This window comes from Paramisgurnus dabryanus, chromosome 11 (genome assembly GCF_030506205.2).
Source record: "Paramisgurnus dabryanus chromosome 11, PD_genome_1.1, whole genome shotgun sequence".
Classification (NCBI taxonomy): Eukaryota; Metazoa; Chordata; class Actinopteri; order Cypriniformes; family Cobitidae; genus Paramisgurnus; species Paramisgurnus dabryanus.
In genome coordinates, this window is record NC_133347.1 from 18943943 (window position 1) to 19149537 (window position 205595).

The 205595-nt window shown below is 37.5% G+C and overlaps 8 protein-coding genes across 12 annotated transcripts; 4 read left to right on the forward strand and 4 right to left on the reverse strand.

The window, feature by feature from the left end:
* Positions 1-8927: 8927 nt before the first annotated feature.
* lipg (lipase, endothelial) lies at positions 8928-13701 on the reverse strand. Its single transcript, XM_065272150.2, has 10 exons — positions 13480-13701; positions 12320-12504; positions 11907-12086; positions 11262-11373; positions 10967-11185; positions 10642-10884; positions 10419-10539; positions 10094-10306; positions 9912-10007; positions 8928-9589 (listed from the first exon to the last, which is right to left on the reverse strand). The coding sequence occupies exons 1-10, from the start codon at positions 13580-13582 to the stop codon at positions 9577-9579; spliced, it is 1485 nt and encodes a 494-aa protein (XP_065128222.2). The 5' UTR covers positions 13583-13701; the 3' UTR covers positions 8928-9576.
* Positions 13702-16929: 3228 nt separating this feature from the next.
* mthfd2l (methylenetetrahydrofolate dehydrogenase (NADP+ dependent) 2 like) lies at positions 16930-30663 on the forward strand. 3 transcript variants are annotated; one of them, XM_065272153.2, is made up of 8 exons: positions 16930-17070; positions 17398-17582; positions 19092-19214; positions 19352-19504; positions 19892-19999; positions 27044-27136; positions 28920-29045; positions 29456-30663. In XM_065272153.2, exons 1-8 carry the CDS (start codon positions 16934-16936, stop codon positions 29566-29568), a joined length of 1038 nt encoding a protein of 345 aa, XP_065128225.2. In that variant the 5' UTR covers positions 16930-16933; the 3' UTR covers positions 29569-30663. The 3 variants fall into 3 exon arrangements, with proteins under 3 accessions (XP_065128225.2, XP_065128224.2, XP_065128226.2); XM_065272152.2 differs by having other exon boundaries at positions 29453-30662; XM_065272154.2 differs by lacking the exon at positions 28920-29045 and having other exon boundaries at positions 29453-30662.
* A 2137-nt stretch (positions 30664-32800) lies between these two features.
* epgn (epithelial mitogen homolog (mouse)) lies at positions 32801-34781 on the forward strand. Its single transcript, XM_065272156.2, has 5 exons — positions 32801-32948; positions 33070-33174; positions 33547-33664; positions 33761-33916; positions 34316-34781. The coding sequence occupies exons 1-5, from the start codon at positions 32912-32914 to the stop codon at positions 34362-34364; spliced, it is 465 nt and encodes a 154-aa protein (XP_065128228.2). The 5' UTR covers positions 32801-32911; the 3' UTR covers positions 34365-34781.
* Positions 34782-41690: 6909 nt separating this feature from the next.
* LOC135729549 (uncharacterized) lies at positions 41691-49074 on the reverse strand. Its single transcript, XM_065247272.2, has 4 exons — positions 48916-49074; positions 46035-46361; positions 42484-42531; positions 41691-42252 (listed from the first exon to the last, which is right to left on the reverse strand). The coding sequence occupies exons 1-4, from the start codon at positions 48958-48960 to the stop codon at positions 41782-41784; spliced, it is 891 nt and encodes a 296-aa protein (XP_065103344.2). The 5' UTR covers positions 48961-49074; the 3' UTR covers positions 41691-41781.
* A 4365-nt stretch (positions 49075-53439) lies between these two features.
* Positions 53440-56428, reverse strand: LOC135729551 (Rieske domain-containing protein). Of its 2 annotated transcripts, XM_065272127.2 has the most exons (4): positions 56057-56428; positions 55666-55840; positions 54170-54204; positions 53444-54058 (listed from the first exon to the last, which is right to left on the reverse strand). In XM_065272127.2, the coding sequence occupies exons 2-4, from the start codon at positions 55808-55810 to the stop codon at positions 53783-53785; spliced, it is 456 nt and encodes a 151-aa protein (XP_065128199.2). In that variant the 5' UTR covers positions 55811-55840; positions 56057-56428; the 3' UTR covers positions 53444-53782. The 2 variants fall into 2 exon arrangements, with proteins under 2 accessions (XP_065103347.1, XP_065128199.2); XM_065247275.2 differs by lacking the exon at positions 56057-56428 and having other exon boundaries at positions 53440-54058; positions 55666-55888.
* A 4047-nt stretch (positions 56429-60475) lies between these two features.
* On the forward strand, positions 60476-102805 carry ncs1b (neuronal calcium sensor 1b). Of its 2 annotated transcripts, none has more exons than XM_065272121.2 (9): positions 60476-60607; positions 61939-62909; positions 77325-77349; positions 83458-83596; positions 96952-97030; positions 97867-97955; positions 98044-98121; positions 100674-100794; positions 101234-102805. In XM_065272121.2, exons 2-8 carry the CDS (start codon positions 62846-62848, stop codon positions 100770-100772), a joined length of 573 nt encoding a protein of 190 aa, XP_065128193.1. In that variant the 5' UTR covers positions 60476-60607; positions 61939-62845; the 3' UTR covers positions 100773-100794; positions 101234-102805. The 2 variants fall into 2 exon arrangements, with proteins under 2 accessions (XP_065128193.1, XP_065128194.1); XM_065272122.2 differs by having other exon boundaries at positions 101247-102805.
* Positions 102806-105805: 3000 nt separating this feature from the next.
* On the forward strand, positions 105806-189608 carry hmcn2 (hemicentin 2). Its single transcript, XM_073816235.1, has 81 exons — positions 105806-106364; positions 108652-108722; positions 112124-112282; positions 112469-112591; positions 124024-124195; positions 124342-124448; positions 124566-124686; positions 124999-125262; positions 127851-127995; positions 128752-128873; positions 129139-129411; positions 130054-130195; positions 130422-130549; positions 133519-133632; positions 134221-134379; positions 138561-138755; positions 139710-139805; positions 139915-140042; positions 141536-141680; positions 142721-142833; positions 143372-143525; positions 145400-145559; positions 153432-153559; positions 153849-154094; positions 156169-156252; positions 161106-161303; positions 162693-162823; positions 163353-163500; positions 163600-163726; positions 164033-164190; positions 164360-164638; positions 165775-165917; positions 166022-166172; positions 166267-166500; positions 166861-166974; positions 167066-167253; positions 168250-168346; positions 168430-168591; positions 168690-168803; positions 168921-169117; positions 169494-169575; positions 170688-170819; positions 170914-171057; positions 171151-171310; positions 171417-171541; positions 171629-171812; positions 171909-172006; positions 172153-172431; positions 173716-173909; positions 174072-174153; positions 174530-174666; positions 174763-174904; positions 175353-175497; positions 175598-175725; positions 176137-176293; positions 176457-176578; positions 176886-177050; positions 177149-177256; positions 177367-177501; positions 177685-177819; positions 177962-178231; positions 178372-178562; positions 179153-179366; positions 179446-179580; positions 182405-182595; positions 182750-182831; positions 183172-183342; positions 184067-184219; positions 184390-184527; positions 184625-184746; positions 184838-185081; positions 185405-185464; positions 185595-185714; positions 186592-186726; positions 186882-187001; positions 187125-187250; positions 187349-187477; positions 187597-187908; positions 187998-188117; positions 188342-188468; positions 188572-189608. Exons 1-81 carry the CDS (start codon positions 106103-106105, stop codon positions 188948-188950), a joined length of 12645 nt encoding a protein of 4214 aa, XP_073672336.1. The 5' UTR covers positions 105806-106102; the 3' UTR covers positions 188951-189608.
* A 12138-nt stretch (positions 189609-201746) lies between these two features.
* LOC135757554 (beta-1,4-galactosyltransferase galt-1-like) lies at positions 201747-203739 on the reverse strand. The gene is made up of 2 exons (XM_065272125.2): positions 203715-203739; positions 201747-203067 (listed from the first exon to the last, which is right to left on the reverse strand). Exon 2 carries the CDS (start codon positions 203051-203053, stop codon positions 201755-201757), a length of 1299 nt encoding a protein of 432 aa, XP_065128197.2. The 5' UTR covers positions 203054-203067; positions 203715-203739; the 3' UTR covers positions 201747-201754.
* Between the last annotated feature and the right edge of the window lie 1856 nt (positions 203740-205595).

The window sequence follows — 205595 nt, forward strand, 5'->3', positions numbered from 1 at the left end:
GTAGCCAAATATTCCAGGAAGGTATTCTAATAATTATCTATTAATACTGAGTCACAAATGAAGTTTTTATTATAATAATAATAGTGCATGTATGCTCAAGAGAAGTCTGTAGTGTTTTTATCTGTTATCTCTATCTGTGCTGACTCATATTTCCTTCTAGATTACATTTAACTTAGTGGATGTCATAGGCTACTATCGTTTTTACCCATGGTGTTCACATCCCCCCTATGTAATGTGATTCTTGACATATTTCCAGAGTGTTGTGATACTGTTTGCATTCTGAGCTCTCAGCTGGATCGACTACAACTGGATTTTCAGCATGAGCACCATTTCCTTTATTCAACTTTTGTTCGGTTTTAGTTGTGTTGAATGCAGGTGTATGTGGTTTCTTATCATTTTACTTTCATTTGCTGTCGGTTTTACACAGTAGCAGAATAAGATTGTCTTCTTTTAGAATGGTAAATACAGTGCCATTCACACACAGTTCAGTTGTTAACAGGTTTGACAACCACATTTAATAACTGAACTGACACCCGATATTTTGGCAACGTGTGAACACAGCCATAGTGAAGCATTGACAGTATTAACTGTTTCTAGTCTGTACATATAGGTTCAGTGATTAAATCGATCTTTTCAAACTGATTTCATGCGTAGTTAAGAGGTCAAACTGTGATTTTGTTTTTTATATATTCAAAGTAGATGTTCCTCATGCCAAGACCTCTTCTTTCTTCTCACATTCTTCATGTCCACCACTTGTTTCCCATGAGAAAGTCTCACGGTACAAATGTGAAGTCTAATGCTAAATGTGTAGTTTAATAGAGCCTGGGAGACTCCAGCCGTTTCAGTGAACAATGAGATGGTTTTAAATCTGAAATTGTTGCGCACACACATCTCTGTGATACTGTATGAGTTTTCACACATAAATTCTGGATGATTCTTTCCTGAGGAATGAAGAAATACAGGATGTCTAAAGAAGAACAACGGACATAATTGTGGTCTTTGCTCACGGGTGTTGATCAAGGCTAGTTTATGTTCTCTGTCTTTACTAATTCCACCTGTCTTTTTCCTTGTAATTTTGTGTAGAATGCAAGTAATTTAAACTGCATGTGTTGCCAAGTACTAAGCTGAACAAGTCAGGCTGTAACCAAACAAATTCATGTGGAAATGACGATGTATGCAATGTTTTGAGGCTGCACTCAAATTCATAATCTATGAATTCTGCATTCATAATCTAATTAATTTCAATTATGGATCATCAGTTATTCTAGAATCGAAAGGGGAATTTAATTTTTTCCTGCTTTTGGCCTACCGAATAATGTGTTATTATTTCTCTTACAGTTTCCAAAGTATCACTGCTCTGATTCGGCGAGAAATTAAAACAGTAACAGGAAAAATATATGTAGGTTTAAAATGGATTTCAGCATTAAGTTATCAATTTGATCTGATCTTCAGCTTAGTTACATGACAAACATATTTTGCATAACACAAGCAGTGACACGTTTCATTTGTTCATTATTGAACACGTCATGTTAACTTGAACCTACGACCTTGCCAATGCAAGTGCCAACAGTTAAAGCTACAGGATATTCATCCAGTCATACGTTCACATGGGAACACATTGCACCAGACAGAAGCTACAAGAAGAAATCCTTGCAGGATTGTGCAGCACATCATGAAACAGAATGCAACAAAGCGGCAGCGTTGAAAGACCCTCCCCTGCCTCAAAGTGTGCAGATTGCAGATTGGCCTCTACAGCCATCTGAAGAACCACAAGTAGACCCAAAAGAGAAGACAGTCATCATACCACTTGAGTGACTGCCATGATGATGGCTTACACACCCTTTTAAATCTTAACCGTGAATGTTTACACACTGTGTGCATGTTCAATTAAAATGTTTCATTGTTTGTGATTGGTGTGACAAGAACATTGAGCTTGCTGGGTCTCAGTTGAAAATCAGATTAAATATATATGGCACAATAGATGGAATACTGTCGGTGGAATGCTTTAGAACTTTTTAGAAATATCACACCCATAACAATCACACACCAACACCCATACCACTCCACACACCAACATTCCAGACATTATTCCTCTATTCACATCTATCTCCCAAATACGTTTTCATATAAACTTTAGTACATAAACATAGCATGTTTAAACAATAACAACAATTAAATATCTCAAATCCTTGCTGCAAGTTGTTCATTATTGACATGAATGTGTTTTTAAATTAAGCTACACTGTCACTTGGGTGGCCCTCTTTCAAAAGTACACATTTATAGCTAAAAAATTCATATTAGTACCTCAGAGGTAGATATTGGTACCAAATGTATCAGTGGGACCTTTTTAAAGGGTACTGCCCCAGTGACAGCTTGGGACCATTTTTTGACCATTTTTCAGACAGTGTAGTCAAGTAGCTTGGTTGTATAACTGACATACTGTACCAAACACAATTGGAAATCGCACATTATGCACATGAAAATGCTTTGTGGTGGTGTTGACAGATTAAAAAGCTAACATGTCTACGGACTTCCTGTACTGGAAGTATTGAAAGACATACTTTCAAAGAAGCAAATGATAATAGAAATACTGGATAGTCTATAATGGCAGGATTGACGTAAAGCAGACGTAAAGATTTTTAGAAAGTGGAACAAATTTGGTTTCGTGAGAGCTAGTACTGAGGCGGCAACTATGGGTGCAAAAGTCATCTAAAACAATTTCTTGACATGCAACGGTGTAAAAATTCTAGAAATTTCATCTGAAACTGTAATTTGTTGGAGATTTCAAGGGTAGAAGCATTAAACAACAGGTCTAAAGTAAAATATCTTACTGTTCTTCTAAAACAGGGGTGGGCATTTCTGGTCCTGGAGGGCCACTGTCCTGCCAAGTTTAACTCCAACACTAATCAAACACATCTGAAAAATCTAATCAAAGGAAGCAGGATGTTTTGGAAAGGTGGGTTTAATTAGGGTTGAAGCTAAACTTTGCAGGACAGTGACCCTCCAGGACCACCCTTACGAAGATTAACCATGGTTAAAATAAAGCAAAAAAAAAAAAAAAAAAAAAATATTGTTACTGTAGTAAAACCATGGTCACCACAAAATAACCATGTTTTGACAACTATGGTTTTCAACTTTCAATTTATAGTAATCAATAAACCCAAAAAAACCAAACATGGTTACTACACTTTTACCACGATAAACCCACGTTCTAAAGGAATCGATTGATTATATATGAAAACATAAAGATGACTTTTAACTGGCATTTATAAAATGGCAATGCATCTCTATGTTTGAATTTACATTTCTTAAAAGTGCAGCATTTAGCACAGAATGAAAATGTGAAAATTAAATTTTTTGCATTAGTAAACGATAGATTATTTTAATAGATTAATAAGATAAAGCATATCTGGTGTGCTGCAAGGGGAGGGCCCCAAGCTCAAAATATTAGCCCAAACCCAAAGTAGCCTACTGCCCCCTCTTTAACTAGGATAGATTTTAGAAAGCAGAAAGTTAGGCGATGGGGTAGAGGAGGGATGCTGCCAAAAACTGTCATTGGACAGAGGTGAGGGATGGCTATATAAAGAGACCTCTTCCTTGGGTTACATGACCATGCTCCTCCCAACCTTCATAAAAAGTTTTTGAATCCTTGGTTTTTAATTCTATGGATGCCAAATATGAAGTTGCAATGTTAAGTACTCTAAAAAGTGCATCTACCTTTCAACCTTGGGTTAAAAAGGGACAAACCTGTTGGGTTGTAGCTTAACCTTGAAAATAACCCAGCATTTTTTAGAGAGTGATCTAAATCAACATCGTGATCAAAAGAATTTATCTCTCTTAATCACCGCACATCAACATGCAATAGAAAAGGATATGTTTGTTTTAATAATGTTTTATAAAATATTGTGTGACAAATGTTTGCAATACACAAATAAGTCTCACTTGAAGTACAAACATTTACACAGAGTCACATGGCAGAAGAATCACTGATGACACGCACAAGGTCCAATAACCTACTGTATACATGAGCCTTCACATTCAGATCATTGGGGTCATTCAGGCTTTGGGTAAGAAATCATGTCTCCAACTCTTTGCATAAGTTTTATTGATGTGACTGTGACAAGTAAATTAATGTACAGTACCCAGATTCACAGATCTGAATTGAACAGGTGTTTTTTTACTTGATTGATATGCTTGGCATGTTAGCTCTGCTGGACAACACCTCTATCTGCAATGTTTCCAGAACGACTGCCTGTTTGACGTAACAATGGATTCCAAGTAGACCGAGTGGAACATTCTGCGCAGTTTGCTTCCTGTGACATCAAAGGATCGGGTCATGGAGTCGACTACAGAATGTATTATATTTCTTTATATTGGCTTACAAAGTCACACAAGCACTGCGTGGTTCGCTAAAGATCAAAATAAAGATTTAAGGTTTAAGCCAGGTGATGGAAATTTCTGACTGGGGACTTTGGAGAAATGTTTACAGCTTAATGAGTCACAGAGAAGTTTGTGTGTGTGTTTGCCCCCACATATACGTAGTGTGTGTAGGCATGTGAGGAAGCTGTGCAGCAAGTTGCAAAAAAAAATCTTTTTTTACAACATGATAGTCATGATGGTCCCATATTTAAAGGTGGGGTGCATGGTCTTTGAAAGCCAATGTTGATATTTGAATTCACCTAAACAAACACGCCCCTACCCCAATAGAATCTGGACTTTCTTTAAATTGCCCCCCCCCCCCCTTATATGCAACCCAGCCAATGATGTTGGTTAGTACAAATGCCCCTTACTGCTGATTGGCTACAAGTGTGTTTTGGTACTCAGCCTGACTTCGTTTTCCAAAGTGTTTTTTTTAAATCATGCAAAAATGTGCAGTTTTTGGGTGTGACCTTTAAAGGGGCCATGGCATGAAAATCTAACTTTTTCCATGTTTTAGTGCTGTGATTGTATCCCCAGTGCTTCTATTCATATAAAATGCGAAAAAGATAAACCCTTAACTTAGTTTTGGTAAACCATTCTCTGCAAGCACATGAAAAAATAAGTAATTGAAATGTGGCTCTCCTTATGATGTCATAAGGAGCTCTTATTATAATTATACCACCCCTTAATCTGCACTATCCAACCACAGCACTGCCATTTAGTGCAGATAAAAAGAGAGAGAAAATAATTCACAGCACAACTGAGTTTCAGTTGCAACAAACCTTCATCATTGTGATCAGTGTTTGCACGTCATCCGCTCATTTGCATTATAAAGGACACTCCCAAAACGGCATATTTTTGCACACACCTACAAAGTGGCAACTTTAACATGCTATAATAAATTATCCATATGGAATTTTGAGCTAAAACTTCACATATGTCCCCTGGGACACCAAAGATTTATTTGACATCTTCAAAAAGTCTTGTGCCATGGCCCCTTTAAAATGCAAATAAGTTGATATCTGCACTAAATGGCAGTGCTGTGGTTGGATAGTGCAGATTAAGGGGCGATATTATCCCTTTCTGACATCATAAGGGGAGCCAGATTTCAATAACCTATTTTTTCACATGCTTGCAGAGAATGGTTTACCAAAATGAAATTTCTGGGTTGATCTTTTTCACATTTTCTGGCTAACAGAACCACTGCAACACTTAAACATAAAAAGACAGATTTGCATGATATGTCCCCGGTCCCCTTTAAAATGAAAATGGTAAAAAAAAGGATTAAGCATGTCAACACCTTTAACAGGTAGTACACTGTATAATTGGGATTGGTGAATTATAGGGCACGGCTCTGGCTTTCAGGTTAAACAAACACCTGTATAGAGTTCGGTTTAAGGGTTATGATTCATTACTGATTTAAAGGTGTCCAAATGAATCTTTAGCAACACATAACTAATGATAAATAATTTTTTATATATATTTACGATAGGACATGTACTAAATACCCTTATGGAACTTGATCTTTACTTAAATTGTCTGCAGCATATATGTTTGATGCAAAATGGCATATATTCAGTATAGCCTATAAGAAACATTGTGCTGAGTTGACTACTAGTTAACAAACCTGGCACAGTTTCAACATTATTGTGAGATTTGTCACTGAAAATACTTCAAAGGCTTGGGCAAACCCTCATTTAACTGGATAGTTTCCTCCCCCTTAACCTGTATAAACTTTTGTGTTCTGCTGACTTTTCGTTGCCTCCTTCTGCTTTCTGAGAAGTTTTGAGATAAACGTTTTTGCATCAGCAAAACTGATACGGGAAACAAATGAAAATGACAAAGACCCTTTTTTTGAAAGGTTGACTGCCGATAAACCCTAATTCTAAATAAAAACACTTTCTGCTTGAATTATAAGGTTCTATATTACAAACCATTTATTAAATCAATCAAACACAAACCGTTTGCTTAAAATTTGGTTTAAAACATAACATTTGTATTAGTAGTTGATGTTTAGAACTTAACATTATAAAATTTAAGACATTTTAAGACTAAAAACTGCAAAAAAAAGTTGTTTTATACACCGCGTCAGTTTAGGCAAACCGAGTTAAGCTTGCATCAGATGACAATCAGCTGTTCTTGACGTGGACCAATCCAGATTTGACATTCATCATATTCACTCTCCCCACCACTTTATTGCAAGCTGCACCTTGAATTTAACCCCCCTCCATCTCCTAACTCCACCTTTTACCTGTTGATATAAAGGTGATATTAGCATTCTTCCTTTTTGTGATTTTATGTAAATTAATGGTTCTGTTCTATTACCGGTTGGAGGGGGGGGTTGACTTGCTGCTCTCCCCGCTTTATCCAGGAATAACTGCATTGATGGGCATGCTGTATTTAATTTAAAAATCATATATTTGAAAAAAGTGGTCCTGACTGAAAGTTGAGTAAACACAAGTATGGATCAAGGTTAAAACATAACCTCCCTAGTACAACAATGACATGACTGGAAAAAAGCATATGTACTACAAAACCCGAATCTATTCTTTGCTGCTTGCTTCTTGTAATGTAGGCTAATGTAAGGATGCAAGCGCTGCAAAGCGCTCCTTCTACTGTGAACTAAAATAAAGCAAAAAATATGCAACCACATTTTTTTTTAAGTACATTTCACACATGGAAATTAAATAAATATACTTAACTAAGTAAAATTAGGCTACACTGTAAAAAATGTGCAATATTTACTTAAAAATATGATGTATAACATCGTTACCTAACCATTTTTAAGTATTTTTAAAAGCTTACTTCTTTAATGATTTAATAATGTAAAATTTCCTCTTCACATATTTATTACATACCGATTATGATGAGCAAGTAAGAAGACACTGGTCTCAGTACTGGCACAGTTATTGTTCATTGAGAAAATTAACACATCATGATTTTTATTGTGTCGCCTATTTATAAGCACTACTCTTCTGAATGATGGTAACCACAAAACTCCAAGAAGAAACAGAAACTCTTCTAAATCTCAAAGATAAATGAACATAAAACACTAACAAGCCTTTCTTTTTCGCTTAAATAGCATTTCATTTCAAATTTACTCTTCAAATGCCATCCCATGCCAACTAAGTCCACTTAGTTATGTCTACTAAAATTATTAATACACAACATTTTTAAGTTAACTTCCTTCTTACAAATTTAAGTGGATGATACATTATAAATTAAGTTAAATTTGTTCATTTAGAATTACTCACAATTTTAAGTTATTTTAACTCAAATTTTGGTTAAAAACAAGAACTATTATAATTTTCTAATAGAGTTAACTAATTTTATTTTGTCAAATTTACTTAGGCACATAATCGTTTTTTACATGGCTGCTGTCTTTTACAAGATCATTAAGTAGGCCTATAAATGAGTGCCACAGGGATGACTTTTTTGTGACAATTTTTATAGGCTAACTCGGAAGTTAGCGGGACACTGGTTCTCTTAAGTGCTTTAAACATGCTGATTGGCTCACATGATACAACCTTAAAAAAACAAGTTTGACTTTATACTGTAGAAAGAACCTTTTTGTTTTCTAAATAAAAAGACCTTAAATGTAGCTATACAAAACAAGAATAATAATATAACTTCATTTTGATGAAAACTTATAATTCCAAGCCTGCAGTTAAGCCGGAGCACTAAGGAAGCCAGTGGTGCTTAAAAACCTTTTGGTTACAAATATTCCTCAAAATATTTTCCTTTGTGTTTAGCAGAACAAAGAAATTCAAACAGGTTTATAACAACATGAGGGCGAGTAAATGATGACAGAATTTTAGTTTTTGGGTGAACTATGCCTTTAATTGCATTTTTTATGCATAAATGTTAGATCATTTTTCTATGAAATACGTAATGTATATTATACAACGGGCCTGTTGAATGCTTTATTCTGGTACACTCCGCGTACCACCTTGGGGGTGTGCATTAATTTCTAATAATTCAACAGCCCGTTGTCAAATCATTCCTTACATAACACCCGTTATAACAGAACATTTGTGGTTTTGATAGATTGACACTTTAATTTAAAAAACAACAACACTATCATCAAAGACCAAACAATATTAATAATGTTGTTAATGAAATTTAATTGCAAACCTGAAAAGCGAAATAGCATAAACATGTTTGGTTTATAATCATGTCATATTGGAACAGTTTTATTTAAGCATAGATGCTTCAGAGTAATGTTTCACACTTGTTTATACTTTGTCAAACTGTAAACGATTTTAACATTTTATTGTGCTGCCAAAACAGTGGTTGTGGGAAACTAACATGTATATTTTATGAGCAACAGTTATTAAGAAATGCTAAGGGCAAGTAAACCCTAGACTTATTCAAACGATCTCGTGTAACATACTCATGTTACATAACTACTAATGACTGATATTCAAAAGGAGTTGAAGATCAAAACATTTGAAGTTATGCAACTAGCCTATAAATGAAAATTTTACTCATGAAACACACATGCCACATCTTTGAGAATCCAAATTTATTTTATTATTACAAATTCTTGTTTTATATACATTATATACATAAAACATGTACAAAACAAGGCACAACTGTGCAACAGTATTTTTGTTATTAAGACAGAGCATTGCTCTCCATTCTCTTGACCTTAAATAATACTGTGAATTCATAAAATCCTTCTCCGTTGAAATCCACAGACACACACACACATAAAATAAGTGGTCGCAAGGTAACTTGGGAGAGAATGAATTTATGCCTTGGTACAAGGTGTAAGTTGATAAATAGGCTTGGTTCTTACAGTGCTTATCCTTCATAAATTAAAATCGTACAAAAATATACATAACGAGGATCCTGTTGCCGAGGAGAACCAGGAGATTCACAAAACGGAGGTTTTGAACAACAATAGAAAATACACAAGTATCAAAAAGACAAAGACCTACAAAAAACATCGGATTCCAGAAGAGCTCAATGGTAGAAAAACTGCCCTGAGCAAGTCTATTAGCCAGCCCACACACAGCTGGCCATTTAAGCAGCAGGTTCGGTGTTCATCCCATTGACCGAAAACAAATGTGGTGCATCATCCCACCAAAACGTACCAAAACAAAAGTGCTCAGCCCTGTGCCACCTCAGGTCCTATGGTAACAGTGCTTTCTCTCAGTAGTGCAATCTGTACAAAACAAAAACAAATATTATAAGAAATTTGAATTTGATTTAATTATTAATTTTTAAATAATTAACAGAGACATGGATGCATCTTTTAAGATAGCGGCTGCAGTTTTTGAATCTGTGCCATCAAGTACTTTACATTTCAACGTCAGCTGTGTAAAAGTCACACGCAAACTCATGTGGCTAAGCCAATACATCAGCATACTGTCATCAGCGGCATCGGTCATCTGATATACGACTAAAGCACGCTTGCTTGCAAAGCTGCATATAAATAAACATGCATGCATACTGTACTACTGTAAATAGCAGCATTAAATACGTACCGTTTCCTGGGCTTCACCTCCCAGCCATCCCAACATTTAAGAAACGTGATTTCTTTTCCCGGTGATATCTCAGTGTCTTCGGCACAAAAGGTGAACCTGTGGGTGTAACATTATGGCATTAATGAAGTTTGCAATAATTGATAGGGAGCAAACAACCAATAAGTGATGGGTTACAAACTTACTTTTTCTGAGTCTCTCCTGCTTTGACTCGGATCCTCCGAACCTCCAGAATTTTTTTGTCCTGTTTACTGGACCACGGCCAGATCGATTTTATTACAGATGTCCAGGTATCAGAAGGACCTCCCCAGCGAAGGCTTATTTTTAGAAGTTCACCAATGTCCTCCTCGGTGAAGACGAGGAACGTATTTGTGAGGTTTAGACCGACGCCGTCATTGCTGCAAAAACCACAGAGAAACCAGGTCAAGTCTTCTGAAGATAACATTATTCTGAGCATTTAGCATTACAGATGTACTTTACATTTAAACTAGTTAATTTTAGACCGCTTACATGTCCACGGTGAGTTGAGTCGAGTCGTTGTGGGCCCCGTGTAATGTGACATAGAAAGTGGGATCTGCATCATGGGCGTTCTTCCTGTCAAACACATGCATCTTCATCTGATAGTGGTAACCTGCAGAGCAACAAACCGGTTCAATTAAGCAGTAAGCAAATATCCGTGTGTCTCTGACTCAACTTTACGGCATTTCAGAACAAGAATGCGTTAACGACTTACCACCAAAAGGCGTGTCTGCACGAGTCTTCAGGTACATCTTACTGTTTCTCCTCTTTCGGATTTTCTTGGCATTGTAACCGATGCTGTTGCAACGGTTTTTCCTGCAACTCAAGCAAATGCCTTTCTTGAAGCGATCAGGGCCGGTACACTGGAAGGCGTAGCTCACGTGGTCCTTGCTCATGAGGGAGTCCACGAAAAGATGAACCGCCCGCTCGTGCTCGCACTTCATGACTTCCACAAAATCTGTATGGTGGCAAAATCGATGCGTTACGAGAGCTGGAAGATGCAAAAAAGTATGCAAAACGTATAATCGCGGAGTACTCACTTCCTATGTTGGAGATCACATCGCCCAGGGAACAGCCCGGTTGACCGTCCCCACCGTTGGGATAGATGTCGATGTGTCCGATGGGTTCCTGGATGCCGATACTGACACCCAGAGCTCCTCGAGGGTATGTGTGAAGAACATCGACAAAGTCGGCGTCGTCAGGAGAAAGCCTTTGGTGAGACTCCATACCCTCAAACATGGGACCGGCCGGGTCTAAACCTAAAACACAAAGGCATTTTAAAGAAAAAGAAAATAAACCATCAAGACGTACATGATGCAAAGATGGAAATCTTACCAGTTATACGTCCGATATTTCCACTGACAAATTTTCCAGCATAGCCAGCGACGTGAGCCCCAAGACTGTATCCGATCATGTGGATGTCTTCAAGTCGCAACTGTTCTTCCTCCTATCAAAAAAAAGGAAGAAAATAGTCTTCAATATCCACAATACATCTTAATTTAAACTATGAATAAAACGGCTTCATCCAAGCAAAAACAAAAGCACAAGATGATTTAGCCCAAAGCAAAATCCCCCGCTTTTTTGATCTCCATATTGGACAGATGAGGCCAGATTTGAGCTTGTACCATGTTCAGTGCCAACAGGGTTACATGCTCAGCTGCTCATTCATACCGTTTGAATCTTTCCTAAATGCATCAAAGTCAGCAAAAGAAGCCAACTACGTTCATGAATATTCATCAAAAAACCCACAGTGCCTTGGGCAACCTCTAAACACTTTAAAATAAAGAAAAAGCCCCATCTGGAGATTACAATTTGTTCTTCACCAGGACATCTGCTCTGCTTTTCTGGCAGCGAATAATACTGACAAAGACCCGGCGTACAAGACCACAAGCTTTCACAGTTGCCAATTCGCTTACTCAAAAGACAAATGCACACACAGAGAAACAAACACAACCAGTGGGATGTTTAATGCAGACGTACCTGGAGCCAGTCCAAAACAGTAGCGATGCTCTTCCCAACTCGGCGAGTATGGTTGACAGCATCAGGGTAAAGCTGGTGGGCCAGCCCCAGCCAATCGACCACCACCACGTTTGCGTCCAATTCTCTTCTCTGAACTGCGGCCACCAGCTTATGCATCCAGTTTTCAAACATCCCACTCATCTGTTAAATAGACAAGACCTCTTACTATACTATACCATACCATGCTAGCAGAGACATCCAGCAATTAAGTGTGAAATTCCAGAACTGCAGTTTAGTTAGACATGAGGTCCTGTGTGACTCAAAAACATACAAAGATGAAACCTAAAGGACCTTTAAAGCAAATGCCATGAAGGCTTAGGTGTCTAAAGTTGAACACAATACTAAACAAAAACAAAGCCAAGTGGCAATCTCACCGTCCAGCCGTGGATGATCAAAATGGTCTTGGTTGAAGAATTAAAGCCACACTCCCTAATGCTTTCCTTACTCCCAGGTATGAGGTAACAGCCATCCTCTTCCAGATCGAAAGACTTCCGCATATTGTACTTGATACGGTTATGAAGTAATACTGGATCCGTAGGCAAGCCATACTCCGGATCATCTAAAATGGATAATGGCATGAAGGTATTTCAGTGTAAATCTTAAAAGGAATTTTAAAAACTCCTAATATCGCTAAACCCAAGAGCTTAACCATTCCTATACAGCTGGATAACACTCTAAGCTTGAGTTAATTTATTGAAAGCTTTAAGTGATTTGAATGAACAATCGATCTACTGTAAAAAGGTTTATGTACAAATCTTGTTTTACAACACTTTCCTATTCATAAAAAAATTAAGAGGATTCCAGATCACATTTCCAACTCTGGTGGCACATGAGTTTGGATTTTAATCAAATAGTTACAATAATAATAATCCCTATAACAGTATTAACCATGGTTAATTGTAAAAGAATGCTTGCGTGTCGCGTGATAAGTGTAAAGTATGATTATAGTAGTAACGTTAGCCGGTTTTGACGTGGTTACCATACAAAACAATGCTTAGTTTGTGGCAACTATGGTTTTAAAAAAGATTGTAGTTAAACCATGGCTAATTTTCGTAAACTTTCGCGTCAGTTGGACTGCAGAGGAACTCGCAATCAGTTTAAATTTTAAACGTTTAATTCAAACAGTGTGGTGCGTGGCAAACGGCAGCAAGTGCCTTAAGTCCACATCATCACATTCAGTCACCGCTCTGCTGACTGAGTCGACACATTGACATAAAGATGATAAAACCCGGACATGGACGTCGTTTAAAAGGCAAAACCAGCTCGTGGTGGATTTTCCTGGTTTTTCCTTATACGGGTCGCAAGCATGTCAAAAAGTGGAAAATTTAAAGGCCAGTTTCATTCATTCATTCATTCGCTTAGCTGCATGTGAATACGAGGCTTCTCAAAGTTTGAAGCTCGAGAATCGTCGTTGTTAGTCATTGTTCACGGACACAATCACACCACCATGCATTCGTTTTAGAGCTTTAAATGTGCTTAATTCTCACTATGCATTCATTTAAGCAGTTTTTAAAGACAAAGACATCTCTCTTACCAATCACTGGCGCGGTCTCGCCGGGTGCAGTGGCTGATGCGCAGAATAAACGACACAGGATAAAACATAAGAAAATCGATCTTCTTATTGGTTTCTCTACCATAATGTTTCAAGCTTTAAAATAATTTATTTAGTCCTTGCAAACCACAATAACGGAGGAAGTTTTACGGGGTAATTCCCTCACTGAGAGGTGTCAAGAGAATGTATGAACCTGTATCAGATTGCTCATTAGAGTTTTAAATAGTTTTTTTGAGTCATCTGACCATCGGCAGATATCTACGACAAAATTCTTTCTTTCTAATTGGTCAAGCCCCTGGCACTACGTTTGAAGGCGTGGCATATACGTTTGAATGAGTTGGGTTGTAATGTTTCTCACGCTTTTGTTAACCCTTTACTTTCCGGTCTATTCATAACAAGTATGCAAGAGCTCGCGCGTTCACTGACGCACGGGGTGTACTAAAGGTTAACGACTCTTCACTACTGCACATGACTGGGTTTGTTTACAAATATACAACATGAGACTCTTTGATGTGTTTCTTTGACGTTTTTTTTTTGCATTTCTTAGTATTTTCTCTCATATCTTGTTTTTGCCGTTACAAAAGCTATTTATTTATTTATTTATTTTATTTTTTACTGTGAAAGGCAGCTATTTGTATGGTACTTATGGGCGGATTCTGGGACAGGGCTTATCCTAGTCCCAGACTATAATGCATGTTTGAGCTGCTTTCATTTAAAAACACCTTGTCTTGTTTAATTTTAACATACATCAGTGACATTGTTTTGTCTAAAGATGCACACCTGTAAGGTATGTTTGTAAAAACGTCTTAAATTACCTTAAATTATTATTTGTTTAAGACAGGATATTTGCCGTGACAACATGGTTAACATTCTGCAATATTTAGTGCAGATATTTAATAATTAAAAATAACCCTACTTTTATTCCCACTTTATTTTTTAACTAGTCTCTTTCTAATAAATAAAGGGGCTGTTTCTTAGACAGGGCTTATCAGTCCCAGACTAAAATGTGTTTGAGCTCCCTTAATTTGTTTAAGTATTGTTTATTTGTAAGGTATGTTTGTGAGAACTCCCTGAATGTCCTAATGTAACTAAGCACTAATCCTGGATTAATCTTAACTCTGTCAACAAAACCGCCCCAAAGAGTTTTAAATCTGAGCAGCATTAAAAAAATAATTTGAACCTTTAGACCACATAAATGTTGATGCATAGACTGTGTTGGTGTACAGTGGCTAAGGAAATTACATATAGTGACTAAACCAAAATAAATTACTTTTCTGTACTTACACCATGCCACTCCTCATTAGTAATAATCTTATCACAGCAAGTAAAAACTAAGGCAGTGAAATAACGGCTAGTATAATCCGGCTTTGTGTAGCCCACTATACCCTAAATTGCTGGGTATCAACCCTACACAAATGGTGAGTTCCTTCATTTCTGTACTGTCAGCACCTGATGCAATGCTCTTAATTACTAAAAATGTTTTACTTTTGTCATTCTGTCTCTGGACAAGACAACAGATAAACAACAGGTCAATTTCATAAAAAATCTAACTCTACTGTCAGTAAATCTCAGTGAAAGCATGCAAAGTAATATGTCAGACACAAACTACTATCGATTTAATATTACAGACACATTAACTAAATCACACTATCTGTCCAAATAGTTATGCAACACTGATTTTAACAAAGCAAATTTTACACAGGACAATCATTGTCCAGAAATGTCCAGAGAACAAACTTTTCTTTTTCAAGACATTCTGTCTTACAGAATACTAACAGTCTGCTAAATGCGGCTGAATTCAAAGTGGGTCATATACTGGATTGGCCCCCTCCCTCCATTATAGTAAAACCCTTTATAGAAAACGCTGTGATGAAGCTTATGCAGAACCACCATAGAAGACATGGGCTGCATACTAAAGAGCTATAGCTTAACAAAAACACTTTATCAGGCACCATTCATCAGCCACTACTATCATAGCAAAAGATGTGGACTGTAAAACCATTGACCTGGTTGCCTAGATATTTAGTTTCATCCAATGATCATGACATAAAGTAATTCTGTAATAAATCTTACTTATACACTTTTATGTAGCATGTAATATTTGGTGCAGTGGGCTTAATAGGAGTCCTTACTACCAGAATACAAAAGAGCAAAAGGCAACATTTCTGAAGGTCTAAGGGTATTTTGCAATCAATCTGGGGTTTTGTAAAGATGCATCTAGGTTACTTCTAGGACATAGATGTGTATTCAGTTGTTCAAGGTTTCCATTTACAGCAACAGTTTAAATGTTTCAGTATCAAGACCTACCTGGAATCTAGAAGTTCTCTTTATTTGGTAAATGGGCTAAATATAAACATTGCAAAGCTATTGAGTTTTTGAGACAAATAATACACATCAATAAAACCAACTGTGGTTGGCATAGTTACAAAGACGTGAATAATCTTTTCCTGCTGTGAGAAGTTTCCTTACCCAGACATGTAATACTGCATAATGCTCCACTTTAGCAGTATGGGCAACAAGGTTTCTGTGGTAGTGCGTTCCTTTTTAAAGGTCAAGTGTAAATCAAGGCAATGTGTGAGTAAAAGTGCCTAAAGTGAATTTAAGCTTCATAAACGATTTAAGTATTTATAAAATAAATATTCTCTTTTTAAATGTCCCTGTTTTTTAGTAATAGGGTTTCAATAATAATCAGCAACTATAAAAGTTTTTTCTTTTTTTCTTTAAATCATTAACTGAAAGAATAACACATTTACATGAAAAAGATGACATCCAAATAGATTAAGACTTACAAAATATAAAAAATAGCAGATATTAAAAAAAGACAACAGTTTTTAAAATTTACTTTTAATTAGCTTAACTCAAAATTTACAGTTGAACCAGGTGATTTGTTATTATATTCTGTTTTATTTTGTAGGTTTTTGTTATATATTTAGGGAAGTCAAAGACCTTCCAAATTAAATTAAATCTACTTAAAAACTTAAACATTTTATATTTATAATGTTTTTTATGTCTGTCATAGGAGCGGAGCTGTTTGCATGATCTCTACACCGCATGCCTAACTACATGCCTGTTCTGATAACGTGTAGATCTGTGCATGGGTTTTTAGAATTCCCCTATTGGTTTACATATTAAACATATCAATTTATTACGTTGATATATATGTCTATCACGAAAAGACACCAAATACAAATATAATTTAAATAATGTCAATGTTTTGTATGCTAACAAAAACCCGGAAATAGTATAGTTATGTGACGTGTTTGCGTTCGACTTCCTGCTACGCTGCGCAGACTAATCAAAGTATGACATCAAAGTACCGCGAGAGCAAAATGAAAGCACATGTTTCCAGTCGATCTCGCGGTACTTAAATGTCAAGCGTCAATCAATATGCGCAGCGCTGAATCACCCTAGAAGCGCAGGCAGGTCATCAGTTACTATGGCAGCTCCCACTGCATTGACAGTGAATGCTCGCATGCGAGCATTAGCGTTATATTTTCATCATTGTCAACGATCAAAGCGATGGATTAACCACAAAACAGGCCGAAGAACCTCTTTTGGCCACTTACTGATAAGGTCAGCACTAGATTTACCGTGTCTGGTTCACAAAAGGAGAAACAAATGTTGCTTGCTTGACAGCGTTTCAGTCATGTGTGTTTTTTTATGAACAGCATATCTTCTGGTTTACCTGACGCGGTATTGTTCGTGTAACAATGCTACATAGTCATATAGAAATCGTCTGTGTTAGCGCAATGAATTGTTGAATTTCTTTCATTTGAATATTCCGCCACCACGCGGGTGTCAATGAAACTGTCTCTATAGACGGTTTTTGATCAAGTGCATACTCCATCCAGATGTCAAGCGCAGTGTGTTGTTACATTTTCTATTATGTTTGTCACATAGACATGTTGCCACCGTGGTCTCAGGAACAGAACTCGCCCTTCAGATCCATAAAGAAATCCAAAGTGATATAACAAAGCTAGTGGCCCAAGGCAACAGAAGACCTCACCTTAGTGTTATTCTGGTGGGTGATGACCATGCCAGCCACACTTATGTGAGAAACAAAACAAGAACAGCTTCACTACTTGGTAAGTACATAACGTGTTCCTGTATAGCTCAGTCCATTTACCATTGTGTTAGCAGTGCATAAGGTCAGGGGTTCAAACCAAGGGGAACACACTCCTTAAATGTACACCTTGTAGTGCCTTTTAAATTGCTTTGGATTAAAAGTCTATTAAAAATAAAATTGGATAAAAAATTTAAATGTACATAAATAAAACACAAACAAACTTCCAGTATTGTTTGATATTGTTCAATGACTAATTACATGTTTTAATAATTTGTTTCATGTGAAATAATTTTCAAACATTTAGTAAGGACTTATCCCATTGTGCAATGCCTTTTGCAGTTCATATTAATAATTATTATTTGTTTTTTATTAATATCTTATGCTTTTTTATGTACAAAATGTTTACTGTACACTTACTTTACCAGCACTAATTTATACACTGACTGTTCTATGCATACTGTACACATTATAGTAAGCACGACCTTTGGTCATAATTATCCTCATGATCAAATAATTAATTAAGGTAAGAGTTTAATAATATAATGTCTTTGCAAAACTTTAGTCTTTTAAAGTATTGCCATCCAAATTTACTAGAAAAGATGAAAGACGATGAGACACATATGAACATTATCACTGATTAAAACCTTGCACTTGGTTAATTAATTTTTTTTATTTTGATTTCTTTAATTTGATATTAAACCAATAAACAAAGAAGAACCTAATAAATAAATATACAATAAATATACATTTAAAAGCATTACATTATCGTCACTGCACAGGAGTAAAGTTTAGGTGCAATTTGATGATTGTCCTGCAGGTGACCTTGTTACTCTGTCACTTAGGATGCACTTAGGGATTTTCGATTATTCCAGAGCACTTGATGGTTTTCAAGTGCTACTTAAGATACGATGCTTTTGGGAAACGCAGCCCAGTGTATGTTGTAAGCCTATACTGGGCTCATATAAGACCAATCTACATAAATAATATTTAGATTTATTTTGTTGTTGTGTTTTTTCTATATGTTCCTATGTTTTATAAGTAATATAGAGAATCACAGTTTTCACATTTTACCTTCTGGTCCAGGGAATTGATTCAAATAGAAATAGAAAGAAAAAATTTTTTATACAGCAATGGCTCTCAAATTTTTGGCGTGCAATCCCCCCACCCCCTTGTGTAGAGTGCATCCCTCCCCTAAATAAAATTGCTGACATAAAACAATCTTAAACTTAGAATTTGAATTAAACAAATCATATTAAAAGATGCAATGTAATACAATGATATGACTTTATGATAAATTCATGTCTTTTTATAAAATGTCATAAAACTGGGTCCCGCGGCACCATTTTGTGCCCCCCTTGCCACTTGTTTGGTATACTATACATTAAAATTACATGTCATGTCAAAAGCCTACAGTGCATGTTCAAATTTTCAGTATCAAAAACAGGCCATTATTTAAAAAACTCCAAGGCATTGTGTTGTTGAACTGCGCCCTACAAAATAAATTTTTATGTGGTGCATTGATTAATAGGCATGTCAAGCAGCAGAATCTTCAGGCCAGCATCAGTATCTCAGGAAGAGTTGCTGGATCTGATCGACAAATTTAACAAAGACAGAAACATCAGTGGGTTGCTTGTTCAGCTGCCTCTTCCAGGTAATGTTACTGTTCTGAATCAAATTTTCAGCAAGGTTTTATTTGGTGGTATGTTCTGAAGAAATACACATCATGCAATATGTTGGAGAATATATATTTTTAGGTTTGTAATAGTGAACAATTTATGTCTCTGTCAGGGCACATAAATGAGAGAGCCATATGCAATGCTGTCGCCCCAGAGAAAGATGTTGATGGATTCCACATCGTAAACATTGGGAAACTTTGCTTGGACCAGAGATGCATGATACCAGCAACAGCAGCAGCCGTGTGGGAAATCATCAGAAGAACAGGTCAAATTTAGATTATCTCATAATGAATTTCATAAAGTCACTCCACTTACTGCATATTGTGTTACCTGTGATTATACTTTATTAAACAAGTAACATAGATGAAATCAGTTTATATACCACCACAGCAGGACCATGCATACTTGCCTGGTTTCACAGACAAGGCTAAGGTAAAGCCAGGATTAGGCCTTGGTTACTGGTGTGCATCTTGAGACAGATAAATGGCACTCGCATATTTTAGGATCTGTCAGTGCAAGTTATTTTCAGGTGAGATGGTGTTTTAGTCTAGTACATCCTTAAGTCTTGTCTGTGAAACCGAGGGTACATATATAAACTTAAACTTATGCTCAGGATTTATTCCTACCCACATTTTGTTCCTTTATTGTTCAGGCATTGAAACAGCTGGAAAAAATGTGCTTATTATTGGACGCTCCAAGAATGTAGGAATGCCTATTGCAATGATGCTACATTCAGATAGAAGACATGAACGGCCAGGAGGTGAGATATATTTAATGTCTGTCTGTCTCCGAGTAATCCACAACTTAATTACATTCAGTATGGTTTTTCAGGGACAATTCTCCTGTTTTTATATTAAAAAAGTCAGTCTTAGGACAGTAAGGGACAGTTTCCCGGACAGGGTTTAGATTAATCTAGGACAAGGCCTTAGTTATATTAGGACATTTAAAGTAGTTTTTACATACATACATTACAAAAAACAATAGACCATTTTACTGTTTGTATACAAGGGCGACGTGGCAACGTATGTGCGCGCATATTGGCAACGGAAGTACGGCAAGAATCAGCAGTGAAGCAACCCAGACAGAGAAAGTTATTTTAAAAATATAACTTTATCAACTTTTTCAACACAGCTGCTAGATCCATGTACTATAGTGGAGTGAATAGAAGACGTTAGCAGATGGCCAAATATAAAGTGGCCAGATACATATATTAGTATATAATATTAGTGCAACCAAACGCAACAACCAGACATTTTGATGCTGGGAAACTGTTTTGATAAACTTTCTGAGTTGCTAACACGTTAGAACCACTGGGGAACAACACCACTTTTATTCATTAGATACTAGTTCTTAATCATCAGATACTAGTACCTAAACATTAGATACAAGTAACTAAAAATTAGATACTAGTGCTTATTTATTAGATACCAGTACTTATTCAATAGGTACTAGTATCTATTTATTAGATACTAGTTCTTAATCATCAGATACTAGTACCTAAATATTAGGGGTGTGCAAAAAAATCGATTCACATTTGAATCGCGATTCAAGCGTTGCCGATTCTGAATCGATTCATAGAATTCCAAAAATCGATTCATTCATATTTTTTTTGTAATGCCGTTTTACTATTGTCCTGAAATGAGTTTATCTCAGTATTCCCATAGATGACGCCGCGTCGTATTCACTCTGACGCCTGCACATTCGTCACAGTGTTTCCCACACATTGACTTTACTTGGGTGCTGTGCTTAGTTATATTAACAAGTGTCCAAGTATTTCTGGCGTCAAATTTGGTCTTTTTTGTTTTTCTGTGATGATGACACTCTTTAATAATGACATTTTGTGTGCGACATGATGAGCTCGGTGTCCGTTCACGTGCTCTCTGTTTCGCAATGAATTGGGATGCGACGCGAACAAGCTCGTGTCACATTGTATCCTTCATGTTTCTGAACTTGAGCAGAGTTTTACCATTAGAGGACTTCACGGAGCACCCGCGGACCGTATGGTTCCGGGTTTGTATTTGAAATGGTCAGTCAGGTCCGGGTCAGTCAAAGTTAAATTACTTCGGGTCCCGAGTCTGATTAGTGAGTAAAACCCGAGTCGATCGGAGAATGACCGTGAGCGCTACCGTGCTAAAGCTCGCGTGCAGTTTCAGCGTGCCGACGGTTTCTATGGCGATAAAAACGGGCTCTTTTCTAACATTATTAATAAACCATATCTTTTCCAAAATCTATTGCACTGAACGAGCAAAGCTCAAGCTGACTCAAGATTTACAAAACGCAAAGCTGTAATGTAAAGTCCCCTGTCACTGGGACAGCAAGTAGACTTTTGAATCTGAAATAATGAGTGGATTTAGCTTTTTTTAATTGGCAAGAGAGAAATAGAGAGGCACTTTCCTTGCTTCTGCTCTATCTAATAGACATAATAACCATTATAACACCAGTCACATTTATAATCTATAGACCTGCACTGTCTATCATTCATATACTATATTATTGTATTTAATAGAGTTTGATAAAAGGGGTCATCTAATTGCTTCATATCAGTTTTTATTTTTGCATAAAGACATAAAGTAATATCAAACTACATTTAATTTGTTGTGTTTCTTTTCTTTAAAATTGTATATCTCCTACAATCAGTCACATAGGAAGAAGTAAACTACATTTACATACTGTGAATCGTTTTTTAAAATCAAGAATCGTTTTTGAATCGAAAATCGATTTTGAATCGAATCTTGAGCCTAAGAATCGGAATCGGATCGAATCGTGAAATTTTCTGAATCGTGCACCCCTACTAAATATTATATACAAGTAACTAAAAATTAAATACTAGTGCTTATTTATTAGATACCAGTACTTATTCAATAGGTACTAGTATCTATTTTTTAGATACTAGTTCTTAATCATCAGATACAAATGATTCATTGGATTAACTCAATAAAATTGTGGGCAGGATTTCCATCCAATATGATTGTGTACCCCTAACTCATAAAAAACTGCTTTACACAATAAAAATATATTGAGTTAGTCCAACTCAATTTAAAATAAATGGCAATACTCAATTAGTTTCTTCAACTCAATTTAGTGTAATCTGAATAACTTGATTTAGCGTATTTTGAATAACACAATGTAGTGTAGTCTGAATAACTCATTTCTGTTATTGTATATAAAACGTTTTTATTTCATACTAATTAGCATAAGCACATGTTAGCATGCTAATAATAACATATTATACTTTGGATAAGCATGTGAGAAGAGACTGATCTCCAAACAGGCATTAACAAAGTTAGTGCTCATTGAGAGAAATACGTCACATCCACAACCTAACCAAAAGCGCCACTCTTCTGCACGATGGTAACCAAACAATTTGAAAACACAAACGCTTCTAAATCAATAAGATAAATGGACATTAAACACTATTAAGTCTTTCTCTTTACCTAAAAATGCATAAAATATCACTTAAATAAAAAAAATTACTCTCCAAAAGCAGTTGCATGCAAAGCATGCTGGGAAATTATTTTTCCAGAACCCAGACTCAAACTAATTGTGTTAACGCAATTAAAAACAAATCAATAAATTATTGTACATATTCATTTTGTGTTAGACTAATTAAATATATATACTTATTGCTCTTAATGAGGTATTTTTTATTAATTGAACACAATTTTAATGTGTCATTTCTAAGAAGGGCTTGAATCATTTTTTTTTTTTAGTAACATTAGATAGAAGTAACAAAAAATTAGATACTAGTGTTTCTTTATTAGATACCAGAACTTATTCACTAGATACTAGCATCTATTTATTAGATACTAGTTCTTAATCATCAGATACTAGTACCTAAACATTATATACAAGTAACTAAAAATTAAATACTAGTGCTTATTTATTAGATACTAGTACTTATTAATTAGTTACTAGTAGTCATTCAATAGATATTAGTACTTATTGGAATAGTGACTAGTAATTATTCCATTGTTACTAGTAAAAAATGTAAAAAATTTCACATTGATTTCTATGAAGATCGGTCATTCAGATTTTAATTATTCAATTCTGACTAGTATGTATTCCAATAGTCACTGGTACCTAAACATTAGATACTAGTGCTTCTTTATTAGATACTAGTTCTTTTTCATTAGATACTAGTACTTATTAGATACTAGTGCCTATTAAACAAATATCAGTACTTTTTCGTAAGATACTAGTACCTTTTTAAATAGATACTAGTTCTTATTTATTAGATTATGGTAATTAGCTACTAGTATTTTACATGTAATATAATCATTTTAGATATTTTTGTCTTTAGATAAACTAAACTGGGAATTACACATTATCATCAATGTAGATACAAAGAAATTTTGTATTACACACTGTCTCAATTTCTAAATTATTAATTTTGATTGGTTCCTCAATTTTTCTATTACCAAAATAATTGCATTTTATTTCCTGTGAGTGTAGATTGATGAAGCATGCACAGGGTTACACTGTTCTTGTCATTTTGACACACCAGGTACCAGGTAGCAAAGGCATCCAGCAAAGGGCAAACTATCAGCCAAATACTTATGCGATACATGATTAACTTTTCATTACAAAATCTAAGAACATGCATTACAGTACATACTCTGCTTTAAGACAGCACAACTTTTAACCTGCAAGTTGACCTATTATTTAGCCACTCTGCCAAAAAATGTCAAAACCTAAGTAAACCTTAACAGCACGTACCACAAAGCAAGTAGAGATTTGCAGAGTCATGATTTGCTAACAAATAAAAGATTATGAAACTGGACACAATGTTATTCATTCAATATTCAATAGTACTTGAGCTGGACGTACAGAAAGTCACTACAAACAGATCATTTTGTGAAAAGAGAGTCTTAAAAATACTGTTTTATATTGTCCTGTTTTTTCAATATTGCAAAACATTTTTAAAAGCAACATGTTTTCAATTTTGATCAATAACCCAAAGCCCAGTCACCTTGCTTGTTAAGGGGGAGTGAGATTCACTGAATAAACCCTGCATGTAACCACTATTGATTTTTACACTTAACCTGGCGTAATCTTTTTTTAACTTATAATAAATATATTTAATAAATATTGTTTGATTTAACAATGATGTGTCTATTATTAATTAAGAATTACCAAATAATGAACCATTTTATATATGTGTGGAAGAAATAAATAGTGAGAAAACCTTATTTCCCAAAAAAAACCTTTATTTCCAAATAAAATTCCTAAAATGCTATCAATTACTTTTACTGTTGGCATGTTTGTTATTGAATCAGCTCAAATGTTTCAAACAAAGCCCATTTAACCGTTTACCATTTCCTTAATTTCTTTATGATATCTTCCCGAAAGATGATTTATGGATGTTCTCAAAATTAAGGAAGGGGAGTGGCCGGATGCTCTTTCATTTTGCCTGTTTGTGATCGGTCGGAGTAGAAGTAGAGAGATTTGTCTACGTATCAAAGATGAAAAGTGATGTTAAAAGGGATTTGGCTCAGCACATGAAACACAAGACGTGCTTAAATAAAGTTGTGAAATCAGTCACTTTCCTAGTAGGCTTGTGCTTCGACATGTAGAAAATTCCTTTTAGGTTGATAGAAACAGTTGTGCTCAGTCCTGCATAACCCTGCACATTCTCATGTGTGACTAAGTCTCATTGTTATAAAAATGTTTCTTATTTCCTGAAGTTCCACCTTTTGATAAGCATCTTAAAGTAGGATCTTCAAAAAAGACTAAAATTCTGTTGAACCTGGTCTTACACAATTACCAAGGGCAATTCTAGGCTTAGGTCCCAGTAAGGATATGATTTTAAAATATATAAAAATTGTTTGAATACTATGACTAGATTTTATACTAACCTATTGCAGTATTGCACTGTATTAAATAAGATGGGTATAACATTTGGGCACATTTATTTTTGTGTATTGACCCAAATACCAGACTAAATTTCACTGTACAATCATGCACGCACGCACACACACACACAGACAGATTCTCAGTACAACCACAAACTTTTACTCTTTGCATTTCTGTGTTTAAGTAATAACCCCAGTGACAGAATGTAACCACAAACATATAAAAATACTACTGGAAATATTGAACAATGTACCCAACTATGCTGGGGTTCAGTATTATAAAATGAAAAAAAAAAAAAAAAAATATATATATATATATATATATATATATATATATATATATTCTGTGCATGACTGCATTTTCATCTAATACCACATCCACAATAGGGTTTAAATTTTCATATGAACATAATATGACTAAACATTATATGCTTTTTAAAGAATACCTTCATGACACACATGGGATGCATTTTTTAATCTCCAAAAGTGGACGCATGGTCACCCTTCTTAAAGGGGCAATAAGTAGGCTTTACCATATCTAGTGGTGAAATTGTATTTTGCATTTAAACGAACAGTGCTCTCTAGCGCCTCGCCTTTCCAAATGCGTGTTGCAACTACGGTAGCCGTTATGTAATCATAGATCTTCTTGTCCGTTGCAGCTGGTTCACGTGTTCTGAATGAAAACGCGTTGTGGAAACACGTTGGTAGGCTAGTGTTTTTGTCCCTCTCTGCTATTATAGTTTATCAATACGGTGGAACGAAATGAAAGCCTCCTTGGACTTACCCGTTCAATGTAAGTAAAGAGCAGAAATTCTAAGCTGCCAGAGGTCATTTGACACCAACGAGGACATATTTATGAATAAAAACATTGATTTTAATTAATAAACACTTAAAACCCTACTTACTGTCCCTTTAAAGCAGATATCTCTAAAATGTGGTGCTGTGAAGGTGCTTGCATAGTGACAGTGCCATACATGATTAACAAGAAGTGATAGCTTTGGTGTATGCAGTAATGCACAGTTATACAATCTGAAATTTTTTTGATAAGATTAAGAAACCATTCAGGCCAGTGACTTCTTTTTTCGAGGGTGCTCGATGCAAAGTTCGTCACAACATGTATGTAGCCCGCAATGTGTGGTCCCTTTTTCAAAATATGTGTACGACGCGTCAAGTGATTCTATGTGCATCACGTGTCTTGTCAAAATAAGTGCCTGCTGCAGACGCGTCTAAAGGGTTTATGATAAAAGAGATGCTCGCGTTTGCCAGATACTCGCATCATCTCATGCCTAATCAGAGTTTACTGTTAAAGGAGTGTCTTTCATATTTTGTGAATGTGAGCGTCTCTTTTATTATAAACGGTTTTGACGCGTGTGCAGCAGGCACTTATTTTGACAAAACACGTGATGCACATGATTCACATGACGCAACAAACACACATTTTGAAAACGCAAACTACAAACTGTCATGATCTAGTTTCTCTCTCTCTCTCTCTCTACATACACTCACACATAACACAAACATAATACTCGCAACACTTATATTGAATTAACGCCACCTGAATGAGCAGTCGCCACTGATTCAGCCCATAGTACCTATGCTTAAGTTTATACAGTAGTCGTTTGCACAGCCCACTTTTGTCACTTACTTTCCCTTCAGGTACTTCATACATAAAACCATTATTCACACTCACTAAATTAAACTTTTTGGGTTTTTTGAAGTTTCGATTCAAAGTCTTCTTTATATGGTGTTTACAGTATATTTTTTATGGTATAAAAATATGATTTTAGAGCTAAAACTGTTTTAAACTTAATTTAAAACATGACACAAATAATCCTAACTGATTACTGTTATTACACATATTTGCTTCTTTAATACTTTATTTTCTTTCATTAATTACATGTACATGAAGTAATACAACCACTAACTCTCCTGATGTGTATTATATCTTCCAGGTGATGCTACAGTTATCATTGCTCATAGATGTACTCCTCTACCACGACTGAAGGAACTTGGCAGTCTGGCTGACATAGTGATTGCGGCTGCAGGTCAGGCTTTGTGTCAAATTTAGATTCGCCAATTACATTAGGGTGGTCCTTATTTTTCAACTTTTAAAAGTTTATGCTCTCACCCCACCAATATGTTTGAATAAATAAATAAAATAAAAATTCAATATATATTAATATAAAAAAGACCTTTGAAGTTTAACACATTTGTGCTAGCATGTTTAATTGTTTAATAATATACTTATGGCAGCAATGGACTTATTTGACCATGCTCCATCCAATTAAAACTCCTGTTTTAGTTGTGATATGTCTTTCAAACCAAGAAAGCTTCAATGTGAATGAAGCACAATAGACAATATACACTGAGACAATGGCTGAAGCAACACGAAGCAAGTCTGGTATATGGTTATTCGGATCAGAAGAGACTGAAATAACTGGAACAAAGTTACCCTCCAAGAAGCAAGTTTTATGGTACAGTTTTCGCAAAAATATGTGATTTGGAAGTATTCAAAGGCTTTGAGCAACCTCTAGATCAGGGGTTTTCAAACTTTTTGTGTGTGTGGACCACTATTTGTAATCAAGAATTTTGGCGGACCACCTCATAATACTCATAATAAAATATGTCTACACAAAGTCCTGAATTAATCTGCACCTCTTAGGCTTACTAGCACTAAAACTATAACTGGTCATCACATCAGTATAACAGGTTTGTTAAAAGAAAGTTTGTTGCACAAAACGGCTGCCACATATTTTATTTATTTATTTACTCAAGCATAAGGGCGTGGTTCATTTGAACAACTGGCTTATTTCCATAGCAATGGAGTAATATGAAATCCATACAGTAACCAGAACACAGATGTAGTTAACATATCAAAACCTTTGGCGATTTTAGGGGATTATTAATCTTCAGAGTTTTGCAAGTCCACTTAACAGCACATCCGCAAAACATTTCAGAAACGCAAGATCAAGAAACTAACTGGAAATTAAAATAATAACAGGCCTTATTCATTCCATTTATAAAAACTTTGTTTCATATAAATTGCCTATAAAGGCTTAACTTGACAATTAAATTTTAAATGTATATCAATATTCTGCTTATATCTATATTCTTTATATACATATTCTTAAAAAATATATTATTTTATATTTTATTTAGCCTTTACAAGGACCACCTGCAGTACCCTCATGGACCACTAGTGGTCTGCAGACCACAGTTACTTAACCTAAGAAAATAAGTCTAGTTTTGCTCATCAAGAAAATGCATCTTAATTTAAGAATTTTTAGATATTTCTACTAAAAACAAGAAAAAAAAAAATACTAAGTAAGAAAGTCATTTTTTGCAGTGTGAAATAAATTTTGAAATGCTAAAAATAAATATATTTCCAAATACAAAAATATATTCCATGGAGCATTACATTCTACAAAATGTATTTAGCATATATTTAAAATATATTTTAACCCATTTTTGCCATATGGGATTTAAAATTATAAATGTATTTGCTTGCCCTTGAAATACATTTTGAAATATATGTTGATATATGTATTTCCGAATACAAAAATATATTTTATTGAACATTACTTTCTACAAAATGTACTAAGCACATATTTAAAATATATTTTTGGTCAGAGAATTTTTTTTCCGTGTGGTTTTAATTTCACTTTACTTTGCGAAAAGAATAACAGTTTAGGCATACCCCTTATGATTATTATTAGGAGTACTTTCAGTTTTTGCATTACAAATGCAATTGATTTTTGATACAAATTGTTTTAAACTTTTTTGGCATTGTTGATAAAATAAAAAAATGATTTTGTTTGAATACAACAGGTGCGCCTCACTTGATAACAGCAGATATGGTTAAAGAGGGAGCTATGGTAATTGATGTTGGCATCAATCGTATCCAGGACCCTGCCACTGGTAAACTTTGTCTGGTTGGAGATGTGGACTTTGAAGGTAAATGTCATATGGTAAAATCTCCGAACCTGACTGTGATTTCCTCTATTTCTTAGTGACACTTGATATTATTTCATAATTGATATCTACAGTACCTGTTTTCAAAAGTAAAAGTTTTTGTTGTGTGCGTCAGTCAGTATATTTGAGATCCAGTTTCCTCGTGATTACAGTGATAGTCGAAACCTGCAAATTTATTTCATTATGATCCTGGTTTCCGTTACCACAAAACCCCTCAGGGCGGGTTACAGCACACCTAAAAAGTCACTTGGCAACAAGACTTATATTTTGCCCTCCTGTGGAAGTTTACTTCTACAAGTACTGCAATACAAGTACTTCTTGTCTTACGCAGAGGTTATCGTGTCATTTAAGGTGTAACAATAGACGTTTATTCTTTTGTTTTAAATCAGCAGTGAAGGAGAAGGCTGGATTTATCACTCCTGTGCCCGGTGGAGTCGGTCCAATGACCATCGCCATGGTGATGAAAAACACAGTCACCGCGGCCAAAAATTCACCAACATACTGAGAAGAAACAAGACGACGCTATCATTAAAAGTGGACAGGATTCAAGCCATTTCACAATCTGGATTTATTTAATTAGCACATATCCTGATTGTAAACGCAAGCCCCTGCAAGCTCCCCCTTTTACATCCTTCCCTGCCCGTCAGCAAGCTGTAACAGGCCTTTTGTTGCTGGCATGGCAGCCAAGCGTGTCACTGACGCCAACTACACCCTATTTTTATTTTTTTTACCTCTGTAATAACCATTAGGATGATACATCCTCACAGATACTGAAGAATTGTTGCCTGTGTTACCGCAGGTGTTCTCTCAAAACCTTGAAAATCAGGGGTTTGTATAAGTGTTATAACTTGTTATAACAAGTGCTTCCCTACTGTAATAATGCAACCCAAGAGCAAGGACAGGAGGTTTGCTTACGTCACTCATAGCAGTTTCGGTAGGTGCTTACAGTTGGCTTCATTGAGGTTAATTGGCGGTTATTAGATGACTGACAGACGGAGCTGTTAGACGCTGAAATGAAAGGTCGGCAGCATTGAAGACATTGAAAAGGTTTAATATTTTCTCAGGAAACATTTCTTAAAGCACCATTTGAATTAAGAATAACAAAATGTCAAAACTAAACATGAATCCTGCTGTATTTATTTATTTATCTACTGTATGTATGCACACACTGGGTAAATAGTGGACTGAACACACCGCTGGGTTAAAAAAATGACATAATGCTGTTTTTTGTTACCCAGCCATCGGTTGTAATAACAGCATTTTGTTCAATGTTTACCCAAAATGGGTTAAAACAACCAATTGGTCATTGCGAGTGTGGTTCATTGTTGTTATTTATTTAGAAATGTTTGCATTTTTGTTACATACTTGTTTTTGTATAGAACATATTTACAGTATTTATGATTTCTATTGCCATAAAGGCATTTGATACAATTTCTGTTGTTCAGTCATTTATGTAAATGTACACATTCCAAAATAGTATATGTATTGAAGGTTCCCATACAACAATTTATAAGTTGAGCAGGACTCTTGGACTGTATTTATTAGTGTAAATAATGTTAATGCAGCGTTCGAAGAATAAGACAGAAATTAAACACTGAATTGAACATGAAGTAGTTTAGTGCAGGGGTTTGGGGGGCAGTTTAATGAACTTTTTTTTTTAAATATATTTATCACATTTATTTATTGAGGTTTAAATTAAAAACATATATTTGAGATTTGTTTGAGTTTGTAAGTTTGAGATGTCATACATTTTCTTTCACGAAGAGGATGCACCCTACACAAGGGTGCTGCATGCTGAAAAGTTTAACAACTGGTTTAGTTTATTATTTAGCTACTAAAAAAAAAATTATACAGATGACATAAACTTTCTTAACAATGAGAGCCACTAAAACAAATGCAACACCTGATTCAGTAAACCACAAAAATACTGAAGTGTCAGTATTTGAAAACAACTGCTTAAACACATGTACAATTATAAAGAGGGGACAAAAGTATCCCTCTTTAGTTAACAAAGAGGAATACCAAAAAACAAAATAAAAAACTTTTCAACACAATACTGAGCAAAACTCTTAGGCCATCATCACCAGACTTGTTTTAGAAGTTTTAATGTCCATCCATATTTATTTTTCAATCTATTTTATTAAGATACAAACAGAAAATAGGAAATATGTACAAAAAAATATATTTTTTTCAGGACTAAATGTCTTCTTTAGGCATCGTCTGTGTTTAGTGTGACCTCTCTTGAATGAAGTAAAAATTACTTTAAAATGAGAAATTAGTATTTAATTTTATTTAGGTTTAAGAGATCCTGCGGTTTCCTGCTATTGCTCAAGTGGAAGGGGAGTTTATCCCAAAAACTTCACACTTTTTTTTTTTTTTATACAGTTTTTAATACTATATAGACATTTCCTGTATGTTCTGGATGTATTCTAAAGAGACTGAGAAACAATTTAATATGATCACTATACCATTGCAAAAACAACAAATCTAATTCTGGCATGGTGGCCTAAGACTTGTATATTCAACAAAATTAACTAATTTCTAACGTATTTCTATCGCAATTCTTTATACAGAATTGTTGAAAGTATATACAAGTATATCATAAGTAGCCTATCTGTATTTAAATGACTAAAACATATCAGTAATATAGTAATTTAAAAGGGGCATTTTACAAGACTTTTTTTAAGATGTCAAACAAATCTTTAAGTACGTATGTGAAGTTCTAGCCAAAATACCATATAGATAATTTATTATAACATGTTAAAATTGCCACTTTGTAGCTGTGAGCAAAAATATGGCGTTTTGGGTGTGTCCTTTAAAATGCAAATGAGCTGATCTCTGCACTAAATGGCAGTGCCGTGTTTGGATAGTGCAAATTAAGGGGCGGTATTAACCCCTGCTGACATCACAAGGGGCTATTTTTTCACATGCTTGCAGAGAATGGTTTACCAAAACTTAGTAACTGGGTTGCTCTTTTTCACATTTTCTATGTTGATAGAAGCACTGGGGACCCAATTATAGCACTTAAACATGGAAACGTCAGATTTTCATGATATGTCCCCTTTAATGACAATAATTAAATAAAGTAATAAATAATAATTAATAATTTAAACACTGATTAAATGTCACACATGAAAATAATGCTGTAAGGATCATATATTGCTGAAGATATTCTTTTAGCGTTCAATATATTATATATTTCATACAACGGCTGTATAATAAAGATTTGTTTCTTATCTCCAATATCAAAGAAACCTGGAAAGTAGTACAGAAGATAAATCCCAGTAATGTAAAGATTTTAAATGCCAGATGTTATAAAGGGGCAGAAGTCAAACATTTTAAATTTGATTTCCTTGAGAAAATATTTAATATCGATAAATTCAGATTATACTTTGATAGTTTCAGAAAATGCTATTCTGTTGTCATTGTCAGTCAGCCAACTCAAAATATTCACACGGTATAAGTTCTGATGCGTATCCAATAAGAAGTATTTGATATTTTGTTTATATTTTGTACATAACAGAACTACAGTATGCCAAGAATTAAGAGTCAGCCGTTGTTGTCAAATACTTTCATCAACACAAGAATGAGAACACGTCTGTGCACGCTGCTCGCCTGTGGACCAGGAAGTGATGCGTGGCCATATACAGACCTAGGAAAATATTCTGGAATAGAATGCAGGTACTGTATGTAACCCGTAGCTTTGATTGGCTACCTTTAGTGACGCACAAAAGGATGTGCAAGGACGTTATATATTCTGAGGAACAGTATTTTTTATCTGGAGAGCAGCTGAACTTTGACAAAAACTGAGAAGACCAAGAATCTCCAAATCTAATCAAAGGCCCATCATGACAGGGACAGCGAATCAAAGGTGTTTAGGTCACGGTGAGTCATTAGCTTTAATACTCAGCATTCCACAGCAGATATCCACAGGGATCTTCTGTTTCAAACACAAAGTTAACTGAATCATAACGTCTTATGTTTTAATGTTTTCCCCAAACTGCAGCAATATTCGGAGTGATTGTGGTGTTAGCCGGATGTGCATATGGACAAACTAATGACACCTCAAAAGATGTATTCCTAGTCAACACAACACAACTTTTTAGTAATGGTAAGTACTTATTTACTACAATTGCACACATCCAAAAGTATGTAAAAAGTTTTATTACTTATTTTAGTTCGTTTTTCAGTGAAATCTTTTCAATGATACACATTTTAGGATGCAGAATGTGACATTAAGTTAAAATAAATCCCTTAAGAAAATTTCGTAACTACGTACATCATTAAGGCTTCCCTTAACTTCTGGGGTTTGTTGCAGCTGATATTTATATTACAGAACAAAACCTGAATTCAGATGAATGTTTTGTAAAGAATGTAGTTTAGAGCTGTCGGCATGTGGACACAAGTCTAAATACCTGTCAGTTAAACTCACTTTCCTTCATACTTTTCAAGTGAATTTCTCTGGGTGTGTTTATCTCTGCAGGAAGTGGAGAGGCGCCACAAGTTTTAGCTATTCAAAGGCCCTGTGGCCCTAAACATGAAGGATATTGTTTAAATGGCGTGTGCACCTTCTCACCTGAAATGAATACCCCCATCTGTAGGTAAGACCTGACACAATCTTATATTAACACAAGATCTTGATCCAGATGACCAAATCCTAAACCTTCACTGACAGACATCATTTTCACTCTCTTCAGGTGTTACCCCATGTACCAGGGTGTGCGCTGTGAACATATTACTATGACTTCCACCAACCTTTCCAGATCTGAGGAAGTCATTGGAATTACCTGTGGTGTCATTTTATTACTTGGAGCCCTCGTTGCCCTCATAGTGTACTGCTACTTGTGGAAAAGGTAAAGTGTAACAATATTTCATACACTTTAAAAAAAATCCTGGGTTATTTTCGACCCCGCACTGGGTCAAAAAGGGACAAACCCAACTGATTTATATTTAACCCAACAATGAGTTAAATCAACCCAGCATTTTGGGTTGAAACCATCCAGCATAGGTTAAATTACAACCTTCTTTGTCCGAATGCTGGGTTGAAAATATCCCAACACTTTTTTTGGAGTGTACAGTTAATGCTCTGTTTTTACTTATTTAAACTATAAGCACAATATTATTAGGTAACTACCGTGCAATAAAATATATTAAATTATTATTAATAAACAAATTATTGAATCATTTTTTAACACATTATTAAAAATTTTATTTTTTATTAACCAATTATAATTTGTTTTTCACATGTGCAGGAAGTCATCACCACCTTACAAGAACTATGGCTCTGAGAACTCCGTGTAATAAAGTTTTATGTCTGGGACAGAATTAAAAAAGACATTTACAGAAAGAAAGACAGGTTGGATTGCACCATCTAGTGAAAAGACAAAGAAATGGCAAGAAACAAAATCTGGAGTTACACTTTATATGATATTTTTATTAGGGATGCATCTATATGTAATAATATAATATGAAGTATGACTACATGTTCCGTTTATCATTTACCTTTTTTTAGTTCAGATTCATAAGGTCTTGTTTATTCACCAGCAAATGTCACATGCTGCCTCTTTAATGAATGTACTGTATGATGTATGTGCACTTGGATATTTATTGTATAAACTGCATGTTAATGCTAAACATAAACTGTACTAATATATTTGTGTCATATATTTATTTATTGCTGTTTGCATTAAAAAAAACTTCATAAAAAGTTCAAAGCTATGTCTTTTTTTATTACTCTAGGACGGTAGATCAATGTTAGTGTGCTGTGATACTCACTACACCGCTGTGTGGCTTTGGCCAATCAAAAGAGACGCTTTAGCGTTAAAGAAATGTACCCATCTTATTATCTGCCAGGTGAAAATATTACATGGTTTGAGGTATTAGTAATCTCACATATAGTGTGATGTTTAACATTTAATCACTTTAAGCCAAGTGTCATCTTTGTAATATAGAACTACAATAATTGATGTCTACTTTAGCCAATCTTAATTTTAAAATATAAAAGTGTTCTGTTGGTAATATTGACTGAGGTTGACACAAGGCAAAAAGCTTAGTCAGGAAATTGTGAATAAGGCAAATGCCGTTTATGCCAGTGATGAGTATTCACGGATGGACAAAATGAGAAATTAAAATCTATATAGGATGCGAGTGGCAAAAAAAATTCATAAACAGAAAATACATTTGCTTGAGAATTTGAAAGAACTACGAGAAGGAGCCAGACTGCAAAGTTATTTTTTCCAAGTTTTGTGATCTCCCATGGTGCAAAACTGAGCAATTGGATTTGTATTGTAAACCATTTTTCCGCTGACTTTCCACCAAATCAACACACAAATAGCTAAAAATTCACACTAACAAATAAGTTGTTTGGCAAATGGTTACTTTAGGAAAAACTAGTAATTTTAGTCTTAAATAGTCATTTAGTAAATAATAATCATTTAATAATACGCCAAGATGCAAACCGTCTGCGCACCCCGAACACCCCCTCCCCTCTGTAAATCACACTCCAAGCTGAACTCAAAGGTTGGCTTATTAAACTTTAAGAAATAATTTCTTTAAAGGTGCCATAGAAAAATGTATTTAACTTTAGGCATAGATGAATAAAACGAGTTCTGTACATGGTAATGACATAGTGTGAGCCTATCTTTCTTATGTCAACCTCATGCATATAAAACAGGCCAATCTCAACATAGCGCCAACTGTGATACCAGTTTTTCCTGGAAAGACACAAACTTAAATACATCAGAAAGGCTACTGGCGCCCTCTAGTGTTAAACAAAGAAACTCAATATATAATGGCTCCAACAGTAATGATGCTGTGTCTCCTACAATATAGTGCATTGGCTATATTGGGTGTTTGTCAGCCATTGTGTAGTTGTGTCCAATTCTGAGTGAATAACATCATTTAATATCTTAATTTATTTGTTAATGGTAGTAAACTATTAAGAAATAAATCACAGTTGAGATCTCTTTAATTTATGAATTATTTCTCCTAATTAATCCAGCAACGCAAATCCAGGTTATTTTACAATCTAGCCTTAAATTACTTTACAGTTCCACACTTATCATTCATTTAAACAATTGTCGCATTTGTTTTTATTTATATTTCTCCAAACCAATTATTTATAGTGGCACAAGGTGGTGAAGGATTTACAAAAATGCTGTTACTCAAGAAAGGGACAACTTTATTGCCACCTGCTGGCAAACGCACTGAACACATGTGACCAGGGGCTGTCGCTACAAAAAACAAATCTACTGTGAAGGTACTGAAAAAAAATATTTAGTGACTCTTATTGCACCCCATTTGTAACAAAAAGATTTAGGGGATCTATTAAAATGGCTGTTGTATAGAAAGAAGTGAAACCTTGCACATTATACCAATATAATAATGCATTAGTTTGAATCTGTTTTTTAAAATAAATTAAAAAAATGCATCAGAAAATGCTAATTTTCTTTAAACTCATTTGGCTCTAAAGGTTAACATCTAATCCTTTATTAGTCCTTACACATAACTGTAGACAAAATTGTGTCATCATGTACTAGCATCTTGTTACAAACGTGCATATATTTCTTTGTTCTTATGAACACAAAGAAAGATATTTTGAGGAATGTTTGTCACCAAACCCATCAGAGGTCCCACAGACATCGATAGTAGGTAAAAGAAGTCAACGGGGCCTCTGATCAGTACAAAAATTTCTAAAAAGATCATCCTTTGTGTTCACCAGAACAAAGAAATTTACACAGGTTTGTAGCATGACATAAAATTTTAATTTTGGGGTGAACTATGCCTTATCAGTAAGCGTATAACACATGCTCATATGCTCATACAATGCAACATATGTGACCCTGGACCACAAAACCGTAAGTCACACGGGTATGTTTTTAGCAATAGCCAACAATACATTCACAGCGAGAGAATGTAAAACTTGGACAAAAAGAAACTGTGTCAAGAATTTGTTCAAGTTACTTTCAGAACATTTTAAACAAATGCTTTCAAAAAGTGGTGGGGACATGTCCCTAGCGTCCCCAGTGTAAATGACCCCTATGCATGATTATTAATTATAAAACATAAGAACTCACATTCACTTCCAACTGGAAGTGCTAAGTTGCATTTATATAGTATCTTAATGTCATGTTTCATTTTTTTTAAAGCCTTACTATCTGCAGTATCCATCTATACTAATTTCATTTTAACTAAATGCATAGGAAAGAGTAAACATTAAAGTTGAGAATTATAATTTGTCATAAAATTCTTTTTTATTGTGGGAAAAGGCACATGGTTCGGGGCTGGGTGAAGAGTTGCAGGTTGTATTGGATGAAATGGTAGCCTGGGTGCCAGCCGATCTTAGCCCCGCCCACAACATTTTGAGAAATGGGAAGATCTAGTCAAATTCTGACTAGAATTGAGTATGACAACGTCAGGCTAATGAAATGGTACTCTCCACTCCAAAATCATTTAACCAACAGAAACATAAACAACACCGAATATTCAATCCTCAAAGTAAAAACATAAAAATGTGCACTATTTTACTGTTTGTATTGTATAACATCTGCAAATCTATTGTACATGCATATGGAAATGAGAAGCACATAATGTCATTAAACAGTGAAAAACAGCCACGTATCCTTAACATAACTTTGTAGCTAAGAACCTGCACAAAAAAGGCACTTGGCAAAATTGTCGTTCCATGTTTGAGCAGAATGTATAGGTCCTATGAAAATAAAACAACTTGTATTATTTGTTTAGTTGTTAATATGTATCAGATAAAGTAAATAATAAAAAACATTCCTATCCTTACCATAACCACTTCAACTTTCAGTTGCAACTTCAACTTCTCCCAGACATTTATTGTTGTTGTCCAAAGTCAAGCCATTGTCCACTGCAAAGTTCTGTGAAAATGCTCTTTACCTCATTACTTTGCACACATTCCTTACATAGCAATACATATACTTTCATGCAGTTTCCACCGTTTACAATCTGCATCTGCACTGTAAGACATACTGGTAATCTCTCACATACTAATATATCTGTATATACAGTACTGTGCAAAAGTCTTAGGCCACCATGCTACCATTAGATTTGTTTCTAATGAATTCTAATAGAATACATCCAGAAAATACAGAAAATGTGTATACTGTAGTATTAAAAACAGTATAAAAATGTAAACTGATGTGTAAAGTTTTTAGGGTAAACTCCCCTTCCACTTGAGCAATGGCAGGAAACTGCAGGATCTCTTAAACCTAAATGAAATTGAATCATAATTTGTAATTTTTTTAAAGAAATTAGTTCTGCTCAAAAATGCTCAAAAGATGTGTTTCATGCCAAGAGAGGGCACACTAAACACAGATGATGCCTAAAGAAGACATTTAGTACTGGAAATCTAATTTTTTATTTTTTTTGTACATATTTCCTGTATTTCCTGTTTGTATTTTGTATCTTAATATATATATATATATATATATATATATATATATATATATATATATATATATATATATATATATATATATATATATATATATATATATATATATATATATATATATATATATAAAATTAATAGATAAAAAATAAAAAAGGTTTAAAACAACAAGTCTGGTGGTGGTGGCCTAAGACGTTTGCACAGTACTGTATATTACATTGTAAATCTTAATTTTTTATTTATAACACTCATTTGAATACAAAGCATTTCAATGTACAAATTGTTAAGGACATCTTATATGACAAATAAACTTGAAACTAGCGAGGTATGGTGAAGCACATTATTTTTTTCAATAATACAATCAGAAATCCAATAAAATACAAGTTTCTGGGAAACTAAATACCTTTTTGGCTTCTATTTCTACTTGTGCAACGGATTCATCTTGACCCTGAAATGTAAAGAATAAAATGTTATATAATGTTATTTCACCTTTTAGTCAAATATTTAATAGCACATTTGCATGTTTAACTTCAAAACTTCTATGATTTCCTGTAAATGGGATGGATCAATCAAGTTAAACATATTATAAGCTCACAATAACAATTTCCTTTGACATAAGCACGGGCTCAGGAGCCGGACTTGATTCTGCCAATGTCTCTGAAGGAACCTCAGGGGCCTCTGTTGTTGTTTCTGGAATCTGTGGAAAAAATCCATATACTCTATTTGGATGCATCTAAGAAGCTAAAATGATATAATGCTTGATGTGCACAAGGTGTGTCTGCATGATCTACTCACCTGTTTCTCTTCAACAGCTAAAGCTGACTCAGTCACTTCGAATCCTTCGGCTACAGCACTGCTTGCAGACTCAACCAAAGGCTAAAATATATGAAAATCCGAGAGAAGGAGCGTATGTTCAAAATTAAACTTTAATCGAAAAGGATTCAGCAAAGAACATCTGTGCACAAACCCACTAAAGGATTTAATAAAAAAGTATTATACCACAGATTCTTCCAATGTGGCTGCGTGTTGTTGAGGCCCTGGTTCCACTACAGTTTCTGCAGGCCCTGCAGCTTCCTAATTTAAATGCATTTAAAGGATTTATGTATATGAGCCTTGGCATGCATTGCAAACAGAGCAAACTTATTGAAGTGAACTGTACAGAGCAATACAGAGATACATTTTACATCAACAGCAAATCAAGCTGTATTTTATTTCATTACAAAACTATCAAAACCTAAATCTTAAGAACTCACCACTGAAGCCTTCTCTGGTTCAGATGTTGTTTGTGTATCCTGTAGGTAAGACAGGGCCGGCCCGAGGCATAAGCGAACCAAGCGGCTGCTTAGGGCCCCGCTGGCCACCAGGGGGCCCCCGCCCCAATCGTTTTTTATTTTTATTTTTTATACAATTAAATAACTTTAACAGGTAATATAAATGGATGAATGAATGAATACGAATTTATAAATGAATAATTAAAGACAAGAAAATTTTGATTTGCAGACAACTATGTGTCTGCAGTGCTAGCGTTTTAGTCAGGCGCAACATAGACACCTGCGCCACCTGCGCGTCGGCGTGCAAGTGCACAACGTCGTCACTCACTGTAAACAATGATGAGCCATTTGACATGTAAAAAAAAAGGATATATCCCTCTGGGGCCGAAAAGAGAACAAAGAAAAGGACCGAGGATGAGAAAAAAGAGCAAGATAAAGGTATGTTTGCATGATTATATACAGTATGTTTAATTTGTGTTAGTGGTGTGACAGATCGACGTTAATCCGTGACCGTGATCGACCCACGGTTCGGCTCGCATGCGCTTAAATAGTGAAAGTTTATCATTTGCACGTGTTTCAAAGGCTTGCAAAAGTTAACATTTCAAGTGATTTTAAACATTTTATCCTGCAAAAAGGCGCCAAAGTGAGCAGTATTCTGCAAGCCCATGCGGTTTAAATTGTCCAGCCCAGCTCCCTTTAGAGATCAGAACACTAACACTTGATGTTTAAACTTTAGAGAGAGTTCCGCTATTTTGTGTCATACTGTAGTCCATTAACATATATTTGAGGAATAGAGCACTGAAAAGAACATAACGTTTTTATGCTCCGCCGTCTGTATTTCCGTCTGTGTGAGCGCACCGCGTATAAGTGCACTTACTAGGGCACACATAAAATCTTTCTGTTCTTGACAGGGCACATACAAACAAAATGATCTCCACAGTACTCTTTTCCAATAAAAACAGTTGTTTATGTCTTTAGACGGTTTATGTATAGATTAGGCAGAAACCAGGTCCGTGCTTCTCTTAAAGAGACAGTAACCTTAATTAACCTACTTAAGTCTGTGTCATTAATGTTAATCAAACCTTCCAAGACAAAGAGAAAATCACTTCTGTAGCTCTAAAAAAGAATAATTATATTTAATTCATACAATAAAGTGTTATGATTCATTTGATTTGATTTCTGTTCCTAATGCAAATTTTAGCCCTTATTTAATGTGCAACTTTGTTCTTTTTATAAATGTTTGTAAGTAATTTCTTCATTTTTTATTAGTTTTTCCAACCCCTTATTCTGCTGATCCGAAAAATGATCAGATCTGTGCCTCAAAAACCATAATGTGATCCGAACCGTGAGTTTTGTGATATATCACACCCCTAGCTAGCATTGCTGTATGTGTTGACGTGAACGTTCCAACATCGGTAACGTTCCAGCTTCATAGGCAAAGCACATGCGCTCTCTGTCTAAGATCTTTGGTAAGAGATGGTATTGGACTTTATGAGAATATATACCAATACCATGTTGGGTAGGGAGATTTCTGTGATGAAAATGGACTTCAATCTTATTTATATGGTGGGTAGTGATGTAACAGTGCTATCCTATATTTATTTATTTATTGCTTGTTGTGTAAGTAATGAAAAATAAGCAAAATAAACTCATTCTGCTCGATCAACTATGCACTTATCCAATGCTATTTTTTTCAGGAACACTGTTGAAGTACTTTGGAGCACAACCAACTCCACCCGCCCCTGATGTTTCATCAAGTGTCAGTGTCTCCACAGCTGATGATGCAGCAGATGAGGTTTTTCTTGTTGGCCAATGTTAACATTCCATAGCCTGTCAATATGACATGACACATTGAAGAATAAAGTATTTTATTTAAGTATAGATTTTTTTCATTATTTAAATTATTATTCATTTATAATGTAACATTAGAGCGTGACATTTGTGTCCGCGTGGTGGGAGGGGGGCCCCCAAACACATTCTGCTTAGGGCCCCCAAGAGGCTCAGGCCGGCACTGAGGTAAGAGAGAACATCATACAAAGAACCCACATGTACACATATTTAATAGCAGCAGATAGCTGAGCAAGCTATCACATACAGAAAATAATAAAGAGCACATTTCTGGACAGCCCAACAAGTCATAAAAAGGACATACATGTATAATGCATGCAAATACATTCAATTGCAATGTGCAATGAACATGCATTGTGTCACACACCTTTGTGACTTCTGCGAACGTTTGGATATCCAGAGGCTCAGTTTCAGCAGTCATAGGCTCTGCTTTCACAACAGGTCCTCCCACAACCTCCACGGCAGGCTCATTGACCTCCACTGCAGGCTCAACATCACCCGCCGCTGTTTCTCTTGCAGGTTGAACTGCAGCTAAGGTTTCGGCTGCAGACGCCGTCTCCTCAGGTCCTACCACAGACTCATCTGCAGAAATCTCAGCAACACCTTTAACTTCATCCTCGTTGTCAGCAGGTGTCTTGAGAGGTTCAAGTGTCTGCACCACAATGTCAAGTGGAGACCAGAAAATTATTTGAAGATATAAAGAACAGAAAACACAAGAGGCAAAACAGTAATTTATTGAATTTATTATACCCCACATGCAATGTAAAACTGTCTGAAGTGCATGAATGTTATGTTTTTCATGAAAAAATACTGAATGTATGGCAAGCGTGTTTTTATTAGATATAGTCCTTGTGCAGAGAACTGATGGTGTATGTTAACATACCTCAGATTCATCTGGGATGGGTAATGGTTCGTCTGTAGATGCTGTGACCTACAAAAACAGTAAAGATTTTAAAACTCACTGTCAACATTACACTGATGCACTGGATTTTAAACTGTGCCTCTTGCACCACTTGTGCTCAGTGAGGGATTGTCGATTGGCAGATCAAATATGAATAGACCTAAAAAAAAAAAAAATTGTGAATAATCATAATTGACTCACTTCATAACTGTAATTGTATGCAGTGGTTTCAAAGCAGTTGGTGGTTTCCTCCTAGAACCGTGCTATTATAAGCTTATAAATGTAAGTTTACGAATAAGCACTACAAACTGCAATTAATGTATTCACATAGTAAAGGCTTTAATGGAATCTAAATGACATTGTGTAAACCACACAGGGGCGTACACAGTAAAACACACACACAGAGAAATGTTGTCAAAAAGATTGTTGTTAAAAGAGACAAAAGACAGTTTGTTGGCCACCACGCCCCCTTCGAGTTCAGCATGTACACAGTGTTATCCAGTAACCCTTGGTGAGCTATCTGCATTATATTTAAAACAATAATTTTTTTACAATCCTAATCAATTACAAGGCAACTACACCAAAAACTTAAAAACAACCAATTTTAAATATTAATATCATGTAATACTTCCTTTTGAGCAGGCATGACTGAACCATTCCTATCCCACTCAATGTCAGCACATTCCTCATCTCCACCTACCCATCTATCTATCTTCATTCAACAAGACACACATCCACATCAAAACTACTCCTCTACATTGTCCAACAACACTGAAAGGGTTAAAGGCATAGTTTTGGGGGGTTTAGGTTAAAGCCCAATAAATTAAAGAAATGTTTTTCTCTGCCAGAAGCTAAACCCCCCACTGCATTAGGGGTATAGTAAGATGGGAGCTTACCTGCGTTTCCACTGAGACATCCAGCAAGTCGACAGGCTCCTGAGGGCCTCGAAACCAACTAAGAATGAGTCCCATAGCATCACAGACCTGACACTCCAATAACCCTGTAAAACTCTGAGACTCTTATCCTGGCATGCACTGAAAGAGTATGTGCCTCTCTGAGTGTGTGCATGTCGAACCTAAGCACTTGTGTTGTCTGCACAGGGAGAGGAGAGGCTGAAGCAAAAATCACAGGAAAAGAAGGGTGGGCATTCACGGATTGGCTTCTCTTTATATAATACATGAGGGAGGGTGAGGGATGGGAGACTGAATCTTAAATCTTCCATTCATGTCTAAGTTCTGCCCACTCAATTGTGCACTTTCCTGCAGAAAAGTGATATCTCTCTGCTGGTTTTACTTCATTTGAGTGCTGCGTTCAAAACTACAGATCACAACACACTATTACATTGATTGCAAAACCTTTCCTTTTTTTTTTTTGGCAAAAGGCATCTCTTGGTAAAGATTCTATCTGTCTGACTGTTACCATTTTGTTACCTTAAAAAGGGTCTAATTTAACACCAGTAAATTATGGAGTACCACAAGGTTCTGTTCTAGGCCCTCTCTTGTTTGCAATCTACATGCTGCCTCTTGGCGATACTATTAGAAAGAATGGGATTGGTTTCCATTGCTACGCTGATAACACAGTAAAATATGTCATCAAGACCCAATGAATTTAACAAGTTATCCAAGTTTACTTGTAAATTCAGATAAGACAGATATATTACTTATTGGACCAAAAACATGTAAACAGAAGCTGTCAGAATGTTATATATATATTATCTAGCTGACATCACTAATTTACTAATTACATAGATTATCCTGACCTTGAATCTATCCATGCTTGGACTGGAGAGAATGTACCAGACACACTCTGCCCTACACAGTACTGCTTGCAGTTGCCACCCCTTAAATACCAGTCTAAGGACAACCACAACAATCTCTTATATCCACTACTCTATGCATGTAAACCAGATAAAAATTATAAGAGGCCAAACGGTTAAGTATTTACAATACTGCTCCCAAATAGCATTAAAAACACCTGTAATCTTATTCTCATTAAAAAGCTGGTAGAGTCTACTGTAGCTTTAGACACAATGTTCATATGCACACATGCAAGGGCGTCATGCACCAATTTTTTTTTAAGGGGGCACAGTGTGCACAGCTCACAAAAATGTGTGCATATTACACAGACATACAACAAAATATTATAGAGCTTTCAGTCTTTTCCATGGCACTTACACTTCTAACAATCTGAACACCCCTGCTTTTATGCAAAAAATGAATTTGTTGACTAACTTTCATATCAAATACTATTTAATCGGAATAATATAATATTGGTAATAATAATAATATTGGTATTATATTTACATCTAAAACTTGTTTATTTAAGTTTTAATAAATTAGTAATTAATGCATTTTGCACAACAACTGCATTATCCTATAAAATTAATGTAATTTTAAATCCATGAAGTATATAAACAACAAAAATGGCATAAGCTATAGCCACGTGATTGATTTTAATGTTTCCATAATGATTTAAAAAAAAATGTGTAAATACAATTATTAGAGAAACGCATCATTGCATCAATTTTTACCTCATATGTGAGCATGTGTGATTCCGCGCCACCGTGAACTCTGGCGAACTTTGGCATTGTACCAAGATGAATCCAGAAATCTACTAATATAACGTTGAGACGGTCACATTTTAAACCATACATTTTCTACACAGAGGAGCTTAACTGCACATTACCGTACTGGGGTTTGGAAATGTTGTCAGCATTTCTTACACTTGTATTTTCTAAGATAGCAAAATGCAGCAGCAACAGCAAAGAGCCCTTGAGCGCGCTTAGACGCTAATGACGTCTGCGACTGCGCTGTCTGCAGTGCCTGCCGTCAGAATAAAGTAATATAACACGATCAAAACGGCGAAAATCTCCAAAAAGTGACAAGGATGCAGCACAGAATTGATAATATTGTGCATATTAAACAGATTAAAAGACAAATAACAGATTAATGGATGCTTCTTTGATTTTGAGGTTGCATGCAAAATCCATTTGGCTAAAAAAAAACAAGGGGGCACGTGCCCTCTCAGTTTGAATGGCCATGACGCCTCTGCACACATGCATTGTGTTAGCTCAAAGTTAATTGATTCATTACATGAACTGCATTACAGACTCGAATGTAATGAGTAGATTGCTGATCCCTGATTTGTTGCATGCATAATATCACCAGCCTAAGTAGCCATTTTCACTCAGATTCCTAAAAATATACCAATAATGTGACAAATCCCAAAATTTGATCCTGGTTGCTTCACAGTGCCAGTGGTTTTCTGCACTCTGTGCGTTCACACACATCCCAAAAAGATCCCATAAAGACTATGTAATTGTGCAGTTGGTGGGATATTTTCAGATGTGTCTTATGATTTGGGATTTCTCTCTCGAGAAATCACGCTTGTGCATTTTTTAAATTCCAGGATGTGTTTGCATTCACACAGAAGGAACACTGGCAATTCTATGGCAATTTTCTGGGATAAATGCTGTGTGAAAGGGGTAGGTGAGAGACCTTAAAGAAGGGGGGGGGGGGGTAAATGCACAATACCTCTGTTACTGGAACTGTGACACCTTCTGACTCCTTAATCACAGCTGGTTCTTCTACACGGGTTTCCAACAAATCTTTGTTAAGGTCCTCGATAGCCTCCATGTTAATTGTGACTGGGTCCAAAACTGGCTCTACAGGAGGAACTTTAACTGGAACTTTAATTGGGGGAACCAATAGCACTGGAGCTTTAACTGGGACCACTGAGGAAGGCTTTGAGGTTTTGGGAACTGGAACCTGTGTGGTAACTGGGGCAGAGACTGCACGCACTCCTATGGTCCCCATTCCAGAAGGGCCATACTGGTCCTCCAGGGCCATTCTTTGCGTCTGCTGCTCACAAATATAAAGAGAACAAGTTAAGATTACTTTAAACGAAATCACAGAACCAATGTGTTTTCAAAGATTCAAAGGACTGATAAATTTAGTTTGCTGCATAATAGTTTCAGATTTATTAAGTTCTTACATACTGTAAGTGAACAAAACTTGGCTGTCCAATGTCAAAAAATAGCTGAAACCAATTAGTTTGGACACATCTAGTCAAGCGGATACAAAAACCAAGCTCAGGATAAGGCTAAACACAATGAACAAAAATGCAACCACATCATAATAGAGCCACAGTCACTTTATGATCAGACTCGCCACTTCATTAGCCAAGAGAATGGGCTGGCCAATGCAGTTTACGTAGGCTTCAATAGAGTTTAAGCTCACATTGTGTGTATACGCTTTATTCAGTGCAGAGCACAGTTTAATCCAAATTATGCAACCATGTGTGAAGACCAGCATCAGCACAGGCCACAGAGACAAAACATGGGCTTGAGTCCAAAGAGACACCATAGGGTGTAAAATTGTAGCAGCATAACATCATTAAATGGTGGCAGATTGGAAGGAGTCAATATGCCACAGGCCTAAGAAAGCCAATGTAAATTATAAATGCCAGTTGGCTGTTCTCTATAGGACTGGATAGAAACAAACAAACAAACAGTGTGCTGGAATATTTCACCCCCAGAACTCTCACCATTCCCTTTTTTACAGAGATGATTAGAGACCCTGAAAGGTGTCCAATTTAGGAATGGCTGTATCTGGGGGACTTAACGATTGGAGAGATAAAAGATACCCCCTCTATTTCTGTACTTGTGTGAAAGGCAGGTCTGTTGATATGATTGCATGCCATAGGGTTTTAGAACATTAAGCAAGCATTTACTGGTATGTCAGCAAAGCAAACTGGAGAGAGTGGCTTTAATTGTCACCGGCCACAAAGGACAACTAATGTCTTACAGAGCCAAGACGGTCAATACAGTGCAATGTAAGCCAAATCGTTTAAAAATACTACATTTATTTACTATAGATGAGTTCATAAGAAGTCAAATAATAGTTGCAAAAGTATAGGGCTAAACCTTCAAATCAGTTCTTGGTCTACTGACCAACTGTTTCTTTAGGAATGTGCCCTCAGACATGTTTAAAATCAGATTTGCTCAAGGGATGTACCAATGTCAACAAAGTCAATATGAGTTTGGTAAGAAGATATGAATGCTATGTGCACAGAACAAATGAAAGGGACAAGAAAGTAAGCCAAACTAAAACACATCCATGAAGTTATTTCATTTAGTGAGTTAAGATTTCCTTGAGTAGCAGCAATGTATTCTAAGGTAAGCTGAAAATATATAAGAGACTATAAATCCATCAAACTGTAATTCTTTCCTGTGTTCATTTTAAATACAAAGATTTCTACATCAGGACATTAAGCTATAAGCCAGGGGTCTCCAACCGTTTTGTGGGCAAAGACTACAATACGGATATAACAATCTGGAGAAAATACTTTTTGATATAGTCTACTTAAAACTTTTTCATTTTACTTGTTGATATGTTTTAGTATTGTTTAAATGTTAACATACCTAAACCAAGCCAAGCTAATATAAAATATATGTAATAAATAAATATTACAATTGAGACTATTAATATAATGTGCTTTGGCACCATGTTGGAGACCCCTGCTATGTGCTTCTTGTATTATTTGCAATAAGCAGATTGCAAGCACTGGTTTAATACCTTTTTTTAACCTAGCATTTTCACAATATTTTCATACTTATTTCAATAAGACAAATGTTAGCTGCATTTCTATCGGTTAGTGGTTTCTATCGGTTAGAAGTTTCTATACAGTTGGTTTCTATATACTGTTAAATTGATTGCTGGAGATTTACATGGAAAGAAAATTACAATTGTTTAGTATTTACTATAAACTGTTGTAAATTGAAGCACAAAGTACCACATCATAGTAATTACTACACTTGGTTAATGTATTCTAGTATGCTATTCTGTAGGCTATTATTAGTAAAAACAATCAGTATTAAGCTAATATTTAGATAATGTAGACTGTAAATACTATGTTTATATAAAATAGTATACTTTTATATAGTGAAATAAAATAATATACAAGTTTACTAAGAAAGATTCTAAAACACTATATAATCTAGAAATGTTACTACAGTTTATTGTAGTTAATACTAAAGTATACTACATAATTTTTTGTTTGTTTGTTGCGATATAACGTAATGAACCTCATTTAGGAAACGAGTAACGATCAAATAAACAAAATCCTTAGTGTTGTACTTTATTTGAACCATATAGTCACATTATAAGCGTACCCTATGCCATTAACTAAATACAGACTGATATAACAATGTGTAGCTGTAGGCTACGCTGCAGTTTAGGAAAAATTAGCTTGCGAACTATATTGTAAAATAAACGAACCGAAAACAAACAGTTATCCTATCTGTTACGTCAAATAATAATACTACTACTAATAATAAAATAATAATAATAAATATGAAAATTGTTTGTAAACAAAACTATCTAAAAAAGTTTAAAAAGTTAACAAAACACTTACAACTCTTCTCATTCGGCGCTTGTTTTTCTTTCTCTTGCTGGGCATGTTTACCGTGTCGCGTGTGTCAAAACGTTATTTCTTAAAGAAATGCAGGAGTAAATAAAGAGCAGATCGATCCCTGCAATTTAACTCAGATAGCAGAGTCACAATGACAATATGCTTCTATTTAAAGCCCCTTTGCTTTTTTCCACCATGGGGAGGAGGGGGCCTCAACATCAGTCTTCATCATTATTATAACGAAAGAGGGCTGAACCCATAACAGCTCTACCACTTTAAGTCGTTTTAAATTGTGGTCTTGCGCGACATTAAAACTATATAAATGGCACTTAAACTATATAAATATTAAAAATAAGCATTCATGAGGTGATTCCAAATCCCTTACAGAAGTTTTCTATCATTGTTAAATTGCAAAACCATAGCCACAAATTTACAACTGTAAAACAAAATAAATAACCATGCTTTTGAAGCAAAACTGTTTTAATAGTTTTAAATAAGTTTTAATAGTTTTAAAGAAAATAATAGCTGTGTGCTGGCATTGCAAGACAGTGATGACCAAACATTTTTTTTATACTAAAGCTTGCATAACACAACAAAAGGCAGATAAGCAATTTATGCTGGTGGGTGAATCCTGTATTAGGCACTGCAAAGGCAACACATAACATTATACAAATCAATATACACAGATTTCGATTGCACAAATTTAACCAAATGGGGATTACTCAAACCTTTAAAAAAAACACACACACAAAAAAAAACAAAGTTGAACTGTGAGTGTGACATACTGGGCCCTATTTTAACGATCTAAGCGCATTGTCTAAAGCGCACAGCGCAACATCTAAATGGGCGTGTCCGAATCCACTTTTGCTAATTTAACGACGGGAAAAATGGATTTTGCGCCGAGCGCATGGTCGAAAAGGGTAGGTCCTATTGTAATGGGAGTATTTTGGGCGTAACGTGCAATAAACCAATGAGAGTCTCTGCTCTCATCCCCTTTAAAAGCTAGTTGCGCTGGCGTTATGTCTAATCCCTATTTAGATGACGGACTTTGTAAACTGAAAAAATAAGCGGAGGAAGAAGATCCCCAGTTTAAGATTAATGTTAAATAATTATGTTGTTTTTCCACTTGTATTGAAATTGTTATTTTTTTATTAAAACCTTTAAAACCCGTTTTCTTTTAGTCATGGAAGTAAAAAGCAGGCTTGTAATTGCTTTAAATGTATGGCTATCCAATATCATCAAAACATAATTTACAAGTATGTAAGATAAGGTTTGTACTCTAAAAATACTTTATTTGTAACAAACAGGAGATAAAGAATTTACAAACGGCTCTTCTCACGTTTCAGCACTTTGGACAGCGGTTTTTTAGCAAAGAGTTTTTTTAAGCGTTACTTAAAAATGTTTCTCATCTCACCATATCCACAGGTACAGAGTCATCATAGACAATAAATCCGTGAGGTAGCATTAAAAAAAAAACATTTAAAAACAGACGCATTTGTTTAAAGCAAAGCATTTATTTACTTAGCAGGCTGCAGGTGAAGCAGCTCTTTGCGCCTTCTAACGTCTCATAATCTGTCCTCATTTATGTCCAAGAGATTCAATAATAATCTTTTACATTCAATCCTTTAATCTTTCATATTTAAAAGCATTTTTGTGCTGCTGCGCATTATGTACCTTGTGATAAGCAAACCCGCGTTGTCCTCCCGTGTTTAGGCGCATTTTACTAATGCGCTCTTTAAATAACATAAAACACATTGCGCCATTGACTTTAGACTTTAGACCAGGTTTTTGTTGGTCAATGGCGTAGTCTATTTTAGTTGCCTCAAAATAGCAACGCGCCAACAATGCGCCTGAACACACCTCGTTTTCAGACCAGAACGCCCATGGGCGCAAAAGGGGGCGCAAATGCAATTGCTATTTAAACAACGCGGCGCTAAACGTGAAAATTAGGGTGGAAACTAGCGAAAGACACTTGCGTCGCGCATTGCGCTGCATTGCGCCGGGTGTAAGATAGAGCCCACTGAGTTACACAGTTGCTGAACAGTACAATAGCTATTAATGATCCATTTCCCCATAAAGTAATTCCCATAGACATATTCATTAACCACACAGACAAATTGTGACAGCTGTATTTACTGCGTGCTGGACATGAGGTACATGCTTATAAACTAATAAACATTTTCATGGCATTTATGCAAAAAAGCTACCAGCTTTCTAACGTGCTTGTTTGTTTGAGTGCAACTTTGTTTTAGTTTGTTTTTGCATGTAGAATGTGGGATTAAATGGCATTAGATCAAAAGTCATTAGATCAAGACCTCAAGTACAGATATGGGCCCAGTCACGTTGAGACCGTTACATGAGTTGTTTGTCTAAATAAATAATTTAACATCTTATAAAAAGCTATATATATATATATATATATATATATATATATATATATATATATATATATATATATATATATATATATATATATATATATATATATTATATACTATTGCCTTGCTTTCTATCAGTGAACTAAATATCTTTATGTGTTGCTGTGGGATATTATCTATGTTTCTATGTTTAAGTTGCCAACCCTTAAATATCCAACCACTCATATATACAAAAAGATTAGGAAACTATCTCCTTTCACACACTTCTAGTAGTCCCTACTCTGAAGTTAACACATCAGTGTCCTGCTCACAAAATTAAAAGCATTAATAGATGCTTGACACAGAGTCTAAGCATGTTAAATCATTATTGACCATTTATTAAACAATTGTGATACAGGTTATCAGAAACAGAATCAACTTAGACAAAGAATGAAACTGCTTCTTCTTATGTTTTATGGCGGGTGGCATCCAACGTTAAGGTGCAATACAGCCACCTACTATGCTGGAGTGTGAACCAGAGTATCTACCCAAGCTTAATAAAAAAAACCATAATAATATCTATATATTTAATAAAAAAACTAACAATAATAATTATTATATTAATACAACATCAGATAATTAAATAAGAGTTTTCATCTATGTACTGTAGGGGTAACTAAAGCACATATTAAATATTTATTTATAAATTGATAGAATAATAGATGGTAAATATATATATATATATATATATATATATATATATATATATATATATATATATATATATATATATATATATATATATATATATATATATATATATATATATATATATAAACGAAGGTAAAGTAACACAAAACTTGCTGGATTTTCAGAATCAACTTAGACAAAGAATGAAACTGCATGCAAGATCCTTAACTTCTTACACCCTGAAGCTATTTTGGGGATTTTCGCCTGGATTTGGCCTACCCAATTTCAAAAGCATCCCATACCCACATGCAGAGGTTTACATACAAAAGTTTGGTATCATTTTACAGGTAACCCTTTGAAATTACATAAAACACTGTTAAAAGTGCTCAACATGGTTGTATGTGATATCAGTCCTCTAATAAACGCAAAAATAAATAGGCGCTTTTTGATGTTTTTTTCTAAAGTTTTTATTTGAAAGTATATTACTCTGGCCCTGGGTATCTCAGGTCCCTGCAGACAGTTTTGTTTGATTCCAGCAATTGTCAGCTTACAGAGGAAAAAGGAATTTTTTCTCTATCATAATCTATGCAAAAGTTATTTTACTCCAACTGAAGGGAGGAATAATACCCTTTCTGTATACAATTTCTGCCTAAGAACATTTGAAGTGTCCCCATAACCACATACAGTGGAATAAATGCAATTTCTTTATATCATTTTAAAGAAAACCCTTTGAAGTTACATAAAAAGCTGCTGTTTGTGACAAATTTTGTTATTTATGTTGTTTTTCATATGATGAAACACCAAATTTTCTTTTTTATGTTGTAAACACTGTCTTTGATAGTGTATAACTCTGGTTCTGTGTGCTCTAGCAGACTGCAGACAGTTCTGGTTGTTAGCGGCAGCAGACAGTAAACACCCCAAAAAAGAATGAACTCTTTAGCATGTCGCATTCAAAAGTTATTCTCATTTTACTAAAGGGTGTGAAAATACATTTTTCATATAAATATAAATTTTTTGTTTTGCAAATATAATAAATAGCAAGGGATTATATATGCACACAACCAAAGAAAATGCTGTGAATTGACTCATTGTTTAGAGTAGGACCTAAAATAAAAGATGGTGTATCATTTGTGGCTATATGTGCTATCTGAGGCAGTCCACACTCAAGTTTCACATATGTTTACAAAAGACCATTTTTTACCTTATTATTCATTCGATGATTGTTGGATATGTGTTGATATTAGAACAAAAATAATGCTGTAGTCTTATTCCTGAGAGTGAGAGCTTTCATTTGATATAAGACTTGCCCATGTTTGTCATTTTTGAAAAATATGAAATATGTAAATATTAAATGATATAATAAAATATTGGGGGGGTGATAGTGTAAATTAAGTGTAAATAACTTTCTTACAGTAAAAGATGTGTCAAAGTGATGCATATCTGCAGAAAGTAGAGACTCTCAGCTTTCAAACAGTATCTCATATGTGTTACTGGGGTCCATGACGGAGCATCAAAGATTAAAAGAATATTTTATATTAAGTCAAAATACGAAATTCTGGACCCGGGACAGGGTCCTCAGGGTTGAAGAGGTTTTAATATGACTGCTAATATGAACATAGTAAATAATTAATACATCAAAGTAATATAAATAAACTACATTTTTACTGAATAAATTACATAAACATAAATCTCATTAAAAGCTAACAAATACTGCTTTTTCTGATCACAAAAAATATATTTTCTATTATTCACATTCAAACCCATTTGGTCAACTGAGACTGGTGTCCCTTTTTTACCACATGCCTTTTCCACTGGGGTCACTTTTATTTCTTCATTCCTTCTTTCATAAAAGTGTCTCTGTATTTCTCCGTTTGGTAAAAATCTGAGTCAATGGCCTCTGACGAGTCATTTAAGGTGAGGTAAAGATCTCCATTGGATTCTGTCACTATGTGGACTCTTTGTTTGATCCCTTTAGAGCACCAGGTTGGTTTCAGAGGCTTCACAAAAGGGTCCACTGCCTGATAGAGTCCCTCACCTTCAGCTAATGTAATTTTATACTTATGCCATGGGCACACTATACATTTCCGTCCATCAAACTCCTTGATTGGCAAAAGAGAAAATGTAAAAGTTTAATCATTTAATACATTTGTGTCATAAGGCACATAAGTCTTTTATTAACTGACCTAATGAAACGCTTCTCAAGAACCTACCTCAATATCTCCTTTGTGCAGAGGACCTCCAGAGTCTGCAACAAATAAAAAAAGCTATCAACAAAGCTTTTTCTTAGTGGCAACACACACAATATCTATGATACGGAAACGGAAATCTATGATATGGAAACCTACGGGAACGGCAAATATTAATCATGGCAGCAGACAAGTCACAAACAAGGAATGTACTTAGCCTTTAAAATTCTCAAAATACTCATTATTTAAAAAAACTAAATATTGCACACTAGTGTTGGAAATCGCATACTGTGGTAGCAGACATTGCATTTACATTAACGCCACATTGAATGCTTAGGCCAGCTGCTGCAACATGTCAATAATGCCAACATATTATAAACACATGCAAGTAAACTCAGGAACTGTGTTTTTTCTGGATAAAAATACAAAAAACTTTCTTCACAGATTCAATGCTTTATAATCTACATGGAGTACAAAAAATTCAAAAGTTTCTTATTAACCCTTGTGGGTTGTTCAAATTTACTACCCTTTCGGGTTGTTCGTGGATGTTAAAAGCCACTAAATTAAACGGTTGTAAAAATTTATCAGATGATTTTTTTGCATAAATCTGTTAATCAACATAGTACTGATCAAAACTACCAAATGTTTACAAACATTTCATGATTTTAACTCTTTAATTGACAAGTTTATAAGTGATGTCACTTATTTGGAGAAGGAAAAAAACACAAAATGACTGATTTTCAAAATAAAAGTGATTGTGGACTGGATTTTTAAAATCTTTTCTTGGGCATGTCAAAGAATTATCCTACATTTATACTGTTTTTGACTTCCATTATAAGGACATTTTTTTGATTGCAAAGCCATGACATCCTATAATGCATGCCATGCATTCTTGATTGTTGGTGTGTTTTCCTTTTGCAAAGAGCTAAAATTTGTCATTTTTACTGTTGATCACCATGTGGCACCATTAACCCTTTAGTATGTCTTAATTAAGATTAATTTCTAGTTTGTACATGGAGTTATATGGAGTATAACAGCATATTCTCCATACACAGGGTTTGACATGGATGACAGGGTTTGACATGGATGTGAGCAAATCATTCGGTGATACTAAATTTAAAGTCGCCATGAAACGGAAGTAGCGATTGCCTTATTTTCCCCGTGGTGACGTATATCCGAATGAAACGGCTTTTGAGATGAAATAAGGCAGGGCTGGATTTGAATTTGTCCATCGAGATCTGATTGGATCGTTTGAAGTTGGGTCGTGTTGCTAATTGCTAATCGCTGCGATCTTCTCCCGGACCCCGCCCACCTGCCATACTTTTGACCGGAAGTGAAGAGAGATCGTTTTGAGGAGGGGAGGAGATTTGCATTTTTGATTAAAGATTATGAGCACACACGAATTTTTAAAAAATAATGAAGCTCACAGATAAGTCATTTGTTAATAATACCACACTATTAAAAATACATATATAGTTTTTCATTTCAATTTCATTGCGACTTTAAGATTCTTAACTCACGGTAGCAGCGAACATCCATGGCATAAAACTCCCCCTGGTGGTAAAGAACGAGAACATCTCTTCCGCCGACTGACTTCACAAGCCGTCCAGCTTTGATGTCTTCTTTCTTCCCTATGAAGTAAGAAGGTTTGGATGCAGCCATCATCTGTCCATCAGAGTTCACGTTCCCGTGTAACTTAATTAGTGATTTTAGACAAACAGAAAAGAGAGAAAAAAATAATACGTTTATTAGTAGGCAGTTTTTTAAGAACTAGTGGTTGTCCTGTAAAGAAGAAATTTTAACACCTTATAAAGTAATTGTCCGTTTCAATTAGACTAACTATGCCATAATATAATCAATTATTCATAAACCTATATTTTCAATTGAATTATGCTTTATTATAAAAAACACCTTTGATAATTGTATGAGGCTGTAACTTAGTTTACTCCAAACAGCGGTGGGTGTTATCACATAAGTAAAGCGATGTTATCTTCCAAAACACAATACGTGTGGTGGCTGTCCGTGATGATTATGAAAAAAGTTTCTTCTGTTGCAGTTTAGGAGATAATACGACGATGTCTATCTCCTCCAGCAGTCCGGTTTAAATTACATGATTATATCATCATAGTGTTTTTGTCTTTTTTATCAATTTTGCGTAATAAAGACTCGAAATTTAAAATCTCAGCCATAAGCGTCCAAAGACATCGCATATGTCCTTAAATTTCTTCGTAAAGCGTTTTTAACAGCTCTTGTTATTTTTCATGTATCACTGGAAGCCACGAAACAAACTTCATAGTAGTTCCTGTTCATTTCCGGTTTCAAAATAAGAGTTTTCATGTATGTACTGTAGGGTAACTAAAGCACATATTAAGATATTTATTTATAAATTGATAGCAAAATAATACATGGTAATTTAGCAAAATAATAGATGGTACCTTTCCCAGACAAAATATATCATACTGCTGAGTTTGTTTTTGCCAGAAAATCCCAGTTATCCACAAACTGATGTAATCTGATTATTAGAATATGTATTTATATATGTGTATTACTTCAACGAAAGCAAAGTAACACAAAAACATGCTTGAATTGTTTCTGTGCAGTATGTCAAACCTATTTATGCAAATCATGTGCTGCAGTTCAATTTACGTCCTGTAGGTGGTGATGTTGATAAGCAAAAAATTACAACGTAAAATTGCATTGTAAAGTGTATTTTAGTTTGTATAAATCCTCAGGCATATATTCTCTCTCTAGTGTTTCTATGTTATATAACAAAATTAATTAGATTTTCTTTCCATACAAGCCAAATGAAAGTATACAATTTTCGCATATTATTGAAAACCTAAGAAACTTATGAAAACAATTTTAGATAAAAAACCTAATCTTTTGTTTCGTTTGAGATATTTTTCAATTCCAAAATCTTACCAAAACTTACAGCATATTTATTTTTACACATGTTACATGAGCCAGGAAATAAGTGCAAACATACTTCAATTTATATAAAAGGTACCTGCAATACATTTAAAAATCACTTGCACAAAAGCAGATGCAGTATTACACCAAAACTTGAATGAGATAAAGACATTTGTACCTGAACATTATGAGGCAATTTCCTAATATCTCCTAAAGTATAACATATTGAGGATGTCAGTACTATTCGATTTTGGAGTGTTTCGAGTAAAACCATGTAGTCTAATACTGACAGAAGGGGACCCATGGAGATGCCCAACAATGTGCATGTTTGGCACACTGGCAGCTGATTCCCGGCCCCTTAACAATCTGTTATTGGCTATATCAAGCTCACAGTTTCACATGATTAAGAGCATTTTTAGGCATTGCACTTATTAACAAATATACCTGATATCTATTTTCTTGCCATTCAAGCACAACGTTGCCATGTTTCATCAAAATTGCTTTTGGTGTTGTTTATTTTTAACACACTTTGAAGCATGTTGTGATGAGTTCTGATAAAGACATTGGCAAACACAGAACTGAAAATCCCATTTCTACATGTATTTTTCAGGGTTGTTCACACAGGGGTACCAATAATTCCTGTTTCCACTTCCGCTGCTCTCTGATACATTTCTTATTCCCATGACACAAGTAGCTGTTAAAAACAACATTTGCTGCTTGTGTAAGAATCTGGGTTAATGCATTCTTCTCAGTAAGACATGTGCTGGATCCCAAACCGCCTACTTCCATACTATATAGTACGCAAAGTAGCGCTTTTTACGTACTATATAGTATGGAAGTATGCGGTTTGGGATCCAGCTACAGTTTACATTAAAAAAACGGAGTTCCACCTCCAAAACCATTCCCACACATTCAACCTCCCCAGCCGATACTGGTCTGCTGTTTAAAACATTCAATTTTCTAAATGGTAGAAGCAAATGTTTGTAACTCATGAAGGAAATAACAAACAACCTAACAGACATGGAAGATGATGTTACCACCTGTTGTTTGTCTACATAAAAAGGCTATCAATTCATTATTTTATAACTTTTGTAAATCTGCAATTTCTTAATGATTAGATTGCTGATGTTGTACATAATACCATCTTCATCTTCCAGACAAAACATCCGTTTTGCACTGTGTTAGAGGTCCAAACATTATTTTAGATTGACAACATTTATAACATTTGAATTAGGGTTAAAAAAGGCTTTATAATTATTTTAATATTCACTGACATTAGGAAAAGTCTCTTTCTTCGCTGTTTTATCATGCTGTTTTATTTTTCAGGTCTCTCAAATAAATGAGTTGTTATACGATGATAAAAGAAAGCATATAGCATACTATAAATAGCTTTATAATTATTTTTATTTACATGATACACAGCTGCATGTTGGTAACTTCTTGTTATTTTAACATATTAGTTTAGTCTAGATCAGGGTTTTCCAACATTTTTGTGAGCAAGGGCTACCACAATGGATAAAACAATGTGGAGAGCTACTTTTTGATATTTATCTACTGAAAACGTTTTTGTTTTACTTGTTGATTCTATTTTATTTTACTTGTTGATATGTTTTATCATTGTTTAAAATGTTAGCATACATAAATGAAGCCATATAAAAAATATGCAATATATATAATATTTAAACAAATCTTTAACAATTAAATATGATGAGTTAAAAGATTGAGATTTTTTTCTATATTACATAGCATCTAAATAAGATTATAATATATAGGTTAATGTCATGGGCTTTCTTTCTTTTCTTTCCTTCTAAGTCATTTAGTTGGTAATTCCTGGTTCTTTTTATAAACATTAAGCTCTTCTTATAGAAAAGTGACATATCTGTCAGTGAATTTGAATAAATGAATGAATTTTAAAGTGCACCTATTTCATTGTTAAAAACAATGTGGTGTATTGGTATAATACAATATGTCCGTGTTGTTTATGGTTAAAAAAACATTATTTTCCACATACTGTAAATTTTTAATGCTCCAAATTTCCCTCTCTTCTCATCAATTTGAAAAGCGTTGTGTCCCTGATTGGCCAGCTAATCTGTACGTTGTGATTGACCCGAATACCTCTGACATCAGCCAGAAATGTGACGCTCCTTACCATGTTTGAAAGATTCGGTCATGATGCAATGCTAACAGGATTTTACCTACAGACTGTAGCCGTTTCTCAAAACCAAGTACGCCGAACTCGGACTTGTGTCCTTCGTAGTTCGAACTTGCAAGTTCAGACTCGGAAGAACGAACTCCTGACGCGAAATGCATTCTGGGAAACGTCGCTGTCATAAGTCCACACAAGTCTCCTCTGATGCATCCTCGATAAAATGGGCGGATCAATAACACATCCGGGGATTTTATGTGAACTTGGGCTTGATGCGAACTTTGAATTGGAACAGTACTTGGGCCGCGACTGATGACGTTTCACAAGTCCACAAGAACACAAGTACAGACAAGAACGCATATTGAGAAACGGCTTGTGAGTCCAAGCGGGAGGAATTATGATACCCTTACGAAAATTAACCATGGTTTTATTGTGGTAAAAGTGTAGTAACCATGTTTTTTTGGTCAATTGATTACTATGAGCAAAGCCATGGTTTTACTACACTAACCATGGTTTAACTATGGTTTTTGAAAACCATGGTTGTCAAAACCATGGTTATTTTGTGGTAACCATGGTTTTACTACAGTAACCATGGTTTTTTGGTCTTAACTGTAGTAAAACCATGGTTAATTTGTCTACATCACCAGTCCCAGGAAGTAAACTGTTGCCTCCAATCCATGTTTTTGTTGTAGTCCAAGAAAATAGATTAACGGTGAAAACGATAACTCGCGCCATCCTTTACTTTGGGGTTTGTACCTTTTGCATATCGTTAACATGTACTAATATGCACTGACATAACAAGGAAATGCAAAAACGTAAATCAGACCATAGGTGCCCTTTACCCTACAAAAATTAACCATGGTTTTAAAAATTGTAGTAACCATATTTTTGGTGTATTGATTACTATCAGCAAAACCATGGTTTTACTACAGTAACCATGTTTTTTTTTAATAGTAAAACCATAATTTTCATAAGGGTAATTCAATCTATTGACAAACGTTAAAACTTGAGAAGTTTGTTTTTTGCCAACTGGCAGATATGTTTTCTTGTTAAGCATAAACTCAATTGACTTTAGTTTTGTTTAGAAATGAGACTTTTACTTTTTAAGTATATCTTGATATAAATTTTTTAGATAGCCTATTTGTACAGAAAAACACGATCAAAATACTGAGTCAGACTTTTTTTTTGCAGTGTAAACTAAGTATAATTTAGGTAAATACACCCAAAAGAAACTTAAGGGTTAATGTCAGAGCGATGAATCTAATTTGTTCAGCCGCTAGACTAGAGTCTGTGAGAGAGCAGTGTCGTCTGAATGAACTCTCTGTTACAGACTCGCCGACAACCCCAAACACAACCTGAAAGACGATATGTGCTGTTCAAAACAACGCTAAGTAGCCTACGACTCGGTAAGTGACATAACACGATGACTTTCATTCAAAAACCTTACGTATTAAAAAAAGACACCCGAGAAATGGATTTTTAAACTGTGTGACACGTTGCGTGATGGCAAGATGCCCTTACAGTAAAACGCCATGCGAGTTCCTATGGATACAGTCAACTATTCAGTTTCACAGCGCTTTTAAAATGAAAGTACTTGAGGAAATCTGTTGAAATGTATTCATAGTGACCTGTACGATTTAAGTTACTTAAATAAAAGCGGTCCCTAAGACCCGACAGTTTGCCTATTGAAAATATGCTATGGCGGTAATCGTGTTAACACACGTAATTTAGTTATTTAGGCGTAGTTAGCCTCATGCTCAAACGAGACTTGGTGATAGCGGTACAGTAAGTTACCATGGTAACCTAAGTTTCAAATGAGCTACAATTATTGTTAAGAGCTAAAAAATAGCTGTAAATCATAGTAATACATGTTATTGTGTATTTTTTTAATATGTCAATAACTCTATACTTCCTCCTCTTAAAGATGCAAATACTTTAATGCATCCACCATTTAATGGCATTTGCAGGCAGTGAACACACATTTTGCATAGTTAAAATGATAGCAGGAGATATTAGCCTTGGTGCTTAGTATTACAATGAGGGCATAATGTAATATTTGGTCTCATAAATTGTTATAAATGTTCTCTGTTGTGTGTGCTGTGTGTTATGTCTGATTCTGCACATTCTCCCAGAATGATTTGCTGTGTGCTGATAACAAGATCAGAGAAGGATTTGTTTTTCATTTAGCCCCACAGCTTTAAAGACGACATATGAAAATCACACTTTTTCCATGTTTAAGTGCTATAATTAGGTCCCTAGTGCTTGTATCAACCTGGAAAATGTGAAAAAAACAACAACTCAGTAACTTAGTTTTGGTAAACCATTCTCTGCAAGCATAAGAAAAAATACGTAATTGAAATTTGGCTCCCCTTGTGATGTCAGAAGGGGATAATATCACCAATAAACACCAAATATAATAAACACCAAAGTTTGCGAATAGTTAAATCGAAGTAAACTCTATGCAAACCAAATTTAGAATCCTTGTAATACAACTTGACTAATTCAGTTTGACCCCACATCTGAGCATATTGATCCACTTGCAGTGCTGGCAAGAGAACGGTGTATCGTGCCAGCCGTATGCACAGAGCAAAAATCCTTCTCATGAAAGTCAAGTGTGAGAGATATCTGCATGGAGGAGAGTGTTTGGTCAGCGGTTTCCCCTCGATGGCTCTATCAAGATTAAAGGCGTTGTTATCTTTAGATTGCATTCTAACCTCATTGCGGTTTGTGTCCACAGTGTTTGGAGGTTACTCTGGACAACCAGACCTTGGCAAACAGGAGTTGCCTGAAGATAAGCAGACAGCAGTTACCAAGAGAGGATGAATATCTTATGTCTGCTCTGAAGAGGCATAGGAAAGAGTGCCGACTGTGACACTTGGAAAATTGATTATAACCGGCTTCCACATTTCGCCTGATGCGATCAGTGGTGGTGATCCAGAGCCGCCCTGTTCACTGAGTCCAGATGATAGAGGATCCGGCCTTTTTCTCATCTTCTCCACTTTAAAACGGCATCATTAGTCACTGTCATTGCTCTGTGCTATTGCAGATCGTGTCACCTTTTACCAGAAACACAGCGACTTTTTCGTAGTGCCAACAACAAGGAGCACCTTATTTCGGCTACCAAGACGACAAGGGAGAGTCACTCAGTGCTCACAAGGCAGAGGCAGGGAGGGAGCAGAAGGAGTCAGAGAAAAAGAGACGAGCAGGGTGGGTGGAGAGGCTCAGATTGAATTGGCGCTCAAGTGCGAGTGAGCAGGCGAGCACTCAGAAGCAGCAAATAAGTGTCTATAGTAACCAGTGGCACTCTGAAAGACCTTTCAAAGCCACGGTCAGCCTCTTAGCCTTGTACAGAACGAATGGCTTTTATTTGATGAGGAGCAACAGTTCAAAAGTACTGATCGGAGGCAACCGTAATTGAAGATGGATTTTTAAGAGAGCGGGAGTAGTTGATACAGAGGCCCTGGAAGTAATGCAATGGGTGGATTTCCTTGGATTTGTTTTCAGTGCTGATCTGTTCATCACTTTGTTGCCGTGGCTAAGATTTTCGGTATAAGGGGAAGCCACCTTTTAAAGATACTGGTAAGGGTCACTTCCAAACTGGAACCTGCAAGCTTTCTGGAGGAGGTCAAAGTTAAGTGGAGAGCATGGGGAAGTCGAACAGCAAGCTCAAACCAGAGGTGGTGGAGGAATTGACCAGGAAGACATACTGTAAGTAATGGTACTTTTTGTATTTACTTACTGTTAATAAGTGTTACTCATTGATTTTCACCTTATTTTAGTTTTTATATAAAAAGCCGTATAGGTGATTAAAACATATTTTATATCTTTCAGTCCAGCTTCTGCATGTACTAATGAATAATTAACAAGTGTGAGCTAGTTGTTTCAAAGACAAAAAAGAAACATCAAAGTGTAAAAATCATTCAACATCCATACACATTTTGATAGAAAATCTTGATTCCCATGCCATCACAAATTGTGATTAGCCGAATCCTGGAAGTGGACCTAATCAGAATGTTTTTAAAGCCCTCCAATTGGGACTCGAGCTTTATGAATATGCAAATAGGCAAGTCTTGAGATCTGCAATCAGACTGGTGGTTGCCCAGAGAGATATCTGAAAGTGGCTTGCGCTCTGCCAGTGAAGGAGACTGGGTTTCCATGGAAGCGAAAGCTATATATGAAAAGGCATGAGCTAGGTCTCTATTCTTACACTAGTACACAGTACGTAAGTATCTGGAAATGCTTAAGGCACAAATCACTGTAGGCCATTACATAACTATAATACATATCATCCAGAGAGTGAGTTTCTCAAAATGTAGAACATTTTCTATCTTTTATCCGAGTAATGGTCTGGAACACAACACATGCACATAAATATGGGGAGGGTGGGGGACTTTCTGCATCCATAGTTTACAAATATAACATATATCCCCAACTGGAGTACAGAGGATTATTCATCATTATTAGTGACAGCTCTAAAATCAAATTTGGTCACTATACTGTAACTTAGGGTTATTAAAAAAATTATAATATATAGATCTCCCCTATTTTTAATTAAGAAATTACCAGCCTCCTGAAAACAAGCCAAGGCACTGCAAGTAAATAGTGTTTTTCCTAATACACATTGAACGCTGTAGGCAGTGCTGTTTTTTGGAAGCATGCAGATATAGAATGAGAGCTGACAGCGAATGGCTTCCTAATAACTGTGTGTGCGGTGTGCAGAGCTCTGTGGTGGGTGCTGCATGGAAAAGCATTGGGCAGGAAATTACAGCGTGGAGGAAAATGTGCCTCCGTGCTGGGATGGGCTCCATCATTCGGGCCCTCCATCATTTCTTTCCTTCTTTCTTTCTTTCTTTCTTTCTTTCTTATGTTCTGTCTCAATCTCTCTCTTCCATATAATTCACTCTCTGTGAGCATAGAAGGAAATACTATAATTAATGTCTTATCAGTTCTGCCTTGCAGTGAAGGACAATGTATTTCTCTTTCTATATGTGTAGCACTCTACCTTCCACTCTCTCTCTCTCTTTTTCAGCAGTCCCTTATCTTACCTCCTTTGTTGTTTTTTCCTTGTCCCCATTTGTTATCTTTATCAGTTGCTCCTTCTTTTATTGTGGCATGTCTTTCAACTCTTCATGAGCTCGTAGCGTGTTGCCAAAAAGTATTTATTTAACAGCTGCATATTTTTAGGTGTGCCCTGCCAGCTCTATTTTCTGACTACTGTAGGCTTATTTAAGGTGCGTTTGAAGGGTAGGCTAAATTTACAATCGCTTTTAAATTTACTAAAAGCTTTTTTTATAAATTTGGTCTTATGCGGCCTGACCAGGAACAATGTTTTAGTGAGAAAAAGTCCTTTGTCTTCAGTTTTACAACAATGCCATTGACATATTGTCATTTGTTAAATGCAATTTTGAGAGGTATGGTTAAGATGGTTTGTTTGGTTTATATTGGCTTTCAACCATTTCTCTTTATAAATTAAACAATATCAAACAAACAAGAGTGCTGCTGTACCCGATATAAAGAATGTGGCCACAGGTTATCTTATTCTGCTTATATGAAATGCTAATGTTAATATTGTTTTTAAAAGCAAACAAAAATTGCACTTTTTTGTGATTTACTGTTTTCTTCATAAAACATACAAAATTCTGTGAAAATACAGCTTGATATCTTTAAGTTCATGCTAATGCTGCTGTCTCAATGTGAAATCAATGAGTGAAATCATTGAGTGGATTACACAGACGGGGTCACATATTAATTTGCTCTCCCTTAAAGGAACACGCCCACATTTTGGGAAATTAGCTTATGCACCATATCCCCCAGAGCTAGATAAGTCCATACATACCTTTCTCATCTCTGTGCGTGCTGTAACTCCGCCAGCTTAGCTTAGCACAAAGACTGGAAGTGAATGGCTTCAGCTAGCAAACGCTCCCAATAAGTGACAAAATAACGCAAACGTTTTCCTATTTATATGTTTTGATTTGTATAGTCACACCGTGTACAAATAACAAGGTCATATGAGACACAGCCATCTTTTAAAAGTATACATACTGGGAACTATATTCTCCGAAGGCGAAGCACTGCTACTTGGGCGGAGTGATTTGCACAACTCTGACCGAACTCTCTGCTCCTCACCAGGGGGGTTCTCGGGTACTGCGAGCAAATCACTCTGCACAGTAGCAGTGCTTCGCCTTCTGAGAATATACTTCCCAGCAGTTTGCTAGTTGGAGCCATTCACTTCCAGTCTTTGTGCTAAGCTAAGCTAGCGGGGGCTGCGTCAGACAGAGTTACAGCACGCACGGAGATGAGAAAGGTATCTAAGGACTTATCTAACTATAGGGGATACTGTGAATAAGCTAAATTCCCAAATTGTGGGCTTGTTACTTTACAGGGGACATATCATGAAAATGTAAGTGCTATAATTGGTTCCCCAGTGCATCTTTCAACTTAGAAAATGTGAAAAAGATCAGCTCAGTAACTTAGTTTTGGTAAACCATTCTCTGTAAGAATGTGAAAAAATGGATCATTGAAATTTGGCTCCCCTATGATGTCAGAAGGGGATCTTATTATAATAATAGATAACTCATTTGCATTTTAAAGGACACCCAAAAACGGCACATTTTTGCTCACACCTACAAAGTGGCAATTTTAACACGCTATAATACATTATTTATATGATATTTTAAGCTAAAACTTCACATACCTACTCTGGGGACACCAAATATTTATTTTACGTCTTTAAAAAGTCTTGTGAAATGTCCTCTTTCATGCTTAATGTTACTGGTTTGATTCAATCTGCCACAACCAGTATGCGTTCATGTGAATTAAAGGGTGGCTTAACTTGTTTTACAGCTGTGGAGGATGTGCTGTTGTACAGTATGTGTTTATTTTTTATGAGTGGGCTACATGATTGAGTTTCACATGTGGAGCAAAGGGAAGCGTGCATAAACACACACTATGTAGGCAGAAGACTCCCTGTCCTTAGTGTTCTGTTTTGATGGGAAGATCTTGAACAAAAGCTTCTCATCCAGCGCACTGGCTCGCCTATTCAGAGTGCAATGAAACCGTTTTGCCATGCCATTTAACTAAAAATATGGGGAATTTCTCAACTGCCATTATGTAACAGTGGCCGATGGCATTTTCATTTTAATAGCAATCGTTGAATTGTATAATAGAGGTCATATCTCTCAGTATTGATCGGAGCTACCGTAGAAGCTCTCTAGTAAATTGTAGCTTCAAAGCATTGAACATTAAAGGCCTCAATGATTTAATGAGGCAAATTCAAATGAAATGCGTATAGCATTGCCAGTTCAGTGACATAACTAATGTGTGAAGTATTTGTCTACAAGTGCGTTTTTTTTATTGAATATTATCCACTTTGAGCAGATAAGAAATATTAAAGTTGTTAAAGTTATTTTCACATTTAGCAGATTTGCCTGCAGTTGACATTTTAAGCTCCTATTGAAGTGCTGGTGACCATATAAATGTAATACAGTCTCTTAGTTTTTTCAGTATGCAAGGTTGAAGTCTTAATTTGTTAGTTATTTTGCTCTCACTGTCTCACTATCAGGAAGGTCCATCATTTCTCATGCCTTTCTACATCACGTTTACCAAAGCTTGAAGTTCAAATGATTTGTTTACCCCTGATCCCGCCTCTACAATGATTTCCGGTGCCTTTGCAATGGGCCGCAACACAATATCTAAAAGATCTTCAACAATTTGTGGTACTTGTACAAACAGAGCTTGGCTCCAGAAACAAAGCGAGTAATTAACTGAATGTTAGATGTTTTGTTGCTATTTAACGACGGCATTTCTTTCAAGCAGATCATTGAGAAATTCAGTACAAGAGATCTGATTGTCTGATCGTCGTCATCAGTTTTAGTAAAAAAAGGCGAACTTTAAAGCAGTAGCCCATATTTTTTTCACCCTCAAGCCATCCTGTATATCCTATATATGACTTTCTTCTTTCAGTGCATCCATCAAAATATAATACAGCCTTGAAAATGGTGCACTATCCAATGCCATTATAGATCTAAATAGAGCCTAGGATATTACTTAATATAACACTGACTGTGTTAAAGAAGAAAGTCATATACACCTAGGACTACTTTTCAATTCTGGGTGAACTATTCCTTAAGCATCATTTATCATTTTATAGGTCAACGATGTGAATGGTGCCCTTTGTCAAAATGCTGCTAAATCTGTTAGCAATTTGTTTGCTTAAGTTGTAACATTGGTGTTAGATGAATTGTTATCTGAACATATACTGTACATGTTTCGGAGTTAGTCACAAAGTTTGTCAAGATGACCTAAGTGCACAATGTGATCCGTTGAAAAAGTATGATGTCTGAACCTGATTTTCTCTGTGGAAAGAAATGTTGTCAAATTGGGCAGATGCTGATATTAATAACTCCCCATCCGAGATAATAGCTGACAGACTGCTTGAGGAGTTAGACATTTTTTCTTACTTATGACAACTATAGCCTCCCCTGGGAAAGAAACCGCACATCTGTTTAAAGGTGCTGATGTGTAAATGGTAGCCATTTGGAAAGCTGTTGTATTAACGTGTGAGTAACAAATGTGGAAAAGGTAATTTTACTGCAATTTAACAGGGTTTGTGTGTGAAAGTGGTTATTAACTGGCTGGACACAACCACCAACAATCTACACTAATTGACAAACAAGGGACACATGGACACAGTTAGAACAGGGTAAACAAAAACAAGAATTTTCACAAACTTTATACAGTAGCCTTTAACAATATCACTGTTTATTTGAGCTTTACTATTTTGGACCGGACTATCTGTTTGCCTGACAAAAGAGTTTTCCAGGGTCCTGTTTAAAATAATATATTTTTGCAATATGTAATGTATTATTTTATATTCTGTAACGTAATGGAGAGAAATATGTAGGAAAATATTTGTAACAATAGTAACAATATAGCATTTAAAAGATATTTTAAGCCACTGATATAAAGTTAGAAATAAAGTGTAATCACAAATAACGTATTTATTGCAAAATTTTAAAGCAGAACCAAAAGTAGTTAAAATGACGATGTGCTGCAGCTGCGGTCTGGAGTGAAGTACAGAGAAGTATTAAAGTTATTAATCCTAGACGAGAATTTGATTCTGGCTTCTTTCTGTAAAGGCGCGCATTTCAAAATTCAAAAGTATACTTAAAGACTGCAATCATTGTCGCAAATCTCTTGACGTATCACACAAGAGCCAATGAGCATTTGATCTCACTGCTGTAAAGGTTCTTGTGGCGCTACATTTAAATTCAAATTCATAACGAACGCGAGATATGCCGTTTACGATAAAAATACGCTGATAAAAACTGGGACCAAGATCGCTGGCTAAAGAGCTGAATTTAGATCTGTTCCTCGCAATCGTATTAATTTTTAAGATGTGGATTGCAGTGAATTATTAAAATTAACATCTTTTGTGAATTCATGATGTGTCTTGGTGTAATATTGTTGCATAGGATAAGACTGCACAGAAAAAATATTACAGAATGGTTAAATGATTACAGAAATGTTATTCATTTTAAGGTTTTAAAGTGTTGTCTTATTTTATATTGTGTTATTCTCTGAAAGTTTTGAAAATGTCATTAGAAAAATGAGTAATTAAAAAAAAAAAAAAGTCTAAAAATATGACAGAAAACATGTCATTAATGAGTAAGAAACGCCCACTACACCATCAGCTCCGATGGAACACCCATTTTTTAACCCGTTTTCACCAGAGATTATGAAAAATACACAGAAAATGTCAGAGATAGTTTCATTTTGGTTTGTTCACACTGTTAATGATTTTTTTGGAATCTGTGCATGCGTTACACACATCTCGTAAAGACCTGTGACATGTACTGCATTTGTAATCATGCACTTGTAATTTTACGCACTTAAGTCTTAAGTTTAAGCTTATTATCGGTGATTTCTCTCTTGAGAAACCACACATGTGCTTTTTTTCCCAATTCAACCTATTCTGTTATGCAAGCCAACAGTCTCAGTTTCAGCACATAAAGTGACAAGCTCCCTGATCTCTGTCTATTTCCAGTTTGCAGATATTGTGAATGTTGATCTGCATTTAAAGCCCCTGTGCCAAAGAGCTGAATGAGAACTTTTTGTTGCAGTGACACACTCAAATCCCTTATGGCATTGTTACTGCCTTTTGTTCACACAGGACACATTCCGGAAATGTTGCGGCAATGTTACTAGGGGCGCACTCACACTATCCAAACCAAACCGCGCTCGGGCGCCTTTGACCCCCAAAGCCTGGTTTGTTTGACTAGTGTGATCGCTCTGTTCTACGCCCGGGCGCGGATTGGTTAATCGCGCTGCGGCCGGGTTGCAGAGGTCGGCCGGAGCGCAGTTCACTTGGGCTCAGGCGCGGAAGGCTGTAGTGTGAGCGCAATCGCGCCTGAGCGCGATTCAAAAGGTGAAGACGTCAGTTGCGCGACCACTCACGTTCATCTGCCTCCGTAAAAACCTTTTGATGCGAGCAGGGGGGTTACGTGAATGTCCGAGCTGCACACGTGACAAATCAACTAAGCAATATGATGACATGTAAGAGGGCTGTCTGTAATTGCGCACCAAACGACTCCGAATAAAAAACACAGACTTATCATTACGGTGGGTTTCAGTTTTAAGAGAGAGCTTTACTTCCTGCTTTTTTCAAAACAATTGCATCTTAATGACGAAAGCGCGCCCGGACTCGGATCGATAAAAAGTGCAGTGTGAGTGCGTGCACCTGGAGGGGTGACAATCGCCCTGGGGCATGGTTTGGTTTGGATAATGTGAGTGCGCCCTAGGTCCCCTTTACGGGAGTGATCCCAGAAACAATTATGGGACATGTTTGTGTTCACACAGAAGGAACACCTGCAATTTTATGGGACTTTCCAGGATAACCATGCTGTGTGAATGAGGTTTTAGTCACCTTTACGAGAGCCATCCCAGAATCATGTTTGTGTTTACACAGAAGGCACACTGGCAATTTAAAGGCAATTTTCTAGGATCAGTGTGCTGTGCGAAATGGGATATACTGAAGCAAGAAATGTATAGCTTTAATTCACTGCAGTCCACTTTGCATAAATGTGAATAGACGGTTCTAGGTTATAAAACATTTTAGAACTTTGGATGCAAGTTTATCAGCAATGAAAAAACCTTGCAGCTTTCAGCTCGTATGTTCACTCCTACACAAGCTGTTATTTGAAGAGGAGTTCTCTCTAAATTCCCCGCTCTCTCTCTCCTCACATATGGAGCATGACACTCTCTAAGGAGGTTTTAATGAGATGTGATGAAGTTAGACAGTGGACTCTCTCACTTCAGGTGCCTTTTGTTTGTAAGCTCCCTACTGCACAAACAGCTGTAGTTTACTGCTAATAGCCTTTCAGATGATCAACAAGTCATCAATTTCCAAACCAATCAAGCTGCCATTAGACAAATGGTGGAGTGACAGTTTGAAGGATCTAAACTAAACCCATGCTGGGCTGATTTTCATATCCTGTGCTGGCTGTGGGTACTGATTCATTTTGTGACAGGTTTTGTAGTAATGGATACCAAGCTTTCAGGTTACTGCTGTTTCCCAGCAACAACATAACTGTACTGCTTCAGGACTTGTGTGGGTATACTGTAGTTTCGTCGTGTTGTTGCTTATAATTCTTTACCAACTTGACATCTGTTGCACGAGGAAACAAATCCCTGCTCAGTTTACAGTACATGGTTGCCCACGTCTTAACCCAGTCAATCAAATACATCGCCTTTATAGCGGTGAGCTGCTCAGGGAGAACAGGAATCAAGTGCAGCTGGATTATTCTAACTGAAAACAAGAATTTCCCCCACATACTGTTTATGTAAAATCCACTACAAGGTGTTTGGGCATAAATATGTGTTGGCAGTGTGTGAACACAACCAACCTACAATGAAAAAAAAATCCACCCACTCCAAGTATTAAATAATGATGTAAATATTAAAAAAAAAAAATATGGTGAACAGTTGATGGTACCCATCCTATTTGTTTTTCCTACTATGGAAGTCAATGCTTACAATCAGCTGTGTGCTTACCATCATTTATCAAAATATCTTCTTTTGTGTTCATCAGAAAAAAAGAAATTCATACATATAGGTGCCCTTTGATTCACAGATTGTAAAAATGTTAGGAAATTATTGATAACGATAAGCTATATGGTGTGTTCTTCCTTTAATACTGTGAATTATAAAACTCCAGATGGTTTCTATAAATAGGCTACAAGAAAAATCTATTTCTAGCAAAGCAATTGCCAGGATACATTTGTGTTGACTATTTTATAGTGCACTTTAAAAAGGATGTGTTGTTTTAACTTCTAGGTTCTAGGTCAACTTCTAGGTTTTAAATTTCTGGTTAATTTTAAACCATTGTTTGGGGAGGCACAGTGGCTATGTGGGTAGTTGCCTTAAAGCTGAGTCAGGAGGCCTTTCTGTGTGGAGTCTTCTTGTTCTCCCTCTGTCAGTGTTGGTTTACTCCAGGTACTACTCAGTTTAAAACTAGATTGGCATTGGAGGTGCCAAATTGTCCTTCCCAAACTTGTGTAGATTAGCTTGTGTTCTTGCCATGAATATAGCAATAGTTGCGGTAAGAGATAAATAAACCATAATTTGGCTTTTGTCCATATCTGGCTCAAGGTGTAGGTTAATTTTATGTTAGATAAAAATAAAATATCTAATGTTTCCCTAGAATGGACATATAACCAAACTTATTCTTCAAGGATTAGTCCATTTTCTTAAAAAGAAAAAAATCCAGATAATTTACTCACCACCATGTCATCCAAAATGTTGATGTCTTTCTTTGTTCAGTCGAGAAGAAATTATGTTTTTTGAGGAAAACATTCCAGGATTTTTCTCATTTTAATGGACTCTAATGGACCCCAACACTTAACAGTTTTAATGCAGTTTAAAATTGCAGTTTCAAAAGACTCCAAATGATCCCAAACGAGGTATAAGGGTCTTATCTAGCGAAACGATTGTCAATATGCACTTTTAAACCACAACTTCTTGTCTTCCTCCAGTCCTGTGATGCGCCAGCGTGACCTCACGTAATAAGTCATCACGTCACGGGGTCACGGATGACCTATAGAAACTACGCCCCAGTGTTTCCAAGTGTGGAGAAAGATTGTTGTTTAAAATGGTCTGCAAATGTGCGTTTTAGATAGATGTCTACACGGGTCCAAAAATTCCTACCCGAACCCGAAGAGACCCGTAAATGTGCTACACTGAACCGACCCGGACCTGTCTGTTATTTTGAAAGCTGGATCCAGAACCGACCGGGAAGACACAGACCCAACCGGCAAATATTCTTAAGCTAAATGTTATTAATAAGTCATTAAACAAATATCGAAAATTAAAGTTTTTGTCTTACCCATAGAAGTTAGCCTCCTCCCACAGTCAGTTCCTGACTGTGATGCACAATCCTCATTGCCAAGGAAGTTCCATCCATGTTATTCCTCTCTTGACGATTTAAATGCTTAATGCTTATTCCAGCTTTAAAAATCCACTTTACAGTCACGGTGATGAATAACGCAGTTTTACATTTGTTGTTTATCGGGTCAACTTGCATAATAATTTATACTGTCTGCCCATTTGGATTATAATAAAGATTGCTTGTGCCAGTGCCATGGCTGCTTTCGTTAGCTTAACTTCTTTGCTATCATATCTGTGCTCTTTGAGCAGAGTCTGCGCGAAAACTTTAGATATAACAGCAAGACAGTCAATTTATAATATTATTATAAAAATAAGAGAAGTCAGTGCAAAACGCGGGATGGCAGAACAAGTCCTGCCTTTTAAGTAAAAGAGCCAATTGTCAAAGGAACAGTCATTGCGTCTCACTGCAGAAGCTCCTGACTGGTAGCCAGAGAAATATAGGGCCCTATAAAATCCGTTTAATTTTTTCCCAAGTTCCGTTTTATTTTTTCCCAAATTCCGTTTTCTCCGTTTAAATTTTTGCAAATTCCATTTTATTCGTTTTAATTTTTGGCAATTATTTTTTTTTACACTTTACTGTTATTTTAGTTATAAAAAGAGTGTGCCTTAATGCATGAGGACGCAACTCTTAGTTTGCATGTGCGAGTAAAGAGAGAGCGGCGCCATGATGCAGATGATTATATTTTAAATGCGAGGGATAGTTAGTTTGCCTCAGCTCGCTTGAAATGCATAAAACTGAACAAATTAGGGATGGGCATAATTAATCGACGATCGATAATTGATTGTTAAGAATTTCGTCGATCACATTAATTTGTTATCAATTAATTGAATGAATTTTTTTTATCTAACTCCTGTTTCACAAATACTGCGTATGCAGTGCGCTTGCGTATGTGTGCGGCGAATCCGTCAAGCACCCGTTGCAGTGCGCTGCTGACCGCTTATTCATATAAAACGTTCATGTGATTGACACTTTCTGTGAACACTTTTCCGCATAAACAATAGAACAAAGCATCATTTTTTTTCACAAAACAAAATATTTTAGATATTATTTGACAGACTAGTAAGTGTGGATTAAAGGTGCTCTAAGCGAATTGAAGCGTTTTAGACCATAAAACATTTTTTGTTACATACCGGAAACATCTCCTCACTATCTGCTTGCTGCCTGTCCGCTGATCAAACTGTAAAAAAACGCGATCTCTGTAGACAGCCCCGGCTTCACAAACGGCAATATCAACAAATGGCCAAACCTACAAACAGAAACCATAACAAAGTGTTCCAGCCAATAAACGACAAGAAGGATTTGGGGGTGGGGGTTGGGCGCGTTCATGAAAGCACGGAAGGGAGGGGGAGGGGGAGGAGGTAGCTACGCTCTGTCTGTTTGAAAACAGTTCAAACATCAACAGGAAGTGACGTCGCACATTATTCGCTTAGAGCGCCTTTAAGGATGTTTAAAATCTCTAGCCTGGTGGTCAGGATCTGAATGGATCAAATCAGCAGTTTTGCAATTCTTTATTTATCTCCACATATATCATAAATAAAAATAAGCAGAGTAACTTTGCAAGTCTACCCTTCCACATTATATATTTCCTATGTATATGATTTCCAAATAATAAACGAGAGTATTCAACGACAAAAAGCGTCTCATATGGAAATAAATCCTCACAATATTATTATTTCTCAAAACTTTATGACAAAAATAAGCAACTGTATGAATTCAAAGACGCACACATTATTCTGCATATATTTGAATATTATACAAAAGTATTCATATAACGGCACGTTTCATATGGCAAATAAATATCCTCACATTAACATAACAGCATAATGAAATGAATAAACAGACAATGAAACAGGATTGAAATATAAATTGTATTATTATTACCGGAAAAAAGCAATATTGCTAAAATAATCTCTGAGGTAAATGCGTCAAAAACGCTGTTACCCGCACAATAAGTCTAAATGAGCAATTAAAGTGAAAAAAGCATTATTAGGCCATGTCTCAAAACTTTATATGACAAAATATATTTAAAAGAAATGTATACTTACAGTTATTCAAAGATGCACACATTATTCCATATTACTCCCGTTTATGAGTACGTTTGTCTCTGGCCTCGCTCTGTTATGTAATAGATTGACAGGTGCGCATCTCCGTCTTTCAAACATATATAATTTTGTAATTACTACCTTAGGAAAATTAGCCATGATTTTATCATTGTGAAAATGTTTTTTTTTTTTTTTTTGCAGATTAAAACGAATTATATTTCCGCAATTTTACAACAAATACCATGGTTATGGTATATTGTGGAGTTGGAGACCATAGTAAATTTGTGTCTACTGTTGTTTTACAACAAATAAAAACTAAAAGACTATGTTAGTATAATTAAACAATGGTGAATGGGGCTCACAAAACGCACGCTGTTTCACACATACTCTGTATGCGGAATAAGCCAAGTTAGTGCTGAGGTACCTGTGCATCCCGGTCAGTCTCCTCGGAGCGGGTGTTTTCGGCGGCGGCTGGACTGACGGTCACCATGGGTTGCGGGCGCGTCTGACCCCAAAACATGCTTTTATTTCTCAAAAAAATCAGTAGACTGGTGCAGAAGTTTTATGCCAGTTACTTAAGTTAGTTATTTTTCACGAGGCTTTAAGTAGCCTAATTTGTTAATGTTATGAAGGCTAATATCTTGCACTTTCTTCTGGCTTGAATAATTTTGAGTTACATTTTGACAAAACCTTTCAGATCTAAGTATTATGTTTTTTGTTTAATTTAATGTTAAACATGAATCTGTTTTTTTTTTTTTTTTTTGGAACTAATGAGGTCTCTGTTTAAGAACGGTGGCTCGCAGCTGCAGTTTCCGCTGCTTTAGAGCACCGCACATGCACGCAAATATATGTTTGAAACATAGTTTAACTGTCTGCCACAAGTTGATCTTGTAATAAAGGTCTCATCGAGGAAAAACACGCTGTATATTTGTATTCATTGCATCTTTAAAGTATAAAAGTTAAATAACACATTTTATTATAAAAATATTAATGATTAATCGATAGTCGATCGTTAATTCTCCCGACGATCGACAAAGAAAACTTAATCGAATGCCCATCCCTAGAACAAATACATGAGGATTTGTGTTCGGACTTCGGACAGATGCGAGAGCGCGTGCACGTGAGAGAGGTACAGTGAGACAGACGTGTATAAGAGAGTGCATGTATCTTTGCGCTCACAGTGAACAGAATGTTGACAAAACTTACAAAATAACAGTTCTCTGTTCACATAAAAGTCATGTGGAAACTGCTAGGAACTGAGTGCTTAGCGTAGAATTTCTTAATTTTTTCGCTGACGAAAGCAGAGTCGTGGAGAGCCACTTCACCATGGTTTCAGTGTTTTGGAGGGGGTCTGAAACGGCGGGAGGGGGTGTGTCGCCCAGATTTACTTACGTTCTGCATTTCCCCCAGACATACGTTCGTTTCCCACACAAAAACATAATTTTATTCAAATTATGTAAAAGTCCGCGAAATTCAGCGTTAATACTAGATTCCGTGTTAATTTGCCAATTCCGCCATTCCGTCCGCGATTCCGTAATCACGGAAATTATAGGGCCCTAGAAATACAAGAGCACATGCGTGTTAGCTGCCTGGTTGAAGCAACCAAATATAAACTTTTTAAAGCAATTTGAGCATCATAGAACAAATGTATGCGACAGTTCATTTAAGTTTTTGTTGCTGTTTTTGAAATATTTTATTTAAATGTGAGTGTGTGTTCTCCGAGTCCAATCGACTCGGGTATTACCAACAATGTTAAACAGACCCGGGACCCGAAGTAATAAATTGAGACCCGACCCGTACACGGCTGTTTTTTAAAAATATATCCCGGGTCTTCGGGTCTTCCTTGTAACACGTAACACGTGACCTTTCTACGTCATAACGCAATTCTGTGACGTTGCGCTGGCGACAAACCCTTATGACAAACCCTTATGCCTTGTTTGGGTTTGTTTAGAGTCCTTTGAAACTGCAATTTTTAACTGCATTAAAACTGTTAAGTGTTGGTTAAAGTCCATTAAAATGAGAAAAATCCTGGAATGTTTTCCTCAATAAACATAATTTCTTCTCGACTGAACAAAGAAAGACATCAACATTTTGGATGACATGGTGGTGAGTAAATTATCTGGATTTTTTTTAAGAAAATGGACTAATCCTTTAAGGTTGTTGTTCTCATAATATTGAGTGAAAAAACCATGTGCTTTTGTGTTGCATAATTCATGTGTTACTGTTGTGTAGAAACTTACCATACAGTTTTATTTTTCTGGCTCACACAGTACGTCTCTTCACTGACCCTATCTCTCTTTATAGTGTTTATTGCAACCCTTATTATTTCTTACTGAAGCAAATGGCCACTTATTATTGCAAAGTGAGTGTTTTTAATTTCCTGAGTTCAGTGGTTAACTGTCTAGGCTGGGAGTTAAGTGGCTGTAGGTTCAAACTCTTTTCATCTAAATCTATTCTGCAGATAGAAGTGTCAGCTAAGTGATGAATGTTATTTTCGAGAGGCAGGCTGAATAAAAACTTACACTCGATCTCTGCTAATAATGTAGCACATGTTTGTCTAGGAAATGTTTTTTTTTTGCATTGTGTTTTGTATATTAAGTTCATTTAATGACTTGTTTCCTTGTTTTCTTCCTACAGTTACAGAAAAAGAAGTACAGCAATGGTAAGTGTCCTGGCAGTCTGTCTATCTACTACTTTCATGTCTGTGTCCTGTGATTTTATTTTTTTACCCATCCTCCTCTTTGCTTTTCTCTTTGTGTTGTCACACTGTGTAGCATGTTTTTATACCTCCATCTGTTTCGGCCACTCAACACAGCAGTCTTTCCTCTCATTTTTTTGTGATTGTGCTTCCCTGCGGGAAAAAAATCTCAGTTTTTACCCTTGAAACACACATTTGACAGTTATGTTATAGTCTAGCTCTCCATTCACTGCTATTACCTTGTTCCCAAATGTCAGCTAGCAGAAGTGACTATAAAATACATGAAAACTGTTCATATAATAAGACTGATTCTTTTAAAAGCCATTCAGTGTGTTTATAAAACATGGTGAAATAAGATGGTCACTCTATTGTAATTATAAATAGAATAGTTTATCCAAAAGAAAATGTACTCACACTCATATTTTTGAAATCTGAAATCTTTATGACTTTGTCACCTGTAAGGATTTTTTATAACTGTATATATCAAAACAACTTTTTGAATACATTCTTAGAATAAATATTAAAAGTGACCACAGTTAATTTTTTGTTGAATTGTTGCTTAGAATTTAAACTTGTCATACCGTAGATGGCGGTGTTAAGTCTGTAAAGTTTTAAGTGGCTATCATCTGGGTAGTATCATGTAAAATTATCAATTTATTATGTTCTTACATCTGGGGAATCATCTGTTATTAAAACAATGTAAGCTCAAGTAGAACAGCAGCAATTATTTATGTTTCAAACAGAGATGGCAAAAGTTATGGATTGCAGCTTTAAATGACCTCAAGAGTTCATCACTATGTTGTTTTCCTGTCTCTTAGATAAATGTATACCAACAGAACAGCTAAGATGCTTCACTATAGTCTGGTGCCAGTATAGTTTGGCAGACCTTGTTGAACCCTGGTCTATCACAGAGTCTGATAAGTGGCACCTTTGTGGGTAGTCCAAGGTCAGTCCAGCACTGACACTGTCTGTCCCTGGGCGCTTGCCAGGCTATATTGTTGATTTATTTCTGCTGTTGCTTGAAGACACTAAACCTGATAGAGGATGTTAATGTGGAGATGCAGTGCGACATGAGCTAGGTGTATTTTGGGTAACTAAACAGAATTTTCTGAATGTGAACAAAAATAAAAAGTAAACATTTTTGAATGTACAGTACTGTACGCTGTTCAGAGTTTATTTCGTCAATTATTCCTTACATATAGTGGTATAATGTAGTAGTATATTAGATAGTGGTAAAAGACAGAATGTTATTGCACTAAAATGAAATGAAACTGAAATGGCCATGTTTCTCCCTGCTCTCAAACTGAATTAGAGAACGATTACATTAGCCTGACAAAATGCATTCCCATTGGTATAGGCTACAATATTCCGTGTCCTCTTATCCTGGACCCAGACATTCTGTCGCTGGTAATTTATTTCCATCTCTACTAAAATCCTCAGCATTGACCAGGGGTTTGATTCGCTATATGCATATAAATGACCATTTTAATATGGACTGATGTGCATTGATCAGCTACTTTGTATTGCGAGCTTAAAGTTTGAATTAATGACCGTGCATAGGTTAACCAATAGCTTGGGGAGCAACAGTTAAACAGAGGGGCAATTCATTTAGTCATTTGTCTTTGCCTGCAGGAGCTGAAGGACTTGTGTGTGCTGGCCATCACAATGAACATTTTTTAATGTATTCAGTTTACTGCATATATCTACCAAAGGGCCATTGAATAGCTGGCACAGTTGAAAAGCCGTAGGATGGCAAAGCTTTTGTCAGTGGCCTTGCTAAACAAAACAAACAAACAAACAAAGCATAACACACTTAGACATGCAAATGTAGATTTAAACTTTGTTAGACAGGTTGTTTGCATGAGTGGTGCCCAAACCATAACCTGTTTTAATAAGGTTATTAATATTATATGTAACAAAAAATTATATATATATAAATATATAAAAAAGGTGCACTATATAATTGTATTTGATTACATGATTTACTCACCCTCAAGCAGTCAGAGATAAATATGTCCATCGTCTTTCAGACAAATAATTTTTTTTTAGTTATTTTAGTAATTTTTTTGCTCTTCCAAGGTTTATAATGGTAGAAAAAGCATTAATCCTCACAGAAGTAACCCACATGGCTCCAAGGGGTCAATAAAGGTCTTCTGTGTGTAACTGATGCGATTTTGTAAGAAAAATGTCAATATTTAAATCTTTATAATTGGTAATAATTAGCTTCTTGTAACAACGCCATCTTGGACTCGCTTTAATAATGCCTATTGATGTGCAAGATCGCACATCGCAAACGATTTTGTGTTTTTATTTTTTATAAAAAAAATTCTTTGCATGCTTGTTTATCATTTATGATATATTTTTTCCATTTCATCTGGTAATGAGGAGGTTCCTGACACAAAATGCATAGTACTTAGTATAGTATTTCACTTTATTTTTTATGACTCAACTTGTATAATTAAATGTTCTGATTTCTTTGTATGAATTCAATATTTGGCTTGACTGCTACATCTGGTGGAAATTTTGTGTCAATAGCCCACTTATAAATCCTCTAACTGATAAAAATGCTGATGTGTCAAATACTTATTTTCCCCGCTGTACTTACCCCAAAGTAAATGATAACTCAAGTTATTGTCTCCAATTTAAATCTCTTTGCTTGGACTACAACAAACATACGGATTGTAGGCAACAGATTACTTCCTGGGATTGGTGATGTAGACAAGACCGACATTATCATAATTCCCCCCGCTTCGGACTTCCAGCCTTGTATTTTAACTCCGGTCAGCATTGCATTGTGAGTGAATCTTTCAAACATGTTAAGGAGCGTCACATTTCTGGCTGACATCAGAGTTATTCAGGGCAATCAAAACGTACAGATAAGCTGGCCAATCAGGGACACAGAGCTTTCAAAATCCATGTGTTTCAGGAAGAGAGTGAAATCTGGAGCTACAAAAATGTACGGTATGTGTAAAATAATGTGTTTTTTAAACCATAAACCACACAAACACATTGTATTATTTTATTATACCAAATACACAAAATAACATTGTTTTTAAGCAATTAAATAATGCACTTTAAATAAAAGAAGTGGGCAGAATTTTATAATTACAGGGTGCTGTGTACACACACAGGCGACACACAATTATGTTTAAACAAAAATGTGAATTTCTCAAATTAGGTGAACTTTAAGGGTGCTTTTACACAACAATTATGTACTAAAAATTTAAATTTAGCATCTTACTCATACCGACAACAATGTTGTTAAAACTATCCCTTTTTACACATCCACAAAAAAAAAAAAACTGTGTAATGTATGTATATGCATAAGGTTACCGCTTTCAAGAATCCAAGTTTTTGCCGTTTACATGGAGACCTTAAAACTTGTACTTTAAAACCATTTCCAAACATTGCCATTTTTAGGTCCCCAAAATGCTTGTGTCATCTGGCCCTTAAGAACCAAATAAGTGTAGAAGTGGTGACTATTAAATGAGCCAGCAGCAGAAAAATTGTGGAATGGCTCAGGATTTGGGAAGAAATGGTGTGTAATTGGTGATCTTGTCTTTGCTGCCGATGCATCTGAGATTCACTCTGACTAGACTGACAGTGTTTGTTGACATCATAGGAGAGGAATATGGGACTTGTATAGACACTTTAAAAGTGTATAATTAGATACCAGGCCGACAGCTTTTGAGCAATCAAAGCTTTGCCTTTTGGATGCTGTGATGTAAGATGTGAACATTTCATCATAACTTTAATCAAAGATGTTTAAATTTGTTTCCCATTGACATGAATATAAAAACGTCTTGTTTTTTCACATCGTATTTAAACTCTAAGTGCTTTGCATTTTTCTTTTCAAAGCACAGCAGGCGTTACTTTGACAACAGCGGCTTCCTCAGATTAAGCCGAAATTAAGTCAGATTGGTTGAAAATGAAATTTGGATACCCTTATCGTTTGCTTCATGCTCGCTCAGTGCATGGCCTAATCCCATGCATATGATGGTCCTATTATCTGTGTATGTGAGAGACGTTCCCCAAAACAGTCAAATGTAATCTGTAATCCTGATATAGCTAACACATCCTTGACTGTTTTTTAGGAAATTGCTTATGATTTACTTGTATAATGTTATTTGATTTTCATATTACTATTCATAAGTTAGGATGATAACATTTCCCCTACTTTTGTTTCTGTGTCTGTGTGTTTAAGTTGATGTGTTGAGACAAAAAAGACTCTTCAGGGCCTTAGTGACACGGTGCAACACTCTCCTTCCTAACAAACACCATGCACCTACAAGCTCCTTTTCCAATAAATGAATCAGGCATGATTCATACTTACATAGAACATTTTTTTCCTTTCTTTTTATTTCTTCTTCCTGTGTCAGCTTTAAAAATAGCTCAATTGATTTGTGAATCATCAGCTTTCTTGTCTGAGTGTTTTTCTTCTTACCAGTATGGTGTAATGGGGCAGTTGTTGAGACATTACACAGTTGGCATTGCTCTGCATGCTGCCAGAGGAATGGCGTCATAAAGCCACAGGAGGTTATACAAACCCTCTGCAGGTTACTTGGATTGTGTGCGTGTTTGTGTTGCAGATAATATCTGTGAGGGGGAAAAAATAAATGCTTTTATGTTAAAAATTTAAGTTTAGAGTTTCTTAAGCTATAATAAGGTGTTTGTAGGCTGATTTCCAAAATCAAAATATTGTTCTGCTTGTTTTGTGCATCCCCCTTCAGCCCAACACAGTAACATTAGCTCAAGCAATTTGGAGGCGGGAATCAGTCCGAGAACCGTACCATACCCGGGCACATTTGACCCCCAAAGAATGGTTCGTTTGGTTAGTGTGATCGCTCCATATCGTTCCAGGGTGTCCGTATACCCTGGTATGCTTTCCGGAGGTGGTCTCTGCTATGGTTCATTAGTAGTGCCTGTATAAGTTAACAAAAAAAAAAACAATTCTGCAATTCTGTTCAGTGACTTCTGAAATTCAACCTTTAGCTTTAAGAACAAAATATCTGTATTCTACTATACCTAATCTGTATTACTTTCTTTATTCTCTGCATTAAATGTTGATTTTAAGTGGCTTATAATGATTTGAAAATCTGAGTGGAAGTAGTTTCTGATATTTGCTATTTACCCTGCCTCCTCACATTACAGTGACCTTATTTTATTGGGGTACACAAACATCCCAATAAAACCTAGCACCTAGTTTTATTCCTGCCCCTAGTGCAAGCATATGTCCCTTAAGAAGGCAGTTTCCTGTGCTTTATGAGGAAAGAGGGAGAAAGAGAGGTAAACATATAGGTTGAAAGAAGGAATATGTTGCCAAACTCTTTAGGGAATCAGATTAATCTGATTCTTTATGAATCACAGAATCATTTCTGTTTGACTGACATGGTTACTATATGAACATTCAGTAAATGGGAACACCACATGGGTTTTGAATGACATAAGAGTGCATAAATAATGACAGATTATGGGTGAACTATTTTTTTAAGAGTCACATTACACCACCTAACATCATGAATTCATTATGTGGTAGACAAAAGCCGCACTAACATTCTGCTCCAATAAACGTATTATTTTAATGCACCGCTGAAAATTACAGCTTGATTGAAAGGCGAGCATTTACGGTAGCAAACCATTTAAAAAATCCCAAAGTCCCCATTCCTTACCTTCCCTGTCTTCACTGTCTTCAAAGTTTCATGTGGTTGCCAGTTTAGTTCTTCTGTTGACAAGAGAGGGAATGTCAAGCATGTCACAGTGCAGTAGACACATCAATCTTACTACTTTCAGTTTCATTCTTGATTATTCAAATTTAAATATTAAATAGCTATGTTACTGTATTCGTCCATTCGTTGCAGGGTACTGTATAAGAAGCTGACAGATTTAGCTATGAATAATTTCTACAAGTTGAAAGGAGAAAAGACTTCAGAGATCTTGTGTAGCAGCATGTGCATTACAAGAAAATAAGCCTGTTTGGTTAGCATGGAAATGGGTCGACTGCTATATTGATAAAATACAATAGCAAATTTCCATCAATCTGTAAATTATATGCTTTCATTCTTCTTTTTTTAGGTATAAGGGCTTCATAAAAGATTGTCCAAGTGGTCAGCTTGATGCTGCAGGTTTCCAGAAGATCTACAAGCAGTTCTTCCCCTTTGGCGATCCCACCAAATTCGCTTCGTTTGTCTTCAATGTTTTTGATGAGAACAAGGTAAAACGCACGCCACTGTAAGGATTTTAGGTATTAGATTTACCTCAGATAAAAACACACTCACTAATGTAATTAGTGTAAAGTACTGTACTTTCATGATATATTATTTTTGGGAAAGTGTGCTTTAGTACTATTTAATTTGGAAAGTAGTTTAATTCCAAGTTTGGCTAGGTATGTTTGGACACATGTCTGACACAGGGGCTGTTTACACTTGGTATTAAGATGTGTTTTCATCGATCGGATCACAAGTGGATGAGAGAGACACATTACGTTTACACCTGGTATTTAAATCCGTCTCTTTTGTCCACTTTCGACCGCTTCTGTCCTGAATACTGTGAGGGGGTGGTCCGTGAGACGGTGGGCGAGTCTCTCTGCTGTCACTAAAAGGCGAGCGGGAGTAATTATGAGTTTATATGGACGCAAACTAATATTATGTCGGAGTCTGCTGCTTGTTTAGCAAGTATACATGCTGGACAGTGTTTTGTACGTTTATATGTTGGAGCTTTCTCTGAATTTTCAGCGCAATTGATGAAATAGGATTGTGCAACTTTCACACACTTTCAAAACGAAACTACGGGGATCAGCCGCTTTAGTTTTATCAATCAGAGGCTAAAAATAGCGCTGTTTACCGAATGTTCACGCCAGAAGTAAAAAAAAGACGTAAAACTTGTGTTTAATACCTCAGATTAGATAAATGGGCGGAGAGAAGGCGGTCGCTTGTGGCTGTTCGAACACATTCAACCACATTTGCGTTCCGCAACTCCAAAGCGATCCGATTGAAAGTGGTTTCGACTACCTCTGGATGTGGTTGAAAGTGGTTGAAAGTGGACGCGTTCAAAACGTTTTGAACACCGTTTACACCTGGCATTAACGTCGTCCACTTGTGATCCGATCGACGAAAACGCATGTTAATGCCAAGTGTAAACAGCCTCACAGTATCCATGTGTTTGTGTAGATCTATGTGTTCTTTGCCTAAAATGTGTTCTTAATGTCCTGGATTCTATGGTTTCAATTAAGAATAGATCAAAGGAAAAACATAAGACCTTCATTATCAAAAACTCTTTTTAGCTGTATGGACCCATAAAGAACCTTTAGGGGTTAATGCTATTTCATGCATTCTGACTTATTAACACTGTTTAAAAGTTGGATTCCTCATGCTAAACAGAGTGTCAAGAAAGTTGGACGTATGACAGAGTTTTTCTGTGTCGATTCGACTTCGCCAGAGTTTGTACAAGTTTCGGAAAGTTTTTTAAACATGAAAGATTCATACGAAACAATCTTGCTTTAAAAGGAATAGCGTGCACACACACACACACACACACACACACACACACACCGGCACACACACACACACACACACACACACACACACACACACACACACACACACACACACACACACACACACCAACCAAGAGCTGACACCAAATTAACATCACCAAAGCAGTGTGTTGTTGTTTTTGAGGGAATTTTAAGCTTGTTTAGCTTCCCAATGATCCCAACATTATGGAAACAATGGATATAGGTTGTCTGGGACACAGCGGAGTTGTACAGGTGTGTTTGTTTAACGCTGGATTTTTGAAACCGGGCGATCCCAAACAGGTCATGAGTCCCTGGTAGTAAAACTGCTTTAAAGGTGACATAGAATGATTGAACGGAGTATTTATTCTTGTTCTGTGATGTGACATGTAGACAAAAAAAATTTTGTTTGGGTCTGTAATGCTTTAGAAGCTTCCTAAAAACCTCTCTCTGATAGCTCTATTAGGGTGGGGGATTTTAAACAAGTGGTTTTGCACCTATTCGGCTCCCCCTACTGGCTTAACTTGCAATCTCATTACTGATTGGCTGACTTTGCTGCCTGTAGAGCTTTCCACCAGGTGTTACTACTGTTTATATTTTTACTGTATATTATAAGTGGAAGATGTTATTTTATGTTCTTGTGCATTTTAAGAAATAAGTATTTTTACTATTCTAATTTGAATGTGGGGATATTTATGTTATATTTAATATATAACTTTACTAGGTTACAGGTATGTGTGATAATTATGTACCTGTATTTGCATAATTAGTTAATGCGCAGGCGCACCGTTAGTTTCAGTTTCGTTTGGTTTTAGTCAGGACTGGTACGCTTGCCGGTGAGTGTCTGTAAATTGGCATTACTAATAATTAACGTTAAAAAGTTAATATCTAGTGATTGTGTAATTGCATTAGTTTATTGTGGTTTTTGTTTTGTGTTTTGTTTTAGGTTTACAACCTAGCACCTAGCTCCTAGCTCCTAGCAATAAGTGATTGTCACATGAGTGTATGTGAAATAAAAAATCAAAATGGCTTGAGTTGTATCCGCCGTGCTTGTCCTGAAACCCTTCCAGTGGGAAGTTTATTAAGCTATAGTGGGTAGTTCAATAAAAAACTGGACAGTTGTAAACCGCCGTCGGAGCCGTGCTGGATAATTCACGGAGACCGAGCGGGAAAAAGCCATAGTTGACGTCCGACGCGGGAACGGAGACCCGTGTTCTGAGGTAAAAGCGGTCATTAACAAACCACTACAACGGAGGAGCCGATGCTAAGAGCTAACGGGGCCGTTAAAGGGGTGAATAACTTCTACAACCGTGAGTAAGACTGTGTGCATAATAATAACCGCGGGGAAAACAGCGCGGATATCAGCCGTAACAGCGGAGTCGAATCTTTTGTGGCGATGCTTTCTGAACGAGTCATTTGAGTCGATTCCTCTAAACGATTCATTTGAACGATTCATTTACGTAAAAGTGATTTTAGTGAATCTGATCACCGGGAAAAGAGGCAGACATGGCAGATGACAAACCATATTTGGAGACTTTAAAGCAGAAACGCTCAAATGCACAACGTGTCTTTACAACAAGAATAAACCGCCTTGAAGTTAGTGCTGGACGTTTACGTGAAATTGAGTTGTCAAGTGAGTTAACAAAATTGAAGGATGATTATGACAAACTCCTTGATGTCAGTAATGAGTATATTGATGCACAAAGCCAAATAGATGCTACATGTGAAGATAAGGAGTTGCAGGATGCTCTGGAGAAAAGAGACGCCTTTGAGCAAAAATTCCTTAAAATGGAGAGCAAGATTATGGAAATGCTGTGGTCTAAGTATGCAGAGCCAGACATAGACGCTCTTGTAACACAGTTTAAATCTGCTTTTAATCGAGCTGAGGCGCTTGGCACAAGTAAAGTGCCATGGATGCAGCAAAGGGTCGAAAGTGGCAAGCTGGATAGGAAACTCCATGAACTCAGGGAGGCTGTGTACACTTGGAGAGATTATCGTCCACATGGAAGAGAAAAATGGATGCTCTTTTTATCATTGAGAGAGGATAAAGAGCAACTTATGGATGGGTGGACATACAGCCACGAGGATGAGGTTATGAAGAGGGACAGTACAAAACTAAAAGGCGATGGTGACGGTGACAGCAGTGAGGAGGCAGAGGATGAAAATGAGAAAGGCGATAACACGGTCGATGGGCATGTCGTAGCAGATACCGACGGCCTTAAAACTGCAGATAGCATCACCTTTACTCAACCAGCAACCCTTGCTATTGCTACTCTACCTGTGAACAGTAATCCTGCTGTTGTGAATCTGCCCGCTGAAGGGCTGGGAACTGTATATGTTACAAGCCCTCCTTCATTCATGTCCACGGACAGAGCAAGCATCTCTACCTGTGCTGCCCAAGGTTATACAGTCACTAGTCAATCTGAGAGCAGGTATGACACAGCTACCACACACAAAGCCCCCCTGCCTATTCTGCAGTCAAGAAGGTCTGATAGTGGACTTGGTGTTAGTTTCGCCCTACCTCCAACTCTTGCCAGCACTCCACAATTGTTGAACGATCGTGCTACTCCGCCTGTCGATCTCAGCATGGGACAAAGCAGGAACATACCATACAGCAGCCCTGGTTCTTACGCTGGTTGGGATAACAGCTCTCAGTGGGCCCGACCAAGAATAAAGCTTACACCCATAAGCTTACCTAAGTTCTCCGGGGACAGGAGAGGTTATTGGCGTTGGAAGGCTGAATGGGAAAGTATCCAGGCGCAAGCGGAACCTACAGGGTCAAGGGAATGCAAGAAACTTCACTTACTGGAGAGTATAAGTGAGTCTGTGAAAAATGAACTCAGGCTGTTGCGCTGCAGAGATGCGAACGATATCTTCAGAGAATTGGAGAACCTTTATGGTGACAAGGCACAAACGGCCGTAGAGATCGTGTTGGAGCTTCAATCACGACCTGCTGTTAAGAACTATCAACCACGAGAAACATTAGAGTTGATCCTAGCAGTGGAGAGGGCAGTGATGGACCTCTCAGACCTGGGGTGCGAAGACGCTGTACGGAATCAACTGGTGATTCGGTCTTTGGAGAGCAAACTCCCTGATGTTATGAAAAGAGAGTGGCTTATGTGTGTGGGAAATCCTGCGAACGATGTCCATCCTGGAAACCGCTTTGACAGGCTCTTAATGTTCCTGGAAGACTAAAAATCGTTGCTCATGAGGTTGGAGCAGTTGCTGCCCAGCAAACCATGGCCTGCTAATGCTCCTGAGAGATCAAGCCACAGAGAGAAACCAGGTGACAGATGGAAAGAGAAGAAGTCGTTCACTAAGACTACAGCAAGTGAAGTCAAGAGAGACTCCAAGCAGTTACCCTGTGCTGTGTGTGGTGATGGAGATCACGGGGGTAAACTGTTTCGTTGTAAAACTTTCAGAAAAGCCAATCTGTCAGAGAAGAAAGCTCAAGTGAAAAAGGTAAAAGCATGTACAAAGTGCTTGGATGTTCATGGAGTTGAGAGTGACTGCACTTCAAAGTTTCTCTGTCGAAAGGAAGAGTGTAAGAAAGGTGACACTCTAGCGGACCACCACTATTTCCTTTGCCCTAAGGCATCGACAAAGAAGGACACTGCTAGAAGAGAAAATAAAGCAGAGGAAAAGAGAGGAGCTCGAGGTCCGACAGAGGAGCAAGAAGCTGTGTTCGCAGAGTTAGGATTGACTCCCCACCAGTTGGAGGCTGTCCGCAGAGCCTGTACTAACAAGACAACGTCGACAGTGTGTCCTGGTAACAGTCTGATAGAACAGAGTGGCTTGAAAGAACATCCAGTCCTTATGATGCTCGTACCCGTCACCACAAAAAGAGGAGACAGCCTTGGAGCTTTGGTCGATCTCGCTTCTGACACGAATTACATTACACACCAAGCTGCAGAAAGGCTCGGACTGAACGGTGAACCAGTTTCCCTTGTCGTGTATGGTGTCGGAACGATGAAGGTGAAAGTTGATACAAAGAGGTATCTTGTGAAGATAAAAGTGTGGACCTCTCGAGGAACCCTGAAACTTCACGAGATGATTTGCTATGGGATGGAAGACATCGCCAAAGTGGATCGTGTGGTGAAATCGGAGCGGCTAGAGCAGTTTTTCCCTGAAGTGGAGCCGGGAGAACTGGCCCGCCCAAAAAGGGTCGATCTATTAATCAGTACTCGTGAAGGTCGATTAGCTCCGCAAAGACTGCAAAGGGTCGGCGATCTAGTATTGTGGGATGGTCCTCTGGGCAAGATCGTGAGTGGTGTACATCCAGACCTCTTTGAAGACGTGGAGGTGGCTGCATGGCGATCGAAGACACACTTTGCTCATTCAATGAGGACTGTAGCCGTCAAAGTTGAGGAACACTTCGTGGGAAGGCCAGGATGTTATTTGGAGAAAGAGAACAGAATGGAAGCTCGAACGACAGCAGCGTGCAGTAAAGAGGTCCTTGAATGGCTAAAGTGGGACAGCATCGGCGCTGCTTGTAATCCTATCTGTGGAGGATGTCGCTGTGGAAAGTGCTCGCCGGGTGGAAAGGAGATGTCCCTGGCTGATGAGAAAGAGCTGGAGATAATAAAGGCAGGTCTAACCTACAGAGAGAGAGATGCTCACAGCGACCAGCCCCACTGGGATGCGAAGTATCCCTGGAAGGAAAACCCAGTTTCTCTTCCTAACAACCGTAAAGCTGTGGAAGCAACATTCCTGAGAACTGAGAAGCGGCTCATGAAAGACCCTCTGTGGAAAGAAGCTTACATGAAGCAAGTCCATGAGATGGTAGAGAGGGGAGCTGCTGTTAAACTCACTAAGGATGTTATGGACAGCTGGAAAGGTGCTGTGTGGTGGGTGAGTCATCTAACCGCCCCAAACCCTCATTCAGTGACTACGCCAGTACGACTCGTCTGGAATAGTAGCCAGGAGTTTGGAGGGGTTAGTATGAATAGCATTCTGCTCAAAGGTCCAGACGTCTTAAATCCCATTGGAGCGGTGCTTCTCAGGTTTCGGGAGGGAGAACATGCGGCCATCGGAGACATCACCAAGATGTATAATTCGGTCTGGTTGGAGGAACAGGAAGTCCATGTGCATCGATTCTTATGGAGAGACTCACCGGAGAATGAGATTGAGGATTATGCTGTCGTGAGGGTGAACATGGGAGACAAACCTGCGGGGTGTATCGCGCAGGTTGCCATGCGGGAGACTGCAAAGTTACCCCAATTCTCTGAGATGAAGGAGGAAAGAAGGGTGATCGAGGAAGACTCCTACGTCGATGATCTTCTCACATCCCACAATGACCCCCACCATCTAGACAATATTCAAGAGGGAGTGGAAAGGATACTGAAAGCAGGAGGTTTCTTTCTAAAGCCTTGGATCCGGTCTGGTCAAAGTGGGAGGAGAGAAGGGACGGAGCCCAAGCCAGTAACTTTGACGTTGCCCAACCAGTTAAGGGAGGAAGATAACAAAGCCTTGGGGGTTGGTTACCTTGTGCAAGAGGACAGACTCTTTGTGATGGTCTCTATCAACTTCTCCAGTAGGAAGAAGAAGATGAGAACTGAGATTGACCTCACAGAGGGAGAAGTAGAGGTAAAAACACCAAACCCACTTACTCGTCGTGTTCTACTGAGCCAAATTGCTGGTCTGTATGACCCGATCGGTTTAGTAACCCCTGTGAAACAGAAAGGGGTAATCCTTGTGAGGAGAGCCTTCCAGGAAGCTGGCAAGCTTACTAAGGATACCTGGGATGAACCTCTATCTGATGAGCTCAGAGGGAAGGCAATTGAGCTGTTCAAAGAGTATGCTCGTCTGAGTAGCATTAAGTTCTACAGAAGCCTTACGCCTTCTGGTTGGATGGGAAGACCCTGGGGAATCACGTTTTCTGACGGGAGCTGTGAGTCCTATGGTGCAGTACTGTACTTGCGATGGGAGACATCAGATGGTGTGGTCACTCGGCTGGTAGAGTCTAAGGCCAAGTTAACTCCTCTCAACCAGAAAGGTGATGCTGTCAAGGCCGAGGTATGTGGAGCTGTCTTTGCCACACGTCTGAAAGGATATGTGTTGAAGCATGGACGTTTGGACGTGGAGAAGTGGTATCATTTCATTGACAGTCAGACGGTGCTTGGAGCCATTCAGAGGGAGAGCTACGGTTTCCAGACATTCTTTGCGAACCGAATCGGGGAGATTCAGAAGGCTGGAGCTGTAACTGACTGGTGGTGGATACCAGGCGAAGTCAATGTCGCGGATCTAGTCACGAGAGGGTGCTCTCCTGAACTGCTGGGTGAGGATTCTGTGTGGCAGAAAGGTCCTGAGTTTTTGTCTAGTCCAGTCGAGGATTGGCCCATAAAGTCCGCCTCAGAAGTGGCAGCTGATGCTAGAGAGGTAGTGAGTAGACTCCAGAGAAAGGCCTTTTCAGCCGTCCTTACCAGAATTCAAGCCAAGAAATTGATGAATCCTGGCAGTCCTGGTGGTGAAGGTCCAAAAGTCACAGATGGAGTTAGCAGGGCTTCAGTGTCCTTGGAAAAGGGGATGATATCGACCTTGACTGATATTAAGGAAGAGGAGATTCTGTGGGGAGCCGTGCTCATAGACCAAGTGGATCCTACAAGGTGCAGTTCTCTCACTAAACTTTGTGGAATAGTTGGCTATGTTCGCAGAGCTGTGAAGAAGTGGTTGGCTCGTGTAGGTAGGACCTCCAAGCCAGCAAAGTGGGAGGCGGTATTGACAGTAAAGGAACGCAAGGCTGCTTTCCAAGACCTATGCTTAGCTGCTCAGGATGGAATTACATTTCCTGTGACGACGTTAAACAGGCTCGTTGTCAGCAGAGATGATGCTTCGGGGCTCCTGATGTGTCATGGTAGAGTCCAGGGTTTGACCCAGGAAGAGATTGGTGTACCTTTAGTACCTTACAAGGCGTGGATCAGCACTCTTCTCACAAGAGAGGCCCATGAAGCTAACCATGAAGGGGTTGCTGGCACATACCTCCGGGTGAGATCTAAAGCATGGGTGGTGAGAGGTACAAGGATTGCCCAGAATGTCATTGATTCTTGTATGCATTGTCGAAAGATCAAAGCGAGAATGTGTAAGCAGGTGATGGGTGAACTTCCCGTTGAGCGGACTAAACCAGCCGCACCGTTCGAGTTTACGACGTTGGACCTTTTCGGTCCCTATGTTGTTAAAGATAATGTTAGACGAAGAACGGGGATGAAGGTCTGGGGTGTGGTGTTCAGCTGTATGGCTTCAAGAGCAGTACATGCGGACATTGTAGAAGATCTGTCTACGGAAGGATTCCTGAAAACATACCAGCGCTTCACAGCTCTCAGGGGTCACCCAAGAAAACTCTGGTCAGACCAAGGGACCAATTTTGTGGGTGCCAGACCAGTATTACAGAAGCTTTACGAGTTCCTGAGTAGTATTGATAAAGATCAGGTCCAGAAGAAAGCTGCCGTTAAAGGAACCGACTGGACGTGGGTGTTTCATCCGGCGGATTCTCCCCATCGGAATGGGGCAGCGGAAGCAGCAGTTCGTGTACTCAAGAGGGCGTTAAGTAGTGTTGGCAAGGAATGTAATCTGACAGCGCTGGAGTTTCAGACCCTTCTGTACCTGGCTGCTAATCTGTCAAATGAGAGACCTATTGGCGCCAGAGCTCAGGTACAAGATGAGACCGTGGAAGTAATCACTCTCAACTCACTTCTGCTAGGTCGTGCAGGACCCAATGGGGACTCCCGAGGGTTTGAATATCCGACTTACCCCGTTGTGCGTCTGAGAACGATCCAGATTGAGGTAGATAAATTCTGGAAACGGTGGAGCCAGCTGGCAGGTCCGAACCTCTACATCCGCCAGAAGTGGCACGCGCCTGCTAGAAATGTTGCAGTGGGTGATCTGGTATGGTTAGCTGATCAGAACGTACTGAGGGGTCAGTTCAGGCTGGGTCGAGTCGTGGAGGTGTGTCCTGATGCGAGGGGTGTAGTACGAGATGTGAGAGTGTCAACATGTCGGAGTTGTCCGATTTCGAGCGGGCAGTCCAAGAAGAACCGAGATGAGGATAACTATCCCTCCACCATTCTCCACAGGGATGTTAGGAGGTTGGTGGTTCTACTTCCAGTTGAGGAACAGTAAAGGATCCCCACCATGGTGTGTTTCGGTAAAGGATCCCCACCATGGTGTGTTTCGGTAAAGGATCAAGACTTTCCCCACTGCTATCCTCCCTGAGGCTGGTAGTGTGTTTCGGTAAAGGAGGTCAATGTGTGTTGTCTTGGACATTTAAACTACCTCAATATGTTCATGTTTAAGTATACAAAGTTTTTGCATGTTTATGAAAGAAATTCATATCTAAAAGTGAATTGTTTAGTTATGGTGGCCTACTTGGATTTAAAATCAGTAGACCAAGTGGGAGGTGTAGAGCTTTCCACCAGGTGTTACTACTGTTTATATTTTTACTGTATATTATAAGTGGAAGATGTTATTTTATGTTCTTGTGCATTTTAAGAAATAAGTATTTTTACTATTCTAATTTGAATGTGGGGATATTTATGTTATATTTAATATATAACTTTACTAGGTTACAGGTATGTGTGATAATTATGTACCTGTATTTGCATAATTAGTTAATGCGCAGGCGCACCGTTAGTTTCAGTTTCGTTTGGTTTTAGTCAGGACTGGTACGCTTGCCGGTGAGTGTCTGTAAATTGGCATTACTAATAATTAACGTTAAAAAGTTAATATCTAGTGATTGTGTAATTGCATTAGTTTATTGTGGTTTTTGTTTTGTGTTTTGTTTTAGGTTTACAACCTAGCACCTAGCTCCTAGCTCCTAGCAATAAGTGATTGTCACATGAGTGTATGTGAAATAAAAAATCAAAATGGCTTGAGTTGTATCCGCCGTGCTTGTCCTGAAACCCTTCCAGTGGGAAGTTTATTAAGCTATAGTGGGTAGTTCAATAAAAAACTGGACACTGCCACTCAAAAATTTTTGCCAATTATTTTAAAGTGCAGGGGCAGTTAGATGCCTGTGATGTCATAAGCATCAGTTTTTCAGATTGGGCCATTTTCTGGCTGACATTTCTAAAAGAGGAATTTCTATGAGACTGAGATGTTTAGCGTGTTTAGCACTTTTTGTATGTTTGTGAATGTGGGTAGACTACCATTATTCAACAAAGACAAGGTAAAAATGGTTTTTCATTCTTTGTCCCCTTTAAATGTCTGTGATTTGTTGGATATCGGGCATAAGTGCATATATTGTTAATGACACAAACGTGTAGTAAGTGAATCATAAGATAGATAGTGGGATAATGTTTTGTTTGTGTTGCTTTCTGCGGTACGCCTCAAGGAGCTGGAGCGTATTCACAAAGAATCGGTAAAGCTGATCTGTCTTTTATAAATGTGACAAATCTAAAGACTCTTTGGATGTATGAAGGATGCAATACTACTCTCTAGGTACTCAAGATTAACACGAGATAAGCAAAAACAGTGTTTTTTGTGAGCTTTAAAGGGTACATATCATGAAAATTCTACTTTTTCCATGTCTAAGTCCTATAATTGGGTCCCCTGTCAACCTAGAAAATGTGAAAAAGATTAACCCAGTAACTTAGTTTTGTTAACCATTCTCTGCAAGCTTGTGAAAAATAGGTAATTGTACCATTTATTTGAAGACTGAATGTGTTAAACCTTTGACTGAATGGGTTAAGCTAGTTTCTTTGTTGAACCAAAAGGGGTGGTTTCCCGAACAGGGATTAGACTAGTCCTAGACTAAAATAAATGTAAGAGCTGTCCAAACTGAAAACAACTTGTCATATCTTAAAATAAATCAGGGCCCTTTGTTTTGCCTCAAAATGCACACAAGTAATGTTTTTAGTAAGGCATGTTTGTTTAATTTCCTAATTAAACTAAGGCCTAGTCCTGGCCTAAGCTAATCCCTGTCGAGGACACCACCCCAAATTGTTTTATCTGTGGCATCCAGTACCTTTTGTAGCACCTTTTATGTAACATTTTTGACAAACAATGTGATTTATAATTGAATGTTTTTAAACTTTATGTGTGTGTGTATGTGTTTGATCTAAAAAAATATGTCTAAAGTATGAAAGAGTTGTATGCTAACTTAATAGGTGACTAAAGATGCATGGGATGTAAAAGGTTAATTATTTTAATTTCAGGTATCTTTTGAATCTTCTTATACTTGCTTTCCATTATTATTTTTCATTAAATAGCCTAATTTTATTATCTTAGCAAAATCTAAAGTGATTAGGAGCCTGTTATCCCCGCCTGACAAGAGCCGTATAGCAGCCAAACTACCATCTGAGATTGCTCCCTCTTTATTTATGAGTTTTGTTTGAAAGGCACCACTGTTGTTAGTGAAACACATTATCCTTGGCCTTTACTTGCTCTTTTCTGTATCATTCTGTAATGCGTCTTGCCTCAATTTCACTTTTCCAGCAGTCGGTTAATGGTCGATGTTCCGGAGATAACATCAGTCTGGACTTGCAGTGATGTACCACAGAATAGACTCTAAAGTCTGACATTATGGTTAAAAGAGTAGGACTCACACACAGTGAACTGACCACACATTTGTGCTGCACAGTACAGTGTAAATGCTCATTGTTAATGTTGTGGCAATTGCCCTTTCCCTTTTGATTGCTGTTTTTAAGTGGTTATCATTTTCAAATGTATTAAGTAGTTATAAAGTATTTATTAATACAAAGTTTTGTATAATTTTCAGAATAAGATAGCTATCAAAAATAGTCTAAATGTACTAAAAACGTGTTAGAAAATTAAAGATTTTTTTTACCTACCCCTTTGAAGCACTGGAATTACCTCTTCAGAATAAATTATTTTAATGGTTTATATATTCACATGCACATTTAAGATGTTATAATGCCAAACTCTAACTATACTATAATATATCTGTGAGCTTTCTCACTTTGCGTGGTTTAAAAAGAATACAAATCACATGACTATGTCTCCATACCGTTTCAACCAAAACACTGGAAATTCCAGTGTGGGCACTGATAAAAACTTTTTTATAGTGCGATATATTTCTCAGAGCACTTTAAAAACCAGCGGTAGCCAAGTGAGAGAACAGGTAAGAAAACTGAACAACCCAAACCTGAATCCTATGCTTGAATGGTAAAACCGTTTTGCCAGTAACAATAAGCGTTTACCCAAGCCAAATAAAAATTAATGGTGCTAAAACTTCTGTATATTTGAATGAAACCTAAGACCGTTCAACAACATTATTACAGTGAAGCATGGTAGATTAATCCCTACAGCCGAGAAACTCATGAGGCAGAAGGAAAAATGGACGGAGATGATATAAAAGACTGCGTGTTGTTAACTTATGTGCTGCATGGTGTTGAAACGCTGGGATTTTAAACATGATTTATGTTTCATCAACTTTGACTCAATCATTTTTACAAAGGTCTCCTTTTAGTATGCACCTGACTGTCAAAATGTTCAGTGTTGCAACTCAATATGTTTATTTAAAAAAAAACATTTAGCTTAACGGTATTATTAGTGATGCATCAGCATAATAATATATGAAAAAGTGTGGTGCCTCTACAGTAGTTACTGCATGCACAATTGCTTTTATAATTAATATGCATGCTATTTAAATGCTTTAGTATAACGCATGATACCTGAAGATATTAAAAGACAAAGAACAGCTCACTATTTATTTAAAAACCCACAAAAACAAGTGCAAATCAAGCAGGGTTATCTGGGTGTGAAAGTCCAGCCTGTGGAACAATACTTTGATTGGATAATTGTATTCACAGGAACTTACGGTAAATGCTGTCTGTCATTGTTCAAGTTCATTACGCTCACCTGCTCAATCTGAAGCGATGATGAGAAAGCACGACAAGAGAATCAGTCATCACAACATGATTTATAACATAAAAATTGAGGCTGTAGAGAATGGTTTATATAGACAGATGTGTTAACAGCAGAATGCATCTTTTGTAACCTTAAGAAAGAACAGGGGTGGGGCGTTAAATAAACACCCCTGGCACAATTAACATTGCTGAAAGAGCACTAAATCTCTTCTTTCTTTTGTCTTTTCTTTTTAGGATGGAAGGATTGAATTCTCCGAGTTCATTCAGGCTCTGTCTGTGACCTCACGTGGGACCTTGGATGAGAAACTTCGCTGTAAGCACTTAGATTTTTTAATAATTCAGCTCAAAGCAATGCAGAACTGTTCAGCAATCATCATGTTTATAATGTTAAAGACCACACACCAGGGCAATGCCAGCTCGGGTGAATTGGTTTCATAGTCAATCAGAACTGAAATCTTTGTAAGACGGGGCTTGCCCGACAATTCAAACCTCCCTTTATCATTTAAAGTGCAGTTTCCTCAGCTTAATTGCGTGTTTTAATTAAACCGTGCTTAGACTTGTACCACCCTCTCTCTCTGTTGACTATTCACCCCAGGCTCTGACCTGTGCTTGCACCCTGCCATATAAGTGCTTAGGTTGGCTCATTGTTATACATGAAGGGAGAGGATGTAATGTATAGGTGGGTTATCCTGGGTCCTGAAGAGAAAAGTAAAGCTTGTTAGATTAAAGAATTGCCCCTCACATCTGACTGCTGTTATGTAAGTCAAATGGTGCAAGAAAAATGCCTGGTTGCACTTTTCAAGGTTTTTCTTTGTTGAGTTTCATGCTTTTAATGGCCATTTAACCATTTTTACAAGGCATTTACTAAAATATGGATTATATCAAGTGGTCTTTCATGCTGTTTCATCAGTGGTTGGGTTTAAATTCACCATGTTGGGTTGTGTCAACCCAGGGTTAAGTCAAATATGTTTTTGAGTGATTGGTTGTTTCTGGCATTACAGCTGCAGATTCGACAATGTCCCATGAATCACATTAATATGAAAATGTTTTTTAAGAATAGCAGGCCCTATTTTGAACCTGTTCATGTAGTGTTGCAGTAACTAGCACATCCTGTGTTTACTCACCATGACTTCTTGTTAAACACCGCAGGGGCTTTTAAGCTGTATGATCTTGATAATGACGGCTATATCACCCGCGATGAAATGCTCAATATTGTGGATGCCATCTATCAGATGGTGGTAAGTCATGAATGTTATTATTTGCCATTCATAAAGCTTTGAGGAATATCTCTCAGATGTCTTAAATATTTGGGTATATTTGTTTAAGGGAAACACAGTGGACCTTCCAGAAGAGGAAAACACACCAGAGAAGAGAGTGGATCGCATTTTTGCCATGATGGATAAGGTAACCTATATACATTGGCTGTATTTTTAATACTTATCATATTGTTAATAATGTTTTCGGTTATTTCATAATGTGTTATGCAGAACCAAAGGGGTATTTGGTGATCAATCATTTTCAAACCCATCAAGAATTTATATATTTTTTAATTTATAGCTTTGACAGTTAATAATTTAATTTAAAGGGCCCCTAACCTAGGTGTTTTCAGCTATATTAAAATAGTTTCAGCTTAAAATACACTACAGATCTTTCATTATACGATGTTAAACATGGCCATTTGCGGCTGCAATAAAGCATGCGCTTTTTTGTGTGTGTTTCTTTAAATGCAAAAAAAACTTCTGTTCCCCTCCCCGTATGCAAAGTAGGGGGTGGAGCGCTTATACATGTGCTTTGGACTATATCAAAACATGTGTCTCTGGCAGAAGGTTAAACTTAAGGGCGATTTATAGTCGTGCGTAGGTCCGTAGGCTATCCGTAGCCTATGCGTAGCCTGACGCGCACCTCACAAAATTTCTAACAGCGCGTCGGCTCTACGCGGACCGCAAGCTCTGTGATTGGTCCACCAGAACCCCTCCCGTCAGGTAAAAAAAACTGTGTCATAGGTATTTCCGTTTGAGACGGTGAAAACAAAGATGAGCCAAGTTGAGGAGTGATTTAACTCAAACTGCAACATACGTCGCTGTTTATTTACTTCCAACATTGCTGGTCTTCTCAAATTATACACAACAAGTTGCTATTTCTTCTTCGTTTGAGGGTTAACTTGCTTAGCTTCTTCTTCTGTGACGACTTCTGCTGCTACTGTGGTTACACGAGTGATTACTGCTAACCAGTGGTTTCGCGTGTGTTTGCACGTCGACGCAGACGGCGACGCAAAAGTATAAATTAAAACCGACGCGGAACCTACGCCGTCGCGGCTACGCCGTAGGACCTACGCACGACTATAAATCGCCCTTTATGCACCCATAAGGTGGAGTCTGTGAGCCATTATGCTTGGGGCGTAATCAATGTGACATCACATTGATACGGTATCCCCAATAGCCTGTGTGACTGTTGCGGTTTAAAGGAGATTACACAAAGAAGAATAGATGGATTTGTATAATAACAGGATGTTTCTGCACACACACTGGCATCTCATCTTCTGCTAGAAACGCATTTAAAAGTGCATTTTCTAGGTTAGGGGGACTTTAAAGCCACATCCTCTGTAATCAATGCCGTTTAGAGCAAGAAAGTACAAGGAACAAGAGGTCATATTAGTGATCAAGCTAGCATCACTAATACTGCCCTCAGGTCTGTAAACACTACTGTGGCATGCACTACAACTAATGCCGGAGTTTGGCATTAATGCCTACTCAAGCCCAATTTAAGTGCTGACGGATGAGACCAGGATTTGTTCACTGTTAAAACTCCCACAGAGATGGTATTTCTTATCTTTTCTCTTGGGGCTCTCAGAAGCTACAGTAGATAACTGTTCTCTTACTGGATCAGGATTTTAGCTTTCGCCCCCTGCTGGGCATATAAAGCAATTTTAGCTAAATTGGTAGTTTTTTGCATGCATAATTTAAAATCATTTTAACACATGGTTTGGTGGCAAGGAGTGCATTTCTGGGATCAACAGTGGTTTTTAAAAGGGTTTCATGCACACTTCCTTCTGCCCCAAGCACAAATTCTGGTAAGACTACTCAAAAAACCTAAGGATAGCTCAATTATAGTTGTCTCTTTAATATATAAATAGTAGTCAGACACAAATATTTTTTATAAAGTTATATTATGTAAGACATAATGCACAGCCAGCTGGTTGTTATCGCAGAATAAATCTAGACATAAATCTGTATCAACCCAAAAAATAATTTGTAATAACAACCCGGATGGCTGTGCATTATCCCGCTTATTAGATGGCTCGCTGCTATCAAAGTAAAATGTAATATTATTAGCTAATTTTTAATAAATGCAAACCTTCGCTGAGGAAAACCCATTTCCTTAATTCATTTGTAAATAAAATCACATATATAATTATTCATATTATACTGTATAAATTCATATAGTATTTAATTTTGACTGTTTAGATGTCTCGAAGTACCCAAATGAGGCTGTTATTATAGTTAGGAATAACATACCTTGAAATTTTGTGACTGGCCAATCAGAATCAAGGATTTTAGAGTGCCATGTAATGAAAAGAAATATACTCTGTATCAGTGGTTCTCAAACTTTTTCAGCGTGCGGCCCCCTTTGTGTACGGTGCATTTCTTCGCGGCCCCCCCAAAGATAATTTATGACAAAAAACAGTTCTAAAACTAATTTTACAGAAATCATGATAAATTTATGTATTTTATAAAAATGTCATAAAACTGGGGCCCCCCTGGCACCATCTCGCGGCCCCCCTGGGGGCCCCGGACCCCAGTTTGAGAACCACTGCTCTATATAAAGCTTCTAATAGGTGTTAAACATAAACTGCCATGCATCTGCAAATTGCTCCAATGCATCCATAATCTAACAAATCGACTTATTTTTATTTAATACGTAAAGCAGACACTTGTCATTTTTGCTTGTTTACTCAGAATGATGATGGGAAGCTGACCCTGCAGGAGTTTCAGGAGGGCTCAAAGGCCGATCCGTCCATCGTACAAGCTCTTTCACTCTATGATGGACTAGTATAGTAACAGCTTGTGTCTGATAAAGGTAGGTTGTGTTGAACAGAAATCTATATTACATTAGGGTAGCTCTGCAACCTGCCAGTTTCATGAAATCTTCATCACATTCAAAACCTTCTGTGTTACGGGTTATCATATCACATTGCAACAATGCAGTACAGAGTCACACAGTTGTCTATAAGCAGAAATCAAGCAATTTTTCCAGTTTTGATACACCTTTCTAAATTTAAATAAATGCTATTCTGCTAGCTACTACCAAGAAAGGGACAGATAACAGCCATTTATAGAAAAAAAAGATTATTATTAGATTAAGGGCATACATTTTATATCCTGGAGCTTTACAGTTTTAGTTCAATGATAAATAATTTCTCTTTCGCTGGCAATTACATTAATAAAAGACATAACATTATTAATGTGATAACATAATTTTCATGTTGGGATAACCTGTTTTTTTAATTTAATGTAAGGTCTGTTGTACAGGTGTGGCAGAGGATAAAGTGCAGTACCATGCCAAAAGATGAGTCTTCTTCATCTGACCTCTCATTCTGGACATTTATGACTGAAAAGTAGAAGAAAGAAAGAACACAGTGAGATCATCCTCATCTTCCCAACACAAGCAAATCACATTTGACGCTTTCCTTCGACAGAAAGGAACGAAATCTTGAACATTGTGTTTATGTGTGCACATGTGTCTGGATCCCATTGGATTTCCTGCTGAAGATAATGCACTGGGGACAGGACGACGCCGATTGATAAAAAAAAGCATGTTGACAGACATAAATTATAGATGTAAATATGTGTAAACATTTCATATTTTTAATCATACGTTGCTGGGATATCCTGCATGTACTTGTTTATTATTTAAGAGCCTGGTTATATTTTATTTATTTCTTGTTTTGAAATGTATGGATCACAGCTGTTACTTACAAGCCTCTACATTTCTGCAGCTTTTTCGAATTATTGACATGAAAGACTAGAATTCATTGCTCTTTTTCTAATATGAATGTGAAATGAGAATTACTTTGTTCCATTGTGTATCGTGCATGGCCTCTCCATTGCTAGCAAAACTCATTACAAGTCCTTAAGCCACATCCTTAACAAGGTGCTGTAACCAGGCAACGTGCTACAGTAAAGTATGTATGGCTCGAGGCACTTTCCACAAATATGGGCCGCTTTGATATCACATTCTTTTAAACAGTTAAACTTAACCTTGTCAAATCCAAACATTACATTTATGACCATCAAATGTAAAATAAGCTGACCGTCAAAGTAGTTTTACAAATTTGTAAATATAATACACAATCTGTCATAAATTGTATAATTTGTATACAGAGGAAATAACATCATTTGGATCCTATCATTGTAGGAATGCAAGCAAAAAATCCATTATCTAATATTTACAGAAAGAGTTAAAAAGTAAAAATGAATGATGAAACAAATAATTGCTATTAAATTACGAAGCAACACAAATTAATGTTATTAACTGTGTTGTGAAAAGTATAAAGGTGTTAAAGCAACACTATGTAGTTTCCATGTAAAAAAGACTTACAGCTCCCCCATGTGGTTGAAAAGCGCAACAGTGCCTGGTATCAGACACTCTTCTGCAGGCAGGGGGAGGGGCCGAGCTGTGTTTCCTACCCTCCACCGCCACTTTCAGAGTGTGCTTGTAGCAGCTAGGAGGCTGCTCAGGTTGCAGCAACAGTACAATTTGCCCAGTTAAAAGTTGTTCTATCACTAAAAAAACTACATAGTGTTGCTTTAACAGCTCAAATAAGAAGTAAAGATCATTTTCTGAGCGTTAAGCATCAATTTCATTGCAATTTGTTGATAAAGAAAAATAATTGTTTCTATTTGTGGAAAGTGTTTGAACTACTTCTCGCTTAAATAACAGCTTTTAATTTCTTTATCTGTGTCCTTTTCCCTGTCAAACAGACTTAAAGGTATTTCGTGTGTGCCATGCAGACAGCCTCTGTTTGTAAGTGGTCTTCTGTTTTATCCAGCGCTCCCTGGCTGATGATTAAATTTGATTTGCTGCATAATTGCCTCTAATGTTATTTGCTGTCTGTGATGTAGGTTTTAATATTTGAGGTGTCCACACTCTCTATTTTTATCCCTTTACAGTATAAAAGGACAGCACTAAAGCTGTTCGAGTGTACAGACCTTGTATTCCATCAGCACAATGTATTAGCTGGCCCTCTTTCAAATGAATAGTGCTCAATTAATCCACAAACCTAGTTTGTCACACAAAAGCAAAGCATAAATCATACCCCAGTCTCTGTTAAATGCATTTTAGAGAACCTTGAAAACCCAAACTTTGATGCTTATTCATCCTACCCAATAATGCCACAGCTGATTTTGGTACAGTCTTATATGAGGCGAATCTAATGGGTTGAGAAACTGCAATCATTTGTATGCCAGTGTTTGGCATCCTCATTTTTCAATGGCATTGTATTACAGTGTTCTCTTTGAAGTATGTGGTGATGGAAAATCCTAATCCATCTGGCTGGATTTTTTGTACAAATACCAAAACTTTTAATCCAGGGTTCATGCACCTGCTTTTTACAGTCATAGTCTTGTTTGGTGCTCTAGACAAGATGGTGACAAAAGTAAAAATCTAAGTTCCCTTACGACGCTATGGGGAACGCCTACAGTGTGACAGTGTCTGAGTATGGATATCAAATACGACCAAGGGTTGGGTGTGAAGTCATAGATGGAAGCCAGAGAGCATTAATATGGCAGAAAGGAACTCCCACTTTATCCGGCATATGCCGAAGCGGGTGTACAGGCACGCCTGAAGTACTATATCACCAGTGAGACGCAGCGTCTCGTTCCATTCTCAGTGAACAAGGGTTACATACGTAAACCGAGACATTTATCTAGAAAAGCTGAACTGAGACTTTGATTTTGGTTTTAACAAACAATTTATAGCATAATCGTGCTATTAATTTTTTTTAAATATTTTTTTTATTAGTATTTAAACTCAATTTGGCTCCAATAACATAATAGCTCACATTGCAATCATCTGTTTATACTTAATCAAGCATAAAATAATCTATAAAAATACATATTTTTGAACCCCATTTGCAATCCTGGAACAAGTAAACAGTCGTAAGGGTCAATTTTTTGAAATTGAGATTTATACATAATATAATACAAGCTTTCATTGATGTAGAAGTTTTAGTACAGGACAATATTTGGCTGAAATCCATTTTTTTTATTAATGGTACTGGTTAGGAATAACAAAGGTTTCAAGTATCTAAAAAGTGTTGTAACAGCTTGTTGCTCCAGGACAAATGCTTTAATCTGTCTTGAATGTTGCGGTTGTATTGTAATGGAGCTCTTATTATTGTGCATCTGTGTCACGTCTTCAGTTTCATTATGAAGTGCGCAAGGCTGGCGGCTCGGTCAACACCACGGGGCTTCTGAATCAGCAAAAACACGTCTCGTTGATTAAAATGAAACAGGACTCGCACTAAACTTACTAGTTTGTTTCCCAGATTCAGCACTTAAACAAAACAGACTTCACACCATAACACAGCATGGCTAGAGAATAATGTATAAGTAGGGAGGATAGGAATGTATGTTTTGCACAGGCTTGAATTGTTACATGAGGGGGTCATAAACATGTTTTTTTTTTTTTTTTTTGCATTGAGGTCTGGATTATTTTTCTGACGGTGGGCTGATTAATTGACTGTTTGGAAAAATTGGAATGTTGCAGGCAAACAATGTATTGGATTTTTTTTTTTGCTTTTTAACAGTTGGGCTGTGTTTCACAAGGTAAACTGATATGAAAATATTGTAAACTTAAGCACTGACATTTTAAATGATTGTTTTCACCTTTGGTATTAAATATGCTGGACATAAGTATTTTATACTCCTTAAATAAAGTAAATAATTAATTATATAAACAAAAGATGATAAAATTAATCAAAAGCCATATTCTTGTTTTGAAACTACATGCCCATCATGCACATTCCCTAAGTTCAATGGGTTTGAATGGCATTATATAATTTGGCAAGGCAATTTGGGTGGGTCTTGATTGTTTGACCAACCATGTGCTGACTTGAGTGCAAATGACTTGTTGGCGTCACACCAAGTTATCAAAAGAACAACATCTGCACACTCTCATAAACCCCATTCTTTTTCGAATCTATTCAAATTTACTGAAAAATCTCTGCGGTTACTGGGTCATGACATTGCCCTTTTCCTTCCTTTCAGCAATCTTATCAAATTGACAGCATTTGCTGCCTCTTTATCAACTTAAAACGACAACATGACCAAAGTTGCATGACGTTTGATTGATGTATCTAAGCATGACTACAATCAAGCCGGATATACAAGTAGTTTACGTTGTATCCGGAGTCTTTCCTTTCAAAAAACATCTGGGATTCCTCTGCTGAAGCCCTGTCCTTTATGCTAAACATTAGAGGCTGTCCACTGAGTGTGTATATTATTAGATGTGTGGCAGCTGCGTATAAACTCAGTCTATTAATAAAACCAAATTATTTAAACTAAGACTAAAAATGACTCGTGCTAAATTAATCTGTTTAGTGTTTATGGTTGCCATTAGTTCTCACACTTTACATTACATTGATGACTACTGTAATTACAAAAGTAAACTGAGCAATGTGAACAAGTCACTTGTGTTGTTACCAACCTTTAGGAAAAATTAACAATAGTTTGAATATTTATAAAACTTACCATATTTTACTGTAAAAATACCATGGTTAAACTATATGCTTGCTATAGTAAGACAATGGCAATGTGTTTACTGTACTTGGTGGTTTAATTACAAATAAAGTCAAAACATTATGGTTAGTTAATTGTCCTAAGGTATTAGGTATTATTAATAACAGACACGTGTAAAATATGGGCACTATAATGAAACTGTTGGTACAATCCCTCTATTTAACTGGAGCAAGCCGTGTGGGATGGGGTTGGAAGTCACAGTCGGGTCAAGTTACACACAAAAATCAGGTTGTAAGGACTCCTCACACCCCTCCCCGCCAGTATTCTCAATGTTTAGCGCTGTGGAGAGGCTTTCCTAAAAGTTTTCTGCCAAGGATGGGACAATACATAAGGAGTTTACTATCAAACCCTACTAGGATTACTTACATCGGATCTTTCTAGGAAACTGGATTGAGGGACGAAACATATTTACTACAACGTCTTTGGAAATTGAATATTTGACTGATTGTATGATTTCCCCCATGGTTTATAACGTTTTAACCTACTTTCATCTATTTTTCTTTTGCGGTAATTGATGGGACTTGCGTTGTTGTTTTTTCATATTTTGACTTGTTTATACAAGTAGTCAAATGAATTGATAAATAAGGATGAATGCGTCTTTGGTTAAACTCTTGCTCCTTGTGCTGAGTATCAGCAGCGCGCACTGCGCTTCATTCAGTCCGCCAGTGAAGAGAAGCTCCGGCGCGGATGACAGCGCGTCCACGCTGGCCTTTGTCTTCGATGTTACCGGCTCGATGTACGATGATCTCAAGCAGGTGATCGATGGTGCGTCCCGGATTCTGGAGAGGACGCTGAGCCGCAGAACCAGACCCATCAAAAACTTCGTGCTGGTACCTTTCCATGATCCAGGTAGTTACAAACAACCAATTAGCCTACAAATAATTAGTCTCAATTAATAGTTAATGTCATATTTTTAAGCGATTCCATATAACTTTCTAGTCAGTCTAGTTTATATATTTGTAGCATATAGCCTGTATCTGTAAACAGGAACAGATTATAAAGTTTTGAAAAGTTGGTTTGATCAAGAACTGAAGGAATGTCATTGAACATTTTTAAATAAAAGTGTTTCAAATTTTCACCACAAGGGACCGCTGAAGCAAGTGTTCAAAGTCATGTGGCATTCCCAGCTCATATGGCAAAGAGATGTTTAAGTATTTTACTCAGTGTTCAATATACACTGTCAGAAAAATCGTTAAAATAAGTACCCCAGTTGTCACTGGGGTCGAAAAGTACAGATTTGCAACTTAAAGGCTACCAAACAAATACATATTTGTACCTAATGGGCCATTTTAAAGTCCAATGGCAGCGTGGGTACATATTTTGACAGTTTTTTCTAACAGTGTAGACACATTAATGTTTCTCAATTAGGGGCCGTGTCCATTTGGAGGCCTTTACAGCCTTCCAAGGCAAAACTATGTAAAATAAGTCTACAAGTTTTAATATGAGCTAAAACAACTACATCTCATGATAAAAATATGGCTTTCTATTTATGTCAAGGTATAGAATATGAATCTTAAGCAGATACTCTTATTCATAACAATTCAATGGACAATTTAGTGAAAAGGTTGTAATTGAGCATATTTTTTAATCAAACTACGGATATTTATCTATGTTTGTAATGCAAATAAACATCTGATCACAGACTGTGAAAAGACCAATCCATTCTCAGGTAAACTGACACAATCCAGTATGATTCAGACCTTGTATCTGTTAGCCTGGGGGGGTTGGGTGTCCTAGGAGCTGATGAGAAGCACATGTTGTTGTCTGGTAGTATGTAATTAACACAATCACCCCCAGTTCTCCATCCAATTCTCCGGAAGAGTCAACCCAGCCCCCCAGTCAGAGCAGAGACGTCAGTCCCAGACTGGTGCTATGGTTAGGGGGATGGTGCCAGTCCTTCCCACACCTTTCTTTTGGGGACCTTGTAAACTGCTGAGATCACAAAGACAGCTGGTGACTACAGTACAGAAAAGCATGACAGGGCTAAAGCTCAAGGCTTCACACAGCTGAGAGAGGGAAAGAGAAAGTGTAGAAATGAAACATGAACGTGGAGGAATGTTGGAGCTGGCCATATTGGTTTATTATTGAAATCATTAGTACTGGTGCAGATGTGTTTATTAGATAAGTTAAAGGTGAAGCACCAACAAAATTGCAAACACAAGCTGCATCTTCTATTGTTTGAACAAACATATAGTGCCACCCTAAAGTCATGCCACTGTTTTTTAGCCAATTTTGGAATATAAATATGAATTCACTCGAACAGACATATTGGAATTATTAGTTTAGTGCCAGTTGTGATGGAAAAATTACAGACATTTGCATGCATGAAGGAATTGCACAAATATGTTCACTTTGATGATCTCTTTGATATTTTGTTTCAAATATATTAATAGATTCATAACAAATTTTCCTGGCAGTCAATGCTGAAGATCATAACTTGTTTATAACTTGTTTTTTTATAATTTAACGCTATATTGATCCATCTTCCCTTAAAAGTGTGCCAATTTTTTCTCCCCCACAGCACTGTCAGTGCTCTTACATTTTTAGTAACTGTGAAAATTGTGTTTTTTGTCAGAATAATAAAAAGAAATCTTGATCCATGCCCAATCCATAAACCATGTATCTTATACTGTTTCATCTATGTGTCATTGCTTCAGCACTCCAATCAATCAGCTATTAAGTCAGTCCAAGGAAGTGCCAAATACAAACAAAAAGAGATTCAGAAACAAGAAAGAAGGTGAACAGGTCAGAGATTAGCTTGGTGGATGATGACAAGTCTATACAACGATGAAATCTGGGTCTCGGGTGAGGACTGCTGACATTTTCTCAGCGGTCAAATTTTTCAAGATAGCCGTTTGGAGCTCCTGATGTTAAAGAAAGGGGGACAAATGGGTTTTGCGATTAGGAGTTGGCTTAGGCTGTCGCTCATTTGTCTGTCTGATCTAGAAACAAACTAGAAAGTTATTGGTGCTATATTTGAGCCCCTGGACCTAATCCCCGCTGTTTTAAAATCAATGAGGGGGAATCTGTTTTTGAATTGAGATGTTCTGACAAGCCCCCCTAAAGCATGGTTGCATGAAGCATTTATCTTTAATACACAATGAATGTAAGTAGTTCTTTGTTTTTTCCTCACTAGACATCGGTCCTGTTTCCATTACCACTGACCCCAAGAAGTTCCAGAAGGATCTTCAAGAGCTGTTTGTTCAGGTGGGTCAACCAGATGAAAGGAAATAACCTATTGTACACTCTTAAAAATAAAGGTTTAAAAGGTTTTTTGCAACGATGCCATAAGAGAACATTTTGGTTTTCCAAAAAACCTTTCCAAAAAGGTTCTTAGAAGAACAATGTCTTTTTTACATTTTCTAATGTAATGTGAAACCTTTTACCTTTAAATTGTAAAAGGTTATGTGCACACTTAATCATAAAGATTCCTGAAAGGTCTTTGTGGTGCTGTATGGTTCCATAAAAAACCTTCAACATCCACAGAACCTACCAGTTTCACAAAAGCTTCTTTGTATTGGAAAGACACTCTACAGACTTTTAAAGCAACACTATGTAGTTTCCATGTTAAAATGACTTAACAGCTCCCCCATGTGGTTGAAAAGCGCAACAGTGCCTGGTATCAGACACTCTTCTGCAGGCAGGGGGAGGGGCAGGGCTGTGTTTCCTACCCTCCACCGCCACATTCAGAGTGTGCTTGTAGCAGCTAGGAGGTTGCTCAGGTTGCAGCAACAGTACAATTTGTCGAGTTAAAAGTTGTTCTATGACTGAAATATTTTTAGAGACATTATTTAAAGGTAAAAAAACTACATAGTGTTGCTTTAAAACGGCAAAATGGTTCTTCAATGGCACGTAGTGTGATTCCTTAAATTATTTAATGATTACAGCAGTGTTGTTTTTTTATTGTAACGGTACATTCAGTGGGGAGAAAGTGTTACCTCTTAACGGAAGGCTTGTCTAAAGCGTGGCCAACAGCCAATCACAGTGGTCGCCATGTGCTCCGGTCTTCCATAAACGTAATTGGCTGGCTCTGCCTAGGTTGCATAAGGCGATCTGATTGGCTGATGCACGGGTTGCCGCTTGAAAAAAATGAGAAATGTTCAACTTCTGACGCGAGCAACAGCCATAGATATATACACTAGATGTCGCCTTGTGGTTCTAAGCATGCGTCAAAACCACCGCCATATTAGAACAGGGGTCTTGTCATAGGAAGTAGCTAGGTAAGGCTGCTTTCTCCGCCTGTACGTCGAATTCATAGATGATGCCGACTTTTGTGCTGCGTATGGATGTTAGGCCTACTAGCATTATGCATTATAGGTAGAAAAAGTAGATTTTCATAATATCAAAACTTTGATTTTTTTCTGGACTCAATGCTAAATACATGTCTGACTGTTGAAACGAACCAAAAGAAAAGCAAGAAAATAGCAATCATGACGATTTATGGTGATTTTATTTCCTTTACACCATTGCCTACAATGACGCTGATGGGGGGCTCCCCTGTTTCAAGATGGCGGCTCTAGTTGACGTATTCGGTCCAATGAACTGCCGTAGCCAAGGCGACATCTAGTGTACATGTCTATTAGCAACGGCACTGACACAGCGCCGACGGATCCACAATTCAGTTCGGCAACGCATGATGTCACCCATTAAAAGAGAATGGGAAGCGTCAACGCTTATAGCACTGTGATGTTTCATTTATTAGAATCATATGATCAAATGTAATTATTTGCATATTGATCTAATTTGTGTTCATGATTTTTTTTAACATTGTAAAATATCTTAAATGGAGCTGGCAATACTGCACTTATCTAAATAACTAGATGTGACCATGGACCACAAAACCAGGTTTAGGAGTAATTTTTTATTGAAATGTATATATCACTTATGTATGGTTTGTTTGGATAGGACAATATTTGGCAGAGATACAACTATTTGAAAATCTGTAATCTGGGGGTGCAAAAAATCGAATTATTAAAAACAAAACAGCTTTAAAGTTGTCCAAATTAATTCCTTAAAGGTCCCGTTCCTCCAGTGTATTTAAGGCTGTTTACAGTGCACAATTTTCACGTGTAAAAAACAGGGTATTTTTCACACAATTCACTTATCTGTATATCGCTGCTTTCACTGCCTTAAATGTGCTCTAAGTGAATTCACGCGTTTTTAGCCTAGCAGAGCCGTTTGAGCTTAGCTGGCGACTGACGTATTCCTGTGGGCGGAGTTTAGTTCATTGTAGGCTTTGAAAGGGGAATTCTGTTAAAGATAATATATCGCCTGGCAGTGAACTTTGAGCTTTATCATTTTGCAGGTATTATTTATGCTCCAACAGAAACATTACGTACTAACTAAAGTTTGACAAATGGGATCAGGAAGAATATTTATATTTTGAAATATTTATATACATTTTATATATATATTTATATAAATATCTTCATGGAACATCTTATATTTTATAAGAAAAATATATGAGAAAAATATTAAAAAATATATAAGAAAAATATATATTCTTATATATAAGAACATTTTTATATTTTAATCAAACAATTTTGACCCATACAATGTATTTCTGGCTTTTGCTATAGTTAAACACAAATAATCATTTATATTAAAATGCCATCATGCTATCTTACGTGGTTGTCAACACGATAAAGCTCCAGAAAGCACATATATCCATTAGTTAAGTAATCCAAATGAGTTCAGTGGGTAAATAATGCATGTTTTCTGCAGCAAGAGATCATGCACATTTGTAAAATTGAGAAAATGTATACAATTTTGTGTTTATTAAGCGAACGATATGCCACATATACTTAGCAAAACATAGATCAGGGCGATAAATTCAAATCTGGCAGTACATTTTTAACGTCTATAAGATTACCACAATTTATTCTCCACTGTTCTGCATTTTCTCAGGCACATGATGATCCAAATGCTACTGCTCCACCTGAAACTCAGTCTCAGTGTTTCACTTTGTTCAGGTGTTTACACATGATTTTTGTATAACAATGGCACAAACGCCATATGCCTCTTCCTTTTCTACTTTACACTGTCAGAAAAAAGGTACATATGCTGTCACCGGGATGGTAGCATTTAAATGGGTCCTTATACAGTATGTACCATTATGTAAAGAAACCGATATCTAAATACACTGTCAGTCAAAAAAGCTGTTACAGTATATTTTAAAAAGGTCCTAATATTTACAATTTAGGTACAGATATGTTTACATTTAAAACCAATATATACATTTGAGGTAAATTTAGGTACAAAGGTATACTTTTGAAAGGGTAACGCATGGGGACAAATGGTTCTTTGTGATGAAAAAAGGCTCTTTAGATTATAAAAAGGTAACTGTGTATCTATAAACTTCAAGACCACTGTACTCTGTGTTCTTGCACCCTGTAGTTTAAACTTAGTGTCCTGGTCCATGTACACTTGATTTATCTCCAGCTCTTCTTTTTTTTTAAAGCGCTTTGTTTTAATCATCCCTTTGGGGTTCTGAGTAAGTACCCCGAGTCAAAGAAATGTGTACTTTAATTCGCTTCGATTAGCAGGAGTCTGTTTAGTGCACAAATGTAGATGTTAATGCTAAAGGCCCCGTTCTTCTCATTTCTCAGGGTGGAGGGGATTGTCCGGAGATGAGCATTGGGGCCATCAAAAAGGCTTTAGAGGTTTCTCTGCCTGGATCCTTTATCTATGTTTTCACAGATGCCCGAGCCAAAGATTATCGCCTGAAGAGAGACGTTCTCCAGCTAGTTCAGCTCCGCCAGTCTCAGGTAAATGAGTCAAAAGTATTATGCTGCGTTTCTAGTGTACATAGAAATATCTCACAGTCCATTTAAAATCTATATGGAATATACACCTCTGTTGACATTTAAACCCCCGACACCCTGCCCCCAAACCAAACACTCACACGCTCATAAATTTCCCTCACACTTTTTCCCCATCCCCTCTGAATCCAGGTTGTGTTTGTATTGACGGGGGATTGCGGCGATCGGTCCCAGCCAGGATACAGAGCCTATGAGGAGATTGCTGCCACAAGCTCCGGTCAAATATTTCACCTGGACAAGCAACAAGTCAATGAGGTGAGATGCGTCTACATACACATGTACATAAATTGCAGACACGCTCAAAAGGTTAACTTGAAACACATGTTCAATATTGGAAATCCACTTTAGGAGGAACAGGGTTCAAACCACACTGCATGTGAACTTGACAGCCATTGATCATGATGCAGTTTCATTATTTGAGAAAAAATAGTGTTGAGGATAATGACAGGGTTTTTAGTTGAAAGTTAAGTTTAAAGTTGTGACCTGCTTGGCCCGGTCTATTTTAAACATGTAAAAACTTGATCCGGAATTAATTTATCAAACTTAAGCATCAAAGATCCATTTAAATACTTCATAAATGACTTTTAAAAGGGTTTGACATTTCCCTCTGTACTCTGTTAAATGGAGATTACAATTAAGTGTGCTCAATCACAGTCTAACATGGAAAATGAATGACAGCAATACTTCCTCTAAATGAGACAATGGTATCATGCGTGTCAACACAGGAAATGTCTACAATGAATCAATAGAACAAGTAATCCATAAGCAAATAATGCAAATGAAAAGTAAGCTTACAACTAGATAACGTGAATACGAGTTTACATTTGTAAACAGAGATTTATGTGTTATTGATTTATGGTTAGATGGGGGTGGCTGGTTGGTGGTGGTTGAGTTTAAGAGCTTTAGCACATGTACCTGTGGGTGAGTCTGTCTGATAGAGGAGGACTGGGCAATGTCAAGCTGTTAACAGACTTCAGCACTTCTGCTGCGCTGTGGGTGCCGTCCCAAGGTCAGGGTCACGTCTTTGCTCTTAGACCTGACATATTCTCTCTGTTTCCCCTTGACGTTCATCAAAAAGTCATTCTCACCCAGTATTCCAGACTTTACAGAGCAGCAGACTGTTCTTATATTTCACACTCATTTCATGTCAGAATCTTCTGCACCTGAGATCCAGAAAATTTTTTTTGTCTCGTGTATTTGATTTCAGTTACACTGCAGATTATAAATAGCCTGACGTTGTCATACTCAATTCTAGTCAGAATTTGAGTCTGATACCGCTCCATTGAGCTATAATTATGAGGCGTGTCTCAACCGAAAAATGCCTCTGCACTCAATTGGATAGACCTACGACCAATCAGAGCAACGGGGTGTGAGACGTATGTTGAAATGACGTATTTGCAGCTTGACCGAACTGCTAGTTATTTCGCTACGACACACACTACAAGTCTGAGTTTGTGAACGTACATCAAACCCTACTATGTTTACAACATTTCATTTATATCACATTAAGTCATACAGTAAGACTATCTCTTACCATTTGTACATTAGTTGAACTTCATCCACGACGATACCCATTACGTTTGCTGGTTATATCCATCTCGTCGTGCACACCGAGTTGCATCGCCGTGATACCCATTTCAGTTGCTTCTTTAACTTGATCCTTCATAAGTGCGACAACTTTTGTCGAATCCCATAGGACGGCAAAAACATCAACAAATGCCTTGCTCACGTTTCTCTGTTCCTCTTTTAAAATCAATGCTCTGTCGATATCTTTTAGAACAGACTCAATGTCAGAGTCCACACATCTGATTTCTACCGCGGCAGCCATTTCGTTGTAAACAACAGATTCAACACACGCGCTCTTTGGTGACGTGGTTGATTTACGTTACTGATCATCTGTCCATCATCGTATAAAGCCCGCCCTGACAATTTGATTGGTCGACCAGCTTTGGGTCGAGCATAGTAGCTACTCAACGGTGAAACTCCAGACCGATCTTCCCGTTCCTCAAAATGTTGTGGGCGGGGCTAAGATCGGCTGGCACCCAGGCTAGATTATAAAGTTTTTAAGTAAAATATTTATGCTTAAAGGTGCAGTGTGTAAATTTTAATGGCATCTAGTGGTGAGGTTGCCAATTCCAACCAATGGCTCAGTTAACTGCTCACCCATCCCTTTTAAAGCGGATAGAGAAGCTACGGTAGCCACCACCAGACAAACATGTCATCTTCGCAAACAGCTTCGTAAAAAAAGTTTGTCCGTTAAGAGCTTCTGTAGAAACATGGCGGCACAAAATGGCAGCTTCCTTGTAAGGGGACCCTCGGTATGTAAATAAAAACGTCTCATTCTAAGGTAATAAAAACCTAAGGGTTCTTTATGAAAGGTCTTTATACTCCCCTGATTATATAGTTTTGTATATTATTTTGCATTTCTGTCAAGAGATCCTTCTAAAAATTACACACTGCACCTTTAAACAGAATATAAACTTAAAATTGAAAAATTAGGATGCTTCAAGATTTCTGTTTACAAATGGTTCTTTCTGATGAAAAAAGGCTCTTTAGATTATAAAAAAATAAAGAAAGAAATTGTTCTTTAAAGGGACACTCCACTTTTTTTGAAAATATGCTAAATTTCCAGCTCACCTAGAGTTAATCATTTGATTTTTACCGTTTTGGAATCCATTCAGCTGATCTCCAGGTCTGGCGGTACCACTTTTAGCATAGCTTAGCACAATCCATTGAATCTGATTAGACCATTAGCATTGCGCTGAAAAATTTCAAAATTGTTCCTGTTTACATCGTGTACTAAGACCGACGGAAAATAATAAATGCGATTTCTTGGAAGATATGTCTAGGAACTATACTCTTATTCTGGCGTAATAATCAAGGACTTTGCTGCTGTAACATGGCTGCAGCAGGCGCAATGATATTACGCAGTGCCCGAAAATAGTCCCCTTGGTAACTTTCAATAGCAGGGGACTATTTTCGGGCACTGCCTAATATTATTGTGGATGCTGTAGCCATGCTTTGCAGCAGCAAAGTAATTTTTGAGCACAATGCTAATGGTCTAATCAGATTCAATGGATTATGCTAAGCTATGCTAAAAGTGGTACCGCCAGACCCGGAAATCGGCTGAATGGATTCCAAAACGTAAAAATCAAATGTTTAACTCTAGGGGAGCTGGAAATGTAGCATATTTTCAAAAAAAGTGGAGTTTTCCTTTATAGAAATATTTCTTTCTTATATTTTTATAATTTAAAGAGCCTTTTTTCATCACAAAGAACCATTTGTAAACAAAAATCTTGAAGCATCCTAATTCTTAAATTTTAAGTTTGTATTCTGTTAAAGCATAGATATTTTACTTTAAAGCTAATATGTACACTGTGATTGGCCTGAATACCTCTGCATTAGCCAGAAATGTGACGCTCCTTACCATGTTTAAAAGATTTGGTTGCTAACAGGAGCAGGAGCGGGAGGAATTATTATAATGTCGGTCTTGTCTACATCACCAATCCCAGGAAGTAAACTGTTGCCTACAATCCGTGTGTTTGTTGTAGTTCAAGAAAAGAGATTTACGTTGGAAACGATAACTCGCGTCATCGTTTACTTTGGGGTTTTTACCTTTTGCATATCGTTAACACGTACTAATACACACTTTTACATCAAAGGAAATGTAAAATCGTGAATCAGACCATAGGTTTAAAAAGGTATTATGAGATTCTATGATAACCATCATTTATATCTTTTCGTTTTTTGCTTCTTAGGTAAAAGAATGTTGTTTTAAAGATTCTTAGGTATTTTTACTGGCAAGCCAATCAAAAACACTGTTTAAGTAGTAAAAGATTTTTGTCAGTATACTCCAAGACTCTACAACAGTAAATCCTTTAACCACAGAAACCTCATGATTGCCCTCCAAATCTAACCAGAATGCCACTTTACTGATAAACACGATTAAACGAGTTAAATAAGCTTCAGCCAAATCAAACACACACACAGCTTTGTCATTTTTTTGGGAGAGGAATGGGGCAAGAAGTGGGAGCAGGGCTTATTTTACTTAGTAATCCCGGATATGATCTATCATGCCTGCTCGCTCCAGCACAGCTGCCTGTCCAGAGCCGGCTCTGGCTTGGACGCTTCCAACAGACAGCTCTTTGTGAAGCTGAGGGTGGAGGCAGACTTTAAACAAAGGCCAGGGTATGGCTTAATCACTGGAGTGATTTGCTGATAAAACTTTATGAAAGCGTGCCGGTGCTTTAAAGAGTCTATATTACTTCGGATTAAACCTCAGGCTGGCCAAACTCAATATGTACAGTAGTAGGAAGTGTCTGTGGTGTTGGAAAGGAGAGTTCTAGAATTACGTTTTCCATTTAATGTATAGTATATAAAGCTAAAGGAATTGATGTTCACGTTTACATTCAAGCATTTGGCAGGCGCTTAAACATGCATTCAAGCTATACATTTTTATGAGTATGTCATTATGTGTGTTACCTGAAAATTTAACCCAAAAGCTTTACAATGCTAACGCAATGGTTTACCAGCTACGCTAAATTAAACATGTTTATATCAATAAAAATTTATAATATTTAGCTCAGTTTCCAACAGGTGGATCTAAAAAGCCCTTACTTATAGAGGAATACCTAGTGTGTTTTATCCAATATATTGGATAAACAATGCTATTCATAATCTGAAGTTTCACTCTGTGCATTCCCAAACTGCTAATATTTGCAGTCAGTGTCAACTGTCATGATTGGACAAATAATGCTAACTGACTGAATTAAAATAGTGCGTTACAGCTTTAAATAACAGATTGCCTCGCGCTTACGCATCAGTGACCAAACAGGTCGCCAAACAAATCTTTATTAGCTCCTGGAAATTCATCTTTTTGTTTTATATCATCTTTAACAGTATTTTCACGTTACCATCAAATGGTGAAACAGATGTTTACACGGTGTGTAGCTTTTTTGTGACTGTACACACAGCTCCTGATATCTGATATATCCTATATAGTTTCTGATTGGCTGTATGTTGCTAAGCATCGATTCCATAGACATTATATACGTAGATGCCTTATGTCGTGCTGGAATGTAATCCAGCGTCGCCGCCATATTGGTTGGGTCTCCTCACTCTACGCTAGCACCAGTGTCAATAGGAGTCAACTGAGAGCGAGCAACTCTGCCCGTATTTTGTGCATCTTATGGTTGCAATAACCGTTGATAGCAGATCACATTGGATTACCTTTCACAAGTAAGATTGAAAAATACTTTTGGTTATTTTACAATTTATAATATTATGGCATTGTAACTAACGTTACTTAACAAACTGTGTAATTTTCCCGTAAAAATTTGGGGAGTTATAATTATTGTAGTTGGGGATACACCTTCCTCAGCAGAAATAAATGCAGGGGGGCACATTGGGGACCCATCCAAGATGGCGGCCGCGCTGATACGTCAACTCCAGTAGGCAGGGTCAGTCTATGAGGCGTCTACGTATATAATGTCTATGGTCATAACCCTTCTCCTTTTCACACTGTAGAGTAGACATTTGGCTTTTTCATGAAACAGGTTTACAATAGCCTGCTGTGTACAAAAGCAAAATCATTTGCAAATTTCTAGACTAAATTGAAAACACCAATTTGAAATAATCATCACAGTAGTTCCACAAATGGTTAAAATCTTGCAGAAAAGCACATTAAGCTGTTCATGCTGAACAAAAGAGTTATGCATATCAGCACAGAATAAGAAAGGTTGAGGTATTATTAATACCCTCATTCATATTGGCCATTTTATGTTCAGCACTTTTCTTTCAACAGTCCTTCATTAAAGAGCTCAATATCAAAGTCATTCCATCCGATTTAGCACATTTAAAAGCAAAGTAGCTTATGACCACTTTCATCCAGCCCGCAGGATTTTCCCACCTAAGAGCAATGAAGTAAGACTGTCGGAGCTTTATTTAGCCAGTGTAACAAGATCTCCAGCTCTGTTTTGGCATAGGTGAACAGTACTGTAGTTTTTGTGAAGAGCCTTTGTGAGTCGGCATTATGAGACAAAGACAAATGTATTTTTTGCTGTAAAGTCATTGGAAAAGACTGTGGCAGGTGTTTAGACATTCACCACTAAAGTGATGATAGAGGAAACATATTAAATTAGTTACGGATGAAATGATTTTGGCCCCTCATATTACGTCTTACTCCGTTGGACCAGAAGTAACCAATACAATACAAATGCCTCCTTATCTATAAAGTCACAAGAAAAAACTGTGGCAGGTGTTTTGACTTTCAAAAGTGAAGAGATGAAAGATCATCATATCTGTCCTTCAGCTATCAGTGGTTTTCACTGCAGCACCAAATGCTCAGTCATCATGACCAAGTGTGTGTGTGCAAAGTTAAAAATTTGCTAGTAGCATCCTCAAATGACATCAACAGCTTCAGGCTGCACGCCCACTGTGATTGATGGCTCTTCCTGTCTAAGTGGGCGGTTCTTCTTCGGTTTAGGAGTCAAAAAGTTACAGGCATTTTGTCGCGGTCAGTAGCCTGTCTAGGCGAGACTAATCCTCAGCTGACCTCTCTCATCCTTTCCATCTCTTTCAAGTCTAATCTGTGAATACAACAGTTCAAAATTGCATAGTAAGCCAATTGGTTGCCACCCATTAATGAAGGTCACGCTGGATGCGGTTTCAGGGATGTTTTTGATTTTGATGACAATTCTTCAGTCTTTCATAATATTTCAGAAGAACACACATGCACAGCCTTATCTGAACTTGTTGGACCATACAGTACATCCTTCTACTGTGGTCTTTGTCGATTATCACAAAGCTAATCTCTCCGGCTCCCGCTAGGCCTTCACTAAAACAGACACTGGTTTGAGGCAGATGTAGGTCATTGGTGAGCTTTTTGCTACTCTGTGGGGGATAGTTGCACATGTGGCACTCATTATAGCCGTTTCCAGTTGTAAACTCCGAGAGGAACCAGCTGCTGTCTGCAGCCGGGTAGAGAGAGAGAGAGAAAGAGAGAGAGAGAGAGAGAGAGAGAGAGGAGAATCTGAGTAATATAATTATCAAAGGCCATGTTCACTCCAATTTGCTTTCACATTCCTAAATGTATAAAGATGTGTTAAATGAGCCTCATTTTTGAGAGCTTACCGAAGCTATGTTTTCGTTCACTGTTATGGACACAGAGCAACCGTTACGGCTGTGATCAATATTAAAAGGTCAGAACGAATACACACAGCTGATCGTTCAGGAGTTAATGGTTGAAATCTAAAAATACGACCTGTTAGGAAATTACAGGCCACAGTTACCGCACTTTGTCTCATTTAATGGTTGGACTAATGTTGCCCTTTGCTAATAAGCTGCTGGATGAAAGGCATACCCTTTATTTCCCATGTTGTCTATGAAATGAGACAATGATCTTTAATTGACATCCAGCTTGTAAAAGCCTGTGATGAATTTAAAGGTAATAATAAAGTTGGTGTTAAATGTACTTGAGTGTTCTCAGGTCACTGAGGTCGGTTCAGTCAGATAATGGCCTATATTTTACAGCTCACTGTAAAAGCATCTGAGGCTAAGAAAACTAAAAAGTGTAACGCTGTGTGCACATCACAAGCGACTGTGTCGCCCGTCTCTTTCAATGAGGTTGTTAGGATGCGGTCCTTAATTTTGGTCCTAGTAACATCTATAACCAATGATTAACCATTCTGTCAATAAGGGGGTGTGTACACCAAAGCATTTATGCAGGTGACTGTCGTATGTTTTTTTTTTTTCAGTGGAAGCGCCGTGCTTTTAAAAAACGGCAGCACCTGGCAGGATTTTCTGTGTTGTGTGCTGTGCGCCGGCATTCTGCATTTTTACGCCCTAAACGCTGAGCACCCAAAGTTGAATTTTTTTTAACTTTGGGCGCAACACTTAGCTTGTCAATGAGTGCGTTTACATGCACAGTCTTACGCCGATTATGCTTAATAAACTGATAACACGTGGGGTCATATAAACGCGTAAATCGGTTTTCTTTAATCGTGGAAAGCCCATAAACGGCGTAAGCAAAAACCGATTGGCACAGGTAGTTTTTTGCTCATTACGCCGATTTCGCGTGGCATGTAAACACCTTAACCGGCTTTCTCACGGTTTTGTCCATGTGCGCATGTCTCCGCGTATGAAAGATAAATGTCACACGCGGAAGCGCAAAGCAACGCATAAAAGTCTCCGCTCGACTAAAGCAGTTAGCAGAGAAACTGTTAAAATAGAAGCTCATGTTACATTTACAGGTTCTGCAGACACAACAAGAGATACAACAGTACAGCTTAAGACAGATATGTCGTTGACTTTTTGAACGACTATTGTGTATTATAGGTGGTGACGTCACTGCCTGCGAGAAAACTGATAATTCTGCGAGTCCCATGTAAACGCAGTTGTCTGCATAGCCGGCTTATTGATTTGCGTGTAAACGCATGAAAACAGTTTTCTGTAATAAGCAGATTTTTGATAGTTATCCGCTTATGCTGTGCATGTAAACGTACTCATTGTCACTTTACACTCAACCGTCCAATCACAGTAGAGTAGGGCGGGACAAATAACACAACAACCAACCAGCGCATTGTACAATGACTGATGAACAGAACAGAAGTATGAAAAACACTGGCAAGCGGCCACAGTTGGCATCCACCTGCCTTTTTTAATCGCGTTTAAACACTTTGGTGTATAGCCACCGAAATGACGAAAGACAAATGATGTGAACTCCACTGCTTCAATCTTATTGGTAGTCATTTCGTCATTTGCATAAAGTTGAACTGACCCCATCTGGTCGCCAACAGTCATTGTCGCCAGAAATTGCCAGCTTTCCATTAAAATGAATGGGATTGTGTTGCTCAGTTTCCAAATAATGTCAAATGTCTTTCAAATTTTACTACCAATAAATAAAAAAATAAGTTGAAACAAGATTTTTATTATATACATACTTTACTTAAGAGATACCAAAATATTGGTAGAATAAAGGAGGTCACAAGCCAGTTGAGAAGTGCAGTGTTGTGCTGTGTATCTAAAAATCGAACCCTAACAACGGCACTGGCATATTTTAACATTAAATAACATCATATTCACTGGCGGCTGGTGACTGGTCTTCCGAGGGGCGCATATGTGTTTGTTGCCTCATGTGAAAAGAGATGCAAAATAAGTACCTGCTGCAGACGTGTCAAAACTGTTTATGATGAAAGAGACGCTCACGTTCACAAAATACACGCAAGACACTCCCTTAACACTAAACTCTGATTACGCATGAGATTATGCGAGTATCTAGAAAACACCAGTGTCTCTTTTATCATTAACCCTTTAGATGCGTCTGCAGCAGGCACTTATTTTGACAAGACACGTCACATAGGATCGCTCGACACGCAGAACACATATTTTAAAATTACGAACCACACACATGACGGGCTACATACATGTTGTGACGAACTTTGCATCGTGCGCCCTCGAAACGGCCGCCACTGATCATATTTGTCAAAAATTGTTAACGATTAAAATAGGGTGTGAATGTGCACGTCCGGTGTGCAATACCCGAGTTGTCCTTCCACACGGCGCTGTGCTATTCGTCCGGTATGCGACTGTTCAGAAAGTTTGTGTTGAATGCACTAACACAGCATAACACACTTAGACCTTAACACGTACCACACAAACCTCAATCATGGTGACAATCAACAAAGACAACAATAAAAGCATAAAGTCAACAAACACTAAATCAGCAATCATTTTTCTAATATAAACCAAATAGTTTTACAAGCTGCAATGCGTGAACCCTGCAATTCAAAACTTTGTTTAATGTAAAATCGTTTGGACAAACACTTGAGTATATAAAACCAGTCAACAAAATAATATTTGTTAGGAACATGTTGACGACTAATCTTATTCAGTATACACAATCGAATACATTTACTCTTCCTACTAAAAATCTTTCTTCAAATTAATTGAATACATTTAGTGGCAGAACATTTTGAACTTTTGAATTTGTTTACAATGTACCAAACAGTAAACTGAAGATTTGATATTGCGTCTTTACACTTTGGTTCATTATGACTGAGGTCAGGCAAGCCATGTCCATCTATTGTATTTGTAATTGTTGTATTTATTTGCTAAGTGTCTCGAATAGCACAATGACTAATAGTTTTCTTGTCTGTTATTTAGATCTGTATCTTATCTTGTCTCCTGTATGGTCGTCTTGTGAAAACAGAGCTCATTTACTGTGCTGTTCTGTAAAAACAGCTTGAGATGGTTTGCATTCTCTCTCTGACAGTTAATCTGATCTCATTTCCTCACTGTTTAATAAGCCTGGACTCTGTTGTGAGTGAATTTATAGCTTTGAGACTGTAAGGAGTGTTCATGAACAGAGTAGGCAGCCAGTTTTTCACCTCTTTGAATAAACTTTAGTAAAATTTAATTTGAGATCCACAAGTTTTTTATTGGAGTTTTTTTGCTCACAGTTTTGGGTCATGTCGTACAACAGAATAAATATGTTGTATTTAAAATACTTTATAAATAAAATAACAGTAATTAATAAACCAACACTGGATTGTGAACATGCATTTTATGTTTAAACACCATACCTGTATATCAAGAATGTAACTGTGTCAGTGTATGTAAATGGACCAAAATCAGTTAAAAGGGCCATTGGAAAGAGTTAAGTAAGTTCACAATTTTTGTTTAACTGGTCAACTACCTGAGATGCACTCCTACCTACACAACCTTACAACCAAAATTAACTTTTAAAAAATACTCCACTTTCTTCTAAACAAATCCTAATAATGTACCCCCCATGCCATCCAAGATGTTTTTTTGTTTGTTTTTTCAGTCAAGAAGAAATTACGTTTTTTTATTACCTCAACAGTTCACAGTTTCAATGATATTAAAAATTGCAGCTTCAAAGGGCTTTAAATGATCCTAACCAATGCATAAGGGTCTTATCTGAACTGTTGATGTCCAATAAATCTATTAAATTGAGAAAAATCCTGGAATGTTTTCCTCAAAAGCATTAATTTCCTCTCGAATGAACAAAGAAAGACATCAACATCTTGAATGAAATGGGGGTAAGTAAATTATCAGGATTTGTTTTTTAATGAAAGTGGAATATTCCTTTAAAGGAATAGTCTACCAGTTTGCCATATTAAACTATGTTATTACCTCAACTTAGACGAATTAATACATATCTAGCTTTTATCAATGCGTGCACTGTACAGTGCGTCGTGAATGTGTTAGCATTTAGCCTAGCCCCATTCATTCCTATGGTACCAAACAGGGAAGCCACCAAACACTTCCATGTTTTCCCTATTTAAAGACTATTACATGAGGAGTTATACCAGTAAGTTTGGTGCCACAAAATAAAACTTTTTTTTGGTACCATAGGAATGAATGGGGCTAGGCTAAATGCTAACACATTCACAACGCGCTGTACAGTGCACGCATTGAAAAAAGATAGGAATGTATTAATTCGTCTAGGTTGAGGTAATAACATAGTTTAATATGGCAAAAGAGTAGACTATTCCTTTAACAACCAAAAAAGGTTATTCAATATGGCTTCAAGTAGCACCTTTATTTTTAAAAGTGTCCTAGAAAATCCAGAACATCCTAAATGGGAGACCTCAAATGATTTATTTTAAGAGATAAGCAGGATTTTATGTTTGCATGAATTCAAATTGGATAATCTATTTGTTTAGGTACTTAAATGGGTTGAAGTAACAGTCCAAGCCATGAAGGTCCATCTTCTCTCATCTGACCATGAGTATGCCCAGGAGACCCAGTGGGAGTTACCCTTTGACCCCAGTCTAAAAGAAGTCACTGTATCTTTAAGTGGTCCAGCACCACAGATTGAACTCCGAGACCCTCTAGGTAAGAACGTGTTTTTGTTTTGTACGGAACGGTTGCAATTTGTATAAAAAAAAACCCCATAAACTATTTTGTGACTTGTATACAGAGCTAAATTGGCGCAAACATTCCTTTCTAAAACGTTTTTGATTTGGTACCTGAATAATTAGGGCGCACAGTTGGCGAAGGACAGGGCCTGATGGAACTCCTCAACATCCCAAACTCAGCACGGGTGGTCAATCTGAAGAACCCTCGATCTGGACCATGGACATTAAAGGTACTAACAGCATTGATCAGGGCATGTCAATATGGGACATCTTAACTGCATTGTAATCTAGGGGTATGTAAATAAAAAATTTTAAAGCCTCAGATTAAGACTTTTGTCCTTGTCTAGGTGGGCTGCAGTGGGCGGCACACACTCAGAGTAACAGGTGTGAGTAACCTAGACTTCAGGGCGGGGTTTTCTATTGCACCGGTCTCAGAGTTCAACAGGACCAGAGAGAGGCCTATCAAAGGTACTGCTATCTCAACTTCAAAATATTTTGAACCAAGAACCTTATCTCGAATCATATTAGTGGATTGAATTCTCTCCTATGTAAAGTTTTCCAAATGACAAAATTAAATTGTTCCCATTATAATCAAAGAAGCTGTCAAGTTTGTAAATGCTTGATGCGATGGCTCGTTTCTATTTTCATTATGCTGTTTCTTGCTGTTGCTACACCAGTTATTTTACATGACGTTTTTGACAGAACTTAATCCCAGACTGTGTGCGTGACTTTCAATAAGTATTAAGGATTATAGATCCAACGTATCCAATATTCTTCCAGGGATTCCAGCTCATGTGATTCTGAAGTGTTCAGGTCTGAAGCCTCCCGGGCTGGTTTCCAACATGGAGTTAGTGTCTCTTGGGGGGCGCTCTCTGCGTACCATTCCAGTGCCTTTACCAGCTGATAGAGGTTTGGGAGGTCTCTGGAGCATCCCAGAGTTCAGAACCCCATCACAGAGCTTCTTTCTCAAAGTATCTGGCAAAGATGGAGATGGCTACGACTTCCAAAGACTGTCAAGTGTCTCCTACACCAACATCATCCCGGGTGAGAGACGTTTGGCATTGTTTATTTATCCGCGCCTTTGCTTTTTGGAAATACCCTCTGTCTTTCATCACTTTCTTGTGATCTGTACTCTCTCAGAAAACATCAATCTTGCAGTGATATGGAACAGGATGTGTCTAGGGACATCATCCATTTATTTATGAAGAGGCACCCTTACAAACTTTTGTTTTTTAAGAACGGATTTCGTAGCTTTAGGTTAAAGCTCCCAGAACACACACTGTTGCTGCAGATCTGATGTTAGTCAGGAGTACTTATCTCCGAAGAGTCTTTAGTTTTATTAGATTTATAAAAGACAGATCAGCTTTAGCGATTCTTTCCAATAACATACAAAAAAATTCGGGAGGAGAAGTCACAGGCTACGGGAGGGGCGAGTCACGAGTCATGCAACACTGAATATAAAACAACTTTGTTGTTTAAATAATATGCACTTATGCACCGATTTCCAACATAGCACAGAAGTCTTACTTACCGCATGCAACTCATGACCCGGTTGGGACTTTTCAACGAAATCCAGTGCTAAACAAACACACATTCAAAACTCTGCTGCTACCTCGTATAAACAAACTATATCCATTGTTTCCATAATGCTGGCTTTCTTCTCCTTACATCCAAAAACACTTCTTCTTTCATGCCATTGTTAAGTCTTGATATAAAAACAAAGCTGTCGCGTGAAGTGATGCCTGTGACTTCTAGCGTCTCCGGTTCTCGCTCTCCCGCTGATTGACATGTGGGTGTGCTTTTTCGGGGGAACTGCCCATAAAAATATATAAAACGCATGGCTTACCACTGATACGTCAGCTGGACCCGTATTCGAATAAACAAACTTTTCGAAACTTTCCGAAATCCTGCAAGTGCATTTGGCACGGAAATACTCTGTAACACGCCCAACTGCTTTTTTGACACTTTGTCTATGTTTAGCCTTAAACTGTGTTAATAAGTCAGAATGCAGGAAATACCGTTAACCCCCCCCCCCTTTAAAAAGTAAATAAACCCCTGGTCAGGCCTGACTCCGCCCACTGGCAATATTTGAAAAATGCGAGAAAAGTGGGCAGACCCCAATGGAGATAGAGGGGATGAACTGAGTTTGTACCAAGAGTGTGGTGAGATCGTAACAAGGGCGTGGTGAGCTTGAACCTGCTTACGTAGGGTCGTACCGCTTGCGTCATGTGGTACTGCAACGTCCAATAGGAAAATTAAACTGCAGTAGCCACCGATCAACCTGAAGAGGGCAGCACTCAGATGTTTCTACACCATATATTGAAGCATTGAAACACTTTATACCCAAATGTCAAAAAAGTTACTTGAATCAATGAACAGCACTAATAAAGCCCCATTCTTACAGATCATTATCCAAAAAAGTTGGTTTAGGGTTTAGTTACTCTTAAAGGACAACTTAACATTGATAAACTAATCTTGACAACCATATAGAGGGGTTGCAAGTTTACAAACATTGCAGGGTGCGCGCGCATCCAGGAGGCAGAAAGCCCGATTGGTGGGCTGATCCGCTACTGCAACAACCTTAATTATTGAAGCGTTCTTTATTGTTTGTATATAAATAAGACTTGATTTTAGTTGGATCTGTTTTTCTGTCTTTATTTTTGCAGTGTTACTGTGATACATGTATGAATTATAATGTTATAATTATAATGCTAGTAACGTAATAGTCGCATCTGCTGGTATGTTAACATCAGGCACCCAGCACTGACTCTGTTGGTACTATTTTCCACGCAACAATTCCTTGGCATTTTGACTTACAGACACCGTTACTAGCATACAACACAATGCACTTCTCTTCTTTCTGCCTCTCGGTTGCGCGCGCAACCAGTTAGTGACGTCGCCGTGCAACCCGTCTATTGTATATAACTTGTTGCTCCAGGGCTCCCTTTCAAAAGAGCTTTGAATATCTCAATGGGACATCACCTGGTAAAATAAGGGTAAATAAAAAAATAAAAATAAAAAAAATATATAGGATTGGATATTTTTCATGTGATTTATGTACATAAAATAACCCTGCATAATGTAAAGAACATTTTGTGAAAATATTACTTTGATATTGACTGAGTAGTGGTATGGTAGTGACCATTCTTTGTGAGCCGCAGGGTTTACACGTCACATTTTAATATCAGTACGACCTCAACCGATACCAAAAAAATGTACCAGGTACTAGGTACTGTACACAGTGGAAAACCTTCAAAAGTGAGCCGAACCGAGCTCAACTATGCAGTGGAAAAAGCCACTTTGATGCTCCTAATGTCAAAATGACACTGTGAGACTTTAACCTTGATTTCAGGGTTATATATTATACATAATTTCTATTTTAAATGTATTTATGTAAAATACACATTTACATAAAAATATACATTTATTTTATATAAAATATATTTTTTCCTTTTAAAAGTCCCATTAAAATTTCGAGATGACCTATCAGATTTAATGGGCATGATGCTTCATGGTGTGTTGACAGTTTCTCTCTTCATAAGTTTGTTTGCCTAAACTAATAATGTTTTCATTTTATAGTTGTGATCAACCAGCTTCTTGTCCTTAAACATCAAACCTTTACCTGCCCACAGAGCCTCCGTTGGTGAGCATGCCCACAGTGGTAAGAGCGTTTTACATGCAGCCTGCTGCAATTGAATGCTCCGTGGACAGTGCCCTGCCCTATAAACTGAGATTCACCAGAGATGGGACCACAGTAGGAGAGGAGAGAACCTATGAGTGAGTCCTTCTTCTGTCTGAGTCTTTATTTGGATGCTGGTGTCCTTACCAGGCACATTATTAGCTTCACCACAAGAGTTCCTTATTCAAGACACCAAACTGGTTGACCAGCTTGACCATTACCAAACTATCATAAACCATAAATAAAATTAATTCATGCTGGTTCTATCAGCAATGTCTAACCTGTTCTTCTCTCTCTCATGCTTGTTTCTCTGTGTTTCCAAACATGCACAAACACTTTTGCAGGCATCCTCTCCAGTGATGTGACCTTAAATAAATATAATGGAGCAGATGTTAAAGTGAACATCTGCTGGATGATTTTTTGCTCCGTTTGATACAGTGTGCTGACACGGAGCATTTGTTTACTGTCAAAATTCAAGAAGGATCAGTGAGGTTTTACTGACATATCAATTTTGGAAGGGATGTGAACAGCAGGGGTTGTGTTCGTTGCATAAAAAAAGACATCTTGCGAAGCGAACAAAAGACGTCGTTGTTTTTTCTACGTGGGAGCTCTGTTTTGTATTACGGACATGAAATAATGTTGACTTACAGTGAAAGATATTCTGTGCGAGCTGGTTGCGAGTGACTTCAGACTGTACTTTTTTTGCTGTCTTGGTGTCGTATGTGTGTATGCTTGTATTTTGTAACTGAGTCTCTTTGTCTATCTAAGTGGTGCGGGATAAACAGGCGTGCCTGTGACCAAGGGGTTCACTTTTTGACTCATCACCCAAACCTGTTGCTTTCTTGTAATTAAAGGGCTTCTTTCAAAGCATCATGGGAAATTCCCCATGCTTCAGGCAATGATGAGGGAGCGTATGAATGTGTTGCCCAAAGTACTGCAGGGATGGGACGAGCTCTCACGCAACTCACTGTTAGAGGTATTGCACAAATACGGAGACATTCGTCATTTTTTCCACACTGTTGTATTGACACCCATGCCCTCAGCATCCAAAGGGGGTTGTAATTTTTTGAATCAAAGATAAAATGTTTACAAAAATCTTGTAGTTGACTTCTGTAAGAACATACTGCAAAAACATTTTCCCTAAGTACTAAGTATTATAGTCTTGCTGCATCACAAACTCCATATAGTTTGTTTACACACGCAATCATATACTTAATCATTCCCATTATTTCTTAATCCAGAGCCTCCTCCCGTCCTGCTCCCTCCCGTGAACGTGACCTCATCGCCCGGCTCAACGGCCGTGCTGTCATGCCAGGTTCAAGGCTTTGTGCGGCACAATCTGACTTGGTATCGGTCAGGCACCGTTTTGTCATCCCGTTCAGAGAGGGTGAAAGTGCTCGCCAACTCTTCTTTGGAGATAAGCTGGGTTAACACCCAGGACGCAGGACCCTACCAGTGCAGAGCCACAAATGCACATGGAGAGAGTCAGGCTGTCGTGTGGCTGGTGGTCTTAGGTATTGTACACCACCTGGTCGAACACTCAGCTCATGTGGTCTCATGAGTCCGACCGTCATGTGTTTTCCATTACGACCCTCTAAACCACAGCACAAATCCTACACAGCAATACTTGAGCCCGGCATGTTTCAAATAAGCAAGATTAATGCGATTTTGGATCAGCGGTTCCTTTTACACACAAGTTTATATGCTGAATAACTTGCTGAATGAATCAAAGATGTGCATGTCACTTTTAGCATGTGCAGTTACGCTACTACAGATATTTTACCTTCCTGTTTTATTTCCATTAGTTATTTCCAAGAGTCTTAAAGGAATTGTGTCCATCTTACTTTAATGTCCTTCCAAACTTGCATGCTGTTATTTTTAAGAGTATTAAGTTGAGTTAATAGTGACAACACTAAAGTAGTCCTTATGACTACACTTGTCTACATGCCCAAGCGTTTTGTATGGCGATCAATCACAATAGCTTTTTGTGATAAACAGGCTGAAAAAAATCATTTTATGTCCCATGATAAAAAAGCAGTTTATGAATTTGGAGCAACATATGGGTTAATAAATATTTTAGACAGAATTTTAGTTTTACATGAACTATTCCTCCAGATATGGGGTTTGTTCACCTTGCATTTCTTTTTCTTTTACAGATGCTCCATCTGTGGTTGTTTCCCCTCAGACACAAAGCTTCACTCGGGGCGCAGAGCTCCAAATCTCCTGTTCTGTTTCCGGATCCCCCCCTCCTAAGGTTTTTTGGAGTCATGGCAACATCTTGCTTTCCAACCACCATCGGTTAGACAACCAGCTTTTCTCTATTTTTGTGCTGGTTTCTTATTTCCTAAAATGAATTATTTATATTTCACCCCTGTTAAAGCAAACTGTCCACAAACCATTAACATTCTGCACAGATTAAAATAAATCTTCTCTTTCCACTCTGAAAACACTTTCCGCCTACTGTCTCTGTAATAACATAACTACATCAACACTTGTGGTTAATATTTCCTTTTTGTGGTTTCAGAAGGAGCATCGCTGAGTCTGGCACTCTTAAGATCAGAGATGCTGCCCCTGAGGATGCTGGGAACTATACATGTGTTGCTACCAATAAGGTTGGCACTGCCTCCCAATCTGTTACTGTCAGCTATGCAGGTGGGTGCTGGAATCAGTTTAAATGTTTGTACAGTTTGTAAAAAAAGTCCTTTAGATATAAACTTGAGTCAAACTGAAGAGTGTGAGCTCATTACTATGCAAGAGCTAAGCCCCGCCCACCCAGCTTATATCCTTGAATCGTTTGGAGCTGCTTCTCTGGGTTTCAATTAAATAAATGTCCTGTCAATTCCCCGAATGACATATTTAATCCGACCAACAGTGCTAAAGCCAAATGCCCAATCAATTTAAGTTGTCCCATACCTCACTGTTTATTGACATCTCACGGAGAGACAGTGAAGAAAATGTCAGGAGAAGATTCGTTTTTCTCGACGTCTGGGCTGATGCCCAATCAATTAACATAAAAGTGCATTGCTATGCTGTGCATGTCTCTCTGTTCGGTGGCACATAAAAACTTTAGCTCACATAAAGCATTCCACACAAGCTTCTACTTAATACAGACACAAAGATGATTTCAATCTCCAAAGGGCATCACGTGTGCTTCATTGGAAGCAAAATATCATTAGAGGTCTCTTTAAAGGACTGGTCAATGTCACAAATTTGCTTATTTGATTAGTGACCTTCACAGTCAAATTTTTTTTACAAATATGTACCCCAGCTGTCACTGGGGCAATACCCTTTCAAAAAGTACAGCATTGAAAGAGTTTATATTAGTACATCAGAGGTACATACTTGTACCAATAAAACAAGAGTTTATTAGTATTTCAATATTTGTGCCTAATGGTACATGTTAGGATCCTGACTACCCTAGTGACAGCTAGAGATGGTTTTTGTTTACCATTTTTTCTGACAGTGTACTCTGTGTACTCAGTGCCAGGGCTGGGGTACATATTTTGGCCTTTTTTTCGAACAGTGTGCGAATAGTCCAGAATGTGTATTGTTTGTTTTATAAATATTAAGATATTTTGTTATGACATTAGTTTGTTTTGGGGTGTTTCTGAAAAACATTAGTATATTAAAATTTGTTGTGGTTTTAACCTTTGAGGACACTGTCAAAAATAAAGGTACAAAATAGGGATCGACCGATATGGATTTTTCAGTGCCGATGCTGATACCGATTTTTGTTTCATCAGCCGATACAGGCTGCCAATTTTCTTGAGCCGGTATTTTCGAGGCCGATACTGCTTTTGCTCACTCAATTTTCATCATAAAAATGACATGATGATGCCAAATGTTACAAGTCTCAATTTAAACAAAGTAACATTTATTGAACTGAAAAAATGAACTGCACTCTCCACAATGAAGAGGAACTATCGGCAAAGGATATTGATTTCTAGCACTTTACGACTACAAATATATATAGGGGTGGTTTCCCGAACAGGAATTATCTTAAACTAGGACTAGAGCTTAGTTTAATTAGGAAATATAACTATAATAAACATGCCTTACTAAAAACATTACTTGTGTCCATTTTGAGGCAAAACACAGGGCACTGATGTATTTTAAGACGTGTTAAAAAGAGATGTTATAAGTTTGGACAGTTCTTACATTTATTTTAGTCTAGGACTAGTCTAATCCATGTCCGGGAAACCGCCCCATAGAGATGAGAAATAAAAAAACCCTTTGTCCAGCTATGATCAGCTATTAGGCTGAGCTTTCGATGTTGTAATGGAAAGGTTGGTTGTTTGTAGTCACATGACCTGCAATCGTAACTAATGTCGGAAAAAAATCGGCGAACACGGCAGCCACATATCGGCCGATGCCGATACACATTAAACTCGCAAACATTGGCCCGATATATCGGCCGGCCGATATATCGGTCTATTACTAGTACAAAAGCTGTCACTGGGGCAGTACCCTTTCAAAAGGTGCCACAAATATGTACCAATATGTATCTTTAAAGGAAAACACCACCATTTTTCAATATTTTACTATGTTCTTACCTCAACTTAGACAAATTAATCATACATATCTTTTTTCAATGCGTGCACTTTTAATCTTTGTACAGCGCCTTGTGAATGTGTTAGCATTTAGCCTAGCCCCATTCATTCCTATGGCTCCAAACAGGGATGAATTTAGAAGCCACCAAACACTTCCATGTTTTCCCTATTTAAAGACTGTTTCATGAGTCAGTCCTTCCAGAAAAACGCAGATTTTTTTGTGATTGTTGCGGGCAAAAATCTTTGATCCTTGTTTTCTTAAAAAATGCGATGGCATATGCGAAATATTTATGCAATTTTATGCAATAAAATTGCGGGGAACTTGGAAAAACTGCAGGAATTTGCACTTTGAACTGTTTTCAGCTTTTGCAGTTTTTAAATGATGTTCACGTCACATAATCACATCACTTCATAACGTTCCCATGGCAACAGGGGTCATGACTGCACTTGTGCCGGGATTATGAAATCATGCAAGCCCCGCATATTTTGCGCATGGAAATCTGCAATTTATGCTGTGAAAGTGTGGCGTATTTGAAAAAACTGCGTCCCCGCATAAATATGCGGACTTTGGCTGATTATGCATTAAATCATGCGGTCGAATAATCACGTTTTTCTGGAGGGACAAATGAATAGTTACACAAGTAAGTATGGTGGCACAAAATAAAACTTTAGTTTGGAGCCATAGGAATGAATGGGCCTAGGCTAAATGCTAACGCATCCAAGAAGCGATGTACAAAGGTTTAAAGTGAATGCATTGAAAAAAGATAGGAATGTATTAATTCATCTAAGCTGAGGTAAGAACATAGTTAAATATTGAAAAATGGTGGTGTTTTCCTTTAAAGTACCCATTTGAGGTACTAAAATGCACTCTTTGGATACAAATGTGTACTTTTTGTAATCCCAGTGACAGCTTTTATACCTTTATTTCTGAGAGAATCATATTTTCAGTAAATGTCTTTAGTTCCTTAAATATTATATTACATATACACTAATTACTTCAGAGGGTATCAAACAGCATAATATTGTTGAGTGGATTATTTTGAATTCATGTCTCTGTTGTTATCATCTCAGAGTCTCCAGGCATCTCAGTGATACAGCAGGTGGTGATGGTTGTTGCTGGTGGAGATGCCACTCTTGAATGCCATGCCTCTGGCATCCCCCCTCCAACAGTAACATGGCGAAAAGGTAAACACTTTTTCTACGGTGATCTTGTTGTTCAAATCTTATAATTTCCAATTGTGTCAGCTTATTCCAGAGGAAAACACTTCAGTTTCAAGCCTGGAGATTTAATAGTTTCAATGAAGTATCAGCTTTGTCACAGATGTTTCTTTTCAACTTCTTTAGAAGACGTAGAAGTAGAAACAAATGAGATAATTGTTTACAGAGTGCAGATATCTAAAAATATGTGGACAGCATAACAAATGATTTGGTTTAGGAAAAATCTGATAAGAAATGTTTGATGATGCTTAAGACATTGTTACATTTTTTTTGTGAAACTTTATTTGTCTCACAGGCATCTGTTGTCTTGGAGAGAAATCTAATAAAGAAGTATAGCCTACTTAAGAAAAAGAATCAATTTGCCCTTCACTTTGCTCAAATGTAATCCAATTCTATGTGATGATAAGAGTGCAGATGTAAGATCACTCTGCTATCAAACTCTGCAAGATGTTTTCCATGTGCTTTCGGCTTTCAAAACATTTACACATTCATTCTGCATTCCTATGTCCGAATTGGTTCCACGTTTTCTTTGATTCTTTAACCATCTGTCTTCAGGAGATCTTGATATGGGGACAGTGCCATTTGCAGAGCAAGATGTCCATCTTGGAAAGCTAGAGATCCGTGGTGTGCAGGAACTGGATGCTGGGGAATATACCTGTATGGCCACAAACACCGCGGGCTCCACCTCTGCTGTGGTCAGGCTGGAGGTGGGAGGTGAGAACATGAGACCGCATTACATGGTAGCCGATACAGTTTAAAATGAGTGTGCATTTCATTTATTTATTAAGCTCAGTGGCTGAGTATTTCTACTACTTTTCCATAACTTTAAACCACATATACAGTACATAATATAAATCAAAAATCTTGGACAGCTGTTTGATTTGAAGCAGAGCAGAACCATTAGCCCATAAACTTCCAAACCACAAGAGGAAATGTTTCTCCACACTGTTTCAGGGTGTGAAATTCAGAGAGTAAATGTTAGTTTCAATAACTTAACATTATTTGGAAATGTTCCTTTAACAATTTCTCTAACAACATTCTCAGACTCCCAGTAGGTCACATAAATACTTTACCACCTGGCCTGACAGATCTATGACTATAATGTTCATAAAGATCTGCTCATATGTCATAAGACATTACTAAGCAATTAATGACTGTCATTAAAGAGCACCTATTTCATTGCTAAAAACAACGTTATTTTGTGTATTTGGTGTAATACACTGTGTTTGTGTGGTTTATGGTAAAAAAAACACATTATTTTCACATACCGTACATTTTTGTGGCTCCAGATTTTATTATTTTCCTGAAACACACGGAGTTGAAAAGCGCTGTGTCCCTGATTGGGCAGCTAATCTGTACTTTGTGATTGGCCTGAATACCTCTGACGTCAGCCGGAAATGTGACGCTCCTTACCATGTTTGAAAGATTCGGTCACAATGCAATGCTAACAGGAGTTAACTTACAGGCTGTGAGTCCAAGATGGAGGAATTATGATAATGTCGATGTTGTCCACATCACCAATCCCAGGAAGTAAACTTTTCACTACAATCCGTGTGTTTGTTGTAGTAGTCCAAGAAAAGAGATTTATGTACACTGTAAGCCCATACAGGTTGATTGAACCTAAAACATTTATGGAAACTCGTTGCCCTAAAAAAGTTAATTTTGCCTGGTTGAAATAACAATTAATTTAAAGTTTAATGTACTTAATGTTTTAATTTCTTCCAATATTCCTGCACTCTTAACCCAGATTCGATGACATTATGTGTGAGGAAACCCATTGCATATAACTTTAGTTTTTATCACTTTATATTACATTTGATGTTATAAATGGTATTAATACAACAATTAATGACTGACTTTAAGTCAGTCATTGAATAAACGTGATTCTCCACAGAAACACACAAAAAAAATGTGTTTTGACATACATTGTCAGTACTGTGGAGAGAAATACAATAAAATGTTCTGAACAGGGTTCATGTATGGAAACACTGATCACCTGAACGGTGACTTCACAAAATTATCATTTACAACAAAACAACATCAATAATATAAGAGCTTGAACCTATATGACATTTTATTAACAAATATTTGAGTACAGAAAGTTCTTATCAGTTTTTAATTTGTGAAAAAGCAGAAAATAATCAAAATATTCAGGCGCAAAGGATTATGGGTATTCCTCACAACATGAACTAATAATTTTAAGTTCATTTTACTTGAATGTTTTAGTTTAATAGATTTTGTAAGCTTAAAAGTGAAATCAACCAAACTTTTTAAGCTTTGGCTTCAAAACAGAAAATATTAATGATGTTTCCTTGATTGTTTGAGTAAAGACAATTTCTGGGTTAACAGTGTAGGAGATTATAACTCGCGTCATCTTTACTTTGGGGTTTGTACTTTTTGCATATAGTTAACATGTACTAATACACACTTACACACCAAAGGAAATTTAAAAACGTGAATCGGACAATAGGTGCTCTTTAAATACAAAAGTAAAATATTGGATTATTCTTTATTTGTATGTTAATTAATTCATTACAGATAATTATAATGTACTTGTTATAAATAATGTATATCCTTGCCACAAATTGCTTTGAAATGAAATTAGAAATGCATTAGAAAATGCCCTGAAAACTACTGTATTAATAGTTACAACTTGTTACAGGTAGGCTAATGTTTAAGTAAATATTGTTGGTTTTTAAAGTGTAAAGATTGAAAAAAAAAATGATACAGATTATTAAAAGTAAATGGTAATGTGTAATGCAATTGCATTATAGGCAGAGTAACTGGCAGCCCAGTCACACGAATTTCGCACCTATAGTCATGTAATTTTTTTATTCTTTTTCATGATACGTCACGAATTTCCGCGTTTTTCGTGATCGTATCACGAATTTCTGTTTATGTGTCATTGTCACGTATTTGTTACTCAACTGTTTTTTACTATTTTCTTACCATTTTCATTTCAGTTTAGGGTTAGATTTACATAAAATGACATCCTTACCCAAACCCAACTCTAACCCTAACGCCAGGTGACAATGGGTTAAAATTTTGAAAATATAAAAAATTAATCCGTAAAAATTGTATAAACCAATACTTAAAGTGACATCCTAATGCAAACACCAAATCTAACCCTAAACCGAAGTGAAAATGGTTTAAAAATAGGAAAAAGCAGTTGAGTAACCAAAACGTGACAATGACACAAACAGAAATTCGTGATACGATCACAAAAAAAATGCGGAAATTTGTGACAGTATCACGAAAAAGAATAACAAAACTACATGACTATAGGTGCATAATTTTGTGAGACTGGGTAGTAAATGGTGAGTACACTGTGGGAAAAAAATGGTCCCTAGCTGTCACTGGGGCAGTACCTTTATAAAGGTCTTAATATGTACCATTTAGGTACAGATAGGTACCAATTTACCTTTAAGGTACTAATATGGACCTCTGACGTACTAATATGAACTCTTTAGGAGCAAAGGTGTACTTTTTGTTAGGGTACCGCCCCAGTAACAGCTGGTAGCATTTTTTCTGACAGTGTAATTTACAATGTTGACAGTGTACTTAGTAATGAGTAATGAATTACTTTTTTTAAGTAACCTACTGGTTACACTGTTCATACTATGCTACATACAGTACGGTATGTATGAGGAAAAAAACTACTTGTGCAGTGGAATGCTAAGCATTATATACACCACTTTTAATGTATATAAACTCATGTCATGTTTTGTTTAACTTTTAAAAAATCACGATTTAAAAGCAAAGCTAAGCTAAACAGAAAACACAAAAAGATGGAGAAAAAAAGAAAATGGAACAAAAAGGAATAAAAATGGGCCCTTAAACTGGAATTAAAGTGGCTGTAAGATGGGGGAGGACCAAATGAGAGAAAAACGTCTCCAGGCTCAGCAGCTGAGACAGTCTGATCATGTCTTAGATTTTAAAGGTGAACGGGGACAGAAACTAGTAGCTGAATTCATGACCTGAGTGGCTGAGGGGGAAGAAGATGGGTGGAGATCACAAATATACTGTGGAGCAGGTCCCTGCACGGCCTTATTAAAAGCAAAAAGCTTAAAATCAATTCTTATTAGTAGCCAGTTTAAAGAAAAAAGCCAGTACAAAAGACATACAAATCTTTTTACTTGCAGCTGTAGTGTACTAAATGATCTGCAGACAAAAGAGGGTGGATTAAGACACACCCACATAAGGAGATCAATCCATCAAAGATGTTTAAAACGCATTAATCACTTAACAAGTACTTCTCTGGAATTTTATTTTTTGCCATCAGTGCTGAAAGGCATTTCTCTTAATTATGGCGCTATTATGGTTTTAACATTGTAATGCTATGGACAATTGATGCACAAGAGATCAAATGGACACACTGGATAGAGAAGTGCCAAAAACAGCATCAGGTTTAAGTATTATGGATATTTAATAGAAGTTAAATAAGATGGATTAATGTTATGCAATGCTTCCCAATCCTGGTCCCCGAGGACCCCCTCCCAAAAAGTATTAGATGTCTCCTTATTTAACACACCTGATTTAACTCATCAGCTTGTTAGGGAGACGTGTTTAAGTCCTAGTCCTTGCGGGTAATGGGCAAACTTCACAACATTACAAAGTAGATCTATTATTTCAAAAACATTAACATTTATTAATATATCATTAACATTTATAAAAAAAAATATAAGCTTGAAATGCTAGGTTTTTAGTGGGATTCAACACATTAACATTAACATAATGCATTTAATTAATTGGTTTAATTTATAAATACACTGTTAACATAATATTTATTGTCAGTTTATGTTAGCAGCAACAAACAAAATATACCATTGTTGTAAGTGTTGCCAAAAGCTAAGAGTAACTTTGTGAAACATTTGATGGCTCTCCATCTTTTGCAGCTGCTCCTGCATTCTCCGAGTTCCCCGTGGACCTAACAGCCAGCGTGGGCGATAACATTACTCTGCCGTGCATCGCCCGCGGTTTCCCCACACCCTCTCTGACATGGAGCCGCCAGGATGGACGGCCCATTTTTGGCAAGTCGACGGGCCACGCAGGCACCTCTCAACTGCCTTCTGGTGCCCTTCAGATCCAGAGTGAGTAACCGTATCCATCGTTCATGTTTGGAGAGGTCGACTGCTGGTACATCACAGGGATCAAACTGAAGCGGACCACCACGCAGGCCTGAGATCTTATTCCAACCGCAGGAGAATCTTGAAGATGTTATTTTAGGTGTTGACATGGAGTGGAGGTGGTTCAGAAACCCACTGTTGCGATAGAGGAAATAGAAAGCTAGATCTGACACTTATAAGAGGTCGAATGAGAGGGGAAACCATGAGGATGGTTTCTTCACCCAAGGGTCCATTCAGGGGTTGGGTGGGGTAAACGGTTAAACCGCAGGTCTCTTGGCAGGACAGGGAGCTGCACATGGACAAAGTAGATGTTTATAGGCTAAATGTTTTTATTGGACAGCCACTAAAGTTAGTGTTGAGCTGCTGTTGGTTGACCCGGTTACTTAAAGCTTTAGGAGCATGTGGGCTGTACCTACCTGCCTTTGAATGGGCGTGTTGAAAGACCCCAGTGTAAAATTGTGACCCTGCCTGTAAAATTCCAGCTAATTGTGATTTACTGTTTAATTGTGATTAACTGCAAATGAAGTTTGAACTGTCATCACAGTGAAATTAACAGCTTTGCTTCTAAATGTAAGCAAATCAGCATAGCCATAAATTCTCACACTCCCTAGTTCAAAAGCATCAACAGCGCCAAGAACTTACGTTTTTTTACAAATCTGAAAATATGTAGGTCTTCAATTTTTCATGAGGTACTGTATTTGTAACAAACATGCAGATTAAAGGCTGTTATTATAGAGCTTTGTAAATAATTCACTTCATAAAAGATGAACACCACAACACACGTACATTAATAATAACAGTAAACTATCCTCAACCGTATAATTATGGAAAAGATTGATGCTCTCAATATTTATGAACTCAGTTACACAAGAGCACTTTCTATTATAAACAGTGTGTCTCTGTTCACTCTCTCTTCAGGTGTTTGGGTAGACGATGAAGGTGTGTATGTTTGTGAGGCCAAAAACCAGTTTGGATCCATCAAGACACAAGTCAGAGTGACTGTTACTGGTTTAGGTATAATATGTCATGCCATCTTTAATATTCTCAAACATTCACCATAAATTTAGTATGACGCATGGTCTTCTGTTGAATCACACTGTAATTATGTGTCCTGTAAACACAGAACCACCGTTATTAGCTGAAGGTGCACCAGCTGTTACGGTCCTGACGGGTCAGGCTTTGAACATTGCCTGCATGTTACTGGATGGAATTCCTCTTCCCGAGAGAGTCTGGACGCACAATGGAAAACAGGTGAGTGATGAGATACATATGAGACACCGCGTTTCCAGATATGGCCAATTCTGGTTACATGAGATATAGTGACCATTGGTCAACTGGCAAAGTTGAACTTAGTTAAAGAAATAGTTCACCCAATAAATAATGTATATTAACTAATATATTAACTATGGGCACAACCTAACACTTTTTGGTTTGGCTCAATTATTCAAAAAATATTTGAGATTGATTAATTATATTTTTACACAATTGTACACATTTTTAACACACACATATCTGCTACAAATGAACATTTGAGTTTGTTTCTAGTAATTAACATTCTTGGACAATAACACCAAACGTGACAGAAGTGCAAACATTACAACTTACCCCAAAGGTGGGGTTAATTGTAACAGGCAGGGGGTTAGTTGTAACACTTGCTAAAAATTAAGTTTGCAGGCAAATATTTCAATACTATTTTGTCTATATACTTGAAGTGGATATTGTTTATTTATCTGTCTATAATTATATCCACACTGTATTCATTCATCCAGCAATTTTCTAACAATAGTTCAATTATAAATGGTTACAAATATCTAAATATGTGAGAAAAAGCAGCACAAATATGACAAAACATGTTTTTTTATATGTGACCCAGTCTGTAATTACCATACTATAGTTTCAAAATCAAATTCTGAGATAATGAGCATCAAAGTCTGATTTTAGCAATTCATTTCATTATGAATTCAATCTTTGACGCAACCTTATTCAATCAATATTAAAGATATGAACAAAATTCAATTTGACACACGATTTTTTGATAAGACAGGCACATTTATTTTGTTGGCAGCCAGCATTCATTCGTGTGTAGCCTATTTAAAACAATGGCAAGAATTAATTAACGTTAGCATTTTTTATATCATAAGTGCTGAGGGGTTAGTTGTAACACAGCGTTACAATTAACCCCGCTGGGCCAAAATATTTTTAAGCCCACCAAAAAAGTTGCGAAGAGCTGCAGACATATTTCAAAATGATGTTATGTTTAAGTCAACAAGACACTGATTAATATGACATAGCATTGGATTTGGTATCTTACACACCCAACTTAGAAATCGAAAAAATAAATATGATGAAAAATGTATATGCCACCAAAACACTCATCAGTCACTCACTATCTGGAAAAACATTATACATTTCCAATAATTTGTGGGAGATTGTCTTTTGGCAACGTGAAAAAAATACTGAAAAAAACAACCCTGCTCAACCTTCTGCAACAATGTAAACAATCCATGTTACAACTAACCCCGGTTTAGTTTTTGCCCCGCACACGCCTAGCTTACTTTATAAACCCACTAGAGTCATTACTTGATGGATGGATGAATGTGCTTTCTGGAGCTTTGCCATTTTGACTCCCATGTAGAAAGATTATTACAAAGTTACATCTCTCTCTCTCATATAAGTTACAAAAAGTTATTGGCCCATTGTGTTAACGCTTGTGTCTATCTTTTGTATGATGATACTGTCTTTAGGTGCGTGTAGGTGGGAGAGTCTTTCTAAGGAGTGACGGCAGTCTCCATGTGGATAGAGCTGTACCCGAAGATGCTGGGATTTACGTGTGCACTGCTATCAATGTAGCAGGATCAGACAATATCACTGTCTTGGTGGAAGTTCATGGTTAGGACAGAGTCATAATTGAGAATCATTGATTTTCATATTTGTTATGTTTTAGTAACTTGCATGAGGACAACAAGGTGATAAAAAAAAGATGATTGACAGCCTAATGCATCCACCGTATTCCAACAGATGCTTTTCCGTCTCTTATCCGTAATGCTAACATTCACACATAGGCACTATGCATGTGCTGTTAAAACTAAATAGGGAATCTCTCACTGTAAAAGTATGTTGTTGACTAATTTCTTTATTATTTCTACAGCATCTGTCCAATTTTGGTTTTTAAATGTCTTTAAATACTGTAGAACAGTGGTTCTCAAACTGGGGGCCGCGAGATGGTGCCGGGGGGCCTCAGTTTTATGACATTTTATAAAATACATTTTTCATAATTTCTGTGTAATGTAACCTCAGAAAAATAGGACTACTAACTAAAAGCACTACATTGTGTAATTTAAAATGTTTTGTTTAATTCAAATTTAGGTTTAACAATGTTTTATTTCATAGATTTTCTTTGGGGGCCACGAAGCGAAGCACGTACACAAGGGGGGTCACAGGCGGAAAAAGTTTGAGAACCACTGCTGTAGAAAATCGTGATTTTCCACTCCTGTTATAACTAAACGGCAAAACATTTTTTTATCAGCTTGTGAACTTATGTCAGATTGTCCTTGTATGTTATGTAACAGGTAATCCGATAAACTGATACATACTTCATACACGTAACATGAAAACTAAACTTATCTTTTTATGTTACTTCACATATATAAAAAACGGAACTTTACACACACAACCTCAAAATTAGAAATTGCTGTTAAAATAAAAAAGGTTACATGTGTAAAAATGATTACTGTTTGTTTGGTTTCAGATATGATATAGTAAGCTCATGTAGTCCATAATGCCTCTTAAATAGATCCTAAAATTGGACCTTCATATTTAGAAGTGATAAGTACCTGAATTCCTTGTGAAGTATCTTTAGCTAAGTTCTAATTGTGAACCTCAGGTTGTTAGGTCCACTAAACAGCTGTTATTCTGACCTACTTTGGCAGCCCCTCCCGAAATCAAGTCCGGACCGCTGCACTACACAGCCAATGAGGGCACACCCATCTCCCTGTCCTGTGAAGCAAGTGGGGTCCCTGCACCCACCATCGTCTGGTCCAAGGTACATCACCACGATCGGTTTACTTCAGATCCCCTTTCTCAGTAATGACGCACTTGGCCGTGTCACAATCCTGGTGATGACAGATAGCACTGTGCTAAACAGTGAGCCGGGATGATTTAGCCTAATGGAGGTTAGAGAAGTGCTGATGTCGCCTATTTGTCTTATGATGCATCACTCTCTCAAAGCACCTTTCAAACAAATGTAAGCTCACATCCGCCTGGCTTGGAGCGTCACAGGGAGTACATTTTTCCACCGCTTTGTTTCAGAACACGATAGATGGGGGGCGCGTTGTCCGCTGAAATCACCCGAGGCATGTAAAATGCTATTCTGGTCATGTGAACGTTCTGCTAAAGCTATCTTGCTTTCCGTGCAACAATGGGGTGGGGGTATGTACAGGGAATGCTTAAATCCTGGTAACCTGAGAAGCAGCTTTAGAGGTTTTGTTGGGTTGTGGGGACTTTGAACTGGATTTGGATCCTGAAGACCAACAGCATGTTGCAGGACCTTCTGATTGCCTGCTATCATCTTCTTTCCCCAGGGTCGAGAAACCAGGGTCATGTCAGCACCTCGTGAGGGTCCTGATGGAAGCTTATACATCCCCAGTCCATCAGCGGAAGATGAAGGGGTCTATGTCTGTACTGCCACCAGTGCAGTGGGCTACACCAGCAGAGAGATGCATCTGAGTGTTAACAGTGAGAAATCTCATGAATGATATTTTCAATGCATTTTCTTTCTTCACAGACATTCTACTGCCTACGCAAGTACATGTCAATGTATTTTATTAACCTGATTCCTAAAGGAGGTTGCACACCAGGCGAGAAGAACCGCGTAGCTTAAAATTGAACACATTATTTTTTATGAATATACACACACTGGGGGCATCTGATGGCAGCTGTCTGCTGTGGTTGGACGCCTGCCGCGCCACAGAGTGCCATTCACATAGTTTAATATTAAGGCTTAGTCCACGGGTACATGGGTATTTTTAAACAAGCAAAAACCCAGGGTGTCAACAGAATGCCAAACCAACAAATGGTGATACATCCCCAACCGTAAAGCCATGTTGGCCAATTAGAAGCCCTTGCAGACTCTCGCATCAAGCTACAACGTCACAAGACAAAAACTCACTGGCTACACGACAATGCTTTAACAGAGTTTTTGAAAATCTTCACCTAAGCAGGAGTTTTCATAAAAGTTTGGTTTCACCTGATACTGAGTTGTCATACACACGGCACGGCGCTGCGCTTCTCGCCCGGTATGCGACATCCTTAATAGTCCACTAATACTCAGCTATTACTTTAATGTAATGCCACTTTTCCATTGCATAGTACCCCACGGGTCAGGTTGGGTCAGCTCACTTCACTTTGGCTTGTTTAGCTTTTCCATCGAGTTTAATAAGTAATACTTCAGAGTGGGGGGATTACAGGTGTGTTGTTATATTTGCGCTGCCTACTGCTGTGACATCATACAAGTGAGAGCATTGTTGGAATGATATACGATTTCATACATTCATTTTTTTTCTCAGTTCACCACTAATCGCATTTATCCCATCTGTCTCACATGACGCGCTCCGCTGAGCCTCATTAAAGTTGCAAAAATCCAATGAATGCAGACGTTCGCGTTGCAAATGTGCCGCCACAAACCGCAAGTCTGGAAAACACTGGTATGGTGTTCCTGATTCTCAACCTGTGGATGTTTTTTACAGCTTAACGGAAGTTTGGGAACTTACAACAAAGCACAGATGACAACAGGTTTACTTGAGACAGCGTAAGCACTAGGGTAAAGCTAATCCTGCATTAGGCATGACGCTCGTCACGATTCTTCCAGACCAATCAGTGATCTACATTGTTTTCGCGTCACGTTTTAGTATCAGCTCAGCTCGCTTGGAACCCCAACCGAGGTGGTACTAAAAAAAGAAGTGGGTACTACGTACTGTACCCAGTGGAAAAGCCCTCAAAAAAAGCATAGACCCAAACAGTGAGTGACTATGCAATGAAAAAGTCTGTACAAATAGGACCATACATTTAATGTTACCAAATTTATTTGTGTTCATCCATCAAGCATTGATTGGATGCTTGTTAGTCGGGTAATATTGCTATTTGCTAATAGGCTTTATGCCCAGCTGCACTACTTCTTGAAGTTCAGCCAGCTCCTTGTTTCCTGTCTGCCATTATTGGACAAACTGATTAATCCAGGTGTGCCTGACCTCAGTAGTCACAAACAAACTGATTAATCCAGGTGTGCCTGACCTCAGTAGTCACAATAACAATAATCAGACACACCTGGATTAATCAGTTTGTCCAATAATGGAAGACAGGAAAAAAGGAGCGGGCTGAAGTTCAGGAAGTAGTGCAGCTGGGCATAGAGCCTATTGCTGCAATGTTTTCCTGGACCCCTCCCACCATTTTTTGTGACCGGAAGTAGAGAGAAATCGTTTTTAGGGGGTAAGGAGATTTGTGTTTTTGATTAATGATTATGATTATTTTTTAAATATTGATGCATACAGAAAAGTCAGTTAAAAATATCACAATATTCTGAAAAAAATATCTTAAATCTTCCATTTCAATAGCCAAACCAAGAATTGCTGGCGTTGACGAACCACACACAGTAGTTCAAAAGGCAGCTGAGGTGGGATCAGAGGTCATCCTTCCATGTGAAGTTCACGGAAGTCCTACTCCTATGGTAACTTGGAGCAGAAACGGCCAACCCATTCCTCCTGTCACGGCCTGGTAAGCCTGTTATTATCAATCTATTGATCACACAAATACACTAAAACAGCTTTAATACAGATCTTTCCTAAATGTTCTAATTTAAATCCCCACAATTGTTGAACCATGAGAACAATGCGGGTGCCTTTGTGACGGAGTTTGACTTTATCTAAATATTTACGATCGTTTGTAAAGTCCTTCCTTGTAAAACAATGCAGCAATAGTGCATAATAAATGGCAGAAATATGTCCTCGTTGAGTGATAAATGATTTCTTGCTGTGAGAGAATGGACCCTGATGAGGTGATTTAGCCATCTATAAAAGACTTCAGCTGTGTCAAAATTTACCCCAGCTGACTTTCCTTACCTCATCTCTAACTCCCATAGACAAGAATTAGAGCCAGTTCTGCTTCAACGGAGCCATTGGTGATCTGTTATTGAGTCACATTAGATTTTATCTTCACGGACTGATGCTTTACATTTATTTGGCTTTACTGAAAATAAGATAATCTTGTGTTTTGAGCATTGGATGTTTTAGTGAATTGGGCAACTCCCCTACCTGTATATAGAAATCTTCAGAGGCCATAACTGTTTCAGAAATCCATTGAGAGCCATTGGAATTATAATTTGTCTTTCCTGATTTTTCTGGGGTTTATCAGAACAGAATCAGAGAAGCAAAAGTATAAGTGCACATGTAGAGAAACAGCATAGAGCTGTTTAAACCCCATCATTACTGAAAGTCTTAAGATCTTTGCACATTGGGTTCAAAATAGGAGTGGGCGGATCCAATATTTGGGATCGGGTATCGGGCCGATCTGGACCATTTTTGCTTGATCGGGTATCAGACTAATTTTCGCATCAAGATGGATCATTTTGAGGGGTGTTTTGACATCAGAGCCACTGTACAAGTAAACGCCAAAATCCAGAATAGCATCTGACAAGTTGATCCACATTGTCTCGCAGCACAAATCCAAAGAGATGGAATATAAAAACAGATAGAAAGTGACGTGATTGTCATGTATGTCTGCATCTAACTCATGCCAGTGAATAGTGAACACACACACTCCTTGGAGGAGTGGACAAGCACCTAAGAAACACCTTAGGAAGGTGCCTTGCTCAAGTTAGCTAAGCGATAGCTTGTTGCTATTCATTCGTAGTAAATAGTGCTAACAATACAAGTACTTCATTTTGTTTTGTTTTGTAAGGTTTCTGTGCGTGACGAATTTGTAGGATAACGCTTACGAAATTTCGAAATACAGTGTGCAAAGCTCATTACTGTAACTACCAGTCGGCTAAGGCGAAAGAATCACACGGGGTTGACTGGAAAACAGATGTTGGGTTCATTATGTTGAGGTTGATACATCTGGTTGATGCTTTTTCTCGTACTAGTACCCAAAGGACATGAAAATCACACATAAGATCTTTAATATATTAATTAAAGGTCATCACTGAGATTAATTTGGGGCAAATTGACAATTTTCCTTAAGTCTCTGGTATCGTGAGATATAAAGGCCAGTGATCTCACTCTGGGATCTTTAACTGTGCTCACGCTTGCCGAAATACAAGTCTGTGATTAAGAAAACATTTCAGTACTATATAGACCCTTTTACTGTTTGTACACAATGATGACGTGGCAACGGAAGTAGGGGAGAGTGGGGTAAAGTGAGACATTTTTTACATTTGATCCCCTCTAAGCGAGCTAAAATGATATATCAGTCAAATTTACACATTTCCCATTAATTCAGGATGTTTCCTAGCTATGGAAATTACCAGAATGTATTCAGGACGAAGAGCAGTGAAAATATGATTGTTTTAAAAAACGTGGTCTTGTGTCTCACTTTACCCCAGCTTAGGGGTAAACTGAGACAGACCAGAAAAATCAAGGGGGTAAAGTGAACCAGCTCGGGGTAAACTGATCCACTTACTTTTTACACTCTGAAACTACCATAACAGCACATATTGTAACAGATAAAATCCTGACGGCTAGCTTGACAACCACACATTCCAGAACTAATGTTGGACTAGTAACAGAATCAAGGGGATTGGTCAATTAAGAACATTATTTTTCTAAACACTTGAAAGTACAGTAACTCTGAACCAAAATCAAATACAACATAACATAATTCAAAAGTTATATTTTTTGGCCAGTTTTTGCCTTTATTTAACAGTGAGTTTTGGAGAGGACAGGAAAGTACAGGAAGGAGAGAAGGGTATTGGATCGGCAAATGACCACGAGCCGGGAATCGAACTCCCAGAAAGTGTGAAAGCACCACATGTCGGAGCGCGGCCCACTGTAGACCATTGGCTCCGACAATTCAAATTTTTTAAATTAACATTTAAATGACATATAGAACCAGTTAGATTAGAACGCAGTCTGGGGGTCAGAACAAAGGACCCTTAGAGCCAGCTAGTGTCTGCGGGTCAGCGCAAAAGACAATCAGAACCATCTATCAATATTTCTATCCCTTGCAGCTGCTCTTACTGTGGGTTCACACCAGACGTGAGTTCAACGATTTGTGCAAGTAGATTACATTCAAAGTTAATGCAAAGACACGATCAGACGCATCCTCGCCTGGGGCGATGCGAATGACGCCATATGAGCGGAGCATTTGCAGCGAAAACACGCACTATTCACCTCAAACATGTCTTCGCCCAAGTTGAAAATATTTATCTCGAACGAAAAATTTGCATGACACAATGTTAAATCCCGTGAGTAATCTAGAGTGAATAATGCTACGTACACACCAAATGCGGGGAAGTGCGTTACTTGATCTAGATTACTCGCAGGATTTAACATTGTGTAATGGAATTTTTTGCTCAAGTTGAATATTTTCAAATTGGGCGAAGACATGTTTGCGGCGAATAGCGCGTGTTTTCGTGGAAAACGCGCCACCCATATCACGTCATTCGCATCGCCACATGCGAGGACGTGTCTGATTGCGTCTTTGCATTGACTTTGTATGTAATCTACTTGCGCAAATTGTTGAACTTGTGTCTGGTGTGAACCCACAGTACCATGATGCCTCGCGTTTGGTGTGTACATAGCATTAGAGAATTCTTTTCTTCCTTGACCTAAGCAGCTGCACTCTCCATCTCCTCAAGGGGTGTTTTTCCCCAGGCTGTCTTCCTGGTGTATTGACTAGGCATAATGGTTTTTCTGCAATGTTTATAACATTAAAAATAAAACATATGTAATGTAATATTACATTAAAATATGTTTTAGACTAAACTGTACTTGTGCCTCATGTCTCACTTTACCCCACATCATTTGTCTCACTTTACCCCACCACCACATTTTGGAAAAAAACTCTCTCTCTTGGAAATTCAGGCTAATCTTCAGCTAGCATCAACACAAGGTTTTATATGTTGGTAGTTCATAAACATGTGTGATATAAGTTTTTCTACCTGAATCAATTTGCTTTGGCACAACAGTTGATTAAGTTGACAGCAAGAAAATTTACTTTTACAAGCAAAAAATATATTTTTGTGAAAAAAACATGTCAACCACAGCAGCATGAGGTCCTGTCCTTCATGGCCAAGGGGAAATTTGAGGGGCTTAAAAACATAATGGTCATTGGACCACAAATGTGTTCCGTTGCCTAGATACAGGGGGTGTCTCACTTTACCCGATGTCTCACTTTACCCCACTCTCCCCTATGGCAAGAATCGGCAACATAGACAGAGAGTTATTTTAAAAAGTTGACTTTATCGACTTTTTCAACACAGCTACCAGATCTGTGTACAATAGTGGAGTGCATAGAAGACGTTAGCAGATGCCCAAATATAAAGTGGCCAGATACATATACGTATATTAGTATATTAGTGCAACCAAATGCAACAACCAGACATGTTGATGCTGGGAAACCATTTTAATAAACTTTCTGAGTTGCTAACACGTTAGAACCACTGGGGAGCAACACCACCTCTGTTGCCAAAATGCGCTCGCAGGCTGTTTGATCACGTAAGCTGTAAAAGGGTCTATATTAAAAACTGATCAAAATATGCTATTCACATCAAAGCTCTATACTCTTACTGTTTATTGTTTCATTTGTGTTTTTTTTGTTTCTTTTATAGAATTTTTCAGAGAAACACCTGAGAAAAAATTTGTACTTGTAAGAAGTGTAACTAAGACAACATTATCTCATGGAAAGTCGTGTTATAGTCTCGAAAAATGTTCTTGTGTCATTTTATGTATTGTTTTCTATTTTTTTTTCCTATTTTTAAATAATTGTCGCTTGGGGTTGGGGTTAGATTTGGGTTAGGATGTACTTAGTATGTATTGGTTTCTACATGTTTTTCTTCTGCTTTTAAAACTATTCTCGCCTGGAGTTGGGGTTATAGTTGGGGTTTGGATGTCTAAAAATGTAACAGAAAGTGATTCTAACCCCAACCCCAAGCGATGGTAAGAAAATAGAAAAAAAAAACAATAAGAAAACAATACATAAAATGACACGAAAAAGAAAGTCATGCAACAGACACGAAAAACTATTTAGAGAAATTTGTGCGACTGACACGAAACTGTATGTTTAACACAGACAAGGTATGTCCGTCAGTTGAAGGCAATAAACTTGATAGCACTGGCAACAGGAACGGTATTATAAGCATGCTGCGTATTTTTAGATGTCTGAGATTTGTGATAGCATTAGATGGAAGGATGCAGTGGACAGGTATTGCAGTGATGTAAGGGTGACAGTCATAGCATTAGGTAATGTAGTATTTCTGTAAAAGTGGGGAATTACTGGAATGGCGAGGTAGTGTAGAATAGCAATGCGATGTGTGAAATGTGTATGTTTTGACTGATAGTCACAGAGGAAGAAGTGCAGCCTGCGTAATGTAAAAGTCTCCAGGAGCTTCCTGTCTCATAAAACAGCATGTTGACGTCTCCGTCTGCTTGACGAGAATAACACACCACTGCAGACACATCTGCCACACAGGAAAAAGGATTGTGTGTGGAAAGTGTGTTTCATGTAGAACAGGAATGCCTTAGGGATGTTGGAGGGCACCAGTGCTTTAACCTTTATGAGGTTTGGGTTTTAACTGAGTCTGATGTATTTTTACATGTTCTTTGACTATGCAGGTTGGGAAGATTTGTCGTATTGTGCCTTTTCAGTAGTTAAAAAAAATCTTATCTTTGGTTTCGATAATTTTTTTTTTGTTAAACTGACACTGCTTAGCATTGTTTGTCAGGTATGGACATGTCAGACAGTTTAATTCAAAGCAACTTTCAGTGCATTTAATCTATACATTTCTTTTTTGAGTATGTTTTCCTTGGGATCGAACATATTGACTTTGATTAACACAATGCTTCAGGAACAAAAATGAATGAATAATAACATTCAAAATAACGTATTTATTCCAATAAAATGATTTTTGACTTTAACTCTTTCCCCGCCATTGACGAGATATCTCGTCAATTAACTCTTTCACCGCCAGCGTTTTTCATTATTTTCACCAAAGTTTAATGCCTTCCAGAAAATGTTCTTTTTTAAATATATAAACACACAATATACCAAATGAAAGAACAGACCCTCTGCTTCCGGGCAATACTTCCGGGTTTAAAAAGTTGCGGAAGGGTGGATAATAGCGGTATTGCGGAAAGACGGAAAATCTCGTAATTGGCGGGGAAGCGTTTTCTCTTAATTGACGAGATATCTCGTCAATGGCGGGGAAAGAGTTAAAAGAAAACGCTTCCCCGCCAATGACGAGATTTTCCGTCTTTCCGCAATACCGCTATTATCCCTTTTACCCTTTTTAAACCCGGAAGTATTGCCCTATGGCAAGCGGCTGCATGTCCGTGTCCGTTTTAAAGATCGCTCTGAATGGGATCTCTATGAAAAGTCCGTCACAAAAATGGAATTATCTCTGCTTTTTGCTCAAAATGTGGTGTTTTTGCAGAAACCTACCCATATTCAAAAGCTGATTGCAAAAGAACCACTGAAGGTAGGATGAAACGGTTTTTTTGTTTGAAAGCAGAGGGTCTGTTCTTTCATTTGGTATATTGTATGTTTATATATTTAAAGAAGAACATTTTCTGGAAGGCATTAAACTTTGGTAAAAAACATGAAAAACGCTGGCGCTGGCTGGCAACTTTTTTTTAAAACGCTGGTGAAAGAGTTAAAATCGATGGAGGATCTTCCAACTTTGCTTTGCATTTTGCAAATGTTTGTAGTTTATATTTTTTTATATATATCTGATTGATTTTTCAACACTTATAATTTAATGATGTATGCGATCTTATACTGAAACATTACAATAAAGGCTGTTTTTAAATGCAGATCAGTTTTTTATTCCCTTTTCTTTTTCTTTCTAAATCTCCCCTCCTCACTACGATAGTAACTCATGGTCCATCTTTGCAAGTATGCACATGTGTTTCTAAGGAGGAAAATGATGTGTCTTTCTGATGGGTCCATCTGTTCACAAGTACGCTAATGTCATCTTACTTTGTGTTTGTTTGAATTTGAGCTGATCTGTGTTTGTTTCTGCTGGAAACTGTAGACATTGATGACTGATATCATATAAACGTTACATCAGGGCAATTTCCAAAAGGCCTGATAACTGCATCGTCTTCCAAGCAAAGGTCAAAATGACCATTAGGCCCTGTGTCCACCGGAAGGTTTTTTCTTGCGGCCGGAGTATATTTTCAATGGCTTCCAATGGAAGTGCCATGCTTTCAGCAGCTCTTTCTATGCTTAGCTTTGAGCACAGAGAGTTGCAAAATATTTAGCTTTAGGAACCCTGCTGCCCTGTGTCAGTGTGGGTTTACTCTGGGTACTCCGGTTTCCTCCAACAGGCCAAAAACATGCAAGTTGGGTGAATCGGAGATGCTAAATTGTGTGGATCAACTTGGGTATGCCACAGATGCTGGAATGGCGTGAAGAATAAATAAAGAAAGGAAGAATGCTGAGCTTGACAATGTCATTGTGAATTGTCAAGTTGGCCGCCACAAAGCCTTGTTAAAAAGAAATGATAAATAAATCAGTCAAAGCTGTCTCTTCAGAGCTGTTGCTTACAACTGTAAATAATTACATTAATATGAAACAGCATTTTTTATTGCGTTATTTTGTGCGACTGTAATAGCGTTTAGCCTAAATCTTGTTTTCTGTCAACCATGCATGGCGGTCTAGATACATGGCGCTTTTAAATTGTTTGCTGTGATTGTGATTCTGGTGTAAATATATCTGTGTAAGATTGAAAAGTTTCGTGCAACATTTGCTGCTCCAGATGGAGCTTCTGTCCAGCTTCTTCAAACAGGACACGTTCTTGCATACCAACACAGTGAGATGGAACAGAATGCAAGAGTGCCTCTCAAGACGTGCTTTTTAAAGTTAAACGTCTTTTCAATTGAAGTGATGTCTTGAAAGTAAACAGCATGTTACTCGGTATAAACAATTTTACATAAAGACAGCACAGACGGAGACAGAAACGCATCCTAACTCGTGGGAATGGCCTATTAACTCTTCCATGTGGAGGAAAAACCAAATTACTTTCAGAATTATATCAATTTATGAGAAATGATTCATGGGCCAGGTGGAACCAATCTCTGTTCTGGATCTTAGTCCGTTAATTGGTAGCTTCAGCGATAATCCATATGTGCTGGGATTGTCAGTGATGGAGAAGTTAGTTCCATATGGGATTTAGTGAATATAGGAACCCTTGTAGCTTCCTTTCAGACTTAGTTGTATTTGTATATCAGATTAGTTGTCATAATAAAGTTGCTAAGCGAAATTATTAAGACCAGCTGATTTTATCGATTGGTGTCAGTTTCCAATTAGAAACTTGCTCATGTGCATGAACAAATGACCACATGCTCATGTGCGCCACAATGCAACTATAGACGTGTGTTTACTTAAAAGCAAGAATCATCACAATCTGATTTTAAACTTTCTCTCACACAGGTTTACAGTTTTGTCGTCTGGTTCTTTGAAGATTAGCGATGTCAGGCTAATAGACAGTAAATTCTACACCTGTTCTGCTGCTAACCCAGCTGGAAATGTCTCACTTACCTACAATTTACAAGTACAAGGTACAATCTAATAGCCTTGAGATTTATCTGCATACATTTTAAAGGAGAAGATTTATCTTTGCACCACAGTACTTTTTGCAGGCTGTGTAAAAATTTAATGGCAGTGATGTTAACAGATTGTTTACCTGATACTCCAAAAAACTTTGAAGAACGCATTTAAAAGATGCATGTTAAAAAACCATGATGTAAATGTTTTGCATTTTGTATCTTTTTTTGTATATTTAGTAATAATAAATAGTTTTAAATAATAAAGAAAGCAGACTTTTAAATATCCATCTTATCTTAACAGCTAAACCAAGAATTCAACCAGCACCTACTTCTCTTAAGGCTCTCATTGGACAGACGGTGGTGTTACCTTGTGTGGTTCAAGGAGAGCCAAGTCCTCAGATCAGCTGGCTTCATAATGGACTTCTTGTGAGCAATGACAGAATGCTGAAGATTCAAGCAGTCCAGCAATCAGACAGCGGTACTTACAGTTGTGTAGCCAGAAACAGTGCTGGAGAAGATACCATAAAGATTGTACTGCAAGTGTTAGGTACAGTATATCTGGTCATTCATTTGTGTGAAAACTGTGAATATTATAAGTATTATCTCTTTTATCTCGTCAATTAAGAGAAATTTTTTTCCTGCCAATGACGCTTTCCTGTTGAGTTTTTACGGTAATCTGTAATTCAGTGCAAAAAATAACTTTCTTACTTAGTATTTTTGTCTTTGTTTTTCAGTAGAAATATCTAAAAGTTCTTAAATCAAGATGTTTTTTCTTGAAGAGCAAAATGACAAAAATTATACAATTTAAAACAAGCAAAAATATCTGCCAATGGGGTGAAAAATGTTTGTCTTAAACACTTAATTTAAGCAAAATTTTCTCACCCCATTGGCAGATATTTTTACTGGTTTAAAGCATAAATTCACTTTAATTGTATAATTTTTGTATAAAAACTAGACTTTCTCTTGGGTCAATTTCGTCAACAAGAAAATACATCTTGATTTAAGAATTTTTTGTTTTCTTACTGAAAATAAGACAAAAAAACTAAAGTCATTTTTTGCAGTGTTCTGCTATTATCCACTAGATCCACTCTTACCCAATTTATAAAAAACTGAAGCAAAAACGAAATGTATTTAATTTTAAACTCTGTGTATGTTTTGATAATCGTTCTGAATCAGATCTCTAGCAAAATTCCTTTACAAAAATGCAATTATTTCAGCTTTTTGCTCAAAATTTGGTATTTTTGAATAAACCTACCCATATTCAAGAGAATATAAAAAGAGAACAAATGAAGATAGGATAAGATGTTTTTTCCCCATTTTTGTTTGTTTGAAAGCAAGGGGTCTGTTCCTCCATTTGATATATTTTTGTGTTTATATATTTATAGAAGAAAATTTTTCCTGGAAGGCATTTTGTGGAACTCTTGTAAAAATCACAAATGCTGGCTGGCAACTAAAAAAAAGGCTGTCAGGGAATGAGTTAACAAGGCAACTAATCAGTTGGCCTAATAAACTGTTAAATAAATGACGTTGTCATTTTGTATACTAGATACTAGATCTTTTGTAATTATAGGCCACCATCCCGTATGCCACTTTTTTGCATGTACTACACTGTAAAAAAAATTCTGTAGAAATTACAGTATTACTGGGAATTACTGGCAACTAGCTGCCAGTAACTTACTGTGGATTTTAGATTTATGTTATTTACTGGCAACAGATTGTTCTAAGTTAAATGAACATGAAACATTTTCAGTCTTTATCTTCTACAGTACGTTACTGGCAACCAGCTGCATAATTACAGCACATTTTTTACCATGTACTCTGGATTTACCTTAAGACTGCTTTGCTTTAATCAAGGTTGCCAGACAGAATTGCTTTTAAAAATTACCAAAAAAATATAGCCCAATTGCATTGCAAGGAGGGTTTTCTGGTAAAAAATCTCAGTTTTTGGCATGGTTCATCTGCTAAAATTCCCATTCCCAGAGCTAAATATCACATACTTGGAATTGCTTCAACCTGTGGACATGAAAAACAGCCCGCAGCAACGGTATTAAAGTAGCTTAATTCCGTGGGAAAACCGCAGACTTTGCAAACCTGGCTACAATGCAAAATTGTGAAATCCGAAAAGAAATTTATTTGAATTTAATTGAATGAAATCAAATATTCCTCTGCATTGAAATGTCAGTGTAAATACTCAGTACATTTGCCACATTTTTACAACCCCATGTAGTGTATAAATATTTGATAACATAAAATATAATTACTGTAGAAGCTAAACAAATGTCACTCTGTCTGTAAAAATACGGTTAAAGTAATTTTTTGTGATTTACTGTTTTCTGCATAAAATCATCCTACATAATATAAAAACCATTCTGTAAAAATACAATTTTGATTTTGACTGAGTAAGGTCATGTCAAAGTTTAAAGTCAATGTAAAATATAACTTTGATCTTCCTAATTACATGATGAGCCTTTAGACGCGGTGAAGGTTCATCACAAAGGTTTAACATTACAAGTGTAAATGGTCACAAATTACATATCCCAATGTTGCTCTGTTCACCCTGTAGCTGACCTTCAGCTTTGGACCTTTAATGTTAACCCTGTGATCTGTGTGTGTGGTTACAGAGCCCCCTTTTTTCGAGACAAATGGAGAGACCATCATTGAGAGCGTGGCCAACAAAGAAGTGATCATTCCTTGCCCTGCACGAGGTAGGTCACATAGGGATGGATGGGGAGAGGAACCCCTGCTGAGAAGATCAGCATATGTTGTTGTTTATGCTAGTGCTCAGCTTGAGGCTTTAGTATCCCCAACTCTCCCTTTAAACTTGTTGACTCTAGAATACATCATTTGTTAAACAGCTTAACAGCTAAGTTTAGTTGGTCAACAGCATGACTATGCCCCTCACCTAACTGTTATGAGCAAAGCTCACATATTTACATCGATATAAAATACAGTACTTGCTAGGGGGTGAACTTATAAAAAAGACATTCTGTGTCTAAATGAACCATGAAATATAATACTGAATGAGATACTTTGCTCAGAGTGATACAGCTTCAGCACCATTGTGAACAGTGTAGCTCATCCTGCCATGAAAAGCGCCGTCTCAGTGTCTTCGGGAGCCCTGTTTTCCATTTCCCTCCAACTAGCACCAGATGGTCTCTTTTCTCATCTCAGCCTCATCCTGGCTGCTGTAATTGTCTGTTTCTCTTCTGGTTTGGTAACACTTTACTCAGGTTGAATCAACAGCTCTTGTTGCATAAACAGACTTGGAGAGGGGAAGGTGTTGTGTGTGATTTTGTGATTGTGACACTATCTGCTAATGTACGTATCGTATCCTATATGCCATGAGATGATAGGTGTTGTTGTGATGGAAACGTGCCATGGCAACCCTGCATGAGTTGCAGTTCTGACATGATGAATGTGTTTCGTGACTGCGTGTGTGTGTGTGTGTGTGTATGAAGTGCTATATGGTGCAGCTGTAACTTTACTTTTCTGCCTCTGAGGACCACATCTGCTTTTCTGCACAAGAGGGCCCACTGGGATAGGAATCTTAATTGGGGCCGCTGCAGGGCGAGGGGAGTGAGAGTGCAGGGGGAGAAAGTGTTTGATGGGTCTTGTTTGCAGCAAGATAAGAGATGACCCTCAATAGGGCTGGGAATTAGCAGGGACCAGTTGATATATCAAACTAATATCTGGGTTATAATATGATAATAATAAAATAGGCTTTATACTGAACATCACATGAAAAAAACTGAATGGCAGGTCTTAGCGTATCTACTTTTTGTTGAAAGTGTCTACAGCTGTATGAACTGACAGTTTTCTTTGGATTTTAAGGAAATCAGCAAAAATAGCTAAGGGTTTTTTATTTTAGTTTTTAAATCTATTTTAATATCACAATTTCAGTGACAAGAAGAAATATAAAACACTTTTAGATAACAATTTTCATATTCAATTGACACCGGTTATGCTCATCTTTGGTGGCTCATTTGAAGGCATCTTCAGTAAAATAGCTCTACCAGAAGACCTGAACCACAAGCGATATAATCTGTTTTACAAAATATGAACGTTTGCTGCACATAACCCCTATTCTTTATATGTGACCCGTACAAATAAGTGGGAATGTGCACGGTGTAATTTTGAGCTACATGCAAAAGAAGCAGGAAAAAAAATCATTATTTGTATGTTTTCTGAGAAGTGTACCTTTAAATGTTTTCTAAAACAAAGGATGTGTGTCTATCAGAACACTTTAAAAAATAATTTGCTGCCTAAAATGTACAAGTCATTTTTAATTTACTATTATTTATCTTGATTAGAGATTAGTTGCTATAACTACAGATGAGTTGTTATAACTTATAAAATTAAGTTGACTCTTTTTTAACTATATTTTATAAGTTGTAGCAACTCTTCTCTTGTCAAGATAATTAATAGTAAGTTGAAATTACTTGTAAATTTTAGGCAGCGAAAATTTTTTTCCGGACTATAGGTCTCTCCGTAGGAGAAGTCGCATTATGCTGTGTTCACACCAGCCGCGGTAGAGGCGGCAAGCTAGGGTGATTTACAAGTTAAGTCAATGCAAAGACACGTTTAGGCATCATGTGGCGCAGGACACTCGGTAGGCGCGGCGCGAATGGCGCGGAACGAATTGAGCGTTGCCGCGAGAAATGAGCGAGTAGAAAAATCTGAACTTCTATGGATTTCCGCGCCGCGTTTACCAATCAGGACCTTGCTGTAGTAGGGACGTGATTACAGGAAGTGAGCTGAGTCTCAGCAGAGTCGCAGACGCCCCTCCCATGACGCGAATTTCCGCGTGAATGTCTCGAATGACTAGAACTTCACACGCGGCTTTCACATGCGAATGAAGGGAGTAAACTCAAATGTTCAAGCATCCAACTACGCGCATTTTTGTCGCCTCTACCGCGGCTGGTGTAAATGCAGCATTAGTCAAAAATGTGTTTAAAGAGGAAAAAACATATATAAGTCCCTCTGGACTATATGTTGCATTTATTTAGAAAACGATTTCACAAAATCCAAGCCCAAGAACAGACATTTAATCTGGAATGGCAAGTTATTTAACTAAACAATAGCACACAGAACAGCAGGCTGAATAGGTGTCCGTACATTAACGTAACATTACCATTTATTCACCAAATGCATTAGCATATCGAACATACCTGGGAGGCTGAATAGGCTAAATTAACACGACAAGCCATATAAAGTTCAAAATGGTCCCAAAGTCATTCCACGTCACTGAATCCATTGAATTACATAAATACAGGAGCAGCATAGAGCGGACTCTCGCAGCTGTAGACGGTAATGGTTTCTCTTGGTTCATATGAATTAATTCTGACACATCAGTTGCACCTGACTATAAAGCGCAGTACCAGCCAATCTATGAAAAATGTGTGACTTATAGTCCGAAAAAGATGGTAATAGTAAGTTGACATGACTTGTAAATCTGAGTTGATTTAACAAAAAATGTAAGGTAGCAAAGATTTTTTACAGTGAAGCAAGAGTTATTAAAAGCGATAAGATGATGTCCATAGCACATTCTGAGTATATTTTGGTCTAATAGAAATAATTCAGTATTCGTTGAACTAAAGCTAAAGTATGTTAAGTGAATACTGATAGCATTGCTCTAATGGTGGCTACTGTATTTGTCGCAAAGTGATGTGAAAAATTTCACTAAAAATGTATTTTTTGGCACAAGTGTACTGGCATGGGTAAACAATTACATTACTTTAAAAAAATTATTTTTTCCCAGGGCCTGTTCTGTTTCGAATCAGAAAATTGCAGTTAAGTGTCAAGTCATCCTATTCATTTGCATTGAATTGCTTTAGGTTTTTTTGTGGTATTCTAGTGCATCTAATTGTGTTGTTATGGTGACTAATGTTTCAGTCTGGCTAAGACATCGGTGTAGCACATATTAAGGGGTATGCAAGAGAATATGACTGAAAAAATTATAAACAAAAAATGCAATGCCAATCATCAAAAGGCTTAAATTTACAATAAAGATCACAATTCACAGACAGTAAAGTTCCAACCTAAACTCAACCTCTGGTATTACAGATTCATATGAGATTCAAATGTAATGTGTAAGCAGTAAGGTACCAGACGCTGTGGTCTGCTTCATCGTACCTAACAAAGCTCTTCAGCCGTGTGATTTTTAATGTTTGATAGAATAGATAATAAATGTAAAAAACTTTCAATTTTCGGTGGCACAGATTTCACATTTGAACAGCTATAACTCCTTCTCCAATAATAATTAATCCAAAGCATGCAGTGTTTGTTTGGGACTCCACTAGAAGGCAATCCTTCACAAACCAATCCAATATATTAGCACTGTCTTACATTGAAAGACATGGCCGCACCCTCAAAAATCAGAATAGTTATAAACAGTATATTATCATGCTCACACAAAACATATTTAGCACACGCATCATTTGAAGTATTGTAAGTGGGATTCCTGAAAAATAAACTGCTCCTAATGTAATCCTGTTATGTCAACATTGCCAGCTGTGCACATCGTTCCTTAAGTCACGAAAACGATAAATCCAAACATTATGACTATAAACATCTGCTCTGTAAGTTCTGATTGTCTTATGACTGAACTGGGATAGTTCACTGTAAAATGAAAAAATTGTTTAAAATCTATGTGGCTTTCTTTCTCCCATCGAAGACAAAAGGAGATGTCAGGATGTTAGCTAACTCTACTTGTCAAATGGGTAGCAGTGCTCTTGGTGAAACCGCACACAAATAAACACTTGGCCAAATGGCTTTTGCAGGCGGTTTAAGAGTTGATTGTAAACATGTACAAGGTTGACCCTTGCCCTGTCACCCCCTGAGGAAAACTTATTGGAAGATATGTTTCAAAGCTCAAGGGAATGGATCCAATTTATGTTTCCTTTAGGAATTTTGACTCATTGGAAAAATTGAAACAAATGAGATGGTTGTTGACAAGGTACTGTAAGAGTATGAAGCTATAAAGTTTGCATAGCAAAGCTGTAAGTAGTTTAATTTCTAAAACTTTATTAAAAGCACATCGAGAAAGTCTTATTCTCAAGAGAAAAATCTGACACTTAAGCAACATTCTCTGTTTAATCTAATTTCTGCAATTTGTAGACATGACTACAATATTAATGAGATTTGTGTTCCCATGGGTTAAATCTATACTAAGAGATCTGAAGGCTGGATACGAACCCATTGATGTATTTAAACTCTTATTTGTGTCCTAGAGTCTCTTGATTTTGCTATAAATCTAGATCTAAGGGTTAGTTGATCAGTTCTTCTGATATACTGTGTCTCGCATTTTAACTCGGTAAATGTACAGTAACCTCGAAGTATTGTTTGACAGGAAGCCGATCTTCTTTTTTGATCCATTTGCTGGCATCCTCTCGTCTCTGCTCTTTGTTGTCTGGCTGTCAGATGTATAGGTTTCTGGTCTGTTTCTTAAGCTCTGGAGATGTGCTTTAATGTGCCTTGGGAATTTTGATACTGTCTCTCCTGATCCATGTCTGCACCTTCACACGTTTCTTTCTTTCTCTGGCTCTTTTCATCTGGCAAGGATCTCCACCTCCTTGGATGCGATGGTTCAAAAACGGCCTTGAGATCCATATGGAGCAATCTGAACATGGTGTGTCTGCAGCTGAAGATGGCTCGCTGCTGATTGGCTCAGCTTCAGCCAGTCACAGCGGAGATTTTAAGTGTGTGGCCACTAATGAAGCAGGCTCTGTGGAAAGGAAGACCAGGCTAAAGGTCAATGGTGAGATTCTTGCATCATTTCCAAATTTTCCAAAAATGAAGAAGGTTTAAAGGATTTTAAAAGGATGTAAAGTACAATAAACACTAAAAATGAAGAGCACAGATGCTAAAGCCGTTAAACGTCACCACCAATAATTATAATGATAAAAACAAAATGTCCTCAACACGTAGTATGCCTTTATCAAATACTTCCGTTTCACTTAATCCCGGCCTCAAACCATTCCAGACCAGGGTTTCCCGCAGAAAATGTGTTAGTTAAGATGGTAGGGTATCCCAGCTTAGGTGGGCCGCCCGAACTGAAAAGTGCTGCGGGAAACCCTGCATACTGGTTTGTTGGCGAAATCTTTTTTGTCTTTTCATGACAATTTTTCAAAAGTGCACAGAAGAAGAATTGGATGAAACCTGGCACACGAACGTCAAGGTGCAAGACTTTTTTAAAGTTATATTTTTTAAGGACTTTATTTAGACAGGTAGTAGACAGATGACAGGAAAGTGCTGGAGATAGGGGAGCAGGATCGGCAAAAGACCCGCAGAGACAGGAATTGAACTCGAGTCACCGTTGCGCACTGCCGCTATATGTCGGCACACTAACCCCAGGGTATTGACGCAGACTAGTTAAATTTGGTTTCCCAAATATGTAAGGATATTGACCACATTTTTTAGCTTTTTACCTTTATAAGAACTTTTTAGCATGTACTTAGAGGATTTTGCAGAGACAGACAAATTTATTAAATACCAATGAAATAACTTAAATGACATTTGTACAAATAAAATTCCAAGGTACCTCCCTGCATTATTTGACAGAAAACTTCATCAAATACAACAACTCAAAAACAAAAAGCAAAAAATTTCACGTATCTCTGGAAAGGTGGAATTCTTGTGATTCAAATAATGTAAACCGTTTTAAGATACAATCAACACAGCAGGAACAATTTGTGTCCTTTTTAGGCATTTTTTAGCCTTTTTCAGGAATTTTAAGGGGTTGATAACTTTTTCATTCCCATAAAAGTGAAATTAATGAACCTAAATATAAGAGCCTCATAAAAATGCTCTTTCACAAGAAAACATGTCAGATGCATGTCAATCCTCAAATATTTTTGCTGCCTTCATTTTATCGAAAGTGGCTCTATCAACTAGCTGTATAGTTATTTTTCCTTTTATAATTTATGTCTTGACTACAATGACTAGTGAAGAACTGTTGAAAAAAGCGAAAACTTTTTCAATTATATTTTCATATATATTTTTTTTTCAGTAAAAGTTCTCCATGCATCTTATATGGTAGAATTTATATACATTTTCAGTGATAAAAGTCAAAGCATTTATTTTTATGTTCTGCAAATGAGGAAATCTTGAATTATGCTGAATGATTTCCATGTCTCTCCAAATGTAGTTCCCCCAGAAATCCAGGATGATGGGCAGCCTGTTAATCTGACAGTAACACTGAAGCAGCCCCTTACACTCGGATGTGATGCCATTGGCGTCCCAACCCCTACCATTACCTGGACTAAAGACAATAGACCAGTAGGTTTCCTTTAACAAACCCTTTTCTATTAACAAACATGGTTTATAGTTACAAACTACAGTCATGTCGTCTTTCACATTTAAGAATAATGTATATCTGCACATTTATAATAAATTTACATTAGCATCTTCAAACAAAACAGTTCTGGTGGATCTATACTGTGCTGTTATTGGCTGGTTTGTCTCTCAAAGTCATGCATTTAAAACATTTTTAAATGAAATTTTAGTTTTCCGAATAATAGAAATAAAAAGGGGTTAGCACACCTATATTTTTGTACGCAAAATTATTTCAAACATAAGCATACACCTTCACAATAAGATAGTTTTAAGATCATGGTTCAGTTCAGTCAAGTACCTCTAAACTTCTGAATCATAGTTTATACTTACATTACTTACAATACTATATGTAACAAACAGTATGTTTATCCCGAGACTTAGTACTGGTACCATAGTGCTTCCTAGTGGCAATAGAATGTGTTACAACGGTTGGCCACTGTTACTAAATCAATGACCTCCTCTCTGTTTTCAGGTGCTGGAGACTCCAGGGGTGTATCTACAGAATGGCAATAGGCTTTTAAAGATTTATCGTGTTCAGAATAATCACGCCGGCCGGTTTTCCTGCACTGCCCAGAACTCTGCTGGGGAAGCCAGGAGGGAATACACTATTGAAGTACAAGGTGAAATACCATTTAGGGTGTAATGTAAAGTAACCTTACATTTATTATTGATTCTTTAGATTATTTGTTGTTAAATCTCATGTTTATTTGTATTTTTAGCCCCACCAGTGATATCAGGTTCAACAGGAGTGCAGGAACTGACGGTCATGGCAGGACAGGAGGTAGACTTGCAATGCAGAGTCAGCGGTCGCCCATTGCCTAAAATTGAATGGACTCATGATGGGGAGTGAGTAGATGACTCAGAAGTACTATGCATATTTCAGAATTGATCATAACCTATTGCTATTATTACATTATCTTCATATTATTGCATCAATATTTGATTGTTTGAGGTAATTGTGATTATCGTGCATTTAAAATTACAATCACATTTTGTACGGGCATTGAGGCATAGACAAATAAACTATTTGACAGTTGACTAGGTTACTATTGTAACCCATCATCCTTATAATACACACAATCAGTGTTCACCAAGTTTCAGTCTAATGTTTTCTAACTTTTGCACCCTTCATCATCTCCTCTCCTATTTCAGGGTTTTGTCACGAAGCGGAGACCCTCATGTGGAATATCTGGAAAAGGGTCAGGTGCTGAGGATAAAGTCTGTCATGCCGAGAGATCGCGGCCTCTATCAGTGTGTGGCCAGTAACAACGCTGGCACTCAGACTCGCCAGTTTAGGCTAAATGTACAAGGTAAACCATTCTCAAAACATTAATATTTACACATTCGGCAGAACTTTTATCTAACGCTAAAGTGTGACGTTTGAAATCACTGTGAAAACTGAACCCACAACCTTGACGTTTGAAGTGCAATACACTTTTAGTTGAGTTAAAGAAATAATTGTACTGTTTTACTCTACAGCTGCCCCCAGCATTCGTGACTCCAGTGAGAGTTCAGAGGTGACTGTAGTTTTAGGCTTCCCAGCTGTTCTACACTGTGAAGTTGAAGGGACCCCTGTTCCCACCATCACTTGGTTAAAGGACAACCAGCCTATCGTGTCCAGTCCCCAGCTTACTTACACACAGGATGGACAGGCTTTGCGTGTGTCTGCCGCCCGTAGCGGGGACGAAGGTGCCTACACTTGCCGAGCAACCAACCCTGCTGGAACGGCATACAGGCATCATACACTTAAAATTCTGGGTAAGTAAAATACATATAAACATATACAAATTTGATTTTTGTGTGCCGTGTTGATCTGTTTAGTACACAATTTAAGAATTTTAAGATTCAAGGTAAAACATCTCCCATTGTCTTACATTATTATAACTTTAAAGCATTGAAAATGTAACCAACAGTGGTTTTGTCATTGTAACCCATACTGTCAGTGGTGTAGTGGTACCTGGAGAAGTGGATATACTGTAAAATTGATTTCCTCATTTTTTTAAAAGCAGCCCAACTAAGGTTGGATATGCAAGACTAGTCTTGCATATTTAGTTAATTCCAAAATGGGCCAGTATTTTCACTTAAATTCTGCTGTTTAAGGATAATTAAAGGGACACTATGTTTTTTTTTTGTTTTTTTTTTTAAATATGCTCATTTTTCAGCTCCCCTAGAGTTAAACATTTGATTTTTACCATTTTGGAATCCATTCAGCTGATCTCCAGGTCTGGCACTACCACTTTTAGCATAGCTTAGCATAATCCATTGAATCTGATTAGACCATAAGCATCGCGCTCAACATTAAAAAAAGAGTTTCGATATTTTTCCTATTTAAAATTGGACTCTTCTGTAGTTACATTGTGTACTAAGACAACAGAAAATAAAAAGTTGCGAGTTATTGAAAGTAACCAAGGGGACTATTTTCGGGCAGTGCATAATATCACTACGCCTGTTGCCATGTTATAGCAGCAAAGTCCTTGATTATTACGCCAGTTTGAGTGTATAGTTCATAGCCATATCTGCTATATCTGCTCTCACAACTTTACATTTTCTGTCTGTCTTAGTACACGATGTAACTACAGAAGTGTCAAGTTTTAAATAGGAAAATATTGAAACTCTTTGGTTATTTTTGAGCACGATGCTAATGGTCTAAATCAGATTCAATGGATTATGCTATGCTATGCTAAAAGTGGTACCGCCAGACCCAGAGATCAGCTGAATGGATTCAAAAACTGTAAAAATCTAATTTTTAATTTTAAAAAGTGGAGTGTCTCTTTAATATTATTAATTAATATTCAGAATTTAGAAGTAGGTATACCCCATGCCATTTTAAAAAGCAGTGGGTATATATTGCCTATGAATTACATTTATTCTTTTAAACTATGCCAATGGTTCAGTTCCTCCCCAGATTGAGGGTGATTCAACAACTCTCAACTTTGGTAGAAAACAAGAAAAAGTGAAAATCAATGGGACGTTGACCTTGTCATGCCTCGCCAAGGGCTTTCCAGAACCTGTCACACAGTGGTTTAAAGATGGACAGGTTTGTACATCTGTTCTGTTTGAGTATATTTTATAATCTCCTGAGCCATTCAGGAGTGAATGATGCGGTTTAAAATATTTAATCTAATCTCTCATGTTTCACAGTTATTAAATGAGAATACCCACACGGGTCTCAAAGTGAACAGTCACATGCTGCACATCGAAAATGCCATGCTGTCCCATGAGGGTCAGTATACATGTGTGGTTACCAACACTGCTGGAGAGGACAAGAGAGACTTTCACCTTATTATACAAAGTCAGTAATTCATACACACATATTGTGTATACTCTTATCAATACTTTTATCAAAGCAAATGCTTAATTCTCCACTTCAATTCTGTCTTCCTCAGTTCCTCCGATCTTTCACAAAGTGGTAAATGGTGCTGCTGGTTTTTCATTGGGCGAGAGAGAGGGCGATGAAGAGGACCCTGATGGCGATGAAGGAATGGTCGAAAAAAGAGAGGTGGTACTGGGACACTCCATCAGTCTCTCCTGCGAGAGCAATGCCATTCCACCTCCTCGACTCAGCTGGTATAGACATGACAGGCAACTCACCAGCTCAGATGGAGTTGTGCTCTTACCTGGTGAGAGACAGAAGGCTTCATGTTTGATGTCCTAATAGAGTCTGCAGTGTAATGTGGATGAATATAAACATGCACAGATGCAGACTTAAGATCCACTTTTTAACAAACCTTCTTTACTAATCTGTTCATCACAAATGTATTATACAATGTCAAAAACAATGGTCAAAATCTGTACCCGAGCTGTCTCTGGTGCTGTACCCTTTCAAAAAGCACACCTTTGTATCTAGAGAGTTCATATTTGTATCTCAAAGGTACATATTGTTACCAAATGTATACATATATGTACATAATGGCACATTTTAGGACTGCCCCAGTGACCGTGACCATGGTATATCTCCTAAAACATATAATCTTTTTAAGGAGGTCAAGTGCTACAGATCCCACGGGTACAGCTGGAGGATGCTGGGAAGTACACATGCCAGGCTGTGAATGAAGCTGGAGAGGACCAAATGCATTATGACCTGGAGGTTTTGGGTAAGAAAATCCATTTGTGACATCATTATTCTCAGATTCATTAAAAAGGCTTGATATGAATTAAAAATGACTCTTTATGCATTTTACGCAGTTCCCCCTGTGATTGATGGGCGGACTGATGAGTTCATTCAGGATGTCGCTGCAGTAGTCAACTCCAGTATATCACTGCGCTGTGATGTCACAGGAAACCCCACTCCATCTGTTTCCTGGCTTAAAGATGGTCTGGCCCTTTACAGCGGACCTCAGCATCAGATTCTAGAGGATGGGAAGCTTTTGGAGGTGATGGTCGGCAACAATAGTTCAGGAATCACAGACATAAATAAGTGAATTATCTTAAATGCACTCTAAGCTGTTTTAGAATAAAGTGTCTGGCATATATATACAAATACTGAATTAATGCGACAAAGGTTGATAAGAAGAAGAACTATCTTCCTTCATTTTTAAACTGACACTCCACTTTTTTGTGAAAATATGCTCATTTTCCAGCTCCCCTAGAGTTAAACATTTGATTTTTACCGTTTTGAAATCCATTCAGCCGATCTCCGGTCCTGGCTGTACCACTTTTAGCATAGCTTAGCATAATCCATTGAATCTGATTAGACCATTAGCATCATGCCCAAATATGGTCTAATCAGATTCAATGGATTATTTAAAGGGGACAGAGAATGAAAAACCATTTTTACCTTGTCTTTGTTGAATAATGGTAGTCTACCCGCATTCACAAACATACAAAAAGTGTTAAACATGCTAAACATCTCAGTCTCATAGAAATTCCTCTTTTAGAAATGTCAGCCAGAAAACGGCCCAAGCTGAAAAACTTATGCTTATGACATCACAGGCATCTAACTGCCCCTCCACTTTAAAATAATTGGCTATATTTTTTGAGTGGCAGCAAAGTCAGCCAATCAGTAATGAGATTGCAAGTTAAGCCAGTAGGGGGAGCCAAATAGGTGCAAAACCACTTGTTTAAAATCCCCCACCCTAATAGAGCTATCTGAGAGAAGTTTTTAGGAAGCTTCTTAGGCATTACAGACCCAAACAAAACTTTTTTTGTCTACATGTCACATCACAGAACAAAGATAAATACCCCGTTCAATCAATCTATGTCACCTTTAAGATATGCAAAAAGTGGTACTGCCAGACTGAGATCAGCTGAATGGATTCCAAAATGGTAAAAATCAAATGTTTAAATCTGGAAAATGAGCCTATTTTCAAAAAAGCGGAGTGTCCATTTAAGTCTTGCACCTTATATGATTCACCTTTCATTTTCTGTAGATCCTGAATGTGCAGGTGTCTGACACTGCCACTTATCAGTGTGTGGCTGAAAATAAAGCTGGAGCTGTTGAGAGACTTTATAGCCTATCTGTTCAAGGTAAAATCCTTAAAAATGTGTTCTTTATAAAGATAATATTTCTGATGCAAACAAACAATTTCTTTTCTGTGCATTACCTTTAGTTCCACCAAAAATAGTGGGCAACCGAGAGGAGGATATGAGCGTGGTGGAGGGTCACATGATCTCTCTGCTGTGTGATGTGCAGGCATACCCGCCTGCTGACATCATATGGACCAAAGATGGTCAAATGCTGGAGTTTACCAGCGGCATGCACATACTGCCAGGTGCATCTGCGGTTTAAATATTACTCTCACTTTTTTATAAATTATGCTTAATGAAGCATGTATGTGTGGTTGTAAATGTGCAAATATTCTTTCCAAAGGTGGTCAGATGCTACAGTTGCCTCGGGCTGGACAGCAGGATGCCGGTCAATATGTCTGCACAGCCACAAACTCGGCTGGGCAAGACCAGAAAAGCATTATGCTTACTGTCTATGGTCAGTGATCTGTAGGGACCCTAATTGTTGGCCTTCTGTCTATCACTTGTATGTAGTTTGAATGAAAGAATTGGTTCGCTTTTAGTTAACATTATTATATTTGGTTCATCTGTCTAGACCTACCTACACTGGTGCCACGTCTAGACTCTGAGTCAGAGATCATGACACCTCAGGTTGGGTCATCACTGATTCTGCGCTGTGAGGCTCGTGGCGTCCCTGAACCAGAGGTCACATGGTATCGTAATGGACTCCAGCTGGCTGCTGGGAATGGTTTAACAATTGACCGCCAGCAGCTGGAAATAGTCGGGGTGCAGGTGAGCAAAGAAACACTATCAAACTCAAGATCTACTGTAGCAGTCTACAGTATATTCCAGTGCTCAAATTGAAGGAGGGCTGGGGTGATCCAGAACCCCCATAAGGCATTAGGCACAAATATTTTCAATTTAGTAAAGATAATGCTGACAAATGAAGATAGTGCTGAAATGTTTAATAAACTAGATTCCAGTCTTTAAACACAACCATTTGGGAATAAATAGCATTAGTATTATATAAATGATCCAGTTAGTAATGTTTTGCCATTCTGGGTCTGCTGCCTTGTCATGGTGACTTGATTTAATTTGAGCACTGCTATAGTCATTACATTGTTTACATCTGTGTGTGCTTTGGACAACTATTTGACTTTTCCCTTAGGTGGCTGATGGGGGCGTGTATACCTGTAAGGTGTCCAATATTGCTGGCCAAGTAGATCGCACCTTTAGAGTAACAGTTCATGGTGAGTTGTTTTTCTAGTCCTAAAGACACAACATGAAGAAATTGCTTTAAACATTTATATATTGAATTTACACTATTTACAACATACCATAAACACTCAGAAAAAGGTATAAAATCACTGGGGTGGTACACTTTTTAAAAAAGTACTATCCCAGTTTCAGTTTTTGTACTAGTGACAATTTCAAATAATTTTTCCTCAAAGTGTGTTTAAAAAGTTAACAAATACTCAATCAGTCTTTTATTTGTATTTAATTGTAAAAGTAAAGTCATCAATGCTATGACACACCAAATATGTAAGGGAATGTAAGTATCCAAAATAAATCAAAGGCATGTTATATTCTAGAAACTTCATATCAGCCACCTTTGTCTAAAATTAGCAAAATTGTGCTCTTTGCATTTTATCAAGCGGCTTTTTGGGGTCTCACTTTGGGACGCGTACTAAACAATACTAAATTTCTATCTATTATGGACTCACCCTGGTTGCTTTTTCATTATTCAGTCCAAGTATTCCATTACAAAAATATTTTTTCTTAAATAAAATGTTAGTTTTCTAATAAAATAATTTATAACAATTTAACAATTATATAGTAATTTTACATTTAACTCATTCAGCCATTTTTTGAAAAGTTGCCCGCCAGCATTTTTTGTGATTTTCACAAAATGTCTTCTAAAAATATATAAACACAAATATATCAAATGAAAGAACAGACCCTCTGCTTTCAAACAAACAATAAAAAACAAACAAAACGGGAAAAAAAATTATCTGCTTATAAACTCTTAAATATGGGTATTTTTCTTTAAAAATATTAAAATAAAATTCTCAAAATATTAGCATTTTTAAGAAATTTTGTAATAAATCAGATTCAGAACGATTATCAAAACATACACAAAGTTTAAAATGAGTAAATGATTTTTTTATAAATTGGGTAAGTGCACCATCTAGTGGATAATTGCAGATTAACATAAAAATTCATCAGGAACACTTTTTTTAAGCAAATGTTTTCTCGTGGGGAAAGAGTTAAACATACAACCAACATACCAGACCATGAGAAACATATTTGAGAAACCTTTCATTCAAGTGTTTCTAATTCTTATTTCCTGTGCCTTTTTTAGTTCCTCCTGTGATGGAGGGTCCTCTTCACGAGACCCTTACTCATAATCTTGGCTCCCACATCACGCTCATCTGTGAGGCGTCTGGTGTACCTCTACCCAGCATTGCCTGGCTAAAGGATGGCTCTCCTATTGGTCAGTAAACTACTTCTAAAACTTTGAAATAAAATGTGTTATAAACACATAAGGAAACGTTACAATCCCTCCCTCGTTGTCCTTGTATGTGTAGAAAGCAGTTTGCAGTGGAACTGGTCAGTGAGAGGAAACAGACTGGAATTAGGCCCTTTGCAGCTCTCTCATGCGGGCACTTACACCTGCATAGCCAAGAACAGTGAAGGACAGACCCAGAAAGACTATTTACTTACTCTACATGGTAAAATATTAATCACAGTATCACCTCAGCCATGTTTCTTGATCTGTGTAGCTTGTGGAGCTCTGAGTAACTCAATTTATTTTGCCACATCAGCATCACCCACCATAATAGACTCTGGCCGCCCATCAGAGGTCAGCTCACCTGTGGGGGAGGAGCTTAGTCTTGAATGCCAGGTGACGGGCACCCCCACTCCTAAAGTGAGCTGGCTGAAGAACGGAATCACCCTGGAGAACAGCAACATGGAGCATATAGAGTAAGACTTTAAAATCCACTTTTGTATAAAAATATTTTTACATTTATAAAGTTTGTTTATAGTTCAGTTTCAATAAATTAAGGATATATGCTGATGTGTGTTACAGTATCTCACCAGATGGCAGCACTTTAACGTTTCTAAATCTGCGACAAGATGACTCGGGAACATACACGTGCCTGGCTGTCAGCTCAGCTGGCCAAGAGAGCAAGATCTATACCTTGTTTGTATCAAGTGAGAGAAGCTTTGTGTATTTTAGTATGCACTGTACACATTTATGAGTCTATGTTCCCCCTTTTCTTAATAATTGCCTTATTTCAGTTCCTCCCTCCATAAGTGGGGAGACCAGCGTCCCGCGTCAGGTGCACACTACTCAGCACAGCATGGTTACACTGGAGTGCAAAGCAACTGGAAACCCCCAGCCTCAAATCAGCTGGCTGAGAGACGGTCATTCGTTGCTCCTGTCACCTCGCATCCGCCTTCTTTCTGCAGATTCTGTTCTCAGGTCAGCTGCACACAGAGGAAATCTGTTTGAGCTTAGTGCTATTACTGCTAATGTTACATTAGATTGATGGAGTCTTGTATCTGTGTGTTGGTGCAGGATTTCACAGGTGCAGTTGTCTGATTCGGGCATCTATACCTGCGTTGCACGCAGCCAAGCTGGATTAGCCGAGTTAAATTTTGACCTGCAAGTTCAAGGTACAGCTAAAATGTTTATTAAATAGTTACAATTAATTCATTTAATCTTATTTTTTCGTTTACTTCATGTCCTTTTTGAAATTGTCTAGGCACGCTAATGGGCCCCCTGGTTGAGAGACACTAATAATTATTGTGTGTGTTTGTAGCTCCTCCTGCTGTGGAGCGAACCGAGCCGACAGAACAGGTGGCTGTGGTCCAAGGATCTTCAGTAACGCTGACCTGTGAAGCTCGTGGTGTACCCCCACCAACTCTGTCCTGGATGAAAGATGGTCAACCGCTCTCACTGCACCGCAATCTTCTGCTAGATGGACAGGAAACTCGCTTTCTGCTCTCTGATGTGGGCCCAAGTGACGGAGGACTATACAGCTGTGTGGCAAGCAACCAAGCAGGAAGCAGTACAAAGACCTTCAACCTGACCGTGCTAGGTATTGGTTTGAATTTTGTTTTAAAAGTATGCAAGCTAATATGAAACAATACTGTTTTTCCTTCCAGAATTAACAAAAAATGGTAGCAGGAAAATAAAAGCCCTACTTACACCCTAACCCTACCCAAAAAATACAACATTTGTTAGACAATTTCCCTTTTCAAACATTTTGCTAATTTTTTATTGAAGATAAAAAAAATCATTTTTTAAGTAATATGTGATAGGAAAAGTGAGAAGAAAGAGGTTGCTATGAGGCTGATTCAAACTATGGACATCACTACTGCTGACCTCACTAATAATATTTAATTTTGCGCATATTTTTTAAACTTGAATGGTCCAACCAGACATTGGTGGGCGGAGCTACTGTAAATAGAATTTGCCAACAAGGGACATTATTTGCACTTAGTGTAAAAGACAATCGGAACAGGTTTATAATAACAAAAAGGAATTCAAAAATGAGAAAACTGGTTTATTACATGTGACATTTTGGAAGGTGATGTTGGTGGCTTTTAATCAAACTAGACATTAAAAATCATAGCACCTTACCTACAAAAATTCACTTTTTAAAGTCGCCTGTGTGTGCAGAAACATCCTGTTATTATAAATCTATCTATTCTTCTTAGTGTAATCTCCTTTAAACTGCAACAGTCACACAAAACAGGCTGTTTTGGATCCCCAAGCAATGTGATGTCACATTGATTAACGCCCACTCATAACTGCTCACAGACTCCACCTTATGAACGCATAGTTGAACTGAAACTTTACAGATACATTCTAGGGATACCAGAGACTATTTTATATGGCTGAAAACACCTAGGCCCTTAAAAAATGTTCCAAGAAATGCTCTTTTTTTTCATTACTACAGCCTGGTAGAGTAGTGTGAACTTGATGAGCTTGGCAGCCTAAACAATGTAAAGATGTTGGTTGGACTAATAAAGCCCAGAGGAAAACCGTGGAAAGTGGTTTCTCTTTCAAACCTCATGAGATTCAAGGCGATCTCAGATGTTGTTTCATTTTATGATCAACTTTGTCTTTGTTGTTTCTTCTAAAATTAAGTTTAAAAATGTAAAATAGGCGGATGATCTTGGAAATTTGAATCAATTCCAATCTTTACTGAATGTGACACACTTGAGACTTTCTTAACATCATTGAAAGAGCACAATATTAGTAAACAGTACCACCAATTAGACCAGCACCAGACCTGCACTAGTTTTGGTCTAAACAGGTATTTTAGCAAAGAGTTTTTCTTACTCAAATCTGATTTATTTGTGCATTTTCATTGTAGAGCCCCCCAAGATATCTGATTCTTCATCTCCTAATGAGCTGCTGGTTGCTGTGGACAGTGTGCTGGAGCTGGAGTGTATCGCCACTGGTCAGCCGCCTCCAACCCTCAGCTGGCTAAAAGATGGGCGCCCCTTACAGGACAGCATGGCAACAATAGAGAGAGCTGGGCAGCTTCTCAGGATCAACAAAGTTCAGGTGCAGAATAAGTCAGAGAGAGAGAGAGAGAGAGAGAGAGAGAGAGAGAGAGAGAGAGAGAGAGAGAGAGAGAGAGAGAGAGAGAGAAAAACTAGTTATTTTAACTAGCCATTTAATGTGTTTTGGTTAATGCATTGTGTATGCTGTCATGTTATGGAGTAGGTGGAGGATGCAGGTCTGTATACCTGCCTTGCCACTAGCCCAGCAGGAGAAGATGGCAGAAACCATTGGGTGGGCATTCAAGGTGAGTAAACCTAAAGTTGATCCTTACTAAGCATTAAATATTGTAACTATGCTTTAATGCAAACAACATAGCTGTTCATCAACATAGCTTTTCATGGTTTGGTTCCTGGTCTATAGAATGTGATGCTGGTTTGCTTATTTGAGGAACAAGCTTCTTCTCTATATAGCCATTTTGGTCAACCAGCATCTTTAGAAAGAATGTGATGCCTGGTTGGCTAGCTGTACAGTATTTCGATTGCCCACCACCAACTAGACTACTGTAGCTGGAAATTTATGCTGGTGAAAGCTTTCTCTATAACATGTCATGAATAGGAACCCACCCACAGTAATAAAAGTTAGATACAGTAGCATCTTTTTTGTTGTTCAATCACTTTCAGTTCCACCCACGTTGCTGGGCTCCAATGACATCAGAACCGTGTCGGTACCAGCCAAAGGTCATTTGACACTGGAGTGTCAAACTGATGGTGACCCTCCTCCAGAGATCGAGTGGTACAAGGATGATGTCAAACTACAGGTGAGGATAGATTTATGTGCGTACATTTCGCATAGACAATATCAGTAACTATTGCGTCTGGTCCAATATCAGTAACCTGGCTATCCTGTGTCTTAGTTGGGAGGTCGAATTCAGACCATTGCTGGTGGACAGTATCTGGAAATTGAAGATGTCAGGACCCAAGACAGTGGACAGTACAGTTGTGTGGTTACCAACATTGCCGGCAGCACCAGTCTGTTCTACACCGTAGAGATTCTTCGTAAGTTGTCCGTAAGGGGTATAGTAGTTCACCCCCCAAAATGGCTGTCCCATTTAATTCCAATCCCATATGACTTAACCTTCTTCAGTGTAGCACAAAAACTGATGTCTCTGTCTTTCTAAGCAAAGAAATCGTAGTGATGGGGGGTGAAAAGCTTTAAGCAATGACTGTAAAATGTGATTTTGGAGCTATACATAAGACTTTTATTAAATTTTTAATGTTTTTTATTATTCACACAAAAGTTGTCATATGGCTTTGGAAGTCTTTATATATAGTGCACAAGTGGTCAATACATGGTTTGTTCACAAAACAGTAATACATGATATTGGGGTCCAAATACAGGTAAGTATGTTTTTGGGTGAACTGTTTATTTAATAACAGTAGTTTTTATGAGCCAAACATCATTCGCTTTGGTTTAAAGCCAACATACAGTATTATATTCCCCCAGTGCCACCAGTCATCAAAGCAGGCAGTTCACTGATCATAGCACATGTGAGTCAGGATGCAGTGCTGCCCTGTGAGGTGGAAGGAGAGGATTCCTCTTCTGTTTTATGGAGGAAAGATGGAGGCCCAGTTCCACTTTATAATGGAAGGTAAGCTTGCCGATTAAACACCGATTAAATGTCATGTTTCATAAAACATTTGATTTGAACGTTTTTGAAACTGGCTCATCTACTGAATTGGGTCACACAGATTCACACAGCTGTCAGAGGGCTCTTTGCGTATCGAGTCTGTGCATCTGTCTGATGCGGGTCGGTATTACTGCAGCGTGTCGAATCAGGCAGGATCAGATCATCGTGGCATGGACCTGAAAGTTTACGGTACTGTACAACACTAGGACTTTGTTGTAGGAACATGTCAAATGTAAATTTAAAGCTGCAATCCATACAGTAACTTGTCTTGGTTAGATCTGTTATTGAGCAGTACATTAAAAGCATTCAAAACTCCCTATTATGTTTTACTGTATATGCTGAGCTGTCAGGTACGATTTTGTGGTTATTGTCAGTTTGATGTCATTTAACTTCAACTTACGTAAACACAAGCATGTTAAGTAACTTAAAAGTTAATAATTACAGTAGTAAAGTTCATTTGCAACTCAGTGCTACACACTTTACATCAAACGTTTTCATAAACAACATTTATGAGTATTGTTGTATGAGTAAGATATTGTACTGCATTGCTTTTAACTATAACATCGCTAATTTTGCCTTTCCTATCTTAATTTATTTTAGTTGGACCCTCAATCAGCCCAGGCCCCTTTAATGTAACAGTGGTCACAGGTCAGAGAGCAGTTTTAAGTTGTGAGAGCACAGGTATACCTGCCCCTCAGATCAACTGGAAGAGGAACGGTACGCCCCTTGATGTGGAACTTCAGTCTGGTGCTTACAGGTACTAGTACAAGTGCTTTAAGTAATGAAACACTAATATATGTTCTGTTTATTTTAACCCCCAGAAGCTAGAGTTCATGTCAACATAGCTTTAAAAAACAATGTATCTGCAGATATGAAATAGTTTTTGTTGCTTTCATAATTTGTATGAATCTTTACCTTAGGTTAATGTCCTCTGGCTCTCTGATTATTACCGCCCCATCTGAAGAGGACGCGGGCTACTTTGAATGCACAGTGACCAATGAAGTTGGAGAAGAGCGAAGGGTCATAGAAGTCATTCTGCAAGGTTTGATATTACCATTTCATTTCCTATTAGGACATATAAGTGTCAAAAGTTATTGAAAGTTACTCTGCTAGGACCCATGTCTGAATTTTAAGGACACTTAATATTATCATATTATAAAATCATATTAACACCAGTTATTTCATGTTTTGAGAAAATATTTAGCTTTTTTTGCTTGTTGATTCCACTTTACATCTAACGTAATGGCATTCAGAGAGTGTGACTCAAGTTAAGATATTTTCATGGGCCATTGTGAATACAATCTAATGTAAACTCGTACAGTCCTAACTGTTTTCTTAATATTTTCCAGTTCCTCCTTCAATTAAAGATGACATCAGCAGTGTTACAGCTGTTAAAATGTCACCTGTCGTGTTGCCGTGTCACGCCACTGGCAGCCCAGAGCCCATTATCAGCTGGAATAAGAACTGGATGCAACTGGGCGCTCGAGGTGGTAGTTACCGTGTGCTTCCCACAGGTGCGTCTGCAACAGACCTCTTCATGCTACAACTATTCTTCTGATGCCTGTTGCAATGCCTATCCTTTCTAAATTGAAATTTTGATATTTTGATGTAGGTGCTCTTGAGATCCTGGCAGCCACGCCAAGTCACACTGGCAAATACACCTGTTCGGCGCGTAACTCAGTTGGCGTGGCTTACAAACAAATCACTCTTACTGTTCAAGGTAAGAGCTATAATGTTACTATTCTAGTCGAATAAGTTTAAAATTATCTTCTGAATTCAGGTATTGGTCAAAACATGTTTACACTTTGTTTGGTCTGTCTGTTTTGAAAGAGCCCCCAGAAATCAGGCCCATGGCAGAGGAAGTTCAGGTGATGTTACATCATTCTGTAGTTTTGCCATGTGATGTGCATGGCTTCCCCAGACCCACCATTACATGGCAGCGAGAAGGTGTCCCTGTTGCGACAGGTAGGTAATAGGCTGGCGATTAAAAACAATGGATGTTTGGTCATGGAAGGTTTAATGCTAAGAAAAAAGAACAGAAGTGATTTTCTTTGGGGTATAAGTGAAAATGTCTTATACAGGGGATATGGGAAGTGTCAAACAACTCCATTGTCAATCATGTTTATTAATATTTTGTCTATTTTTCAGGTCATAGACTTGCAGTACTTTCCAACGGAGCTTTGAAGTTCTCACGGGTCACCCTAGGAGATGCTGGAACATATCAGTGTCTTGCACAGAATGAAGCAGGCACGGCTATGGGAAGAACCCATCTAGTTTTGCAAGGTAAATCATGTTTTTTTTTTGAGAATGTCTTTCTTAATTCCCTAGCAGGCTTCTTTGCAGTGGGATTACAAGTTTGCTTCAAGCCTAGAAGCAGAAATTATGAAAAGTCTCTCACTAAGTCTTTCACTATTTTGGGTGACAGTTCCCCCAGTGCTGTCTGTTCCTCGTCTTGAGTACACATCAGTTCTCGGCCAGCCGATCAGTTTGGAGTGTACTGCTGATGGCCAGCCAAAGCCAGATGTGACCTGGCACAGGGAGCGTAGGCCCGTGTTGGAGGGTACCCACCTGAGACTCTTCTCCAATGGCACGCTGCACATCAGCAGCACGCAGCGCAGCGATGCAGGAATCTACACTTGCTCAGCCCGAAACAATGCTGGTAGAGCCAGCCAGGACATCAGACTGATCCTACAAAGTGAGTTTCACAAAATCAAAAAAGAAATATTTGTTTTATGTTGGTTAGAGAGTTTAACAAGAATTAAGTGACTGTTTTTTCAGGTATTGAATCTTCCTTTGTTTGGTCACCTACTCATCTATATGTGTCTTTCCTCTTAGCCCCACCTGTCATTTCTGCTGGTCAGTCAGAGATGTCCGTCATCCAGGGATTTCAAGCACTGTTGCCATGTGCAGCGCAGGGTCTTCCAGAGCCCAGGGTGAGCTGGGAGAAACAGGGTGTCCCTGTGTCAAACCTGCCAGGCAAATTCACTTTGCTGAGGTCTGGAGAACTGATAATCGAAAGAGCAGAGGTCAGTTTGTTTGTATATTATGTCTGGGAAAGAAATTTTTTGTGTTATTGGCTCAAACTAGAGATGATGATGAGATATATGCTTAACTATCAAGTTAAGCAGCTGTGGTTTCAGCAACCAGCCACTTCAGCTTCATCCACATCTTGCCTCTTTACCCATTTTCGGTTATCCGTGATTGCACATTGACGCATTGCCTAGATGGCGACTGCAGGCTCTGCCAAATATTGGCTTCAAAAAAGCTCATCACAAAACCTATGGGTGACATCATGGACACTAAGTCCATATTTTTTTACAGTCTATGGTCATACCTTATACTCCTTATGTGCTCAGAAAAAGTAAGAAGAGGAACTTCCTGACCCCAAGACTCATATTACTCTCTAACATAAAAACAATCTTTCTTTTCTAAGATGTTTTAAAGGGCACTCCACATGAAACTAGTTTTGTATTTGATGTTGATTTAATATTCTGGCATAATTGTTCAAATTGAGAATCTAGTTTAGGGTTCTGAAATATCTCTAATTAAAACATTTTTCACATTTGGCATATGTATTTTATTTCATAAGTCATTTTGATTTGTTACTTTGTCTTAGAATGGTGATGCAGGTCTCTTCACCTGCGTGGCTACAAACACTGCTGGTACAGCCCGACGAGACATTCGGCTGTCAGTCAACATGAGACCTGCTTTTAAAGAGCTACCTGGTGATGTGACAATCAATACAGGTCAAAGTCTCACCCTTTCCTGTCATGCTCAGGGTACTCCACCACCCACAATAACCTGGACAGCCAACAACAGGCCTTATACAGGTAGATGTATGAGCGGTGCATCTATTTTACCACAAGCATGCATCCAAATGACCTGATCTGACACATCTTCTGTTTGTAGGTGTAAGTGTTGATGAATCTGGTATAAGTTCACTGTTTATTGAGAACGTCACTGTAAGTGATGGTGGAACTTACGTCTGCATTGCAGAGAATGTTGTAGGCTCCATACGGACGCTATCATTTGTGCGTGTCAGAGGTATGTGTTCTTTGATCTTATTTTTGTAAACCCTATTTGCATGCACAACTCTGTGTCACATATCTGCTTTTGCAAAATATTTGCTTTGCAAAATAAGGAAAAATTGTGAATTTAACTGAATATTTAATATTTTAGATTGTGTAGTACCCAACCATGTAATATGACAGCTGTAAAGGTTCAGTAATAGCTATTGCTTCCTTACATTCAAAATCAGTAACATTTACTGTCAGGAATCCATGAATATACCCAGATTCAGACAGCAGGTAAAACACAAAGATTTTATTAAACAAAACAGGGAAAAATAAAACCCACCAGGAGGTGAAACTACATTCAACAGGAGTCTAAAGACCAAACAGAAACTCTTGAGGTTTCCAAGGTTCCAAGGTACCTGCCTACTAGATCCCATCCCCACCCATCTCCTTCAGAACATTTTCAGTCGGTTATTCCTGCTCTCACCCACAACATAAACTCTATCTCTCTCCACTGGTACATAACTCTATCTATCTCCACTGGTACATTCCCCACAGCTTTCAAAGAGACCCGAATAACACTGCTGCTGAACAAACTCATACTAAGGCCTGCAATGTTAGAAAACTACAGGCCGGTATCTTTCCTTCCCTTTATTGCGAAAACTCTTGCATGTGGTTTTTGACCAGCTCTCCATTTTCTTAATACAAAATAACCTCTGGCTTAGAGTGGTCACTCCACTGAGACTGCACTGCTCTCAGTCATTGCAGCCCTAAGGCAGGTAAGGGGAGCCTCCAAATTATCTGTACTGATCCTACTGGATCTATATGCGCTTTTGACACTGTCAATCACCACATCCTGTCGACCCTTAAGGCTATGGGTGTCTCTGGAACGGTGCTACTATGGTTCAAGTTTTACCTCTTAGGCAGGTAATTTAGAGTATCCTGGAAATATTTCGTCTCTAAACCCTCAATCTCAATACTGGGGTACCTCAAGGTCTTAGTGCTTGGACTACTGGTCTTTTCTATATACATGACATCCCTAGGTTCTGTAATTTGGAAACATGGCTTTTCCCACCACTGCTTTGCGGATTACACACAACTCCACTTGTCATTCCTGCCTGACGATCCAACGGTTTCCGCCTGCATCTCAGAAGGCCTAAGTGGCATCTCATTCTGGATGAAGGATCATAATCTGTAGCTCAAACTTGAAAAAAAAAAACGGAACTGCTTGTGATATCGACTGGCCCCAAGATTCATCACCTTTCCATTCATCTAGGTTCTTCGACCACTATTCCTTCCAGGACAGCCAGTAAACTAGGAGTGGTAATTAATGATCCGCATAGCTTCAAGGATCATGTTGCCAGTACCATCCGCTCCTGTAGATTCATCCTTTACAATACAGTATTAGAGAAGTTAGACCTTTCATAACTGAGCATGCTACACAAGTCCTAGTCCAGGGTCTTGTCCTGTCAAGACTGGACTATTGTAATGCTCTATGGGCCAGACTCCCAGCCTGCACAAATAAACCTCTACAGATGATCCAGAATCCAGTGGCAAGAGTGGTCTTTAACTCTTTCACCGCCAGCGTTTTTAAAAAAAGTTGCCAGCCAGCGCCAGCGTTTTTCATGATTTTCACCAAAGTTTAATGCCTTCCAGAAAATGTTCTTCTTTAAATATATAAACATACAATATACCAAATGAAAGAACAGACCCTTTGCTTTCAAACAAAAAAACGTTTCATCCTACCTTCAGTGGTTCTTTTGTAATCAGCTTTTGAATATGGGTAGGTTTCTGCAAAAACACCACATTTTGAGCAAAAAGCAGAGATAATTACATTTTTGTGACGGACTTTTCATAGAGATCCCATTCAGAGCGATCTTTAAAACAGACACGGACATGCAGCCGCTTGCCATAGGGCAATACTTCCGGGTTTAAAAAGTTGCGGAATGGATAAGCGGTAAATAATAGCGGTATTGCGGTAAGACGGAAAATCTCGTCATTGGCGGGGAAGCGTTTTCTCTTAATTGACGAGATATCTCGTCAATGGCGGTGAAAGAGTTAATGAGCCAAAAAGGGCGCACTTCACCCTCTCTTTGTCAGGTTACACTGGCATCCTATAGTAGCTCGCATTTCTGCTCCTGGTTTTTAAAGCCACCACTGGGTCAGCACCCACTTACCTTCACTTGCTTATACAGGCTTAGGTACCCTCCAGATCCCTGCGCTCTGCCAACGAGCAACATCTTGTGGTGCCATCCCAAAAAGGGAAAAAAAATGCTATCACATACCTTCTCTGGATCTATTCCACATCTGTGAAATGATCTGCCGGTTGAGACAAGATCTGTTGATTCTGTAGCCATCTTTAGCAATTGGCTAAAAACGTATCTATTCTCTTTCTTTAAGCATAGGATAGCAAACAAAAGTGCATTAAATAAGTGAGTAAATCAAAAGGACAACAGGTGATAATCATGAAACAATAATAGGATTATTATCAAAGAGACAAGAAGGGGTCAAGACACGAGACAGGAAAAACACATGGTCAAAGTCAACAATAACAATGACTACATATAACACACATGGGGCTGTCACGATCCTGACACACAACTAGAACCAAACTATAAAGCCGGGATTGTGAAAATTACTGGACACATTTGCATTGCCTAAAACTAGCCATACGGATAAAATTTGATTTCTGCACTTTCCAGATTCCCCTAGGCCACCTGGCTTAAACTGTCCAAACTTTAATGTTTGCTAACTTTTGTGTATCATCTGACTTCCTGAATCCCATTTTAACTCATTTAAATACACAGCCAACAGTACAACAGCAGTTATTTAAGCATACCTGTCTGTCTTTGCAGTACCTCCAGTGATTCGAGGGGAAGCCCACACCTCTCAGACTGTAATTCAAGGAAAAGCAGCCATGTTAGATTGTGCTGTTAGTGGAGACCCGGTTCCTTCGCTACGCTGGCACAAAGATGGTCAGCCCCTGCTAGGCTCTTTGCGGTTTCATCCCCTTCGCAATGGCTCTCTTGCTCTTTACAGTGCCACAGTAAGCACTTCTTATCTGTTACTTTAAGTGAAAATGCTTGAATAAGATTTGAATATCTATTCAGAGTACAGTATGTTGTCAAACATCTCACTACTGCAGGCAGCTTTGAAAGAGAAGTTTGTGTGAGTTAAATGTGTGTTTGTGTGTTTTCCAGAACGGAGACTCTGGTGATTACAAATGTGTTGCAGAGAGCGAGGCGGGTGTTGCAGAAAGAACGATATCTCTAAAAGTACAAGGTAAAATCTAAAAAAATTTGAAAAGCTGTGTGTAATGGTAAAAAGCTTATAAACGCAATGAGGACAGACCATCTGCATGCAAACATCCTACTTGTTACCTACAGTGTATAGCATAACTATTTTGCTTAGAAAAAATTATTTTTCATCATCATTAATAGTATTTAACTGTTATTGATTATTTTAACTTAATAATAAAAGTAACCATGCCACCATTTTATTAATGCAATCAGCCATGAGCGATTGTGTGTTACTCTGATTACAAAAATGGGTGTTTTTAGGCACAGTGTGCAGGTTTCTTTATATTTAGGTTAATATTATAATTTTATTGCTGGGATTATAGTTCCAGGGGGATACTCAAACTGGGAAGAGTGGGGTCCGTGCACTGTCACCTGTGGGCAGGGCATCCAGGAGCGAATCAGATTTTGTAACAATCCACCACCAGCCAATGGAGGGCCATCTTGCGAGGGTCCGAATGTGGATTCCAGGAAATGTCAGGTGTCATTGTGCCCAGGTATTCCTGAGTTTATTCAAACATATTTTGAAGTAACCAACCACTGAGATTAATAATGCTGCAGCAGTCTCTACAAAGCAAATGTACATAAATTTTACAAAATTACAGGGAACTGTATAATTTATAACTAATTTGATTTGTGATTAAAATTTCCACTTTACCAAAAGTGACCTGCATTTTAAAAAAGAGATTTCTTAAATTGATAAATGATGAAGAAAATATTTTGATAAATGATGGTAAGCACACAGTTGACGGTACCCATTAAATTCCATCATATTTTTTTATTCCTAGTATGGAAGTCTATGGTCACTTACTGCTGTTTGTTTACAATCAATTCTCAAAATATCTTCTTTTGTGTTCATCAGAAAAAGAAATTCATACAGATTTAGAACAACATGAGGATGAGTAAACAATGACAGAATTTTCATTTTAAAGTGAACTATGCCTTTAAACTAAATGTCTGTTTAAAAAGCACATATGTAGTATTTACATGACTCAATATGAAATTTTGTTTGCTAATATGAGGTTTGCATATGCTTAATAACTTTTATAATAAAGGGTTTGTAATTAAAATTTTATTTTTTAACTGGATATGTTTCTTTCCTTTAAGGGGTCCCTGGACACAAAACTTTAAGAATTCCTGGTTTAAAGGACCCCAAATTACTTACTGTTTAACATGCATAATACCCACTCGACTTACTTTTGTTCATTTTCTGTTGTATAGGAGAGTCTCCACGACGTGCACGGGGCAGTCTTATAGGCATGGTTAATGAGAAAGAGTTTGGAGTTGCCTTTATGGAGGCCAATATCACAGAAAATACAGCAGATGGCACCAGCACTCTTGTGGCTCATGTGGAGAACGTTCCTCCAAGTGTTGGTGAGTGACAACCAGGCAAACAAGAACTACTTTACATACAGTAAAAAGTCTGGAACTCAACAATGTGTTTTGGCATAAAAGTGTTGGTAATATTTTATTACTATAAAAGCAACTCTGTTTTGCATTGGATGTTTGTGTAACTTTGTTTTTGAAACTTGTCTGCATTGCAGGCCCTTTGTTGCGAGTACTCGTGTCTGTGTTTGCCCCGATTTACTGGACGACCGTCTATCAATCACCAGAGACCCAAAATGGTTACTCTCTCACACAAGGGCAGTTCAGACAGGAATCTCAACTGGAGTTTGAGACAGGTTAGAGTCTTTGTTCAGAAGCACTTACTTTATACTTTAAAGGTCACAGTGTAACACCCACTGTGTGTCTCTTTTGTCTTTGTATTTGAAATGACAGGAGAGATCTTGAAGTTGACCCATGTGGCCAGAGGTCTGGATGCAGAAGGGGCTTTATTGGTGGACATTGTTATCAACGGCTTTGTACCTCCAATGCTGGTCTCTTCTAATCTCAACCTACAGGTTTATTTTTTTAGACTTTATCATTAATCAAAATTTTAACCCTTTTGAGCAACCAGTGAAGAATGTTGCTTTTGTTTTCTGTTTGCATTAGGAGTTTGATGAGTCATATGTGCAGACGGGCTCCGGGCAACTTTATTCCTGGTCTTCCCAGAATCACATGTGGGATCAAGGGGACCCTTTAACACTGCGCTGCAATCATTCTCTAGTTTTCGAGGGTCCAGAGATCCGTCAGGGGCCGCTGCTACAGCTCCTCAGACTCACAGGAATAACTGGCACCTACAGCGTTTTAACACTGAGCCTGGAGTTCAGTATGACTGCAAGTTTACTCATACCAGGTCAGGGTTTATTTGAAGATATGTAAAATCCAGGAAAAGTCTTTTTGTGTGATTTAATGTTTTCTACATAAAACCATCCTATATATTGTAAAGAACAAATAAAATCTTGATACCTTTAATATTAACTGAGTAAGGTCAAATCAAAGATTGAAATCGAGGTAAAATCAATGATTGAAAACTTTTATGCTCCTAATCTCATAAATAGATTATGAGTGTTTCGCCCTGGAATTCACATCACATCTGTGAATTTATTATTTTATATCCACTGATGAAAACATTTATTTCTCAAATCATATCTTAAGTTAAACACACTTTCTTTGCAGAAGGGGATGGGGAAACATGTCCAAAAGGTTTTGTCTTGGACACAGCCTCTTACTGTGCCGGTAAGTGGTTTAAAATCATAAAAAGTACTGCTTAAATTATAGTGTTCAAAGCCTGCAGTATATTAGGCTTTATTAAATATTTATTAAATATTCTAGGTGGTGTTGTTAGAAATTGTTTTTAATCTTATAGATGAAGATGAATGTGCCTTGGATTCTCCTTGCTCACATTCGTGTAATAACATCATGGGCGGTTTCTCATGTGCATGTCCTTCTGGATTCACCATGTCTACAGAGTCAAACACCTGCCAAGGTCAGGCCTATTTATTTAAGTGACACTTCACCTTTTTGAAAATACACTCATTTTCCAGCTCCGCTAGAGTTAAACATTTGATTTTTACCGTTTTGGAATCCATTCAGCATATCTTCTGGTCTGGCGGTACTTTTAGCATAGCTTAGCACAATCCATTGAATCTGATTAGACCATTAGCATTGCGCTCAAAAATGACCAAAGAGTTTCGATATCTTTTCTATTTAAAACTTGACTCTTCTGTAATTACATCGTGTGCTAAGACCGACTGCACTTTTTTAGGAAGATATGGCTAGAAACTATACTTTTATTCTTGCGTAATAATCAAGGACTTTGCTGCCGTAACATGGCTGCAGCAGGCGTAGTGATATTACACACTGCACGAAATTAGTCCCCTTGGTTACTTTCAATAGCCATATCTGCCTAGAAAATTGCAACTTTAATATTCCGTCGGTCTTAGTACACATTGTAACTACAGAAGAGTCAAGTTTTAAATAGGAAACCTATCAAAACTCTTTGGTTATTTTTGAGCGCAATGCTAATGGTCTCAATGAATTATGCTAAGCAATGCAAAAAATGGTGCTGCCAAACCCGGAGATCAGCTGCTGGGTTCCAAAACGATAAAAATCAAATGTTTAACTCTGGGGGAGCTGGAAAATGATTTTTTTTTTTTTTTTATAAAGTGTATTGTCCCTTTAAGCATTCCCATTGAAATCTTTCTCAGAGTTTAAGCAAAAAACCTGGATTGTTCCAGGTTCAGTATTAGTCATCCTTGATGAGACTAGTGTTGCATGATACTGAGCTTGTCTGTGTAAATTCACAGTTAGAAATATGTAAACACAATTTGTTGGCAATTTTACAAGATTTTGTTGTCTTACAGATATTGACGAATGCACCCAAGGTTCCCACTTGTGTCATCCCAACCAGCATTGTGTAAACACTGTGGGGACGTATCGCTGTCAAGCCAAATGCGGACCGGGCTTCAAACCCAGTGTGGTGGGCACCAGCTGTGAAGGTTAATTTGTTAATTATTAAATACGATTTTATTTGGATGATTAATTGGATTTTAGAAAAACTTTAGCCATAGGAACAATCCCACAGATATAGGACCAGCCATCAATTAAAATTTGGCATAATTACATTTGTAACAAATGAAATATATTTTCTTAGATGTGGATGAGTGTCGGGAGTCTGCGATCTCCCCGTGCCAGCAGCAGTGCTTCAACAGTCTGGGCTCTTATCGCTGCGCCTGCCACCCAGGATACCAGCTAGTAGGCCATCGCTGTCTTGGTCAGTAACACTGCGTAATAATACTCATGTCATGTCATGTCATGTCATGTGAGGGTGGACCTGATGAGTCCTTTAAAATATTATTGAAAAAGTTAATTCCAAGCTATGCTTGTTTGTACTCAGATATAAATGAGTGTTTGAGGAGTGTGTGTCCAGCACATCAACAGTGCAGAAACACAGATGGAGGCTATCAGTGTTTTGACAGCTGCCCAGCTGGTATGACCACGGCAGAAAATGGAGCATGTGTAGGTAAGGCATCAAAGGCTCTCCTAATCCATTTAAGATCCATTGTTTTGTTAGAAAGATTAATGTAGTTGATAATAAACATGTTTTTCTGTTGTGTGCAGATATTGACGAATGCCAGGATGGCAGTCACATGTGTCGCTATAGTCAAGTATGCCAGAACACAATTGGTGGTTATGGATGCGTTTGTCCCAGAGGGTTTCGGTCGCAAGGTGCAGGTCGACCTTGCCTAGGTGAGATTCATTAAATCAGTTAAATGTCACAAATATTTAGCTTTATATATAAATGGAAACTAATAAAGTTGATTTATTGACTGAGGTTGTTTGGAATTGTTGTTTTTTTGGGATTGCAGATATTGATGAATGCACGCAGGTGCCGAGCCCTTGTGCTTTTCAATGCCGTAATGTCCCAGGCAGTTTCCGCTGCCTGTGTCCACCAGGGACAGTTCTTCTTGGTGATGGCCGCTCTTGTGCTGGGCTCGAGAGAGGACATTTGTTCACTAACAACACCCGGGTGCAAGCTAGACTCCGCCCTCAACTGGTCTCTACACTAGAACGACCTTACCTCACTCGCCTCTCAGTGCATCCTGAACATTTAGGATCCTCACGCCGTCCCAGGCATGAATGTCCAATTGGGTATACAAGCAAAGACGGCACTTGCATAGGTGTGTGACACTACACTGTAGTCAAACTTGTAATGTATTATTGAATATTTACATGTAACGCAACTCAAAATATAAATTTTTCTACAAAGATATCGACGAGTGTGCATTTAGAAAGCCTTGCCAACACGAGTGCAGAAATACAATTGGAAGCTACCAGTGCATCTGCCCTACAGGTTACCAACTATCATCCAATGGCCGAACATGCAAAGGTGAATTTTTACTCACTTTTTGTGCTGTTGTTAGTAATGCAATTGAAATCGACTGAGCATGTACTGTATTAGAATAACAAAACATGCATATTCCACATCTTATATAATTCATTGTCAGATAGATGTACCTGTTTGAACCAATGTCCTTGGCTTTGCCAATTGCTAGTTGAGCTAGAGAAGAAAATACTCTGCTTTAAACAATCTGTAAACCAATCTTTTTATAGACATCGATGAGTGCACTGTACAAGGTGTCCAATGTGGAGCAAACCAGATGTGTTTTAACACAAGAGGGGGTTACCAGTGTCTTGACACACCCTGCCCAGCCAGCTACCAGAGAGGACGCAATCCAGGGTAAGATTTATTTTTAGCATAATCAATTTAAACCTTACAATTATACCAGGTTTGTATAAAACATCATAATATTTAAACATCTACCACATACATTGGCCCACAGTACCTGCTACAGATCGTGTTCTTCCAGACGGGATTGTGCCTTCGGGAACTCTTTTCCGCTTCTTCAGTACAAGCTTCTGACTCTTCCTCTTGGAATACCAGCTCAGCACAGTGTAGCCCGTTTGTCAGCTTTCTCCGAATCAGGAGTTCTCCAGGATCACACTTCCTTCAACATCCTGGAGCAAGGAGATGATACTGGAGAAAGGCCATTTGGCATCAGGGACGAGACAGGAAGAGGCATTCTCTTTACTTTAATGCCATTACAAAGGCCCGGTCTGGTGCGACTTCGGGTACAAGCCACTACTTTGTCAGATCAGGGGCGCATAACCTACCAGAGTATCTTCATCATCTACATCTCCATATCCGAATACCCCTTTTGAATACACACGGCTGCAAAATTACAATGGAAAAACTTACAGTAGAAAAGCCATGGATGTACTGATGCTTAAGAGGCCATAGGAGAAACATAAATAAATGGACTTGATTCCTGAGTGCCCTTTTAGATTTCATGACTGTTTATGGTTGCAATATCAACATGTGCATTTAGACAAACAAGCCTTTAAAGGGGAACATCATTTAAAGTCCACATCATGAAGCTCTGGGACATTACTATCACTGTTATTTTCTTTATGAATTCTTATGATAAAGCTAATAAATGCACAGCACCTTTTAATATTACTTTTATTTAAAAGTATTGTAGTAGCTTTAAATTCAATCTTTCCTGACCTCTTGTTTTTTCACTGTTGTGCCATTATGACATTTTGACCAAAAAATTGTGCAGAAATACAATGGGAGGCTACAAGTGCCTTCAACCATCATTCAGGGGTCAAACCCTAAAAATTGAATCTTTCACATATTGTGCAGTTTTAATAATTAACAATGGACATCACAAACTTACTGTAGATACATATTCCTATTAAAGACTTTAGTATTATCACTAGCAAATTCTTTAAATTAAAACTGGCGTGCATATTTAGTTATATTTTTTGTAGTATTATTTTTTATTATGTCGTATTAGTATATTCCTGTACTGTACATTACTCTAAAATGTCTGTGGGGAGTTGAAAGAGGGAGAGAGAGGGACGAGGGATGCTTATGCTATTGGGATTAGTCAATGGTGCTAAACTAAATAAATGTCTTAAATGTCCAAATGAAAAAGCTTTCAGTGAAGGTTTGGTTCTTAGATGATATCAAATAACTAAAAAAAGACATCAACGGAAAGTCCTCACCAGAAAAAATTGGGTGTACTTGTGTCTGTATATAAACCACTGTTGGAGTGTTTGTGATGTATGTGATCTGACTGCTCATGACGTCTTGAAACTAAAATACAGATTAAAATTTTCTTTAAAAATCTTTGGTCTAGCAGACACCTTTGCACATTAACCTTTCCTTATGAAAATTGTTTACGAGTATGTATGCAGGGTAAAATAGCTATGCTCCTGTATAGTTTAGTGGTTTAGCATGCATTAGCAGGGCGAAGGGTCATAGAGGTCATTCTGCAATTGAGATTTCCATTTAATTTCCAATTAGGACATATACAGTGTCAAAAGTTATTGAAAGCTCTGAAGTTACTCTGCTAGGGGACACTTCATTTCATCATATTATAAAATCATACTAACGTTCTTATTTCATGTTTTGAGAAAATCTTTAGCTTTGTTTGCTTCTTCATTCCATATGATTCAGTAATTTACATCAAATGTAATGGCATTCAGAGAGTGTGACCTAAGTCCAGATATTTGCGAGATGGTGCCAGGGGGGCCCCAGTCTTATGACATTTATAAAAATACATTAATTTGTCATACATTTTGTGTAATTAAACCTTAAAATATATGGATACTAACCAACAGCACTACTTTTTATAATTTAATATGTTTTGTTTAATTATAATGCTATGTTTTAGAACAAATTTGTCATAGATTTTCTTTGGGGGGGGGGGCCGCGAAGGAATGCACCGTACACAAGGGGGGCCATACACTGAAAAAGTTTGAGAACCACTGCCTTAGTGGATTCGGAGGGTTTCCGCAGCCACTGGAAGGGTCAATCTTCAGTGGCGCTTTGGTAGGGATTCCCAATTTGTCGGTCACAAATTTCTCAATAAAAACTTTGATCCTGACTGCATTGGCCTCGATAAAGAGGGTAGGGGACCTGCACGCATTCTTGGTCGACGATTCAGCCTACAGTTTGGGCCCACTAACAGTGTATTAATTCTACCTTTTAAACACCAGCAACCTAATATCCCATGCTGAGGACCAACAATCAAAACGCAGGAAATGTATACCTTTTTATAAGAGTTTAGACGATAAAGATTTCACAGGAGTTTATGATTTTTTTATTTATATAGCACACGTATTACAACCCAAGGTGCTTCACAAAAGCAGTATAAAGCAGTAATTTAAAAGTAAAGACATCACAAACAGGACAATGTAAGAAAACAAAAAGAAACTAACCTACCACTAACAACAGGTCCAGTCCCCACAGACTTACTCCCACAATGCAATAAAACACCCAAAGACTTTGCTGATCTAACAGGAGGTGAAAGGTCATTCCACAGTTTAGGACCAACTCCAGAGAATGCTATGTCACTTTTGCAAATACAAGAAGGTTTTCTGATCTCAAAGACCTAGATGGAGTATAGACCGATGGTGGTGCATGCTTGTCTCAGGGAGCGACTGCTGTCACTACGCCACGGTTCCCAGTTACTATATGTTTAGGTTTTTTGGTCTTTAGAGGAGCTGTAGCATTTAACACATCCATGCATGCAGAGTTTAATAACCTTAGATGCTGGTCAGTATCCAGGTCGGGAAGTGATGACTCCAGAGACAGACTGCCTTCATTGAAAAAGGTAGAAAAGTTTTCCTGAAAACTAGGTGAAAATTATCGACTCTGTTTAACAACAGGTGATGATTTAGGAATTATTTCGTTCAGGGATGGGGTAAATAGAATGGGATTATGGTCCGAGAGCAGAGTGTCAGATACGTTAATATCAGAGACAGCAATAATGACTTAGTAATGAGATTACTAAGTCTAGTATGTGGCCATGAATAATTGTGGGAGTTTTCACCCATTGCACTAGATTAAAAAAGTCTATAAGGTTAAGAAAGTTCCGCGCTAAAGGCTTAGAGTTGCAGCAAACATGTATATTGAAGTCACCAACCAGAAGAAAACGGTCATATTTAGTGGAGATCACCCAGTCTTTTCAGTAAAATTTCTTCTATTAATTTCATCTCTGACTTCTGGTCTTTATTTATCATCAATAATAAACGTGTCTTAACTGTAATTCCCCTACAGTTAATGGTGGAGAATGCGGGCAATCATTTTTTGGTGACATTCCTAATTAACCAGAAAAATAAGGTAGGAAGATTAAATTAAATTTACTTTGCAGTTAGGCCTGTCTGGTGGAAGAGTTTTTGAGTTTAGGAGGAGTGACTGGTTTACTCCACTTAGACGTGAGTAGGAAGACACCGTAAGGCCAGGTTAAGGCAGGTGTGTATACATGCGTGTAAAAACAAGTGTATGTGGGTATGCTTCATTCCATTCGGGATGGGAAGACACTGGATGCTTTACTGTAAGAGGCAGAAAGTGTGTTGAGGCATATTCTCCTCTTCGTTAGAAGGGGAAAGACACTGGATGTCATTATTGGCAACAGTGTAAGGGTATTTTTCTCTTCATTAGAAGCGGAAAGATACTGAACGCTACAAGTAGCGGAATAAGTGTGGGGGATATTCTCCTTCCCATAGGGGAGGAAAGAGGTCACGTAATAGTGTGTCACTAAACCTATCTCTCAGACTCTTCCATTCAGATAGGGGATCCCCAAATTTAGCAAATCAGGCAGGTGGGAAGTATATTACAATTATTAGCAAATAGAAACTAACATGAAATAGTAGAGTGTGTTGGTTAGTCAGCGATGCATCAGAATTGATTCCGAAAGAAAATTTATTTTTGACTCTTCAAAATCACTTAACAGCTATGAAAAATATTTGAAGTAGCAAAGTACGTCGACGAATCTTTCTGTATCTCATAACTGGACTGGTAAAGTATACACTTTGAAAAATTATTTGCAGTTTCACAAAGCAGAAGTCAAGCTGTGCTGTCTCTGCCGTTTGCTGCTATCAACTGTGACCAAGATATGGCTGACAAGCAAAATACAGATAATTAATCTGATCAGAGCAAATTCTGTAAAGAGCTTTGCTTTGAGGCTCTCACATCAAAGAAAATCATAGAACCTATTAAAAGAATGGTCAATCAAGGTTTTGATTCTAATTGGAAAGTTACAGTTTTTTACGATTGGTTACACACAAAATCTTTTCATGTCACATGATTTTCAAAACCTCTCACTCAAAGTGCAAAACTACATGCCAAATCTTCAAAACCATAAGCTATTTCTCAGCCTTTGACTCAGTTTTCAATTGCATAAAACACTTTTTTCAAAACACTACACACAATTCTCTACCTAAAACACAAAGATCTATGAGGAAGTCACTTGCTTTCCTTTTCCAAACACAACCAATCAAAATGCTACACTCATTCACCAGGTCACACAGACACACTCCTCACATGTGCAAACACTAAATGCTTTACTGACCATTAACCAATCACTGCTTTACTTTACAGTAGTATAGATATGCCTATAAATAGGTCAAAGGTCACTGTTTTGTCAATCTGCACCCCCCCTGCCAATTCCTGGAACAGGACCCCACACACAGTTTACTGTATTCTACTGTAAAGAATATACTTTTGGTTTACATGTTTATAGTTTTGTTGTATGCTAATGTATACAACAGTAATATTTGGACTAATAAATATTTTCTGTTTCTACATTGCATTGGCGTCTCCGGTGTACTTTTTACCCCTCTCGGCAGATTACTTTCACTGTAGAACATTGTATTGAAATGTAGATATAAGCCCATGAAAGACCAAAGAACTTTAGATTTAGAACAGCAGTGTTTAGATGGTATATCCAAAAATGTATTATTTTGAAAGAAGTGTTTGCCATTTGATGCAAATGCTTCATTTTGACACGTGTTTGTGGCATTTTGAATGCAGTGTTGCATTTTGAAGGAGATATGTGCTATTTTGCATTTTGTGTGTGCAGTTTTGAGAATTGTGTGTAGAGTTTTGAAAAAAGGAGACTTAGTTTTGAAAACGTGTGTAAGCAATTGGTAAAAACTGTAACAACAAATTGACTGGTTGGAAACTAAGAAAGAACCAGAAAAGCATAAATTTCTAGCTGTTTATACCTATTCTTGGATTAGTAAAATGCTATAAGTCCCTAAATAGCATTGAGACTTTGTATAAAAATAACCAAGGGCTGTAACAGCCTCACGACAAAATGCCACAAAATATATATTTGCCACAAATGTGGGTTATGTTTGAGTACATTAAGGGCTGAAAGTGATTTAAAAAATAGCTGATAATTCTTGTTCTAAATGTTGTAAAATATTATCTGGCTTTCCTATCCTCAATGTTCCCGAGCTCTCTTCTCAGACTATCCAAGTGGCTGCCACTTCGTGTACCACCCCAGACCAAGAGACTACTGACAATCCATATGGTAAACTGAAAGGCATGATAAAACGTGCTGTGACAGGTACCCCCTCCTTTATACAGACACTACAGGGCATCCACACACTTTAACAAAAACGTGGGTTAAACCGAGTAGTAGAGATTGAAACAAACCCCAAGATGTGATGGTTTATTATCAGTGTGGGCGTCCAGGGCATAAGGCCCGTAGATGTCGAAAAGTGTCTGCTGTTGTGATAAAAGGGGAAACAAATCCACCAGATTTTCTAGTTGTTTAAAAAACCCACATTGTCTGCAAATGAACTCAAGTGAAATTCAGAGGCCAGTCCTCACTCTTTTGTTCTTTTATTTTTATTATGATTTTTATTATAATTTTTTTATTTAATGGATTGTAGACATTCTCTGTCACAAAGATTCCTCTTGAAACCTAAAATGGTGGATTACAAAACAGTTTCTACTGCAGATGATGCCAAATGCCATTATTCAATGATATTTTGATTGCTAGCCAAACTAAGATTAAATATCTATTGTTTGAATCAAACTGTTTTTAAACTGTTCCAAAGTGAATATATAAAAGAAAAGACTTTAAGTAATCTGTCTAGGTAGAATTGTGGAAGTTCATGGCAGATATAATTACTCCTGAAATGGTTAAGGAAATTGTTGAACGTCCAAAGTGAAACATTGTTACTGGTACTGCTGCCAGTCTGTTCCTGAATACATCTAACTAACTTAAATCATTACATAGGTCTTGAATGGAAGAAAACAAGGGCCAGAACTACCTGACTGGACAGAGAAATGGAAGATGCATTTAAATTGTGAGTATTAAAGAGACTTTATGCTTCCACTCCAGCTTTCGGACATGCTGGTGCTATCAAGTCTTTTCCATCTGTGGACTGGGTGAGAATAAGTCTAATTCAACAACCCTGGGTCAGAGTGATACAGGGAAAACACCATATGCTTCCATGAACAAGGCAAATGCTTCACCGGCTTGGAGATTGTAAATGAGCATGGTAAAACTGTTGACAAGCTAGGCTCTGCACTAGAGCGACCTTACCTCACTCGCCTCTCTGTCCCAGGCATGAATGTCCAATTTGGTATAGCCTACTAACAAAAGACGGCCCTTGCATAGGTGCATGACACTGCACTGTTTTGTGGATGCATGCCATCAGACTTGTAATGTATTTTTATGAAAGAGTATTATTGAATATTTTTAAGATATAAATACCAGCTATCATTACCAACTATCATCCAATGGCCGAATATGCAAAAGTGAATCTTTTTTTTAAAGGTGAATCTTTCTTTTATGCTGTTGTTAGTAATGCAATTGAAAATAATTAATTGTCAGATAGATGTACCTGTTTGAACCAAGACTTTGGCATTGCCAATGGCTAGTTTAAACAATCTGGGAACCAATCTTTTTATAGACAGTTTCATTGAACGAACGTGATACACGTCTGGATCTGAACCTTACTTCCGGTTTCGTTTTTTTAATGGTCTGACTAGCTACTAAACTGATCTCTTGAACGAATGCCTCGTGGAATGCCTCGTGGAAAATAAAAATGTTTTGGTTTCCTATGTAATCTATGTGTTGTTTTTTGCTTGTTATATAAATAAACTACGTTTAAAGAACTTTGTTGTTATTTATTCTTAGCAGAGTTTACCGGAAGTTACGTGCAGACCGCGACAGCCGCTTGTTTATGTTGCTACTGCTGAAACGGTCTATAGATATCGATTAATGCACTGTATAAGGTGTCCAATGTGGAGCAAACCAGATGTGCTTTAACACAAGAGGGGGTTACCAGTGTCTTGACACACCCTGCCTAGCCAACTACCAGAGAGGACAAAATCCAGGGTAAGATTTATTTTTAGTATAATTAATTAAACCTTATAATTATACCAGGTTTGTATCAAACATCATAATATTTAGAAATCTACCATATACATTGGTCTTTCTTCACCCACAGTACCTGCTACAGATCATGTTCTTCCAGACGGGATTGTGCCTTCGGGAACTCTTTTCCTCTTCTTCAGATACATAGATGTACGTAGATACATATTCCTATTAAAGACTTTAGTATTATCTTTAAATTAAAACTGACATGCATATTTATTTATATTTTTTGTAGTATTATTTTTTATTATGTTGTATTAGCATATTCCTGTACTGTACATTAACAAGTGTACTCTAAAATATCTGTGTGTGTAGGGGAGGATACTTATGCTGTTGGGATTAGTCAATGGTGTTAAACTAAATAAGTGTCCAAATGAAAAAGCTTTCAGTGAAGGATTGGTTCTTAGATAATATCAAATAAATAAAAAAGACATCAACAGAAAGTCCTCACCAGAAAAAAATGGGGTGTACTTGTGTCTGTATATAAACCACTGTTGGAGTGTTTGTGATGTATGTGATCTGACTTCTTGAAACTAAAATGCAGATTAAAACTTTGGTCTAGCAGACACCTTTATTTATTTATGCATTAGCAGAGCTATACTGTATGTCAAGGGTTTGAACCCAGAGAATCCACATGCTAATTAAAAATATGTATACCTTGTAAGCCGCTGTAAGTCGCTTTGGATAAAAGCGTCTGACAAATGCATATATATAACTTTAGTCAATATATCTTTTGATAACTAAGGGAATTATTTATTCTAGCAGTAAGGATGTGAAGCTCTTTTAGAAAGAGGTGTTTTGTTGGGGATATTAATTTTGTTACTGCACTCTAAATTCTGGGTTACAAATAAACCTATGCTTTTTACTACTCATAATGGAAGGTAAGCTTGACCTTAAGCACTGATAAAATGACTGTCATGTTTCATAAAACAGTATTTATAGTTTGGCTTAGTTGATTAGGTGTGAAAGTGTTTTTGAAACTGGCTCATCTACTGAATTTGGTCAGATTCACAAAGCTGTCTCTTTGCGTATCGAGTCGGTGCAGCTGTCTGATGCGGGTCGGTATTACTGCAGCATGTCGAATCAGGCAGGATCAGATCTTTGTGGCATGGACCTGAAAGTTTAACACACAACTCTAGGACTTTGTTGCAGGAACGTGTAATATGTACAATTTAAAGCTGCAACCCTGCCGACGGCATGAATTAGACAGCTGTTGCTCAAACTTATGATCAATTACTTGTTGCCTTTTCAGAAATTCAGAAATAACTCCTCTGTAAGCACAGACAGACGTAACCATTGTTCTGGTTTGTCAGTACATCAGTGTCATCTTTAATCACTCCTCTTTTATTTAAACACATTCTATTGTCATATCCAAACAATCATTTTCAACTTTCTATAGGTTACTTCTTGTCAGTTCATGACATAACTTAGCTGTGCTGTCATATCAGCCATTGTAACTAATCTTGGCTTGTGTATAAAATGTATACATGACCCTAAAACTCACCCCACACGTGTAAGCAGCTTAAAACCAGTAAGACAATGGATGTCATACAGACTTTGGTTAGAACTTTAGCACAGCACTTTAAATTGTCATAAGGCATTACCATTACCTGACATGTTTTAAGGAAACTCTAAAACAAATATTATAGACTTACAAGGCAAACACCATATGTTATATGCTTTGGCAGCAATTAGTTATAATGATCAATTATAACGTGCAACAAAAATTCAATCAGAAAATCTGCAAGATCTTTAAAGGTGCAGTGTGTAGTTTTTAGAAAGATCTTTTGACAGATATGCAAAATAATATGTAAAACTACTTTATCAGGGGTGTATAAAGACCTTTCATAATGAACCGTTATGTGTTTATTACCTTAGAATGAGACATTTTTTATCTACACACACATAGGGTCCCCTTACATGGAAGTCGCCATTTTGGGCCGCCATGTTTCTACAGAAGCCCTTAACGAACAAACTTTTTTGATGACAACTACACTCCGCTGATGACATGTTTGTGCGGTGGTGGCTACCGTAGCTTCTCTATGTGTTTCAAAAGCAAGGGGTGAGCAGTGGACTGAGCCGTTGGCTGCAATTCACAACCTCACCACTAGATGCCGCTAAAATTTACACACTGCACCTTTAACACATTACAATCACAACTTTAAAACACATCAATACAATTTCAATGCAACCAATCATATGCTCTCACAACTGCACAACACCCACTTGATTGTCAAGTTGACTTTTGAGAATTTGGGCTTTACACCTGTGATTGGTGATTTGGTTTGATCAGTTACACGCATAATCTTTTGTTCCACACCCATCGTGAAATATCGCTGGGCAAGTACTGTTGTGACATCACAATCGAGGTGCATTGTGGTCTATGGAGCAGTCTGGAGTGTACATGGGAAGATCAAGGGAAAAGGTCTGTCCATATAAACTTTCCTCGTCCACTGCATGAAGTTTTTCCTGTGATTAAAATTCCTTTGTAAATACATTTTGTCATATTAAAATTTACTAATAATCACTGTTAATAGTAAAATCCATTAGCAATGTAGTGTTATCCACTTTACATCAAATAAAGTGTAAATAAACAAAGTTTATGAGTATTGTTGTGTTGGGTATACTATTGTACTGCATTGCTTTAAACTATAACATTCTGTAGCTCAACATCGCTCATTTTGCCTTTCCTATCTTCATCTATAAATTTCAGTTTCAGACCCTTAATCAGCCCAGGTCCCTTTAATGTAACAGTGGTCACATGGTCAGAGAGCAGTGTTAAGTTGTGAGAGCACAGATAAACCTGCCCCTCAGGTGAATTGGAGGAGGAACGGCACACCCCTTGATGTGAAACTGAAGTCTTGTGCTTACAGGTTTGGAGTAATACAACAATAATGTTTATGTTAATTTGAACCTCTGGAAGCTAAATACAGTTTAGGGAGCGGTTCCCCAGACAATGCATGTTTGAGCTGCCTGAATAAACATATTGACATATCTTAACAAATATCAGTGCCATTGTTTTGTCTCAAAATGCACACCATAATGTTCTTTTATTTAACTTTTATTGTAAAAAGTACTTAAATGTTCTAATATAACTAAGGCCTAGTCCTGGATTAAGCTAAACCCTGTTCAGTAAACCACACCTAGGAGTATTAGAGTTTGTGTCAACATAGATTTAGAAACAATGTATCTGCAGCTAAACCATAGTTTTTGTTTCTTTTATAATTTGTATGAATCTTTACTTTAGGATAATGTACTCTGGCTCTCTGTTCCATCTGAAGAGGATTAGGGCTACTTTGAATAAACAGTGACCAATGAAGACGGAGAAGAGCTAAGGGTCATATAGGTCATTCTGCAAGGTTTGAGATTTCCATCTCCTATCCTATTAGGACATAAGTGTCAAAAGTTATCGAAAGCTCTGAAGCTTAAATATTTAGCTTTATTTGCTTGTTGATTCCATGTGATTCAGTACTTTCCATATAATGTAATGGTTTTCAGAGAGTGTGACTTAAAGGACAAGTTCGGTATTTTACACTTAAAGCCCTGTTTTCAGATTGTTTATGATGAAATAGAACGGTTTTGACTGAAATTTGGACATATGATGCTGGCCCGAGAATTTTCGGTTTCTGTTGTATCAGCCCCCACCTCTACAATGGGTGCATAGGTGCACTGGAACAATCCTTCTTAAAATGCATTAAACTTTCATTTACAAAGACGTGAAACTCACCGAGTGGTGATATGCTCACACAAAAATCGCTGCAAAAGTTGCTTTCCAACAGGTGTTTTAGCATTCGTTGTAAACTTGTAAACGCCTCACACCCGTATATGCTTCCGTTGAGAGCTTGAATAATAGACACTTCAGCCCAGTACGGTGGCGATAATCGCCTTTGCCAATTGCAAGAATACAAACAACGTTCCCGGTGCGGAGTAATACCGTACCTCACAGCACATCTAATACAAGTCAATGGAGTTGGACAAAAACTACGATAAAACCTGATGGAAAGCATCTTTTGCAGCGATTTTTGTGTGAGCATACCAGTGAACACCCCTAACCACTCGATGAGTTTCACGTCTTTCGTATACAAAAGTTTAAAGCATTTTAGGAAGGATTGTTCCAGTGCACCTATACACCCATTGTAGAGGTGGGGGCTGATTCAACAAACACCCGAAAATTCTCGGGCCAGCATCATATGTCCAAATTTCAGTCAAAACCGTTCTATTTCATCATAAACAATCTGAAAACAGGCCTTTAAGTGTAAAATACCGAACTTGTCCTTTAATTCCAGATTTTTTTGGGCCAGTGTGCTTATAATCTATTGTGAACTTGTTTAGTCTTAACTGTTTTCTTAATATTTTCTGGTTTCTCCTTCAATTAAAAATGACATCAGCAGTGTTACAGCAGTTAAAATGTCACCTGTCGTGTTGCCGTGTCATGCCACTGGCAGCCCAGAGCCCATTATCAGCTGGAATATGAACTGTGTGTTACCCACAGGTTACCGTGTGCTGCCCACAGGTTCATCCGAAACAGTGTTTTGCTTAGCCTGAAACAATGCTGGTAGAGCTAGCCAGGACATCAGACTGGTTCTAAAAAAAATTTTTTTTTCATAAAATAAAAAATACGTTTTTTTCTGTAGTTGAAGAGCTTTACAACTTTAAGTGACTGTTTTAAAGGGACACTACTTTTTTTAATATGGTCATTGTCCAGCTTCCCTAGTTAAACATTAGATTTTTTACCTTTTTGGAATTCATTCAGCTGATCTCTGGGTTTGGCGCTACCACTTTTAACATATAGCACAATTCATTGAATCTGATACGACCATTAGCATAGTGCTCAAAAATATCCAAAGACTTTCAATATTTTTCCTATTTAAAACTTGACTCTTCTGTAGTTACATCGTGTACTAAGACCGACAGAAAATTAAAAGTTGTGATTTTCTAGGCAGATATGGCAAGGAACTATACTCTCATTCTGGTGTAATAATCAAGGACTTTGCTGCCGTATGGCTGCAGGATGTGCAGTGCCCGAAAATAGTCCCCTGCTATTGAAAGTTACTATTGAAAACTGTGGAGTTTTCCTTTTTAATCTTATACATAAAAAAAGAGGAGGCTTAACTGTTTTGTATCTTTTATTATAGGTTTAAGATTTCATACTGGTGTCTTTTCTGTACTCCCAGTTCAGAGTCGTGGTTTTGAAGTCGTGATTTACGGTTACAGGTTGCCTGGAACGCGACATTAGTCAATGTTTACAGCAGCATCAACTTAGGGGAAGATAAATAAAACACTCCCAGGAGTAATTTGTACAGGATATGTTGTGCAGTTGGCTAAAACAACAGTTGTCAGAGAAACCCCAAATTACAATTGTATTCTATTACAAAGGAGTTAGATCGGCAGAATAAAGGATTGGTTTCAATCAGAAGTGAACACTAAGGATAACGCTTGCCTAAAATTAAGTAAATAGTAAAAGGTTTCTAAGTAATTAAATAATCAACTGTCAGTGATAAAATAAGAACACAGAATTTTTTTAAAATGGATAAATAAATATAACATCAAGATAAAGTTGCTGATAGTGCTTTAGGTACTGTTTGTTTTTTGATTGACACATATAGCAGTCCCTTAAAAAGCCTACAGTAATGCATGGATTCAATAGCCATACATACATCCCTGTCCCTAAACATTTTTACTCTTTTTAACATCCATTTTCGCCAATGGGACATTATGAGGAACATATTCGTTTATAATATTATAAACATAATAAATGATGTCAACTTTAGGCTAACTAAGGCATTAACAAACCAGAAAGCTTCAGGGCATTGTCAACATTTGGTAGCAGTTCTTGTTCAAAGTCCCACAATCTTTTGTCCACAGTCAGCTGATCTTTGGTAAGATGCCCCTGCAGCCGTTTCCTCACATGTACAATCCGACAAACATCAAATGGTACATTGTAAGTATCTCCAAAGTGTCTTAAAGAGGAATGCACTGAGGTTTGCTCCACCAACCTTGGATTAATTATCATCTTTGTGGGATTTGTAACATTTTTTCGTTCAGGTTCTCTATAAATGTGCTCCATGATATTGATACCAGGAATTTTACTCCATTCTTGCCGTTTGAAGCGACCACTGTCATCAAACTGTGTTTTGGGGAATATGTGGTTCTCAATAAGAAACAAACCCACTATGGGATGTGCAGCTTGAAGGTTCTTCATAAGAGATGGTAAATTGTCATATTTGTAAGGCATGATGATCTCATCGATGTCATTCAGGAGAACATACTTGGATTGATACATGTGTCTGTAAATGCACTCATTAAGTGTTGTTAACTGACCATAATAATGAAGGTCACCCTTGTGTTTTGTTGAATTCCAACCTGAAGATGGATTTAAAAACTCGTCGATTGGCCAAGAAACAATCTCCAGTGTCCCCTCTCTTTCATAATGCTTTAAAAGTTTTTCCAGGTCCGGTCCACAGCTAGTGTTATAGATGACCACTCGCTGAACGCCCAGAAGTTTGTACATCTCTATAGTTTGAGCAAACTCCAGCACATTGTTGTAGTCACCAAAAAGGTTGGAGATGCAAACTGTGAAGTTATACTTGAAGGTCTCACTCATTACACGATTTCTTATTGGTAAAAACTCTGTAGTTTGATTGACTGAATCATTAGTTGAGATGAGGACATGTGTTGCATTCTGCAAGTGTTTACCTTTACAGATCACATCCGACACATGAAACGGGAACCCAAAATGGTCACTGTGTATTTGGACATCAGTCTCAACAGTTGTACATTCATGTTTAGTATTGCAGTAAACGCAGTAGAGTGGCTGAAGACTTTCTCTGTTGATTATGCTGATGACTCGAATCGTCTCATCAATTCTGTGGTCGATGTATGCAGACACCATGAAGTGTTTTGAGTCTTTGATGGGCGTTATTAAATTTAAAGTCTCTGGAATTCTCAGTTTATTATAAAATGGTGAAATCAGTATGTAATTAGGATGCCAGCTTGAATAGGTCCATATCAGAATGACAACACCATTCATAAGAAATAAAATTCCTAGCAGTCCTTTCCATTTTATGTTTTCCATGTTCCTTTTTATACCTATGGAGAGATGAGGGGAGACATGTGATTCTGGGTACTTTTCGAAACTGAATGTTTATTTGCTGTTCAGCAGACTTAGACATCTACACAGAGTTCTGTCTCTGCTCTCACAAAAAATAAAACTAGTTTGTGAAAAACGAGAAACGGTGGTTGAGTCCCGTGTTAAAACTGGTAACAAAGACATGTTCTACTGCCTATTCCATTCAGTTCAATGTTGACAACGGACCCTTTCAAATTCGAACATACACACAAGTTGGTAATGCGGCACACAGCGAAGCAAATTATTTTCAAATAATTAATTCACTAATATAAACAATTGTATTAATATTTACTTACATTAACAAGGCTATATTAAACGCTGATAACCTGTTGCTCATTGTTGATTCATGTTACTGTAGTTAATGCATTACAACCTTATTGTAATGTGTTACCAATTATTTTATTCAAAAACTTCTCAGCATCTGTCATAGCATCATTTGCCTATTACAAGAAGTGAAACAGACATACGTACAAAGTCCTGATGTACACTACAATAGACATTAATAAAGTAACAGTTTTTCCTAGAAAAATAATTATGCTTAGATATTTACTTACAAGAAAAAAAATATTGCTGAGATACTTAAAATAATGTTTTAAACCTTACTTACTTTGCTTATGAATTTCATCCTTAGCTTTTTTATCTTTCATAATATGTGCTTAATGAAATGGCAATAATTTTGAAAAGACATAAGTAGTTTGGTTAGGCCACACCCCCTCACACGTGATGTCATTTTAAATAGATTAATGGTCACTTTCAGGAACAACAGGATTTAACAAACTGGCATGCATAGTATTTACCCAAGACAAAACGTATCCACTACAGTGGTGAATGGCCAGGTCTCAGGAGGTTAAAAGCATTTTAAAATGTACCCCCACAGAAAGAAACACAGAAAGAAACACTAATGCAGACCGAAACATCAATCAAGGAAACGCTACCTGTGTTGCTAAATTCCACTTCGCCGTTTTTCGTTTGGAAGTTGAAATAATTTGCCTGAGATAATAAGGTAAGAGAAACACTCCTAAAGTGAGCTGGCTGAAGAACGGAATCACCCTGGAGGACAGCAAAGCATATAGAGTAAGACATTAAAATCAACTATGGGAATTATGGATAAAAATGTACAAATAAAAAATTATACAGTATATAGTTTGTCATTTTTGTACTTAATTCAGTTTCAATAAATTAGTGATGCTGTGCTACTGTAACTCACCAGATGGCAGCACTTTAACGTTTCTAAATCTGCGACCAGATGACTCAGGAATATACCCATGCCTGGCTGACAGCTTAGCTGGCCAAGAGAGCTAGATCTATACATGTTTTGTATCAAGTGAGAGGTGCTTTGTGTATTTTATCATGCACTTAACTCTAACAGCTCTAAAGTTTCAAAGGCAAAGATGCGCACTCCAGCATCTGGGTTAGGTTCTCAGCCAGGTCATGCCCTGATACCACAACCCCTCTTTTACCCCCAAATTCTCATTTAAGACAATACTGTACTTTAATCTTTTAATTAAATAAATGCTATATGCTAATAAATATTATTTGAATTCTAGTTTGTTATTTTTACTTTTACTTCATCTTGATGTCCTTTTTAAAGTTTGTCGAGGCACGCTAATGGGCCCCCTGGTTAAGAAACACTTATAATTATTGTGTGTGTTTGTAGCTCCTCCTGCTGTGGAGCGAACCGAGCCGACAGAACAGGTGGCGGTGGTCCAAGGATCTTCAGTAACGCTGACCTGTGAAGCTCGTGGTGTACCCCCACCAACTCTCTCCTGAATGAAAGATGGCATGAAATTAACACCCGACCACGCGCCAAATGCGGGTGGATTTTGCAATTGGCGGGTAACACTGTCAATCTACCAGCCACATTGGCGGGTAGCCAATGCGAATCAGTGATGCGCGGGTCATTGTAGAAACAACCCACTCCCGACCGACATTTTCAACTAACCCGCCCGCCCGCAATTGTTCAAAGTAGTTTTTAAACTCGACCGACTGACCGCGGCCTGAATATCATAAAAATATTTTTGGATGACTCGTAACCGGCACCCGCTCATTTCTTATCAACCTGCGCATATCACCGATGCAAATTGAGTGATTCATTGAGAGGATACGACTCCTGTTTCGCAACGTTCATGCGATTGGAAAGAAGATGAGGCACTTCTCTGACTACGTTTGTATTAAACTGTTGGTGAGATGGGATGAGAATGCAATGCTGACATAGACTACAGTATAATCACAGTTGCACAGAGGTGTAGTGCTGCTGTGACGGATCAGAACTCTTGATGTGTAAACTTTAGAGAGAGTTGCGCTACTATGCCTTATACTGTAGTACATTAACATACACTTTGAGAGTAGAGTAATGAAAAACAACGTATGTGCGGCGTTTATGTGCGCAGTTTGTGCCCCCTCTCTGTGTGCGTGCGCGGGTTTAAGGGGACTCAATAGGGCACATCGGAGAGACGCGTTCCAAAAGCATGCGTACATAAAATCGTTC

Excerpts from the sequence above, each read along its gene's own strand:
- epgn (XM_065272156.2), top strand. The coding sequence starts at position 32,912 with ATGACAGGGACAGCGAATCAAAGGTGTTTAGGTCACG. Across the intron at positions 33,665-33,760 it reads ATGAATACCCCCATCTGTAG|GTGTTACCCCATGTACCAGG; the intron begins GTAAGACCTGAC and ends CACTCTCTTCAG. Across the intron at positions 33,917-34,315 it reads TACTGCTACTTGTGGAAAAG|GAAGTCATCACCACCTTACA; the intron begins GTAAAGTGTAAC and ends TCACATGTGCAG.
- mthfd2l (XM_065272152.2), top strand. The coding sequence starts at position 16,934 with ATGGCAGCTCCCACTGCATTGACAGTGAATGCTCGCATGCGAGCATTA. Across the intron at positions 17,583-19,091 it reads AAGAACAGCTTCACTACTTG|GCATGTCAAGCAGCAGAATC; the intron begins GTAAGTACATAA and ends ATTGATTAATAG. Across the intron at positions 29,046-29,452 it reads TGGAGATGTGGACTTTGAAG|CAGTGAAGGAGAAGGCTGGA; the intron begins GTAAATGTCATA and ends GTTTTAAATCAG.
- LOC135729551 (XM_065247275.2), bottom strand. The coding sequence starts at position 55,810 with ATGATGGCTGCATCCAAACCTTCTTACTTCATAGGGAAGAAAGAAGAC. Across the intron at positions 54,205-55,665 it reads CATGGATGTTCGCTGCTACC|ACTCTGGAGGTCCTCTGCAC; the intron begins GTGAGTTAAGAA and ends TATTTGTTGCAG. Across the intron at positions 54,059-54,169 it reads TGCACAAAGGAGATATTGAG|GAGTTTGATGGACGGAAATG; the intron begins GTAGGTTCTTGA and ends TTGCCAATCAAG.
- LOC135729549 (XM_065247272.2), bottom strand. The coding sequence starts at position 48,960 with ATGCCCAGCAAGAGAAAGAAAAACAAGCGCCGAATGAGAAGAGTT. Across the intron at positions 42,532-46,034 it reads TCACAGTTCCAGTAACAGAG|GTCACAGCATCTACAGACGA; the intron begins GTATTGTGCATT and ends CTGTTTTTGTAG. Across the intron at positions 42,253-42,483 it reads CCATCCCAGATGAATCTGAG|ACACTTGAACCTCTCAAGAC; the intron begins GTATGTTAACAT and ends ATTGTGGTGCAG.
- ncs1b (XM_065272121.2), top strand. The coding sequence starts at position 62,846 with ATGGGGAAGTCGAACAGCAAGCTCAAACCAGAGGTGGTGGAGGAATTG. Across the intron at positions 77,350-83,457 it reads GAAAAAGAAGTACAGCAATG|GTATAAGGGCTTCATAAAAG; the intron begins GTAAGTGTCCTG and ends TTCTTTTTTTAG. Across the intron at positions 97,031-97,866 it reads CTTGGATGAGAAACTTCGCT|GGGCTTTTAAGCTGTATGAT; the intron begins GTAAGCACTTAG and ends TAAACACCGCAG.
- LOC135757554 (XM_065272125.2), bottom strand. The coding sequence starts at position 203,053 with ATGGAAAACATAAAATGGAAAGGACTGCTAGGAATTTTATTTCTTATG.
- lipg (XM_065272150.2), bottom strand. The coding sequence starts at position 13,582 with ATGGTAGAGAAACCAATAAGAAGATCGATTTTCTTATGTTTTATCCTG. Across the intron at positions 12,087-12,319 it reads TGATCATCCACGGCTGGACG|ATGAGTGGGATGTTTGAAAA; the intron begins GTGAGATTGCCA and ends TCTATTTAACAG. Across the intron at positions 10,540-10,641 it reads TGCAGACACGCCTTTTGGTG|GTTACCACTATCAGATGAAG; the intron begins GTAAGTCGTTAA and ends GTTGCTCTGCAG.
- hmcn2 (XM_073816235.1), top strand. The coding sequence starts at position 106,103 with ATGAATGCGTCTTTGGTTAAACTCTTGCTCCTTGTGCTGAGTATCAGC. Across the intron at positions 139,806-139,914 it reads AGTGACTGTTACTGGTTTAG|AACCACCGTTATTAGCTGAA; the intron begins GTATAATATGTC and ends CTGTAAACACAG. Across the intron at positions 168,804-168,920 it reads CATTATGCTTACTGTCTATG|ACCTACCTACACTGGTGCCA; the intron begins GTCAGTGATCTG and ends TCATCTGTCTAG.